At 40.3% G+C, this 276,576-nt stretch overlaps 5 protein-coding genes across 13 annotated transcripts in view; 2 read left to right on the plus strand and 3 right to left on the minus strand.

The window, feature by feature from the left end:
- The window catches only part of LOC117477954 (collagen alpha-1(XIV) chain-like), a 206,395-nt gene extending 157,224 nt beyond the window's left edge, over positions 1-49,171 (plus strand). For 4 of the 6 annotated variants that reach the window (XM_034124781.1, XM_034124785.1, XM_034124783.1 and 1 more), the window contains 11 exons: positions 36,085-36,180; positions 36,480-36,533; positions 37,413-37,466; positions 37,645-37,698; positions 38,435-38,506; positions 39,573-39,608; positions 41,425-41,491; positions 42,644-42,832; positions 43,653-43,730; positions 43,820-43,975; positions 47,460-49,171. In XM_034124781.1, coding sequence (XP_033980672.1) covers positions 36,085-36,180; positions 36,480-36,533; positions 37,413-37,466; positions 37,645-37,698; positions 38,435-38,506; positions 39,573-39,608; positions 41,425-41,491; positions 42,644-42,832; positions 43,653-43,730; positions 43,820-43,975; positions 47,460-47,734 — 1,131 coding nt within the window. In that variant the 3' untranslated portion in view covers positions 47,735-49,171. Of the gene's footprint in view, positions 1-36,084; positions 36,181-36,479; positions 36,534-37,412; positions 37,467-37,644; positions 37,699-38,434; positions 38,507-39,572; positions 39,609-41,424; positions 41,492-42,643; positions 42,833-43,652; positions 43,731-43,819; positions 43,976-45,250; positions 45,550-47,459 lie in introns of those variants that run through there. The other 2 variants (XM_034124782.1, XM_034124784.1) reach the window with 2 other exon arrangements.
- Positions 3,723-21,097, minus strand: LOC117477959 (C-type lectin domain family 6 member A-like). Of its 2 annotated transcripts, none has more exons than XM_034124791.1 (6): positions 20,908-21,097; positions 13,628-13,747; positions 12,913-12,984; positions 11,895-12,037; positions 10,407-10,534; positions 3,723-4,082 (listed from the first exon to the last, which is right to left on the minus strand). In XM_034124791.1, the coding sequence occupies exons 1-6, from the start codon at positions 21,050-21,052 to the stop codon at positions 3,959-3,961; spliced, it is 732 nt and encodes a 243-aa protein (XP_033980682.1). In that variant the 5' UTR covers positions 21,053-21,097; the 3' UTR covers positions 3,723-3,958. The 2 variants fall into 2 exon arrangements, with proteins under 2 accessions (XP_033980682.1, XP_033980683.1); XM_034124792.1 differs by lacking the exon at positions 20,908-21,097 and adding an exon at positions 15,380-15,564.
- On the minus strand, positions 22,193-25,361 carry LOC117477960 (C-type lectin domain family 12 member B-like). Its single transcript, XM_034124793.1, has 5 exons — positions 25,237-25,361; positions 24,164-24,283; positions 23,843-24,078; positions 23,223-23,341; positions 22,193-22,491 (listed from the first exon to the last, which is right to left on the minus strand). The coding sequence occupies exons 1-5, from the start codon at positions 25,277-25,279 to the stop codon at positions 22,341-22,343; spliced, it is 669 nt and encodes a 222-aa protein (XP_033980684.1). The 5' UTR covers positions 25,280-25,361; the 3' UTR covers positions 22,193-22,340.
- LOC117477956 (CD209 antigen-like protein E) lies at positions 28,860-32,729 on the minus strand. Of its 2 annotated transcripts, XM_034124789.1 has the most exons (6): positions 32,484-32,729; positions 31,430-31,549; positions 31,319-31,344; positions 31,088-31,276; positions 30,468-30,586; positions 28,860-29,736 (listed from the first exon to the last, which is right to left on the minus strand). In XM_034124789.1, the coding sequence occupies exons 1-6, from the start codon at positions 32,626-32,628 to the stop codon at positions 29,598-29,600; spliced, it is 738 nt and encodes a 245-aa protein (XP_033980680.1). In that variant the 5' UTR covers positions 32,629-32,729; the 3' UTR covers positions 28,860-29,597. The 2 variants fall into 2 exon arrangements, with proteins under 2 accessions (XP_033980680.1, XP_033980678.1); XM_034124787.1 differs by having other exon boundaries at positions 31,088-31,344.
- A 16,220-nt stretch (positions 49,172-65,391) lies between the features above and the next one.
- On the plus strand, positions 65,392-241,807 carry LOC117477987 (zinc fingers and homeoboxes protein 2-like). 2 transcript variants are annotated; one of them, XM_034124832.1, is made up of 6 exons: positions 65,392-65,760; positions 108,592-108,735; positions 174,279-174,370; positions 209,105-212,348; positions 214,661-214,844; positions 239,073-241,807. In XM_034124832.1, exons 4-5 carry the CDS (start codon positions 209,434-209,436, stop codon positions 214,839-214,841), a joined length of 3,096 nt encoding a protein of 1,031 aa, XP_033980723.1. In that variant the 5' UTR covers positions 65,392-65,760; positions 108,592-108,735; positions 174,279-174,370; positions 209,105-209,433; the 3' UTR covers positions 214,842-214,844; positions 239,073-241,807. The 2 variants fall into 2 exon arrangements, with proteins under 2 accessions (XP_033980723.1, XP_033980724.1); XM_034124833.1 differs by lacking the exon at positions 239,073-241,807 and adding an exon at positions 221,765-222,123.
- The last annotated feature ends 34,769 nt before the right edge of the window (positions 241,808-276,576 follow it).

The raw sequence follows: 276,576 nt of genomic DNA on the forward strand, positions 1-276,576 counted from the left end.
TAATATCAATAATGTCAAACATTATCATCATATAGGCCTATGCCTCCTTAGTATTACCGTATATAAAATGAAATACTCTACTTTGAATAATTAGTGTTTGGTATGTTTTCTATCTACTACTTCTCCCATTCACAAATCCAAAATCAAATAAAAAAATCCAAAATTCTATTAATATGTAACAAATATATTCCATTTCAGAGCAGAAGAAACAGCCTTCAAGGGTCCAACTCTGCACATACATCATTCAGCAGTGCACAGTGAAGCTCCAACATTCAACTGTATGAACAAGCAATACTTTGAAGTGTGTGTGTGTGTGTGTGTGTGTGTGTGTGTGTGTGTGTGTGTGTGTGTGTGTGTGTGTGTGTGTGTGTGTGTGTGTGTGTGTGTGTGTGTGTGTGTGTGTGTGTGTGTGGTGTGTGTGTGTGTGTGTGTGTGTGTGTGTGTGTGTGTGTGTGTGCGTGTGTGTGTGTGTGTGTGTGTGTGTGTGTGTGTGTGTGTGTGTGTGTGTGTGTGTGTGTGTGTGTGTGTGTGTGTGTGTGTGTGTGTGTGTGTGTGTGCGTGTGGACGGAGCAGCTACAACGTTAGCTTAGCCTGATCGATCCGATCTCCATTCAGAAAACACGCATTTTAAAAGGTGAAAATCCCACCCTGGTAGCCAGAATGCCCCAGAACCGGAAGCTGGGTTGTAGCTCTCATAGCTCTCATAGCAGCTTGATATGAATACTCCGTTATTGACAAAAATGTAATGATGGATTATCAGTACTCATTTCAAAGTGACACAGACACATTGGATTAACCTATGGATTAACCTTCAGCAGCGTTTTTATCGTTTTAATGCCATTGAACACAACTTTTGACCAGAACAACAGCTAAGGTAAGCATTTCTCCCGTGTTTCCTCCGTGAAGCTACGTGTTGTGATGTCTGTTTTCGCTTCCCCTGTCGCGAGTTCTGATCGCTCAGTGATGATACTTTTATGTCTGGAATCTGTGGAATCTCAGCTTGCTAATCGATTGTCTTGTCTGTGTAGATACGATAAGTAATAAGGGTATTTTACCTTGAGTTCTGTGCTAATTGCATTTTTTCGCTCAGGGCTAATTCAATGCCTTTCTTATTACCCTTTTGTTTCGTTTAGCTAAACATGGTTAATATTGTCTGAAAGCTGAGTTTCTTCCCGTTAAGTGAGTATGACACATTCATAGCTTATTAAATGTTAAGAAGCCCTCAGACGCTGTTTCTTGCAAGATGTTGCGTTTTGCCGCGGGGCCGTGGGGTTTAACTGCTTTTAACTGGTGAAACAAACTGACTCACCTGTTCCTCTTTGTTGTTGATGACCACCAGAACTGCTCCTCTCTGCTGACAGTCATATCTGCTATCATACCATGATTTCCTCTCATTAGATTTAAAGTAGCAACTGCATCCAAATCTCTTCCATCCTTCAGGACACACCGTCCCTTAAAGCAAAACAGTTGAACATTGTGAAACCGTTGAAGTGAAAATGAAACAGTCAAGTTAAACTTTGCTAGTTCTGTACAGATGTTTAGAGTTTTGAAATGTTCTCACCTTCAATTTTGACCTTCAGCTGCTTCACTTCATCCTGTAACTCACTGTTGTTGACTGATAAGTCTTGGGAAAAACAGCAGTAGATATTAAAAAACTATGCTTTATAAACAGTGTGAGTTGGATCATGTGTACTATTGTATCTTGAAAAATATCCTACCTGCAACTTTGTCCAGGAGCTGACTGTAGTTGTTTTGTTCAGATGCTCGTTCCTGGTCCTCAGCTCCTCTTTCTCCAAAGTGACTGAAATACAAGAGAAGCTGAGCCTTTTTTGATTTTGTTATGGCAATTATTACGGACTGGAGCAGGAGTTTGAGGGCTTGAGAGTCAATTTCTCTTCAAAATATAATTGATATGTACTACTTTAAAGCAGATGTGTGTCTCTTGGCGTAAAGAAGTGGAATTAAACAAATAATAATTTCATAATATGAAAGGGGCAGTGTTTAGGATTTGGCGGCATCCAGTGTTGCAGTTGCAGATTACTACAGGTTGTTCCTGATATTGTGTGGTGACACCTTAATGTTTGCATTGCTGCCACCATCACGCAAAGATTTACCATGGTACAAAAGACCAAACACTTACAATGTATGGGTCGATTGCCATAAAATTGACCAAGCACTTTCATGCACCACAGTGAAACCTTTTATTTTTGGAAAACTGCTGATCTTTTCTAGTGTTATTTAGGACTTTTGGTACTTTTCACATGTTTCCCTTCTGAGTGATTCAATACAGTTCATTCTCTCCTATTTGCTTTTATTATACAGTTTGTAAAGCATGGACAGGAATCATTATTGGAAAAGGGAAGGAGATGCACCAAAGGTCTTTGGGAATATTCAAACCCATTACATCACAAAGGAGATCTGTTTTCTCACAGATCCATCTTTAGGATCCACAGCAATGCTTAACTGTTTGTAGTCATCCATTTTCTATTGTGGGGGCAACTGTCTTTTTACAGCAGGCTGGTGTGTAGGTACAACCCTTGAGGATTCTATCTATGTGTATGCAGAAGACTTTGAATCAATCAAAAGTCCATTCAATTCCTCTTAATTCTGTAATCATTTCAGTTCGAAAAACAGGGCTGTATTGTTCCGGTAATGCCAATCTATCAATGTCCCTGACCTTGAATGTTTATTGAAGTCTTAGAATGTAATACAAATAATATAAACATACCTTTGCTTTTATCTCAAACAAAAACATTTGGAAATATCTAATTTGTGTGTGTTCTGGTATTCAGTCAGAAATAATGTGGATCCAGTCAAGCTACCTTTCCATTTTCCACCCTTACAAGAACATTGGCTAAGCAGCAGTGCACACAGACATGTTTGCATAGCTGCTTCATACACACTTCTCTGACACAGGAAATGTGAAGACTATGGTATTGGTATGGTATATGAAAAATATATAATAAGTTTTTAGTTTCAGTGAAAAGATCAAAAAGGGATAGAAGATTTTCTTTCTGACACACAACCACAGAAATAAAGCCATAGCAAAGCTACATTACATACAGCAATTGTAAAACACCATTTCACATGTGATGTTATCATTTTAATCTTCCTGTTCTCTTAAGAATAAAACTAGTACATATTTACATTTGTATATTGTAACTAGTAGGTATGTTTTCCCCTTGTAAAGTGATAATGCATTTACCCTGTATTTGTTCCATGTACTGTGACACCTGCCAGTATACTGATATTGAACAACTCTGTTAAACACCACATTATATTCAAGGACAGCCTTATATTTGTATGTTTACAATTGTTGGCTAAAGTGTGTTTTTGGCACAGTACCTCCACCTTCTGGACTAAAAAAGAACTAACCTTGGTTTGCATGTAGCTTTGGAAAACCAAGACTGATTAAGTAAAAGTGGCTAACAAAGACGCATAATCTATGTATTTAAAAGTGAAAGTGCTGCATCTGGATTCAAACCAGGTCTTGGTTTAAAATAAGGGAAATATACTTATTTATAATGGAAGCCAACAGTACGTTTTTGCTTTATGGACATTAATTGCAGTCCCTTGCAGTACATTTGAACAAACACTCATTACACAGGCTGAAGGGAAATACAATGAAACTTCATAAATGGTTCCTTCTCCTGGAAGCTTAAAATTAGGATCTGGTGACTACTGTTGTATCAAAACCATTTTATTAAACAAAAACGTATTAATTAACTATACAAAGCCAAGTAAAGACTGTGTGATTCCATGTCTTTATTTACTTTTATTATAATCAACCTGAAAGAATAAACCGCACATTAAAGCCAGAGAAACAATTTGTATGAATTCCAAGTAATTCAGCAAACAGAACAGAATGAACACATTTAAACAATGTATAACGCTAGCTGTTACAATTTGACAAAGCTGATCTCAGAGCTGCCCACCCTCATCAAATCATTCAAGAAATCTATTTCTCACAGATGCAGTTATATAAGAGATATGGTTGTTTTGGTCTCCATAGTCCATGTTGATTGCAGTATGCTGAAGTGTTCTGGGTTGAGAAATGGTTTGGCGTTCCTGATTCCCAGAACCTGTAGGACAATATAATAGGTCTAAAACTTGAAAACAACTGTCGATTTTGACTCAAATATTATCTGTAACAAATTAAATCATTTGAGTTAAATAAGGAAAAAGGATTCAAAAACAGAGATGGATGCAGTTATTTTAGTTTTCTTTAAACCCTTGTTTATATAATGCCTTGTTTGTCCCAGGTGCAGCATATGTGAATGACATCAGAGGCCTGTACTACGAAGCCGGTTCAACATAACCTGGATATGTTTGAGTTAGCCGGTTGGCCCAATCCAAAACATACGCGCTCTCGCTAAACTGTACTACGACGCTGGTTATCAAGTGGATCGCTCAAGCCAGCCGTGTCCTATCTAGTTAGGTGCGCGTTCACATGAAAGGGGTGGTATTTGGAGCATTCGACCAATCTCAAACACGGACAAGCGTACTGACAGCGCAGCGTCATACTTCCTGAATGAAAAGTGAACTTTAATATTAGTCAAATATGAAGAAGTTAAACTTTAAACATCCATCACTTAAACACTTTATCCAGGATAAAAGCCACATAGCTGCACCTGCAAGGTGAATACAGCTGGTAACAGAAAAAGTGTTTGAATGCGTACATTAACAGGTTTATGAAATCACTGCCCCGTCCAAGACACGAGTGGATCTGACTTTAATTACATTTGGCTCGAGTGTTTCGTCAACTTAATGTGTTGCTTAAAATAATACTTCTGCATACATTATGTGACACTGTGAGTGTTGCACGGCCAGATACGGCTCAAGAAGCTGACTCAGATAAGGAAATATATGATACATTATGATGTGATATGATATGAATGATAATGGGACACATCGACGTCTGCACTCACAGTGCCGCGGACTGTACTTAATGTTACTCTGATCCGGTTACTTATGTTGTGGCAGATATTTAAGTAAGCTTTCTTAACGCTAATGTTATAATAGTCAGATTGCTCTGAAGATGGAGGTGATATTCTATTAATTTTCACGTTCACACAGTCAGTTGATTTTTGCCGGCCGTCTTTCCTGCAACGGCAGTTTTTCTGTATTTCCTCTATCCTGTAATATGACTTGATCGCTTTAAACTCCGCACACGGAGCTCTGATTGGTCAGCAGGCGGTGCTTTCACTGAGTTGATCTCTTAGCCTGCAACATAAACTGCTCCGGAGGAGGATAGCCCAGGCCCGGCGTCATGGGCGGGCCCCATGGGGCCGGGCCCGCCCATCCAGGATTTGGGCCCGCCCATGAGAAATCAGGGTTGATTAAAAAAAAAATTATTATATACATTTTTTTTTTACATTTTTGTATTATTATGTTTATTGTTGTTATTTGTAGGGCTTTGTCATAACATTTATTTTTGTATTAAACTATGTTGAAACATTAGTATAATATAATTTTTTTATTTTGCTATGAAATTCTGAATGAATGCGCGAGACTGGTTTTTCGCGGGGTTGAGTCGTGTGTGTGTGTGTGAGACGCGTCACAGCAGCCTGTCAGTTTACTCTGGCGGTTAGTTTGGCTATTATCCTTTTTTATATGTATCGGCGACAATGGATATTAGGAAGTGGTTCACGAACAATAAGAGCTCAAAAAATGATTGTGGCAACTCAGCACCAGATTCTGGCAACTTGACGTGTCCCCCGCCATCTATTCTACCTTCTCCTCCACCAGGACCCGAGTCAACGTTGTCAGACGCAGCCTCTTCGGAGCAGGGCAGCAGCAGTTCATCCTTAAGCAGCCCAGGCCCAGCTCCCATTCTAAACGCTCGTGATCTTGGAGATTTTCGTTTTCTAGTTCCAGAGGACCTTGGCGTGGATACACCAAAACAGGTAGTCCTGGATAGTTTTCCATCTCGGCTGTTCTCCGGGAAAAAACGTAGTTTTGCCAGCTCATGGTACCAAAACCGACCCTGGCTTGAATACTCCGTGAAAGGCGATGCTGCGTACTGTTTCCCATGCAGAAAGTTTAAGGCTCATCATCATGACGCATCGTTCACCGTAAAAGGCTTCAAAGACTGGAAGCATGCCTTACAAAAGGGCACGGGTCTTAGCAAACACAGCTCTTCCAAGGAACATTTAGTGTGTGAGAAATTGTGGAGAGAAAAACAAATGCGCATCGAGACTGGTCAGGAAATCACAACTCTTGTCAACAAAGATCAGCTGGCTCGTAACAGATATTACGTGGGCTCCATTATTGACATTGTGACTTTTCTCTCTACCAGCAATCTTCCTTTCCGAGGTGACCACGACTCTTTAGAGTGTATGTCCAAGTCTGGCAGTGGGTTATTTTTGTCATTGTTTGAGTATACCATCGAAAAGGACCCAGAACTCGCGAAAATTGCCCCCACCATTCCCAAAAATGCTACCTACATAAGCCATGATATACAAAACGGCATAATTGACCTGATGAGCAAAGTCGTAACGGAGCATATTGTTGAGGAAATAGGCGACTCCTTTTACACTGTCAAAATGGATGGAACCCGAGACCCAACAGGCTGTGAAAACATTTCAATTGTACTGCGTTTTGTTGATGAGAACTATGTCATAAAAGAAAGGCTCTTGACAATCGCCACAGCAGTTGCAGGTGATGCAAAAACCCTCACACAGACACTCATTGATGAAATACGCAAAGTTGGCCTGAGCACAGACAAAATTCTCAGCCAGGTATACGATGGGGCAAGTCTTATGTCGGGGAGACACGGTGGGGTTCAAAGACTCCTTCAAGATGAACTGGGCAGAGAAATCCCATATGTGCACTGCTTCAACCACCAGCTGCACTTGGTCGTTGTTCACGCCATGTCCGGTGAGAGAGCCATCGAGGATTTATTCAACATCTGTAATGTCCTCTACAAGTTCACACGAAAGCCCACCGTTGCTGCACATTACCAGGGAAACACGCTGAAGCGTTTACTGGAACAGCGCTGGACAGGGCACCTGGCCACTGTTCAGATTATTCTGAAATCTTTTCAGGATATAGTTGAACTACTCCGACATGTTGAACACTCTGCATCATTTCCAGCTGACTTGAGGATGGAGGCAGCAGGCTTGCTGAGCAGAATTTTAAAGCCAAGCTTTAAATTCCACACCCAGATAGTATGCAAGATATTGTCCCTGCTTGAGCCAGCTAACAGGATGATGCAGTCGGAGGAAATGGACCTTCAAACGGCAGTACAGCTTGTCAACACTGCCAAAGAGTGTGTTGAGGCCCTGCGCACCGAAAAGGTGTTCACGGAGATGTGGAGTGAGTGCGCACAGGAGAGAGAGGATGATACTATCCATCCCGGTCCCACCAAGAGAAGGCGAACTCTTAACACAACTTTGGAGGATTATGTTGTTGAAGAGACAGTGGGAGTGGGAACACAAGAAAACCACCAGATGACAGAGCAACGGCGGCTGTTTTACAGCTGCATTGATGCAGTTACGGGAGAAATTGCGCGCCGCTTTGGAGAGCGAAACAGCGCATTCATGGAGGCTATTGCTTCACTCAACCCGGAAAGCAGCTTCTTCCTGGAGCCCGAAAAAGTGGAACCTTTGCTTAAACTGACTGGAACCACGCTCGTTGATGCTGAGTTCATTGTGGCCAAAAAGCTGATTCTGAAACACGTGGACAGCTTCACACCACCAGAGGATGGGAAATGGACATTGAAAAACGTACTTGGTCATCTCCACACGACGCTTGAGGCAATGCCAAGTGTTCTCACCGCATTTAAGGTTTCACTTACCTTTGGAGCTTCGACAGCTTTATGTGAGAACTCTTTTTCCACACTGAAAAACGTTTTCAGTGAGCACCGAAGAAGCATGTCTCACACTCGGAAAGCAAATTTAATCCAACTTGGTTTCGAGAAGGACCTGACAAAAAAATGCAAGAATGAGTGGAAAGACATGTTGCTGAGGAGGTTCCATTCATCTGGGAAACGTCGGCTACAGCTTTATTAGGCCCACCCCGAGTACATTGTGTAAGTAGCAAACAATCACATCACGATGTAGGCTAAGCTGTTGTTTTCAAGCTTTAATGTGAACAAAATATTGGGTATTTTTCAGTGTGTTCTTTTCACTGTATGTTTGCCAATATATTTGTTATTTGTTTAATTCCACTTCTTTACGCCAAGAGACACACCTCTGCTTTAAAGTAGTACGTGCAAACTGATGCTTAACATGTAATTTCCTCCTGATGCTCATCCTCTGAAATTAAAATACATTTGCATATTATATTTGTATATTTTCTGTCAGTATTCTGTTTTTTGCTGCATAACTAAAGCCGTCTGATATTCTATTAAATCTTTAAATGTTAACAGCCTTGACTCAATAAATTGTTTGTTCTTAGGTAGTACATTATGCAACATTCTCACAGCTTTTTTCTGTAATGTAATTAAAGGTTTTTGTATTACTCATAGGTGTATATATGAGTATATGAGTCAGCTGCATGCTGGTTCTGCTTGTTTGATGTGTAGCGTCGCTGTCCATCCATGGTGCTGAAGTAGCGCTATTGTTGTGCCTCTATCCTGAGCACGCAATGAAACATTTTGAGCATTGGAAATGTTATTGAGCGCGCAATTTAACATTTTTGAGCACAGAAAAATATATTTTGCAAGCATATCAATTATATTTTGAAGAGAAATTGACTCTCAAGCCCTCAAACTCCTGCTCCAGTCCCTCTCTCCCTCGCTCAACCTCTCCACCCCGTGCTCGCTCAAATTGGCACAGCGTTACAAATGGTTGGTTATGTGGCACATTTGTGGGAGAGAGAGCGTGTGCAGTAGTGTTAATTTCGTCAGCTATTTTTTAATTTAGTTTTAGTCTTAGTCCTGTGTTAAATTTCCTTGTTAGTTTTAGTCATATTTAGTCACCTTCATCCTGTTTTTATTTAGTCAAGATTTAGTCGACTAAAAATCTGAGCATTTTAGTCTTATTTTAGTCAAAGAAAACTGTTGAGTCTTTTTTTAGTCATCAGATTATATAGAACATTTCAGTCAAACTAGTCAAGCCAAAACCAATAATTTGTCATTTTAGTCAAACTTATTTCACAATAAGATTATATCTTGTCCTTATTTGATGAAAAACACAGGCTGAATGATTAAGAAAGCAGCTTTGCAGTCAGAGAGTATCTGGTCAGGTTTGTGGTGTTTTTACCAGCTGTGTTATGGCCACATTGCTTCCCTTCTGATAAAACAATGCATTCGGTTTTTTTCTCCGCCTCAATGTAGCGAAAATGGGCCCAAATATCACATTGTTTCTTTCTCCCAAGCAGTGGTGGCTTTAGACTTTTTCGTTGTCAGTCATTTTGACGGACAGGATCGTAACATTTCCGTCATAATCCATTATTTCCCGTCGAGTGCACAATTTATCACTCACTCGCGCTGACGGGGGGGTATTCGGTTAACGCGAGTGCGACCACTGCTCCCAAGCCCTATTGTTGCCATTTTATTTTCTGTTAAATAAGGTTAGTTAGACCATGAGTTAGACCCGAGTCTTCCTGACAGTTCATATTCTGCCTCTGCCCGGTGTAATTCAAATGTGCCGCCGCGCGCGGCACAGACACACAGCTGCTGCCCAGCCGCAGCACCGGAAATGGAACTGCTGGGAGAAAAACTGACTATCAGAGATGTAACGTTATCTTTGATAACGATATTGCATGATGATATCGTTACAGTTATTGTTTACTGCCGTCGGTGCCGTCTCGTCATCGTCTCGTTTTCGTCATGGAAAAAAAGGTCGTTGACGAACATATTTCGTCATAGTTTTAGTCAACGAAATGAACACTAGTGTGCAGCAGCAGCGGAAACATTTCCTATGCTCAAAATGTTTCATTGCGTGCACAAAAATAACGCCTAAATCTGTCTGCAACTATATATGCACATATGTTACGTTAAAATGGGGTGGGGCCTGGGGGTCGGCCCGCCCTGGTAAATCAAATGCCCGCCCACAGATGTATGTCTGCCGCCGGGTCTGGGATAGCCGCTCAGCATAAGTTACCATGGAGATCTAGCCCGCTAAAAAGAGAACCAGCGTCGTAGGACCGGAAAGCCCGAGTTTTCCCTGAAGTTAGCCGGCTAAGCGAAAATCCGGCTTCGTAGTACAGGCCTCTGCTGACAGGAAGTTAACATGGACCCTGGCTGTTACCTAGGAATGCAATCCTGTGGAAACGGGCTAAAACAGTGTTTCAGACAGAAGGTCAATACCGGCAGGCTAAATGCTCTGTGAAGATTAAAGCCGTTTTTTATATAAGAAGACCAAATAATTAGCATAATAATTGACATTTGAAACCAATTTAGTTCTGGGACAAAGGATTGTTGATTTAATTATGATTTAAAGAGAAAAACCCTATCTCACATTTCTGTCAGCAGTGATCCGTCGACCCATTCCCATTCGTACACCCATCCTGTTGGTGTAGATGTTCCCTTTGTGGCCTGTAGACCAATCCAGGCCTCTCCTTGTGAATTGAATTCATTGACAAACTTCTAGATGTGGAACGGAGACAATAATCAGCCATGACAAACAGAAAGGGATCCACTTGTACACCACACACTGAATAGTTGACACAACTACTAGATAGTATGCGCCTAATGGAGGAAGGTGAAGAAACTATTATTAGGGTCTGAGACCAGAGGTCGGCGAAGACCCTATTGTAATCGCTCGCGCAGCAGGGAAAACGATTGGCAGAAGCACAGAAAAGGTTCGGAAATCATGACGGCAGATAGACCGCGCGAGCCCATGATTGATATCGGTAGGATCAATTTGTGAAGCGAGCGACAACCATGCTAAACCCACACAAAACAGGGAAAACGACAGCCTAAATCATGACAGTTCCCACGCGAACCTAGTGACATCACTAGCCTCGCACATTATTGATATTGGCTCTGTCAATTATGGGGTGTCCTCATATGCCGTTGCCATGGCAACGCATCCCTCGCTAAAAATCACGATGTTGTCATAACTCCTATGAAAATGGTCAAAACAGCGCCAGACTTCAGATGACAGTTAATGGTCCGGCCCTCAACACCTCAATATGACAATAGTGAGTTTTCCTTAAAACGCTGTTGCCATGGCAAAGCATCCCTCGCCGTTATGCACGATATTGCTATAACTCCAGTGTAAATGGTGAAAAAGTGTTCAAACTTCACATGTGTGCTAACGGTACAGCCCTCAAGACATCTAGGCATATTATGGGGTGTCATTAAATGCTGTTGCCATGGCGACAGATCACTCGCCATCAAACACAATGTTTATGATACTGCTGTAACTCCTATGTACGCTGTCCGATCGGCCTGAAACTTCCCAGTTTGCCAACGGCCGAGTCTTCGAGACACCTACGCGACACGTCGACGTGCGGACAACAGCCTGCGGAGCGTCGAAGACCCGCTCAACGCTGCTTGCAGCTTTAATTATTATTATTATCTGTTCAGCGAAAAAGAATGCAGTAGGAAATACACGTGAAGTGATCACAAGAATGTTAGCATTTTAACTTATAATAATGCATTTTATGAAATTACACAATTATTTTCATTTAATTTAATTATTTATATTATGCATTTCTAAAATAAGAAGAGATTAACCTTGTGTTAGTCATCTGAGGCTTCCGTATCAGCAATAAGAATAAATACAAACAATTATAAAATATATATATATATATGATAATAATGTACAAAACAGAGTGGACCTAAAAGCTTATACATTGAGTCAAAGCTAGGAACAGGTGCTAATGAGAATCAATTGTTAATGAACAGGCTAACAAGATGTGATCTGAAGACAGGAAGTTGGTCAGTAGATAACCGATCTCAGGACGTTACATCTACATAACTCACTCTGAAACAGACCCACCTGTTCCTCTTTGTTGTTGATGACCACCAGATCTGCTCCTCTCTGCTCACAGTCAGATCTGCTATCATACCATGTTTTCCGCTTATCGGATTTAAAGTAGCAACTGCATCCAAATCTCTTCCATCCTCCAGGACACAGCTTCCCTTCAAACACATGTTTCAAAGATAGATTTCATATCATTTCATTTAAAAGACAGATCTTTGTTCCCATCCTCTTTCTCCAAAGTGACTGAAATATAGGAGAAGATTTCCAGAGAGATGTGGGTGTTTCCACACCACAAGGATAGGGATAGAAACAAGAATATAGATGAATTTTAAAATAACATTAAAATTAAAAATATATCAGAACGATAAAAGACAGATTAGACACAAAACGAAGACTGTATATGTTTCACCATAAGCAGTATTGCCTTCTCACTCTATGGCTGTTTGAGGACCATCATACTTGTGGTTTTCAATTGTGAAAAAGACAGTAGCAGAAATGGATCACAAAAAGCTAAGCGGCGATGCTAGTCCGTCAAACAATAGCGGTTAGAGTGGTAGTATTTCCTCAAGATATCCTTGTCAAAGAAGAAATGCGTGTTGTGTATTATCGTACGGATAAGGCAATAATTCCAGTCATCATCAGGATGCACAATGGAAATTATTGTATTAAAGCTTAATAAAGTGGTATCCTTTCAAGTGTTTTAAATCCTTATGTATGAGAAGAACATTTGGTCTGTGTTCACGGGGGTATAAGATGTAGGGTTTTATGACACTACAGGAAAGAGAGGGACATGTGGGTGTTGCCACAGCACAAAGAACAGCAATAAACCTATGAAAGAGTAATAAGACACAAAGAATATCTGATTACAAGTTTACAAAATAAGAAACAAATCCACAAATCATCAGCTTCAATCTAAAGACAGAACTAACTTAAATCCTGGATCCTGCACATTATTCAATATCACCCTTAACTTTTATCATGTGTATTATTGTGTTAAATTGTGTGTGTTATTGTATCTTGGAAAAGATGTTACCTGAAACCAGCTGGCTGTAGTTGTTGTTCAGTTTGTTGTACCTGGTCTGCAGCTCGTTCTTTCCTAAAGTGACTGGAATATGAGCTTTTTTTTATTTCTAGAGAGAAGGTACTGTATGGGTGTTGCTGCAGCACAAATATAGAAACAGGAATATAAAAATAACAAAGATAAAACAAAAATTGAAATTATACAAGAGCAATAAAACACAAAGAATATCGGATTAAAACTCAACAAAATAAGAAACAGATCGACAACAGCTTCAATTTTAAGAGAGACCAAAGTGAAATCCTGGAACCTGCACATTATTAAACATCCTTCTAACTATTTCAAACAGGAATTACATTATCTGCTAACAAGTTGAAAACTGATTCACTCACTTGCTCACAACTTAATACATAGTTGTGAGCAAGTACCAAAAACAGTTAAACAACATTTAGATATTGTCAACCTTAACTGTGAACATTTACATTTATGCAAATTGTTCACATAAATACGTTTGACCCAACTCCCCCCCGTAATTCCAGCATGGACGTTTACCCTGTATGACATGGCAGTGAAAAGCCAGAGAAAGGAGGAACTGGCACAAGCTGCCTGTATCACTTTGACTGGAGTCCAATGGACAGATCATGTCCTGTGGAGCTGAATTAATACAGAGGGGAATCACATCAGCTCTCTATGACTATAAAAAAAAAAAAAAAAAAAAAGGCTTTCTTACAGTGAATGGATAAGGCAATGATTGCAGTTATCATCAGGATGCACAGCACTCCTAAACAGAGAGCAGCAGCTCTGTAAGTCCTCCTCTGGGCGTCTGCAGGGGGCCTCTCAGAGCGGGGTCCTGAAGCACAGAGCACACAGAGAACGGATCGATTCAAGTGAAAGAACACATTGTTTCTATCATTTCCCACAGTCACACTTAACGTTTCACTGCTTTGATCTGTGGTTTAGTGGCATCTGTCATACATATTTTAAACATATCTTTTAAACACTGTTATGTTACCTCATTAAGATATTGGTATAAAACAAATATGAACTCTTGTGAGTAACTGACCTAAAACCAAAAGCTGTGTAATAGTGACTTTGTATTACTTCCTCTCCAGTCTCTATCTCCCTTGGCTCAGTTTTGCAAGTTATATTTTTAACACCATGCTGCACCTCTCTTCTTCCTGTCACATGGTGTCTCTTTACACTCCGTGTTAAAGATGTCTTTAGTGGGAATTATTCTTGATTGTTTTTTAAAGAAATATGCTTGTTACTCACACACATTCACTTATTCACATTCATAGATTACAATTTGGAAATATGAACCACTGTAAGTTCACTATTCTAAAACAGTTATTAGGTCATGTTCATTTCTTCAGCTTCTTCTTCAAAGTTGGTTTGATGACATAGCGTTAGGGCTGCTCGATTATGGCAACAATCATAATCTCGATTATTTGGGTCAATAATTGATATCACGATTATTAAAAACGATTATCCATTTACTTTGAAAACATCCATTTATTGACAAAAAATTGAACAGTATGTTTTTAACAGTTGATTACCCTGAACTTTAAGTATAATTCAACTGAAAAACCAATAAAACAATTTTATTTTTAAATAATAATAATAAAAAATAAATAATCGTTTTATTTCGATTACGTTGTTTTTGTAATCGTTGCAAGCCAAAATCGTAATTGCGATTAAAATACGATTAATTGAGCAGCCCTACATATCTTTGAATTAATAACAAATAACAAACAGATACACTCAGTTTTCCAAAACATAGGACGTATATAACAGACACAACACTTCAAATGGAATAATGGCTAAAACAATGATATATTGGATTCAGGTTATGTAGAAACATGTGGCCGTTTTAACCAGTATAGGAAGTGTAACACACTGCAGGACAAACAGCAAAACATAAGAGTGTTCATAAGGTCTAAACTGTAGAGACAAACAAAGGCCCTGAAGCGCTGCAGTTCCTTTGGACTGGAAAGCTGAATCTAACAAACTCAGCGCAGGTACTTTATTTTAGCAGAGCACAATCTAACTCACCATAGGAAACAGCTGCAGAAACACAAGCTGTACATTCTAAACTGAAATGAACATAGATACTGAAGAGCTGCACTGCCTTGTGACTGGAAAGCTGAGTCTAACAAACAGAACTGAGAACAAGCTTCGTGTTCACACATTACATTACATGTCACTTGTTAGACGCTTTTATCCAAAGCGACTTACATACATTCAGTACTGTGGAAAATCCCCACAGGAGCAATTTGGGGTGAAGTGTCTTGCCCAGGGACACAACGCCATGCTGACTGCAGTGGGGTTTGAACTTGCTATCCCCTGATTCAAAGTTCAGCGCACTAAGTTCAGCGCACTATTCCACTGAGCCACAGCCTCACATCACCCCAACATGATTTAAAGGAAGTTTACACACATACAATGATGAGTTATAATATTGATTTGTCAAGCTATCACTTACCACCTTCTTGTGACTGATTCTCAGTGTGATAATCTCTGACAGTGTCTGCATTCTCGTAGATATCCACCTCCCTTTCCTCCTGCAACTTTCTGTTGAATTTCACCTTCTGTGATGAATGTGGTACATCATAAATACGTGGCATCTTGAGAAATGTTGCCCCGTTAACGTTAAACACTGTACTGTGGTTTCTGCTAGTGTTTCTGAGACCAGTTTCTGTGTGGCATCAGTAGAGATTATAACGGAAGTACCAGCACACACACACACCTTTTTATGTATTTGGCTCATTTAGATAACAACCTTTTAACTCCAGTTTGGGGATTTTTTTAAACTTCAGCCAGGAGACTGCAAACTTCAAATACAAAGTAAAATGGAAAATGCATATATACAAATAATTTGTATTATTCTATTAAATGTTTTCTTTGTTTAAATAAAGGAGATATTTTCAAGACTCAAGGTTTCCTGTCAGCCATGAAACCCTTAACCACATCAATTCATAGCTTGGTCGAAGGCACCACAAACATACACACACACACACACAACCCCTGTAACACCAGTTTGGTGGTTTTCCTTACTTCAGGTATGAGACTGCAAGCTATTAATACATAGTTGCGAAGAAAAGAATATATGTAAGAAAAGTAACTATATTCATCTTTGTTCAAATAAATGTGAGAGTTTTCAGATACAAGATTTTCTGTCAGACATTAAATCTAACCCTCATCAATTCACAGCTTGGTGGGGAAGCGTGGTCGTGTGTGTTTGTGGTTGACACAAAAACACACAAAAACACACACACACACACACACACACACACACACAGGACATTTAGTTCAAAACAGGAAATGTTTTTTTCTCACTTATTGTTGATACTGTTGCCTACTATCTTGCTTTGGAACCAGGTAACAGAACAAAGGTATTAGGTTAAACCATAACTATCAGACTAATCCGATTACTTATACATTAAGTAAAAGAATGGGCATTATTAAAAATATATCATTTTAAAATTAGGAACAATATATTACAATGTAGAGTATATATTTGTACACATATTTTGTTTGTAAAGCAGAAAAGGTGAACAACTACACAGTATGGTGCACCTTGTGCCTTTTTAATTGTAAACATGCAGCATATAAACCACACTTAACAAAGTCATGTTACATTTAGGAGGCTGTGGCTCCTGTCGCTTTGGATAAAAGCGTCTAACAAGTGAAATGTAATGTAATGTCATGTACATGCCCCTAATTATGTTGCACCCAAAGACGCAAGCTGAAGAATGGATCTAATTTTCCTTATGGCAATTTATTCTCTGTACTAAAAGGGACAGTGTGTTTGAGAGGCATATAGCATTGCGATTGCAGATTGCAAAACTTAACACCACTCTGCTCACCCCTCCTTTACAAGACTGCGTCAACGAGACTATGGGAACAATACTGCTGTTTATATCTATATCCTTTTTCTGACAGTTGCCTTGCTCAAAGGTCATCCTTCCCAAAAGACTGCTTTAGCAGCAACACAATTCAGGCAGCAGCTGGCATTACCACAAGCATGTCGGAGGACTATGGGGGCCTTAAGGTCACAGGAAAAAGCCCTCTGTCCTTTGTGTCCTTTCAGAGGAGCTGTAGAAACATGGCGGTGCAACAAAGGCAGCTCCATAAGGAGGAGCCAATGACCATGTAGATATGAAAAGCTTATTGTCAAAGGACAGATCAACTCAATCTGTTCTTCAATATATTTGAGATCACTGGCCTTTGACTTGTTTATCTTTTATGGGTCATTTTACTTTAATTCTTATGTTTCTATATATTTTTTTATATTTGATCTTACTTCTTATATTATATAATACATTATATTTTATTTTATTTATATGTATTTTATTCATTCTATAATGAAACAACTGTCATGAAAACCAATTCCCCCTGCGGTTATTAAAGTATTTCTGTTTGTGATTCTAAAACTCAACTTCAACACAACTATTCTTAGACATGGACATCATAAAGAACATAACGAACAGGAAGTGAACACTAACAGGAAGTTAAAGAAAACCTTGGTCAGTGCTGCTGCATTTTAAGTTTACGTTGCTGTCTCCGCAGTTCCAGCTGTTGGTACGCCATGGAACTGAGTATGTTTTCTTAGCGCGAGCAACACGATCATTTGTAAATCAAAAACATAATTTTGTATCCACAAAGTCAATTGTTTATTTAGTATGTTTGTTAAGCAAGATAATGTGCAGCAAGCCCGTCATGAATGAACACCGACATGGTGATCAAGATCTGCTTAAAAAATCTAAGATATAAGCAAACATAAAGATATGTAATGTAAGTATTAACTGCTCACGTGTGAAGGTGGTATCATTTACATATCACAGTGATACAATTGTAAAATGTATGCCAGACAAACTACAAATATGTCTTATACACGGTTCAGAGCAGATTATCTAAGGAATATTACTGAGATCATTTACAAATATTTTACGGTATTAATTTCCCCGTGCCTCCATCTTTAACAACATGATAGTCTGTGTCCTCCCAATTATAGGTGTCCACAATTCTCTCCTCTCTCTGTCCACTGTCCTTTATGGCTACCTTGCTGTATATTTTATTTATAACCAAATTAGGGTCTTCATAAATGTTGGTTCTGCTATCTCAACTTTATTTACACAGTCTAATGGCCTTTTTCCACATGTAGCCAGTTCATGTGTCTTGCACGATTGGAAAGCTATCTAATTGCACAGTAAGTGTTATGTTCCCGAGGAGTATTCTAAACAGATTGAAATTAGATTGCTGCTTTAAGACGCACTGGAGCGTGTTGTTGAAAAAGGATTTCTGATTTCTCCTCCAGTGTAAGAATATACACATTTTAATCCAATATAAGCTAAATATAAAATATATATATATTAGGCCTGAATACAGAAAGATATTGAGGCAAGAAAGCAGTCATTCAATATTTGAACATGTCATGACTACTCAACATTGATAGACAATTGTTCTACTTGATCTCTTCCAGTCTTCCTTCATGCCATCTTCATATTTTAATAACTCACTTGTTGCAGTGGGTGTGTGCATGATGCATTTAAAAGGAGGAAATGGTGCAGGTCCCATCAGTGGTTGAAGCTCTGCTATGGTGTCTGCAGCTTTTCTTATTCAATTCTATTTTTGGACCCCCCTACACATTGGCCCTTTAACTCAACTTAACACAAAAAGCAAGGAAATGTGTGTTTGGTAGATTATTTATTTGTTGTAACAATGCTTTTTGGCAATTCATCTTATACAGTTGGAAAGCCTGTTTTCTTACCTTTGAAATGTTGCAACGTTTGTGAGAAACAAGCATTTGTGGGATGAGCAGCAGAGCTGAGTATGTGGGTTGCGCCTATCAATGCCAAACAGCAGCCACTCTCCGGTCTCGTACGGTTGCCAGGAGCCTGCCATGACTGCCCTTCACCTTCAGGCCCACTTGCACTGGAACCTCAACATGTGGAGGAACATTATCTTCAGAGCACTGGAACCTCAACATGTGGAGGAACATTATCTTCAGAGCACTGGAACCTCAACATGTGGAGGAACATTATCTTCAGAGCACTGGAACCTCAACATGTGGAGGAACATTATCTTCAGAGCACTGGAACCTCAACATGTGGAGGAACATTATCTTCAGAGCACTGGAACCTCAACATGTGGAGGAACATTATCTTCAGAGCACTGGAACCTCAACATGTGGAGGAACATTATCTTCAGAGCACTGGAACCTCAACATGTGGAGGAACATTATCTTCAGAGCACTGGAACCTCAACATGTGGAGGAACATTATCTTCAGAGCACTGGAACCTCAACATGTGGAGGAACATTATCTTCAGAGCACTGGAACCTCAACATGTGGAGGAACATTATCTTCAGAGCACTGGAACCTCAACATGTGGAGGAACATTATGTTCAGAGCACTGGAACCTCAACATGTGGAGGAACATTATGTTCAGAGCACTGGAACCTCAACATGTGGAGGAACATTATGTTCAGAGCACTGGAACCTCAACATGTGGAGGAACATTATGTTCAGAGCACTGGAACCTCAACATGTGGAGGAACATTCTGCCTACAGCACATGGATGGTAGGGTCACAGTGTGGAGAAGACGCAGGGAACGCTTTGCTGATTGCTGCACCGATAGAGTAGGAGTGGAGAGGATGGGATGGCCTACCTGCAGTCCTGACCTCAACCCCATTGAACACTTGTGGGATCAACTTGGCCCTGCTGTCCGTGCCAGAGGGACCAACACAACCACGTTGGCTGACCTGGGACATATGCTGGTTGAAGAATGGGAGGCCATCCCACAGCAGAGTGTGAGCAGGCTGGTGACAGCATGAGGAGGAGAGGCTGTTGTGGCTGTGTTTGGTTCTTCCACACGCTACTGAGGCTGCTTGTTAAATGAATACATTTGTATCAATAAATTGTTTCCAATATGTCTGGTTTTATCAGACTTCAATCATCCAATCCACCAAACAACACCAAACAAGAGTCAACAGAAAAAAGCTGTTTGGCATTGGCAGAGGAGATTTGTCACATTTTTCATGGGCGCGGCCCACATACTTAGCTCTGCTGCTCATCCCACAAATGCAAGTTCCTCACAAATGTGGTACCGTTGGAAAGGTAAGAAAACAGGCTTCCCAACAGTATAATATGGATTGCCAAAAAACATTGCTACAACAAAGAAATAATCTACCAAACACAAATTCCCTTACTGTAAAAAGAAAAATTATTTTTATTAAATTTGTATCTTATAAAAGAAATGTAACTTGTGTATTACTTGACACTGCTCCTTGAACAAAAATAATTTCCCAATTTTGGGATAAATAAAGTATCTTATCTATATATCTAAACAAGTCATCAAACATTTTCAACAACGTTTGAGGAAGAAAAGTTATTCTCCAACTTTTATTTTGATACTGAGTCAACCCGTGCAGCACACTCCAAACAACAACACTGCTTAAAGTATCACTGAAGCCTAAAAAGCTAATTAACATTTTTGTTTAAATCAAAGTGATCTTACCTATATTTATTTTCTCCTGTTTTAATTTGCATCTTTGTTATTGAGGTAATCCAAAAGTAACATAAACATATCAATTGAAGTTGCTTTCTTATTTTGATGTCTGGATTATACTAGATCTTTTAACAAAACAGTCAAAATGACCCTCCCAACCCTGACAATAACATACAGTATTTTCACTACTGTAGTTCAGGCCTGAAATGATTATTGTGACACGCTGATATTTGCTTTACTGCTTCCATCAAACCAAATCTAGTAATGGTACAATGTTGGATCCTTTTTCATTTTGGAATCTCTCTGACCTTTTTTAGCATTATTCTTTTTGTACAGTTTCCCCTTCTGAGTGATTCAGGACAGTTCATTTTCTCATGGTTGCCTTTATTATATAGGTTTTAATGTGAGGACAGCTACAATTATTGGAAAAAGAGAAGTCTTTGAAGTACATAGTCTTTAAGACATGTACAAATTGTGTACAGTATTTTATACCTACGTACCTCCATCCTGTTTGAGAACTCGATCTTCGGTGCCCGCACTATCGTAGATGTCGACAAGTCTCTCCTCTCTCTGTCCCCTGTCCTCTCTCGCTCCCTTGGTGTATCTCACATTCAAGTTTATGTCATCATAAATGTTGGAAGACATTTGGCAAGAAAAAAAGAAAAGGTCCAATACTTTTGCTCTGTGTTCAACAAGAAGTATGGAGTAGCATGAATATATGGTCAAAACTAATTGTGTAACTACGATATTTTCAAACTTCCTTTGAGCTTATGAAACCCGTCCTCAGTCAACATGCAAGTATGAAAGCTGATAACCTTGATTTTCTGATAAGGATGTGGTTTGTAAAGCATGCTGGAGAATTCAAAAGGGTTTGCAGGACGCTGATCATTCACTGATCACTTTTAAATATCAATGCTGCTGCTCTAGTTTGATCAAATAGACTGCAAAGTCTAGAATAAAGAACAAGGTTTTAACCCAAAAGCAAGCACTGAATATGCAAAATGTTTATAGAAACATGCAAAAAAAACAACATGAAAAGACTGATGGTTTTAAAATGCCCTGGTTTTTTAACATAGCATCCTGAAGCACAAATGTGGTACCGTTGGAAAGGTAAGAAAACAGGCTTCCCAACAGTAGAAATAATCTACCAAACACAAATGTCCTTACTTTTTCTTTTAATTTAATTTTTATTAAATTTGTATCTTTTAAAAATGTAACTTGTGTATTACTTGACACTGCTCCTTGAACAAAATCATTTCCCAATTTTGGAATAAATAAAGTATCTTATCTATATATCTAAACAAGTCATCAAACATTTTCAACAACGTTTGAGGAAGAAAAGTTATTCTCCAACTTTTATTTTGATACTGAGTCAACCCGTGCAGCACACTCCAAACAACAACACTGCTTAAAGTATCACTGAAGCCTAAAAAGCTAATTAACATTTTTGTTTAAATCAAAGTGATCTTACCTATATTTATTTTCTCCTGTTTTAATTTGCATCTTTGTTATTGAGGTAATCCAAAAGTAACATAAACATATCAATTGAAGTTGCTTTCTTATTTTGATGTCTGGATTATACTAGATCTTTTAACAAAACAGTCAAAATGACCCTCCCAACCCTGACAATAACATACAGTATTTTCACTACTGTAGTTCAGGCCTGAAATGATTATTGTGACACGCTGATATTTGCTTTACTGCTTCCATCAAACCAAATCTAGTAATGGTACAATGTTGGATCCTTTTTCATTTTGGAATCTCTCTGACCTTTTTAGCATTATTCTTTTTGTACAGTTTCCCCTTCTGAGTGATTCAGGACAGTTCATTTTCTCATGGTTGCCTTTATTATATAGGTTTTAATGTGAGGACAGCTAGAATGATTGGAAAAAGAGAAGTCAAAATGGCATGCATCAAAGGGTTTACATCACAATCAAATAGCATCTAACACAAAGGAGATCTGTTTCTCACAGATCCATCTTTTAGATCCATTGTTGGTTTGTGTCCATGTTCCGTCCAGATCTACATATGCTGTGGACAGAGCCCCGTGCAGAGGTTTTATGTCCAGGCCACTCTTCCAGGCACTGTAGAAAAAGCACGGAACACAAAAGATTATATTTGATAAAGAAGCAGTTCTTGTTTATTTATCAGTTTATTGCTTTTTATTAATTCTACCGTGTTGTGTAATGTCTATTTATACTGTTCATGCTCACTGCTTGTAGCACTTCAGGATTTGAAATCAAATATGAAGTACTTTATAAATGGAACCCATTATTATTATATTATTATTATTGTGAGTGCAATGTCTTGTAAATGTAATTTAAGAATGACACTTAAGGGACATGTTGACTTCATTAGGGTCTTGCACTTGGTACACCTCAGAATAGAAGATTTGATTTCAACTTCATTATCCATGGTGGCAAAAGCTGAGGTCAGTCGCTCAACCTCTTTCAATGTTGTATGTACAAAACATAACTGGCAAATCCTGCTTTTAGGTATGAGCCATGTGGTGGCACAACATCATTTCAATTGTACAGAGTGTGTACATATAGTGCACAGAAACAAAGTAATGCTGGCTTCAGCCCAACAGAGTCATACATCGTGTTGTTGTGATGTCATCTTTAAACCATGGGTTGAATTGAAGCAGTGCTAATACAAATTGACAATATTCAATTATATACAAATTCCAAGTTGAAGGATTAATTATCATTAACAGGGATTTCTTTCTAGTATTTAAATGTTATATTAAGATACATTTTTTATATTATTAATATATTAGTAAAAATAATACAAGTATAATCTAAATGTTTCTTACCTGAATGTGGGATGTAAGCCGTCCACCCATTTCCATTCATCAACCCAACGCTTTTTGTTTGTCACTGCCCGCAGACCGATCCAGGAAGTTTCAGCTTTACTCAGTTCACTAGTAAAATCCTGAAAATGTTGCAAAAACAATCATCATTTAAAATGTACTGACAATTATAGTGAACAGCTTAACCAGGACTTTTAAAACAATTGCAACAACTAAAATAGTCATATTAGGAAAATCTTTACAACATATCTAATGAATGTATATGCACTCAAGTTTGTTAAAGTGAAAAAGTAAGTTTGCAAATGATATCCAGGTATCAAAAGAAAACGTGTTTTGTTTTTCTAATCTATTTTTACCAGACAACAGCATGATTTTGTATAATTATATATTTACTGTTATCAGATCTTCAAATGCAATCTAAATAATACAATCAAACAATGTTTTTGGAGTAAAACATATTTTAAATGTTTTGACTAAAATACATTGAAGTGAAAGTATGACGTGTCACAAATACTGTATAAAGCTCAGAGTCATCAAAGTCAAAGTGATTAGCTGCATGTATCAAACATCTTGCACTCTTACACTGCACATGCAAAGACTTACATTACCTCACAAACACTCACCTGTTCTTCTATGCTGCCTATTATCAGCAGATCTGCTCCTCTCTCCAGACAGTCTCTCCTGCTCTCTGTCCAGTTCTTCACCTCAGTAGATTTGAAGTAACAACGGCATCCTAATCTCCTCCATTCTGTCTGGTTATTTGTATCCGAGCAGTAACTGTTCTTCAGCTTGTCAACACTGGTCTGCAGCTCCTCATTTCTGGTCTGCAGCTCCTCAATTTTGGTCTGCATTGAAATATCTGGTAATAACCAAAACAAAACGATTTTAACATCAAACCAATATCTTGAATGCCCTGATCATTAGAGTAAAGAGGAGGAACTCACGGAGTGTGGACCGGACAATGAGTCCAACCAGCTGCAGGAGACACAGCAGACCTAAAGTCAGTGCAGCAGCTCTGACGCGGGTTCTTTGGACGGATGGAGGATGATTTTCTCTGCGTGCTCCTGGAGGTGCAAAGTACACATAGAGCACATTTTGATAACAAATGTTTGGAGTAGCTATTGGGCTTCTCCTCCTTCATGTCAGCGTATTCTCCACCAACAAGACAGAAGTTGGAAGTGAGAAAATAATGCCAGCCAAGTGCAGGCAAAAACTCCCCAAAAAGACAAATAGGTGACCTCAATGTCAGACAGCAGCTTCTCAGGCATAAAAACTGAGCATTAATACTTGATAATGATGCCAAATGTGAGCTATGTGTTCATTGTTAATCACATTGATAAAATGAGAAACAAAGCGTCACTTTTTTGTGTGTTCAACATAAAGGTTAAGCATATATATTCATGGTTGATTGCACCTGTTGCAAGATGCTTTGGACTAAAGCGTCAACTAAACTAAATGTAATGTTATATACAATTAATCAAACCTCAACGTGGGACAAATTCACAAACAGCAAGGTTTTTTGGGTTATGGCCTAAGAGGTCTCCACACACTAAACATATTTGTATCAATTGTTTCCTGCTTTGTGGGTACACTTTCTAATGTTAAGATATTTCACTTTCATCATGGTATTTTAGATATGCTTGATTTGTCAATTTGCTGTTGTGAATAAACTACAGGACGAGAAATCAGTAGTATACATTTGGAGTTCAGTGTGCGACCACATGTGATCCAACCCTTATGTTACAGTGAGTGCATTTTAATATTTCAAAGGTAATCTTTGTCACACATTCATTAATAATTCAAAGGATAATCGTAAAAAGAAAAGAACATATAAATACATGTCTAACTATTAATTGCTTAAGTGTAAAGGTGGTCAAATGTATAACAGTGTAAAACGTGTCACATGTCAGATTTAAGGCAAACTACAAATTAATCTTATACAGGCTTTGAAGTACATAGTCTTTAAGACATTTTTACCAAGATCATGTACAAATTGTGTACAGTATTGTATACCTACGTTCTTCCATCCTGTTTGAGAACTCGATATTCGGTGCCCGCATTATCGTAGATGTCGACAAGTCTCTCCTCTCTCTGTCCCCCGTCCTCTCTCGCTCCCTTGGTGTATCTCACATTCAAGTTTATGTAGCATGAATATATGGTCAAAATAAATTGTGTAACTACGATATTTTCAAACTTCCTTTGAGCTTATGAAACCCGTCCTCAGTCAACATGCAAGTATGAAAGCTGATAACCTTGATTTTCTGATAAGGATGTGGTTTGTAAAGCATGCTGGAGAATTCAAAAGGGTTTGCAGGACGCTGATCATTCACTGATCACGTTTAAATATCAATGCTGCTGCTCTAGTTTGATCAAATAGACTGCAAAGTCTAGAATAAAGAACAAGGTTTTAACCCAAAAGCAAGCACTGAATATGCAAAATGTTTATAGAAACATGCAAAAAAAACAACATGAAAAGACGGATGGTTTTAAAATGCCCTGGTTTTTTAACATAGCATCCTGAAGCAACATTATGCTTTGACTCAAATATTGACTACTAACATGACATATTCTGATAACATCTCTACCGTCACTTCCTCTCAGCCATCATATCAAATAATCAGATGTTACACCCTTGAAATGTGGTTTTAAAAAATGACCATCAGCAGAAAAAGATATCAAAGCAGAACATGATGACGCTTTATAAAACAAAACCGAAGTGTTTGGATTTAACCTTTAACTTTACTTTCTGAGGAATGGTCAAAGTATGTTTTTGACTAGAAAATGACAGATCAGCCACAAAACGGATACTCATCACTTGTTCCAGTGTTTATGATGTTAGAGTAACATCATTCAATTTGGATAATATTGACATTTAGTATTTAGCCCTTACTAACTTAGTCTTTGTTATTAATACCGCTTTCACAGTTTACATTTGGCAAGTCGAAAGCTATGAAATTGCGAAATTGTCAAGTGTAATGTTTCCAGGAAGTATTTTAAACAGTTTTCAATCGGATATCTGGTTTGATATTCACTGTAGCCCGTTTGAAAAATATGCCAATGTAACAATCTTTACAACATTCCTTTGACTCCTCCCATCTACCAATCTAGTCTACACAGTTTTATTTAATGTAACCAAAATAAATGTTGTTATTTATGGTCAAATATAAAAGGCCTCAACACAGACAGACATTCAGGCAGACTCATGTTTCTTGTGGAACTGGGAATAATATACATCTTTCTGTGGAGGTTAGCCAATCAGCAACAAGCCTCTGGGAAAGTGTTCAATACATATGTGCCAACATTAAAGTCTGTATCTCTTTATGTTCAGAGCACTGGAACCTCAACATGTGGAGGAACATTATGTTCAGAGCACTGGAACCTCAACATGTGGAGGAACATTATGTTCAGAGCACTGGAACCTCAACATGTGAAGGAACCTTATGTTCAGAGCACTGGAACCTCAACATGTGGAGGAACCTTATGTTCAGAGCACTGGAACCTCAACATGTGGAGGAACATTATGTTCAGAGCACTGGAACCTCAACATGTGGAGGAACATTATGTTCAGAGCACTGGAACCTCAACATGTGAAGGAACCTTATGTTCAGAGCACTGGAACCTCAACATGTGGAGGAACCTTATGTTCAGAGCACTGGAACCTCAACATGTGGAGGAACATTATGTTCAGAGCACTGGAACCTCAACATGTGGAGGAACATTATGTTCAGAGCACTGGAACCTCAACATGTGGAAGAACATTATGTTCAGAGCACTGGAACCTCAACATGTGGAGGAACATTATGTTCAGAGCACTGGAACCTCAACATGTGGAGGAACATGTTCAGAGCACTGGAACCTCAACATGTGGAAGAACATTATGTTCAGAGCACTGGAACCTCAACATGTGGAAGAACATTATGTTCAGAGCACTGGAACCTCAACATGTGAAGGAACCTTATGTTCAGAGCACTGGAACCTCAACATGTGGAGGAACCTTATGTTCAGAGCACTGGAACCTCAACATGTGGAGGAACATTATGTTCAGAGCACTGGAACCTCAACATGTGGAGGAACATTATGTTCAGAGCACTGGAACCTCAACATGTGGAGGAACATTATGTTCAGAGCACTGGAACCTCAACATGTGGAGGAACATTATCTTCAGAGCACTGGAACCTCAACATGTGGAAGAACATTATGTTCAGAGCACTGGAACCTCAACATGTGGAGGAACATTATGTTCAGAGCACTGGAACCTCAACATGTGGAGGAACATGTTCAGAGCACTGGAACCTCAACATGTGGAAGAACATTATGTTCAGAGCACTGGAACCTCAACATGTGGAAGAACATTATGTTCAGAGCACTGGAACCTCAACATGTGGAGGAACATTATGTTCAGAGCACTGGAACCTCAACATGCCGAGGAACATTATGTTCAGAGCACTGGAACCTCAACATGCCGAGGAACATTATGTTCAGAGCACTGGAACCTCAACATGTGGAGGAACATTATGTTCAGAGCACTGGAACCTCAACATGTGGAGGAACATTATCTTCAGAGCACTGGAACCTCAACATGTGGAAGAACATTATGTTCAGAGCACTGGAACCTCAACATGTGGAGGAACATTATGTTCAGAGCACTGGAACCTCAACATGTGGAGGAACATGTTCAGAGCACTGGAACCTCAACATGTGGAAGAACATTATGTTCAGAGCACTGGAACCTCAACATGTGGAAGAACATTATGTTCAGAGCACTGGAACCTCAACATGTGGAGGAACATTATGTTCAGAGCACTGGAACCTCAACATGCCGAGGAACATTATGTTCAGAGCACTGGAACCTCAACATGCCGAGGAACATTATGTTCAGAGCACTGGAACCTCAACATGTGGAGGAACATTATGTTCAGAGCACTGGAACCTCAACATGCCGAGGAACATTATGTTCAGCGATGAGTCCAGATTCTGCGTAAGGCACTTGGATGGTAGGGTCACAGTGTGGAGAAGACGCAGGGAACGCTTTGCTTATTGCTGCACCGATAGAGGAGGAGTGGAGAGGATGGGATGGCCTACCTGCAGTCCTGACCTCAACCCCATTGAACACTTGTGGGATCAACTTGGCCCTGCTGTCCGTGCCAGAGGGACCAACACAACAATGCTGGTTGAAGAATGGGATGCCATCCCACAGCAGAGTGTGAGCAGGCTGGTGACAGCATGAGGAGGAGAGGCTGTTGTGGCTGTGTTTGGTTCTTCCACACGCTACTGAGGCTGCTTGTTAAATGAATACATTTGTATCAATAAATTGTTTCCAATATGTCTGGTTTTATCAGACTTCAATCATCCAATCCACCAAACAACACCAAACAAGAGTCAACAGAAAAAAGCTGTTTGGCATTGGCAGAGGAGATTTGTCACATTTGTCATGGGCGCAGCCCACATACTTAGCTCTGCTGCTCATCCCACAAATGCAAGTTCCTCACAAATGTGGTACCGTTGGAAAGGTAAGAAAACAGGCTTCCCAACAGTATAATATTTATTGCCAAAAAACATTGCTACAACAAAGAAATAATCTACCAAACACAAATGTCCTTACTTTTTCTTTTAATTTAATTTTTATTATTGTATCTTTTAAAAATGTAACTTGTGTATTACTTGACACTGCTCCTTGAACAAAATCATTTCCCAATTTTGGAATAAATAAAGTATCTTATCTATATATCTAAACAAGTCATCAAACATTTTCAACAACGTTTGAGGAAGAAAAGTTATTCTCCAACTTTTATTTTGATACTGAGTCAACCCGTGCAGCACACTCCAAACAACAACACTGCTTAAAGTATCACTGAAGCCTAAAAAGCTAATTAACATTTTTGTTTAAATCAAAGTCATCTTACCTATATTTATTTTCTCCTGTTTTAATTTGCATCTTTGTTATTGAGGTAATCCAAAAGTAACATAAACATATCAATTGAAGTTGCTTTCTTATTTTGATGTCTGGATTATACTAGATCTTTTAACAAAACAGTCAAAATGACCCTCCCAACCCTGACAATAACATACAGTATTTTCACTACTGTAGTTCAGGCCTGAAATGATTATTGTGACACGCTGATATTTGCTTTACTGCTTCCATCAAACCAAATCTAGTAATGGTACAATGTTGGATCCTTTTTCATTTTGGAATCTCTCTGACCTTTTTTAGCATTATTCTTTTTGTACAGTTTCCCCTTCTGAGTGATTCAGGACAGTTCATTTTCTCATGGTTGCCTTTATTATATAGGTTTTAATGTGAGGACAGCTAGAATGATTGGAAAAAGAGAAGTCAAAATGGCATGCATCAAAGGGTTTACATCACAATCAAATAGCATCTCACACAAAGGAGATCTGTTTCTCACAGATCCATCTTTTAGATCCATTGTTGGTTTGTGTCCATGTTCCGTCCAGATCTACATATGCTGTGGACAGAGCCCCGTGCAGAGGTTTTATGTCCAGGCCACTCTTCCAGGCACTGTAGAAAAAGCACGGAACACAAAAGATTATATTTGATAAAGAAGCAGTTCTTGTTTATTTATCAGTTCATTGCTTTTTATTAATTCTACCGTGTTGTGTAATGTCTATTTATACTGTTCATGCTCACTGCTTGTAGCACTTCAGGATTTGAAATCAAATATGAAGTACTTTATAAATGGAACCCATTATTATTATATTATTATTATTGTGAGTGCAATGTCTTGTAAATGTAATTTAAGAATGACACTTAAGGGACATGTTGACTTCATTAGGGTCTTGCACTTGGTACACCTCAGAATAGAAGATTTGATTTCAACTTCATTATCCATGGTGGCAAAAGCTGAGGTCAGTCGCTCAACCTCTTTCAATGTTGTATGTACAAAACATAACTGGCAAATCCTGCTTTTAGGTATGAGCCATGTGGTGGCACAACATCATTTCAATTGTACAGAGTGTGTACATATAGTGCACAGAAACAAAGTAATGCTGGCTTCAGCCCAACAGAGTCATACATCGTGTTGTTGTGATGTCATCTTTAAACCATGGGTTGAATTGAAGCAGTGCTAATACAAATTGACAATATTCAATTATATACAAATTCCAAGTTGAAGGATTAATTATCATTAACAGGGATTTCTTTCTAGTATTTAAATGTTATATTAAGATACATTTTTTATATTATTAATATATTAGTAAAAATAATACAAGTATAATCTAAATGTTTCTTACCTGAATGTGGGATGTAAGCCGTCCACCCATTTCCATTCATCAACCCAACGCTTTTTGTTTGTCACTGCCCGCAGACCGATCCAGGAAGTTTCAGCTTTACTCAGTTCACTAGTAAAATCCTGAAAATGTTGCAAAAACAATCATCATTTAAAATGTACTGACAATTATAGTGAACAGCTTAACCAGGACTTTTAAAACAATTGCAACAACTAAAATAGTCATATTAGGAAAATCTTTACAACATATCTAATGAATGTATATGCACTCAAGTTTGTTAAAGTGAAAAAGTAAGTTTGCAAATGATATCCAGGTATCAAAAGAAAACGTGTTTTGTTTTTCTAATCTATTTTTACCAGACAACAGCATGATTTTGTATAATTATATATTTACTGTTATCAGATCTTCAAATGCAATCTAAATAATACAATCAAACAATGTTTTTGGAGTAAAACATATTTTAAATGTTTTGACTAAAATACATTGAAGTGAAAGTATGACGTGTCACAAATACTGTATAAAGCTCAGAGTCATCAAAGTCAAAGTGATTAGCTGCATGTATCAAACATCTTGCACTCTTACACTGCACATGCAAAGACTTACATTACCTCACAAACACTCACCTGTTCTTCTTTGCTGCCTATTATCACCAGTTCTGCTCCTCTCTCCAGACAGTCTCTCCTGCTCTCTGTCCAGTTCTTCACCTCAGTAGATTTGAAGTAACAACGGCATCCTAATCTCCTCCATCCTGTCTGGTTATTTGTATCCGAGCAGTAACTGTTCTTCAGCTTGTCAACACTGGTCTGCAGCTCCTCAACACTGGTCTGCAGCTCCTCATTTCTGGTCTGCAGCTCCTCAATTTTGGTCTGCATTGAAATATCTGGTAATAACCAAAACAAAACGATTTTAACATCAAACCAATATCTTGAATGCCCTGATCATTAGAGTAAAGAGGAGGAACTCACGGAGTGTGGACAGGACAATGACTCCAACCAGCAGCAGGAGACACAGCAGACCTAAAGTCAGTGCAGCAGCTCTGACGCGGGTTCTTTGGACGGATGGAGGATGATTTTCACTGCGTGCTCCTGGAGGTGCAAAGTACACATAGAGCACATTTTGATAACAAATGTTTGGAGTAGCTATTGGGCTTCTCCTCCTTCATGTCAGCGTATTCTCCACCAACAAGATAGAAGTTGGAAGTGAGAAAATAATGCCAGCCAAGTGCAGGCAAAACTCCCCAAAAAGACAAATAGGTGACCTCAATGTCAGACAGCAGCTTCTCAGGCATAAAAACTGAGCATTAATACTTGATAATGATGCCAAATGTGAGCTATGTGTTCATTGTTAATCACATTGATAAAATGAGAAACAAAGCGTCACTTTTTTGTGTGTTCAACATAAAGGTTAAGCATATATATTCATGGTTGATTGCACCTGTTGCAAGATGCTTTGGACTAAAACGTCAACTAAACTAAATGTAATGTTATATACAATTAATCAAACCTCAACGTGGGACAAATTCACAAACAGCAAGGTTTTTTGGGTTATGGCCTAAGAGGTCTCCACACACTAAACATATTTGTATCAATTGTTTCCTGCTTTGTGGGTACACTTTCTAATGTTAAGATATTTCACTTTCATCATGGTATTTTAGATATGCTTGATTTGTCAATTTGCTGTTGTGAATAAACTACAGGACGAGAAATCAGTAGTATACATTTGGAGCTCAGTGTGCGACCACATGTGATCCAACCCTTATGTTACAGTGAGTGCATTTTAATATTTCAAAGGTAATCTTTGTCACACATTCATTAATAATTAAAAGGATAATCGTAAAAAGAAAAGAACATATAAATACATGTCTAACTATTAATTGCTTAAGTGTAAAGGTGGTCAAATGTATAACAGTGTAAAACGTGTCAGATGTAAGGCAAACTACAAATTAATCTTATACAGGCTTTGAAGTACATAGTCTTTAAGACATGTACAAATTGTGTACAGTATTTTATACCTACGTACCTCCATCCTGTTTGAGAACTCGATCTTCGGTGCCCGCACTATCGTAGATGTCGACAAGTCTCTCCTCTCTCTGTCCCCTGTCCTCTCTCGCTCCCTTGGTGTATCTCACATTCAAGTTTATGTCATCATAAATGTTGGAAGACATTTGGCAAGAAAAAACGAAAAAGTCCAATGCTTTTGCTCTGTGTTCAACAAGAAGTATGGAGTAGCATGAATATATGGTCAAAACAAATTGTGTAACTACGATATTTTCAAACTTCCTTTGAGCTTATGAAACCCGTCCTCAGTCAACATGCAAGTATGAAAGCTGATAACCTTGATTTTCTGATAAGGATGTGGTTTGTAAAGCATGCTGGAGAATTCAAAAGGGTTTGCAGGACGCTGATCATTCACTGATCACGTTTAAATATCAATGCTGCTGCTCTAGTTTGATCAAATAGACTGCAAAGTCTAGAATAAAGAACACTGAATATGCAAAATGTTTATAGAAACATGCAAAAAAAACAACATGAAAAGACGGATGGTTTTAAAATGCCCTGGTTTTTTAACATAGCATCCTGAAGCAACATTATGCTTTGACTCAAATATTGACTACTAACATGACATCTTCTGATAACATCTCTACCGTCACTTCCTCTCAGCCATCATATCAAATAATCAGATGTCATATGGGATTAGTTTTGTGTCATAAAGGTAAAGCAACACTTTCTCAGAATCAAGCAAAACTAAGAGTTTAAGAGAAAAAGAAACTGAGTCAAGCAAAATCTATTTAATTTCAAAAATAAAACTATAAGTTGCAAACAAATCATTTGTGTAATCATGTAAACTATAAGTATTTTTTCTTTGTTTTAACATATATTTTTGTTTGCAGTTCTCTTTGCTTCTTTCTCAATGATCAGACTTTTGCTCTCGCTGCAGCTCTCTCTTTTGGCTCCTTCATTTTTTGTTTTTTGATTTTGACACAAACGTCCCAGGTGGGCGGGACTTTCAGGGGTGCGTCCCCATTGGCTACTCAGTTTTTGAGTGACAGCCCACTACACCACAGATCATACAGTGCAACTCATGCAGCAAACTCCAGAGTCCACTCAGCCACGTTAGTGTTGGTGTCTCCTGGGGAGTTTCATGAAAATATCTGACTTATCTTATGGATTGCTGTGCATTATACTTGTGTTGTGTAGTTTATACTTTATTCCAACTTTAAATATTTTAATACCTGAACACCTGAACACACTGCTGCTGTAAAAATAATTTCCCAATTTGGGATTGATAAAGTGTCTGTCTATTTATTTATTTTATATATTAAAAAAACACATCTATGTATTTTCAAGCTAAAGGTGATACACATTATAAACTGTATACTGTTATTTTTTCAAAGACATGTTACATTTCAAAAGCATATATTGCTATGTTTAGGACAAACAATTATAGACTGCTTTAATTGAACAAATTCTACAATATAAAAGTGGCAGATTTGCTTTATTAAAGAGACCAGACCTAGGTTGCATACCAACACAATTAGGAACATGCTCACATCTTACTATGTTGGTCTGAAGAGCTGAAGCATTTATACACAATGGATAAAAACTGTGTTGTCTCATTCTATATCATGTGAGAAAATGATATACATTTAGCATTAAAAACTCGACATACTATTCCTAGCCTGAGGAAGATATGAATAATCAACAGATTTGAATGGAATCTCTAACATTGTCATGTATAATAAAGACAAAAGAGTAATTATACAAATTACATTTATTGAAATTTGAACCAGAAGATGAAGTCTCAAAGAATGTTTTAAATAAAGGACATAAAACAAAAAGGTGGATAATAATCAAATCTATTAAATGTATATGTAAAGACATTTGGTCAAATGAAATGACACTGAGCAAGTGATAACAGAAGCTGGTGCAGGTCTTTCTTCATGCCCCCTCAGTGGATCTGATGTTGTCCCCTCAGAGGAAGTGGGAACACGGGATAAGACCTCTGGACGCCACGCTGTCTCAATGATCCACACTGTTAATATGAGAGGAAAATAAATGTTTTAGGAAATGAAAAATATGAAGTTAACAAATAAAACTCAGCTCAGGGGCATCATGGACGGTAGGTTTTCCTACTAAGTTAACTCAGCCTCCATTGATTTTCATATCAAATGAGCGTGTTAATAAAATAAGCTATCATGGCTTATACTTGCATATCTAAACAGAATCATGAAAGCCTGTTGGTAGAGTCAGGCACACGAGTCCGTTTGAGTGTGTGTGCCGGTGTCTGAACACTCACTCACTGCTAGCTATGTAGCTAACTGTAGGCTACTTAGCTTGCATTGTTATGGATCTAAAGGTAGCAAAAGCTAACTCTCATAGCACAGCTTTTCCTTATTTCTCACTTAACACAATAAAGAAACAGACCGTATAGTACAGCACAAACAACACAAATGATCAATACTTACATATATTTTCACTTGTAGTATTATAATAATTTAAATGCTGGTTCTTCTGGGGGTGTTCTGTCCATGCTCAGCTACCACAGCTGCACTGTCCAATCGCCGGAGGACTGAGTAGCCAATGGGGACGCACCCCTGAAAGTCCCGCCCACCTGGGACGTTTGTGTCTGAATTGAAAACAAAAAATGAGGGAGCGCAAACGAGAAGAGCTGCAGCGAGATCAAAAGTCTGATCATTGAGAAAGAAGCAAAGAGAACTGCAAACAAAAAGAGGTGTTAAAACAAATAAAAAATACTTATAGTTTACATGGTTACACAAATGATTTGTTTGCAACTTATGTTTTTATTTTTTAAATTAAATGTATTTTGCTTGACTCAGTTTCTTTTTCTCTTAAACTCTTAGTTTTGCTTGATTCTGAGAAAGTGTTGCTTTACCTTTATGAAACAAAACTAATCCCATAATGTTACACCCTTGAAATGGGGTTTTAAAATATGACCATCAGCAGAAAAAGATATCAAAGCAGAACATGATGACTCTTTATAAAACAAAACCGAAGTGTTTGGATTTAACCTTTAACTTTACTTTCTGAGGAATGGTCAAAGTATGTTTTTGACTAGAAAATGACAGATCAGCCACAAAACGGATACTCATCACTTGTTCCAGTGTTTATGATGTTAGAGTAACATCATTCAATTTGGATAATATTGACATTTAGTATTTAGCCCTTACTAACTTAGTCTTTGTTATTAATACCGCTTTCACAGTTTACATTTGGCAAGTCGAAAGCTATGAAATTGCGAAATTGTCAAGTGTAATGTTTCCAGGAAGTATTTTAAACAGTTTTCAATCGGATATCTGGTTTGAGATTCACTGTAGCCCGTTTGAAAAATATGCCAATGTAACAATCTTTACAACATTCCTTTGACTCCTCCCATCTACCAATCTAGTCTACACAGTTTTATTTAATGTAACCAAAATAAATGTTGTTATTTATGGTCAAATATAAAAGGCCTCAACACAGGCAGACTCATGTTTCTTGTGGAACTGGGAATAATATACATCTTTCTGTGGAGGTTAGCCAATCAGCAACAAGCCTCTGGGAAAGTGTTCAATACATACGTGCCAACATTAAAGTCTGTATCTCTTTCTCTCTCTGTCTAGGGACCAGGTGGTCCAGTCGGGGACACAGGTTTACCAGGACCTCAGGGGTCCCAAGGACCACAGGGACCGAGTGGACGCTCCATCATGGGGGGCCCAGTAAGACACACACACACCCAGCTCCCTGCCTCACTATAGAACTGAGGTCATCAGCTGTATATACCTGATACTACCCCCACTCTTTTGCCTATATTTAACTATTTAACAATGTTTTCTCATGTTTTCTGTACTTTTGGAGAACATTTGTTTTACAGAATAATATAGCTGCCCTGACAGTTTGTTTTTTAATTCAGATGTGATTCAGTATTTGTAAAAATGTCTTCATGATTGCAAATATGTTGTTTAGTAATTCCATGATATATCAACCATATACATACTGTACCATTTTTTTTGTGCAGGGTGCTCCAGGAGAGGGAGGACAGAAAGGTGAAGCTGGACCACAAGGAATACAGGTAAAATAGAAATTGCAAACACAACATAAAAGTTGTCCATTGAAGCATGTTTGGTATCATTTTGGTCAAGGTGAGAAAACTTATACTGTGGGATTATTGTGTCATTTCCAGACATCCATTTGATAAAGAATACTATTGTGTTAGGTCTGCATGATCAACATGTGAATCATACATCTGAATAAAGTACCTAGAAAATTCCTACCATTTTCTCAAAGACGTTTGACTGTTTTAGTTCTAGATTGAAATGAATTATCATTGTGTTGACGTAACATTAAACCGTGTGCTGTTGTCTGTTGCTTGCACAGATCCACCCACAAGTCATTTCTGCTCTACAGTATATTACCACCAACATGACCACCAACATGACATTTTGGAAGGAAATTGTTGTCAGATTTTGAATAATGGTGCCATTTGCAAAAGTCGATTTCTGTTGTTCAAATCTATTTCTTTTCCCTGAGTGACTCGGCAGAAGGAATTATGCTTACAGAGTTTGTGCAACAACAGTTTCAAACGGAACAGATCAATATTTTCCTTTGTTTCGGTCCCAGCCCGAAGTGAACTCCGGACATTAAAGTGACATGGTTCATCGTATTCTTAGTGGCATTCATGTAAAGATGAATTTGATCAGAAGCATTATTACTACTCTTATTTTTCTATTTATTTAGATATGACAGCTCTAATGTTATATATTATAAAATGTACTTAAAAATAAGATTCTTTTTTTTCTTATAGTCCTGGTAATTATTCATCAAACATTTTGACACAGTTTCCACTCAGTCACATGAGTCAGGTTATTGTAATATTCCTGTAATTGGTTGAATGTGTGTATATTGAGCCTGTGTGAGTGTGACCTTCAGTGACCTCTGCTCTCTGTTTCAGGGAGTTTCTGGCAGACCTGGAGCTCCAGGCCGAGAAGGACCTGCAGGAGTCAGAGTGAGTCAATAACTACTGCAGCAGTGTCCATAGACTGATATGCCAGGTCACAGTCAGTCTGTTAGATTAGATTGAGTCAAGGCTGGGAAATATCAGGAGCAGCACCTTCTCACATACTGAATACACCTGAACGCCCACATGTTTTATTCTAACCTGCTTGTGTTTTGCTCCCCCTCAGGGCCTGCTAGGCAAAGAAGGCTCCCAGGGCAGACCGGGCCCCTCAGGAACTATTGTAAGTGATTATTAAATGTTGTCTTTGTCAGCTTATTCAGACAAAGGTGCCTCCAAGTTCACCTTCTGGAAACCTGACGGTGGATTTGAATTGGAACTGCAGACTTGATGCTGTTTTCTCGTCTTTTTTTAACATCACACCGATCCATTGGAACCAAAATCCTGTAAACCACCATGAACTTCTTATGTTTGGCATTTTATTCAACACTCTTATAAAAACATGCAACGATATAAACTATTTTGAATCACAAATTAATATTGATCCTACTTTGGTCACTTATTAAGCAGTTCACATCCACTAAGTGCGCAAAAAGCTAGTGAATGTTAGCAGTTAAATGCATATATGGATGCATGCATAAAATAAATACAAATATTAAAATTGACCTGGATGTGATTAGCAGGCTAATATGTTAAACAAAATGAAAAACACCATATGTATGTTGCATTTTTTTGTAATCAATGCAGCTGATTTCTTCAGTAAACTTCATAAACATATATAATAATACAAATAAAAACAGTTAAACAATATGTCAGCCTGAACTGAGTGTTAATTATGATGTTACTACTTGTAGTGAGGTAAGATATATAAAATGTCTATCTTCACACCCAGGGGCATGTGAATAAAAGCAGTATATTTAAGTTGTTTTATCTTCACTTGTGTGTTCTTCTTTTGACCGGCCTATAAAGTGTCCTCTGATCCTGAATCTTCCTCATCATATCTGTCTGTGTCTCTTCAGGGGACGCCAGGAGCCCCGGGGTCCCAGGGTAACCCCGGCTCTCCAGGGAAACAGGGAGAACTGGGCCCCCCGGTGAGTGTGTCTGTCTGCTGACCCCAGTGAGGGTTCACACCTGAAGCAGGAACACATGGTTTCATGTTCTCCCTTATCCTTCTGACAAAAGCAGTTGTTGTAAATATCCAGGAGGCAGGAAGTGGTGTCAGTCAGGCTTCACAGAGTCTGTCAAACACACAGAGGGGTTAGAGTAAGGGTCTGTCAGCAGGATTAACCTCTTCCTGTCCAGCCACATGTCACACACACTCAAATGTGGGCCAGAGAGCCGTGTTCATGAAACCTGAGGAGATCACCTCAAGTCAGAGCCTTCCTTCCTAAAACTGTTCTTTGACAGTTTTACTAATCCTACTAAAGAAAGCCCTGCTTCCTGTTCTCAGCAGTTACTCCCATTACCACTCTGAACTTTCACAGGATGAATGCCTACAACTAAATATGTCTCCAATTTGGTACATCAATTACAGTTTGATCCAATAGTCTCATATATCATTAAGAACATTGAGATTTAAGGTGTCTAAACTTAGAATATGTGTATATGTGTTTACAGAAAGGTGGGAGGACTACAGAGAGCCTCACTAATGACCACACCATCTTATATTAAATGTCTTAATGTCAAGTTCAGCTTTTGGACACGGATCTGTTTGAATTAGATTGTCTGTTGAATGCAAACCATTTCTCATACCCTCCACTAAAGGTCCAACTGTAATGTGCTGTGATGGACAAAAACGTATACTTGCACAGACGTACCATTAGTCAGTGCTTAAAATGTGTGTGTTTGAAGCTTATTTAACTTATCATCTGTTTTTTGTTGGTTTGTTTTCACATGGAATTCTTATAAAACCCTCAAATGTTAAACAGACAACTTAATTAAGTACATTTTCCTGATAGGAACAAATGAATACATTGTCAACTAAATGAGTGGGGCTCTAAATGAATCCAAGTACAGTAAAGCAGAGAGGACACAGGAGGAACATACATATGCAGACGTATACCTGAGCAATGAACAGTTATAACTCTGAACAGGTTGTGTTGCGTTTAAGGTTAATGTCTTTTTGTTCCTTTTTTCATTGATTCTTTTCTGTTGCAGGGTGTTCTGGGAGGCAAGGGGGAGAAAGGTGAACGGGTAAGTGTAACGCATGTTTTAGAATGAAGAAACTCATGTGTACACACCAGCATAAACGAACAGGAGCAGGTCCAAGCTAAAAACTGTAAAGAAACATCGTTTTTTCACTACTCAGTAATGCATCCTCTACTTATGACTTGTTTTCAGATCAAATGTGAGATGTGCAGGTAGCAAGAATGCAAATACATGCCATAGAAAAACAAAGATGGAGGCAGACAAACATAGATACTCAAACTGCCTCAATCTTCTGTCACATTCTAGAAAGAGGAAACTAAATGCACCTGTGTGTGTGTGTGTGTGTGTGTGTGTGTGTGTGTGTGTGTGTGTGTGTGTGTGTGTGTGTGTGTGTGTGTGTGTGTGTGTGTGTGTGTGTGTGTGTGTGTGTGTGTGTGTGTGTGTGTGTGTACTCTTTAGTGATGTGAAGGCTGCGCAGAGTGTGTGTTGTGCTGTAACATGCCTGTGCTCTGTCAGTCACAGACCACAGCTCTCTGCCTGCGGTCTGTGGGACACTTCACTCAGGGTTAATAACTTCCCCATACTCTGAGCTGCTTCTTAAATAAAACCCACAGCGTATGGTTTTATAGTGCCTGTGTTCAAGAGGTGTTCAAACAGCTGACAGAAATATTACCCTCATGAAGCTCAAGCTTTACGTGTTGTGTATTGCACTGCATTTCAATATTCCTTATTTAATCAGATGTACCTGTTATTTATATACTTTTAGATTGCCTAAGGTGTTTTATGCCAAGTTTTCAGGGACCAAAGACATTTCACCAGATAAAACATAAGAGTACTTACGCAGGGTTGTTATCAGTGTTGCGTGTTTCTTCCTGTGAGGGCGATAACAAGATGTTCTGTGTCTGTGAGCAGCTACATGTGGGTATTTCCAAACCAAAGAGCTGCTGCGTTTTTCAGAACTGTTCAAATGTCTTTAACCCTTAAATGAGCAAGCACATAGGAATAATGAATGCCTTTTGTCTAATGCACCTTGGCACATTTCAAGATTTTTCTTCAAAATATGGCTTTCATTTTCCATTTTGCACTCTGCATCTCCTGTGGTACATTGCCCATTCAGGGTATACATTTACATATTTTTAAAGCCATATATTATCTATTTTACACCCATATTAAACTGTATAACACCCAAATGAACCACATATAACACCAACATTACACAAATATTAGACCATAATTAAAGCCTTAGTACACCCATGTTACACAGATATAAAACCAATATCACACTCATATTACACCATTATAACACAGATTTAAAATGCATATTACAATGACATTATACGTATGCTATTGACACAGCCTGCCACATGACTGTATCCTACAGAACACAGAAAACCATTTAAGGGTTCAAACGCAGGATGATGGTTTGTTGTTTTATCCTTTTCTTCAAGGGCATGTTCACCTGCAGATCGCTCGCACAGCATGTAGTCTGTTGCACATTCACCCATTGATTCATCTTTCATCAAATTAAAAATTAGATACAAATCAGAAAAAAAATGACTTAGCTTTTCTGTGTGTTTTGTTACCCTGTGGTTACAACATCAGCAACTAGGAGGAATATGAATGTAAGACGTTGATTCGGATGCTCCAACAGAACACAGAGGAATATGATTCAGAAAACATTCATACACAAACAAACGCATGGTGTCATGAATCAATAGTGCACTTCAGGCGCTTATATTTCAAATGTGTCTGTTAGAAAATATTCAGGACACCTCCGACTTTAGTAGTTAGATGACTCATTCATCAAAATGAGCAGAAGCTAATTACACATAATAACAGTGTTTCTGTGCTGTGTCTGCAGGGAGACCTCCAGTCCACAGCTTCAGTTCAGACCATCGCCAGGACGGTCTGTGAGCAGCTCATTGAGAGTGAGTACACACACACACACACACACACACACACACACACACACACACACACACACACACACACACACACACACACACACACACACACACACACACTTACTGTGCGAGGACTCAGGGGGAGGGTTATGGTTAGAATCAGGTTGTGGTCATGGTCAGTGGTTAATCGGTAATAAGGAACTTTGCCAGTGTGGAAGTACACATCTGAGTGTTTGTCACCACTAGAGAGATTAAGGGAACTCATGGGTTCAGTCCTCATTAGCTCATTTATGTCTAGCCTAATGGTAACATACAGAACATTTAGCATGGATGTTTTTGAAAGAAAGAAAGAAACTTTTTAGTAGGGTAGTTTTAAAAAAATGGCCCAGTGACAGATCAGTGAATCAAATCAGGTTTGAGAATAAAAGCTAACAAATGACTAAAATGTTCCACGCAAGACCATGAAATCTAAATATATCATGATGTGGGGGAAAAGAAGAAGGCTCTCCTTAATTTATTTAGTTTCCCCTTTCTTTTTTCTCACATCCAGCCTGGTATTGCTTTGACCCTTCGAACATCCTCTCTCCTGAGATATAATAAACATAGTGTTAGCTCCTACAGAGCGGTGACCTCATTCCGTGAAGAAATATGTTTTTTGGCTTTGAAAAAGTTTAACGAAGATTGGGTACAAAATATAGAATACAAAGAGCAATCATTTAGCACGTGTTCTAGCTCGAGGTGTCAACAGTTTTACTGATGTGTCTTGGTGGTCCATGGAGAAAACACTTTTTGGGCTGCAGGGTTTTTTTGTGACAATGACCATGAAATGTAGAAAGCAAGGCTGAGTGGCGGATCCTATCCAGTTCTATAATAAGTCCATGACATTTAGCCACGCGTCACAGCCAGTTCCATGTATGACCTCCAGACATATCAAATCAAATCAAATCAAGTTTTATTTATAAAGCACATTTAAAAGCGATTTTTGGTCGAGCCAAAGTGCTGTACATGTAATAAAAACACATTACTACAATCACAATAAAAGACAATAAATTACAACAGATATATATTAAAAAAAACACGGGAAAAGTCAGGACAGGCAAGTCATATGTCTTGCAGGATTGTGACCTCCTTAATATTTCCTCCATCTTTTGAAATGCTTCCCTATCCTGTGTCCAGGCCACATGGCTCGCTACAACTCCATCCTGAACCAGGCGCCCAGTCCACCAGTGTCCATCCGCACGGCGCCAGGACCCCCCGGAGAGCCTGGCCGACAGGGGACCCCAGGGACTCAGGGAGAGCAGGGGCCCTCAGGAAGACCCGGCTTCCCAGGGCAGAACGGACAGAACGGGCAGCCAGGAGAGAGAGGTGAGGGGTCCTCAGAGGGACGAGTCACAGCCGGGTCAACACGGTTTCACATGCTCATACTGACGGATAAACTCGTATTCAGCAAGTCAAATCTTAAGTTTTGCTGCTTGAAAAGTTATATAAGTGCCTGTAGAGGTCCCTACCAAGAAACAAGGCACTGTGACCTTCAACTTCCTGGACTCTGAGCTGTTTCACTCCTTCCTCTGCAATATATCCTGCACTTCTATGGAAGCAGCACAATCATGGCGGAAATTAGGCTAACATTGTCTTTTTTGCAGTATAACATAGTTACAATGCCATATATTATTTAATACAAAAATAATATTTTTATAATCATTTTGAGGAGTGCAGAATTGAGGTTTTCCTACAACATCTGGTAAATCTGTTTATTTATGGCACACATTCATGAGTTATGAGTTATTATGATGAATACATCACTTTTTAAAGCTTTATGTTTATTTTAAGTACCATCGGAAATCTGACATTTCTGTTGTTACAGTTCGTGGCCATGATAAAAAAAAAGCCATTTATTAAAGAAAATGCCTTTTCAATATGATGCGGGGGGCAAAGGGTTGCATCCAAACTTCGTGGCTAATTTAAAGAGCATTTATGTAGCTCCTACATTAAGGTTACTTATACATATTATTAAACCGACGTTTTCAATAATCATTTATTTGAAAATGAGTGAACATGGATTTATTTATGTTAATTCATTTTTCTTTTTAAATGTAGACTTTATTTCCCATGAGTCAACACTATTTATAAGAGAGATAGCTTGTGACTTGGATTGTAATGTGTGTGTCTGTTTGTGTGTGTGTAGGTCAACTAGGAGAAAAGGCGGAGAAAGGGTCTCCAGGCGTTGGAGTCCAAGGCCCCAGAGGACCCCCAGGCCCCCCCGGTACATAACACCACACACACTGTTCACCATATGATATCTCTGCTCTCCCACACCACTTCTCACACTCTCCTTCTCCCCCCCCCCCCCAGGAACCGCGGGGCAGGGCAGAACTGGCAGCCAGGGCACCTCAGGCAGACCTGGAAATTCTGGAACTTCTGGGCGGCCCGGGGTCCCGGGGCCCGTCGGCTCCGCTGGGCCCCCGGGGTACTGCGACCAGAACTCCTGCATGGGCTATAACGTTGGAGGTACTGAGGAATGAATCAGACTACAAGGATAATTACAACTAACTTCCAACTAGTTTCCTAAATTATTTATAATTAAAAGTATTTTCTCTCTTTTTATTAGAAATAAGCCCCTGGTATTGTTATCATATCAGTTATTGTATCTAATCTGCTTTGTTAAATAACAGATGATAATTGACACATTTAGTCCCCCGTTCTCCTGTACATAATGTACCATGGTAATTGTAGAAAACATGTTGCTTGAAAGCCATCAGCTGTCTAAACGTGGATATTGTAAACAGTTTGACTGAGTATGAAAAGCTTCTGAATGCTGAGAGGACGTCTTTTGGATTGAAGGTCGTTGTGTTAAACGTTTAATTCAGTCGGTGTCTTTTCATGATGAAAAGCTGCCGTGAGTTAAACAGCTGCATGAAGTCACACAACCCCCCCCCCCAGGATACAGAAGGCTGCCTGTGTTCAGGGTGCATGTCTGAAATGCATGAGAACATTTTTCTTTCTGAAATGTGTATGATGAGCATCAAATATCATCATTTGTATTTATTTATTGTTTTAATAAGGGTCACTTCACCCAAATCCCAGAAAATAAAGATTGTTTCATTTCATGTCACTCGGTGTCAAACCAAACAAAGAAAGTCCAAATTGTTCTTGCAAGCGGAAACATATTTGTATTGTGAATTGGGTGAAGTAGCCCTTTAAGTTTGACACTGCATGGTCTTCTGCACAAACAGTAAGTGCTCGGGGAACAAATCAGTGCCTGAACGCTGCACCATGACACATGACGGAGACCGCCCTGTTAAATCACTCTGGGGGGGGTTTAGTCAGTTTACTATAAAGATGTGTCATGGGGGCTTTTCTATTTCATATAACACCATTTAATACAACAGAAATCAGCTAAAGAGCAACAAATGACTGCTAAATACACATAGATGTTGCTGCTAGCATATTTTTGTTTCTGTTACATTTGAACTTGCTCTCCAAATGAATGCATTTTAAGGTCAGGAAATGCTATTCTAACAGCTTCACAGTTCCTTTGAGCTCTCTACACATACACAAAACAGCAATACTGTCTTTGGAAATAAATTGATATCATTAACTCTGACCATTGTTAAGAAAACCCTACATGAGTCATCTTTTAAACGCATGATTGTGTTGAGCGTTAAAGTTGAGCCTACGTCATGTGAGTAATGTCTGCATGTTGAACCACTCATCTGTCTTTGTTTCTCCTTCTCTAATGTTTGTCAATGCTTGTTTACAACTTTTCCTCTTCATAACTTTCAGCATAGTCTTTTACTCAAAGCTGAGATGATTCACAAACTGTGACAACGACCACAGCAGGGATCCTTAGCTGAAACTGCTCTGCTTTCTACATACACACCATTTCATATACATGTAGAGTATTGTCTTTAAATAAAATGGTTACCAAGTGGTTTGTATAACACAACTTTAATGCGTAAAATTCATTCAAAACTAAATGGAAAATATGTTTAGTTTAAAAATAGTTTAGTTAATTAAACACATTTAACACATGTAGGCCTTTCTCAGTCTTAGGCTGGTGCCCCACGGGAACGAAAACGGGTTGTATCCGCATATTTCTCTTGCGTATAGCCCTTTTTGCCACACGAGGCCGTAACGAAACGATAGAAACGGACCCTGCAAACAACAACGGGTCCAAAGGTGGATAGATCTGGGAACGGAGCGCTCTGGGGGGTCATACGGCTCTGTGTGATCGCCTCTATACGATCATTTTGTGATAATGATGACGCAATAGCCCTGCCTCCCCCCACCTCTCCTGCTCACCCCCGCAAAAGTAAACTGCACACTGAATTCAGATTATTTATCTTTATCTCGATATGGACATAAACGCGAGTGAGATCTAATCTGACAGGACGGAGACACGCAGCTCCTCCCGCTGTGATGCAGCGGGAGCAAAACACACACTTCAAGTCAGATCATCACCCTTAGCTATTTTAATTACCTCTCAAACTACCTAAATTAGTTATAAATATGTTTATTTTTTACTGTCGGGTCACTCATTACTGGATCAGCTGCTGCATGAGACAGACACTGACGCTGTCAGAAGAGAGGAAAAAGAGAGGACAGGCTCCGTGTATTTTATTATTATATAGAGTCGTTATTCATTTGTTTTAAAGCTCAATAAATAACAAAGAAGACCTTTGACCGGCACTTTTATAATTTTGTCCGGAAGATTTAAACTTTTACACATGTTGACCGGCGAAAAACTCTGCCCGGTTCCCTCTGCCCCCACCACGGTGAATAAACAGAAGGGCAACCATGACGACCATGCTTCTTCGCTGCTTTTTGTGGAGGAAGTTACAGCGCCACGTACAGGCTCGGCATATGTACTGCAGCTTTTTCCAGCGGTTGGATCTAAACGGAGCTGTCTCATGTGAACAGACACTATCCGGTGTATATTGCGTGTGGACGGAAGCTTTTTGGCGATTGCGTTAATCCTATGCGTTTTGCCGTATGCGTTCCCGTGGGGCACCAGCCTGAGATTCTCAGCTTTAGGCCCATTGGTCGTTACTTAATACGAAACACAAACATGTAGTCTTATATGTTCAGTTCATTCCCTGTGCATTTCTTGGGGACTATTTTCAGAGGTGGATGTATCCACGTTTGGTGCTCTATCAGTGTGTGTAGCAGTAGGACGTTGGTGTGGGATTAAGAAACTAATAAACACACAATAGTTGTAAATTAATACATTTAGTGTTGGTTTGAGGATTTGAATGTAATTTGTTGAATATAAAAGAAATACAGACTATCACCAAATATAATTCAGAATGAGTTCCAGCTGATATTCTCTGATCTCGCTCTGACATGATCGTCCTCTCCTGACTTTCCTTCTAGATTACGATCACCCGGTGCCTCTGCTTTAGACCACAGTTGTACTGATTTATAATAAAAACATATTAATCCCATAACAGGTCCTAAAACCTCATCTGCACCACAATTTACGAAAATACATTTTGCACGATGTTTTAACCTTATCTAAATACCTTTCATTTGAAAAGCACCACTTGAAAACTTAAATTGTGACAAATTGAATGTAAATTAATAAATAACAGATCTAATAACTGCCTGGACTAAGAGACATTTGGACAAACATTAAGCTAAATTATTTCTACTTCTAATTTATCCCTCCCTTTAACCACTGCTTTCAGTCCCAAACAGTAACCCTGACTTAGTAACCCATGGTAACCCTTCGTAACCCTGACTCAGTAACCTATGGGAACCCTGATTCAGTAATGGTAACCCTTGGTAACCCTTGTCCCTCTGTCTCTCTTGCTCCTTCCTTCTCTTCCCGCCCCTCTCCCTGTCTCATTAACCCAATCAAACGCCAACAATCCGAAACATTGCTTCCTTTGGTGGCGGGTGGCGGCCATCTTTGTGTTGGGCTCTCACTGACTTTCTGCCCGTCTGATTGGTGTTCTGGCTGGGTCGCTTCCTGGTTGGTTGGAAAACGCAGAGGGTGAGGATGTCACTGACCAGGGCCCTGTCCCCGCAGTCCAACTGCCGCCCAACGTCTTCCAGAACTACGGCGAGGCGGAGGAGGACGACCCGTACCGGTACTACGAGCCCAGCTACCCGGCCCCTAGGCCTGTTGCCCCCGACGACCCCTCGCTCGCCCTGGAGGACATGGATCTGAGTTCCCCCGGAGTCCACCGCAGCAGGGGGAAGAGAGACGGGCCCAAGAGGAAACAAAAAAGAGCAGCGAAGACGCCGCCTGGACTAAGTAAATGAGAGGAGCTGATTGGAGGACGGAGGGCCGCTCCTTGTTTGTGATTGGGCGGTGTGGAGAAGTTAAGGACTAATCAACAAGTGCCTGATGTAGAGGATTTCTTACGAACATTATAAAGGGGGCAGGGTGGGGGTCAGTTTGGGACTATATTCACTAATCTATGCTATTGAATTATCTCTAAAACAGGTTTACGTTGTTTGAATTGATTTGTCTTATTTTTGTGTCACAGTTTCAGCCTAACTGGGATATATACTTTAACGGTTTCTCTGATCAAAGTCAAGTTTCTCAAACATTTTGTCCTTTAATTTTTGGGTTATTTGTTATGTACCTGGTTGGTTAAGTGCCTCCTAATAGTCCTGCGAGCATTGATGGCTGCTGTTCACAGAATGGATGGTTTACAGTGCGTTGAGTTAAAAGAGAAGAGGCTTTATTTGTGCGAACATTTACAAATATGTCATTTGTTACCTTGAAAAAATACAGATTTCTCTACGTTTGAACTGTTTTTGGAAACATGTGGGACATACTCAACAAAAAATCTAACATAGGACTAGACATTTTTATACATTTTATTATGGGAAAAAAATCCTATTATAAGTCCCATACCGACATGCTAACAGCTAATGTTAGCTCCATCTGTTGCTTCACATTAAAGATCTCTGGCAACTCAACCACCTACACAAGATTTACAGCAAATCAGCAGGAAGTGATCCAGAGTCTGAACCTGAGTCTTCACTCTTATTATGTTTCTGTTTCCTCCATGTGTTTGTTTCAAGGTTCCTAATAGTAGAACCCAGGTGATTTTAATCTTTACAAAAACAACAACAAAGAAGCAGTTATTTATGTTCATGTTTTTGTTCTCCATTTATCATGTGATGTATCATATTTTTAGTCTGATAGAGCCTTAGACACATTTTACATTTTAAGATCATTATTTTGTTTTGTTTTAGTCATATTCAGTTACAGTGTTACGCTCAGACTGATGTTGCTCTGTATTTGAGAAGGTTGATGAGAAGTTGTAAAAATGAGACAAAAACAGAGATATTATATTTCTGAGTAAATGTTTTTCAGTTTAGCTGTCAGGTTTGTGACAGAAGCTGTTTGTCATGGTGTTGTCCATGGAAAGAAAAATTAAACAAAGGAGTGATATGTTTTTGTATTTCTAAGACTTACAATCTGTTTTATTTTCTTTCTTTCTTTTTTGTTTGGATTTTGGATTTACCTTTCCAGGAGAAAATGAAAAGTGAAAAATAATCTAGTAACCATGTTCTAAGTGTCTGCTGTTTGTTCGACTTCAGAACAGGTGGATGAATAGATACGTCTAATTGCCAGGATCATTGCACTTTCCACCAGAGGCATAACTTCAACATCACCACGTTATAAATAAGACTGAAAATTCATTTGTAGTAAAAAAAAAAATGTAAAAGATAGAAAAAGGACATTACAGTATTTTAACAAAACGTTCTTAGGCTGGAGCCACACGGGAACGGTAACGGTCGTATCCGCTACAGTTCTCTATCATATAGACGGTTCGTCCACACGAGGCCGACAGGGAAACGCAGATAACGATAACGGGTCCCAAGGTGGGTAGATCTGGGGACGCAACGCTCTGGGGGGGGCAAACGGCTCCGTGTTTACGCCCTATACCATAATTTTCTGATAACGTTGAAGCAATAGCCCCGCCTCTACCACCTCTCCTGCTCAGAGATCAGCTGCTGGGCTGTCAGAAGAGGGGGAGGAAAAGAGAGGCTCCGTTTTGTATTCTTATGTTAATATAGAGTCGTTATCAATTTGTTTTAAAGCTCAATAAATAACAAATAAGACCTTTGACCGGCACTTTTCTAATTTTGTCCGGAAGATTTAAACTTTAACGGACATGTTGACCGGCGGAAACAAATTCTAATGGAAACTCTGCCGCACGGTCCCCTTGTCCCTTGGAAGAGGCGGAGAGGTGAGTGTTTTTCATCTGCTGGTGGACTACCGGAGAGGTTTACAGCAGGAGCAAAATAACCAGAGCCCTGCCTCTCCCCACCTCTGCTGCTAAATCCACCGCGGAGAATAAACAGAAGGGCAACCATGGCAACCATGCTAGGGAGGTCTTCTTCGCTGCTTTTGGTGCATTTTGTGGCGGAAGTACAGCGCCACTTACAGGCCCGGCATAGGCCTATGTACTACAGCGTCTCCAGCGGGTCGAGCGGTCTCGTGTGGACCCATTACTGGTGCCTATTGCGTGTGGACGGAATACTTTTTTGATATCGAATTCGGTTTGTTTGCGTTACCGTTCCCGTGTGGCTCCAGCCTTATAGAAAAGTGTGTGGATTCATGGGGAAATTAAAACTCACCTGAAGAAAACAGGAATGCTTCGCGTCTCTGTAACACATGTGGTGTTGCTCTACAGCCTCTTGTGGCAGGAGCGAGTATTACAGCAGCAAACACTGACAAATGATCCTGATAAACAATTCTCCTGCCAAAGCTTTTTGGTTCCCGCCTTTTAACATACAGAGAAGAAGTAGCTTAGAGAGAACATCAGATTCTGAGTCATTAAACACAAAGACCGGGAACAATCTTAGAAAATGGATCCCTAGAATGTATTGTTCCTCACTTGTCATAGATCTGCCTCTATTTGTTACATTACTATTAAGCTCATTTAAATCCAACCACATTCCATTTTGTTCAGCACAAAGCTCTTTGGGTCTCTGTTCACGTCAGTTAAATGAAGTCCAGCTTGGAAAAGTAGTGCTTTGTTTATCCACCTGTGGACATCTTGTTTTCTCTTTCAGAGCAAACTTTACCCAAAATGTTATTACACTTCAAATATCTGGGAAACCTGAGTTCAGAGTTTCTGAGCCTTCAGGTCAGCGAGGAGAAAATCAGGCCGAACCTCGAACCAGGTTATGTTTGAAAAGTAAAATAATGGGAGTAATACATTTTTTACTTGCTATTGATTTTCTCAGAACAATAAAACTGAAGTACAACCACTGCTGTTGTAGTTGTCGTCTCTGTGGACTTGGGGGGGGGGGGGGGGGGGGGGCTGATCAGCAAATCTGCTGTGTTCTGATCTGAGAGTGGCAGGAAGCTGATGGAGACAACTGGACAACTGCTACATTAGCCAATGATAGTGCAATATGGCTGCTTTCAACTATTTAAAAATGAAAATGATTTGCAGGGCTGAGAAAATTAGGCCAAACCTCGAACCAGGTTATGTTTGAAAAAGTGAAAATCCAAACACAGACAGACAGACTCCTTAGATAAATAAGAGATATTGCAAACGTTTTTTTTCTAAGTCAAAGTTCATATCTTTGCCATGACTTTGATGAGTCATCATTTTGTTGAGACGTCCCCTGTATAGGCTCTAAAAACAAAACGAGAAAAACTCTTGAAAATAAATGATGGACTGCTGATGATAATTTCAAATAACAAGTTTTTGAATACTCGTTTGTTTAAATGTAGACTTCTGTTGATCTGAAGTGTAGATGAGTGTGTGATTCTTTATTCATGTTGACACGGGGATGTTGTGCACCATGGAATCATTTACCTTGTGCGTCACCATGGAAACCTGCGTACCTGTACCTGTTGCTATGCCTCTTTGTGTGGACAGTGTGTACTGTGGCTGGGAACAGACATTCAGTCACTGATGAGATGCTTTTATTCAGAGCCACTCTAAAACATGTTACCCAGCAGCATCATTTCTCAGATCCAACGCAAATCAGATTCTCTTAGCCTCAGTTTATTATAATTTGAATACACATTTGAATGTTCTACTATGTAATATGTTCTTCAGTCAAACATCTCATAAGTAACCTTTGCTTTCTCTACTTTACCCTCCCACATATGTACGTTCACAAAGAGGTGTTTTTTATCACTATTTTTCAAATGCTTTTCTTTTCAAAAACTCAACATGATCTGCCCTCTCTCCCTCTCCCAACAGGCTGTAAAATGCATTTAAATGATACTTTCAAATTAAATGGGAACAAATTAATCAGACATATTGCTTAGACTCCATTCTGTGAAGGGGTAACACGTTTGCTACCCCAGCAAAGAGCCTCTCAGAGTTTGTGTCAGTGCTTCTCTTTCTGTTTATTACAATACCTTTATATTCCTATAGGACCAGCACATTATTTTTGACCTGCATACAACTGTTATTTGAAAGGAAAACTTCACCGTCAAAATTACACTTTTATTTACTTTTTAAAACACACACCCTGTTACCTTGAACTTCTTGAAGAAAACTTCCATTCTCCATCTTCATCTTAAAGAAGTAAATGGGTGCTCTGTTTAACAATAGCAAAACTGTATTCACAAATCTCAAACTCGTGCAGGATAGTCTAAGTCTCATTCATCCAGTCGAATGCTCATTGGTTCATAAACTCATGCATTTACACAGTTCATATTATTATTTGTATGGAGTAAGGCCTTAGGGAAAGAGTGTTTTAAACTTAAACAAAGAGTTATGGTCCTTCTAACTTTGAACTTATCATTCTGTCTATACTGTATATTTTTTTGCTTTTCAAAAATCTAAACCTGTGCTCTGTGTGTAGTTCAGGTGGCGTGGGGTTCTGCAGAGTTTCTGTGATTCTGTGACTTCCTAGAAGACTCAACCTAACACTATATCATCAGAACTCTCACTGATAAATGTTTATTCAGAGTCAGCAGACATTAGAATATAACTACGGCTTGAATCCATCACAGAAAGCAGCTGTTAGTCTGGAGGACTCTCATGATGCTCTGTCATCATCATGAGAGCTGGGAGCGGCTAAATACAGTAATCACACGCTGAGCTCTGATTGGGTTGATTATAATGAGCTCTACAGTTAAATTACAGTGTGAGCAGGAGATGTCTCTTTGTTTGGATTTGATGAGTTGTATTTAAATGCAGTTGATAACTGAGAATAGCAGAAAAAACAAGCAGTACATTTATTATTTATTCTTAAAAAAAATGTGTTACCTCTGATCTCAGATCTTCCACATTCATCTATTCTAGAGGAACATTATGCAAAAGGTTGTATGGGATTTTATCTTAATGCCTACAGACTCTCTCGTCTCCTTGGGTTTACCTTTGACAATTCACTGAGAGCAGAGCAGTTTGATTGACAGCTGAAGAGTATTATGTGTTGATGTCACCATGCAGCTCTCTGATTCTACTCTGACTCAATGCTGCCCTCATGTGGTGAACGTGATGTATGACATCATACAAACAAATTATCAATTTGATTTATTAGTCTTTTCTTTCTTTATTCTTTATATAATCTTAACTAAAACACATACTGTGTGTCATGGTGTGGACTCAGGAAGCCTCTCTGTCTGTCGAGACAGCTTACGTTGGGTCTGTTCATCAGATCTGAATAAACCTCATATTTGATAGATACTCATTGTTGGGCGATGTCGACCACATTAACATATGAAGGGCAATGTCCACAGTGAATCCTTTAAAATCACGATGCTGGGCCCAGTGGGCTATAGCATCGCTCATCAACCCAGACGTAGTTGCTCATTTATCCAAGAGTTATCAAGATACCTAATATTTAACCCAGTTTGCAGCGGCTTTAACAGCTGCTTCTGCCCTGCAGTGGTTTAACTTCTCTTTTTGCTGCAGTGATGTAGAAGTGTAGTCCAGGGTGTGTCAGTACACTGTGACATCACTGTGTTACAGCTACACTGATTGCCTTACAGGTCTATGACATGGGAGGGCAGATATTGGCTGCGTTCTAAATCACACACATTTTCTTTGGAGATTATCCTGCTGAACAAAACATTTCAGCATCATAAGTGTGTTTGGCACAGAGCTTATTTTCTGCAATATACCACAACCCAACTGAAGCATCCCATTGCTTTTTGTGGAGGGAGCCCTTGTGATGCTAACTTCCGCGCCGGCCTACCAACATACGTCATCCCTGCACCACTCTATATATAACAGTCAGCTCTCTGCTGCTCCGTGCACTGTCTGTTCCTCTGTGAAGAGGATTGTGGGTCAGAACAAGCAGAACAGTTTGCTTTCATACTGCAAAATGTATCCGAATTCAGTATATCCTGGTATTTTTGGCATACTGCATTTGAAAAACGGTGTAATAGTGCATTCTAAATATGTTTCTGTCATACTGAATAGTATCGAAGAAAAAGTTTTGGAATGCACCATTTAATGTTCAGACTGGTACTAAGTACTCTTTAAATGCAGTTTTAAATGTGGCTGCGTACAGATCTTCCATAGGCTTTGCTACATGTCGTCCCTTTTCCTATCTATGTTCTGTCACATTACATTACATGTTACTTGTTAGACAGTATAGTGTCCCTCCAAATAAAGACTTCATTTCCCATCAGCTCCTTGGCTTACTCCTGCTCCCTGAAGAAAAGCTGTGTTTGATTTGTTTTTTTTCAACTTAATTATTTAAAGATACAGAAAGATGGACCGGCCAAAATGTTTTAATGCAAAAAAAGGACCTCGTCTTAAAAGATTTTTTTTTAAATAGATGTATGTGATGATAAAGAAGCAGTTATTTATGTATTGTTGAAGTTATTAAGTGTAAACGCCTACTAATCCCCAACAGAAGTGAAACTATGGTAAAAAACATGTTTGAATCTTGTGTGTCTTTGAAAGTCGCTGTACGTCTCTGCACAAAGACGTTTATGTACATTTAGTGCAGGAATTAACTAAAGGAATGTGACTTCTGAATCAGATGCCATGTGTGATATTTATATCCAGAGGGGGATCATCTTTAATCCGACACATGTGGTTCACATTTGAGTCCAAATCTGCCAAATCAAATTAGATTAGATCAGAGTCCGCGTGAAATAAAATGTGACTGAAGCTGGGGCATCAGACTGACAAATAAAACACAGGAAACATCGTGTCATGTGAACCCAAGACTTGAAACAGACATCTGATGGCTCAGAAGAAAGACTTGGATGGTTATATTATATATTTAATATAAGCTGATGGTTTAACACAGAGAATGGGGGGTTGGATTCAGAGCCACAAATATTCTATATCAATTGAAAGCTGGATCTTTGTATCCTATCACATCTTCATCAGCATGTGTCGCTGAATTGTGGATGTACGGCATTGTTATTTATTTTCTTGGCACTTTGGTTACTTCTTGTCCATGTTGGCTAAAGACACAAAAATTCCCGAAATCTCAAAAATGTTTCATCTGCTCATAAAGATGATGTGATATAATCGAAAGCTTCAGAACAGCTACTTAATGGACCTGGATTCATTTTCAGTATTCCAATAATTGAGAAACATTTAACGTGTATATCCTTTCCTCTGTCTGAAAATCTATTGACAATTATTATTACAATTATTATATGTGACAATTATCAGCAATACACTCTCTGTCAAGAATACTTAAGAGGTCATATCCTGCTCATGTTCAGGTGTATATTAGTATGTAGTGTCTCTACTTTAAAGAGTCCTCTCCTGCTGATGTTCAGGTGTATATCAGTATGTAGTGTCTCTACTTTAAAGAGTCCTCTCCTGCTGATGTTCAGGTGTATATCAGTATGTAGTGTCTCTACTTTAAAGAGTCCTCTCCTGCTGATGTTCAGGTGTATATCAGTATGTAGTGTCTCTACTTTAAAGAGTCCTATCCTGCTCATGTTCAGGTGTATATTAGTATGTAGTGTCTCTACTTTAAAGAGTCCTCTCCTGCTGATGTTCAGGTGTATATCAGTATGTAGTGTCTTTACTTTAAAGAGTCCTCTCCTGCTGATGTTCAGGTGTATATTAGTATGTAGTGTCTCTACTTTAAAGAGTCCTCTCCTGCTGATGTTCAGGTGTATATCAGTATGTAGTGTCTCTACTTTAAAGAGTCCTCTCCTGCTGATGTTCAGGTGTATATCAGTATGTAGTGTCTTTACTTTAAAGAGTCCTCTCCTGCTGATGTTCAGGTGTATATCAGTATGTAGTGTCTCTACTTTAAAGAGTCCTCTCCTGCTGATGTTCAGGTGTATATCAGTATGTAGTGTCTTTACTTTAAAGAGTCCTCTCCTGCTGATGTTCAGGTGTATATCAGTATGTAGTGTCTCTACTTTAAAGAGTCCTCTCCTGCTGATGTTCAGGTGTATATCAGTATGTAGTGTCTTTACTTTAAAGAGTCCTCTCCTGCTGATGTTCAGGTGTATATTAGTATGTAGTGTCTCTACTTTAAAGAGTCCTCTCCTGCTGATGTTCAGGTGTATATCAGTATGTAGTGTCTCTACTTTAAAGAGTCCTCTCCTGCTGATGTTCAGGTGTATATCAGTATGTAGTGTCTCTACTTTAAAGAGTCCTCTCCTGCTGATGTTCAGATGTATATCAGTATGTAGTGTCTCTACTTTAAAGAGTCCTCTCCTGCTGATGTTCAGGTGTATATCAGTATGTAGTGTCTCTACTTTAAAGAGTCCTCTCCTGCTGATGTTCAGGTGTATATCAGTATGTAGTGTCTCTACTTTAAAGAGTCCTCTCCTGCTGATGTTCAGGTGTATATCAGTATGTAGTATCTCTACTTTAAAGAGTCCTCTCCTGCTGATGTTCAGATGTATATCAGTATGTAGTGTCTCTACTTTAAAGAGTCCTCTCCTGCTGATGTTCAGGTGTATATCAGTATGTAGTGTCTCTACTTTAAAGAGTCCTCTCCTGCTCATGTTCAGGTGTATATCAGTATGTAGTGTCTCTACTTTAAAGAGTCCTCTCCTGCTGATGTTCAGGTGTATATCAGTATGTAGTGTCTCTACTTTAAAGAGTCCTCTCCTGCTGATGTTCAGGTGTATATCAGTATGTAGTGTCTCTACTTTAAAGAGTCCTCTCTTGCTGATGTTCAGGTGTATATCAGTATGTAGTGTCTCTACTTTAAAGAGTCCTCTCCTGCTGATGTTCAGGTGTATATCAGTATGTAGTGTCTCTACTTTAAAGAGTCCTCTCCTGCTGATGTTCAGGTGTATATCAGTACGTAGTGTCTCTACTTTAAAGAGTCCTCTCCTGCTGATGTTCAGGTGTATATCAGTATGTAGTGTCTCTACTTTAAAGAGTCCTCTCCTGCTGATGTTCAGGTGTATATCAGTATGTAGTGTCTCTACTTTAAAGAGTCCTCTCCTGCTGATGTTCAGGTGTATATCAGTATTTAGTGTCTCTACTTTAAAGAGTCCTCTCCTGCTGATGTTCAGGTGTATATCAGTATGTAGTGTCTCTACTTTAAAGAGTCCTCTCCTGCTGATGTTCAGGTGTTTATCAGTATGTAGTGTCTCTACTTTAAAGAGTCCTCTCCTGCTGATGTTCAGGTGTATATCAGTATGTAGTGTCTCTACTTTAAAGAGTCCTCTCCTGCTGATGTTCAGGTTCATATCAGTATGTAGTGTCTCTACTTTAAAGAGTCCTCTCCTGCTGATGTTCAGGTGTATATCAGTATGTAGTGTCTCTACTTTAAAGAGTCCTCTCCTGCTGATGTTCAGGTGTTTGTCAGTATGTAGTGTCTCTACTTTAAAGAGTCCTCTCCTGCTGATGTTCAGGTGTATATCAGTATGTAGTGTCTCTACTTTAAAGAGTCCTCTCCTGCTGATGTTCAGGTTCATATCAGTATGTAGTGTCTCTACTTTAAAGAGTCCTCTCCTGCTGATGTTCAGGTTCATATCAGTATGTAGTGTCTCTACTTTAAAGAGTCCTCTCCTGCTGATGTTCAGGTGTTTATCAGTATGTAGTGTCTCTACTTTAAAGAGTCCTCTCCTGCTGATGTAGTGTCTCTACATGTCTCCATGCTTTAATGTTCAAAAAGCTCTTTCTTTTTCTCATACTGCCTGTGCTGCAGCACCTCTTTTCACCCTCTGTCTGAAACCAGAGCCTAGTCTGCTCTGATTGGTTAGCTGGCCGGCTCTGTTGTGATTGATGTCCCGCCCCTTAACTTGTCACGATCAACGTGGCTAGCCAATAGAAGCCAAGTGTAGGAAGGAAACAAAGGAGTCCAATGGAGGCGTTTCGTAAACTCCTTCCAGGAACACAGGGATGTTAGCCTTTGCAGACCATTTACATGCACCAAACCTTTATAACACACTACAGGAAAGGGAGAACCCCAAACACTGCTTTTGCACAGCACTTGTTTTGGGAGGAACAGTGAATGTACAAATGTATTTTCTCTATTTAAGCAAATAATAAGAATGCTTTCTAAAATACTTAGTGTGTTATCACCACATATCAGACAAAGGAATATGATTGAAACCTGAGTGTCTGCTGTGTACAGCGGCAGCACAGAGTGGTAGGATTCAGATTCACCCATCACAGAGAGTTAGGACACAAGAAGATGGCTGAGGAGGATTTGGTGTCAAGGCAAATCGAAAAAGTGCCGGCTATTTGGCAATATTTCAGATATAAACTCATCATCGCTACTAGGGAACATGATAACAGATAGAAGAAGCCAATCGGTAAAAAGAAGGTAGAAATGTACAGGATGCAGCAGAGGATGGAAAAGTCAGCAGAGCCATCCAACGTTTAAGATTAAAGTTATCACTCAATAACTTTTCTTTGAGGATGTCCAGTCTGATTGGTAACACCAATGTTGTCACAAGTCAGTTGACTGGTAGAAAAGTTCCTCTCTGTGGCATCTTTACAATGTGTACTCGCATGGTCTCTAATTATTTTGCTGAACATGTTGTGTACGTGACGTTTTACAGCTTTCCCTCTGAAAACAACGGTATGGAAGTGAACCAGAACAGTAAAGTCTAAGGTGGAGAGACAAACAATGAGCTGGAAGTCATTTTAAAGCTCCAAAAAGCTGAGAAAGCAACAGATTAAAGTCTCTGGTTGTTCATCATCATGTGTTTCGATATAGCATTAATATTTAGAAATTGATTATAGCCGCTTTGGCATCCTTGGATCTGAGCAAGGACGTTGGTAAGCAACATCAGCAATGCTGGGACGAAATGACCTTCAAAGACAGGAGGAAGTTATGAGATTTAAACAGATTTGTTACATTTCACCTCTGTGTACCAGTACTGTAGCTTTACAAACACTCATCTGTGTGTAAATAAGCCCAAAGCTGTGAGTTAGGGTTATTATGCAGAGCAGGGGAGGCAGCTTCTCTGAATCTGAATAAACACAGAAACAGAGAGGAGGCATCCGAGCAGAAAACCCTCTCCCCCTCTTTCAATTCAATCGAGCTTTATTCTCCCTCTCGCAAGAAGGGCTGTGTGTAAACAAGTTGGGTCGATCAACCTTGCAAAATCTGATAAACTTCACACAAACACACACCCTACATTAAAGCTCAAGTCGCTGATGTCTGTGTCCTCCATTTCATCATGAATAATCTATCAAGGAGCAGCAGCGTGAGGCAGGTGATTAGTGATGAGCGACAACATAGAAAAGGAGTCTGGCAGGACTAAAACCTGCTCCATCGTTTAGACCCGGCCCCAGGTCACAGGTCACAGGTCACAGGTCGAGTTTAGGTTACAAAGTGAAACTCTCCTGCCATGGTTGGGTTCAGTGCAACAGTTTAAATACCTGACAGCACCATATGATGATAAGAAAACTAGGGCGGCCAATGGATTAAGTGATTAATCATGTGATTATAGTTAACTTGCGATTAATCACAACTTCGCAAATCCACCTCTGGATATCGCTGTTGAAACCTTGTTGCTTGTGGAGTTGCGTGGTCTACCCTAAGGGAGGAGGGCAAATGGTGTTTAAGACTCAACGTACTTTATTCTACTGGCTACCACAACGTTACTTTTCCATCGCTTCCTGCTTTCACATACTACTGAGCACGCAGAGGGTCGCAGAATATGTGCGTGTTAAAGCTTCGTGGGTCCCGTGAAAGGCGCTTTATAAATTCCATTTATTATTATTATTATTATTATTAAAACAGATTTGTGGCATTGAAAGGAAGTTGGGTTTATTTTGACAGCCCTAAAAAAAGAGTTGTCTTTTATGAATAGGAACAAACAATGTGTGTTTTCTGGTACATGAGTCCTTTCCCCTGCCTGCGGGGGACTTTGTGTCTGGAGCTGCAGTGAAGGTTGTTCCCTGTTTCGTAAAACAAAGACTCTCAGCTGTTTTGGCTCTGATCCCTTGAACCCCTTTCAGGCCGAGCCGCAAAGTCAGCAAAGTCGATGAGAGCAGCAGCAAGGGCCCGGAGCCAGGGCTCACAACCTCCATGTATATGTATAACAGCAGACACACACTGGTACAATCAATGCAGCCGCCAGTCTGTGATAGGGCTGTTCATGGTGATGATGAAGTAAAACCACACACACACACCAATGTTTTCTTTTGTGATATACAAAGACACAGAAAAAGTATTCAGGTCAGCCTAATCTCCAAATATTTAATGAGAAATATGCTCTGACAGATTGCTTCATGTCTGCTGAATACAGATGATCACAACAAATACATGAATTGTGTTGCTAGGGGCCTTGTTGCAGCCACATGTGTCTCTGGTCCTGACCACTGGTGCACCACAGGGTTGTGTGTTCAGTCCCCTCATGTTCTCCATATTTATTTACGGTGATCGGATGGTTTTACTGTTCCACACCCATCCATTTTTAGTGACTCTGGATGACATATGAAAACATATCAAATCTTATATGAGGACATTTGTAATAACTATGTATTTATGGTGCAGATGGCCCCTGAGGAGCTACGAAAAGTACCAAATCATATCAGCCAGTTGGACTGCATACTAAAGCTCATGTGAACAGTTTAAAATCACTTTCACTGCCAGAAGGGTAGACCACAGTGTTACATTTATAACAACAAGATAACATAGAGACCCAACTCAATCAACCTGTGAGTGTGCTCTTTGGCTTAGCTATTTAGCAAGTGAATTTTAGCGAAGCATAAGTTGAACTGAGAGGAGATGAAGACATCACACAGCTGGTGCCAGGAAAATAACGTCAGCAAAACTAAAGATCGTGAACACCAACAGTTAGGAGGGGGCGGTGACCTCCCCATCCACATTGTTGATGCTGAGGTTGAAAGGGTCAGCACACTCCTCAGCGTGCACATCAGATGATCTGTCATGGACACTTCACTGGGATACACTGACCAGAAAAACTCACCATGAATGCTATTTCCTAAGGAGATGGGAAATGTGGGATGAATGCCAGCTTTTTCATAAACTTCTGGGTGCCCTATCGAGAGCTTGCTGACGGGCTGTATTACAGTCTGGTACGGCAACTGTTCTGAACAATCACTACAGGCTTATAGAGGCGGAACACAGCATCATAAAGGAACACAGCCTCCCAGCATGCAGTCTGTTGTTCTTGTTACCGTCTGTCATCTGATAGAGGAGCATGGTTGTATACACCACCACAGGTAAGAACAGGTCTTAACGACAGGCCATCAGGCATCTCAACTCATAGACCCACAGCACATATCTGCTGTCTGCACTTATCACTGCCAAGTTCATCTTACTGCTGCCATTATATCTGTTTATCTCATCCATTCTTTCATATCTCAGCCTTTTTATCAGTACATTTTTACTCTATTGTTGGAGATTCCGTGACTTATTTGGAAAAACAATGCTCTTTTTCCCATATACGATTGAATTATTTATTTGTTTCTCACTCGAAACATGCTGCATGTAATTTGTGCAATTTTAGCAGGGTAAGTACTAACTTAAAAGTTAGTAAGTTATGCTTTTTGGTGGTTTCTCTTTCCTGTAGTGTATTACATAGTTGTTTGTGTAAATGGTCTGCAAAGGCTAAAATCCCAACATTCCCTCCAGAGAGTTTCTCTCTTACATCACTCTGTAACACTTTGCTTCTATAGGCTAGCGCACGGTCAACACATTGACTGTGATAGGCTAAGGGACGGCACATCTAAGCGGTTGACCAATCACAACAGAGCCAGCCAGCTAACCAATACAAACAATTGAGTATTAGCATTACAATGAATTTAAAGTCCCAAAAGTAATAGTATTCACTATAGGCAGTTTAATTTCTCTTGATCTGTTTAATTGCTCTAGCTTGTCGGACCTTGTCAGTTCTTGTCTGTCTTTTAATTAAATGATCAATCCTGCTTTACTATGCATCCATATCTTAGAACATCTCATCCCCTAATCTTGTAGTTTCACAAGTCAATATGTATTGTTTAGGGCTGTCTTCTTTATTGATGTACAACTCCCTGTTTGGTCATGCCAGAAGATTTTTCTTCCTATGTTTTAATTTGTAGTAATCTGCCCTGTTTGAGTGTGTATCTTTGTTACAAATCCTCTGTTTTAACCATATTGTTTTTATGGTACAATAAACGTAATAATAACTAGATACATGTTAGTCAAACCTCCCTGTTGTACTGTAACAGATGCAGCTTCTCAGACCCAGAAACCGTCAGAAAGCCCCAGGCTCTCGGCACTGACACCCCGGCACAGTGTGCTGAACTGTGACAGTAAATAATGACTTTTGTTTCTTCCTTTTCAGGCCGTTTCATTTGATCAATTGCGGGAAGGAGGCCAGCGGCTGTAAGCGCTCCCGTCACGAGACAAAATAGACAAACCACAGTGTGTTGTGCTGTTTTCACTTTTCCATTTGCAATTGGAAAGTTTACATCAGTTACTTTGGACTTTTCGAACGTTGTCGGAATGAAAACCTGATAAAAACCTCCTCAGTATTTGTCATCTCTCGCAAATGATGTTAGTTTAGTTAGGCCTAAGTGTTTTTGTCTTTGTCAAGTGATTTTCCCCTTTATTTTTGAATAGTAACCTTTCCTCTCGTTTCAGATACTCTGACCTCCCTTCCTTGTGTGTCTCCCACTCCTGTGATTGTCGACCCCGCCCCTGATTGTTTCCACCTGTTCCCCATTACCTGGTGTATTTATTGTCCTCGTCTCCCTTTGTCCTGTGCCAGTTTGTTTCGTTCCTTGTGACAAACAACCAGCATTATCAATCCAGGATTACCCCCAAGCAGAGCTTCGAGCCACGTCTTATTTAAGTATTTTTGTTGTTCATGCTCCTTGTGTTTTTCCTCTTTAAGAGTGATTTTGTTTTTTGTACCACTATAGTTGAGCTTTGTTTGAATAAAACCTTTTATTGTTAAATCCTGTGTGAGTTGTGCATTTGAGTTCATACCCGTTTAATCAGTCGTAACAGTATTTCCTAATTGCCTTTTTATTTTGTCCCTTTTCACAGATACAAAATGTGTTTTTTTATTAAACCACAATTACATGCAAATTCAAAAGCATTCCTGTTTTTGAATTGCAACATTCAAACAGTCAGCTCATTAATGAGTGAATCAGAAAAAGAAAAAAATGAAGCCTTTTTCTGTGGTTTGATTCTGCTATTCCTATTGTGTGAGAGGTCATCATTTGATTCATGTTTTAGACACAGACATAGTGCTGAATGGACCCAGAGGCTCAGGGGGTCAGGGGGCCTCTGCTTGGAAGGATGGTTAATATGTCCTTTTGGAAAGTCAATCAAGACAAAAATAAAACACCTACAAAGAGATACAAAACACCCAACGACAGAAAATAAACAAAACCACTACAAAGATATGCAAAACCACCATAAACAACTACAAAGAGATACAAACTACTACAAAAGATACAAAATACTAAAGGGATACAAGCAACTACAAATAAATACAAACTACTACAGAGAGATACAATATGAATGCAAGGATGTAGCAGATATACAAACTACTTAAAGGCTTTCAAAATGGTACAAAATGACCAATAATATAAACAAAATGAATACAAATTAATGCAAAAATGACCACAAAGAGATACACACCAACTTCAAAGAGATATACATTTACTACAGAGATAGAAACCGAGCATAAAGAGATGTGAATATGCCCTCTGAAACTTAAACTGACTACAAAAAATGGCAAAAAAGACAACAGAGAGACACAAAAGTACCACACATCACTACAAGTGCCCTGGTGTCAGGCTGTTCAGTGTGGAGTGTGAGGGTGGGTGGGGGCTTTGCATGTTTGTATCAAGGGGCCTATTTTCCTAATGTCATTGTGTTAGTTGTAAACAACTTAATTGTTATTAATGAATATATTTATTTCACTTTTCGTCAGGACAGGAGACACACTTTTATTTTCTCATTCTTGGTTTTTCAGGGGCCTCAAAATGCTTTTTTTCTGCAAAAATGTGTGACACAGGCAGCTCTTGATTACTATTTTAAAGACTATTTTAAGCCTTGAGTGGTTCAGTTTTTAACTTTTGTTGCTAAGCAATGTTGGCCAAAACTCTGCTTATTGGCTAGAGCCGGTGCTTTTGCCTGGCAACATTACCTGATTGTGTATTCTGGAGACACTGGCAAGAGCTTCCAGTTGCAGACAACTCTTCTGCAAAGCTGGCTCTGGCTGTGGCGTCGGTTCTGTTTCGAAGGCCCTGTATTTTTCTCATAAGCTTTTCTTTAAATGCACCAAATCCCAGCATAAAGCTTGTTTTGTGCTGTTATGAAATAAGCTGTTTCCAGAGTGAATAAACTCCAGACTGGCTGACACTAACACAGGCCTCTGGTTGGAATAGGTGGACACCTACTATATAAGGAGGGACAATTAGGAAGCTGGCTGATATTTTAACAAGTTTTAGAGAGTAAATGCTCACCTAGACCATGTAAAGATGTGATTCTTTAACAGAATGTACTGTAAAAAACAAACAAACATAAGAAGCTGCCCAATCCTAGGTTTGAATTATTCATCCATAAATACACACATGAGTTTATTTAATTTAAAATTAATATAATAAATGAAACTGGTTCATATTTTGACCACATTTAGTTTGCCACCTTAAATGTGCAATCTAGTATGCTTTTAAAAAGTGCACTTATATATAATTTGTAATGCAATTATAATAAAAGTACACTTTTACACTAAAATATACATTGTCATATCTATTTTGCACAAAATGTACAAGTATACAACTTACAAAATGTGTTTAAGTGAATTGGTGAAGGTAGGCTAAATGGGTAATCAATCACACATTTGCAATCAAGATGATTAGGAGCTTAAAGTCGAGAATCACTCGATCACCATGAGGCAGGGTGTAGCTCTGCGATGCTCCTGTAGGTGTCGCTCTCAGTCATCTTTTCACTACAGTGTGGAGATCTTCCTACATGTATTGCATCTGATCAGCTACAACAAGCACATTTATAAAAAATACATGAGCCTGATGAAATGCAGATAGCAATCTGGCGAGCGGGGAAACTTCCAACTTCCACTCCTCTTTACAGTCAATTTATATTTCTTTAGATGGCTGATCAGGGGGAGCTGTTCACAGGATGTGATACTGCTGCCTGCTGAGAACGGGCTGCTGTTTGAGAGGTCAGCTCCAGAATCAAACAGGTGTTATAAAGAAATTAAAAAGATGTTTCTATTTTTTTTTTACATACATCTATGTATCATCATCACTTTATTGGATTGTATTTATATTTTCAGGGAGATGGGTTTGTGTGAACATTTGATTTTAGCTATAAAAGGAAAAATATTCTAGATATGAAAAAAACAAAACAATTGAGAGGATAGCCTACTATACATCAGAGGAAACTTGAAGTACCATGAGGAATGCTGCATTGGAAGAATGGTGATACCTGCAGATAAAAGTGACTTTGCATGCCATAAAAGTCAAAATAAACTAAATATAGAGCACTACAGGTGTGTTATAAGTCCCTGCATGAATATATGTAAGTTACAGTAACGTGTAGTCCCAGCCGCCCATGCTGTAAGTGATGAAACGGCAGACCGGTGCAGATGAGGCTGCAGGGGGGACAGGGCTGCGACATGCCTGCGCCTCTCCACCGTAGCCCGAGCAGCCGTGCCAGCGTCGGGTGCGCCATAATCAAACTTTTCTATACATTTTCACGTCACCTGGACGCGAAACATAAATTTGGCATCCTATGCAAATATATGCTGACGTAAAAGATCATGTGGTTTTTGTCGTCGATCCCCCCTATGAGCAACGAGGAGGTTTTTTTTTCTCCTCTCTACTGTTGTCTTTAGGTTAGCTATGCTACAATCTTTACAGTATCCAGTGCTAGCTATATGCGCCCCGCACCGCACCACTCTGGATATCTGGGAATAATCAACTTCCAGGCTGTCGCACCCTGCACCCAGAGACTACACACAGGTAGGACACAAGGGAAACTTCTTATTTATTTAACTCCTGGAGAGAAATGTTGACCAAAGTGACCGCAAAAGTGAAGTTATTAAAGCGGCTTGGTTGCAGCCAGACTAGCCGCCTGGCTGGGCTGTCTGCCTCTGCCCAGGCTGCTGCTGCTAGCGACCGTCCCCTCCATCACAGGCTCTCAGAGTGGGAATCACCTTGCTATCAGCCAGCAAACATCCACGGCAGCCAAACAAGAATTAAAACACTTATACCTTGCTGTCAGGTAACTTTAGTTGTTGCGCGGAGGCTCTCGGGTTATATTGAAAGATAGTTGTCAGACAAGTGAATGTCATCCGGTTCGTGTTGTTTTTTTTGGTAGCCAACTTTTGCCGTCCCCACTCCACCCCGGTGAAAGTGCATATAATACATGTATTAGCCAGCGGAGCTAGCCTTTAACCAGTTAGCCCCTGTCAATGACGGGCACCCCGGTGAAGCTAAGCGCTTTAGCTTTAGCCTTTCCCCGCACACAGCAGCACAAAACGTGGCTGCCCGTCCCTGGATGTTATGCTCTCATGTCGAGAAATGCATTTGTTTTGGCTGGCTCTCTTCTCTTCCCTTCTTCCCGTCCTTAGTTAGCGTTACTCCGCTAAGCAAAGTAAAGAATATTATCCCAATAATGTCTTTCGTAAGACGGTGGAACCGGGGACAGTTTGGTTTGTAGCGTCGGTTCAAGTGTTGTTGTTGCCCGCTGTACGGAGGTTCAAACGGGGCTAGCTAGCAGACAGCCAGTCTGGCTGGTTGGGTCATCTGAGGTGAAGCCGCCGTCAGCGGGCTGTATAGAAACACACTCGCTGCTAACGACAGGCTGGTTTTTAACAGTTTTTTAGATAAAAGGACCTGTAGAGGATATGGTGGATAGGTTTCTTTAACTGGTTTATGTATTTTGACAAACAGTCTTTGACGTTTTAGAGCCGCTTTAATGGCTCTGTGTATAGAAGCGGAGCGTTGGTGTACATACTGTACTCCGCTGCTGCTTAAGACGAGCTGCCGAGTAGTTTGATATTAAACTGCTCTACGTCAAAACTAAGCGTTTGTTTACGAAGTAAACGAATTTAACTGGTTTCTAAGTATACAAATAATTATGTTTAGTTTCTGAAATCATCTTATTTAACTCGTTTTTAATGTTTTAGGAGCGAACTGTCGTTTATTTTCGAAGGAGCACTGTATGCCTGGTGAACAGACGTTGACTTTACCCCAGTTAATGTTTTCTACTGCATGTACAGTATTCTGAATCCAAACAGTTTTAAATAAGGCACGGACTGTCTGTGTGTATGATACTGGTTAATACAGAAACTGACGATCGGTCACCCTAATGTCAGACTGGTTTTAACTTGTTTGGACTGTCAGTATGTACAGTAAACTGTTTTATATGCTTTTCGGAACAGCCTGTGTTTAGGATAATCGTCCCTAGAAAACTGGCTATCATTTGCCATATTGGCAGACTGGTTTAAACTGGTTTGCATGTTGGCTGATTTCAATACCTTATTAAATGCATTTTTCTGGTTACTTATTTTACAGAATCAGGCTGCTGTAATATGGAAAAAGGGATTTTTACATGGTGTGTGTTACACATATTATATAAAGACTGTTTCTTCACTGGTGTATTGTCTGTGTATGGACTATCATTGTAGTATAGAAGTTATTTTCCTCATGTTCATACTTCTTTCTTATGCAAGTTCATTGAGTTCCTTCTCCGACCTCATTTTGTACCCAAATCTTGTTACATAAAATCATGAATAATTAGGAGTGCATCTCATGCCGGTTAAAGTCATATGCAGCGATGTGGCGGCATTTAAAAAAACTGGTGACCTGTGTGACCCCCTAATCAGGAGCATACTATCACAAACATCTACTTTTGTTAATTTCTTACTACTTTTCTTCCTGCCCTCATATGAAGTTTTGATTCTAGTTGGACATAAAGAGGGAGGATTCTGAGGGAACAGGTGTGTAAACTGAATTTGGGCAGGTTTAACCCTGACGAGTGTGTCTTGGCTCTTGGAAAACACTGGAGGCTCATATTTGGCAGCAGCTCCTCCTCTTTCTCCTTCCTCTATACTGCCCGGTGACAGCGTTACCATCTCCTCCCAGATGCTGCACTGTATGGCTCTTTTTTGGAGAAGTGTGCCAGATTTGTTTTAAATATTATCTCCCTCTTGTTTGTTCTGGTTCATAATCACATTTCCTTTCCCATTGACCGACTTTTTCTTTGTCTCAAATTTTGCAGCTATTGTATCGCCACCGTGTCAGGCTTTTTAATCCTATGATATGGATGCAGGGATCAGTCAGTCATGTTGCCAGTCTCCGAATCAGAGCGCGCTCGCTAGCTCTCTGGCTGCTGTTTATTTGTCACACACACACAGAAAAATACACACACAGCTCTCGTACGCCTTCCCTCCCTCGCATGGAGACTTTTACACATACTCTCACATCACACACACACTTTCGCTTTTCCTCTTCCTGCTCTGACACGCTGCTATTTCTTTGACAGACACATTTTGCCGGTTCCTAGGAAGTGTAGCTGTGATTTGCCGTTGCCACCTGACCTGTCACCCCAATCCACACACACAAACACACACACAAACACACTCTGCAGCAGTAGCAAGCTTTTATTTCACACTTTAGACTGTTCACATCATTGGTTTTTATCGCTTGAGATTGCAGCTCAATGCATGTTTACAAAAAAAAAGTATTATTTGTGGCGATTGTAATGGACCCCATTCTGGATTTGTGTTGCCCTCAATGGCATTCAGTCATGACAGCTATACGGAGCCGGAACAAACACACACACATACACACCGTGCAACATCACACAGTCTTTGCCGCTCTATCAAACTGCTTATTTATTTCACACATGCACACACACAAATGCAGAAAGCATGCATGACAGCTGCATCTTGCACATTCACACACATTTATTTTTCCTCTTCCTCTTTATTGCTTCTATTTCACTAACTCACACTAATACACATATTCAATGCTTTATTAAATAGTGGGAGGCAGTGTGGGTGTGTGTTTAGGAAAGAGAGTACGAGCGCGCCAGGTTGTATGTGAGTGAGTGGAGTGGCGATAATTTTGTGTGTGTGTGTGTGGTGAGTCACCAGAAAGCATTGGCTGGCCAGAAAATGTGTGTGTGTGTTGTAGTGTCCGCCTCTCTGCTGGAGCTCTTCGTGGGGAAACTCGATACACACATGCACACACACTTGCTGCTGTTGGACCGAGCCCACCTTCCATGTTGGCTTTGGGGGCGAACATGGTAACCAGGGATCCCCATTCGATCAGATTTAACTCTGTGACTCCCACACACAGAAGAAGAGCACTTATTTTGGTGTTCAGCTAAAAACCTGATTTGCATCTAAAAAATATCATGTAGACCTTTTATTTTTGCATGGAAGGAAATGTGAACAAATCTGAATTATATTCTCTCCTGCAGACATTCTGGATCAGTATAGAAGCCTTCATTACACACCATGAAAATCTATTTATTATGTGCAAAATAATCCGCGCAAATATGTGTTCATGCTGTGGATTAGGCCATGTATGGTAATTCTCCTCCCTGTACCCTACTCTCTAAAACATTAATATCTTTTTGTCAACTCCTGGTTATTATAATAAAATTGTTACGTCTCGTGGAATCTTTTATATCGGCCAAACAGGGGATGACGCTGCAGTTCCTTTATTTATCAGAAATAATAAATATAATAGCCAATATACACTTCTTGGAGATATGTTTTGCCAATATATCCACCAATATGTTATCAAAATGTCAGAACAGGTGTGAGGTAATCTGGAATACTTTGTCAAATAGATTTTTTAAAGAGGCCCTTTAATGCTTGTTGTGCTTTTCCCTTTTCTGTAGTGGGTTATAATACATTCGATTTATGTAGCGCTTTTCTAGATACCCAAAGTGAAACAATAAAACAAACAAACAAAGATGAGATGTAGTGAGTTGGAAACGTTACAAAGAAAAAACAGGACAGAAGGCATTGTGAACTGGCAAAGTAATGGTGTGGGGGAATGGGTTTAACAGGGAAAGGCCAGTCTAAAGAGGTGGGTTTTGAGTGCTCGTTTGAATGTTGGTTGGGTGGTTGACTGTCTGATGTGGCTGGGGAGGGCGTTCCAGAGGGAGGGTGGAGCACCCCAGGTCCGGAGCTTAGTGGTGTTCTTTAGGGTGTTTGTATCTCCGGACCTGAGGCAACGGTTGGGGATGTGAGGGTGGAGGACGTCAGAGAGATAGGGAGGGGCCAGGTTGTTGAGGGCTTTGTAGGTGGTGATGAGTAGTTTGAAGCAGTGTTTCCGCCAGACCAGGGCTGAGAGGGCGTCCACCCCGAGAGCGGGGGGGGGGGGGATTTTGAATTGAGCCGTCCCTTATAGATACTATCTCTTTACGTTAGTGAGCCGGATCATTTGACTCGGCTCTCTTAAAGCGCCGGCTGTTTCGGCTCCCAAACGGCTCTTCATGTTACCACAGTTTAACACGGAGCCTCAGTTTCGCCGCTGCGAGGCTCCGGCGCTCGCAGTTCACGCGCGTGCTCCAAATCGCGCACGTTCCGTGTTGTGGCAGGCACTGCCGATGTCGGGGAAATGATCTTCAATACTCCGAAAATAATCCCACCAGACTCCTTTGCCCCTCCAACAGAGGTCCTTTTTCCTTTTCGTCATTTCAAGCGATAAAAACTCTGGATCTTCTCTCGAATTATTACTTTCTTTGGACGCCCACGGCTCGAGTTCAGGGCGTTCCGAGCTGAATAAGGGCGTCAAATGACGGCAAGACGCCCCCCCTGGCGGAAACACTGGTTTGAAGTCTATTTTGTATTTGACTGGTGGAGGTTTTAGAGGACCGGAGTGAGGTGGTCTTGGCGGCGGCGGGTGGAGGTGAGCAGGCGGGAGGCGGAGTTCTGGACATATTGGAGTTTATTGGTGATTTTGTTTGGTGAACTGTAGAGGATGCTGTTGCAGTAGTCGAGTCTGGAAGTGATGAGGGCGTGGATGAGGGTTTCAGCGGCAGTAAAAGAGAGGGAGGGTCGGAGGCAGGCAATGTTGTTTAGGTGGAGAAAGGCAGTTTTGGTGATGTGGTTGGCATGTGGCAGGAATGAAAGGGTGGGATCAAAGAGGATGCCAAGGTTGCGGATCAAGGTGACATTTGAGCCGTCATTGGCAAGTGAGAATGACTGGGTAGAGCGGGTGAGGGACTTTGGACCAATGATGATTATTTCTGATTGATTGCAGTTGAGTTGGAGGGAGTTTTCTTGCATCCATGTTTTGAGATATGTATAAGGCAGGCGGTGAAGGAGGAGTTGGTGGTGGGTGAGATGGTTTTGGAGGAAAGGTAGAGTTGAGTGTCATCAGCTATCAACTATATCTAAGGCTCTCTAAGGCGTTGTGCACACGGGAACGTTTGCGTTTATGCACAGTATGCGTTTTCAAAAAAGTCTTCCGTTCACATGCATTCGTTTCATTTAACGTGTCTGTTCAAACGAGACCGCTGGAAACCTGCTGGAAACGCTGGACACGCTGTAGTACATATGCCGGGACTGTAAGTGGCGCTGTAACTTCCGCCACAAAATACACCAAAAGCAGCGAAGAAGACCCCGGAGCATGGTTGCCATGGCTACCCTTCTGTTTAAGCCCCGCGGTGGATTTAGCAACATGTAGTTCATGTAATTCTCCATGTCCACTTGTTGCTGATGGTTGTGGTAGAGGAGCTGTAGATTTTGCACTAACATCAGTAGCATGGTCAGTAGCAGTAGCACTAGCAGTAACACTAGCAGTAGCTACTGACAGGAGGAAGTGTGTGTGGCGATTGCTGGTATTCAGCGGGATATAGTAATTTCCTCAGCATGTAAATATATGGATAAATGCAACGGGGAAGTTAACTGAAAGAAACCGAATCTGTGGATATATATATATATATTCGTATAGAGGCGATTACACGGACTCGTTTGACCCCCCAGAGAGTTTCGTTTGCAAATCTATCCACCTTGGGACCCGTTATCGTTTGTGGGGTCCGTTTCTATCGGCCTCATGTAAATAATAGGGCTATACGCAAGAGAAACTATGCAGATACAAGCCGTTTTGTCCTCGTGTAAACGGCACCTAAGTTCAAGAAGGATGGGGATGGTGAGTGGGCCGGAGTCTGCTGAAAGGAGGATGTCATTAGTGATTAGTGATATAGGTTGTTGTGTGTGTAAATGGTCTGCAAACGCTAAAATCTTAAAGTTCCCTCCAGAGGTAGTTTCTCTCCCACACACTACGTAACTCTCGCACTTATATTGGTTAGTGCTCCAACACATTGTACGTGATTGGCCTGTTAGACCCCATCCCCCCGCCACCGGGGGGAAAAACGCGTCATCTGCAGGAAACAGCGTCTGAGGGCTTCTTAATATTTAATAAACTATGAATGTTTTATATCCATGTAACGGGAAGAAACTCCGCTAACTGATCATTTTTATTTATTTTTTGCAAAAAAAAACACAAAGCTAACGCCGAGCCTCTGAATTAGCCATGAGCGAAAAAATCTTAAGGCCGTTAGCACATAACTCTAGCTATACCGATCGATATACTTATTGGATCTGCACAAACTGCTTAGATAACATCCTGAGAGTCCACAGATTATAGAAATATAAGGATCATCACTGAGCGATCAGAACTCGTGACAGGGGAAGCAAATACAGACAACACACAACGTAGCTTTAGGTAGCACCATGTTTAATGGGAGTTTTTGGAGGGAGAAGGGCTCTTTTCATTTAACATTTTGAATGGGACTTTGTGGAGATTTTTGGATGGGGGGTGCATTTTTGTTCATTTTTGTAATATTTAACTCAACATTCCTGTTTTCGTTCTTCAATGAAACAAATAATTGTTCAATAAAATAATTAAAACTTGTTCTGTTCTACTTAAAAAAAATAATCTGTTGAAATGTCATGTTTTTTGTTTAATTTTGCATCGAATATTTCCAAAATTCCCCAGCTTAACTTCCCATGGAAACTTTCCGGAAATGTATTGGAAATGTTCCGCCCCTTTGCAACCCTACTGCTGATTACTACCGAATATCCGGAGACAGCCCTAGTGTCATCCATCACTTTTTATCTCTGCCAGTTAAGACACAACCACTAAAGGCTTTTAAAAGACCGTTCCTTCCTGTTCTGCATACAAATAGAGTTTATTTTATTTGTATAAGTCTCAATGGCTCACTCTTTGTCCTTTTGACTGACGGATTTCAAATAAGTAAAAATCTCCCCAAAAAAAACCTTCAACAGAAGAAAATAGCAGAAACCTTGGGTAGATCAACCGAAAAAGTAGTCGTTTGCCCAGGACGGTCCAACGCGCAATATATGTTGTGCATATAGACAATTAGAATAACCAAAATATATACACTTCCTATGTTAACCTATTATAAAACAATTGGATCTGGGAGGACGTCAGCATCTTACAGGTATTGAAACACGACCCCTCCATCTACAAACCTGGTTTAGGGCAGGATACACAAACACAAGAATCCAAACTTAACCACATAAATCACACAGATAAAAGGATAGCATAAAACTGAGAAAGAGAGTGCCTGAGGCTTTTAATGTTCTGTAACAGATCGAAGAAACATATGGATTTTAAGAGATGTTATCTTTGTAGGTTCAACATAAACAGCTGCGTCTCTCTTATTCATGCTTTCTGGTCTTTTTCTGTAAGCTTTTTTATTCAGATGGCTAGAACCAGGAGAATATTATTAATCACTCAGTGTAATATACATATGAATCCCTACAAACATTATTAAATAAACCTCCTGTTTTGGGCTGTTGCACTGTAAAAACTGTTGCTTTGGTAAAATAAAAATAAATTGTGTCAACTGATTCCAAGCAATTTTAAGAGTTTAGTCAACTTTTGAATTTTTTGAGTTGGTGAAACGTACTTTTTTAGTTTTCCTCTATTCAAGAACGTGTTACTTTGCTAAAACTTAAAAAAAATTGTCAAGCGATTCCAAGCTATTATAGGAGTTGGGTAAACTCACTAATGTGATTTTTTCTGCATGTGAAAAGATGAGTTGAGCCTACAATTAAAAGCCAAGATATTAAGTGTAACCAATGCAAATAACAATCTGCTAAGAACCACATAAGACAAGAATAAATTAAAACTGCGGTCACAGTCGTGCGCGCAGTGATGAGCGGGCCCTCGCGTCTATGCGCCTGTCGGGGAGGGTCGCCGGTCGTCTCGGCGTCAAGTCGACGCACGCGAGTCCTCCGAAATGAGCCGTTTGTCATTTCTATCATTTTCGCGTCCTCGACTCCTCGGTCCTCCGGCAGCGACCCGGAAACGGATGTCGACGCGCCGTCTCGAAGGAAAACTAATTTCGCTAAAGGCTCATCGAGGAGCGATTATCGAGGAGGAGCCGTAAACCGAGGATACACTGATTTAGAGGAGAGAGGAGAGAGGAGAGAGGAGAGAGGAGAGAGGAGAGAGGAGAGAGGAGAGAAGAGTCTCTCTGGAGGAGCTAAAACCGAGGGTACACTGATGTATTCTCCGTAGTCGATTTCAGCCAACAGTGATGTTTAAAAGAGGCGTGACGCATGGCTGGACTTATGTCAACGAAGCACAGCTCTGCAAATTCTTCCCGTTGTGATTATAAGTTATTTAAGATGATCAAATGTGCATCAGACTTTCTGCCCTTTACCGTTTGTTTACTCACTAATCACATCTCCCCTGGATGTTAGGCTATTTATTTTTTTAATACAACTGCTTTCATTGTGACGCGATGTTTACAGTGAGAACAGCTGCTGAGGTCAGTGCAGAAAGCAGAACAGTGTGTATAATATATATCGCTCAATAATATATGTAACAGGCCTACATTACACACTTTATTTGTATGCTTTAAGAGATATCTACAAATAAACAGTAGATATTTTTCATGAAACCATATAGTGCTTCACATAATAAAATATACAAGGGCTGTAGCCTGATATTTAGTATATGCTTTAGGAGCTGTTTGTGTTTGTTGTACAATGTGTAGGTGTGTTTTGTAGAGTGTATGTGTGTGTTGTACATTGTGTAGGTGTGTGTGTGTAGGTGTGTGTGTGAGAGTTGATGCGCCGGGCAGACAGGCGGGTCTCAGTAGCTTAAGGTAGTATCTGACATATAAATGGTCAAAAATGGTACATTCTCCGTTAGCCTACAAGCTCCACGTTCAAGCGATCGACTATTCCTTCGCAATTTAACATCACATTGGATATGGGCTGAACTTGTCCTGGATTGGAATTTTTCCGATCATTTCCCAAGGAGGAGTTTGCAAAAATGTGCTTAAAATGCATGAAAAACGCACATTTTTCAAAATGGCTGACTTTCTTGGGGGCGGGGCTAATGAAAGCCAATTAGAAATATGTCCTCAATTCCATGAGGAATGTCTCTGCCAAAATTCGTGAAGTTCAGAGAAACTATATGTGACTACCACACAATAGGGGTGCTACTGAGCTGTTTTAACAAAAAAATATGTTTTTTATTTTGTACCTTCTCTAAAAGGTCGTGGGCTGTGATGTGTGTCCCAAGTTTTGCGTCCGAAGCTAATTTTAGCACATTGCAATTAAAAGAAAATGTATAGGCCACGCCCACGTTCGTCATTCGTTGCGATACTTAAATTCTCAGTTCATACTCACCCCCAGAGTATGTCTAAAAAAAAGGAAATTATTTCGTCTATCCGTTCTTGAGTTATACATTTGTGGTGTTTTTGGCGCCCCCTGTAGTCCAAAATTAAAATGCTTTGATTTGCCTATTCCCCGAGACAGACTGAACCTATCCACCAAAATCTGTGATATTTGGATACATTGTTGATGAGTTATGAGCATTTCTTTCTAAGCCCCGCCTTTTTGCGAGTACGTTTTGATTGATGGTGGCCATATTTGTCGACTGAACATGCTCATTTCTTACGGTAATGTGTGTGACCCTCCACCGATGCTGTATACTAAGTTTGGTGTCGAAAAACAAAAAATTGAAATTTAAGTTAATATTTCACTGTTTTGAACATTATGCTAATTAAAATAATAAAAGTAGGCGGAGCTTACATGTGTTTTCCTCAACAACAAAAATCAAATCCGTCTTGAAATCATAACGAGCCAGTTTACATTAGCTGTTAACAGACGGTAACAGAGGTGCTATTCACATGCATTACAAGGGGTTTAAGCCATCAAAAAAAGGCTGGTTTGCAATAAAATGAACCACATAGTCATGATATTGATATAGTTCATAAAATGTCCAACTACTTATTTTTAACCCCACCTCATGCTCAGAGATTTACATAAAGTGGCACATGGGTCCTAGAATAAATAAGAACAGACGATTATTTCAACTTTTATCTTGATAAGTGAGAGCGCAGGCCAGTCTACATGAATGCAGGGCATGGCATTTTTCTTTGAGTGGTGACACTAGTGCTGCATAGTTTACATCTCTATCCCATCTGTGACTCAAAAAATAGAAATGGGTACGTTTACCTGATGCTCATTATATTAGAATATAAACATAACACGTCTTGAATTAACCTCTGAAACAACAACTTTAGTCTGACACACTCAAGGGCTTACCTAATGTGAACCTGAAGTCGATAGCAGGAGGCAAAATCAAGAGATTAAGAGGAGGTGTGACTGTTTTCTGGTGAGGCAAATAAAAGAACAAAATAGTTACATGATGACAATGTGCTCATGCTAGTGCTAATGGGGATCCTAATAAAGACATAAAGACATAAATGTAACAATAATTTCAGTAGAATTCATTAAATCATCTTTAATTCAATTAATGGAATCAAACATAATTAAAACACAAGTATCATTTAAAACGGTATTGTATTTATATACATTTATAAGGATGGCATTTATTAAGGATGGTATTGGTAGATACAAGTACAATTCCATGATTCTCTACACAGTAGGGCTCCGGATATTTGGGGGGGGGGGGGGGGGGGTAGTAATCCGCAACGAACCGCTTCAACACGTGTATTTCGGTGTATTATTATTCACGGCATTCATTTTGTTATTCTACAGTATTGTTGTTTCATAGTTATTTGTTAATGTAACCCAATTTGTGTTCTTTGAAATTGAAAAGGATATCGCATTGTGTTTGTTACTTTCGTTGTAATTTGGCTTGGCTTCCTATTTATGGACATGCTTTTATTTTGAAGGAGAGTTAGCGCAGTTGACAGGAAGTTGTTGTTGCTTTGGAAACAACGTGACAGAGATTAACGGAGAAAAGTAATATCTACATATAAAGACGGAGAAAGTAAACAATAACGTTTATGGTTAAGTGTTAGCACCCCCCGAAGAGGCACAAGCTCTTACGTTGATATTGGAGATTTCAATAAATTCAATTTGAAAAGCAACCGGGAAAAAAACGAAAAAACAAACAAAACGAATATCCGAATAACGAAATTGAAACCCAAATAGTACTCCAACGAACGAATATTCGGATATTCGGGTACAGCCCTACTACACAGCGGATCCTAATTACTTCAATATACACTCCTTTATCTCATTTGCATACCATCTAATATCTACTTTATGTTGTAGTAAAACATCTCCTTAATACAACTATTTATTGATATTTCTCGCTAAAGACTGCATTTTACTGTACTACATTGAACACATCCTGCTGATGTTATATGCATTTTCCCCAATACACACTTTTACTGAATTGCGCATGAATACACCTTAACTGACGTCACCTCCGTCACTGGCTACTGAGAGCTAACGTTAACTCTCCTGCAGATTCAAACATGGATTTGCATCTATAGCGTTGGATAAGCATGAAAAATATAGTTTGCACTTAATATTGTATAATAACAACTCAATGCTATAACTGCAGACCATGAGTTTAAATTGGGTACACATCTAGATAGTAGAAAGATAATAAATTGCTCACAGTAAAACAAACGGTGAAATACATACAGAGGAATTAATATCAAAAAGACGCATTAGTAACTTACTCTTACATAACCGCTGGGTTATAAAGTAGTAGGGAATAGATTTAGCGGAGGTATTTTACCGCACAACATGCTCGGCACCAGAGCATCTGAGCCCTATTATGTGGTTGTCCCTTTCCTGTAGTGCGTTATATAGGTTTTTGGGCATGTAAATGGTCTGCAAAGGCTAAAATCCCTGTGTTCCCTCCAGAGGGAGTTTCTCTCAACCTTGTGTCCTAGGGATGGGTATCGTTAAGGTTTTAACGGTACTACTACTTTTATCGATACCGCTTATCGGTCCGGTCTTTTAATGGTACTCTTATCGATTCTTTTGGAGAAAAAAATAAGGTAAACTAACTAAACAAATTGTGAACAAAACTAACATTGCTTTTTATTTAAATTAAATAAATAATATTTCACATCAAAAGAAACAACAATGTTGTAACAAATCGTATTAAATAATCTGATGACAGAACTGTAAACAGAATAGCTGAAAATGTAACAAAATAAATAACTCAGTTACCTCTAATCATTAACCCATGTTTGTATCATTGAGTTAACTCCGTGTGTTGCTGCTAGCATACATAACACCTGACGTGGAAAAGTTACTCGTGGATGGGGCTACAGAGCTACTAGAAAGACAGTCGAACCCGGTGCATTCCTCCATCTGGATGTGGTGCACTTTAGCTAAATGTTTCGACAAATTGCTCGTGTTCCCGCCCTTACATGCTAAACTCTTGCACTCTTGGAAACGAGCATTGTCCACATCGAGACGGCTAAAGTTTAACCACACCTTGGAGCGCGTTCTCTCAGCCATCTCCTCCGTGTGTGTGTTGCTGCATGTAGCAGCTGCGTGTGTGTAAACTGCCCCGCCCCCTCGCACACAGGCGGGGGAGAGAGATCTCTCGTCTGGATTGGAAAGATCGAAAATACAAAAAATACGCATTGTGCAGTCTTTTTGCATATTAGAAACGGAGTTGGCGACACTAAAACTGCAATATAATGTTTGTGTAGCAATAATACATATGACATATATTTTTTACATGTCTCCAGTACCGATAAAAAGACCGATAACGTCGGAGCTTAACGGTACCACGGTCTTTAATAATTCAGCCCCGGGGCCCGTTTAATACCGGGGCTCGGTACCCATCCCTATAGTCTCCTGACTGGCACAAAACAGTCCAAAAATATCAGCGCTCACTTGTTGTAAAACCTGCTCGGAATGAACCAGAAAACTCTACGTCCTAATGATACGATCCTGATAATTAAATCTGTGCAGGAACACATTCAAACCTAAACAGAGACAGAAGAACCAAACTACAAGAGAAATGCAAATGAGTTATTTTTGCAGATGAGATAAAACACGCTCAGTCGTGCCTGCATGCTTGTCAGCGCAGATCTCTAATTAATATTAATGTAACATGCAAATAAAAGTGAGACTTCACTCCTGTCTGCTGCAGAGGAGAGGTATGAAGTGATGGTCTTTATCCAGCGCTGCGGGGGGGCCGTGTGACGGATAAACAAAGCAACAGTAAACATGTCGTCCTGCACAGTGCCCGTCTGGACCAATCACTGACTGACTGTCATTTCGGAGCTGTGACTGTTGGGTTTCCTCCGGCCAATCAGCTTAACGTCGATTGAATCAGTCCCGCCTCCAGCTTTAGCCCGACAGAGGGAGGTCACATGGTGTTAGGATAAAGAATTAGAAAATAACATATGTATGGCAGACACATGTAAAATTTAATTGCACATAAAGCCAGGTCTGTCTGGTTCAAATTGGATCTGTTTCTATGAAGAAATTGAAAAATAAAATGAAAATAAATTATATGAAGATTCATTTTGGACGCTAATAAACGTTTTGGCATATAATGAAATGATGGCATCTAGGCTGAACATCAAAATATACCTCTTTCTTTTACCTTTAACCTGTTAAGCCCTGAGCCTGTTTTTCAGGTCTCAGGCTCGAAAATGACATTCCCAGAACAAATGACCATATCTTCCCTTCTAAAAGGGTTAAATTAATAATCTTTTTCTCAAAGTAATGATAAACCTGTGAGTTGGATGTAGAAAAGTCAGAATCAATATAGATGTTTTTTATTTTAAAGAAAATTCAGATTTTACGTACATTTTACTATAAATTATAGTGTCCGTCCAAATATTATTTTTTACTTATAGTGAAAACTACCCTTGGATGATGGTAAGGTAGACTAAAAGCTTTAGGAATCCAAAGTACAACATATAATAAGTACCCTGTATCAAGATTGATGCAAAACAAGTGACATTTTACCTTTTTAGAGAGATTTAGCAAAAAGAAACCACTTCTGGGGTCATTTGGGTGGATCTTCCATATCTCTGGCTTCCCTTGCTCGATTTTGATGGTTGACACCTCTTTCTGACCGTCCGAGCCAATAGAATCGAAGGGGGAGTCCCCCACACACACTCATTGTGAAAAAAAAAGGTGCGGGCTTCGCGCATGCAGGTTTGCATCAGAGTGAAGCGATCTCTCGCTCTGACATCTGGAAACGGAAAAGCAGTTTTATTGCTTATGGATTATCAGAGATCATTTCAAAGAGGACACAGACACATTGGATTAACCTATGGATTAACTGCAGCATCGTTTTTTATCGTTTTAATGCCATTGAAGACCAGTTTTGACCAGACAAAGACCAAGGTAAGCCATGTTAGCGTTTGTAGCTACCTAGCGCCACATGTACGTTTTCGTTAATAGAGTCGCGAGTTTTTATCATGGAGTGTTGAGGTGGGCACCCATCGATTCTGTGTCTCCTTACGATCATAATCGATATGTTGGATGTGCATCTATAAGTAATAAGGGAGTTATGAGTGAGTTTTGGTGCAGTGATAGGTTAGCATTTTTTCGCTCGTGGCTAATTCAGAGGCTGAGTGTTAGCATTGTGTTTTTTTTGTTGAAAAAACAAATAAAAAAGATCAGTTAGCTGAGTTTCTTCCCGTTACATGGATATAAAACATTCATAGTTTATTAAATATTAACATTCCTTAGACGTTGTTTCCTGCAAATGACGCGTTTATCCGCCCGGTACCGGGGGGGCGGTGCGTAAGAGGTTAAAATTGATATTTTTCATAAATATCAAAACAATTTGTCGTGTGGTATTTTTTATTTTATTTGAAGATTCAGATCAAATACATTTTAATTACAGAACACGGTGAAATTTCCACTCGGCATTTAACACACCCTGGTGTTGGGAGAAGTGCGCAGCTACAGCTGGTTGCTTTTCAAGGACACATAATAATCAGTTAATATTATTTGTATTAATCAATGAATAGTTTGTTCGATAACATGTCTGAAAAAAGTGAAATGTCATGTGTATGTAGGGTGACCAGATGTCCCGCTTTGCGCGGGACTGCACAGCATTTTCACGACTTTTGGTGCGTCCCGCAAATTGAGACGATGTCCCTGATTGGCTAAAACGCTTTTCTAAAATCAGATGTATCCAATGGCTGTTGAGAAAGCAGGGAAGGCTATCATCACGGAGCTGTGTTTGCTGTCAATCAAACTGTAAGACACGGCGGGTGCTGGTCAAGTGTTAACCAATGAGAGTAACTCACTCACACACACACCGCCGCGGCCCCGCCAAACAACAACAATAAAAGTCAATAACGCAGGCGACGCAGCAGGTTATGGAAAATGGAGGAAACTGAAACTACAGCTAAGAAAAGAAGAAGATGCACATACAACAAAGACTGGGAAGACATTTACCCGTGGGCAGCGGCGGACTGGGACTACAAATCAGCCCGGGACTCTCGACCGGCCCACCTCGGTACCGCAAATAATCACCGCTAGTACATTTTCAACGGGGGGGGGGGGTGTTGAGAGGGTGTCCCACATTGTCCCACATTGTCCCACACAAACATACTCCTTGTCCCACATTTGGTTTGTTGGGACCTGGTCACCCTATGTGTATGTATTAATTCATGACAAAGTAATGGCAATTACTCTCATCTCAAAGTCTTGTTTTGGTTGACCAATACTACAAAATGTGATTTCCTTTTAAATAATATATAGTGCTGCAACTAGTTATTTTCATTTTTGATAAAACATATTATTTCTCGAATAATAATTTGGTCTATTACATGTAAGAAAAAGAAGATATCTTTAAACCCCAATATATTCACTTTAATACAGTATAAAACCGAGAAAAACAGGAAATCTCCCATTCCCATATCTGGTATGATTATAATAAATATAATATTGATATTGACAGTACATCTCCAAAAATAAGTGGGTGGGGGGGGGGGGGATCGTGAGGCTGTGAAGCACAATATTGACACTAACCTCCTGTTATTTGTGGCTAATATGAAATATATTCCTGCAATAACATTATAATAATAATAATGACATAACTCAGCAAACCATACGTAATATAAGTAATATACAACTGGAAAAGCTCTCTCTTGGGCTGAAAACTGCACTTTTTATGATATTTCTGATGATTAACAAATACTAAAATAAGTGTCTATTATTATTATTTGTATGATCCATAACTGAACCAGGCTTATAGTTAGCTCTATCTTGTATGAAAAATAATACATTTTTGTATTTTTGTTTGCAAAAATGTTATGAACAATAAATCACATATATTTTTCTGGTTTCTGGTTAATTTTCCGTTGACTAATTATCGATGAATAATAAATGTGTTTACAGCATTTGCAGGAACTAAATAAAAACATAGAAAGGCAAAATTCTAGGTAATAATTATGCATACACGTGGAGAAATAAATGAACATCTTACTTGCCCTCCTTAAATATAATCCGTCCCCACATTTTGACACAATTATCTGAATGTCTTTGAAAGAAGGGGGTTGAATGTGTTTCTGTTTCATGCCATCAATCATCCGGTAAAAGTCGGTGTCACTTTCTTTTATTTCTTTTAATATCTCATATTTAAATCTCAGCACTTTAAAAACTGATGCTGTTTTTATTACCACTACACACGGCTTATATTATTTAGTGATTTTTATTCATGAAGAGAAAGAAATGCTTATTTCCTGAATAAAGTGTTTTTCTCAATTGTCAACACATGACTGACCAGCAGCAATGATAGACCCCCCCCAAATGGTGATGTATTGAATAACCCCCCTACCCCTCCCTCATGTCTGGATGGTTAATTTGAACCTTGTTTCAAACCTTCATTTATCTAGAAAAAGCTTATTGAGCATCGGGGGGGGGCTTGAATTTTGAATTGAGCTGTCCCTTATACAGATGTAGCACCTCATTTCGGACGTCCCTACCGCAGTTGGGCCATGATCGGCACGGAGTCGATCCTCGCAGAAAGGAAAACCCCCCCGCATGACTTGATACGCCCCCTTGATACATTATAATGAAACCAGCTGCAATGGATCATGGATCCACCAGGAGGAGCAGTGATTAAAAAGCTGCCACACTGGAACTCATGTGAAATAAACAGCTGATAGATGTATGTCTGATTACTATAGCGGATCTTTGTTAAGATCCATATGTCACGGATAGGATCATATTCTGTGCTAAATAAGAGACGTAATCATTTACAAAACATCACCATGTTTTTATTTAACAAAATAATGTTGTTTAATCCACGTTGGTGTACTACATCTTCAAAAACAATCGGTTTGTTTTTTCATCAGGAAATCCAGCCCGGCTCAAACAAACGATTTTTAATCATCATCCTCACCATACGCATAGCTGTAGGTGGGCCTGGGACCAAGGCCCACCCACCAAAAGGCTGAAAAATGGTCTGGAAAATCTGTCACAGCAGCCAGTGAATTTAGCATTTGTAAATTGTCTGACTTTCAATACTTTTTTATTTTCATTGTATCTTACTTCTTTACAAATTCAGATATAGAGTGTTACAGTGACGCGTCCTAAAACCCGGAAGTAAGCTGCGCATGGGTTCCCTCCATGGATGTATAATAAGAACGGTTCCCTCGACAAAAAAGCAATGAGATTTCTCCATAGGATTTTGGAAAATAGCTCGAAATAAGATCTGTGAAAAACGAACCTGTTAGATAAATGCACGTTTTGTTCAGCCGGATAATATCCACATGTCTACCCTACTTTTATAATTTTCGAATCATACATCTAATCGATAGATTTATGATCTCTCACTATGACCCAGAAATAAAACGGCGACTGGACGACCTGCCGGGGAACGGGAAACTTACAAGCCCCGATATCCAGAATGAGATACTGCAAATTGCTGCTTCTTTACTCATCACAAATACATTTGTGTTTATTCTCGTCATGTTCAACAGGCTGTTTGAAATGAGCGACTATGCAACAAAAGGCCTGCAATGTTCCACTATAACAGTCACAGATTGCATCGATCTAATCGAGGGTCTTAAGGAAAACTACACTGACTTCATTAAACTTGTGACACTGACAGATGATTTGATGAAAAAACACAACATCCTTAACTGGGACGTCACTGGGTCGCGAAAGAGGAGGTTGCCAGGAAAGTTTGGGGTTCGCAAAGTGAATCTACCCTGGGCAAAGCCTCCCCTGTAAAGGACAACTCCGACCTAAAAAACATTTTGAATCATGTGCTTGACAGGCAGATTATGGAACTGGACACTCGTTTTAAGGCGGACACATACGTGTTTGAGAGCCGCTGCTGCATTGTTGCCTCGGTCTTGCACCTTTGGTGACAATGAATTAATTCAGCCTGCCAGCACACACTTTTCCATCTGTGTGGAAGATGCAGAACACGAAGTGTTTGTACAGCAGCTAAAGAGAAAGGTGACAGCGGGCATAACCTTCCCATCACTCGTGGAGGTGCTCGACTCATGTCCCACTGACATTTTCCCTCAAATGAATCGTCTCCTTCGGGGTCTCGTCTATGGCGTTATTTTTGTGCCTCTATCCTGAGCACGCAATGAAACATTTTGAGCATAGAAAATGTTATTGAGTGCCCAATTTAACATTTTTGAGCACAGAAAAATATATTTTGCAAGCACAATTGACTCTAAGCCCTCTCACATCGCAGCATCCTGCTCCGTGCGGAAGCAGACCGCTGCACGTGCTCTCTCCCTCTCTCTCCCTCGCTCAACCTGTGCACGCTCAGGTTTGCCTGTGTGCTCGCTCACGTTGGCACAGGGTTACAAATGAGCCACAAAACCAACCAATCGGAGAACTCAAGGAGGTCCATTCTGACTGGCTTATTTCAGTTAACATGCGTTTTAGGACATATTAAGTATGTGTGGTCTTGAACGGGCTGGGCCCACCTGATTTCTTTTGGGCTCACCCCACCCTTTGATATCTGCCTACGCCACTGATCCTCACAATCATTTAATGTATCATATGTTCGCCGAATTGACATGGAAGCACCAACAAATATGAATGCAAAACAATATTTGCACCGGGGCCAATCACAACCTTGTTACGCCACTGGTCTGAGGGCTTCTTAACATTTAACAAACTATAAATGTGTCATACCCACTTAACGGGAAGAAACTCAGCTATCAGACAATATTAACCATTTTTAGCTAAACGAAACACAAGGGTATTAACAAAGGCTCTGAATTAGCCCTGAACCATATATCGATTAGCAAGCTGAGAATCCACAGATTCCAGAAATATAAGTATCATCATTGAGCGATCAGAACTCGCTACAGGGGAAGCAAACACAGACATCACACAATGTAGCTTTACGGAGCAAACACGGGAGAAATGTCTTACCTTTTGCTGTTTCTGACCAAAAGTTGTGTTCAATGGCATTAAAACGAGAATATTACTGATAATCCATAATTCAATTTTTATGTAAAAAAACTGAGTTTTCATATTAGCTGCTAATGATAGCTACCAGCGTGTATGACAGCTTCCTGTTTTGGGTATTCTGGCTACGCATCACTCTCACTCCTTATTTGGTAACGTGTGTGTGTATGTGGAACTTCCCCTCGATTCTATTGGCTCTAACGGTTAAAAAGAGATGTCAATCATCAAAATCGACCAAGCGGGGCCAGAGATAGATCAAATCCACCCAAATGACCCCAGAAGTGTTTTTTTTTGCTAAATCTCTCTAAAAATGTCAAATGTCACTTGTTTTGCATCAATCTTGATATAGGGTACTTATTATATGTTATAGTTTGGATTCCTAAAGCTTTTAGTCTACTATCCCATCATTCAAGGGTGGTTTTCACTATAAGTAATGTTTCTTTTTTGGACGGACACTATAATTTACAGTTTTTTACTATGTTCAATCTGAATTTACTTTAAAATAAAAATAAATCTATATTGATTCTGACTCTTCTACATCCAACTCACAGGTTTATCATTGCTTTGAGAAAAAAGATTATGAATTTACCCCTTTTAGAAGTGAAGTTATGGTCATTTGTTCTGGGAATGTCATTTTCGAGCTGGAATGTCAAGAGAGGATCTCAAGTTTATGAAGTTTGCTCAGAAAGTATTTTTTCAGCAAGAGCCGAAGAAGAAGTGTAAAAAGAAAAGTTTTAAAGATGAGAAGAAGCCTCATCCCAAATCCCAAGAAAAGCCCTCTCCTTCAACGGCTGCTCAGAAAGGCCCTCCCTGCAAGCAAAATAAATGTAACAGTACGTTTCTTTAACTCAAAGTATTAAGTTATAACAATGAATGATCATTAATAAAATAACTTGTATAACTTAACATCGTGAGTTGAAACAAAGTACATTTTGACATTAAGTCAACTCATATATACATAAGGCAGCCCTTGAACTTATGTTTTTAAGTTAAAACACCCTATTTATTTTTACAGTGTATACATGGCGTCCAATTAGAAAGAGTATCGGAAATAAAATTCCTTGGAGTAATCATAGACAATAAATTAAGTTGGAAACCACATATAAGCTATATCAAAGCCAAAATATCCAAATCAATAGCATTTCTGAATAAAGCCAAAGACCTAATGAATCAAGCTTCCTTGTTTATGCTGTACTGCCCCTTCATACTTCCATACATGATGTACTGTGTGGAAGTTTGGGGGAACACATACCCTAACCCTAACTAAAAACACTAAAACTACAAGACCTGGTTGACTATGAAACTATTCAAATTATGTTCAAAGCCGCAAATCAACAATTAATATCCAGGGACTTTTCACACGGAGAGAAAGCATGCACATGTTGAGAGGAAACTGCATTTTCAAAAAACCACCCATACGAACAAATTCCAAACTTCATTGCATCACATCAAAAGGTGTTAGTCTGTGGAATAACTGTAATGATGCACTGAAATATTTTACAAGTCTATCTAAACTGAAAGTATTATTTAGGAGCCAAATCCTGAATGGTTATGAGCAAGACTTGTAAAATCATATTTGTTATTTCTTGTAATTGTAAAATGTATTACATCTAAGGTGAGGTGACGTGCCTTTGTGACGTGCAACAACATTAACATGAACCTTTCTGTTGGTCGCTTGTTAGCAGACCCTTCATGCGATGGCAGAGCGAACAGGTACAGGCAGGGCCCATAGTGATAGCCCTATAGTTTAAATCTACTACCCACAAATAAACATATAGACATGGGTTACTATTTAAAAAAAATGGTAAATGTATTTAGGAACCTGTCCATGTGATTTTAAGTGGGGGTGGACCTCAAATCCTCTAAGGGGGTTCGGGGGCATGCTCCCCCGGTAAGATTATTGTTTTAATTTTGGAGTTAAATGCATCAATCTGGTGCACTTTCAGGGGAAAATAAAGAGACTAGATCTATGGGAACACCTATATGAAACAGAACTGTATACATTTCAATAATCATAAAATCATGGCCATAACCAATAACATACCATTTCCAATATGAAAAAACACTGACACCCTCAAATGGAAATATGTGTTTACATAAATGGTAACAAAACCGTTTGAGACCCACTGAGAACTTAGTTAACTATCTAAACACTCAGAGAGTCCTTTACCTCACTTGAGCTGAGGTTATCCCGAGCTTGAATGACACACAGAGACCAATCAACGGCTTTGATTTATGATCTGTATGACAGTGACCATGTCGGCAGGCCACATCATGTAGACACCCAAAAAATCCTCAGGCCAGCAGGCCACTTAACAGGCCAGGCCATCAGGAAACCCCCCGGTCCTCCCGATGGCTAGTCCGGGACTGGGTACAGGAGGCGTAGAGCGAGGGATCATTGTCCACAAGTTAATCGATCGCAGATGGCGTCGTGGTCGCGGACGAATAAAAAAACCAAAAAAACAACCTAAATGGGTCGTGAAATATACTTGGGCGAAATAATTTTTTTCCCTAGATATTTGACCCACGGTTTTTGTAACAAACCTAAATGAGGTTTAATAAAGCATGTACTGATTATCAAATATGTACCTGTTTATCAACTCAAACTGTTATACCCGAAGGTTGGGAAGAATCACGTATTCAAACATAACTAGAATAACAACCCTGGAGGATACAGAGAGTAATCAGTGTTTGAGGATTATGCACAAGGTTAGTTTTGCTAAACAACCTGCTGCATTTCCCCTCCATTTATTTTGGATGAAAACATGTTTTTGGGACTTTGAATTCAAAGCGATTAATACATGAACAGCAGTCTTTGTCTGAACATGGCCAGTGTGTTTCAAATCAGCGGGGCGGAGTATTTTCCACTTTCAGGTTTTCCCCCGCGGAGTCGTAGTGTACGCAGGTCAGAGTACTGCAGGTATTTGTCACAGTGACCTCTTTCCCCATCTGCAGGATACAGAAATGTGAACAGACAGACTCTGGCTGTGTGTGGACCGTCGCCCTCCCGCTGTCTGCTACCTAACATCCACATTAATGTTTCACACTGAGTTCGTGCAGGTTCTTGGTTTTATGAGTCTGGATAAACACTCAGTTTCAATTTCAGAGCAGTATGGTAAATTCCCTTTTCAAAATAAGAGCAAGCAGGAGTGTTTTTGTCATTTAAAACAAAGGATCTCTCTTTGGTTAAATTATAGAAAAAGTAAGAAAGAAAAGTGGGTTTTTCTAAAAGCCATTTTAAATGCCCCCCTTTTTAGAAGATATACACATTTTGTACAATTTATTTTGCCTTTTGAAGCTGGAAAATGTAACTCATGAAATTACTTTTTAAAACAAGTTTTGTTTTTTACAATTTCTTTCTTCTAATTTCTGTAACACTTAATCATTTCAGAGCAGTCGGTCATATTGGCTTTTCAAAATAAGAGCACGAGGCAGTGTTTTTATCTTTTGAAACAGAGGATCTCTTTTTGGTTACATGATGTTAATCTAATAGAAAGTCATTTGCTCTAAAAGTAATCTTTACTGACTTGTGTGCCCCCTTTCAAAAAAGTTATAAACAGTTCTAACTGTTATTTGGTGCCTTTATGAAACTGGACAAATGTAGCTCATAAAATAACTTTAAAAAAAAAAGGTATTCTTTAACAAATTTTTTATTTTTCTCTTGTTATTTTTTTTAGTTGTTCCGCTTCATTAGACAGAGGAATAGAGCATAAATGAAGTAAACGAGAAAATGCGTCCAACAATAACCAGAGGACATTTTCAGCTTTTTGTTTCTGTCTCGTCTGTGGCGTGTGAATAAGGCGTGTTAGTTTTCGTTCTTAGCTTTTAAAGCGGTTGAAAATTCCACATTTTGGTGCAGTGTAGGCGTTAACCACGGGGACTATTTTTAGGAGTTTGTGGCAAAGGGCTTGCGCCATCCTGCCATTTCACCACCTGACTCACCATCACCAGACAGGAAGTGAAGTCTTTCTCCACCAGTCACAGCAGCAGGTTTCCAAACTCAGCAGCCACTCCTTTCCTTCATTAAGACAAGTACATCTTTCTTTCAACATACTTAACTATGAATTGTTTGTTGTCTTACCAAATAACAGTCACTGGAGGTTTCTAAACCGAACCAGTTTGGCAATATCTGGTGAATTTGGACAGAGATTTGCACCTAAAACCACATTTCCTGAACCTGCCTCCAATCAGACTTTGATGCTGAGTTGCACCATTTTATGTGTTGACTATTTGCAGATACAAAAAGTAATTTAAGACTGATTAAGCTCTGCTGAATTTTTAAAGCTAATGTGGATATTAAAGGTGGGGTAGGTAAGTTTGAGAAACCGGCTCGAGATACACTTTTTGTTATATTCCATGGAATGCTCTTAACATCCCGATAGCAATGAATATCTTAAGTGCTTTGACAAAAAATCCATAAAAAAATGTCATCTGTGGAAGCAGTAGTACTGTAAAAAGAACGACAGCCAGGATGGCCTACCTGCCTGTCAGCCTTCCATCTGTGCACAAACTTATCTCGTGCCCTCATTGGTCATGTGCTCGTTTGTGTGTGTTGGAGGAGGGGCTCTGTAAGGAAGTGGCAGATTTTTTCCGGCTGTGTATTTTCAAATTCTAGCGCACTCGAGCTGGTTTCTCCAAAATGACCTACCCCACCTTTAAGTTTTGATCTCATAATGGCACTTCCATAAAAGTCAAAGAATAACGTCATTACTGCCTGTTCTGCAGCACCTCTTTTCACCCTCTGTCTGAAACCAGAGCCCAGTCTGCTCTGATTGGTTAGCTGGCTGGCTCTGTTGTGACTGGTCAATCGCTTAGAGATGTCCCGCTCTTTAGCCTATCAGTTACAATGTGTTGGAGCGCTAGCGAATAGTAGCGTGTGTGTTACAATGCAATGTCAATATGTTCAGGAAGTAAACAAAGGAGTCCAATAGAGGCGTTTCAGACAGGACGGGGGGGCTGTGTGGGAGAGAAACACAGAGATTTAAGCCTTTAGAGACCATTTACATGCACAAAAACCTATATAACACACTACTGGAAAGGAAAATCCCCCAAGAGCCACTGTATAAAACCGTTTTCCACCCAATTTTGATATTTAAAAAAATCTGAAGATGAGTCAATTAGGAGAATAATTACAGCTGAAACAATCCATCATTAATCTGGAAATATTTAGATAATCAATTGTTAAATTAATTTCTCAAGCCAAACATTTTGTTAAGTTCTGATGCCTCTGGTACAGTATGTTAGTATGTTAAAGATAATATTAATCTTTCAAAATTGTACAGAAACTCGGCAAAAGCAATAAGAACGAGAACAGGATAACAAGAATACAGGATGAACTGTATTAAAAACGTATATAAATAACAACAATAAGTTAAACAAATCAGTAATAAGGAGTATTATAAATATATATAAAGTCTATGTGAAAGTGCGAGTTTAAGTAGGTAACATTTTGTTTACGAAGGGTGACCCATTTCATATAATGCACTGTATGAAACTAAAACTAGCAAATTGAAGACGTCAAACTTAGCTTTGGGAAAGTAGCATTTCACAGCATCTTTCTGACATTTTAAGGACAAAACAACAAATCAATGATGAGGATAAATGTTGGTTGCTGCCCTTTAGAGAATTGAGCCCCACATATGCAGTACATTCTATAGTGTAAATACAGTTTTAAATAACCTATCCTCGAGCTGCTGCAGGTCTGACGGAGGCTTCTTGTCTGTGAGCAGCTTACCAAACTTGACTTTCACCAGTTCATCCCCCGTCCCCCCACCACCTCGTCCTCCCGTCCCCTCAAACCTGAAATGACCTTCCCTCTCAGAGTGAGAGCGGCACAGTCTCCTCTGAGTGTCGGAGGGTGAAAACTCATCTGCTCAAGAAGTACCTCACGTCCTCGTCTCCTTCCTCCTCAATCATCTTCCCTTCTCCAATTTCTTCCTCCTCTCCAACATCCTGCGGTACACAAATGAGAAATCTCTGGTGTTTTCTAGCTTCCCTTCACCTCTCTCCTCCTCATTCATCACTATGCAAAGGGCACTGAGACCTTCACCTTTGACCTTTCTGAACATTCTTTAGAAACTTTAGAAATCTTAATCTCAAAAAGATCCCCAGCATTGAGTAAAATGTACCAATAATGCACCTGCTATTCATTTTGAGTGTTGTATATTTATAAGGAAATGCAGCAAATCTTTACGTTTGAGAAGCTGGAATTGTAAAATGTTTAAAAATTACTTAAACAAGTATCATAAATGCTGTCAATACATTTTATGTCAACCCTCTTATTGTTTTAGGTGTTCCTACATATAACATTGGATAGTTTAATCTAAATCAAAACATCTTATTTAGATTTTTCATTGGTTATAATCTGGATGTTCAAAGTAACTAGCAACTAAAGCTGTAAAATAAATGTAGTGAAGTAAAAAGTACATATTTTCACTTTGGAATGAAGTGGAGTAGAAGTGTAAAGCACAGAAACAAACTCACACCTTTATTCTCCGAAATGTAATTTTGTTTGGTTTATTCAAAAGCTTTATGAATAAACAATTGGATCAAATATCTCAAATTGATAAGCCAGAACTTTGATTATGAGTTCCTCAACATGGCAGCTGCTGTTCTGTTTGTGTTGCTGTGGTTAATTGGCAGCTGTTGATGAAAACTCTGCGTCCTGATTGGTGTAACCAGCTCTCCAGGAACTCTCTCTGCTCTCTCTGCTCTCTCTCTGAACACGATACTGGTGCAGCCTGGGTTTGCTGCCTTTGGATTGAAAGTCCAAGTGAAGTGAAGTCAGGTGTGTAGGTGTTGTTTGGATTCGTTCACATGGTTGTTTCTTACTTGTACAATGTGAACAGGTTTTGTTTGGATTATGAATCAATAATGCGTTGGATAAATTGGATCAGCTTGCCATGGTACTATGAAATGCAGTGTTGGCTCATCTGGGTCTCTGCGAACCGTAACCCTAACCCTACATTACCCACAACACACTTCTCTGTGTATCTTTTCAGAAGCATCTCAGGTCTGTATCAAGAAGGGCTGCACAATCTGGAAAAAATAACTAATTGCGATTATTTCAACTGGTAATGCAATATTGAAAAAGATAACATTAGAGGGAAATATTTTCACATTATTCACAATTTCATTTAAAGATATATTAAAGCAATCATGGCCTGATTTTTTTCTTCTAGAATACCTTTTGGACGGCGGCACTTCACTGAAGCATTGCAATACTTTAGATATTCTTACATACTTTGCCTTTACCATATATATCTTCAATTTGGATGATTCACTATATTGCGATATCAATAACAATTTGATACATTTTGCAGCCCTATTATCAAGTTTAAGGCATTTGACTTTGACTTCACACCTGTTGTCCAGCAGCTTTTATATACCCAAAGTGTTTCTGTGGTCCTTGAAAGTTAATTTGACATTGAAACTTGTGATCAAAATCTGAGTCATTGAAAGTCATTGAAAGGTCTTGAAAGACGTCCTTGAAGAGTGTTGTCATGATTGATTTACTTGTTTTCCCGTGTTGGTATTGAAGCGTGTTCTTATAGGAAGTGACTCTGTGCCGTCCTCTCGGGCATCTCATTTCTGCCAAGCTACCTTTCCCTGAGGTTTTCAAAACATGCGTGTTTGTGCCACTGCAGCCCCCCCCTTCCCCCTCCGTCCTCACCTCCTCTGCCAACTCCTTCCACTCCTCCTTAGTTTCCCACAGTTCCCTGTTTCACATCCTAAACCCGGCCACCGACCCAGGAATGGAGCAAGGGGAACGGCAGGAATGTGGCTCCCAGTCCGAGCCAAGAACACAAAACAAGGAAGGCAGAACTTGAACGCCCCGCCTCCTGGGAGCCAGAACTGTGTTTTTATTGGCTCGCCGCTGTAGGCTGACCGCAGACTTTCTGTCCAGATTGGCTGCTTTTCCATCTTCATTCCCTGCTGCTCTCCGGCCAATCAAAGCGCTCTCGTGCTGTTAAAGTATTTTTGTGTGTGTTTGTGTGTGTGTCATCATTCTAATCCTTACTGACGGTACTGTCTTGCTTGATTTCACCAAAAACATATTGGGATAATTATTCAGTAGCTAAGGGCATTTCTCTGTTAGCTCTAGTTAGCTTCTGTTCGGCCATGTTAAAGCTTAAGGTTTTTTTATATATGGTTTCCGAACTGTATTCATATATATTAATATATATTAATCAATTTCGGTGAATAACATTGAATGGTGCAGATACAGTAGAAATACAATAAAAAATATACAGTTTACATTTAACATTTTTACAACACAAAAACAATCATTAACAACAGAGTAAGGGTCTATTAAGGTAACATCCATGAGTCAAATAATGAGAAAGTATCTGGGCTTTTCTTTCCTTCATGTAATAAATAGATTTTTCTAAAATGTTAAATTTGTTCCTCCATCCAGTGAAATGGGGCTTAACCTTTACAAATGTGCATTTAGGTCTGAAGTGGGTGCTTAACCAGATCAAATTATTAACCAGAAATACCAAATGTTCTTCTTTTAAAAATACTCCAGCTTTGATTAACGTTAAAGTATATGAGGCAGAACATGTGGTGTTTCTGTTGCAGAGTTCTGTGCAGTGCGGCAGTGAAATCAGGCCGCATGTGTGCAGCTATAGGCCGAGCTACAGCTATTATTAGACTCCACTCCATCCTACAGGGGAGAATGATAAAGATAAGTCAGGTCAGTCGGCTCCGTCATCGGGGACGCTGGCTGCTTTTTAATGTCACTTTGCAGCAGCATGAGAAATAACCGTGATGAGAGGAGGTCAAAGGTCAGAGAGAAAGTGTCCTGGCAGCAAAGTATAGGGTGGTGCAGGGATGACTCACTTTTTTTAGGCAGACCCTCTGTCCCTTGACAAGTATAGGAGTATAGCAAAAAGTAAGCTCTGTGGCAGTTTCTTCTGGAAACGTATTCCACTTTCCTCCATCTTTAATCCTTGTGTTGCTGTGATGAAGCATTTTTGTTGGGTGACCCTGAAGTTAGCATTGGGAAAGCTCCCTCCACAAAAAGGAATGAGATTATTCCATTGGATTTTGGAATATTGCAAAACATGTGATCTTTGGCAAACAGATGTTAAGGATACTTGCAGACACTGAAAAAACTGAACCGTTGACTTTATTTAGATGTATTATGTCAACAAATGTCACATAACTTTATTAGGTTAGTTGAAAGCAATACTATTAAGTTAAAATATAAGGTTAACATATTATTTGCTTTCAACTAACCTAATACAGTTATGTGAAATGCAGCGCAGTTTGCTCGCAGGATAATCACATATTGACACCATTTTTATGATTTTTGATTGTAATGCATTTACAAGAAGAAAAAAAAACTACAATAATTGCATGAAATCACGTCACCACTGCTGAGCTAAAGGCGGCCAATGTTCGAAGTGATGACAAATACCCCTTTCACACCAACGCAACTCCGGTTCAAGCTCCGTGCTAGAGCTTTTCAGGTTCGGAACCGGTACTTCGGTTTAGCTCCGGCTCTTTTCACACCGCTCAGAGCCCGACTGGTGCTGCCGCTGCTGCGTCATGACGTCACAGTTTACGTCGCTGATTTTCTCCCCAACGGAGCTCACCTCACAACAACAACGGGCCGGGGACTGCGTTGCTTTTAATCATACGAAGCCAGATTAAATTAAATAACGACTTCTCCAACCTTATACTTTTCTCCAGAGTGCCGTGGTTCATTGTTTATTAATGTGTTTCAGCGGCATTTACCGACCGCTGCAGTGCTGGCTGCTCTTCCACGAGTGTATTCTCCCGTTAGCTCCGGGTTAGCTCACATGGCTCTAAAGTATTCACTGTCTGACTGTCACACAAGCAGCTGATACATATCCCCAGTTCCCCTTAAGTGAATGTGTGTCAGTCTGAATTGACGCTGTTTGGTGTCAGTCTGAATTGACGCTGTTTGGCATCACAACGCTGTTATAAAAGTTTCTCTGGTATAACATGGGTGATGTTAGCATAGCAACCGAAGTTAAGTTACTACTTGCTAAGCCGATTTCTACAGGTACTTTTTACCGACGTATTTTTCATTATGATTCTACTTGTGATAGTCGGACATGACAACCTGTGCAGCCCATGTATTGATTCCATCCGATAGCTGCTATAATAACAAACAAAACGTCTGCCTGCTCTCCACAATGATCAATAACAGCGAACGGATGGTCAAAGTAAGGTACAAATAAACAGAATCACACGAAGCCTGGTTAGTGTTGCCTGACTTTATAAAGTGTGTTTTTTTTTTACAAGTGTGTGGTTGCGTTCTAGTCACTTTGCTCAGCACTACTGCTTGTTACAACTTGTATTTGCCGTACTCGCCTTAACTGTTAGCTCAGGTTAATCTCGCCCCCCTCTGACGTAAGCGTGACGTATGCGGTTCTTGCTTCTAGACGGACAACTTTTTGGTGCTCGAAACGAACCGGATTCCGGAGCTTAGAGGCTGCTCCGCTGCGGTGTGAACAGGAAAACCCGGTGCTTTTCAAGCACCAGCACCGAACCGGCCCCGAAACACCGTTGGTGTGAAAGGCCTAATAGAGTTGTCTCATTTAGTCGCTTGTTAACAACCAGCGTTTTCTTTTAATACATTTTGTGCGATTAAACAAAATGTAAACATCTCTTAAGCTTATATTAACCACATTCCTTATAAGGCATCTAACCCAAAACAAATTAAATAAACTGACAGTGAGACGAGCAATCCACAAAAAAGTGCTGAAATGCTAAATAATATTTGGGTATTAGGACTCATTCCTGCACCACTCTTTTGTAGTCACTCAATGTCTATTATATCTCACAGGTTCCGCCCTCTACTGGACTCTATGGGTACTGCCCTTGACCTTACTATGCGAGCGTTCAACTACTGAGATATTTATAAACATAGCCGGCCCCCGGGGGCGGGCCTACCTGAGTGCGCGCGCAGGCACACAGTATATAAGGCAGCCTCGCGACTGAGAGAGCGAAAGAAAGAGAAGAAGATCGAGCAAAGAATGGCAAACTCACCAGTCCTTGAGCACCGACCCTGTCCTATGTGCAACGGCCTAATCGCAGGTGCCGATCCCCATCGCCTCCGTCAGGGTTTTTACGGCCCGGCTTCCCCGGCGCAGCCAGCCTTCGTTTAGCCCCCTTTGCCAGACATCTGGCAGTGTGTGGAGGCGACGTGGCGACAGCCACTGAGAACGAGGGCTCCAGTGGCAGGTATGTCAGGTATCCTGAGGGTGCAGGGCCGTACTGTGGGTCAGTAGATGTCTGACTGGACATAATGCACTTATGGTTTCCCATGCTCCTTAGGGACCCGAGAAACATAGTGCGCAGTGAGCCTCATACAGGGCTGGAGGACTCCTCAGAGAGCCTTCCTCACTGCGGCCCCGGCTCCTCCACGGTCACAACCGAGGGAGGAGAGGTTGCGGTGCAGTGGCTGCTAACCAGAAAGCCGGTCAGGGGCAGTGTGATGGGTTGTTAGACGACAGGGCGTGTATCCATCAGGGCTCCACCCACTGTACCCATAGAGTCCAGTAGAGGGCGGAGCCTTTGAGATATAATGGTGGGTTACGTATTGTAACCCTAGTTATATAAGCACAGGCGGAGCCCTCTACTAGGGGGCCCTGTCTGTCCTATGCTGCTCGCTGAAGAGGGTGTAGGATGACGGTCGGGAGGCAAGGCCGCATATACTGTGGGCCTGCGTGCGCACTCAGGTAGGCCCGCCCCCGGGGGCTGGCTACGTTTATAAATATCTCAGTAGGTGAACGCTCGCATAGTAAGGTCAAGGGCAGTACCCATAGAGTCCAGTAGAGGGCTCCACCTGTGCTTATATAACTAGGGTTACAATATGTAACCCATCGTTTCATCATATCTACTTACGTCAGAGACGTTTTAGAATAAATACTCAGATAGTCATCTTCCTATATCGGTGTCACGTTGGTTTTGGCACGGCCACGCCCCTTTAGAAGACGAGCTACAGGTGTGAGTCCTATAACTCCAATAGGGGAAGTGAACATGAACAAGTAAATATTGGACCCATTTAAAAAAACAAAAAAAAACATATGTCTTCTTAACATTCACACACTAAAATGACATTCTTTCCGACGGCAAAATCGGAAGACATTTTACTTTTAATGAAACCAATCTGTCATTTTCGTCCATCTCAGAAAATCACTTGCGGGAGATCTGGCATCATAGAGAGGAAAACTGTCAACATTTTAACAAGTGATCTATTTTTCGTAAGGCTACACATTAATTGAAAAAGAAAGAATTCAACGACAAATACAAAAGACAGGGAGACTTTTTCTGGAGGCGTTTTTATGTTTCAACACATTTAATCAAAATGCAACAAATTGGATTTCTCGAGAACATAATGGAATCTTATAGGCTATTTTTTTAAATTTCTTAGTCAGAAAAGACTTTATTTGTATTAATGAAACTTGAATTAAAAGTTGAAAAATGACAAAATAACCCAGTGTCTTCTGAAAACTCATTCCACATTCCCCTCCTCTTCAATGCCACCAGAATAATCCATCAGATTTCCTGGTGGGTGATCATATAAAGATCCGATGGAGCCTGATGGAGGCTGTCAGTCCTGCTGCTGACGGCCTTCTGTGTTGTAGCTTATTATTTCTCAAGATGAATGTGTTGATGATTACATGGTGTGAAAACATTACACATTCTGTATTTAAACAGCCACACTCTCTGCCTCCGTTCAGTGCCAGGAGGAGGAGGAGGCCTTACAGTCGATTCATTAATGCTATTTATTTCACTAATGTCATCTGGGGGAAGCAGTGTTGGAATGGTGAGAGGTCGGCGGATCTGGAAGCAGACCGCAGGGCCGGGGGTTGGGCTGTTCCTTCCTCTGGTGAGGGGAGAGGTGTTTGGTTGGAGCCCGGCTCTTCCACTAATCTGCATCTTATTTGAATTTCCTGCTTGCATAATTCTTTGGTTAATGGGGAACTGCTCGGCTCTGCCACAGCTGTTTCGCCTTTCCTGCCTGGCTCACACAGCGAGAGGAGGGAGAGAAAAAATGTTGGAAAGGGAAAAAATCTGCAAGTCATGTGATGCAAAAATACAGTACAAACAACGTGTGATCCCTGGAGGACGGAGGAGGAGGAATGTGCAATATATGTATATACCCAATGTGCAATATATATACACTGAAAAACTAAAACGTTGACTTTAATAAAATGTATTATATCAACGGATTTCACATAACTTTATTAGGTTAGTTAAAAGCAATAACATAAGTTTGAATAAAAAAAACATTAGGTTCAATTTAACATTAAGGCTTTCAATGAACCCAATACAGTTGTGTATTTGTGAAATGTAAATGTGATATCTGTTGACATATAAGTCAACTTTACAGCTATCCCAGTGTATAAACCCAATGTGCAATATATATATCTATATATATCTATATATATTTATAATTATATTTTTACACTTCTAATACTATCACCTGGGTTGCTATCACACTACTTTACATGCTACGCATTTAAAAAAAAAAATGCTGTTACTGGTACTGGATTTTGTTAATTGTAAGCTGTGTAACTTTAAGCTGCTACTTAAAAATTATTTATCTATTTACCTAATATATCATATTTCAATGACTTGCATATAGACTCTTATTGCACTATTTCACTTTTTTAAACTATTTTTCTTCTTGTATTTACTATTGACTTGCACTATATTTTTCTGTTTATCTGTGTTTTGTGTTGCACTATTAGAGAAGCCTGTGACACAAGATTTTCATCGACATAACTACACTCTTTGTTCGTTTGACAAATAAAGAACCTTGAACCTTCTGTTTTTATTTTTCATATTTTATGCATTCCTCTTAATTAATATTTTTGGCTCTTTATTTTTGCCATGTTAATTTGGAGGAATAATCCCGATTCTGAGTCAAACACCCACCCACTGCCTGCTTAACCCCCCTCCCTATTCGCATGCACGCCACACCCCCCTCTCCAGAGCCACACTGAGCATGTGCAGTGACAAAGAGGAGCGTCCCCCCCTCTTCCTCCCCCCAGCTCTGCCATGCTGGTCCTGTGATTGGTTGGTAACAGAACACATTGCACCAGACGGACTTCAACCAGCCGCATTAGAGTGTTTACGCATTCACAGCCCTATTAGAGGCTGTTTGTTCGCTCATTAGCAAACCGAGGTGGAGTTTGAACCCCGCCTCAGCCGCTTTAATCAATGAAAGAACAGTAAATATGTGGGAATTTGACGGGCGGTGTGGGGCATTGAAACCGTGAGAAATGTTGACCACTGAGGGTCTCCCTCACACACAGAGCTGTGGGACACTCTGTCCCGGTTATTAAATCTGGTTATTAAATCCGGTTATTAAAGACTTCTTAAATTACCAACGTGTCAAGTACTTCACTCATTTAGGACTTGTGTAATCAACATTTCGATGGGCACTATTTTACAATGCTTTATAGACAAAATTGTAAAAATGATTGAGAAGGAAAATAAATTATGAGATTTTATTCTTAAAAAATGAAAATCAAATAAATGATGAATGTGATTTCCAATTCTTTAAAACTCAACAAAAACCTTTCAGCATTGCAATACAAATTAAATCTGAAAAGATACACTAATACAAATTAGAATGGAAATCAAAAACTCCAAAGTAAAATAAAAATGAAAGAGCAATAACAGTCCAAAGAGGAGACGTGGTTTAAAAAAATGATATTCTCGTGTAAATAATAAGTTGTTTATGCTTAACTGAAAAGTGACACCATTGAAGTTAATTTGGGGGGGGCGGGCATTGAAACCCAGACCTATCATGTCGACCCCTGAGAGTTTCCCTCATACTGTAGTACACATTGTCCCGGGTATAGAATCCTGTTATTAAAGACTTCTTAAATGAACAAAGTGTAAGGCCTGAATAAGTATTATAATGTGAGCTTTGGATGAAGTCAGATCAGGGTTGGTGATGCAGTCTGCATCTTCTGCTGTCTGAAACTCAGGAGTGGAGCCCTCTGTAAAGAATGAGTTCCTTCTGTTATTTATCTTATTTGGTTCTATGGCAGTTTTAACATGATTTAAGGTGGCGTTGAAACAGTCAATAGGTTTTTATTGTATTTTAAACCATTTATTAACAACCCTTCCTTTTTTTAATTTAATTTTTAATTTGTCAATTAAAGGTAGGGTTGAGAAACCGGCTCGAGATCGCTAGAATTTGAAAATACACAACCGGAGAAAATCTGCCACTTCCTTATAGAGCCCCTCCTCCAACACACACGAACGTGCACATGACCAATGAGGGCACGAGATAAGTTTGTGCACAGATGGAAGGCTGACAGGCAGGTAGGCCATCCAGTTATTTTAGCCGGGCCGGCTAAAATGATTGGTCGTGCTTTTTACAGTACTACAGCTTCCACAGATGATATTTTTTAATGGATTTTTTGTCAAAGCACTTCAGATATTCATTGCTATCGGGATGTTAAGAGCATTCCATGGAATATAACAAAAAGTGTATCTCGAGCCGGTTTCTCAAACTTACCTACCCCACCTTTAAGAGCAACAATTTGATAATCCAACATTTTGTCACGTATTGGTTTTATGTTATTTAAAATGTAATATCTTTGGGTTTTGAATGCTGACTCTGTAATTGCTGTTTTTAGTTATATGATTGACTAAATAATTAAAACTTTAATACAAAAAAAAAAATGAATAGAAAAGATGAATTAATAAAAAAAAGAACCCAGAATCTAAGAAATATCTTCCCATTTTCCAGAATTTGTTTCCATTAATTTCATAAAAATGAGTTTGCAGTGAACTGAACTTCCTCTGCTTTTGTTATCAAGGAATACAACATTCTGCAATAAATCGTGATGTAGAATTCAAGAGGTAAATGGTCTGCAAAGGCTCTTTAAAGTTGATCTTAATAGAGTGCCACAGTGACACGTCCTAAAACCCGGAAGTAAGTTAGCATTTTAACTACTACTTTTATCATTTTCAAATCATAAATCTTATCGATAGATTTATGATTAGAAAATTATAAAAGTAGGGTAGACATGTGGATATTATCCGGCTGAACGAAACGTGATCCGTCTCTTCAATATGTGTCGACCACAGACCTTATTTCCAGCTAAAACCCTATGGAGAAATTGCATTGGTTTTTGTCGAAGGAACCGGAAGGAGTTTACTTCCGGGTTTTAGGACGCGTCACTGTGGCACTCTGTGGTTGTGGAAGAAAACTTGAATCATCTTGTTTTGGAGCAAAATTGCTCATGTTAACAAATATAGGGAAAACAGTTGTATTCCAGAGTGTGTGTATCTATAGCAACACCATACATTATTGGTGCTTTACAGAACTTTATTGCTGAGCCTTTTAAAGTGAAAGTGTTTAAAAAAATGCATTTGAAGTTGCTTTCATGGACATTATAAAAATAAAATACTGAATATGAATTCACACCAATACATTTGTGTGTCTACCGTAAGAGTAAATGTGTGTGTGTGTGTGTGTGTGAGATTATTAAAGAGCAAAGTTATACACACTTTTTCATAGCAGTAATACAATTCAATCTTATTGGTTGCTTTTACCCTCCCTTTCTTTCTTTTGATCCGTGTGTGTGTATGACACGTTTCAGTCACAGCTGTTGTATCTGTTTTTATTACTTCCTCAGCAGGTGGGGGGGTGGGACTTTTTATTCGTCTGGCCTCTCTTTGTCCCGCCTGTTATTAGCTCGGTGGAGCAGCGGTCATCCTGACATATTGAGTCCTCGGCAACACCAGATCTGTGGCATCCTGCATCAATAACTGAGGAATATTCCTCCGTCCAGACCACTAATGAAATCTGTGGCAGCTTTATATTCAGCGGGGAGGGTCTAAAGTCAGGAAGTGCAGATTCAAATCTGTGGATGCTCTAAATGTCACATTGTGTTTGAGAATGCCATTAGATTTCAGCAAGAGCTTGTTTGAAATGCTTCCAAAAGTCATAGACGTGTCCCACTATGTTACATATTACATTGGATTAATCCTGTGTAAAATGTTCTTACTTTTCGAGTAAAAACTAAAACTACATTTTTGGATTTTGCATCCTTGGCTTTACACGTTTTAATTGACCCACATTTAGGATTTTTGTAATCGTAATTGTGATAGACACTTTTTGGACAATTAGCATTCATAGTTGGCAAATTCCTTGAATACTGAGCAGCAGATTGTGACTCCTCAGCTCCAATCCAAACAGGAAGAACTGAAACATTTATTTAGAACAAAGCGGGCATGTCGACGTATCACTTCCAACGCACCCTGGATAAAACCACGTCTTTATCTGCATCGGAGGCATTGACTCAGGGGGAAATGGTCGTCTACCAATCAAAAGGGTCAGTGGTACGATCCCACCCCCCTGCTATCAATATGTCCAAATGGCCTCGGGCAAGATACTTTACCCCAAACTGCTCCATGTCTACGGTATTTAAGACATGGTGTATTTAAGACATGGTGTATTTAAGTCGTTAAAGTCAGCTAAATGACATGCTATGTAATAATCAGTGTCTGTTTGTGGAGCATCGTTCTCTCTCAGATTTCCCTCTGACATTCAGAGCTTGTTGGCTCTCTGTTGTTGTGTGGAAATCCCCACAGTTCCAGTAAAGCGTCAACATTATAACAACAAGCTGATTTTCTCTCTTCCTTAAGATTAGATTACAGGCTCACTGGGCTTTGTGTAAATTGAAAATAGAATAATTAGATTTAGTGATAAACATGTTTTGATGACAATGTGTGATAAGAAGGAAGGAAATGAAGTGCTAATCCTCTACAGCTGTTGGCCATGTCAAGTGGTTTCATATGACATATCTAAATGTGATCTATTCCATTTAAAAAGCCACATCCCAAAAGACTGGTTTATTTCAGATACAATACAGTGTTGAAAAACCCCAGTGGTTGTTTGGCAGGCTGTTGGCTGGCTGCCTATGAACACGATCTTTGTCCATTAGCTCTTTTCGGCTAATGGCGGCTAACGTCGGCTGATTGCCAAAGTTGAGTTTTTCTTTAGCATTTACTTTTTCTTGTTTCTTTTTGGTAAAGAATGGGCTGAACAACTGTCAAACTAAGCTTTTACCACAATAAACAGGCTTGGGGAGTAATGGATTACATTTTACGGTATTATGTAATCATGATACCCGTACATAAAATAAATATGTAATCGGATTACTGGTACATTTCTTAAAATTGGGGATTGCTAGCAGGATTGCAATGTTACATTATTTTTTAATATAATAAAGAATGATATTTTATGAAGCACATGCTGACACGTCTCAAAACGTTCTCTCCAGTGAGCATATGCAGTAGCCTATTTTCCAGTTCATCATCATCATCATCATTTTGGTTTCATTTTGACTACTTTCACTCGTTTTTAAATATCTTCCTTTTAAAAATGCACTTTGACGTTTGACACCTGATTTTTGACATGGTTCTGTTGTCTTAGATAATGCACAGAAATATTGTATTTGTATTTATTGGTATTGCATTTGATATGGAGGCAAATAAAAAATAGCAGAAAGTTTACATTTTTTTCTAAGATTAGGTTATTGATTACATTTCTTTTACAGGTAGCTAGTAATTGTAACGTTATATATTTTTAAAATAACCCTCCCAACCCTGACAATAAATGACCCCTTTTCACATAAAATCAGAAACAAAATGGTCGCACAAAGACTAAGATCTACATTGTATGACCTTTTGTCTACATCAGCCCTGCAGCAGCATGTCTGCTGACTGTCACTGTAAACAAGAGTCCCCTCCTAAATGACCTGATTGATGAAATTAAGCTTTGGACAAAAACAGACACGCGGACACACACTGCCTCTAAAGAAGAAAACCAACAAAGCTAATTCATTAGGGGACGACCAGCTCATTTGTATGCTTTGTAGGCACTACTTAAGATATGCTAAATATCCAGATGAGCGCCACAGTATAATATATTTTTGTCGTTGGCACAGTGGTGAGGACAGGAAATGGATGGGGACACGTCCTCTATCGCCGTGGAATTAATCTGAGAGTGCACGACGTACTGGGATTGGTCTCGGTGACTTTGGCACTTTAAAACAGCATGTGTCAGAACAGCTGGACCTCATGTATGCACGTGTGATGCAAAGGAGTGCAAGACCTGCAACACACATTGCAGCACATGCAGACATGAGAGGACATGTTGGTGTCTCATGAAGACTTACTTACAGTAGGGTCTCTTTGGGACGGAGCACTAACAAATATATTTTCATGCTTGTTTGTTTTTTATGGTTAAAAAAAACAGAATTTTCAATCATGCTTCTTTGGTTATCCTAAATGACAAAAAAGCAGTTACAAAGGAAAGGGTTCACAATGAGGTGTGATGATTATTCAGCGTTACGGGGACCGTGTTAATATAAAACAAACTGCTTTTATTGTAATTGGGCAACACAAATTAAATTCCATTCATTTCCACTGAGTCAGGGGGAAGAGACACATTTCCTTTTAAATTCATTTTCTTTTCAGAATTTGTTCATCAATCACATGTCCAAAAAGAAAACCAAATCACTTACAATCCAAGCAAAAATAACAAAAAATTGCAAAAACGACAACAAAAGCGAATGTTGTGTACATTTATATACATTAATTAGAGTTTGATCACTTTGACGGGCCTATGCTTTTTAAGATAATAATAATATCAAATGTATATAGCGCCTTTCATAAACCCAAGGACGCTTACTTCCATAACATAGTGACATCACTATGTCACACTCAGGCTTCTATTTGCCAGCGCTCCAACACATTGTACGGGACATCTCTAAGCAGCTAACCAATCAGAGCAGACTGGGCTCTGGTTTCAGACAGAAAGAGCTTTTTGAACATAAGAGCATGAAGACATGTCACAGTAGAGTTGCTAAATATAAATATCAAAAAATGTAAATGAGCATTACGGACCATTTCAGTTAAAGATGGAACACTTGTTCCCAAAAACAGTACTGATACACTTCCTGGCACAAAGCAAAATGAAATACAACAAATAGAGATTGATATCCAAAAGAAACGTATAATCTGCGTAAACACTAAATATAACTAATAGTGATACGCTGTTTTTTGTAAACGAGATCTACGATTTACATTAAAATCATCATTCTCCAACAAAAACACTATGACCTTTTATCTTTAAGACCCATCAAAGTGGAAATAAAGTTGAATATCAACTTCTAAATACAAATAAATAAAATAAATCAGACAGAGCTACGGATTTACAATTGTATCTGTTTCATTGAATGCATCGTCACACTACAGCAGAGTAATGTACAGTACAATCAAATTCTAACACTGCTGGCTTCTGATCTGCAGAGAGTACTACACACACACACACCACACACACACACACACACGCACGCACGCACACACACACACACACACACACACACACACACACCACACACACACACACACACACACACACACACACACACACACACACACACACACACACACACACACACACACACACACACACACCACACACACACTGGAGAGTATCAGGTTGTGATGGCTGGGGGATGAGGTCAGTCCTGAGGGGGATCCAGACTCCCTGGAAAAGACCTGCTGTTGTTCCTCTCTCTGTCTCCCTGTCTCTCCCTCTGATGATCTCATCCACTCAAGTCACACACACACACACACACACACACACACACACACACACACACACACAACACACACACACACACACACACACACACACACACACACACACACACACACACACACACACACACACACACACACACACACCGGGGAAAGCTCTGCCGGTGGTTCCCTGTTAAAGGAGCTTCATGATTTGTAGACGTTGATCACCAAACATGATTGAGCTTTAGCTTAAAATAAACGTTGAAGTACGACAGTTTGAACTCCAAGGATCTTCTTTAAAATGACTTTACATGAGCTCTGCAGACTCAAACCAAAGGAAGGACTAAATCCTAGAGGAATTTATTTTCAGAGGCCCTTGATAGAGACTTTAGACAGATTTTCTTTTTCTTAATAATTGCATTTTAGGAAATAATAAGATTACAGGGCATATCTCACAAGATGAAATACAGATTTAAATTCACAAATAGGAAAAAGAGAAAAGAAGAGAAAAAAAGGGAAATAAAGGAAATTAAAAATGTTATTTAATCATCATCATCATCTTCATCATCATCATCATCATCATCATCATCATCATCAGCTCATAAGTACATGTATTGCTAAATCTAACTGGAGGGTCATTAGCAATGATTTGTGTTCTATACATTTCCCATCTATCGTCAACAATGTAAACTTAATTTCCAAGTTTTCTTGATAATCTGATATTTTGAGTTTTTTCCGTAATCATCTTTTAATTTATTTTTAATATTGATACTTTTATTATAAGCAAAATAATTGTTGAAAACAAAATACAAAATGACAAAAGGATATAAAATGCAAACTTTCAGTTGAGATAAGTGTGCATTCAAAATGTATTAAATAGATTCAACTGCAAAAAAAAAGGAAATACATGTGCAGAAATAAAAAACTAAAAAGGGATTAAAATATCATACAGACACATTTCAATATTTTCAATTTAAAGCTTGATATCCTGACAATAAATATAATTGAATTCATGTTTATAATACCTTTTATATTTAAGTATAACATGGCCTGTTTCTATCAAATATACAGGGATTTCCCTTGTTTTTTGGTTACCAATGGTGATGGAAACATGCACTTATGTATTCTTTAGTAAGCTGCCAATAAGCTTAATAACTGGGCATTACTGTACACCAAGGCTTTAAATCATTGACTGAATAAAAAACCGACATTGTGACTTCTAAAAACCAGGAAACGCAGGTGTGACAAATACTAGTGAGGGTGAAATGTCTGCTGTTGAAACGTCTGTTAATGAATATTAGAGTAGTTTTTAAGAGCTGTTAAGAAAACTGGTATCAATCAAGTTCTCATTCAGGAGACAAATTAATTTTTGAGGAGACTGTGAATCATTATTGGCTTCACTTTAACACAATTGCAGGTGGAACCAATTTTCCCAGAACATTAATAATCTAGGGGCAATTAAGGCTCTTTTATTATTTTTATTAAAAAGAATAATATCAAGTGAGTCAATTAGCTTCAACGCTACTCTTTTCTCAAAACATTTGTGGAGAGAGGGCGGACTTTGGAAATGCCCTCACAAATAGAATCAAATTCTGTGGGAAACACTGCACTCTATGCATCTATGCATCTTAAAGGAGACAAAGCCTTAAGAAACAGGAGAGTAATTAATGGAAGTCAATTCAAAGTAATATATGATTTAAAAAAAGACACACACCTAACCAAAGACGGCCTGTTGTTCAATGGCTGCGTATAATTGACAGACAGACATTCTGACACACACACACACACACACACACACACACACACACACACACACACACACACACACACACACACACACACACACACACACACACACACACACACGTAATATATCAATGAGCGGCTCTCAGGACTGTCTCTGCTCCTCCAGCTGCTCCTCATGTTGTTCTGCTTACAGTCAACAAGTGTGAACAAAGGAGACTTTCTCCACGTCACACACTGACTGCCTTCCTCACTGTCTTAGTCTCTCTCTCTCTCTCTCTCTCTCTCTCTCTCTCTCTCTCTCTCTCTCTCTCTCTCTCTCTCTCTCTCTCTCTCTGTCGCCTCATCCCCTTTCTCAGTTTTGGCACATGTTGCCACGGTAACTACAGCCTCCTTTTTTTGGTGAAGTTGTAGTGGTGCAGTTTTTAAGGCCCATATTGGTCTCCTCAACGCATACTCTATCAGGCAATCAAACACACACATCACCACCCTCTGTTCACACACACACACACACACACACACACACACACACACACACACACACACACACACACACACACACACACACACACACATCACCACCCTCTGTTCACACACACACACACACACACACACACACACACACACACACACACACACACACACACACATCATTAACATCTATTTGTACTGGTGACACACACATACGAACACACTCACGCAGACATACAGTACACACACACTAACACACACACATTCACCGCACAATCACACACACACACACTCCTTCATTGACATCCCTCTCTGCTTACAGAGTCCACAGGCGATTACCCAGAGTGCCGCTGGCCTGAGGATCGCCAGGAGAGAGGCAGAGAACGCGCAGTGATTGGAGGAGGAGGTGTAGCCTCAGAAGGAGCCCCCCCCCAGTGAAACCCATTCCCTCGCCTGAGGAGGCGCAGTGAGTAGCCGATTTCTTTCTTTGGGAGCCGGGGTTAATTTCACCCTGTTTGTCTGGGAGGGGTCATTCCAATGTTTCCCCTTTCACACCAACGTGGTTCCAGGGCCGGTTCGGAGCTAGAGCCTGAAAAGCACCGGTTTTTCCTGTTCACACCGCAGCGGAGCCGCCTCTAAGCTCCGAAAACCGGTGCTTTTCAAGCACCAACAAATTGTCGGTCTAGAAGCAAGAACCGCATACGTCACGCTTACGTCGGAGGCGGGGGCAGGGGCGGGATCAACCTGAGCAATAACAGTTTATGGCGAGTACGGCAAATGAAAGTTGTAACAAGCAGTTGCGCTGAGCAAAGTGACTAGAAGGCAACCACACACTTATTAAAAAAAACACACTTTATAAAGTCAGGCAACACTAACCAGGCTTCGTGTGATTCTGTTTATTTGTACCTTACTTTGACCATCCGTTCGCTGTTATTGATCATTGTGGAGAGCAGGCAGACGTTTTGTTTGTTATTATAGCAGCTATCGGATGGAATCAATACATGGGCTGCACAGGTTGTCATGACTCATGTCCGACTATCACAAGTAGAATCATAATGAAAAATACGCCGGTAAAATGTGCCGGCTTATGCCACAATAGGATAGCAACAAGTAGTCAAGATAGTCAGTTTAGCTTCGGTTGCTATGCTAACATCACCCATTTTATACCAGAGAAACTTTCATAACAGCGTTGTGATGCCAAACCGCGGGCAGCACTGCAGCGGTTGGTAAATGCCGCTGAAACACATTAATAAACAATGAACCACGGCACTCTGGTGAAAAGTACAAGGGTTGAGAAGTAGTTATTTAATTTTATCTGACTTCGTATGATTAAAAGCAACACGATCATCGATCCGACGCCGTTGAAAATCAGCGACGTAAACGGTGACGTCATGACGCAGCAGCGGTAGCACCAGTCGGGGCTCTGGGCGGTGTGAACCAAACGGGGCCTGAAAAGAAAAACCGGTTCCGAACCAGAAAAGCTCTAGCACGGAGCTAGAACGGGAACCGCGTTGGTGTGAAAGGGGCATAACTGAAACCTTTATTTTAAGTTTCAATAACAATATATATTAACAATAATATAAAGGCCTCATTAAACTTACATTCACATTTTTGCAAACTATAAACCCTTTTACAAATAGGGTAAACCTGTCAACAATATATTTTTAAATAGTAATTGAAAAAACATTCTTGGCAATTTTGTAGATAACTTTCAAACCTTCAAAATGAACTGATACGATACCCATTGGTTTTGATATGTTTTTAAAGCTGTTTTGAAGCCTTGTTCTATAAAAAAAAAAAAAAAAGTATTTATCTTGAAACGGGTCAAATTTGACAAGAACACAAATGAGGCTTAATATGTTTCAACCTCTCGTGGAAAGTATTTTATTTAGAAATATTTTGCTGTTTGACTGCAAAGAAAACTTCTCAGTTGTTTACAAGTTTAACCTTTTATTTAAAAAAGCAACATTGCAGGTTTTATCTTGGCTGGTGTACTTGTATGATCTCAGAGGGAAGGCGTTACGTTAGCCGGTAGTTTGCTCGTGTTAGCTTCACAGAATAATGACACTAAATGCTGCCAAGTGTTGGACTGGTGCTGGTGTGCGTAGCTCTATCTGTGGGGAGAAAAACACTTTAAGTCTGGACCAAACACTCATGAATCATCCTGCCTCCACCATCGGAAAAGGACGTGTGTAAAAGCTCCTACATTAAGAGCTGAGCGGTGAAGTTTCTCACAGGAAAGTTGTTTAAATGCCATTTTGGGATTCAACATTTGCAGCCAGATCTTATAGTGTTGGTTAAAAGAGCCTTTATTTTGTAGTAACAGCAGGAGATGTAACTCCTCTGTTAGTACATGACGTTGACGGTGAGGGTGTGTGGTTGCAGCAGTTGAAGCTCTTCTTTTTTGTTGCAACACTCCTGTATTATATGTGTCCAGTGAAACGGTGAGACTTTTAACTGATGAATTATGCTATCCTTAAACAGAGCCAGAGTGTTGTCTTCCAATTAAAGATTGATAGTTATCTCTGAAATGAAGACCATCTGAAGGTTTTTGTAAATCGTTATCCAAACTTCTCAGAGGCCGTCTGTTTGCAGATCCTCAACTCAAGACTCAGAACAGACCTGAGTGAGGTAAGACTGAAGCCAAATATCCAAATGTAACCAACATAATGTCTAAGAGACAAAAGTGAACATTAAGAGTTTTTGGTCATAAGTAGGACTTTTAATAAGACTTTATTGCAATGTGTGCAATATCAAAATCAAAGTTTGCCCAATATTTGGTAAAGGCAAATATGTGAAAATATCTTAAAGGTGGGTAGGTAAGAATGGAGAAACCAGCTCGAGTGCGCTAGAATTTGAAAGTACGCAACCGAAAAAAATGTGCCCCTTCCTTCAGACTTCCTTACAGAGCCCCTCCTCCAACACACACGAACGCGCACATGACCAATGAGGGCACGAGATAAGTTTGTGCACAGATGGAAGGCTGACAGGCAGGTAGGCCATCCAGTTATTTTAGCCGGGTCGACTCAGATGATTGGTCGTGCTTTTTACAGCGCCACGGCTTCCACAGATGACATCTTTTATGTATTTATTGTCAAAACATTTAATATATTCATTGCTATCGGGATGTTAAGAGCATTCCATGGAATATAACAAAAAGTGTTTCTGAAGTGAATCAGGATGTCCGCGGGGTCTTAAAAAGTATTAAAAGTTGATAAATCAATTTAGCGAAAATTAAGGCTATTAAAAAGTATTAAACGGCATTTCCCAAGGTATTAAGAAGTTCCACAGCAACGACAACATGTAACACCCTTTAATTATTGTAACGACATGTCGGGAAACCCCCTCAAGGCGACCCCATGCATAGCGCGCCGTAAAATGCTGCTTCTTATTTTAAGTTTCGTTGCCGTGCTCCATCTGGGGGGGGGGGGGCATAGTTCAAAGTTTTGTCAATTGTTTTGTTTATTGGTCAAATACTGGTTTCTAATGGTTTCTGAGGAGTTTTACTGGAATGAAAGAGCACAAAGTGTCTCTACAGAAGCAACAAAGCAGCATACTGCATTAAACCTGACCTTGACAGAGAGGTTGAAGTTCATGTGGAGAGGAGGCTTCAGTAGTCTGTCTGTTTTATCCCTTGGGAACAATGCCTAAATCAATGGTTTCTTTTTCTAATAAACCTTGCATTGGGTTGGTCACACAATTCATTCTCTTGCGCTTTGTTCTATCTGAATTATGAGAAGGAGTTATCACAAACTGTTTAGTTGTGCTATCTTACAATCAATACTGTATATAGTAAATGTGAGGTAAAGTGTGTTGCCAATGTAACCGGTTAGAACTCGAAGTGGCGATGAGGTCTTAAAATGTATGGAAAGGGGTCTTAAAAAAGGTCTTAAAAGGTATTAAATTTGACTTCAAGATTCCTGCATATACCCTGTGAATTACCTACCCTACCTTTAATCAAGTTTTGCAGTGCTGCAAAGAAGTGACCGCCTACAAAGTGTATTCTAAAAAATAAATAATCCCTGTTTCGTACAGACACTTAAAAATAATCACACTATGATGGTTTTAATATATATTTTTAATTGTAATGTGAACAATGTTGAACATAATGCTAATTCCCTCTAAAATCGTGATCATATTGCAATTGCAATATCAGTCAAAGTAATTGCACAAGTTAATATTTCCAAGTTGAACAGCCCTAGTCATAAGAAAATGTTTTCAGTAAAGGCAAGGCAAGGCAAGTTTATTTATATAGCACCTTTCAGTAATCGACAATTCAAAGTGCTTTACAAAATAAAATAAAAGACATTTAAGAATAAATACAGTAAAAACACATTATATAATGGCATTTTACAACAGGTATTTAAAAGGCAAAGATAATAAGATAAACACAACAGTTATACAATACATGAATAAAAAGCAAACTGCAGTGTGAATATGAGCAGTTCAATTAAAAGCAGTTCAATTAAAAGCAGCGGCAAAAATATATAGTAAGAGTTTCTGCGGACGTGCATGATTTGGGCAGTTTGTTCCAGAGTGTCGGGGCATAATAGCTAAACGCCGCTTCTCCATGTTTTGTTCTTACTCTCGGAACCGAGAGCAGACCCGTTCCAGAAGACCTGAGACACCTTGATGGTTCATAATTATGCAGGAGATCGTTGATATACTTTGGTCCTAAACCATTTAGTGATTTAAAAACTAGCAATAGAACTTTAAAATTAATTCTTTGGCCGACTGGAAGCCAGTGTAAATATTTCAGAACTGGACTGATGTGATCCACTCTTTTAATGTTAGTGAGGACTCGAGCAGCAGCGTTCTGAATCAGCTGCAGCTTTCTGATGGATTTTTTTGTCAGCCCTGTGAATACACTATTGCAGTAGTCGAGTCTACTGAAGATGAAAGCATGGACAAGCTTTTCTAAGTCCTGTTGTGACATTAGTTTTTTAATCCTAGATATGTTCTTCAGGTGATGGTATGCAGATTTAATAACTGTTGTAATGTGACTGTTAAAATTCAGGTCTGAGTCCATCACTACACCTAGATTTCTAGCTTTATTAGTTGTTTTGTAGTCTGCCAACTGAAGCTCTGCGATTACTTTTAATCGGTCTTTCTTTGCTCCAAAAACAAAGATCTCAGTTTTTTATTTGTTCAATTGGAGAAAGTTCTGAGTCATCCAGTCATTGATGTGCTCAATGCACTTGCTCAGTGTTCGGAGAATAGTCTCCTGGTGTAATTTTAAAATAAATCTGGGTGTCGTCTGCATAGATGTGATAGCTTGGATCGTTGTTTTTAATAATTTGAGCCAGTGGTAGCATATAGATATTAAAAAGCAAAGGTCCTAAGATGGAGCCTTGAGGAACCCCACATGACATATTTGTCAAGGTTGATGTGTAGTTGCCTATCGAGACAACTTTTTTTCTGTCCTTTAAGTAGGAACTAAACCAATTTAGAGCTGTTGCTGAAACTCCCACCCAGTTTTCTAGACGGTCTAGCAATATGTTGTGGTCAACAGTATCAAACGCAGCGCTGAGATCTAATAATACTAACACTGATATTCTGCCACTGTCTGTGTTTAAATGGATGTCATTTAAGACCTTAACAAGAGCAGTCTCAGTGCTGTGGTTTGGTCGAAAGCCTGACTGGAACACATCAAAACCGTCATTTAAAAACATGAAATGACTCAACTGTTGAAAAACCACTTTTTCAATCAATTTGCTTAAAGGTAGGGTAGGTAAGTTTGAGAAACCGGCTCGAGATACACTTTTTGTTATATTCCATGGAATGCTCTTAACATCCCGATAGCAATGAATATCTTAAGTGCTTTGACAAAAAATCCATAAAAAGATTTCATCTGTGGAAGCCGTAATACTGTAAAAAGCACGACCAATCATTTTAGCCGGCCCGGCTAAAATAACTGGATGGCCTGTCTGTCTGTCAGCCTTCCATCTGTGCACAAACTTATCTCGTGCCCTCATTGGTCATGTGCGCGTTCGTGTGTGTTGGAGGAGGGGCTCTATAAGGAAGTGGCAGATTTTCTCCGGTTGTGTATTTTCAAATTCTAGCGATCTCGAGCCGGTTTCTCAAACTTACCTACCCTACCTTTAAAAAAGGAAGATTTGATATTGGCCTGTAATTATTCAATACGGTTGCATCTAGGTTATGCTTTTTTAGGAGCGGTTTATTTACTGCAGTTTTCAGGGCCTGTGGAAATACACCCGAGTGGAGAGACTTGTTTACTATGTGTAGTATATCTGAGGCCAAGCAATGAAAAACAGTTTTGAAAAATCCTGTCGGAATAACTTCGAGGCAGCAGGAGGAGGATTTCAGATGTTGAATAATGTCTTCAAGGTCATTAGCATTTATCAGACGGAATTGTGTCATGATGTCTGAATTGACTTGAGGTGAACACAGGGACAAAACATTTGCTGTACCTGATACCGAGGAACTGACTGCTTGTCTAATTTGCATGATTTTGTCAGTGAAGAAGGAGGCAAATTCATTGCAGGCCTTGGTGGATAGAAATTCTGAGGCTACTGACACTGGGGGGTTTGTTAGTCTGTCGACGGTAGCAAACAAGGCACGTGAGTTGTTTTTATTTTTGGTAATGATGTCAGAGAAGAACGATTGTCGTGCCTTTTGTATTTCCTGATTATAGACACAGAGTTTCTCTTTATATATTTCCAAGTGAACTTGGAGATTTGTTTTTCTCCACCTGCGTTCAGCTTTTCTGCACTCAGTTTTTGCTGTTCTCACGGTCATGGCTTTTCTTCATGGAGATATTTTCTTGCTAGATACTTCCTTTTTTTTAATGGGAGCAATGGTATCCAAGACATTTGTTATTTTTGAATTAAAATGATCAACTAGCTCATTTACTGAGAAGTTAGCATGGGCAATTGAGGGAGAAAAAATCTGAGCAAACATTTCCTGTGCATTTTCAGTTAAGTGACGTCTAGTGGTTACCTCTTTCTTAACAATTGTATGGACGGGAATAGAGCTCTCAAAGAAAACACAGGAATGGTCGGAGAGCGCAACATCAGTCACCACAAGCTTAGAGATGTTCAGACCCTTTGATACAATTAAGTCCAGCGTGTGCCCCTTATTGTGCGTCGGACCCTTGACATGCTGAGTCAGTCCAAAGTTATCGATAACACAAAACAGTTCTTTAGCCCCTCTGTGCTGGGGATTGTCAACATGGATATTAAAATCGCCAACAATGACTAGACGGTCAAATTCAATACACACAATAGACAGCAACTCGGTAAAATCATCTAAAAAACTTGCACAGTATTTGGGTGGTCTGTAGATGTTTAGGAAAAGAGCTCGAGAGGAGCATTTCAGCTGAAGGGCCACATATTCAAAAGAAGCAAAGTTTCCAAACATAGTCTGCTTGCATTGAAATAAGTCATTAAACAAAATAGCTACTCCACCCCCTTTCTTATGCAGTCTTGCCTGACTCATAAAACTAAAGTTAGGAGGGGTTGATTCTATAAGAACAGCTGTGCTGTTGTTTTGGTCTAACCAAGTTTCAGTTAAAAACATAAAATCCAGATTGTGCTTGGTGATAAAATCATTGATTTAAAATGATTTACCTGCTAAAGACCTGACATTTAATAGAGCCAGTTTAAGTGTGTTCGATATACTATCACTCTGATTGCTTGTGATAGACCGTGGAGTGCGTGGAATTACTGTTCAATTCGATACATTTAAACAGATGCTTTTGGATTTTCAGTTTTTAACCTGAGTCACCAACCTTCTGTGTATGTTGGTTATAACAGAAATGGGTCGCTGCACTGGCATAGAAGCCTCTGGTCGTTGGGTGGCGCCAGAGAGCGAGATGGTAGGTGTCAGCGGCATCAGTGAAGAAAAATTGCTGGTAGAAAAGTTTCTAGCAGTGGAGACGGTGGCCTGAGATGACACTGCTGGAAAGAGTGTGGGAATGGAGTGGGAATAGTCAGGGATACGTCTGAACAGCGTGCTGCAAGTTAGCCGCTAGCATGCGGCTACCCAACCTGCTGGGGTGGATTCCATCATCCATGCGGGTCGGTCCCAAAATAGATTAAAATTGTCAATAAAACCTAAATTGTGAGCTCTGCAGGCGGATTAGAGCCAAGTGTGGAGGCTGAGGATCCTACTAAAACGCCCACAGTACCAACCCTAACCCTAACCCTAGCCCTAAGCCAAACCAATTCATCACTTGAAGATCACTTCATCTCCTTGTATTTGTATATCCTGTCTCCCAACAGTCAGAAGCAGTGGTATTCTAATTAGGGCGAAACACTGTCTCTTTTTCTTTTTTTTTGTAGTTAAGAGTAAAGACTGTAAAACACAATGGTGTAAATCCCAGAGATTTGTTCAGAGCCTGGATCGGCAGCGATGAGTCGGAGACGCTTTCTGATCAGACGCTTCGGAGGAGCAAATCCAGGAGGAAAAACACAACCAGATCACCAGACATGATTCAGGAAACAAAAGCAAACCATGAAAAAGTATAAATCTGAATCAGAAAGTACAATGTTTGGATAAAAGAACTAAGCGTCTCAGTGGGAGCAGAACATCGGGACTCCACAAGTTGTTTACCAAACTACAGAAAGAGAGACCCAGCCCCACATGTTTGGGCTCTTTTGTACCTTCAGTGTCCTTCAGTGAAGTAGGACAAACTCAATTTTCAAGGTCCATGTGAGCTCTTGAGTTCCTTCAGTTGGGAGGCTTCAGTATACGGAATGCTTATTTTCACTCAACACAATACTGCATCACGTGTTCTAGAACTTTTGCTGCGCTGATTAAAAACAGGTGTTTTTCCAGTGAAAGCACATTTAATCCTAGGTAAAATTGAAAAATAAACATATAAATCCTGCTCAAGAATAAGACAAGTGACATTGGAAAAAGTAGAAAATAACTGAGTCATGGACGAAGGTTGGAGAAAAAACAGCATTTTTGTGTAATGAATGAAAGTGGCTCCAGGAAAAGTCAGGGGACCACTTTGAAGGATGTGACATTTCATCTCCGAAATTGAGGGTGAAAACAGAAGCATCGGCAGATTGGGCTTTTATCAAGTGAAAAATGTAGAAGAAGTAAGAATAGGAGAAATCATGTTTGAGAGGGAATTCTCAAATCATCCGACAGCATCGAGATGAAAATGAGAAGCAGGGAGAGTTGATACTTGAGGAAGAGAAAATAGCACAATGGATCAAATCAAAGTTTATTTTTATAGCCTTCTTCCACCATCCAGACTCCGGCCATCACTTTCCGACTCTGTTGCAGAGAAGCTCATTCACTGTTTCATTAGCTCCCGCCATGGACTATTGCAACGGACTCCTCTCCGGGGTTCCCAGCAAAACCCTGGACAGGCTCCAGTACATCCAGAACTCAGCTGCCAGGGTTCTCACACGCACCAATAAAGTTATTATTATTATTATTATTATTATTATTATTATTATAATTATTATCATAGAACATCTTTGTCTCAGTGGGCTTTACAGATTAACAAACATAGATGACAGTGTAAAAGATAATTAAAATTACAAACAAATTATAAAAGACATGATAGAATGTGAAATACAAATAAAATAGATACAAATGAAACTAGATAAAATACAACTAAAATACAATAAATAAAATACCATGAAATGTACACGGAAAAAAATGAACGTTGACTTTAATTAAATGTATTATGTCAACAAATGTCATATAAGTGTATTAGGTTAGTTGAAAGCAATAAGTTGAGCCTAATATCTTTTTAATTTAAACTTAATATTATTGCTTTCCACTAACCACATCTGTTGACATAAAACATTTAATTAAAGTCAACATTTCAGTTTATACAGTGTAGGGCTCAGCAGGAAAACACAAGGTAATCTTAAACCAGCTTTAACTAGGCCTTATTAAAAAGAAATGTCTTCAACACTCTTAGAAGTTTGGATGAGAACTTACTTTTTTAGATTTCCTCTACTCAAGAACGTGTTACTTTGCTAAAACTTAAAAACAATGTGTCAACAGTTTCCAAGCAATTTTAGGAGTTGGGTAAACTCACTAATGTGATTTTTTCTGCATGTGAAAAGATGAGTTGAGCCTACAATTAAAAGCCAGGATATTAAGTGTAACCAATGCAAATAACAATCTGCTAAGAACCACATAAGACAAGAATAAATAAAGTAAATTATAAAACACAATTGAGTTGCTGGAACCTATATACCACAAATTCTTCCTGATTTCAATCCAACCCTTTAAATATTTGATAGCATTGCAACATTGCAGATTAAACAGATTTAAAAAAGGGAACGTTATGGACATGTTAATACATTTTATTGAAATTGGATTATTTCAAAACAGTTTTCATAAAACAATAACAAGTTTGTTTAAAAGCACAACACATGAACAGACATGGAGACACATGGTTATTACTTGATGATTATTCCAACTGCATCTGGCTCGTGGGCAACGTATCACTTCATGCTGTGCATCACGAGCCTGTTGCACTTCGACCTCTGCTGTTCCATGTATATACAAATGAAACACTAAATTGAGTACAAATCAGGACACACCATGTGTTTTCCTCAACAACAAAAATCAAATCCGTCTTGAAATCATAACGAGCCAGTTTACATTAGCTGTTAACAGACGGTAACAGAGGTGCTATTCACATGCATTACAAGGGGTTTAAGCCATCAAAAAAAAGGCTGGTTTGCAAGAAAATGAACCACATAGTCATGATATTGATATAGTTCATAAAATGTCCAACTACTTATTTTTAACCCCACCTCATGCTCAGAGATTTACATAAAGTGGCACATGGGTCCTAGAATAAATAAGAACAGACGATTATTTCAACTTTTATCTTGATAAGTGAGAGCGCAGGCCAGTCTACATGAATGCAGGGCAAGGCACGTTTCTGTCCAAAGGTCGAGTCGATAATGTTTTAAAATATCACTTTGAATGGTGACACTAGTGCTGCATAGTTTACATCTCTATTCCATCTGTGATTCAAAAAATAGAAATGGGTACGTTTACCTGATGCTCATTATATTAGAATATAAACATAACACGTCTTGAATTAACCTCTGAAACAACAACTTTAGTCTGACACACTCAAGGGCTTACCTAATGTGAACCTGAAGTCGATAGCAGGAGGCAAAATGTCTTCAAGAGGAGGTGTGACTGTTTTCTGGGGAGACAAATAAAAGAACAAAATAGTTACATGATGAAAATGTAACAATTATTTCAGTAGAATTCATTAAAACATATTTAATTCAATTAATGGAATCAAACGTAATTAAAACATAAGTATCATTTAAAACGGTATTGTATTTATATACATTTATAAGGATGGCATTTATTAAGGATGGTATTGGTAGATACCAGTACAATTCCATGATTCTCTGCACAGCGGATCCTAATTACTTCAATATACACTCCTTTATCTTGTTTGCATACTGTCTAATATCTACTTTATGTATTTCTCGCTAAATACTGCATTTTACTGGACTACATTGAACACATCTTGCTGACGTTATAAATGCATCCTCGCCCAATACACACTTTTACTGAATTGCGCCTGAATACACCTTAACTGACGTCACCTCCGTCACTGGCTACTGAGAGCTAACGTTAACTCTCCTGCAGATTCAAACATGCTGTATGAGTATGCTGTATGAGAAACCAATGTGAGTTTGGAAAATTGCACAATATAAATCTATTTTAGTATACCTCAACAATGGAATTATGATCAGTAGATAGATGTTGCAACTATACAGAGCTTTGGCAATACTATATGCAGGGTGCGTACGGGTGCTGGAAATCCTTGAAAATGCTTGAAATTGTACGAGGTGTTTTCAAGGTTTGAAAAGTGCTTGAATTTTGGGAATGGTGCTTGAATTTGGGATAAAGTGCTTGAAATTGTAAATGCTTTACTTCGCTTTTTAGATTAAAAGAAAATAAAGAAGTCGGAGCGCGCTTAATTGCTTCGCTTTTACATAAAACAGCTCCGCTCCGGCCTTCCCGCGCAATGCGCGTGACCGGCAAGTGTTTTTGTTACGTGTGTGACCTGGGCATTCTGATGAGAGTGATAGATGACAGTATGCCAGGAGGTTGCCGTTTCAACGAGCGTTGGCTAGCAGAAGACAAATACAAGCCATGGCTAAGACGAGGGTCAAGCGAAGCCCAAGAGTAGCCTCCTGCAAAGTGTGCAACAATAACGATGCGAGAGTCTGCGCTGACGAGCCACACGCCACACGAAAGGTACGCCATCGTAGAGAATTTTAGATTAGGCTATCGTTGCATGTAAAATACATGACGCTTTTCTCTGTGCGCGGCAAAACAAGCTCGCCAAAATGGCTTCACTAGTCTGGCAGTATTTTAAGTGTCCGAAAATGACAATAAAATAGCGGTATGCAACGTGTGTGAAGCAGAAATCCTGCAGCTCCACCCGCTGTGACGGACCGGTGAGCGGAGCAGAACACACATTAAGAGTTAGACCTAACACACTTAGCTATTTTATCTACCTCTGGAACAAGCTAAACTAGTTATACATATATTTATTCTTCACTGTCGGGTCGCTCATTACTGGATCAGTGAGCTGCAGGAGATACTGACGGGCTGTCAGGAGAGAGAGAGAGGGGGAGAGAGGAAAAGAGAGCGATATCGGTATCGGCCGATACTGATTCCGGCGATCGGCTCCAAAATTGGCGATCGGAGCATCCCTAATAATTGTATATGATATGTTTTATAATGATTGATCATGAAAGTGTTCTCAAAGCTGGTAAAGGTGCAGCTAGTTTGAATGACTTTGTATACTACAGAGTAGCTTGTGAATTTACTCCAGGTGGAACTAAAGTCTGATTTAACACTTGATTATATTTCACATCATTCATCCACATCTGTAAAGTAACTAAAGGTATTAAATACATGTAGTGGAGTCAAAGTACACCATTTACCTCTGAATTGTGTTTACTGCCAACCTAAAAGTACCTCAAAAATAGTAATCAATAATATATTGAAAAGTTATTTGGCTGATTGTTTTATATTGGCTCAGCCAGGTTATATGGGATGCCCAGTCTACGTACAGATGGGTCACTCATTTTGAAATATTAAACTTAGTTTTCTTTTCTAACATTTTTAATTTTTCATCGTCATGTAGAATGCTATTATGAAACACACATTTGGTTGTTTATAGCATAAAGAACATCTGATTTAATGTGAGGTAGGGAAATAATCATTTGAGTATAAGTATGTGTATATAAATATGTAATTTACAACAGCTGTAAGATGCTTGAAAAGCATGAAAATGCACCTTGAAAATGCTTGAAAAGTGCTTGAATTTGACTTTGGAAAAGGTGTAAGAACCCTGTATATGTAACTATGGTCATGCTAATAAAGCTATTGAATTGAATTGAATTGAATACAAGAAAAGTAAATAACACTTGCTAGTTAAAAAGCAGTAATTAATAACTCAGGTGGTATTGCTTACTTGTTTTACGATGATTTGAAGTAGTTCAGAAGCAGGCACATGTACAGCTGCCGCAGAATCACTGTAAAGAGGAACCGGAAGTCTCACACCGCGGTATTCTGGTTTGAGGGCGTGTCATGACCGTGGCGTTGACAAAAGCAAGTTTATGAAGTTTTCCAAAACGTATTTATAAGAAAGTTCAGAAAATGTGACTATTAATTTATAAATTAATGAGTTCTTAAAACATGTTCTCATTGTTACTTAAGTGTTACTTATTTAAACGCACATTGATAAAAAATCAATTTAGGGCACATAAATTACATTATAAAATAGAGTTTTATTGACTTCACCATCGGAACCGTTTTTACAGTGTACCAGAGTGTCTGTGCTGGAATCAGGTAGAATGTGTGGGAAAAGCGTGCATCCGTCCTCAGCTGGAAGCAACATGTTGGTTCAGCAGGTTCGTGCTGTAACAGTTTAAACATGGCAGCGTCCGCAGCCTCTGGTGCCCCCGCGGCACTCCACTGAACCCACTTTGTAGTCCCAGCTGCCACGGAGGCTGTTAATGTTGGACCTTTGTGTAATGTGGTACCAGCACACATTCTGGGGAACCGTTCAACAGAGCACTGCAGGTTGTGTGGTACAAGTTTTGGTGACCACATCTGGAACTTTCATGGAGGTCCAGAGCAGAATATTTGTCATATGGATTAATGTTTCAAAACACAGCTGATCGACAGATTTGTTCAGTAGGTTATTTTGCTTTGTGGTGATTCCAAAAGCGTTCAAGATAAACGTTTTTATGGTAAGAGTTGAGAAGTCAATGTCTGCTTTTATGGCTAGTAACCAAAACGTCTGTCCTTCCACAATACGACAAAAAGTCTTGACTTTTAAATGGTCTGCAAAAGCTAAAATCCCACAGTTCACGCCAGAGGGAGTTCCTCCCCCACTTGTAAGTGATAGGCTAAGGGGCGGGACATCTCGAAATGGTTGACAAAACCCTAACCGGCAGGATAACCAATCAGTGCAAACTGGGCTCTGGTTTCATACAGAGGGTGAAAAGAGGTGCTGCAGTGGCGGTTCTAGCTGATATGGTGCCCTGGGCGGTGCACCCCCCCCCGGCATGAATATACAAAATTATTAAATAAATGTATTGCTCAAATTTCACCAACACACAAATAGAACAATATGTACAATCAAAAATAACTACAGAAATTAAATAACAGTATCACAAAATAAACATGAATATAACATACATTAATAATACTCCTCCCCCAACACTGTCAACTACAGGTCAAGACTATACCAAGTTGCCATATCAGTAAATAAATAATACTTGACTTTTTCATACAACCCAGGCCAGGAAATAAATATATCTGCAAAACTATTTATATTGTATGAATGATTTCGGTGGCATTTCGAGGCGTGAGATTAATTTGACTAACTTTATAAACATCGAAAGTGTTTATTTGATAGAGATACTGTACCAGCCGCCCCCCTCTCTCTCCCCCATAGTGAGGCGACCTGAGATCACCCTCGCCCTTCTTTGAGTGTGAGACCTTCCATCAGCTGCCTGCTTTCATAAGGGTGTCCGCGCGCCCAAGGCCCCTTCTACCAACACCAACAACAATACACTATATGATATTACGTGCATATTGGTGATAAAAAAAAATGTTTACACCCCAATTTTGTTTTTCATTGCGCTTGTGCCGCCCCCTTCAAAATGCCACCCTGGGCCTCCGCCCATGTCGCCCATATCAATATCCGCCACTGACAGGCAGTATGAGAAAAATAAAGAGCTTTTTGAACATTAAAGCATGGAGACATGTCCCAGTGGAGGCACAACATACTAATATGAACCTGATATGGGGATTATGGACCCCTTTAAAAACATTATATATACAGCTAACAGATGGCAATTAAAGCCCCAATATCACTTTCGAATACTTCCAAAATGACTAGCCAAAATGTTTGAAATTACATCATTTCTGCCTAGCATCATCTGCCCTCCTTGAACAACTCGTCTTGAACAACTTTTTACATTTTTTACACCTATTCACTATTTTATCGGACACATGTTGTTGCTGTACGCCATTGGATAGAAATGTATGTGAATATGTTCTGTAATAATCTGCAATTGACGTATAAGTATTGAATTTAAGATCAGATAAAGACAAGATAATCCTTTGTTTATGCCCATAAGGGAACTGTAATGACACATGATAAATGTGATAGAACATGTCATATCATAATAATCATATAAACCTTTCTACACTCAATATTACAACGCAAGCAATAAAGAAGCACGTGGTGTGTAAAAGAAGCTGTTTGGGTAACATTAGAACCTATCATTAAATACTCAATTAAATACTAACTGCTGCTGGAAATACTGATCTGTTCATTCATACCAACATAGTTATACATGATGGCTCATGACTTGTTGATTTAGTATGAATGTCGTAGTGCTTCTTAAATCCAAACACTGTTGGATATATGCTTCTCTGAAACGGTCAGAAACTTTGACCGTTTCTCCTCGCATGTGAGATCTTTCCACCGCTGCACCGGCACAGAATCACAGTCACCAGTCTGAGGGCTCGCCAGCTCAGAAAACCTGACCAACCGGAGCCAAATTTACCAGCGCTTGGCTGCCGTCCAGCCCGATTCTTCCGTGTTTTCCTGGGCTGCAGCCAGCCTGCGGGCCAGTGCCAGCCCCACTGGGTGCTGGGGGAGCTTTGTTTTCACGGCCCTTCTGCTTTATTCAATGGGCTCCGCGAGGCTGGGGGGTGGGGCACCGTGCTAACACTGCCAGGGTGATACTGTAGGTGCAGTACGCTCACGGGTCATCTGGCTAAAAATATTTGCATCGAAAGGTGCACCTTGAAACGAAAGCCTCCACCGAACGGCAGATTATTTTAGCTGAGTTCTCCCTCAGTCGCTTTCATGCTAAGTGAGTTTCATGACACCTGGGCCTATGAAACCTGATTAAAAAAACAACTGTATCATTTAAAGAATGAATAGGCATTAAGAGAAGATAATGATTCTTAAGAAATATTGCTGGTCTGTGTCTTTGGCACTGAGAAACCTCCCTGTACGTTTGGCTGCTTGCAATGTAGAAAATTAAATTACAAAAATAAGATTAAGCTACAGCTTTTAATTTGAAATAAATCCAGATTAAATTGCATACAATAATCAATGCATTAGAGATGGAAATTCAATTATTTAAATGAAAGTTAAATGATGGCTTTATTTCATTTTTTACAGTCCTTGACTGTGCAATTAAGCATTAATTTATACACTTATTTATATTGTAATGCATGCATTTTACAATGTGCACATTTTTACTATAACTTCTTACATTTATACCAACATATTATAATTGCTTTTTTGTCTTTTTTTGGAAATGTTTACTTACACTTCATATGTTGCTCAACATATTTGTATTTGATTTAATTTAATTTTAACATGGAGTAAGTGATCTAAAAATCGATTTCCCAGGTAAATTAAGTATTCTGAGTCTAATATAGGGTTATTCTGAATTTTCCTCATATGATTTTTGCCCCTTGCCTTCCTTAATTTCTGACACCTTGGCCTACCACCTACAGTATTATCTTTAGATTATTAATAGGATCTTACTTATGTGATTTATCCAAATATTTAACATGTCAGCTGCGGCAGAACTAAATATTTGAATACTGCTGGTATGTCTGGTTATTAATGGTGGAACAAAGACTGCACGATTGGTGTGATGCCCTAACGTTGTGTCACTCTCTGATCATACTGTTGTTGATAACATCGCCATCTGTTACCTCCAAATGTTCCTGCTGCTGCGGCGGCTACGCTAGTCTTAAATATGAGCGTTGATGGTGGGGGAGGAGGGGGAGGAGGATGTGAACCAGCGGTGGGAGTGTGAGGAGCATGTGATGGGATCTCCACAACCACTGGTACAGTATCGACTACGTGGGAGAGAATGACTCACCCTTAAATATCACACACACACACACCTCCTCCACAGGTGTGTGTGTGGGCAGTGTGTGTGTAGCGGGGCAGATTGCTGCTGCTGAACTCCACCACCAAAACACTCCATTCCCTCGCCTTCTCTCTTGTTTTTCTGTCTTTTTGTTTGTCTGGTGATTTACTTATCTTGCCTGATAGTTGTTCGGATTCCTCTGAGGTCTCTGGTGTTCTTTTATTTTAACTTTATGTTGCCTTTTCTCCCCCTCTCTGCTGTGAAATGTGTAGTTGTGGGTGTTCTGAGTCGAGAAATTTGTCATCCAAAATCTGTGAACAGCCAACAGTCCCCCCCCCAGATTTGAAGCAGCAAGTGTGAGTGAATCGCAACACATTAAAAGTGTATATCAGTTTATACCGCAGAGTGTTGTTTGACTCCTTTATAGTTGGTATTCTAACACGTTTACAGTAATTATTCACCCTTTTTGTATTTAAGATGTAACACTCCCCAGTGTTAGATGTGAACTCCCTCACACTGTTTCAGGTGTCGCTTCGACATTAACACTGTCAGGTGTAAATATGTTTATATAGAAATATCTAATATATCACATAAAACAGTAAGCTCCGAAACATAAGTGCTAAGGATCACCCTCCAAGCAAACAAGAAAAGAAAAGAAAAAAGCTGACTGCATTTCATTTGCAGCGTATTACAATGTTCTCCTTTGTGTGAGAATAATGAATGAAAGTGTAATTTATTGACCAACCTCACTGGTTAAATGTATAAATCAGATCATTTGTAAAGCCAGAGGTTGGTTTGTGTATTCTGACACCCAGAGGCTCACTTCCTTCATCTTGCATAACTAGCTTTTGAGTTATTAAAATAATATGCAGACACTTTTTCAATATGCCTTGGCTGATGAATTCCACAATTTCTGTTAAAATACTTTCAGTTACATAAATATATTTGGCATTTATACATTGATTCAGAATTGTAGATTTTACCCACCTACAGTATGCTTTTCTGTTATACCTATTACTTTTTCCAAGTTTAGAGGCAGCGTTTATTCACATTAAGATGATAGGGATCTGAGGGATATCAACTCTTTATTACTTCTTTCCTTCAAACATAATTTACAGGTGGCTAGCTTTCTGGTAGCATCATTTTCAGGTTCATATCAGTATTTAGAGTAGCCTATTACGTACAATTTGTTGGAGCACTAGCCATAGAAGTGCGAGTGTAACATAGTGATGTCACTATTTTACTGAAGTAAACAAAGGAGTCCAATGGAGGCGTTTCAGGAGGGGGGGGGGAGTGTGTGTGAGAGAGAAACAATTCCATACTTTTAATTTTCTTCCATTCTAAATTCTTTAAGTTAAACATCTTTTAACCAGCTCCTTGTAATTTGATTAATATTTGCCAATATTACAAGTAATAAGTAAGTATTTATTCCTTTGGTGTTTTTCCGACTGATAGCCAGACTTGAATCAACATGAGGTCTCTGGAGGTTTGTAGTGGCTCGTTGTGGGTGTCTCTGTCTCCAAGTCGCTCAGGAACCCCGTCCCTGACAGATAAGGAGTGCAGGATTTAAGGCAGACCTTTTTCCCAGACACTGTTTTTGGATTTTAACACGGACCCCCCTCTGCTCGGTGGAAGCAGCTCAGCAACACTGGAGTTCATCCAGCTCCACATAATTGAGGCCATGATGAAGTCAAGTATTTTTCAGAGTAATGACTGTTAGACGGTTTTATTCTGGAAGGTAGTTCCGCCTCACAGCCCCCCCCCCCCCCCCCCCCCCCCCCATCAGCCACCCACTCTTACCCGCCAACACATTGGTTCAATTTTGTTAAGTGCCACTCAAGAGATATTCCACAAAAATAAATAAAATTATAAAATTGATTTAAATTGAACTAGAAAGTTGCAGATTTGTACATGTTTTTATGAGCTAAAGTAATAGCAGAGAATGCGATTTAAAAGTTAACTTATCCAATTATAGTTAAAGAAAATGGGCTCTCTGGGTTCAAGATGGAGACGTGAGCTAGTAGCGACAGAATGAAGCTCCGAGATGACCGATATTTAGCACTTCTGTTAATGATCAATAACCTTTTAGATGCATTTGTCAAAAACAACACTAAACTGTGCCTGAAATCTGGTTTGCAGTTGGTAAAAATTGCCTGAATATTTTAAAATGACGAAGCAGAAGTTTGACGGGACTTTTCAGGGACTTCTGATTGGTTTCAAAGGTGGGGGAGACACAAAAAAGTATAACAAAGAAGTAATTGCTATTTCCTGGATTTCAATTGAGGACATTTGAGAATTTAAGTGAATTGTTTTTTACGCATAATGATCAGACTAGACAGCATATAATTGGTGCCTTAAAGGGGCCATATAATGCTCATTTTTAGGTTCATATCAGTATGTAGAGCAGAGGTGGGCAATTATTTTTTACAAGGGGCCACTTCAGAAACTCGAGCTGTGTTGGGGGGCCGAATCAAAAATAAGTTAAACTTAATTCTGCTCAATATACCAATACTGAAAAGGTGTTTTACAGTATGTTAAAGATAAGAAATCAATCAGCTTTATACAAAAAGAAATGAGTGCTTTTGATTTTTGTTTTTCAGTTCATTTGACTTGTTCAGTGAGAAAAATCCAGTCTGTCTTGGGCTTGAACAAGTGCACGGAAATCTGGTTCAATGTCTGAGGTGGATATGCGAAGGACAGCTGAGAGGTGATCATCAGTGATAGAGGATCTGTATCTGGATTTGTTGAACTTCATCACTGAGAATGTCTGTTCACATATGTAGGTAGATCCAAAGAGGACCATCATCTTCTGAGCACGTCTCCTGATGTGTGGAAAGTTCTCCTCTTTCAGGGAAGAGTAAAACTCAGGCAGTGAGACTGACCTAAAGTGCTCTGACAGAAGTGTGTCAGACTGCAGGTCAATGAGTTCAAGCTGAACATCACTGGGTGCATCATTCACATGGCATGTAAATGGGGAAAAGATCATGTTCATTTTATTCTCAACTGTTTTGAAGTCTTTAAATCGCCTTGAAAACTCACCATGCAGTGCTTCTAACATGGATGAGTACCTCTGGAGGTGATCAGCTGATGGTGTGGCTTCCTTCAGTGTTGGCAAGTGCGTGAGAATGTTGTCCTCCATTTGGCTTGAGAGAAGCGTAGGAAGATGAGTAGCTGGGCAGTGTCACGTACATCGCAGCTCTCATCCAAAGCCAAGGAAAAAAAAGTCAAAGTTGACCGCTCTGTTCTGCAGCTGAAGCTCCAGATTTCCCGCGATGTCCTCAATCCTCCTCGTAACAGTGCGTCGGGAGAGCGGCACTTTCTCATTTCACTTTCGCAGAGTCCAACAAACACTCCTTAATGAACTCTCCGTCCGAAAACGGTTTACTTTTCTTTGCAATTTTGTGGGATAAGACATAACTCGTCTTGACAGCTGCATCTCTGGATGTGGAATGTTTTGTGGAAATGTGTTGTTGGCTTTGCAGCTTAGCATCCGACCCCTTTTGCCCGGTCTTCCTCAGACAGGTTATTGTATTTATCTGCGTGTTTGGTAGCATAGTGGCGACTCAAATTGTACTCCTTGAACACAGCGACCTGCGCACCACAAACTAAACACACAGCTTTACCTTTCACTTCTGTAAATAAATACTTAGCGGTCCATGTCTTGTTGAAAATGCGGCATTCAGTATCGATCTTTCTTTTTTTGCCCTTCGCGGACATTTCGAGGACTAGCCGGCCAGCATCACTCGTAGCTGTTCACGGCATGCGCGTTTACGTAAATAAATAAAAAAAACAGCAGCGCCCTTTTCAAAATAAAAGCAACACAGTTAGAAAAGTATTTACGCCATGCAAGCAATACAGCTGTGTTGCTTTTATTTTGAAAAGGTTGCTGTTTTTTTTTATTATGTTATAATTTATGATCAACCTCACATGGGCCGGCCAAGGCCGGCCAACGGGCCGGATGTGGCCCGCGGGCCGTAAAATGCCCACCCCTGATGTAGAGTCTCTACTGGGACATGTTTCCATGCTTTAATTTTCAAAAAGCTCTTTATTTTTCTCATACTGCCTGTGCTGCAGCACCTCTTTTCACCCTCTGTCTGAAACCAGAGCCCAGTCTGCTCTGATTGGTTAGCTGGCCAGCTCTGTTGTGTTTGGTCAACTGCTTATATATGTGGCACCCCTTAGCCAATCACGTACACTGTATTGGAGAGCTAGCCAAAATAAGTTTGAGTCTTACATAGTGATGCCACATCATGATGGGAGTGTGTGGGAGAGAAACTCCCTCTGGAGGGAACACAGGGATTTTAGCCTTTGCAGACCATTCACATGCACAAAAGCCCATATAACACACTACAGGAAAGGAAACAACACCCCCAAAAAAATAATTTGCAGGAAGAGAAAGAAAGGGAAAGACATGAAACAAAGGTCCTTATTCGACTCAAACATAGCAATCCTTTGAGTATTGGTCTGCGCCTTGAACCCCCAAATTATTATTTTAACTAAAATAATGTGCATGGAAGTGAAAGATGTATAAGTTAAATTCTTCCCGCAAAAAAACCCAACAACCACCACCAATGACAAAAGGCAACCTGTATGTATGCTACGTTATATATAATAGAAGAAAGACGTGAAACAGTGAGATTCAACTTTGCTCTATGCTGTTATAACTGACTTCTTTTCGTGGTCACAGAAACACCTTGTCAAGGGTGGGGAAAAATAGGACCCAAATGCAGTAAGAGGACTAAAAGGTTAGGTAACAAAAAGCGAGCTTTATTTCCCAAAGCTGATGACAACAGAAAACAAGGAACAACTTAACATTACCAAAACCGGGGGAGTACGTGGAAGGAAACCAGGGAGCACGAGGAAGTAGTGATGTTACGTATTGCGCCGAGGCTTCGGAGCGTGTGTCGAGTAATCCCTGAAGCTTTTTGTGAAGCTTGTATCGAGGCTTGTATCGTTTTGGGCCAGTGACGTCACCGATGACAAACGAAGCCTCGCTGCCTGTCGATACCACGTGACTGCTTCAGAAAGTGCTTTAGATCAGTTGAACCACAACGCTCATATTACCCATGGATGTATAATAAGAACGATATTACCCCTCCTGTACCCGGGCCCGGTGACACGATGGCATTAAGAGAGCTCAGACCCTCACTTATATAGAGGTCGGAACATGTCATAAGTATAAATAAATACAAGCATAAATAAATGTAGGAATAAAAACATAAATAAATGAATAAATACAGGAATAAATAGGGTGCAGTGTTTTCAGGTAGATTAAGTGTGTGTGGCTCAGCTGGAAAGCAGTTGACTCACAACCGCAAGGTCCCTGGTTCAACGACTAAGTCTTTTTTTTGGTTTATAAAAGCTACAGCTAAATGTGATAATGTAGTTAATAAATGTATTCTTTGATATGGTTTAGCCTTTCTCAGGCTACAACATGGTTAAGTTTACGAATATTATTAAGGAATTCAAATCCCTCTGCAATGTTTACCAGCCTCCTTAGGCTTTTCAATCACAATCATTAAACTGGAATAAATACAATATTGTTAACATGAAAATATGATTTAATGTTCGTTGTTTAGAGTTATTCTAAGGCTTTACTCATTGGGAACTCGGTATGAGATAGAGCACACTGTTGAGATGTCCAATCTGCCTGTTTTACACACTTTGACCAACAGGGGGTTTGTGTTCAAATGAAGCCCATGATGAAGCCTCATGAGATGAACCCTTTTGCGAACCAATTGGCTGGAAAGCTTCAAAGCTTCATAAGGCTTCATTTCGCCATCACTACGAGGAAGGATCAGGACAAAAAACCTCAGGAACAAGCATGGAGCGTGACAGGTAGCATGGACGAGAGCATGGACATCAAGAGACGGGCAGGCAACATAGACGAGGAGAGACGACGAACAGACATGGAGCACAGGGGAAGACAAGACTAAATACACAGAATTGTAATCACAGGACAAGACACAGCTGGGCAGGGGAGGCAGAAACACAAGGGCAACAGGTGAACACAATCAGACAATCAGACACACCAGGGAAACTAACGACAGGAAGGCAAACACAGGAAGAAGGAACAGACAAGACACAAGGAGGGAAACATTTCAAAATGAAAACATGAATCCAAAACCATGACACACCTTGATGTCAGTGATGTTAGCATGGGCCACATCACAGCATTGTTCAATTTTGTTATTTAAATGTATGCGAAAATGTCAACTTTGGAAAATACACTTTGCTGTGATACTGGCTTATGAATATAAATATTTTTGAATGCCGCTCAGGTGTTCTGTAGTAGTGAGAGTCTGTTTTCACAGTGCCGAGATCATATTTCTGCCGTTCAGAGGTGGTACGCTGCGATACTTCCCTGATATCAAACAGTCCTCCCAGTGAAGGCCAATTGGAGATAGACTGCTGGGAAATTTCTTAAATTACTATTCAAAATTTACAAGGTGGAGCGCTGCCACTGTTAGACAGTTTAGGGAGAGCCGCGGTGCCTAAACCGTTTTAGTTTGTCTCCTGCTGTGATGCAATCTGTTACGAGCATCAGTCAAATCACCCTCTCTGCGAGAGGATGAGAAAACACAGCCGTCAGCCAAGTCGGTAAACTCGGTAAACATTATGAAGGATTCCCCAAACTGCATTTACGCTGAGATGGAGCTGCAGCGTTTGTGCTCTCTCAGAGGGACTGGCAACATTTAGAGAATACCTACAGGTGCTGTTAGCACACGCAGGGGTCTGACATGTCTAATGTAAAGCTTTTTAAATGATTTTATTTTTTTATCAAGTTATTAGAATTGTATTGTTCTTCTTTTTGATTATTCAACACAGAGATAACCGTATCAGAATCAGAATGCATTCATGTGTCCTGCAACGGGGATATTTCATTATTACAACAGCAGAAGTATAGTGCAGATGAAGTAAAGAGTATACACTTAAATAATAAAAAATAGCTAACTGAATAATAAAAAACAAATTCAGTAAAAAAGACAAATAGCAGATAAGAACACCATGGTATTAAAAGTATCAGTATATTTCTTTTTTTAAAGTGACCATATCAAATTAAAGAGGCATCTGGTACTGTTTAGAGATTGTAAATACATGAAAACAAATTAAGTGAGGATTGCACAAGGGTGTATTGCACATGCTTGTACAGTATATAGCACAAAGTTTAATATTTACACACAGTTTAATATTTGGATAGCAGCTTAATCTGCTTCCTGTCTGCTTTACTGTAGACAGAAGACCTTTATGTCTTCAAATATTTTATTTCCTGAGGTTCTAGTTATGCTTTCCCAACTTTCATAACAACTGAAGAAGATTAGATACTTGAAGATCCTCTATCAAGGTTGCGGTAAAAATGTTAAGTTGGAATAATATTTATATTTACCAAACCGTATATCTGAAAGTTTGGTTGCACCAGGAACAATGAAGCATGAACACATGCAGATACAATAAGGTCCCAGGTTTTGTTTCTATACTTTCTCAGCCCTTTTATTTAGGATTCTAACATTGCCGATGCACAGAAGACCCCTGGTTCCACTATCATTTTTTTTTTTTTTCACATTACCAAAGGAATAATGCATAATGCTACACCATTGTTATTTAAGATAGCATGCCGCTGTGAGGTGTTACAAACAAGTGTCAAGTGTGTGTAGTCTGCCATGCCGGCTGTCCCTTGTACACAGGCTTTGCTAGGACCCCCGCTGCTGACTTAGGCCGGTGCCCCACGGGAACGAAAACGGGTTGTATCCGCATATTTCTCTTGCGTATAGCCCTTTCTGCCACACGAGGCCGCAACAAAACGATAGAAACGGACCCTGCAAACAACAACGGGTCCAAAGGTGGATAGATCTGGGAACGGAGCGCTCTGGGGGGTCATACGGCTCCGTGTGATCGCCTCTATACGGTCATTTTCTGATAATGATGACGCAATAGCCCTGCCTCCCCCCACCTCTCCTGCTCACCCCCGCAAAAGTACACTGCACACTGAATTCAGATTATTTATCTTTATCTCGATATGGACATAAACGCGAGTGAAGTCTAATCTGACAGGACGGAGACACGCAGCTCCTCCCGCTGCAAAACACACACTTCAAGTCAGATCATCACCCTTAGCTATTTTAATTAGCCTACCTCTCAAACTATCTAGTTATAAATATGTTTATTTTTACTGTCGGCCGGGTCACTCATTACTGGATCAGCTGCTGCATGAGACAGACACTGACGCTGTCAGAAGAGAGGGAAAAGAGAGGACAGGCTCCGTGTATTTTATTATTATATAGGGTCGTTATTCATTTGTTTTAAAGCTCAATAAATAACAAAGAAGACCTTTGACCGGCACTTTTCTAATTTTGTCCGGAAGATTTAAACTTTAACGGACATGTTGACCGGCGAAAGAAAATCTAACTGAAACTCTGCCGCACGGTCCCCTCGTCCCTTGGAAGAGGCGGAGAGGTGGGTGTTTGTCATCTGCTGGCAAACCGGAGAGAATTACAGCAGCAGGAGCAAACGCTTGCCTCGGGGAGGGAGAAAAAGAGCCAGAGCGTCCACAGCGGAGAATAAACAGAAGGGCACACATTGCAACCATGCGCTGGAAGTCTTCTTCGCTGCTTTTGTGGCAGACTACAGCGCCACTTACAGGCCTGGCATATGTACTACAGCGTCTCCAGTGCTTTCGAGTGGTCTCGTGTGAACGGACACGTTTCTGGTGCCTATTGCGTGTGGACGGAAGACTTTTTTGATAACGATTGCGGTCCGTTTGCAGGTGGAGCGTTGCCCATGTAGGCGGAGTATCACCGCCCACTATTCCAGGCTGACGTCAGCTCGGATGGAAATCTGTATCCGCTCGTTGTAGCCCCGTTTTTAAAAGATTTGGGTACGGAGGAAAAGAGAGAGGGTTTTATTTTCTGGCGCTTCGTGAGTCTCCCGACGCACCGGGGACACATATTTATGTATAAAAGACATCACAAAGTGCATTTTGCATTATAGGTCCCCTTTAAAATAAAAACATCTATATTAATTCTGACTTTTCTACATCCAACTCACAGGTGTATCATTGCTTTGAGAAAAAAGATTATTAATTTACCCCTTTTAGAAGTGAAGATATAGTCATTTGTTCTGGGAATTTCCTTTTCGAGCCTGAGACCTGAAAAACAGGCTTGGGGCTTAATAGGTTAAGAGAACAGTAAGATGGAACAGTCCTGACCCAAACATGCTGTGTAAAAGGGGCTTTAAAAACAAATCCAACGACTCCGGTCAAGACATTTTATCGGCACATAAAGCAATCAGTCCATTTGCCAGTATCCCACAGTATTATGATATAAATGTATAGTAGGGGTAACCAGCATTTAGAAACTGCAGGATGCTTACTTACTTGGCAATTAGCAAAATAAGCATAATTTGCTTTATTACCATTCATTACCATTATAGCGTATGTGGACAATAGTTTTGACTTTCTTTCTGGGTTCACTTCAAGACTAAATGCTCTTCTGATTGGCCAGTATAGCGACCGCCATTCGATCCCAGCCCCTCAAATATTACATACTCTGCTCTGATTGGGCAGTTGGTTTTATCCAATGCCACTGTTGCACCAGCACACATCAACATTTATTTTTTCAGAGCAAGATATTTCCTTGCGTCATTTTTATTTTCAGCTCCCAGTAGCCTGTTCAAGTTTGACGTAGAGATTTAAGAACCGTGACTAAGTTCTTTCACATGGTTGTGTGGACATAGAAAACAACTTTGTGATTCTGAGATTGGTTATTGTCTTTCCGCGCCTCGGGATACTGAAATGAAGTTGCTGGTTGGCTTATGGAATATTTGCAGAACCACAAATTTGTCAGCCAATCCAGCGTGGTAGCTCTCTGTCAGGGTTGAGTAAGCAGGCAGGACCCAAATGCAGATTTCCAAGAATAGTCCTTTATTCCAAGGTACAAAGTAGAAACACAGAACACTACCCTGTGACACACAGTCAACTACAAACAATGAACCAACCATGACAGACAGAAAAACCAGAACTAAAATACACACAAGACCAATCACACAAACAAGACACAGGTGAGGAGGGAGGAGAAAACACAGGGGCACCAGGTGAACACAATCGGGCAATCAGGCAGGACAGGGGTGAACACTTTTCGGAGGCCGGGCAGGAAGGTGCCGACGGGACAACTCCGGAGGACGAGCTGGAAGGCGCCGACGGGACAGCTCCGGAGGCCGGGCAGGTCCCAGTATCGGCCGGACAGGAACCGGAGCCGACAGGACAGGCGTAGACGGGATCCTGAACATGACATGGGCTGGTGTCAATGGGACCCCGGATGGAGCAAGGGCTGGTGTCGACTGGACCCCCAACGGAACAGGACACAGAGTTGGCAGGACCCCCGGCGGGACAGGTGTCGGCGGGACCCCCAACAGGACAGGATCTGGTGTTGGCAGGAAATCCGGCGGAGCAGGTGTCGGCGGGGCCCCCCAACAGGACAGGACATGGGGTTGGCAGGACACACAGCGGAACAGGTGTCGACAGGAAACCCGGCGGAGCAGCAGTCGGCGGGACCCCCAACAGGACAGAATCTGGGGTTGGCAGGACCCACAGCGGAACAGGTGTTGGCAGGATCTCCAACGATACTGGACGTGGAGTTGGCAGGACCCTCGGCAGGAGAGTTGTCGGCGGGACCCCCAACGGGACAGGACATGGAGTTGGCAAGACCCCCGGCAGGAGAGTAGTCGGCGGGACCTCCAACAGCACAGGACATAGGGTTGGCAGGACCCCCGGCAGGAGAGTAGTCGGCGGGACCTCCAACATCACAGGACATAGGGTTGGCAAGACCCCCGGCAGAAGAGTAGTCGGCGAGATCCCCAACGGAACAGGACATGGAGTTGGCAAGACCCCCGGCAGAAGAGTTGTCTGCGGGACCCCCAACGGGACAGGACATAGGATTGGCAAGACCCCCCGGCAGAAGAGTAGTCGGCGGGACCCCCAATGGGACAGGACACGGAGTTGGCAAGACCCCCGGCAGGAGAGTAGTCGGCGGGACCTCCAACAGCACAGGACATAGGGTAGGCGTCGGCCGTAGAGCCAACAGGACACGGGGGGCTGGCGTCGGCCGGAGAGCCAACAGGAGACGGGGTGCTGGAGTCGGCCGGACCACCGATGGGACACGAGGGGCTGGAGTGGGCCGAACCACTGACAAAACACGGGGTGCTGGAGTCGGCCGGAACACCGACAGGACACGAGGTGCTGGAGTCGGCCGGACCACCGACAGGACACGAGGTGCTGGAGTCGGCCGGACCACCGACAGGAGACGGGGTGCTGGAGTCGGCCGGACCACCGACAGGACACGAGGTGCTGGAGTCGGCCGGACCACCGACAGGACACGGGGTGCTGGAGTCGGCCGGACCACCGACAGGAGACGGGGTGCTGGAGTCGGCCGGACCACCGACAGGAGACGGGGTGCTGGAGTCGGCCGGACCACCGACAGGAGACGGGGTGCTGGAGTCGGCCGGACCACCGACAGGACACGAGGGGCTGGAGTGGAATCCACAGGTGGACTGGAGGAGGCAGGAAATGCAGCAGCAGACGTCAAAGTCGAGACCCGAGCAGCGAGGCCCGGGAAGCATAGAGCCAAGGACCGCTGGCTTTCCTCAAAGTCTCGCCACGCCTGCTCATGTTCCTGAGAAATGGCGTGCTGGAACGGAACAGAGGGCGGAACCATGGCTTCCGGGGCCAGAACTGGGGCTGGAACCATGGCTGCATGGGCCGGTTCTGGAGCCGGAACCATGGCTGTTGGGGCCAGAACTGGGGCTGGAACCATGGCTGTGTGGGCCGGTTCTGGAGACGGAACCATGGCTGCTGGGGCCTGTACTGGAGCCCAAAGCATGGCTTCTGGGGGTCGGGCTGCTAGCCTGGACTTGCGACTCCTTCTCCTAGGAGCCTTTTGGAGGCTCCGTGGACCTCCAAAAGCCAGACGAGTGCCCGCGAACGGCTCCTGGACAGGAGCAGGAAATAGGGAAGAAGCAGGGGTTGACTTCAGACGGAACACACCGAGATGTATGGTGTTAGGTTGGGAGTTGGGAGGCAGGGGGCTAGCATGCCTGGGGCTAGCAGGCCGGGAATCACACGTCGAGAGGAAATCCAAAATCCAGTCAGGTAAGAACTTAACTAGAGATGGATCCCCTGTTGCCACCTGGTGAGCCTCTGCCAGAGCAGCCTCTCTCTGCTGAACACTGGACGCTCCCCTCCACCTACTATAGCAGCAAGCCAAAGAAAAGGTAAAATGTTGTAATTCCACCTCAAATGGATCTGCTGGGCCCATTTCTGGTTGGTTCATTCTGTCAGGGTTGAGTAAGCAGGCAGGACCCAAATGCAGATTTCCAAGAATATTCCTTTATTTCAAGGTACAAAGTAGAAACACAGAACACTACCCTGTGACACACAGTCAACTACAAACAATGAACCAACCATGACAGACAGAAAAACCAGAACTAAAATACACACAAGACCAATCACACAAACAAGACACAGGTGAGGAGGGAGGAGAAAACACAGGGGCACCAGGTGAACACAATCGGGCAATCAGGCAGGACAGGGGTGAACACTTTTCAAAACAAAACAGGAAACCAAAGACAGAAAAAGACAAGACAAAACCCAACACAGACAGATCGTAACACTCTCAAGATGGACGTGTCAGTTAGTCAGACCACCATTTGGGTCCAAACTGAAATATCTAATTTACTATTGGATGTATGGCGCTCAAAGGGGTCTCAATGCATATGGATGCAGTCCATAGAATATTCATCCATTTTAATAAAATATTTAACAGAAATTCATGCTTCCCAGAGGATGACTCCTCGCAATGATGAAATCACTAGTTCCATGTTAAATCTATCAATACTTTGGTTTTGGACCAAATACCAGAACACTGATAAGATTCAGCCTCAGCTTTACTTTGTACTTGCTGCTAATAAGCAAATGTTAGCATGGTAATAAACTTAACCAAGATGGTAGACATGGTAAACATTATATCACTAAACTTCATCATGTTGGCAAAAAAGTCCATCTGCAGTCCTCTGGGACAATGGTTTCAATAAGGTCATTCTCACAAAATGCAGATAACGCTTACACTCCTGAATCCAAACTTGTTGTAGGTTTAGTGCAATTATTAGTACAACATGAAGGAAGATTCTGTCAGCTTTGGAAGTGGTGATAGAACATGACGAACAAGAGAACTCATAGCACGCCTGCACAGCTAATTCTCTGCTCTGTTGACAGTTGGTTTGTGTCAAATTCTGGCCTATGTTCACTCCCAATTACTGTCCAAAGATGAATTGGTAAATTACGTGAATGAGTGCAGAGAAGGGTTGAGGTTGTCTAGGATGGATGGAGAGATTGGATAAAAAGGAAGGGAGGAGCAGAGAGACTTTCTGATGTAAACTGAACGCTTCAACAATCCATTTGTTCTGCAGGATTTTCCAAACAATTCCCCCGATGACGGAGGTGGTGCAACAGAGAGACAGAGACAAAAACAGCAGTGCAGCCATAAAATCTGTCTTGTATCCGAGTAGCTTTTCTTGATTTCTCTTGTAAGCATTTTCTGTTATTTTCAATCAGTACAACACAGTTTTCCAAACAGTTTTAGGGTGTATTATTTCCGTTTGTATGACTATGTAAGGATCGGAGCTTGTTTGGGAACACACTGAACTCAACCCTTTTTTTTGCTTGCCTGGTTTTTCTCTCAGTGCAGAAAACACTATTAATGTACGGAGCACTTGGACCATGGATCCATCTGTATAATATTATCCTTGTTGATTCCCTCTTTGTCATCTTAATGTCTGAGAGTCTTTCTTGCATTAGAACTGCATGCATATTCCACAGAAATCCTCCTCAAGGGTCGAAACAACAGAAACAGTCGGACCTTGTTCAAGTTTCTGTGTGTATGCCTGAAGGAGAATTCCACCCTGAACGCTGTTACACAACTGTTGGCAGCCTGCTTCACATGTGTGGGTCCTTTCAGCAGTTTGACGTATGTTTATTCATGTTGTGGATAGTCGACCAAAAGTATCCAATGTGTAGGGATGGGTTTAAAACCAAATGTGTGGTTTAAAAACTCTCTAATACCTGGCATATAATGTCTGATATATTTCTAACATAGTGCACATAGTTCCATTTTTCCCATTTTTTTTTTATCCCCTCCGGCTCCTGGCCCGATTTAGCGTCATAAAACGTTATAGATATGAAGTTTAGATCAAAGAGAGGGCCGAGTTTGATGAAGAGTGTGGTCAGGGTGAGAGAACTTAGGGTTCAGTTTTTGATTTTGGTGAGGTCCAAAACTGATTTTGGATGATGATACGTTCTGGCTCATGGTCGATTTTAGAAATTCTTCCCAAAGGTTTTGGATGGGGTTGTTGTCGGGAAACGGTGTGAAGGCCAGCCAATTTCCTTCTAATGGGAAAACCGTTTTTCTATGTTGATAGTTTTGTACATGGTGACATTGTCTTGTTGAAACGGAATAGGACCAAACAAAAACTGTGGGCACAAAGTTGGATTAAAGTAGGTGTCCACACCAAACCTTAAAAACATTGTTTGGATCATGTTAACCATTTTACCAATTGTAATGTTTGCTCCGTAAAGATAATATATATAGCCGTTGAGTATTGTTGAACTTTTCAGGATAGTCTAGTTCCATTATTGAGTTTAAAAGTTGGTTTTCAAGATCAAATGGGTAGAAATGCTTCCCTCAAAGAAAGAGTTCAGGTACTTGTCAGTGATGCATTTGAACTCAACAACACCCCCTATATCTGATCAACACTACAAACTGAAGCCTTCTCACAGTGAATCTGTATAAACTAGTTGATTTCTACTGATTATCCGTCTTAACTGTATCAGAAGTGCAGAAAGAGGAACTTCTACCAATCTTACGTCTGCAAAGCATTACACTTGTTAACTTTCTCTAAGAGAGACCAGAGCCTGTTTTCTCTGAAACATCATCTTGATTCACTCCAAGTAATTCTTCCCTGGGGGTGTGTGAACAGTTACAGCAGAGCAGTGAAGCATTTACAGAAACTTTGATATCTTCAGAGCACTTTCTCCCGGGTTCAGCTGGTTCGGCTAAATCTTTAAGAAGCAGCAGAGCAGGCAGGTTGAACAGACAAATAGTCAGCCTTTGTTTTGTTCATCAGGCAGGGTGTTTGATTCTGAAGAGTGCTTCAGAAAGACACTCATCATACTTTGAAATGGCTCTAGATTGCAGAGGACAATTTTTCAGGGAGTCAGGTAGCTGTTTTCGAAAGTCAATCAATCAGCTATTAGCTGAACAACACAACACAGACATTATTTTTATCGCAAAAGTGACTCAAAATGTTCAATATTCCGTTATAAGTGCACTATTAGGGTACTCATATTGCACTGCATTGTGCCATATTCGCATTAGGACACACTTATGAACTCAAAATAGCACATGTAAGTATGCAAAATGAGACAGAAAAGTAAAAATCTGACATTTTTCTGTAGGTTTTCCAGTCAGATTTGGAAGGATCTTCCATTGTACAAGACGCGGGTTTCATTGACTTGTATCTGATATCTACTACAGAGCAATTGTATCAGCCTTTATTGCTTCTCTTAGTTTAATACTCGATTCTGATTGGTCAGTTTGGACATTTCAGAGGTTGTTAATAATCGATAACACACCGCTGCTAAGCAAAAAATGAATGTTGCTAAGCAGGATAAAGGTAAAAAACGAAACAGGTTAAAAGACAGAGCATTTGATGTCAAAGGAATCACCAGAAGAAAACAGACAGGAAGTAAACACTAACAGGGACACGGTATGGGCTCTGGCGTGTTTAAGGACTTGTTAGTGGAAGAGGAACTGTGAACAGACTTGGACAGTCACAGAAAACCTTGAGCAGTGCTGCCGTCATTTTAAAGGTCCAACAGATCATTGTAGCTTCCCATAATCCCCTCTGTTTCAGCCCTGTTTCAAAAGTGCTGATTCTGTGTCTGTTACTTTAGATGAAAATAAGGAGCCACTCCCCACGCCCCTCTGAGAGAGATTTGGTTGCTCAGTGTTTCACACATAATTTGATTCTATTCGTGGGGGCACCGCACCGCACCCCCCCACCCCCCGGCAAGAAAAGCCAAAGGCCCCTTAACCTATTCGGGTGGCCCACGCATCCACCCCCCCCTCAAATAAGAAAATACATGCAAGTTCATGGCTACTGTAGACAACGTTCTTGTTGCTCTGTGTTGCGTTGTTAATGAGTGACACACCGGAGTTGAGGATCTGTGGGGTTTATTCTCCCAAAAATATAATTTACAATTTAGGCATTTAGCAGATGCCTTATTCCAAAGCGACTTACAATGACCAATTACAGGGACATTCTCCCTGGAGTAACTGAGGGCTAAGTGCCTTACTCAAGGGCACACTAGTAGTGGTGTTCCATGCGGAATTTGAACTAGCAACCTTCCGATCATCAGCCCACCTCACTATCCATTAGACCACCAAAATAAAAATGAATAGATACAAAAATAAATTAAAAAAGTATTATTATTATTTTATTTTTTTATGAGATCCATTTGTGGCGGACGATATTTAATTGTGGCGGCCCGCCACAAATAAATCAATGTATGGGAAACACTGGTGCTCTAGGAGGAGATTCAGGTGATAAGGTGGGGGGGGGTTACCTTGGTTGGTGATTGGCTAATGGTTAGACAAGCCAAAAAAACGTTATGACATCACAAAGTTGCCAAAATCTGATCAGCTCATTTTCAGACAGGTTTTTAAATAAATGGATCAGGACAAAAAGTGAGGGAATCTTTTTTCCTGAAACTTTCTGAATCTCTTAACGCAGAGGGGACATGTTTATGCATGCAAGACATGAAAAAGTGGATTTTGCAGAATAGGTGACCTTTAATGCAGTTGCCGTGGAACAGAGTATTTTTGTTCTTAGTGGAAGCAATACGATCATTTTTAAGTCAATAAAATCATTTAAAATCAATATTGTGTCGCAAATCATTGGTTTATTTAGTATGTGGCCATGTAATATGCGGGATAATGTGCTGCGAGGCATTCATTAATATAATTCCTTAATGAATACAACATATCGATAAGAACCACAGCATGGAAAGTAAAGACGTGTTCACCCTTACAACGCTGCAGCATTGGCTCGTTTTCTGTTCATCTCTGTCCAAGGCCAATGCCTCGGAGTGAGTGAGTGTGTGTGTGTGTGTGTGTGTGTGTGTGTGTGTGTGTGTGTGTGTGTGTGTGTGTGTGTGTGTGTGTGTGTGTGTGTGTGTGTGTGTGTATGTGCGTGCGTGTGTGCGTGCGTGTGTGTGTGTGTGTGTATATATATATATGTGTGTGTGTGTGTGTGTGTGTGGTGTGGTGGGTGTGTGTGTGTGTGTGTGTGTGTGTGTGTGTGCGTGTGTGGTGCGTGTGTGTGTGTGTGTGTGTGTGTGTGGGTGTGTGTGTGTGTGTGTGTGTGTGCGTGTGTGTGCATGTGTGCGTGTGTGTGTGTGTGTGTGGGTGTGTGTGTGTGTGTGTGGGTGTGTGTGTGTGTGTGGGTGTGTGTGTGTGTGTGTGGGTGTGTGTGTGTGTGTGTGGGTGTGTGTGTGTGTGTGGGTGTGTGTGTGTGGGACTTAAAGGAATCTTGTTTTACGCCATCGCAGGAATTAACAGGATGTTAGATGACAAGAAGTTACACCGACACACAGCGGTCTCTGTCTGCTTCTTCTTGGTTTGTGTTTGTTTATGGCAACAGGAGATTAAGACCCATCTGTTGTTCATGTGTGTGTTTGTGTGTGTGTATGATAGTAGGTTTTGTTCGGTTGGATGTGGAGAGGGGTGCAGAAAGAAGAAGAATAGAATTGGAGAGTGTGTTTTCCAGCTTCACATGAGTGTAAACCACAGACTGCTGTAAACAAGGAAGTATGAAGCAGCAAAAAAAAGATACAGCAAGAGACGTATAAACATGCTGTGTGTGTATGGGTGGGTGTGTATGTGTGTGTGTGTGTGTTAGTGTAACAGAACATGTGTATTTTATGGTTGTGTGTGTGTAGGATATGTTGAAGATTAAGCATGTGTGTGTTGTGTTAATTAATAGTTTGTTAAATGTTAAGAAGCCCTGAGACACAGTTTCGTGAATATTGTTGTGTTTTGCCCCCGACGGCGGGGGCAAAACACAACATCTTGCAAGAAACAGCGTCTGAGGGCTTCTTAACATTTAACAAACTATGAATGTGTCATACCCACTTAACGGGAATAAACTCAGCTATCAGACACTATGAACCATTTTTAGCTAAACGAAAGACAAGGGTAATACCAAGCCTCTGAATTAGCACTAAGCGAAAAAATACTAAGGCACTTAGCACAGAACTCACGGTAGAAATATTGTATACTTCATTGGTTCTGCACAAACAACATATCAAATGAAAGCTGAGATTCCACAGGTTACAATGGTATAAGTATCATCACTCCACGACCAAAACTCAGGGCAGCGAAGGCGAAACCAGACAACACACAACTTAGCTTTACGGGGCCAAAACGGCAAATACGTCTTACCTTTGCTGTTTTCTGATCAAAAGTTGTGTTCAATGGCATTAAATCGATAAAAACGCTGCTGAAGGTTAATCCAATGCGTCTGTGTCACTTTGAAATGATTACTGATAATCCATCATAACATTTTTGTCAAAAACTGAGATTTCATATAGAGTGTATAGCTACAACTCAGTTTCCGGTTTTGGGCATTCTGGCTGCGCATACCCCATTCAACAATGGTAATGTTTAGATGGATTTTAGGAACTTCCCTCTCGATTCTATTGGCTCTAACGGTTAAAAAGAGGTCATCATCAAAATCGACCGATGGGTTCCGGAGATAAGGCAAATACACCCAAATGACCCGAGAAGTGTTTTTTTCTTTCTAAATATCTCTAGAAAGGTCAAATGTCACTTGTTTTGCATCAATCTTGATACAGGGTACTTATTATATGTTATAGTTTGGATTCCTAAAGCTTTTAGTCTACTATCCCATCATTCAAGGGTGGTTTTCACAAGTAATAGATTTATTTTGGATGTAAATTATAATTTACATTTTTTTACTATGTTCAATCTGAATTTACTTTAAAATAAAAAAATTCTATATTGATTCTGACTTTTCTACATCCATCTCACAGGTTTATCATTACTTTGAGAAAAAAGATTATTAATTTACCCCTTTTAGAAGGGAAGATATGGTCATTTGTTCTGGGAATGTCATTTTCGAGCCTGAGACCTGAAAAACAGGCTCAGGGCTCAACAGGTTAAATATACTGACTAAGGTTTTGACTCAGTGTATACTTACTGATTCAAATGCAACACACCGAATGATATACTGTTACAATGCAAATTAATATGTGAATAATTATATTCTGCACAATGTCATGACTCATCACACTTTTACTGAATCAGACTTAAACTCACTCTATTGACGCTGAATTATAGTAGTCTGTTTCTCTATTGTACTGCACTCACTGTATTGAAACTGGATGGTTTAATAACACATATACAAAAAAAAAAACTGACTCATACGTACGTGGCACATTCATAGCACAACCACAAATTGGCAGGCCCTCACACTCACACACACACACACAGACTAAAAGCTGACACACATTACTAACATTCACACACACTCTGGGCAAAGATCTCCTGTAGAAGTGGGCTTCTCTGCAGGAGTCCCTGGCTCTGTGGGACATGTCCACATGTGTAACACCAGCTGGTCAACACACACACACACACACACACACACACACACACACACACACACACACACACACACACACACTCTACTCTCTCTCATCTCCCCTGCTGCTCTAATACACCTCCTGCTAAGATCCCTTCCTTTTTGCATGTGTAATAGTACTCTCACACACACACACACACACACACACACACACACACACACACACACACACACACACACACACTTTGTCTTTCTCTTTCACACTTGTTTACACATTCGCTCATGCACCAACAGTACACACTTTGCAGTAGTACAGTACTCACTCCCGCTCCCACACACATCCCCAGTGCCAGTATATCTGTTTATTGGAGTGCGTGGCTGATTTCTGCTGGCGGTGCTGCATGACATTGCATCATACTGCAGCGACACTCAAATACATACACACATGCTGAATGTATACACATACAACATCTATAGACGCACAACTACACACACACTTTTAATCCACTATTGCATCATATCACGAGTCTGTATTTGCATACACACATACATACTTACACATGGATTGCATCAGCCTGGCAGTTAACGTTCCTTTATTGTTTTCAAAAGTATCATCACAGACACGCCAGTGGAATATCGTTCTGTTACAGTCAAATCTTGAACTGGTTATTACAAAATCTAACAGAAAAGTTTACTATGGAGATTGGTTTTGTCAGACTTTAAAATCATGTGATAAACTTAAACAGGGTCAGTTAAACCCAAAGTAGGTCAAGCAGACTAATACAAATCAAGAGTGAACACATTCAAAATAATGTTTTATAGGTTAAAGAAAATCAGCAAAAGATTAAAAGAAAATAGTCAGCCAAATGTTTTTTAACATAAACTCTATTTTAAAATCAAGTCAAACTTAAAAAGCAATGTATTAGATCTTAAACCCAAACAGTAGCCACAATAAGGTTAAGAGCTAATATTACAATCAGTACAAATTCCAACAAAAAAGAAAAACATTTAGTAAAGTAGCAATACTACTGTGTAAAAATACTCTATTATAAGTAAACGTCTTGCAATCAATTAAATGATCAAGTCAAAATACACTTTATGTACCAAAAGTAGAAGTACCCATTATGTAGAATGGTTCATTTCAGAATTAAATATACATATATAAGGATTTATATATCATGTATATGCATTGATGATGTCATTTGAATTATATATGTTGTATTTATGACACACATTTGTACGTCATCAAGTACCTAGTAACTAAAGTTGTTAAATAAATGTAGTGGAGTAAAAGTATAAAGTAGCATAATGTGGAAATACTCAGTACATGAATTGTCTACTTAAGTATTGTACTTGTAAATGTACTTAGTTACATTTCACCACAAATCTCAAGTCTTAATCTAAAATGAAATGTGTCCTCTTGTAAATGACTTTATTTGACCTAAACATCAGTCAGTAAACCTGAACATCTGTCAGTCAACAAAAACAAAACACTTGTGAGCCACATCTCTAGAATCAATCAAACAGAGGAATATGGAGCCTGTTCAAAGCCATGAAGATCAGTCAGCCAGGTGAACATCTGATCCTTGTCATGCTGAAATTATATAAATGAAACCCCATAACATCCAACTAGATTAAACTACATTATTTTCGACCAATCATCCAGACAGTCAGATCTGGATCAGCTCCTCGCTCTCATTGCGTATCACCAGCAGGCCGCTTGACCAAAACCTGCACTGAAAGAAGGCTTTGTCCACATGGCAAGCTGTGTGTGTGTGTGTGTGTGTGAGAGAGAAAAGTGTGTGAAAGAAAGAGGGACAAAGGGAACCAAATAGAGTGAAAAAGAGACAGTGAGACAAAGAAACAGAGAGAGAGAGAGTTTGGTGTTTCTCAGTGTGGAGCTTAAACAAGCGGTACAGGATGTGCAGCCAAACTATTTTCTCTGCTTGGCTGGAGCTCCTTAATGTGTGTGTGTGTGTGTGTGTGTGTGTGTGTGTGTGTGTGTGTGTGTGTGTGTGTGTGTGTGTTTGGATATAGAGGGGTTGTGTTAAAGGGATCCCTGATGGGATGTCTGTTGTTCTCTTTTCTATCAAAAAGTAGAAGGGACTTAAACACACTTACAGTTAATGATAAACAACAGGCACACATACACTAATTCATACACACCCGATATACAGATGGATGCAATAAAAAGAAGATGACCTATTTTACATAATTACTATTGCACAGTTCCCAATAATAACCTGAGTGGGCACATACCTGTTACCCTGTTGTACTCAGCTCCCTGTCTGTATGTCAGGTTGGGTCAGTTTGTTGACCTCATTTCACCACGTTGTCCTGCTGCTTTCATGTCTAATAATCCTCTCGGAAATATAAGCAGGTACCATCCGCCATGAACATCACACAGGACGCGTCCCCTCCAAGCTTGCCATTTTCTCAGGGGAAACTCTCCACGCAGAATAATGTGTAGCAGCGACACCAAGGATGTAAAGCATTTATCCAGAATTACATTCATATCATAAGTTACTCAGTTCCACTCATTTCCAACTTTCCAGGGGGAAGTCTTTGCTATTACTGGTTGGAGGTGTGTAATCTCAGATGTATTAATAGAGCTGAGTTGGTGCAGCAAGTTAGTCTGAATGCCAGTTTTTTACCAAAGGCCAATAGCAAGACAGCAACTAAAAAGACTAGTGCTACGCTACAATACGATGTACTTTATTGTCCACATACGGAAATTAATTCTGGACTCAAAGACACTTTCACATAATAACACATGACTCGTACACAGACACACCTACTGACAATGGAGACCTATTGCAAAACCCTCAATTAAAATATGTTCAACATATTTCGATCTGAGCAATTCTTCTTTGGTTTATATTGTACTTAAAGATAACTTTAGTTGCAATTTTGCAAATTGTTACTATTGTGTAAGTTACCATTCCTTCCAAGCATCTAGTTTGGGAATGTACTTGCCTAACAGTAGTTCTGATTGTTACCTTAGCTTCAAATGATATAGGTTCCCCTTAAAGTTTGTTACATTTTGTATTACATTTTATTGACTTTTTTGTAGGTTTCTGTATTCAATAGAGCCTTTTCTCAGCGACAAGACTTTATTATATAAGTCTTGTCGGGCTTCGCGTGGGGCCGAACCACGCCCCTTAACTGTGATATAATGGCCATATATCACGGCCTGAAGTGAGCTATTGCTTTTATAAAACGGTTACCAAGTGTGGCAATATTAATGAAAAATACACACTCTAATTTAAATAGTTGTTATTATTAAATAATGATGTTCAAAATAAAATAGTCCCTCCGTTGCCTTCTGCACAAAACATAGTGCGAGGTGGTTGCAACAACACTAACAGCTAGCGAACATATTAGACAGAGAGCGTTGATCCATTATTTGGCTATTTATTTACATTCATGTGTATGTTGCCGTTTATTGTGCACCCACTGAAAAACTGTCCAGCATCAGTAGCATGGCTTACGTGGTTACTTGTATAGGCTGAGGTTGTTCTAGGCTGTTGCTTGGCGTGGCGAGAATATTGCTCCACTTTCTCCGGTCCCCGAGATTCGGCTTCCAGTAGCTCTGGAGAGAGCTTTCGCACCTGTGGCCACTAACGGTCATCATTTCTCTGCTTTGTTTCAAGACCCGCATCAGAAAGCTTTTGAATGGTGATACTTTTCCAGTTGGTCTACTACCTGCTCTTCACGTAGCTCTACATGTCGTCGTTTAGGTGCTTTTTGTTCTGGAGATAGGCACTCCTCAATCCACTCCTCCATAGTAAGACCCCCCCGGAGGTCGAAGTTAATCTTAAATGTTTCCATCTTATGCTTTGTAAGTTTGTTTCGTAACGGAAGAAATGTAAATATATTTATAAAACGGACAAGTCAAATCAAGCAATCTGATTGGTCGATAGCGTTTTTGCGGACCTTTTTGATTACAGATTTGAAAACATCGTTGCTTGCTTTAAAAGTAGCACAATTCATTATGTCAAACCTTGGAAAGTATCTAAATATCCCTGCCCTAATGCCAAAGGAACTACACACTGAATATGTTTTTGCCGTTTGATGTCTATTTCTGGACCGCTGCGTAAAAAGGAGGGTTTCTGCCCCGTTACTTCTCCGCTGCTTTCTTGTTCCAGCCCAACTGTATACTGTTTTTCTCAGACGCGGAGGGATACTGACTTGTTGTGAAAAGTAACTTACAATTCTACCCGTGGTATACGCTCAGTATACCACGGCTAAGAACCAATCAGATTGCTTGATTTGACTTGTCCGTTTTATAATTAGCAGTATATTGGCAGTAAGGACTTCCCAGGTTTCTTGATGTACGCAGGGCTTTCCTGCCTTTGAAAACAACAATATGTTGGTTAATATGAGTGTTTCTCCTTCTCTCTTGTCAGTACAGCCTTTGAAATGCCTTCTGGCGTTCATGGTACTGTCTTTATTGTATTATTAATATCTTGTTCAACTATGGAGATTTTAACTATTTGCTTTTGAGGTTGAACTCCAACACATGAAAGAGAGTCTTTCGACGACAGCATTTTGTTATTCCGACAGTTGGAGTTCTTTAAGTCAAGGATATTCACCAGTCCAAGGTTATATAAGGAGGAATTTGACTTTTCAATAATTTATTGCAGCATTCATGACAAATCCCAAAAACATTCATCATTTTTAGGTATTTCAAAAAGAGCACTGCTTAACTCTGTGGGTGTTTTTAATTTCATAATGTTTTAAGGATGTCATTATAACTTTCCACTCTATTCTAGCAGATTGTGTTTCATCCACTCATGTCCAGCTGCCGAACCCAATCACACTCTGCTCTAGTTCATGAGGGATCTTTTTCTAGATATAAAATCAAGGTTTTTTCAAAATCTTGTCGTGGTCTAATAAAACTAATTATTTTGGTATTCCAACCTGAAGTCTATCCGCCGTCCAGCTGACTAAACCGCTGAAGAAGTACATGTCCTGTTATAGACCTCCAATCAATGTTTCCTGTCGACCTCAGTGAGCAAGAAGAAACACGGACGTGAGGAAAACAGGCCAACGACTGAAGTCAGGGCACAGAGACACTTTTCATTTGTCATCTTTATCTTGTCTTATCATTCCAATACACAAAGGTTTTAATGATGCCTTAACCTGGATCTCTTCCTAATCTTAAAGAAGACCTATTACTGTAAACTTGTTGGGGTTTTCCCTCTCCTGTAGTGTGTTCTATAGGTTTTAGTGCAGGTAAATGGTCTGCAAAGGCTAACATTCCTGTGTTCCCGCCAGAGTGAGGCAGTATGAGAAAAATAAAGTCCTTTTTGAACATTAAAGCACGGAGGCACGTCCCGGTAGAGGCACTACATACTAATATGAACTTGAAAAGGAGCATGATAGGGCCCTTTTAAAGATGATCCAAATCGAGGTGTGTTTCCCAGTAGGAAGTTCTATGTCGCGAGAGAAGAGTTGTATACAGCTTTTAATACGGTGGCCCTAAGATCTCCACTGCAACATAAGAAGTCTTGTGCAAATAGTCTCATTTTGCAGCACTTTTATGACAAAACCATAAAAACCAATGCTGCAAACGCTGTTGGAGAATGAGCTAAAAATATATCAGTTTTTGTCCATTTCCAACACCACCTATGGATAGCTGACTTTGCTTTTTTGTGAGTAAAATGGCAACAACAAGTGTGTCAAAGCGTGCTTAACCAAAATCTCTGACCAGGTTTTCACAGTGCATTGTGGGTAGGATTTGGCAACAAAAGAAGAACGATGTGTGGATTTATCTCTAGTTTCTAAATGTAGATCCATTTGGTTTGAAACGACCCATCATGACACCAACAACGCTTTATACAAATCTATTCATTTATATTTAGTATATCCTTAATATTACGTTACTTTTTTGGGAACAAATATTTGATACAGTCCAGAAAAGAGCTATAATTCACTGCGGGAAGACACACCTTTAAAAAAAAAAAACTACCTTTTTTCAGGGTTTGCTGTCAACCTTTTATTTCATTACCGTTATTTATTGAGCTGTTGTTCTTATATTTTGGATCAGATTGAATTTGTTAAACTTCTTTGTGTGGTATTTGGGGAGGGGGGCGAGTATTTATCTCCGCAGACAACAGAAAGATGAACTTGACATCTACCTGTCGAAGCAACCGCTCGCTCCACTAAAAAAGCTGGAAAATGAAAGGGAAAAGGAAAGTGAGTGTGTCAGACTTCAGGTTGGCATGTGAGCGATGAAGAAGCCGCCGTTTGTCACCAGAAATTATTGATGTACAAACAAATAGACGCTGCGGGAGGATGCAGGAGTTAGGGGGGGGGGGGTCTTTTTAAATAAGAATCAAAGAGGAAGGAAGGGGGGAGAGAAGAGATTATGAGACAAAAGCAGGAGAGAAAAGTGACGGAGGGAAGAGATGAAAAGGAAAGGTGGACGACAAGTACGTTTGAGGAGAGGAATGAAGCCGTTTGAGGAAAGGAAGTATAAAAGGACAAGAGAAAGACTCCCGTACTCACCATGTCTTCTTCCTCCTACCTCTCCTTTCCTTTTTCTCTCCCTTTCTCAATCTCTTTTTAATCATTCATTCCTTTTCCTTTTACTTAGGATGTTTCCCAACTGCTCTTTCACTCCTCCCTTCTTTCCACCTCTTTTCATTTCTTCCCGTTTCCTCACTTTCTTTTCTCTCCACTCTCCTCTTTCTTTTTGATTTCTTCTTCCCCTCCCTTCTTTCTCAGTTAGATGTTTCTCCTCCTTCCTCTCATCCATCCTTTCTTTCTGTTTCATTTTCACGTTCTGACTCTCCCTTTTTCTCCGTGCAGTCTTGTCCTCCTTCCTCTTTTTCCGCCTCTTCCTCCTTCATCCTCCCTGTAACTCCCTTCCTCTTTCTCTTCCTCCCTTCCTCTTTCTCTTCCTCCCTTCCTCTTTCTTCTCCACTTAAATGATCGCCAAGCATTTCCTATCCCTCTCCCTTTTCCCTCTTTTATCCCCTCTTCATCATCCATTACTTCCATGTTACCTTCCACAACTTTTCATTTCCTTTCTCTTTTTCTTCATCACATCTTCCTTCTCTCCCCTCCTCCCTCTTCCATTATCTCCCCCCTCTCATCCTCCTCTCAGGCAGCCTGTTGAAAGAACGATTGAATAAAAACGAGACAGACGATCTGCCCCGAAACACAAAATACTCCTTTTTCTTTCTCTCTTTATGTCTTTTGTGTTTTCTTTCTTTCTTTACTTTCATTTATCTCTGAATCATTTCTTTTTTTCTTTCTCTTTCAATTTGTATTTATTTGTTCTTTCTTTCTGCACGTCTGGAATGAGGACAATCTGAACCAGCAATGTGAGCATGTCATTAAAGCATATAATAGTCATTTACATTTCAATATTCATTATTATATATAAAATATCACCCAACACATAATCAAACAGTTCTTGTTGGCACTTAAGAGCATATATATATTTGATTATAATATAACATCCCCTCTAGCTGTATTCCTCATTACAAAATGAAAACATTTAAAATAGAAAAATAAATAAAAATAGAAAAAGCCTAAGAAATTATTTCCCAAATCTTTTTGAATTACGTGTGACCCTGAACATAAATATATATGTCATATAATGAGAAACATGATCTGACATCTGATTGTTGGACGTTCAGTTTTATAGAAAACGCTGTCAGTAATTACATGTCTCTAATCACCCAGTGTGGATTGGACATATGTGTAAATCAATATTTAATAATCATCAGGGTCTAAACCCACGCAGAACTGCTTCTGTCTCACCAAGACAAAGACGCAGACAGACAGACATTGGTACGGTTTCTTGGTAGCCACTCCAATCATTTTCTGAAAAATAGAATTAGAAAGACACACACACACACACACACACACACACACACACACACACACACACACACACACACACACACACACACACACACACACACACACACACACACACACACCCACAGTTTGAAGGAGTGTTTAGCAGATCTTTTTTTGGGTTTCTTTTTTTTCCCTTTCTGATATTTGGGCAGGACGAGCGGGGTAGCGCTCCCTCCCTCCAGCGACCATGGGACTCGGCGCGTTGCCATGGAAACAGCCCAAACTGCACCGGAGGAGAGATTGAGAGGGAGACAGAGAGAGAGAGAGATAGGTAGACATAGAGAAAAAGAGGGAGAGAGATTTTTTGCTCCAAGAAGAAGGCCTTCTGATGGCGACTGTTGTTCTTCTCCACTCAGTGTGAACACTTTAGTGTGTGTGTGTGTGTGTGTGTGTGTGTGTGTGTGTGTGTGTGTGTGTGTGTGTGTGTGTGTGTGTGTGTGTGTGTGTGTGTGTGTGTGTGTGTGTGTGTGTGTGTGTGTGTGTGTGGCTAGACAGAGCAGCAAGAGAACAAAGTGTAGCTGTGTGTGACTGTCTGCATTTGTGATATGGTGTGTGTGTGTGTGTGTGTGTGTGTGTGTGTGTGTGTGTGTGTGTGTGTGTGTGTGTGTGTGTGTGTGTGTGTGTGTGTGTGTGTGTGTGTGTGTGTGTGTGTGTGTGTGTGTGTGTGTGTGTGTTCCTCCCTGGGCCAGTATCAGTGGTAAGCTGTGATTCAGGCTGTGAAAACACTGATTTGGCAGCCAGAGCGTCTTCCTCCATCCGTCTCTTATTAACTGACGCTTTATTACAAAAGAGAGTGTGTGTGTGTGTGTGTGTGTGTGTGTGTGTGTGTGTGTGTGTGTGTGTGTGTGTGTGTGTGTGTGTGTGTGTGTGTGTGTGTGTGTGTGTGTCTGTGTCTGTGTGTGTGTGTGTGTGTTTGAGGGTTGGTGTCCTTAAATCCGGAGGTTCAGCGAAGGAGGTGTGTCTCTAAAAAGCTCCCGGTTAACTCAGGGTAGAGTCCTGTTTGCTGATTGATTTATCATGAGTGTGTAAAATGTCAAATAGAAAAGGGTAATCTAGTTAGATGTTCACTTTTATTCCACTGAAACAGTTCATAAAAATCTCTTTATCCCAAAGTACAGAGTAGAAGCCTGGATGGAAGGGGGCAGAGTGTGTTTAAAAGAAACAGGCTGGGTTTTCACATGTCACCAAGCAATGCAGGAGGAGCCACCTTGTCCTAAACTATCACTCTACTTACTAGCTTGGTATTCACCAAAATGCATTGCAAATTTCAACAGAGTAGAAGAAAAAAAAGGATAAGAAAATGAATGATTGTTTCCATCAACTAGGGCAGTGGTCACCAACCTTTTTAAGCCCAAGATCTGACCTCGTCCTTGGTGAAAGGCGAGATCTACCTATTGCAGAATTGAGTGAAAAAGACAGCCTTCCAAGTTGAGGCCTTTTATGTAGGCTAATTGCCTCTGAATTACATCAAATGATTTGGTGCAACTTCCAATTTGATTAAAACAAGAACACAACATAACTAACATGTCAGAAAGGATAAATATATATATTTACATCATACCTATCATTTTAAGTTTCATTCAGCCCTTCATTACAATCCTAAATATAAATGTATGTAGCTTATTTTCCATTTGTTTGAGTGAATGAGTAAATTATTTTGTTGACAGCAACAACAACAACAAAGAAAAAAATAACATCTTGCAGTGAGCAGATAACATAAAGTGCCATTTTAACTGTGAGGCTTATCCACTGAAGCTTCATGCAAGTGCAACATTTAACATTAACATTACAACGAGTTATTTTAACACAATTCTTACAAATTCAAAATTCTAACAACATTCTTTATTTGTGCATAGACCATTGATGCGTTCACACCGGACGCGATGCGATTTTTGGGGGCGGCGCGATTACATGTAAAGTCAATGCAGAGACGCAGACAGACGCGGTTGATGTGAATGACGCGTTTGCGCGGTAGCCAATCAGCGGTGAGGATCTCAGCCTGCCGTCACTGACGTTGAATCAGAAAGCCAAAACATCAGCCATTAGCTGTTAGCACACAGAGCTCACAGCTCCTCATATCTGTTCAGAAACTGGACACAAGTTAAACATGAACAAAACACATACTGTCTGTGTCATGGCGAACAAATTCGCTGTTGAATCTGTGTCTGTATCACGTTGTTGTGAGTGTGGACGGAGCAGCTACAACGTTAGCTTTGCCTGATCGATCCGATCTCCATTCAGAAAACACGCATTTCAAAAGGATTTTGCCTGCCGTCTGTCTGCAGACTTGTCAAAGCATTAATTCATGGTTTTTACTAACCGGTATCAGTATGTAGTTACTTCGGCATCACTTTGAAACGTGTATTACAATTAAATCACTGTAAAATATGTTCATTTTGTTGTAGTTGGTATCTAGTTGGTGCAGTGAGTTCCAAAATATGCAGCATCACTTTAAGTCAGTCAATTATTTTCGGGAGCGACAGGGAATGTCTCAATTCCCTGTCAATCAAGTGGCACCTGCTAACGGGGGTGGTGGATGATAGGCTTACATCTAAACACTTACAAATAAATATTTTAATTTTTTTTTACTTTTCTTTCTTTTGTTACCTTTTTCTTTTTTTTTAACGGTGCGATCGACTGGTTGGTGACCACTGAACTAGGGTAATGTGATAAGGAGTTGTTTATAGGTTGTTTAATCAGGTGACCAATAGGTTGCTCTCTGTCTCCTGTCGTTAACACCACAGAAGAAGAGGTTTCAACAAGAAAAGATTAGAAAGAGCGCCAGAAAGAGCGCCAGAAAGAGCGCCAGACAGTAAGAAAACAATATAAAAAGCTTGATGGAAATCTGACATTTCATTAAGTTCTTTGTATGTATGCTACAAAGCTTACAGATCAGATCAGTGTAGACTGGAGCCATGAGAAGAATATTTTTAGTTAGCTAAATTAGCCAAGCTAGCTAAGTTAGCTAAGTCTGTTTCCATTACACTTCCATACGCAAACTTTTCCACCTTAGCCAAGTATAACAATATATATAATCCAATTAGCTGTGTTTCAACTTTACGTGTTTTATGTGCAAATAGAAATTGTGAAAAAAAAGATAGGACGGAAAAGCACCAAGTTACTCTTCACATCAGTAAAGTGGTTGAAAACGCCGTAAATTAAGACTCATGAACCTGTGACATCATTTTTGAATTATGAAATTATAGGAAAAAAGGCAAGAAACACACTATAGTTACTCATATACAGCGTGTTTCAGATAGTTTGATTGTCATTCTGTTACATTTCCATCACCCACTATGATGGAGCAGTGGGGGGGTTCCCGGCCTGCAGAGCACCTCCAGCTGCAGATGACAGTGCCGTCTCAGTTGAATTAAACTAATCTGGATTCTGATTTAATATCAGTATCTGACATAAAGATCTTAAAGTGTGAGCAGCTGGAGAAGCAGGAGGTGTAAATAACAGCATGAGTAATTAGGGTCTGAGACCAGAGGTCGGCCAAGACCCTGCCAAACACACACATAACAGGGAAAACGACCTGCAAAGCACAGAACAAGGGTCCGAAATCATGACAGTAGGTTGCTCGCTACATTATTGATATCGATGGATTATTTATCGCCCTCCGTACTTTAACAAACTCCTCCTAGGGATTTTATGTGATCGACTACAAATTCTCAGGACATGGGCGATGAAAAGTTATCAAAATCGTATTTTTTTCACCGCACGCCGTAGTCGTGATGTGGCGCCGAGTTTCACGTCCGCTCGATGCTAGGCGATCCCTCGCCATGGAACACGATGATGTAGTCTTAATGTGATCTCAATGTTTCATTTAGCGTCATGTTTTTCTGTTGTAGATTGCATTTTTTTTATATATAAATAAAGTCATTTAAGAAAAATGCATTTAGTTTTTGTATGTGTTTTGTCTCGTCACAAACGGCTGCCCTCAATCGTTTTCTATAATAAACTAAAAAAGGTCAAAATAAACCAATTTGAAAAAGAACTAGACAATGCATTTCCTGCTGAAAATGCGTGTGATTCCACAGATTCCAATGGTATAAGTATCATCACTGTGCGACCAAAACTCACGGCAGCGAAAGCCAGGAAAGACAACACACAACTTCACTTTACGGGGCCAAAGCGGCAAATACGTCTTACCTTTGCTGTTTTCTGATCAAAAGTTGTGTTCAAGGGCAGTAAAACGCATATAAACGCTGCTGAAGGTTAATCCAATGTCTCTGTGTCCCTTTGAAATGATTACTGATAATCCATCATAACAAATTGGCTTTCATTATAGATTTCACTGGAATGTCAAATTCCTCAAACTTGTTCATATACTAAAACCAAAGCTAAAACAATCCAACTTGTTGCAAAATATTCAAGCAGCTTATTTGGTTTTGCTGCAAAATTATGTTTTTGATTGCGAAATCTGTTTATAATTTGATCAGTAAAAGTTTGGATTATGTGACTGATAAAAAAGGTCTGGGTTTGAAATGTTGAGTTGCCACTAATTCAATAAAAATACAGTATAAATAAAGCTGCATTTATTATTTGTTTTGGGAAAGAGAGACTGAATCAATATAACAGTGTGCTGCAAAACTAAGAGCTAAAAAGCTCTGATTTAACCATCTATATTTACAAAATACTGAATCATGTAAGGACTTCACTGCCCACTCTTTTATACATGTATTATTCCAGACTCATACACTTCTTTACAATGTCTTGAGTACAAGTCAAATTGGATTTATACCAAAACACCACACTTCAGATCATATTGACACCCTACAGTACATACCTCAATTAACAAACACATGACACGTCCCAAAACAGTGACCAGATATTTGCATGCTTCATAGATTTCAAAAAAGCTTTCCATTCTATTTGGCACAATGGTCTTTTTTACAAAGTTATTGAATCAGATGTAGGGGGTAAAACATGACATAATGTAATCAATGTACACAAGCAATAAGTGCGCTATAACAAATGCAACAAAAGAACAACATTTTTCTCTCAGAAGCATGGAGTGAGACATGGCTGCTGTATGAGTCCAATTCTATTTAACATCTATTTCAATGAATTAGCCACTATCCTAGAGACTTCTGAAGAACCTGGCCTCACCCTAGATGACTCAGAAATCAAACTCCTGCACTACGCAGATGACCTGGTTTTGCTGTCTCCTACAGAACTATGATTACAGCAGACCTGTTGCAACAGGCCGGACCTGGGCCCTGGCAGTAAACATGAACAAGACAAAGAAAATGATCTTCCAAATAGATCCAGTTCAGAGAAACATAAATAACTTCACATTAGGAACTCTTAAAATAGAAAACGGTACAGAATAAAACAATCTAGGCTTGAAATAAGTTCCACTGGGAGTTTTAACCCACCAATAAATGAACTGAGAGAGAAAGCACAAAGGCCATTCTACGCAATGAAAAGTCAAATTTACATTGAAATCTGGTTTAAATGACTGGAATCCGTCCATAGGACCAATTATTCTCTATGGTAGTGAAGGGTTGGGTCCTCTCCCAGTTGAAAGTTAACCAAATTATAAAACACCAGAAACAAAACTATATCACCAATTGAAACACACAAACAAAAGCACAAAGCAAAATGCAGTGCTATCTGGCCCTAGAGAAACTCTACCATGAACAAGTACAGACTCAGTGAGAACAGATTTAAAAACAAACATCCTGAATTTGACCAATCCCAAACACCCCAAAAGGAAATCAAAAGCTTCTTCTTGAAGGGAACCATTGCTAAGCTAACTTCCAATGAAATAAAACTACAACATAATTTCACCACTACATAATTTCACCACTCACCTGCACAGACCCGGCGCCGTGGGAGGGCCAGTCCCGCCCATTTTACATTCCTGCCCTCCCCCAATAAACACGTTTTTTATTATTTATAAAAAATAAATAAAAATGTTTTTACTTTTTTAATTATAAATAAACTGTGAACTTTAATGCTACGATGTATGTGATGTCAGATAGTAATATAGTAATAAATGAAAAACAGGTATGAAATACTATATGACAGTAAAACAAGAATACAGTTTAAAAGGGGAGTGATTTGTAAAATATCCATAAAGAAAAAGTAAATCTGTTTACAGTTCTGTTTCATATGGGTGTTGAGAGATGTATCCATAGATCTCTTAAAGGTGGGGTAGGTAAGTTTGAGAAACCGGCTCGAGATACACTTTTTGTTATATTCCATGGAATGCTCTTAACATCCCGATAGCAATGAATATCTTAAGTGCTTTGACAAAAAATCCATAAAAAAAATGTCATCTGTGGAAGCCGTAATACTGTAAAAAGTACGACCAATCATTTTAGCCAGCCCGGCTAAAATAACTGGATGGCCTACCTGCCTGTCAGCCTTCCATCTGTGCACAAACTTATCTTGTGCCCTCATTGGTCATGTGCGCGTTCGTGTGTGTTGGAGGAGGGGCTCTGTAAGGAAGTGGCAGATTTTTTCCGGCTGTGTATTTTCAAATTCTAGCACACTCAAGCTGGTTTCTCCAAAATTACCTACCCCACCTTTAATGTTGCTCTCAAAGTGCACCAGATTGATGCTTTTAACTTCAATATTTAAAAACAAATCTTCCCGGGGGAGCATGCCCCCGGACCCCCCTAGAGGATGTTTGGTCCACCCCCCACTTATAAAAATAGCACTTTACCCTTGCTTACACCTATATGCCGTGAGCTGATTATCGAGCCTTCATTGTAACAGTCGCGGGTGTACTGTGTATGTGCGTGTGGGGATTGTTGCAGTAGAAAATTCCACTGTAGCGCCCGGTACATTAATGGGAAACCCTACATGTTTGAGCACCCTCTATGAAACGTCAAGCTACCCCACAGCACCCCCAAAACAAAATCTCTGGCGCCGCCCCCCGCCCTTGTCAAAAACGGAGATTTCATATTAGCTGCTATGAGAGCTACAACCCAGTTTCCTGTTTTGGGGAAACTGCGTGCGCATCACTCTCACTCCTCAATGGTAATGTTTAGATGGATTTGAGGAACTTCCCTTCGATTCTATTGGCTCTAACGGTTCAAAAGAGGTGTCAATCATCAAAATCGACCAAGGGGGGCCAGAGATATGGCAAATCCACCCAAATGACCCCAGAGGTGGTTTTTGCTAAATCTCTCTAAAAAGGTCAAATGTCACTTGTTTTGCATCAATCTTGATACAGGGTACTTATTATATGTTATAGTTTGGATTCCTAAAGCTTTTAGTCTACTATCCCATCCTTCAAGGGTGGTTTTCACTATAAGTAATGATTTTTTTTTGGACGGACACAATAATTTACATTTTTTTACTATGTTCAATCTGAATTTACTTTAAAATAAAAAAATTCTATATTAATTCTGACTTTTCTACATCCATCGCACAGGTTTATCATTGCTTTGAGAAAAAAGATTATTAATTTACCCCTTTTAAGCTGGCTACACACCAACCCGATTTTGGGAGTCAGAGGCCGTCAGAGGCAGTCGGGCATTCGCGGCGCCCTACTCAGGTTGGTGTGTCCCGCACCGTCGTCTCTTTACGGCACTTTTTCACACCTCCCGATGCCTCCCGCGGCCGATTCAACATGTTGAATCGGCCGCGGGAGGTCAGAGAAAGTCGGCCCAAGCAATCACTCTGATTGGCTGTTCACACTACCGCTGCCTGCTGGTAAAGACAGTTATTGCCACTCGTCGACTAAAGTATTTGCGGTGTGTTCGTAGGTGAGCGGCGTAGCGGGCGGCGTAGCGGGCGGCGTAGCGGGCGGCGTAGCGGGCGACTGTCTTTTGTTACCGTCGTTATTCCTACAATTTTCATCGATTAGCACAATCTTATGGGAAAATTAGAGGAAGGCTCGAATTCAGGTTGATAATGCAAGAATGGTGTCAAACATACTGTCTTTTATGAGTTGGATTGGCTTTACCAATCGTAATCTTACAGTAGGTCTGTGACATTTTTTTTCATATTAATCATTTCTATGTGCAGTACACACAAATGATAAATCATAGAGGTTTAAAATAAGGCAACTGCTTATCTTAAAGAAAAAGATGAAGGATAGGACTCTCTTTATGTTTTCTCTTTATAGAAAGTATCTTCAACTCTTGTGGGTGCCACCAGCCAAATGTCCATTAAATTCAGACAAACAGGACTTTTTCTTCTGACATGTTCCCTTATACACACACACACACACACACACACACACACACACACACACACACACACACACACACACACACACACACACACACACACACACACACACACAGTTTTGGAAGTATAACCATTGGACCATCAAATCGGTGAAAAATCCTGTTCAACTTTAGTTTTTCTTCTTCTTTTATAAAGACATTTTATTTTCTTGGTTTCATTTATTTCTATCTTTGATTGTGTCTTTTTAAAGATGGTAGATGGATCCGGAGTCTTAACAGAAAGAGTTGAATGATGATAAAAAATGACTGAATTGACATTTAATAATATTTCTGAGCCAAATCAAGTCCCTTTCATTGACATAAATGCTTTGCTTGTGGCCAAATTACAAATGAAATGGACAGCGGCCTTTTTTCAGGGGGGAAATTCATTAAATGAATCTTCAATCACCTGTGGTATTCACTGGAAAACTCAGATCTTTGAAAGAGTCTTCATCATCACAAAGACATGCTCTCCGCTTAAAATATTTATTTTCAAAAAGAGACATGAACTTACTGTGTCGGCTGCTGCGGTGCATCATTCAAAAATGATGTTCCTAGAAAACATGACCACAGCAGGTTTACGTTGGTTAGCTGTTTAAATGCACAGCGGCCAGCAGACAATTGGACGGAGAGTAAACCGTAGGAAAGTTTGACAAGCTTGTACATATGCGTCATTGGCTGGTTCATTAGGTCATGCACATGTGTTTGTGTTTCAAGGAATCTGTGGCTTTTACCTCCCACTACCAGTACATCTCATACACAAGACCTTCGAAGTTCATCTGGTTTCTATGAACATTTTCCAACCTCTGAATATCTTCACCTGCCAGCTTTGAGATCTGTGTTTTTTCTTCGTCTCTCTTTCTTGGAAAGTGTTTTTTTCCACACAAGCCAGAACACTAATCCTTAAATATGTCTTGCCTCTCGCATTTAAATGATGCTAACACAGGGATGCACTACATAAATACCAAGTGAATCAGTGGATTTCATTTGATCTGTTGAACCATGAGCGAGCAGAAAGATTGGTTTTATTGATTATCGATGTCAAGTTAATTATTATTGTACACCTCAATAAGTTAAGCTAATCGTCATACGACTACTTCTGATAGCTGGTCTTTTTTCGGATCCTGTTCCAAGTTGGCAAAATGTCTATAGGTTTATTCTGAAGCAAACCATTTATTATTTTTTGTATATAGTAAAGAGCAATGTTAGAAAACATTTAGGTATATTCTTATTTGTAGCTGACTGACAAAGGATATCGGTGGCGGTTGTTTAACAGTACATTACTAACTTTGATTTCTTAATGGTTCAAATTAAACTTTGTTTTTTTTAGTTTAACAACACTGCTGACACTTTTCTGGAGAAATGATAATCCGGCTGATTTTCAATTTAAAGAAAAACTTTGATTTGTTTAAATGACATGGCCATTTCTACTGATCATAATTCCATTGTTGAGGTCTACTAGAATCGATTTAGATTGTTCAAGGTTCCAAAATCACATTGTTTTTTTCATACAGCATCTCTGTATAGTATGTGTATTCACTCTCTGTCCTAAACGGCTTGTTGTGGTCTGATTGGTCAGCTCGCCCACTCTGTTCTGATGAGTCCACCACCGTTACAGCTGAACATCAGTGTTTATGTGTTACAATGGCGTTTGTTAGCAACCAGAAAATGACACCAGTAATGACAAACAGATGAGATGCCTGGGTGCCGTGTTGGCGTGACGTTGCGGGGCTCGCTGCTCCGCCCTTTGAGGATCGAGGAGCGGACAGTGTGAGCTGGATTACTGGTGTCGTTTCCTGGTTGCTGCGTGGGGTCTGTGAGACAGCAAGACACCGCGGAACTCAGCCTGAACACACACACACACTCACAGCCAGGCTGTGAGTGTGTGTGTGTGTGCGGGGATCCTCGTAGCCGCGGCTGAGAAAAGATAAGGCTGAGTGAGTGTGTGTGTGTGAGGAGCTCCGCGGATTGGTCGTCACTATGACCAGGAAGAAAAAAATGGAAAAAGATAAATCTCCAACGAGGCGTTCTGGGGCAGCATAGACAGGTCTTTTCTGTGTTAGAGTTTTACTCGCTACAGGGTGTACTTTGAGGGTTTGTGACTTTGCAGACCGTTCACATGCACAAAAAGCTACATAACACACAAGGGGACGGGTAATAACCGGAAAAGCATGACATGGGACCTTTACATTTGAATGAGATCTCCATAGAGCTACAGAGTTGAGTAATCACTCTCTGTGGGCTCAGAAGACCGACCCGTCTACATTACGCCATCATTTGATCCACTGTTTATCTAAAAATGCTAATTTGTAGCTTAAATCCAATTACTAAACATGTGTTTAAAAGTGAAAACATCTGTTAAGAGTGTCCTGCTTACATGCCATTTGTGACTAAACAAGATTATATTCAGGGAAAGAAAGTTAAAACGTGTGTTTTCGATTAAGAGAGCTTTTTTTTAACATTGTGCCTCTTTCGAGGAATTCAAAGGAAGTTTCTGTTGCTTTATAAACTAGTCAAACACGTTTCTGTGGTTATAAAGACACTCTCTTTGGTTGTTGTGGGTCGTTTGAGTCGAAATAAAGGGAAAGATTTAAAGTTTTGTCTCATGGTTATTGGCAGTTTTCCTGAAAGATGTATTCTGCTCATTTCTCCATCTCATGGCTCAGGATAGAGCCTCACATGTAAGTTGGCTGTTTGATTGACCTCGACATGCTTTTAGATTATGCTTCAATATACACAGTCAACATCAAATCAAATACATTTTATTAACTTATACTCCAAATAAAATATCCCTTCAATAATAAAATAATGCGTTTCATGGCCAGCAGCTTTTATTTGTTTGCCATGTCCTTAGGCATCGATAAGACATTTCTGAACAAATTATGATTAGCTGTACCGAACTATTGAGTTTGTGGAAAATGTTGGAAAGGTGTGGCTGTTTTCTGGCAAAACTTTTGCCTTTTCTCCCAGTCCGCTTCTGGACCTACACGCTTCTTTTAGGCACCATTTGAGTGTTATAAACCTGATGTCAATGCTATTTAAAGTTAGCATCATTCTCCCCTCATTGCTGTTTGTATAGTACAGATCTTTTGTCATTTGTAGTTTTCTGGATGTAGTGTTTCCTTTTGACACAGAGAGTGATGTCAGAACAGTTGTAGTAGGCTGTAGTTTTTAAGAGAAAGATTTTGAGAAGACACAAAACAGATTTCCGGCTTTAACCATAATCCAATTTTATTTTACATGGTTTTGGCTGATTCGGCTTATACAACATTATTTATTGTGCCTTCCAGAAACATTACTAATCACTTTTGAACAATACCTTTGTTCTATAATCTGACAATGTTCTGGTTAAGCTCTTGTCGTGGTAAAGCACAAAGACAACTTGTTGAAGTTCAGGAAAAGATCCTTTATGGGTTAAAGTTACTACATTGTTAAGTTTAGCGGGAAAATAGATCAAACGTCTGGTACGATCGTGGTCATGGTTTAAACAGTTCTGAGGGTTCGATGTTACTCAATGTTATTAAAGGGCAATCAATATTTATTTGATTATTTCTCATGGACTCTCATTGGACCAAAACCCTATAAATTGCTGAAAAATTGTCTGCTTTCCTAATTTGGTAATCTGGTTTGTCCTTACAACTACAATTGAAAAAAAACGCACATATGGACCACAAATGCCGTTCAATGTCTCTAAGAAGACAAGTAGAAATTACTTTATTATCATCATACAGCATGCCTTCCTTCCAACATGCCATCACAGAAAATGTGAACAACGCTCTAACAATAACACACATAACCAATATTAATATACATTTAGACACAAAATATATCCTTTTTTTAATTGATTCTGAGGGACTTACACCAAAACCAGAGATCCTGAGTCACCGACTGAATCCGTTTGTTATCAAAGTCACATCCTCTACGTTCATCCTGTTATCACCAGGAATAAAAAAACAACAGAAGCCCCGTCAGTCTGTTTTTGTGGGTGGAGTTTCCCTTTCTTATCATAAAAAACACACATTTATTGATAGACAACATTAACATCCATCTTGTTCAGAGTGTGTGAGTTAGTCTTTACAGCCTATAACTCACCCGCCATCTTGTTTAGAGTGTGTATGTGTGAGTGTGTGTGGATTTTGGCCCTTGTCAAGGTGTGTGTGTGTGTGTGTGTGTACATTTCAGCATGAGTACGCGCTGTAAAGCTGCTCCTCCTGCCGCAGCCAATGTCAACAGCCGAGTGCATAACTTCCCATGAGCCTTTCCCCTAGAAGGTAACTGCGCTAGCTCAGCTCTATACAACTCGGTGTGTGTGTGTGTGTGTGTGTGTGTGTGTGTGTGTGTGTGTGTGTGTGTGTGTGTGTGTGTGTGTGTGTGTGTGTGTGTGTGTGTGTGTGTGTGTGTGTGTGTGTGTGTCTGTGTGTGTGTGTGTGTGTGTAGCAGCTCTATGTGTGTTTTTCTACACTTATTTGTCAGTGTGTCTACATGCTGTGTGTTGTTACACCCAGTGTGTGTGTGTGTGTGTGTGTGTGTGTGTGTGTGTGTGTGTGTGTGTGTGTGTGTGTGTGTGTGTGTGTGTGTGTGTGTGTGTGTCTTTACATGCATGCTGTTGTCTTTCGGAGTTGTACTCATGGGGGCATTTTTTTCACATTTTTGTGAAGTGTGTGTGTTTTGGTTTTAATGCACGTGCCAAATCAGCTTGAAGTCACACACTCACATACGTGCGCACACCCGCTGCCATGAAATTGTGCTCACCAGTATGTGCACCGCGTGTGAAAGGCAACACATACCAGCACAGGTAGTGTGTATCTGTTGGTTTAGAGTGTGTGTGTGTGTGTGTGTGTGTGTGTGTGTGTGTGTGTGTGTGTGTGTGTGTGTGTGTGTGCAGCAGAGCAGAGTGGCGGGTCTAATGCGATTACGTCCCTTGTCTCCGTGCAGAACTGATAAGGTATTAGAGGGCGGGCCGTGATGAGATTTAAATTAATTCAGCCTCCATTCAAATTCACCATGAGATGAGCAGCTCCATTATGTGGCCTTCCAGCCCAACACTTCTCCTCTTTTCCTCCCCCGTCTCTCCTCCCTTCTCCTTCTTTTCCTCCCTCTCCTTTCTTCCCTCCCTATACTTAAATTCCTCCTTTAATTCTTCCTCCATTCTCCTCCTTCTGCCTGAGTGATCTTCCCTCCCTTCTTTTCTCCCCATGCCTCCATTTTTGTACTCCTCTTTTTTGTGTCTCATGACAACCTTTTGCTTTATTCCCCTCCTTCCTCTCTCTTTCCTTTTACTTCCTTCCTTTCCTCCCTTGTTACCTTTCTCTGTCCTCTTCCTCCCTGCTATCCCCTGGTGCTTCCCTCCTTTCTTCTTTCCCTCTTTTGTCTTCCCTTCTCTCTTTTCTAATGACTCCCTTCTGTCCAATTTGAGACAGTCCTCATTGTCCTTCCTCCTCTACTCTCTCTATCCTTCTTTCCTTGCACTCTAATTTCTTCTTCCCTCTGTCTTTCCCACCTTTTCCTAATGTCTACCTTCTAACTCCTTGTTTCCTTTGCTCCTCCCTGAATCCTCCTTCCTCTCTCCCTTACTACATTCATTCCTCCTTCCTTCTCTACCTTGATTCCTCTCCCTGTTACCTCACTCATACTGTATCTTCCTCCCTCCTTTTCCCTATCTCTCCTTTCCTCCATCCATCACGTATATCTTAATCCTCTCTTATCTTACCCTACATCCTAGCTTCCTTTTTCCATTGATCTCATACTCTGAATAGTTCTTGCCTTCATCCTCCCTTTCTTTCTTCCCTCTCTTCATTCTTCAATGTATCCTTGCAGTCCTCCCCTTCTCTCCCTGCTTTCTTCCCTTCCTCACTTCATTCTTCTCTATCTATTCCCTGTTCCTTCATCCCTTCATCCCTTCATCCCTTCATCCCTTCATCCCTTTATCCCTTTCCACCATCTGAAAAGTATATGTTCCTCCCCTCCCTATTCTCTTCATGCTTTCTGTAATTCTGTATTAGCTCAGTTTCTCTTCCTCCCTTCTCTGCTATTCGCTCCTCTTAATCCTCATTTCTGGAATTCCTTTGAACCTGCCTAGATCCTCTCTTGCTTTCCTATCCTATGTCCTTCATTGCCTCCTGCTTTCTGTCACTAGTTGTCCCTCCCTCCTTCATTTCTCCCTTAAAGTCTGTTTCAGTCTCCTTCTTTCCCTCCATTTGTCCTGTCTTTATTTTCCTTCCTTGATTCCCTCCTTTTCACTTCCTCCTCTCATCCCCTCTTTACTTATTTACTTATATCTGTTTTACCTCCGACCATGTTTCCTTTTCTCTCCTCCATCTGATAATTCTCCGCCCTTTTTCCTTCCTTTAGTCTCTTTCCTCCATTCATCCTTTAGTCCTCTCTTATTACTACTAACCTTGCATCCTCTCTTATGCAAATCACCTTCTTCCTTCCTTCATTGGTGTATCATTTGTATCCTTTTCCTTCCTCTTTTAATTATGTTCTTTCTATCCTTCCTAAACCGTCTTTTCCTTCCTTCCCTCCTTCTACTAGTTTAGCTCGTCTTTTTCTTAACATTCAAGTGTGTGTGTGTGTGTGTGTGTGTGTGTGTGTGTGTGTGTGTGTGTGTGTGTGTGTGTGTGTGTGTGTGTGTGTGTGTGTGTGTGTGTGAATAAAGTCCATCACTTAGTCTCAGAACAGGATAAACTCTGTGGGTTATTTGAGATTTTTGTATTTATTTACAGCTTCAGTTAAAATATTCTAAATTATTTCACAAGGGATGTGTCTCATACTGTTCCACCTTTGTTTTTGTCTATATCAGCTGAGGGGTCAAAGGTCGCCTGGCCTGCAGGGGGGGCTCACTCAGCAGGGACACACTTTATAGCAGCCATTAAACTTTCGACCTTCCATGCAGCATTTATTGTTGGCTCAAAATTAGTTTTCCCTCCAAAAATGTAAGCTCTATTTATTTTGGATTGGCTGCGACAATTAGTAAATGACTCGATTTGCATATTCACAATCACTTTATTTTGATTAAAACAAAAACTGCGTGAGAAACGCTCATACACCTCCAGCATCAGCACAGACACCTGGAAATCAAACATTTCCAGAGCAGGTTCACAGCCACGCTGTGGAGAACTCCAGGTACTGCTGCGCTCCGGACACAAGACAACAAAGTGTTCCTTCAGAGAACACTGACCTCGTTCACCTGAACCCCTCCAACCCATCGCCACGAGTCAGGACAAACAAAACCTAACTTTACTCAGCCAATGTGTATAAATGTGTATAAATAATGCATAGGATTTGGAAAGGAGGATGTCATGAGAAACATGGTGTTCTTTGTTTCAATATTTCACTCTGGTGCTACGAAAGGGGAAGTTTAAAGAGGCGGATTATGCTTTTGGGGGTTTTCATTTTATATAGGTTATTGTGCATATTAATGGTCAATGACATCACTATGTAAAGGCCCTGACACACCAAACTGACACCAAAGAACAGGTCCCGACGGACCCGATTGTTGTGTCGCCTCACGTCTCCTGGCCAAAAAGTCGCACTGGAACACACCGCAAAGACTTCAGCCGACAGTCAAGTAGCACGTACGCACTGCGCATGCGTGAGTGGCAATAACTCTCCTTACCAGCAGGCGGCGGTAGTGTGTATTCTTAATTCAAAAGAGGCAACCGGAAGACAGACTGCGTGATATATACAAACAACAAATAGCGTGAGTTCCATTTTCACTCTCGTCCATCACAGACTGTTTCACATAACGACTTATAATCGAAAACATGTTTAGTGCGGTACTGGAAAATGAAAAATAATAGCCGTCTGTGTGTGCCTTCTTCACTTCCGTTTCGCTTGTCATGCACTGATTCGCTAAGCTGAACAGCCAATCAGAGTGATTTATTTTGCCGAAAGCCTCCCGATTCGGGAGCGGAAGGTGTCGGCACGGCCGAAAAGACACTACGGTGCTGGACACACCAATCTGAGTAGGGCGACAGGACGCTCATCGACGGCCAGACATCTATCGACGGCCGAAATCGGCCCGGTGTGTCCGGGCCTTAACACGTTTCTATTGGCTAGCGCTAGTCCATGTAAACATTTATATAAAAAAAAAGACTTTAAAAAGACTTAAAGTGGTCAAAACTTAAGAAATTGTGTTTTTCAAGGATGGTACAGTGGTGGTATGAATTTGGCTTTCTGTCAAACACCTTGATAGCTCTCTTGTACAGCTGTTCTATTGGTTTCAGGTTTGTGGCACAAGCAAACGACCAGTTTGTCAAACAGTATTCAATGTGGGATAGAATCATACAGTGGAGGTATGACTTTCCAGCACTGACAGTTAAGAAAGGTCTAATTTGTTTAAAATGTTGCAAGTTGAATTTAACGGTATTGGATACTTTCTTAATATGTTTCTTAAAAGTCAAGTTCCAGTCCAATATGAGTCCAAGATACTTGAAGTGGGAGAAGTTCTATTTCTGCTCCGTTTAAAAACATGTTGGATCCTTCGATTTTGACTGGTCGTTTACTGAACATCATGCATACTGTTTTTTTTTTACGTATAACTGTAAGCAAATGTTGTTCAGCCAGTGTTGAACCTTGTCCAAAGCTTTTGAGAGACAAGATGAGATCATTTCAGTGTTCTTCCCGTGTACAAGGATGACCGCATCATCGGCATACATTTGCACATTCAACTCAAGACATACATTAGGCAAGTAATTTATGTACAGTAAAAACAGTAATGGTCCAAGAATGGAACCTTGTGGAACCCCAACAGGGTTGACAAGGTAGGGGGATTTGGCACCGTTGACCAAAACACACTGTTTTCTGTTAGATAAGTAAGACTTAAACCAATGTATAGAAACTGCCGAAAAATTGAAATGAGTCTTGGTTTCTAAGGAGCACTTGGTGGTCAACAGTGTCAAAAGCCTTCCTGAGATCAAGGAAGACAGCACCTACATATGAGCTCGTGTCCAACATAGATTTAACCTTTTCCACAAAGACACAGTTAGCTGTCTCAGTGGAGTGGTGAGCACGAAAACCAAACTGCATTGGGTGGAGTGGAGCGAAACCTTTATCTAAATGTTTGGTGATTAGTTTTGACACCCATTTCTCAGCTACCTTAGAGACACAGGGGAGGATGCTGATTGGTCTGTAGTTGGACATCATTGCCTTATCCCCAGATTTAAAGATCGGTGTCACCGTGGTCACCTTCCAGGATGATGGAACTTCCCTCGTGCTGATAGAATGATTCACTAGCATAGTAATTGGTTTTATTAGACCGTCGATATGTGTTTTTATAAAGTTGGTGTCTAAATCATCTGCATCCCTAGCCTTAGAACCTCTTAACCCTAAGATTATATTTTTTACCTCAACCTCTGTGATTTCCTCCAGGTCAAAAACTGGATGTGTATCCACAGTTGGGCTATGGGAGACCTCAGATGGCGGGAAGAGCTTTGTAATGTCCAGAGCACTATTTATAAAATACTCATTGAGAGAGTTGGCCAATACAGCAGGGTCTTTTATCAGGGCATCATTGATTTTTAATTCTAGAGCATTATTTTCCTGTTTGGTTTGTTTACCTAATAGTTTATTTAAGATTTGCCAAACTTTTTTACCGTTACCTTTCGCACCTTCAATTATATTGATGAAGAAGTTCGCTTTGGCCTGTCTTATTGTTTGAGTTACCTTGTTACGAGCATGAGTGAATTTCTGTCTATCAGTGGATAGTCCGGATTTCAAGCTCTGCTTTAATAGTTGGTCTCTAGATTTCATTAAATTCCTGCACTGCAGATTCAGCCAGGGAAGATGATGTTCCTTCCTGTCCCTAAGGCACCCTCTCCTTGAGAAGGAAGACATTGTATCATTAATTTTAGATATAAACAGATCACTGTTTTCACCAATATCTTCAGAGGACAGAGTGTCCCCCCAATTAATTATTTTCACTGCATCCATAAAATGTTGTTGCAGGTTTTTGGGGATGAAGCGTGAACCCAAGGCAGGGGTTTTAGGTGTGGCCATGAACCTTTTTCTGTGAGTTTCCTGGTAAAAAGAACAAGATTATGGTCAGAAAGACCAGTCAGGAAGTTGTAGGTTTGAACTATTCTGTCAGCTTTGTTAGTAAATAATAAATCTATCATAGTCTTAGAGGTTTTGGTTATTCTAGTCGGTTGATCCATTAGTTGTATTAAGTTGTGTTTATCCGTGATCCGTTTCAAGTTATTTCTATTTCGTTTGTCATTCCAGTTTATGTTAAAGTCTCCTAAAATGATTAGCTCTTTGTTGGAGTCACAGGAATTCAGCATGAGTTTTACCTGAACATAGAAATCCACCTTAGCGGTGAGTTGTCGATATAGGCAAATCATGGTGAGGGACAGTTCCTCAGATAGTGTGATTTCCACACCAACACAATCAAACTCAATATTAGCTGGAAGAGCAATCTCCCTACAAGTAATGGTACATAAAGCAACACACCCCCTCCTTTTCTCTTCAGTCTGTCCTTCCTAAACACATTATATCCTGACATAGATACAAGAGTGGATGGTGACGACTGTTTTAGCCAAGATTCAGATATTCCCAAACAGTCAATATTGGACTGAAGGAGGAGATGTTCTAGCGATTCATGTTTATTGCAAATGCTGCGGAAATGTAAATGTCCACTGAATAGTCCCTTCGGCTTACACCGAGGATCCCACACTATTTTCGCTTGATTCACTGTTTGAAACATTTTTGTGTAACAGTGTTTTTTAAATACCGGATTTCTAGGCTTTACCTCGGTGCAGTTGTTGACAGTGGAGCAGACAGAGCTAGCTGTTGGTTTGTGGTTATCTGTTGCTAGGCTGCTAGCCATCGGCGCGGACCCACAGTCCTCCGGCAGAGCTAGCTGTTCAGCTAGCTTGCCTCGTCTGAAGCCAGCCGGCGATGCGTGGATCTCCGCTGCTATGCCTTTAGCCTTCGGTGCGGGCCCCCAGTCCTCCGATGGTGTGGAGATGCATCCTGCTGCTAGGCCAGTAGCCGTCAGCGCGAGACCACAGAGACCCGTCGGCAGAGCTAGCTGTTCAGCTAGCTTGCCTCGTCTGAAGCCAGCCGGTGATGCGTGAATCTCCGCTGCTAGGCCGCTAGCCCCCGGCGCGGACCCACAGTTCTCCGATGGTGTGGGAGCTATCCGGCCTCTTCTGAAGTTATATGGTTGTATGTGGATCTCTGCTACTCGGCTACCAGCCTTCGGCGCGGACCCGCAGTCCTCCGACGGTGTGGGTAGAGGTCCTGCTGCTAGGTCGGCAGCCGTCAGCGCCAGACCGCAGAGACCCGCTGGTGGTGCTAGCTGTTCAGCTAGCCAGCCTCTTCGGAAATCGGCCGGCGGCGTGTGGAGCTCAGCCGCCAGCTGTCAGGTCGATGGAAACGACGCCGGGACCCGGACACGGGTGGATATCTCCCGAGAGCAAGAGACACAGCGGAGCCAATAGCCCAATATTCTCCTTTTTTCGTTTGTGTCCCTTTTTTGTGTTGGAGAGAGTCTGCCAGGAGTGCCAGATGAATGTACTGTAGATTACATGCCGACCATGGCCGAAGTGCTTGATATTCAGCCATGTTGCTAGTGCAAATAATGATGTACCCCCCACGTGGAGTGCCACCCCCCCTGGAATACTGGTATAATACTCCACTTCGAGCAATACAATTACTAACAAAGCACTTGTATACTAATAAAGGACTGGCTTATCTAAAGCCAGTTGAGTAGCACAAATGTTTTGGCTCTATGAAACCTGATGCACTTATATGATTCTGTTTTCTTCAAGTTTTTATCTTCTTGGTCGAATGCACTTATTGTAAGTCGCTTTGGATAAAAGCGTCAGCTAAATGCAATGTAATGTCATAATAGAATTCTAACTTTTTTTTTATCCTTGATTTTTTAAATCATGATAGCGAGTTATACAACTTGTTCATGTCACTCGTGTGAGGCCGTTCACGATGAGCAATTAGCAAACTCTTTGTAAGAGTTTGCTATGTCAAAAAATCCTACATCGTCCAATCTTTATGTACTATTTTAAAATCAGTTTTACATCTGAGTATTATGAAGATTCATAATTAATTGATAAAATAGACATTCAAATCTGTTCAAACCATGTATTTCTGCACAGTTACTGATAAGGATTATCATGTTATTATTATTATAATGTACTATTTGTAGAATTATATTTGCTTTGTGGCTGCATTTTTATGATGCATGGGTCAACCAGAAAAAACAACTGATTCAATCCGATGAATTACTGTGTTACAAATTGAAATGGAGTATTTAGCTTGAGACCTGCGGATGAATTGGTATTAGTCATAAGTATAACTCATGTTGTGTTACGGGACAGTAAAAGTCAATGATTGCAGAGCAGAATGTGATCCTGCTGCCTTAAAATCCCAAATGCACCTGTGGTTATTTTTATATGTGACACACCTATCAACTTATTTTTATTGTGGAAGTTAACTTATTTGTATGGTTTTAGTTTGACAAAACATTTTAACACATCACCTTGAGCTTTAGGACATTTTATTTTGCACTATTTTCTGCCATTTTAGAGAGCAAATTACTATGTTAATAAAGACAATAATTGAAGCTGCAGTTAACAGTCCAAACCCCCTAAATCTTAAATTAACAATTATATTTAACAAGTAAAAGAATGTAATGCTCACATCTGAGAAGCTATAAAATTACATTTTTGGCATTTCCCTTGAAGATTGGCTTCAGTGATTAATCAGTCGGTAAAAAAGTTGTGGAATATTTAGTTTGCTCTAATTGGCGTTTAAAAGTAAATAAATGTTTTCAAGTAGAACATTTTTGAACCAAATCTCTTGGCATTCCCCAGGATTCGGTGGACATCTTGGATAAAGGTCAAGGAAGCCATATTCCATTCTGACGCCAGGCCTGAGATGTGGTTGAAAGCTCCAGAAGAAACAAGTAAGTGTTGTGTTAACACTAACTGTGGCATCTGAAATGTTTTTTACTGTAGAAGAAATAACTACCGGTACATAAAAAGGGTTAGGGTGAGGGTGCTGCTGACACTTAGAACGTATGATTTTTATTCAGATTTTTTAAACGTACACAGGTCTGAGTTTAGTCTCTGTACTTTCAATGTTAATGTTTTACCAACACGTGACTGAGCACAAAGTATCAAAAACAAAACAAAAAAACACATTTTTAAATGACATCAAGTGTGTTTTCCTTATTTAGTTGGCTTGTTTTTGATCAGATTATTAGTTGATTTGATAAGAGAAGTTCTCCAACGGCTGCTTGTGTTCAGACAGTTGAACAGTTTTGTATTTCATTTTAATTTCAAACCTTTATTTAACCAGATGGTCCCATTGAGATCATAGATCTCTTTTTCAAGGGAGACCTGCAGCATATAGGTTCCACATGAAACATAAAACAATAAAGGACATCATACATTATATTTACAGGATACATTTACATAGTTATAGACATTTACAAGTACCCATAGTATCAACGAGCATTTCATTTAGCCTAGCTTTAAAAACATGCAGAGGAATGAGATTGCTCAGTTTCAATTCTTGCTGAAGATTGTTCCAAGCAAGTGGAGCTGCGCACATAAAAGCTGTCTTACCTAAGACAGTCCTTGCTCTTGGCACATCTAACAATACTACATCATGCGATCTCAGACAATAGCTGCTTGCAACTCTCTGTGTTATCAGAGAGCGGGAGTTTACCCAACAAAGCTTTATAAATAAATGTGTACCAATGAGTGAGCCTCCGTACAGTAAGTGATGGCAAACCTGCCTTGGCATACAGGGTACAGTGATGTGTAAGTGCTTTACAATTTGTGACAAATCTCAGTGCGCTGTGATAGGCGGCATCTAACTTGTTCAGGCAATGGGCAGGTGCATTCATATACAACAAATCACCATAGTCCAGCACAGGTCAAAAGGTCACAGTGACTAGCCTTTTCCTGGCCTCAAGTGAGAAACAGGACTTGTTTCTGAAAAAGAAACCTAGCCTAACCCTCAGCTTTTTAAGCAGGTTATTGACATTAAAAGTAAGACAATCATCAAGCCAGATACCTAGGTATTTATAACAGGCAACCACTTCTAGTACTTGTCCTTGCATAGTAACAATATCTAAAACAGGCTCTGGTGTCTTTTTAGCTTTTGAAAAAAGCATTACCTTGGTTTTATCAACATTTAAAAGAAGCCTAAGTTCAGAGAGCTGAGTCTGAATAATGTTAAAAACAGCCTGTAATTTAACAACCGCCTCCTTAATGGAGGGACCATGTATAAAATTGTGAATATTCCTTAAGGCAATCAGAACGGAATCCTGGAAATCCTTTTGGCACTACTTTAAAGAAACATTTCAACCATACCCTATTTTAATTATAATGTTATATTATGTATTTATGTTCATATAAGATGAGATCAATTGAAATAATCGCTGTAAGGAAATTCAGGTGTGATGAAACAGGATCGACAGGCATAATAATAATAATTCACACAGGGATAATAAGAAGTGACACCTTAAATATAAATAACAACAATGGGATTAGGTAAAAACTAGAGTGGCTGAGTTTAAATTAATTCAGAAAATACCAAGCATTAAAGCAGGAACTTTGGGTAATTGGGGATGAAGGATAATCTTACTCAGACTCTCAGACTGTTCTGTAAGTGCTGAATAACGTCATGACACTGAAAAAAAAGACAACATTAGTAAAATATTTCATTTGGAGTTTCACAGTTGCTGAATATGTCTGCAGTGTTTCATCCTGTCATCAGATGGTGATGCAGGTGTTTGGTATGAGCAGCGTGTTATATGAACAATTAACATTAGTTTTGTGTGTGTGCGTTTGTTTTGCTGCACTTGTGAGGACCAAGTTTTGAGTAACAACTCGTTTTGTGAGGACATTTTCGATGTGTGTGTGTTTTGTCACCGACCTCAAGTTTTTCAATTTGTCTTCTCCTCCTCACTGCTCCCTCCTGTCTCCTGTATCCCCCCGCCCCCATTCTCCCCCTACTCTCCCTCTATGTTTCCTAATTGCTCTCTTCTCTCTTTTTCGTGCGCTCCCAGCTCCCAAAAATCCAAATAAGATTTGTTGAGATACAGCTCCATGCCTCGCTCACCGGTGATTATTCATTCTCCTTTTCATTTTCTTTATTTAACTTTGATTTCCCCCGGTTAGTTCTTTGAGATTGAGTGGGGAGCATGAAGAGGGTCTTCCACACCGGAGCACTGAGGTTCTAGCCCCCTATATAGGCATGGTCCTGGCTCAAGGGCCCTTTAGCGGGGCAGTGAAGACCAACTTTGACCTTTGACCTCATTGTGCAATATTAGGGAGTTTATTCCTGTGTGTACATGTTTCTGAGAGAAGGCTCGTTTAGCTACAAGGAGAATAATGACCAAAATGTTATAAGGGACAGACATTTAAAAAAATACAAGTATGAATGATGAAAACAAGGCAGAGCGACGGGAAAACAAGAGAAGCATTTTCAGAAATCACTGCAATCAAATCATCGGCAGTATTCGATTGATTCATACAGAAATTAAAAATATTCAGAGTATTTCAGCATGCAGTAATCCTAATATTTCCATGGAAACAGAGTTTAGGCAGACAGCAGAACCCGACAGTAAACAAGATAAGGTGTGCGTGCCTCAGCATCCCAGCTAATCTCAGGCACGCATCTCGCTCAGGTTTCTCATAAGTGAGATAAGAGCTTGTCCAAGTTATTGCCAATGTGAAAATATGTTCACACGCAGCCAATCAAATAAAAAAAAAAACCTGAATATCTTGGGTAATATTTGGATGTTGATCTAAGTTAATATGGGCACAGACAAGTCACGGTCTGCAACCTGTTGAGACAACTGTAATGAAAGATTTTTTGAAAATGTCTGGAAACTTACAATATTTTTTCAAAATATAACTTTGTGATTTAATCCAGCACTAAAAGAAGAACAAACATCACAGTACATTGATGAGGCTTTAGACTCTTTTTGTGGTTTTCCCTCTCCTGTAGTGTGTTCTATAGGTTTTTGTGCATGTACAGATGTAGCACCTAATTTCGGACGTCCCTACCGCAGTGGGGCCGTGATCGGCACGGCGTCGGCCCTCGCAGAAAGGAAAACCCCCCGCATGACTTGATACGCCCCCTTGATAAATTATAATGAAACCAGCTGCAATGGATCATGGATCCACCAGGGGGCGCAGTGATTAACCTGTTACGCACCGCCCCCCCCCCGGTACCGGGCGGATAAACGCGTCATTTGCAGGAAACAACGTCTACGGAATCTTAATATTTAATAAACTATGTGGGGGCCTCCCCTTTCGATTATATTGGCTCTAACGGTCAGAAAGAGGTGTCAACCATCAAAATCGACCAAGGGGGGCCAGAGATATGAAAAAAAAAAACATTTTCACCCAAATCACCTCAGAGGTAGAGTGGTTTTGGCTAAACCTCTCTAAAAAGGTCAAATGTCACTTGTTTTGCATCAATCTTGATACAGGGTACTTATTATATGTTGTACTTTGGATTCCTAAAGCTTTTAGTCTACTAACCCATCATCCAAGGGTAGTTTTCACTAAGTAAAAAATAATTTTTGGACGGACACTATAATTTACAGTTTTTTACTATGTAAAATCTGAATTTTCTTTAAAATAAAAAACATCTATATTGATTCTGACTTTTCTACATCCAACTCACAGGTTTATCATTACTTTGAGAAAAAAGATTATTAATTTAACCCTTTTAGAAGGGAAGATATGGTCATTTGTTCTGGGAATGGCATTTTCGAGCCTGAGACCTGAAAAACAGGCTCAGAGCTTAACAGGTTAAAAAGCTGCCACACTGGAACTCAGGTGAAATAAACAGCTGATAGATATATATGATATAGAGAGGCGAAGTCCCTCCCCTTCCGGTCCAGCTCCATGGGACCTTATTTTGGAAAAGTTATGCATTGAAGTCAATGTCAAGTCAGAGAAAGATTATCTTTCGATCCCGTTTGAATTGAGCCACGAATTACACATATGATGTTTGTCAATTTAAAAGATAATTTTGCAAGTCAAAAAAATAAAAATGTGTCGTAAAACTGTGAAGTAACACTTTTTTTGTGTGAAACCGCTCAATGAACTACATCTCCCGTCTCGCACCACACACCAAGACGGCCGTCACGTTGGCACATTTCACTTCTTTCTTTCAGAATGAGGCGAAAAGTATTAAAAGAGGTGAAAATCACTACAAGTCTGGGCATGTTGAGAGCTGTACATACACACAAGGGGAGTTAGTCGGTTCCTAAGAGCCAGCATGCGGGACCGGGATTCTGGGATTTGTAGTCTTTCTAGTTGCGTATTTTTCATAGTCTTATATTTCAACAGTTTTACGACAAACTGTGACTTTTTTGACATGGAAATTATTTGTTAAGATTGACAAACATCATATGTGTAATTCATGGCACAATTCAAATGGGATCGAAAGATAAGTTTTCTCTCTCCATTGACTCTCCAATACATACTTTTTCCGAAATAAGGTCCCATGGAGGTCCCCGGAAGGGGAGGGACTTCGCCTCTCTATAGCGGATCTTTGTTAAGATCCATATGTCACGGATAGGATCATATTCTGTGCTAAATAAGAGACATGTAATCATTTACAAAATATCACCATGTTTTTATTTAACAAAATAATGTTGTTTAATCCACGTTGGCGTACTACAAAAACAATCGGTTTGTTTTTTCATCAGGAAATCCAGCCCGGCTCAAACAAACGATTTTTAATCATCATCCTCACGATCATTTAATGTATCATATGTTCGCCAAATTGACATGAAAGCACTAACAAATATGAATTTGCTGTAGTCAACTTCATTAAAACTTTATTAACATGCCTAAACTCAGTAATTCAATAAAAATAGGTTTATTTTTAATGGAGCCTCGTCATGTCACCACGGGCAAACAAGAATATTTACAGTGTTAATAGTTTACTGTATTATTACTGTTTAATATTACTGCTATAACAATCACACATTGAGTTCATCGTTGTGCAATGATAAAATTAGACCGTTGTTTTTTTAAATAGTCTGAATGAAACTCGGCAGCTCTCAGGTGATCAGCTGATCAGCGGGGGCTGTGTGTGACTCTCTTTGTTTACACACCTAATGGGCCATCAGCCACCGCTCTCCCACCCCCCCTGTGATCTCTCTTTTCCAGCAGTAAAGTTTAACTGTAGGTTTGTCTTTGCATATTTATGCTGTCGCAGTTCCTGTTGTTTCTATCGCGCATTGCCGGTATGAAAGGGTCTGTGCCGGAAATATCAAACATTTAATAAAAGTGAAAAACAATGAACAAGACTTAGCGTATTAATAATAATTAATTATATTTATTCCATTTTGGATGTACGATTTTTGACTTTGTTTAGAGCAGTGATCTTCTCATGGCTGTAAAGGAAAAGGGGGTGTCTAGTTCCCCCTCGACACATGGACTGATCCTTTTTTTGTGCATGTCCGATTGGCTTAGAGCTTTCGCGACTGCAAACATTTTTAAACAAACATTGACCATGTACCGTTCACCACCCTCCACCCCGGACAGCTCCCTTAAGGTGATCAACGCAGGGCTGTGACTCTCTTTTGCGGCTTTCACACCAGCGCTTTTCCCTTTCTAGCTCCTAGCTAGAGCTTTTCTGGTTCAGCTCCGGTTTCCCTTTTCAGCTCCCGCTCTGTTCACACCGCCCAGAGCTGCCGCTGCTGCGTCATGACGTCACCGTTTACATCGCTGATTTTCTCCCCAACGGAGCTCACAACAACAACAACGGGGGGGGGGACTGCGTCGGGTCGATTATCGTGTTGCTTTTAATCATACGAAGCCAGATTAAATTAAATAACGACTTCTCCAACCTTATACTTTTCTCCAGAGTGCCGTGGTTCATTGTTTATTAATGTGTTTCAGCGGCATTTACCGACCGCTGCAGTGCTGGCTGCTCTTCCACGGGAGTTTATTCTCCCGTTAGCTCCGGGTTAGCTCACACGGCTCTAAAGTATTCACTGTCTGACTGTCACACAAGCAGATGATACATATCCCCAGTTCCCCTTAAGTGAATGTGTGTCAGTCTGAATTGACGCTGTTTGGCATCACAACGCTGTTATGAAAGTTTCTCTGGTATAACATGGGTGATGTTAGCATAGCAACCGAAGCTAAACTGACTACTTGCTAAGCCGTTTTCTACAGGCACATTTTACCGGCGTATTTTTCATTATGATTCTACTTGTGATAGTCGGACATGACAACCTGTGCAGCCCATGTATTGATTCCATCCGATAGCTGCTATAATAACAAACAAAACGTCTGCCTGCTCTCCACAATGATCAATAACAGCGAACGGATGGTCAAAGTAAGGTACAAATAAACAGAATCACACGAAGCCTGGTTAGTGTTGCCTGACTTTATAAAGTGTGTTTTTTTTTTATAAGTGTGTGGTTGCCTTCTAGTCACTTTGCTCAGCGCTACTGCTTGTAGGCAGGCATGACGAGACTCTTCAGTCGACCCATGTTCAGGGGAGGTGGGTTTTCCTGCACGCCTCGACGTAAGAGAGACCTAAGCGACGCCGCGTCATAGCTCCGAAGCTCTTGCCTCTAGACCGACAATTTTTTGGAGCTGGAAGTGAACCGCATTCCGGAGCTATGACGCGGCGCCGCTGCGGTGTGAACAGGAAAAACTGGCGCTTTTCCAGCTCGTGCCGGTGTGAAAGGGGCATTTGTTTCAAATCTAGTAATGGCCCATTGGAATGTGACAAAACTCTCCCATCCCCCTTCTGTTCTCCAGCAGTGGTCTGAAAGGGTCTGTGGACATATCAAACATTTAATTAAAGTTTTAAAAACAGTGACGGGGTCCAAAATCAGAGGTGTAAGAAGTATTACGATTATTTACCTAGGTAACAATACGTGTTAGAAGTAAATGTCCTGCATTCAAAATTGTCAATTGCCCAAGTGAAAAGTATTATCATCTGAAAGTAAAAAGAATCATTATGTTATTAGTATTAAATACATATAAGTATTTTTACAACTTATATTTAGAAATACTCCGCTAATTATTGATGCATAAATGTGTTCATCCATTCAATGTGGCATCTGCTATAATGGGGTTAATGTATGATATTACTTAATAATAAAACACAATATAATACATGATAATGTATAAGTTGATTTACTTCGATCTACTGAACTGTGTAAAAAGTGTAAGATTAGATATACTTTATTTGATCTAAAATATTAATGTGTTTTCGTTATAGTAGCCTGTGAAAACCATAACAAATATGTGTTTAAACGCTCATCAGCAAACACAACTGCAGAGCTGCAAACATTACTGAAGTACTGAAAGTCCAGGATACAAACTGAAGACCAAAGTTCACCCAGTTGTCTTTGTGTATTTGTGAATGAAGCGCCATCTCATGGTTAAATCCTGAAATTGAACAAATGGGGAAATCTGGCAACGTCCTCTCAGGAAATAGTGGGAGGGCTTTAAAATCCCAGCCACTGGTAAACGCTGGGTTTTTGGTTGGAATCCGCTGAGTGGAGTCCTTTCTGCTACATCTGTAAATGGTCTGCAAAGGGTAAAATCCTAGGAGTTTCTCTCCCACACACTCCCCCCCCCACCCCTGCCTGAAACACATCCACTCCTTCGATTACTTCCAGTACATAGTGACATCACTATGTAACACTTGCGCTTCTATTGTCTAGCGCTCCAACACAGTGTACGTGATGTGAGGCTAAGGGGCGGAACATCTCTAAGTGGTTGACCAATCACAACAGAGCCAGCCAGCTAACCAATCAGAGCAGACTGGGCTCTGGTTTCAGACAGAGGGTGAAAAGAGGTGCTGCAGTATGAGAAAAATAATGAGCTTTTTGAACATTAAAGCCTGGAGACATGTCACAGTAGAGACACTAAATACTGATATGAACCTGAAAATGAACATAATGGCGCCCCTTTAAACACATGTTAATATCAATGTATTTTTATTTTTGATATAAAAGTGATATATAATGAAACATTGAGAACATTTTTTTAATGTGCCATAACTGCACTTATAAAATATGTTAGATGTAGTTGTTAACTCTGATAGGCCTAGGTATCAATTGAGAGGCGACCTATTTTAATCTTAATGCCCCACAAACCACAAGATAAATAAAACTTTCGATCAGGTTTTAAATCAGACCCCAACATGAACAAAACTCCTGTCATCCAGGTGATTCATCTCAAATTCCTCTCTTTCCATTTTGGACATCGTATATAAGCATTGTGGCCATGACTCCGCTTCAGGTCCAGACCCTCAGTGCTTTATAAGCGACTATAAAAGAAAGAGTGGAAATAGAGAAAGAATACATCTGGTGGGGAGCAAAGCCCTGTGACTGATAAAAGTTTATTAGGAGTCCTTTTGTGGAGTCCTGAGCATTTCTCCCCCCCCCCCCCCCCCCCCTCAGCAGGGCTCCATCCACACCCGGCTTCAGAAATGTTTCTTGGCAGGCCGTAAAGGCCCTCTGAGGCAGCATTACAGCCCATGTGACAGTAAAACCCTCCAGAGAAACCAATGCTAATGGAATTCTCCCCGGCAAGGTGGCCCATCCTGCCTATTCAGATGAAGAGGAGGAAGCCTTTTTCTTTTTCCTCCCTCACAGCGCAATAATGCATTACGTCCCCAGCAGCGCTTTTATGCGCGAAAGTACCATCGCTGGACGGTTATTTACATTACATTAGCATTTTAGGCAGTCTTATCCGGAGCGACACACAATGAGAGCCCTGGTTGATGAAGCTGGAATTCCTGAAGCAGCGACTGCAGAATAAGCAGCAGGAAGGAAGCAGTCAGAGGAGTTTCTGTAATCTCTGAGTCAGCGTGGCAGAGGAGGGATCGGGTGTGTGAGATGAGGAAAATTAAGTTGAATAAATATATCTATGGATAAACTATGTGATGTTTTGGGGAAAAGGGACATTTTTGTGTTCTTATTTTTTAGCCTTCCTAACAAAGTTTTCTAAGTTTTCTAATGAGATTACCAATCAAACAAATGGGCCCTTTTCTGCAAATGTTCAGGTTCATATCAGTATGTAGAGTCTCTACTGTGACATGTCTCCATGCTTTAATGTTCAAAAAGCTCTTTATTTTTCTCATACTGCCTGTGCTGCAGCACCTCTTTTCACCCTCTGTCTGAAACCAGAGCTCAGTCTGCTCTGATTGGTTAGCTTGCCGGCTCTGGTGTGATTGGTCAACCACTTATGCCCCTTTCACACCAACGCAGCTCCCGTTCTAGCTCCGTGCTTGCGCTCTTCTGGTTCGGCCCCCGTTTTGTTCACACCGCCCAGAGCCCGAGTGGTGCTGCGTCATTGCGTCATCGTTTGCATCATGACGTAACCGTTTACGTGCCGGCTTCATAAAGCCAAACTGCGCGGAAATCCCTCATATCGACAACAACAAAAATGATCCCGGTAGTCTTTCTTGAGTTTTTTTAGCCTGTTGCTTATTTGCTCCAGAGTCTGGTGGTATCCAGCGGGGCCAACTCCTGCTGCAGCTGCTGGAAAATAGCTTTAGACCGCGTTGTGCCGTCCAACTTCCTCTGTACCTCTCAGTACAGTCCAGGGGAGAGGGACTCCCTCTGGAGGAACATAGGGATTTTAGCCTCACAAAAACCTATAGAAAAAACGACAGGAAAGGCTAACCATAAACAGCATAATGGGGCCTTCACTATGGCCAATCGCATATGGACAAAGCTTCAGCCCTGATCTGAAGTTTGTTTCTCCAATCGTTGATACAATTCATAGTTCATCTTGCTATTGTTACCTTAGATTGCAAGGCGATTGAGGCAAATGAAAATGAGGCAGGATTGACAGGTTACGTTTTTTGGCTCAATTTGTCTGCCCATCAACTGGACTATGGAAAACTTTTATGTAGTGGATCCAGTTCACATGTTGAATACACAATTTTTGTTTATTTTTAGTTACCTTTGCAAGATAGGGCATTTGTGCTGCATTCATGTAGTGTCAGAATAATCGGAAATAATGCAGCAAGTGGTAAAGGTCACAATTGAGTCATGATTATTGGTTCCAAACAATATTGTGATCATTTTAACTCACATCTAAAGCAGCGCAGGTATAAGTGAAGTTGTAATATAAAAAAGTCTTTACTGTAAACTGTTTAAATTCCTTAAAGAATAATCTTCCATCAGCATAAACAGCAGGCTGTCTTTGGCTGAGATTATCCTATAAAAGACAGGCCAAAAATAAAATGATTTTTAGAAAGTCCTTTCAATAAATCCCCATAAAGGAAGGAATTAACTTGTCATTAAAGTGTGCTATTTGGTGGAAGCTTTTATCCAAAGTACAGGGCATTGGGTGCATACATTCTCAGTATTGGTAACTCTGACAGAATGGCCTTATTGACTTGTCCAACCTGCGGGAACAACCCTATAATTACAATAACTGCATATGTGCTGTTCCTTACGTTTATGCACTATTTCACAGTGGATGTTGTTAGACACTAACTGTCCTCCAGTGATGCTTTAAGTGTTAGCTTGGTGTCTACCCATTAAACAAAGTGAATACTAAATTGTTACCCTACAGTCTACTACAAAATATCATGTTAAATGCAACATTAAGCCTGTGGTCATATCGAAGTATTAAGGTTTAAAATACCACACTGGAAATGCAGTACCTACAGTACAGTATTCCTGCATCAAAACATTACTAAAGTAAATGTATATAAATAAGTACTTAAAGTTTGTAAAGTAATAGTATTTTCTGCAGTAGGATATTCCCTGTCAGTCTTTAACTATTATATATGATACTTTTGGATTAATGTCATTGCTGCATTGATGTGCATATTACATTAATAATAATACATTTCATTTATATAGCATACTTTAAAAACATCGTCATCGGTGGTTCTTGACGCATTTCTTAAAAACTGAGAGTGATGCAGAAAAATTGTTTTTTCATTGTACTTCTTTAGATCATTTAATCTAAAGCAATGCATCTATAGGATCATCATGAGCTTTTAGCTTTGTAGTTGTCCTGTAAGAACCCCATAACCATTTTCCAGCTGATCTACATGTAAGAGGCTTGTAAGGACTATATTTCGCTCAAGCTGTATTAAAAAAATAGACTTAAAGAAAGACTTGATATTTCAGTTTCAGTTCAAAATCAACATGCTGGAGATACATGGCTTTATGGAGAACTGTAATCTGAAAAGTAAAACTTTCTTTCTTTAAAACAGTCATTAATTAGGGTTTATTTTACCGAGTACAAGTAACTCGAATACTTGATTGAACTTTAATTCAAAATGAATGTACATCAGATTAGATTAGATATATTCTTTATTAATTGCCAATTGTGATTTGTTTGTCATAGAGGCATGTTAACTGGCATTACACATGAGTTAACAAGATACAAATAGAAAAAAGGAACAAAAGGAAAATAAACAATATACAATAAGTATATGCAGGGTGCGTACGGGTGCTGGAAATCCTTGAAATTGTACGAGGTGTTTTCAAGGTTTGAAAAGTGCTTGAATTTTGGGAATGGTGCTTGAATTTGGGATAAAGTGCTTGAAATTGTAAATGCTTTACTTCGCTTTTTAGATTAAAAGAAAATAAAGAAGTCGGAGCGCGCTTAATTGCTTCGCTTTTACATAAAACAGCTCCGCTCCGGCCTTCCCGCGCAATGCGCGTGACCGGCAAGTGTTTTTGTTACGTGTGTGACCTGGGCATTCTGATGAGAGTGATAGATGACAGTATGCCAGGAGGTTGCCGTTTCAACGAGCGTTGGCTAGCAGAAGACAAATACAAGCCATGGCTAAGACGAGGGTCAAGCGAAGCCCAAGAGTAGCCTCCTGCAAAGTGTGCAACAATAACGATGCGAGAGTCTGTGCTGACGAGCCACACACCACACGAAAGGTATGCCAGAGTAGAGCATTTTAGATTAGGCTATCGTTGCATGTTAAATACATGACACTTTTCTCTGTGCGCGGCAAAACAAGCTCGCCAAAATGGCTTCACTAGTCTGGCAGTATTTTAAGTGTCCGAAAATGACAATAAAATAGCGGTATGCAACGTGTGTGTGAAGCAGAAATCCTGCAGCTCCACCCGCTGTGACGGACCGGTGAGCGGAGCAGAACACACATTAAGAGTTAGACCTAACACACTTAGCTATTTTATCTACCTCTGGAACAAGCTAAACTAGTTATAAATATATTTATTCTTCACTGTCGGGTCGCTCATTACTGGATCAGTGAGCTGCAGGAGATACTGACGGGCTGTCAGGAGAGAGAGAGAGGGGGAGAGAGGAAAAGAGAGCGATATCGGTATCGGCCGATACTGTTCCGGCGATCGGCTCCAAAATTGGCGATCGGAGCATCCCTAATAATTGTATATGATATGTTTTATAATGATTGATCATGAAAGTGTTCTCAAAGCTGGTAAAGGTGCAGCTAGTTTGAATGACTTTGTATACTACAGAGTAGCTTGTGAATTTACTCCAGGTGGAACTAAAGTCTGATTTAACACTTGATTATATTTCACATCATTCATCCACATCTGTGAAGTAACTAAAGGTATTAAATACATGTAGTGGAGTCAAAGTACACCATTTACCTCTGACTTGTGTTTACTGCCAACCTAAAAGTACCTCAAAAATAGTAATCAATAATATATTGAAAAGTTATTTGGCTGATTGTTTTATATTGGCTCAGCCAGGTTATATGGGATGCCCAGTACAGATGGGTCACTCATTTTGAAATATTAAACTTAGTTTTCTTTTCTAACATTTTTAATTTTTCATCGTCATGTAGAATGCTATTATGAAACACACATTTGGTTGTTTATAGCATAAAGAACATCTGATTTAATGTGAGGTAGGGAATTAATCATTTGAGTATAAGTATGTGTATATAAATATGTAATTTACAACAGCTGTAAGATGCTTGAAAAGCTTGAAAATGCACCTTGAAAATGCTTGAAAAGTGCTTGAATTTGACTTTGGAAAAGGTGTAAGAACCCTGTATATGTATCAACAATAGAAAAGGCATACTACTAAGACAATTTATATAAACATAGGACAATATCAACATTATAAAAGTGTGAAAAGTGGTAACACTTTATATTAAGGTACACAAATTAACCATCAACTAGTTGTTAATTAACATGCATATTAGCAGTATATTGGCTCTTTATTAGTCATTATAAAACACTTATTAATGCCTTATTCTACATGACCATATTCTACAAGTAATAAGCCATTAGTTGAGAGTTTTTCCTCAATAACCCTCTAATTAGTGCTTATTTATTGCAAGTAAGGAAGTTGTTGTACATGAGTTTTGGTCTTAATATGCTCTGCTCAATATGGGCCTAATAAGGCAGTAGATGCAAGAATAGCAATTCTCCCATAATAACACTTAACAAATATGATCTATTCTTATGTAACAAGACATGAAACTATAAGTGTTAATTGTGTTTAAATAACTCAAAATTAGGTATTTCTATCTAAGAACATGTTCCCTATTTTAAAGTGAAGTCTTGTTCATAACCAATAAGCTAGTAGTTTGACTCTAATTAGGTATTTCTATCTAAGAATATGTTCCCTATTTTAAAGTGAAGTCTTGTTCATAACCAATAAGCTAGTAGTTTGACTCCAATAGGTTCCCTATTCTAAAGTTGCCTCCTCTTCACACTTTGTAAATACATTATAGCACACAACTACTGAAATTAACCTCAACAGTACATGAACAAAGTAGGCACACGTTCAAATATCTGTTTTATTAATGAACCACTAAAGAGAGGTTCAGACACATACATGACATGTCAAGTTTCTCAAAGGCTGAGAACACATATGCAGCCTGTACTTTTTTAATAAAAACAGATTTTTAACAGAGTTGATGTATTTGTGATCATACTGTGTGACCTGCTTGTATGCACTTACACAATAGGTGTACTGTTCTCTCTATTTGTTGTACTGTCTCAGTGTGAACATAGATTAAACAGCCAGCCAAACTCTTTTGAGAGCCAGGGAATGAGCAGCCATGCTCCTTTATTGACTTATTTGCAGTCCACTGACATTCAAACGGAGTGAAACTATACAAAAAGAAGTTACAAGTTTAATGATCTCATACATGCAAGTGTAACATACACAGATTAACACATGGGACCGCTAAGTGTAAACAAGGTAAATATAGCTAATGCTAGCTGTGCAATAAGCATGTATACAGGCTAGTATGGCTAACGCTACCGTGTATGCTAACGCTAGCGCGAATGCTAACGCAAATGCTAGCATTGTGTTTAAACATCTCCAAATGTCATCACATAAACACAATACATGTTACTAATCCTTACATTGTAAGTGTAAGGATTACACTTACAGTCATTGCTTTATGACGGACTTGACCCTTTTACTCTTCAGGTTGCATAGGGAAAATTAGTAGCAGGTTCTTATTATACATCCATGGTCTACTGCCATGCTATTCAGTTCACTTTCTCCTACTTCCTGTACCCGGTTTCCTGTCTAACCTTCAGTACAAATTTCACAAAAATATAAATGTGCAAATATGAAACATACAGGTCAATATCACCTTGCTATTGGTAGCTGAACTGTCAATACCCCAAAACATATTCTTAGATATAAATATCTAATTTTGAGTTATTTAGACACAATTAACACTTATAGTTTCATGAATATAAGAACATAAGAATAGATCATATTTGTTAAGTGTTATTATGGGAGAATTACTATTCTTGTGGTACTACTGCCTTATTAGGCCCATATTGAGCAGAGCATATTAAGACCAAAACTCATGTACAACAACTTCCTTACTTGCAATAAATAAGCACTAATTAGAGGGTTATTGAGGAAAAACTCTCAACTAATGGCTTATTACTTGTAGAATATGGTCATGTAGAATAAGGCATTAATAAGTGTTTTATAATGACTAATAAAGAGCCAATATACTGCTAATATGCATGTTAATTAACAACTAGTTGATGGTTAATTTGTGTACCTTAATATAAAGTGTTACCTTAAAAGTAGTTGCAATTGTTTTTAAAATGTAAATAAAACAACTGTCTCCAACTTTAGACTCCCTCCCTCCAATACAGACACTGGTGGACCAAAAATGTATCTTTGAAAAAAATGCTAAAAAAAGGTTTTTATCTACTTCAACACCTGAATTGAACAGTGGCTCAGGAGGTAATGGGGTCTAAGAATATACGGTTGGTAGTTCAATCCCCCTGAAGTCAACATGTTGAAGTGTCCTTGGGCAAGATACTTTACCCCAAATAGCTTCTGTAGGCAGTGGTGTAAAGTAACTAAGTACATTTACTCAAGTACTGTACTTAAGTACAATTCTGAGTTACTTGTACTTTACTTGGTTTTCCATTTTAAATGACTTTACACTGTACTTGTCTCCAATATTTTACGTTTTACTCTACTACATTTATTTCATAGCTTTAGTTACTAGCTACTTTTCAAATAAACACCACCAAATGCAGCATGAACATATGAATACATCAATAATCAAAATACAATAACTTATATGATTCTGAAATGGGCCAATCTGCATCATGAATACTTGTATTAGTTATACTTAAAGTATAGTTTGATGCTGATTCTTAAATGAAACATCAAACTAAACGACACGTAATGTATTGTAAATCTATTGTGGATGTATATTATTTGTTGTTTTTATTTTGCTCTCACACACTCCACCAGAACATCTGCTGCTGATGTGCAGGGTTAGCCATGTGGCGGCGCTGACTGTTAGCACGGCCCTGCACTGACCTATATAGAGCAGATATAAGTGTGTGTCTCTCAGGCTTATAGCAGCTCATGGCTGGGTGAAGACGAGCTGTGTTAGCTGAGGACACTCTCACATACACACACACATTCACATATGGAGACTTTCATGCACGCGTGAGCTCGGAAATACTTCCACGTGACGTGAGGACACGCGAGAGGCTAAATAACACACGCTGAACCACGTGCACACACACACACACACATATAGATATTTATACACACATGAAGAAGAAAGGAGGACACCTGTTAAAGGGACACACACACACACACAGTGATGTACACAGAGCGACTCCCTCATGTTTTATTGACCTGCCTCCCTCCCTCTCTACACCTCCTCTGTCTCGCCTCCTTCATCCCTCTCTCTACACCTCTGATAACCTCTCTTTTCATCTCCTCTGCTCTCTCTCCTTTTATCTCTCCTTTGTGTCTCCTCTCCTCTGTCTCTCCTCCTTGTCCTCCTCTGACCTCAGAGCAGATCCACCTGATGGGCTCTGAGGAGGTGAGGCTCCCACAATAATGATCCCTCGCCTCCTTCCTATGTCTCCTTCCTCAGTTTTCCTTATGTCATCCCACTCCTTGTTTCCTTCCTTCCTTCCTAGTGTTATCCTATATCGCCTCCTCATTTGTCCTCATATCCCTACTCTCTGTGTTGTAACTGACCTTCCTCATCTCCTTATTTCTCTTTATCTCCTAACTTTCCTTAAGTTCCTCCTTGTTAGGTTCCCCTTCTCTTCTCCTCTTCTCCTCTTCATCGTGTTCCTTTCCTCTTTATTTCCCCCTATCCTTCCTCTTCTCCTTTTAATAACTCTTTCATTTGCACCTTTATATTTGATCTCTCTATACCCTTCCTCCCCTCCTACCTCCTTATCCCTCCTTTCCTTTTTCCTATATTTTAACTCTCCACCATCTCTTTCTTTATGATCATCCCCTCCTCCTCCCTTATCTCTCCTTCCTCTCCTCCTCTGTCTCCTCTCCTCTTTTCCTCCTCTAAATGTCTCTTTCCACTTCTCCCTCTTTCTATTTATCTCTACTTCCTTTCCTCTTTCCTCTTCTTTCTGCATGTCCCTCCTTCTCCCCTTTCCTCCTCCTCCTCTTGTTCTCATTAGCTCAATCCATCTCTAGCTTCTTTCCTTGTTTCCTGTCTCCCCTCTTTCTCTTCTTCCTTTCCTCTTTCCTCTTTCCTCTTTCCTCTCTCCTTATTTTGTTGATTGTTTTTCTCTTCTCTTTGTCTTCCCCTCCCTCGTCTCCTCCCTTCTTCTCCCTTCTCTCCTTTTTCTTTCCTCATCCTCCTCTATTTTCTCCTCCTTTCCTCTCCTCCTTTCCTCTCCTCCTTTCCTCTCCTCCTTTCCTCTCCTCCTTCCCTCCTCATGTGTTCTCTCTTTCTGTGTAACTTCCTCTTCTCCTGCATCCCTCCCTCATCCCTTTTCTATCTCTTCTTTGTCCCATTGTTGCTCCCCTCCTCTCCTCTTTTATTTCTGTCCATCATCAAACATGTGTCTTCCTAATCTCTCTCTTGTTTTCTCCTCCTCTCTGGTTCTCTATACTTGTTTTCCTCCCTTCATTTCCCTCCCACCTTTACCTCTTCTTTATTCCTTTTCCTCATCTCTCCTCCTCTCTAGCCTTTCTCTTGAATTCTCCACCTCTCTTCTCTTTCTTTTCCTTCATATTATATTCTCCTCCTCTTCCTTCCCCTCTCCTCTCCTCCATGCTCCCCTCACCCTCTTCTCTTCCCCTAGTGCCACCTTTCTCCTCCTTCTCCTCTCCTTCCACCCCTTTCTTCTCTCTTGTCTCTAACCTCTTTTCCTTCCTCCCTCCTCTCCTAAATCCTCTCGCTCTCCCACCACTCATTTCTGCTTAAATCTTTATTTTCCTCCTTCTTATGCTTCCTCTCTCCTTACACCATTACTTACCACCTCCCTTCCTCCCTTCCTCCCTTCTCTCCTGAATCCTCGCCTCTCTTCTTCTTCCACCACTCCTCTCTTCTTACATCTCCTGTTTTCCTTTAATCTTCCTCTCTCCTTACACACTGACTCACCTCCTCATCACCTTCTGCTTCTCCCTCGTGTCTCCTCCTTCCTTCCCTCCCCTCCTTTCCTCTCCTCTCTACTCCCTCCTGACCTCTCCTCTCCACGCCTTCCCCTCTCCTCCTCCTCCTCCTCCTCCTCCTCTCACTGCACTCACCACCTGTTCCCTTCCCTCTCTCCCCACCCTGACCTCCCCTCTCCACCTCTTCCTCCTCCTCTGAGTTGTCACCTCTTGTAGTGTTTTTTCTCTCCCCCCCTCCTGACCTCTCCTCTCACTCTTTTCTCTCACTCCCTTCCCTCCTGACCTCCCTCCTCACCTCCCCCCCCCCCCCCCCCCCTCCTAATTAGCACCTGAGCATACAGGCCTGGTTAATATTCGGCGCTGCGGCGGCAGAAGGGCACCTCGCCTGTTGCCATGGTGACGCCATAGAGAATGAAGCGGCGCTGTCTCCGTCTCTCTCTGTCTTCTTCCAAATGTTTTGCCCCCCCCCCCCTTCTCCCCCATCCTCCCCTCCCACTTTCACTTTTTAATGAGTCACTGAATCCATTACATTTTTCGGATGGCAGGATGGCAGGGGAGGGCGAAGTCACGAGACGGAGAACTAATATTTCTCTAATGGCGGAACAAAAGTTTTTAATTCCCAAAGTCAATATTTGTTCGTTTGAATGTTATTTTTGTAATATTTTTTATTAAGTGATATAGCAACTACAGGACAAATACAGTGTCACAAATGCAAAGGGTATTAACACGTAACGACACAAAAACTAATTACAAAATACAAACCAGAACAAACTGTGTAATACAACATGTTTCAGACGATGATGATAATAATATATATATTTTTTAATAAAAATGTTTTCATTATTTTTCCATCTGTTGCTCTGACAGATGTTTGTGATTGGTCGCTCATGTCCAAGGACGCTGTTATTTATTTATCTGCTTGTCTAGGAGTTCACTGAGTTGTGTGTTGGGTTTTTTGGGGTGTTTGGAAGGAGACCTCGTCCTTAATAAAGTTTTTTGAAGCTGCTAACTGCATTTCATTCATATTTCATGGTCGCGGGGTGCACAGGGTTTGCACACGGAGAATAGATAGAATGTTATTTGGTGTGCTGCATTCCAAAACCATTGCCGTGTGTGTGTGTGTGTGTGTGTGTGTGTGTGTGTGTGTGTGTGTGTGTGTGTGTGTGTGTGTGTGTGTGTGTGTGTGTGTGTGTGTGTGTGTGTGTGTGTGTGTGTGTGTGTGTGTGTGTCTTGTATTTGTCCGTCATGACAGCTGGAGGTCATTGGGATTGTGTACTACACAATGATGTTTTTGTGTGTGTGAGTCAGCATATTTCTCTGTATCTTCATCATACAGGAGTGTGTATTCTGTGTAAAACATAATTCCGTTTTAGACGTTACTCTTAGCTCCTGACCCCCCTGTGGAGAGTGTGTGTGTGAAGTGTGTTATTATTTTATTATCAGTATCTACTCATACGATGCAGTGTCACATACTTAGTGTCAGATATCAGACTTTAGTTTCCTTCTCCAGACTGTCTACTTTTATTTACTTAAATGTCAACAGAATTACACAGCTAACATTCAAATGAAATTAAAATGACTTCCAGGCATTATCGCTTTATAATAATCTCCCAGCAGCAGCCCATTTGTAATGTCAGACATAAACAATTAGTCTTGTTACTGTGGAGTTGGACAAATGTTTGGTTTTGTAAAATAGTTGCCTTTTGTTTCGTACTGAGAATGGGAAAAATCAAGACATCAACACTAGGAAATTAAAGCAGCCCTATTCTGCTCATTTTCAGGTTCCCTCTCAAGGGAATTTTGAGATTTTAGCCTTTGCAGACCATTTACATGCACAAAAACTTAAAGGGCCCCTTTAATTACTGACATTTGTTGTTATGAGTTTTAAGTGTTTTCTGTTAGGGCATATTGCCTTTGGTTCGACAGGGGAGCATTCAGAGGTGAGAGGAAATGAAGACTGGACTCGAACCCGAGACGTTAGAATTGCATTGACAGCCTCCTAAACCCCATATTTTTGTTCACACCCCTATTAAAAAAGTATACTTTATTTGAGGTCACGACTAAGTTTTGCAAAGTTTCTGGTGTAGTATTTTAGTTTTGGCTGTTGGGTTCTTCTTACTTCAGTGTGAAGATCCACTTTGTGAGACACGAAAAATACTTAATATACATACTGTTAATCACCTCAGTAAATATAACAACATTATTTTATAAGCTTTGGAATGAGCTTTGCAAAGTTATTTGAAAAGTCTGCAGTCCTTCATTAAAGGTGGGGTAGGAATCTTGGAGAAACCGGCTCGAGATCGCTAGAATTTGAAAATACACAGCCGGAAAAAATCTGCCACTTCCTTACAGAGCCCCTCCTCCAACACACACGAACGCGCACATGACCAATGAGGGCACGAGATAAGTTTGTGCACAGATGGAAGGCTGACAGGCAGGTAGGCCATCCAGTTATTTTAGCCGGGCCGGCTAAAATGATTGGTCGTGCTTTTTACAGTACTACGGCTTCCACAGATGACATTTTTTTATGGATTTGTTGTCAAAGCACTTAAGATATTCATTGCTATCGGGATGTTAAGAGCATTCCATGGAATATAACAAAAAGTGTATCTCGAGCCGGTTTCTCAAACTTACCTACCCCAACTTTAATGCATAATAATCTAAATGAAAACCAGTGCGTGTTGTTGACTTACCTCGCAGCACAAGTACATTTCATGCAGAAACGAGATAAATGGAAAAACATATTTAAAAAACTAGATAACAACAGTTATTTTGTGAATGTCAATATAAATGAATATTTCCGGATAATGGATTTTTTCTCCAACATTCCAAAACGTAAATATATTTAGTTTACAGAAAAATAAAAGTATAAAAGAGGAGAACATCTTCACATGGGAGAAGACAGAACCACATATTTTATGGAAAAATTACTTTTTAATAAATCAAAATAATTCCAATTATATATATATATTATATATATATTTTTATATCAAAATAATATTTTTTTTTCTGCTTATCACTTACTTACAGCTTGATTATAAAATATTAGTTTGATATTGAAAACAGCTTGTAATCACAAAGTTTGAGCAATAACTATTCAATAAAAGTTATCTCAATCATCCTTCCATCCATGACCTGTTTCTCAGAGTATTTAGCATCTCCCTCTACACGTAGCAGAGTCAGTGATGTAGCGTCTGATGGATGGATTGTGTCTGGATGATGAGAGATAAGCGATGTAGGGATGAATAGATAGATTTATGTCATCATATTCAGCTCTGCAGGCTCGACCTTGAGGGACTGAGCGATACTGGAGTTTGTTGAACTCGATGCACGGCTTTGCGAGAGGCTGAGAGTGCTCTCCACTGCAGCCAATCACCAGGGCCCAAACTCTCTCAAGGTTCTCTGCCAATGAAAAGCCAGCTTTGTTCAACATCAGATTGTCTCAGCAGATCCCTGACCCTGGCCGTGACACGCCTTATTTGGCCTTTCACGGTCGACACCCGGCCATTTGTCGGACACAAGCTATCGGGCCAAGAAACCACTCTGATCAGCTGTTCAGCTAGGAAATGAGAAGCGAAACGGAAGTGAGGGACGTAAACAAACGATTTAAGAAGGCACAGGACAGCAGCTAAACCCCAGCAGGTGACATCAAACATAGCCCTTAAATGTCCTCTCTTACCTCCCACACATAGCAGGGACATCTCTGATATCGGCGGGAGCGTCCCCGGCTGTCCTCTGCTGAGAGCTCCGTGATTTGTTTGGTCAAGTCCGGTTTTTCATCTCATCGTAAATTTAGCAAGAAGTGGCCATTATTACATTGCTGACTCAATAAACTACACACCCGCCAGAACACTGCGATCATCAGATGCAGGTCTATTAACTGTGATTTTATAGTATGTCTGCACTTTATGTGCTCATTTCATCATTCATGTATTTTTATATTCTAAAACATGTTTTCGATGGACGAGAGTGAAAATGGAACGCACACGCTATTTGTTTGTTTATATCAGTCTGTTCTTCTTCTCTGTCTTCCGGTTGTTGCCTATTTTGAATGACGAATACACACTACCGCCGCCTGCTGGTAAGGAGAGTTATTGCCACTCACGCATGCGCAGTTCGTACGTGCTCGGCTGAAGTCTTTGCGGTGATTTCCAGTGCGACACACGGCCAAGACACAGGAGAACTCGTCGATGGAACTGTCGGTGTCGGGTGTCGGCGAGTTCTCTGGTGACTGCCTGGTGTGTCAGGGCCTTTAGATTGTATCAGTAATCACCCAGACCTACGTAGAGCCCTGTTAGAACAGATTGTCTTTCAGAAGGAAAGGATTATTCAAACTGACTATTTCTGTCTGTGGTTTCTGTCCCATGTCAGTGATTCCTACAGACTGCAGTTACTGGTAAAATAGCGTGTCTCCTGAGGTGAAGCCAGTCATGACGTCCTGACTGTATGGTTCTCAGAACTCTTATATAACACAGTGAGATGTTTATCTGTATAAGCTGAAGAGAAAGCAGCTGGAAACAGACTGGCACTCTGAGAAAGCTGGGTCATACTACCAGCTGTGTTAATGATGCATTAGCACCACGAGGTGCCCACACAAAGGCATCCTTTGATCAATCATTTAGCTTCCCCACACACACTTATACTGGAGTACACACACATGGAGCTGGCAGTTCCTGCTGCATGATGACTGAGGGGGGTCACGGGACTCTGGGATGCTTTTGCTTTTCAAACAACATTTATTAACTGTTAGTCGTTTAATTACATGCTAATGTGCTGTCACTTTTCCCAGAAGACATGCAGTAAGAGTAGTATGTAGGGTCCATCATGCCAGATGTACGAGTTATTGTTGTACGATATTTAAGCTTTTTGTACGATGTAAGATCAATAATGACTACGTACAATTATGATTGTATTTATACGACAAATGTACCTAATGTACAATGTACGATCATTACTGCCAAATGGGCCAAATTTGAAAACTTTGAGAGACTTACAATTGGATGTTTTTTGTCAGATTTTTCTAGTTTTATTTAATTTCTGGATCACAAAGTATAGATCCTACATCTATGCTTACAAAACTTTTCTGAAATGAACTCTTTCAAACCCATCATGCTGGGTCTATGCTCTTATATTGATTAATGTGACTCAGTAGCAGGACTGTCGTCCATCGCTTCAATCTTATTTGAAGAGAGTTTGCATCAGACCAGCTTTGTTGCTGAATCCATTTGAAATTATAGTAGAGATTAAAAAATTCAGTGTTAAAAGGTTATCAAAATGATGGCCTTCCAGACACATACGTCTTTCACACATCATAGCTTAAAGGTATTTTCATGTGAAAGCAGTCGCTGTCACAATCTGATGAAGGACCCAAATGCAGCACTCGAGAAACCAAAGAGTATTGGTAATATACTTTATTGGTATTACCAGAGCAGAGGGATAGCAGCAGAACAGTAACAGCCGGATGACGTGCAGGCAAGCGAACCAGAGGACAGCAGGCAGAGGGTGAGTCAAGGCCGCCCTGGGTCAGACTGGTCTGACCCAGGAGCTCCACTTCCCAGGTGAGGGCGGCGACGAACTGAGGAGTCGAAAGGATGGTGTCCGAGCCTCTGGGAATGTTCCCTCCCTCCCCAACTGACGAGACAGAGCGTCAGCCTTAATGTTCCGAGAACCAGGGCGGTAGGAGAGGGAGAAATTGAACCGAGTGAAAAAGAGGGCCCATCTAGTCTGTCGGGAATTCAGTCTGCGGGCCGACCGGATGTATTCCAAATTCTTGTGGTCGGTCCACACCAGGAAAGGTTGACTGGTCCCCTTGATCCAGTGACGCCACTCCTCCAGGGCCAACTTCACTGCTAGCAGCTCCCGGTTTCCTACATCATAGTTTCTTTCCGCTGGTGTCAAACGCCTCGAAAAGAAAGCACAGGGATGGAGTTTTTGGCTGTTGGTTGCTCGCTGAGACAGGATGGCCCCCACCCCCATATCAGAAGCATCCACCTCCACAACAAATTGTCTTTCAGTATAGGGTACTCGGAGGATGGGGGCAGAACCTGGCCTTAAGGTTCTGGAACGCCTCCTCAGCCGAGGAGGACCACTGGAACATAACCTTAGAGAAGGTCAGGGCTGTGAGTGGAAAGGCCAAGGTGCTGTATCCACGAATGAACCTCCGGTAGAAGTTGGCGAATCCGAGGAACTGTTGTAGCCGCTTCTGGGAGTCTAGAACCGGCCAGGAAGTGACTGCATCAACCTTGGAGGGATCCATCTCAATGCTCCCCTGTCCCACGATGTATCCCAGAAAAGAGACAGAGGAGGTGTGAAACTCACACAGTCTTAACAAACAGCGAGTTCACCAGCAATCTCTGGAGAACCGCCTGGACGTGGTGCACGTGTTCTTTCTAAGTCTTGGAAAAGATCAGGATGTCATCCAAGTAAATAAATACGTACCGGTCCAACATGTCACGGAGCACGTCATTTACCAACGCCTGGAATACTGCAGGGGCGTTGGTAAGTCCAAAAGGCATCACCAGATACTCTAGTGCTAGTGCCCCGAGGCGGTGTTGAAGGCGGTCTTCCACTCATCCCCCTCGCGAATACGTACCAAGTGGTACGCGTTACGCAAGTTCAGCTTAGTGAATATGTTTCATGATGGTTCCCGGACAGGAGCATGTGAATGGGTACAGTCTGATGAGTCACTGTCCCCAGCAGGTGACCATCTAAGGTGCTGGCTGGAACTGGGCGAGATAAGGGAACCCGGTCTATCCCCAACTCCAGCATAAGCTCTTCGTCCATAATACTCGCGTCCGAACCAGAGTCAATAAAGACTGCAATGGCCTGAGAGCTATCCGGTAATAGCAACCGGGCGTGGCTCAACGGTCTCTGAGTGGGAACAAATCCAGGGGTTTGGCTCACCAGTATGTTCCCCATTTCTGCTGAGCCTTGCCTTTTACCGGGCAGTGAGAAACAAAATGGCCGGCCCGGCCGCAGTAGAGACATAGGTTACCTCGTCTGCGATGTTCACGCTCCTCCAAGGTGAGGCTGGTGCGACCCACCTGCATGGGCTCGTCACCCCCTGGTTGCGGCTCTGGAGTGAGGCGAGGAGTCCCAGTCGAACCCGGATGTCGGGGCACCCAGGCATGTTGAACTCCCTCCGACCGTTGCTCCCGTCTCTGTGTCTGGATGTGCCGGTCCATGCGGGAAGTCAGCTCAATCAGCCCATCCGGTGAGTTGGGCAGATCAAAAGACACCAGCTCGTCTTTAACGTAAGCCGCCAAGCCACGCAGATAGGCGTCACACTGGGCTGCAGAATTCCAGTTGCTGGTGCGAAACTCAATAGCATAATCCACCACAGATCCATTACCCTGGCTCAGGCTCAGTAGTCCTCCTGCAGCGTCTGGACCCACATACACGGGTCCAAACACCTTGCGCAGCTCCGTGGAAAAGACAGGGAAAGAAGAGCAGGCGGGTGTCTGCTGCTCCCATTCAGCTGTGCCCCACAGTCGGGCTTTCCCAGTCAGATGATTGATCGTGAACGCCACACGAGCTGCCTCGGAAGCGAAAGTGTGTGGCTGCAGCGCGAACAGGATAGAACAGTTAGTAAGAAACGGGCTGCAGCCCTCCGGAGTTCCCACCCGAGGCTCTGGGGTAAATCCGATCGGAGAGGATGCAGAAGCGGGTGCCGGTGGCCTGGGAAGAGGCACTGGAGCAGCCACTACTGCTGCTGCTGTAGCTGCGCAGCTAAGTAGGTTAGCGTCTGGTCATGTTTAGAGTTTGCATGATGAGCCTCGGTAACCAGGGAGACTATCGAGGCTTCCTGCCTCTGGAGAGCGTCCTCAACTCTCTCGAAACGGTCTCTAGGTGAAGAGGAGTGCGCTGGGTCCATGTTCTGGCCAGATCGTTCTGTCACAATCTGATAAAGGACCCAAATGCAGCACTCGAGAAACCAAAGAGTATTGGTAATATACTTTATTGGTATTACCAGAGCAGAGGGATATCAGCAGAACTAGGGATGTCCCGATCACCTTTTTTTGCTCCCGATCCGATTCCGATCATTTGATTTTGACAATCTGCCGATACCGATTTTTCCCGATCCGATCTTCATGCAATGCATTAAGAGAAAAAAAAGGTAACAGATAACGGCTGGTCATCCAACGCGATGAATTCAGCTGTCTTGGCTGTTATTTTTTTGGCCTTTTCACTGTTCTGGGGCAGTTTCTCTTTCCTTTTAAAAGTCTCTGAAAGTGTCGGTTGTTTCAGTGCCGTTACCTGAGTGGCCGCTGTGTACTCGTCGTGTTGTTGTTGGTGTTTGTTTCTCAGGTGGCGTATTAGATTGGTCGTGTTGAACGTAGCTCTGTTCTTTCCACCACGCGGAACCTCCGCCTTGCAAACATTGCATCTGGCTGTTACACTGCTTTCGCTTTCAATTTTATAATACTTCCAAACTCCTGACATTTTCTCTGTCCCGACTCCCGAGTCACCAGCTGAACGTAGCCTCTTGTTAGCTTACTGCTACTATTAGACACTGCGCCCACTCTGTTGCCAGATTTGAGAGAAATAAGCAACCAGGTCTATGAAAACAAGCCCAAAAGAAGCAACACATACATGATGTTGTGTAATTTTAAACCAAAACTAAGGCCTCAGGATGACTTTAAGACGTGAACATGGTCATTTTTGTTTTGTCACATTAAATAAAATAAGAAAAATATTTTATAAAAAAAAAAAAAAAAAATCCCGATCCCCGATTTTTTTCTCCCGATTCCGATCTTTTGAAAATCACGTGATCGGCTCCGATCCCCGATCACGTGATCGGATCGGGACATATCTAAGCAGAACAGTAACAGCCGGATGACGTGCAGGCAAGCGAACCAGAGGACAGCAGGCAGAAGGTGAGTCAGGGCCGGGCAGAGGGTCAGGGAGCAGGTGAGGCAGGCAACGTAGGTACAGGCAGGGTCAGACAGCAGGCAGAGCAGGCAGGTCAGGGACAGGCACGGTCGGAACCTGGTAAGCAATCTGGTAACAAAAGCGTGAAAGACTAGCATGAAGTCAAAGTACGATCTGGCAACGGGTGTGTGTCTGAGGGTTTAAATACTGGCAGTGTGACTAATGGGTGCAGTAGAGAAAGAGAGTGAGCAAAAACGTGTGTGATTAACAGGTGAGACAGGTGAAGGGAAAACTACTGGTGAATGATGGAGCAGACTGTGACAGTCGCAGGCTCTTACTGTGGAACAGGAGGTGTTCACAACCAAAGCCGTCACTTTTATTCAGAAGTCCAATATTTGTTTGAACATGGACAAATCAAAGCATCTCAGACATATTACTTTGGGTTCTACAATTTTCCTTAAACACCAATTATGATGACACTTTTTGATACTTTGTATAGAACAGCTGCCTTACTAAACAATTGTTCAACTGCCCACTTTTCACCAAACTGAGAAGAACCTGATTCTCATAAGAAGGACGATAAAATAGAGGAATGTGCAAAAATCAGTATCTTCTATTAAATCACTTTATAATAACTATCTATATCAGAAGGCTTGATTATTATTTGTCCTTTAATTTCATCTTTATTTGCAAAGATTAATCACTGATCTGTGCTGCGCTTTGATCTTGACGTTGAGAATAAAGATCAGTGTACTCATTCATTATGTTATGGTAATTTCCCTTTTTTACTTATGATTGCCTGCTTATTCAAACATTATTGTACTGTTGGGTTTTATGTGTTTGATGTAAAGCACTGTAATGCATGTTATTTGCAGTGCTGTAAACGTTAGTATTATTATATTCATTGTATTATTATTATTAGCCGATTATGTGCGGGAAAATATAATGACTTTACTCGAGTGTACAACAGTCCGATGATGGACGTTGTGTTATGCTAAATAGGTTGCAATCAAATGAGTTTGAACAATTGATGAACACATTTTCTGGCCTTTGTTTTGGTTGTTTTTAACCATTCAATGGTGAAAATAGATTTGATTACATGCTTGGTTAAAAAGACTCTTTAGAGAACTGATGATACATTGAATTGAAAACCATGTTTCAGCAGCTGTAGTTAAAAAAAGAACTGACAGAGAATAAGGAGAGTGTTAGCAGGTTGGTTTGTGAGGAGAAATGGAAGTGATTAAAAACATGTCATTATGTTCAGTGAGGCCTTTTTCTACTCTGATCTGTCTGTTCTGTATCTGTACACAACACCAATATTCAACTGAGGCATCGAACATGCAATTTCATAAAACTTAGGGTATAATTAAAAAATGTGACCCAGTCTAAAGCACGGTGTTAGAATGACATCAGTTAAAGTTCAATTTCTTTGAGTCCTTACATATAGTTTGTGTTACAGATTTTACATTTCAGGGCTCAAAAGGCCACTGGTATTGTATCGGTACATTTCTGGAAGTGTTATTTAGAGCATCAGATCTTTGAGCGTTTGGTTTCAGGATGAGTTATGATTCACCCTAATTCAGAATCCCTGGTGACTGAAGACGAGCAGCGGTGGAATTTGTTTCTAGTTTCTGTAAATGTTTTTCTGCCCTCCCTCCAGTTTGCCCTTGTTCCAGTAAAACGTCTATAACCCCTCCTATTAGCACACTTGGCGCCTTCCGATCTGTCTTTTGTCTCGCTAATTTGTCATTTCATTTCCCAAGATATCTCCTCATTACCTTCTTTCTTTCATCTCCGAGTTGTTTTATGGCATTCTTGACACCCTTTTCTCTCCGCTATGCCCTTGTTCGCCTTGACATGCAAACTGGATTGGATCCAGTGCAGTCAGAGAGATAGATGGATACAGTTTGTGGTTAGACTGATGCTTGGCTTTGACCTTGATGGAGGAGAAAATCTGATCTGTTTTCTCTCATCAGTGTCTGTAAATCCTGCAGTGAACTCTGCCTCACCCGGGCTCATCCACTCCAGTTACTCTGGTGTCACTTACAGAAGGAAGTTAGAGTGTCCCATCCTGATCTGAATTTGGTTTGGGCAGAATTTAGCAGGAAGGGAATCCTTTGGGGAAAAAGTCCTGAATGTCTATCTAAAATTACTGATGGCCTTGAAAAATCAGGACATTATGGAAGAAGAAGAAAGGGACTAATGTTTGTTTGTCTTCAGAAAAACTCCCAAATGTGCACTTCTTGCAAATCACTGTTGTCCCGGCTGCAGTTGTATTGTTTTCCACATAATTACAAAAGTGCTATCGTGCTCTGAACAATCCCCTTTACACAATATTGTACAAGTAATTACAATGCTGAGCCCGACCGAATGGGACGCAGCCGAGCAGCACATGACTCCCCTCTCCAGAAGTTGGACCGGGGTCCTGGGGGCCGATCCAGTGATGCAGCAAAACATGACACTGCCGGGTCCTTTCTTCCCTTTTCTTCCTTTCTTTGTGGAGCTGGCAGCGCTCCTCCGCAGCGGCATGAAGCTCCGTCCCCCTTATTTTCTCTATCCTTAGCTCCTCTCAGCCAGCCCCGCAAACCTTATCTGTTCATTTACACCAATTTCTAGTTTCATAAGATAAGACAGTATGAACCTTTATTGATCTCAGTGGGGAGATGCAGGTGTCATAGCAGCAGCAACAGAAAAAGGAAGAATCACTGATAGTACACATGGGAATATATACGGGGGTAATAAGAATACAAAATACGAATAAACATGTATTAACAAGATGAATAGAAAACACAAAAATAATATGAGTTAAGCTGTGATCTAGTCAATGTACATATATACAGATATGTGAGCAAGGTTAAATATATATACATGTAACCCTTGTATGGTATTCGAATCGCAATCGCAATATTTGTCAGAAATATTAGTGTGTGTGTGTGTGTGTGTGTGTGTGTGTGTGTGTGTGTGTGTGTGTGTGTGTGTGTGTGTGTGTGTGTGTGTGTGTGTGTGTGTGTGTGTGTGTGTGTGTGTGTGTGTGTGTGTGTGTGTGTCTGAGACTTTTGTGTTTCTGCCCCTGCCATTCCCGCACAAGGTTGCTACATTGTTGATAAACTAAAGCATGGACACCTGTCTGCTCTCACATTCCCGCATTATGTTTTGCGGGAACCAATCTTCATTTTTTTCACATTCTATCCCAGCTGCACATTTGGGGCAAGACACAATAAATAAAGCTTCTACAGTTTGGGTCCTTATCACAACTGATCAAGATGGCCAAAAGATGCTCTGCTCAGAGGGCCTTCAAATGATTCTGGAAGAGAGTGAACCATTTGATGATGATGTAGAGGAAGAGGAAGAGGTTTCAGAATGTGAGGATCACATTTCTGAGAATTCTGAGTCTGACAGTGACTTTGAAGAAGAGGATGAGATTGAGCATCAGCATATTATTAATATTCAATGCCAGTTATTTTTGATATGGGTTACAGGGTTAACCCTTGATGTGTACTTCCATATCTCTCTTTTGGTCTACTTTCTGTCTCTCCACCTACTCTCCTGGCCTCTCCTGTTTCTGGTGATCTGCAGTACTTTCTTCTTTGGCTCCTGCACACTCGTCTCCCTCCACCTCTTCCTATACTGCTCTTTACCTCCTCCTACACTCCTTTTCCTCTGGTTTTATATCTCTTTTCCCAAGCCATCTCTGGCAGCAGCTGCATCTCTGGAAAAAGTATTTATAAGCAATAAAACATGTGAAAACGTGGAAGATATGAATGGATATTGCAATATTTATTAGGTATTGGTTGAGGCTGCAAGCTATTTAACTTTGTCTAAATAGGAGTCAATGGAGACTGTTAAGAGCAACTTAACATCTATTTAGCTTGAATATGCCCCCTTGACTTTTTCAGAATCTGTTGATTTTATCCTCTGCAACTTAACAAAAGCTTCAAACAAGAGTTGCGTATTCAGCTGTGGCTCTATGAAGTCTGGATAACCACCAGAGACGATGTGTGAAACCATCATTTCCACCACTGTGGAAGAATGAAATACAATTCCACCACAGAGAAGTGAATGTCTTGGAGTGGGCGCAGAATGGACATGATCATAAATCAGCAAACAGGTCCTGAAACAGTTGCTTTTTAGTGTAGCAAAGTCAATACATTTTCTGGAGGTCTAGAGAAAACAACATTACTGGCTTTAGTAAATACAAATCTGCAGGAGCAATGTAGATATCACCTTTGAGCTATGACCACAGTCATTTGAAAGTATAATAGTTGTTCATATTGTACTTTGAATTGCCTTGGGTTGAAAGGTGCTATATAAATAAACTTGTCTTGCCTTGCCTAGTGACTCTACGTATGATTTGAAGGGCCCCTATTGTGGTTGTTTGGCTTTCCCCTTCCCTGTTGTGTGTTCTATAGGTTTTAGTGCATGTTAATGGTCTGCAAAGGCTAAAATCCCTGTGCTTCTCTCCCACACACTCTCCCAGTCTGAAACGCTTCCATTGGACTCCTTTGTTTACTTCCGCAAATACTTTTTTGAACATTAAAGCATGGAAACATGTCACAGTAGAGGCACACCAATATGAACCTGAAATTATCATATTATGTCCTCTTTAAATGCACAGCTTTGCCTGATTACAATATATTCTTGAGTTAAAAAAGTTGTATCATTCAGATAGGGAAGAATAAACAGTTAACAATCCTAAGAATGTGGCCAAACTTTGATGCCAACTTTCCATTCTGGCCAGAGTCAGATGCTCGATGCTGAGTGCTACAGGTCTTCTTGTTTCCAAGTTACGACCCGATCCAGGACTTTAATCCAGGCCGTAAAATCATTTTGAGATTATTCAGGTTGTGTGCTAAGTGGATAGAGTGCTGGACTTCGAATCAGGGGATAGCAAGTTTGAGTCCCACTGCAGTCAGCATGTCGGTGTGTCCCTGGGCAAGACACTTCACCCCAAATTGCTCCTGTGGGGATTGCCCACAGTACTGAATGTATGTAAGTTGCTTTGGATAAAAGCATCTAACAAATGACATGTAATGTAATGGAATGTGTGCTCCCTCCCCCCCCCCCCCCCCCCCCCCAGTTTTGGAGAGACGGAGAGAGTGTGAGCAGTGAAATGCTTGAAAAATGATGGCAGTGTTGGTGCTCTCTTTATATTTGGGTTTAACACTCCGTGTGTCTTGGGGTCCCTTTGAGATGCGGTTTAGGAACGTTTTCCATCTTTTTTGCAAATCCAAAAGTGTGAAGACTCTGATTTGAGTTGGTTGTCAAAAGGCTTAATAGCTAAAATTGGCTAGGACACCAATTTTATTTTCTGTCAATCAATTAAACGATATATCATGTCCAGCTCTTGTCTGCGGAATTATTGAAATGCTTACTGGAATCTCATTATTTGAAGAATGCAGTAAACAGCAATGTAAATGCATAAGATTTATAATAACATAGGGTTAGTTCTGCCTCATATCACAATGCAAAAATTCAAATAGGTCTCTCGTTTCTCTGAAACTATAAAATATTTGTGCTGTGCGGGCGGTGAGAAGCTGATAGAGGCTGTGAGAGCATGAAATATTTCCAACATTAAGAGACACAGGGGACAAATAACAGCTTGCCCAATACTAATTAAATGTTGAAATGCTTTCTATTTCACTAAAAAATGTTTTTTCTCCCCGAAAACGATCGGGCAAAGCTTCAACTTTGCATTGATAAACTGCACCAGAACCCAATTTTATCTTTTTGTGATATGTCCTTTAAGATGTTCTATCAAATGTAAATGCTTTCTTCCTCCTCTCCTCTTCATCTGCGCTTGATTCTGTCGTCTGTTTTCTTTTCATCTTTCCTCTCTGTGTCTCCTTTTTGTCTGGCCCTCTCTCCTCCTCCCTCTTTACGTTTGTCTACTTCCTCTTCTCATTTGTCTATTTCTTCTCTCTTTTCACTGTCTTCTCTCTCTTTCTGTCTGCCAGGCCGTGGCCTACTTAACGTGTCTTCTGCTTTGTGCCTGTTTTCTTTCATCAACTTGGAACTTTTTTAGACTCTCCCCTTTTCCTCACCCCTTTATCTCTGCACTTCCACTGTTTCCCATTCACTCTTTCTCTCTCTTTTACCTGCATTTGTTCCTTTCATTTGTTCCTCTTTTCCCATTCCTTCCAACCTGTTATCCCTCCACCCTCTTCCTCCTCTGCCTCTCCATCCATTTGTACCTCGCTCTTCATTGTGTGGATGATAGCTGTCAGGAGATCTCATCACTGAGTCTCTCTTATTACATGATTACAGGGTAATTATCCTGTGAAGTTGTCTTTGCCCGAATCTTTGTTAGACGCTTAATGTCTTTTTAATGGGGTTTGGAGACTTTTTAGTCTTTTGTAGTTGCTGCGGACTCTTCAATGTATTGCATTTACATGTGATTGGCCTGGAACACTGTGTCCTGATTAAGTGGCACTTTTCGCTCCAAATTGTCAGTCAGACTGGCTTCATTTATAACTTCTGGCCTCGGCTTTGTCCTAGACGCCGTCATCTGCCAGTGTCTGATGAAGCTGGGCCTGATGAAGTTTCTCTAATGATCAGGACGAGCGTGGAAATAAAAACTTGGCGTGGGTTTTAAAGTAACGGGGAAAGGCGGGCAGGTAAAGTGTCATGTTGCTCATCAATACTGTAACCCTCCCAACTTCGATGTAGAGTTGTTCAACAAGTAGCACAGTCCCAGAGCGTAGATTATTATGGAACATCTATTTATCAATGTCTATCCCATATGCGCTCACATAGTTTCTCTCACAAATATCGGATATGTGAGGGATAATGTTCAATTTGATCAAAATCACATGCTCAATGGTCACCCTGTGTGCTTTTATTAATGACCGCCTCGTTGCACATTATTCCGCTTAATATACTAAATAAACCGACGACTTGACTCAACATATTGATTAAACATTATTTTATTTACTTAAAGTCATCGTTTTATCCGCTAAGAAAATAAAGTACATTTTCCATGAACCAGTCTTTACACTGCCATAGCCCCTACCATGTTCCTGTTGGGGTTTACTTCCTGTCTGTCTTCTACTCCTGATCCCGTTAGTGTTTACTTCCTGTCTGTCTTCTTCTGCTGATTTTCCTGACGTACAGTGCTCTGTCTTTTAACCTCTTTCCTTACATTTTTTTTCTTTTTTTTACTGGGGACATCATGAATCCAAAATCCAAAATCTGCTCTCCACAGATATAAAAATGAATATTCAAAAAGTATTTCACTGTGTTTTCTGATGGAAGAAAACTAACCAAACTTCTTTCTGCTGATTGATATGACTGACCATCAGCAAATCATCACCGTATGAGATGCTTGAATGAGAAAATCTTCTGTATTTAACTTGATTAATAACAATCTGGATGATGATCTATTACAGCTGAATTTACTTTCGATTGAGTGATTCATTCAGTCTAGATGAAGCAGAAAAACAGGGTATAAACTCTTGATGAATAATGTCCAAACTGTTTTGAAGCTGCTGCTATTTCAGTGAAAAGTATTTCATGCTGTAGAAAAATACTTAAGATTTAATGTAAGTTTTCAGGGTTTTTAAGTGTATTACTTTACACCTAACTTGTCTTTGAAGAAACTTTTATTTCAAATCTCATAATAGTACAAAACTGCGCATATTTCTGGTACAGTTGACCCCAGTGAGAATTAAAATCTCTGTTGATGTTGATGTGTGTTATGCTTTATACTGGGTTGAACTGACATCTCTCAAAAAAATAGAACCAAAAGCCTGTTAACAAAAGTGCAAATTATCTATTTTTTACCCTTCTGTCATTGCCCATCATGCATTTTTCCCGTTCTATGTCTTATTCTGGTTGAATGCAGCACATTACTTCAAACACAAACAATATCAACATGACTATCTTTTCCCAAGTGGCTTCAGCTCAGTTCACTGAACACAAACAATATTAACATGTCATTTTCTCTCTCTGTGTTTGTCTCTGCGCAGCTTGAAAGCCGCTGCTGTCTGTGATGCCCTCCCATGACGCCCAGGTCGCTAGCTGACACTGCCAGTGAGCGGGAGACGCCACTGCACAACCGGTCCTGGGCCGGCACAGTCAGCCGGTTCTCGCCCTCCCACTTGCACACTGGAGATTAAACTCCACCCACCTACCAGTATCCACAGCCATCAGCTCCAATCCACCCAAGTAAGTTCCTTTCATAAACCAACTCACTGACGTCCTCGGCCAGCACCAGCAGCAGCCAAAAACCGCAGTATCTTCAACGCAATCAGCAACACCAGCACAACCATTATTAACACCACCAGCAGCAACCATCATGTCCAGTCGTAGAAAGTCCTCCACCCCCTGCATGGTCCGGGTCGTGCATGAAGAGCAAGATGACCCTGATGAGGTAATGGATGTGGAAATATTGACGGACAACTATGCGACAGAAAAAGAACAATCAGAATCATCTGAAACTGCAGAAGACCTCCAGCAGGAGAACTCAGAGAAACCAGACCAGCAGACGTTTCCAGAAACAGTGGAAACCCAGAATACTGAGCCATTAGAACAAACGGAGCAGTTGAGTGAAAAAGACCAACCCCCTGTCATTGACGATGAAGAAACCATAGAGGAGAAGGACAGGGAAGAGGTGGACTCTGACCCGCTGTCTCAGAAAAAAGAGTCCAGAGGCTATGAATGCAAATACTGCCCGTTTTCTACACAGAACCTGAATGACTTTAAAGATCACGTAGACTCCAGCCACCCTAACGTCATTCTCAATCCGTTGTACCTCTGTGCTGTCTGCAACTTCAACACCAAGAAGTTTGACTTGCTCACAGAGCACAACGAGAGCCAGCACCCGGGCGAGACGAATTTTAAGTTCAAGCGGATAAAAATGAACAATCAAACTATCTTAGAACAGACAATCGAAGGCAAGGACAATTCAGTTGTATGCGAAATGTCAAATGAACAGGACGACAGCAACAGCAGCTTGCAGTTTCCACCATGCATATCAACCGCAGTGAAAACCCCCGACAACATCCAGTCACTGTATCAAGGGGGGGAACTGAAGAGCCAGACTCAGAAGAATCAAATCACAGTAGTCAACATCAACGGAACAGTGATCATCCCCGAACCCAATATCCTTCAAGGGCTCTCGCATGTCACCCCAATGCTCCAGCGTCCGCCTAACTTTAACTCTGTACCAAAAATAGCTGTTCCCTTGAACACCACCAAATATAACCCTTCTTTAGATGACAACTTAACGTTAATCACGTCCTTTAACAAGTTCCCTTACCCAACGCATGCTGAGCTGTCGTGGCTGACGGCTGCCTCCAAGCACCCGGAGGATCAGATCAAGGTCTGGTTCACTACCCAGCGGCTGAAGCAAGGCATCACCTGGTCCCCAGAGGAGGTGGAAGAAGCCAGGAAAAAGATGTTCAATGGCTCCATCCCTCCTGCACATCACACGTTTACTGCCGCTCACCCGTCTGTCAAATCCACCCAGCAGACCTTTGTCCACACCACAGTCGGACACACAAGTTATGTCCGGACCACTACGTCCAATGGGTTGAGTGTAGTCACCACCACAACTTCTCCCGGTGAAGTTGCAATTGGTTCCAGCCTTGCTATTAAACGATCTTTGCCAACACATCTAATGACAGTGTCTGGCCCGGAGGCTAAACGACCCATAATGGCAGTTGCCCCCCATTCTGGCAATGCTAAAGACAGGGGCCTCATGGCTCCTCCCCCTCCTCCTCCCCCAAAAGACCGCCTCCCAATGGCTCCGCCTCCTGTTCCAATGGAGACGAGGAGACCTGTAGCAGTTCCTCTGGTCACCTCTGAGATGAGGTGGCCATCCTCAACTGTGCCTTTAATGCCACCGCCCTCATCATCATCTTCTTTGTTGTCCAAAGGGAAGATTCTCTCTACGTTAGGAAACACCAAAACAAAGCCAGTGGTGTCCCTGCCCTCCCTAGTCTTTCCAGAATCTTTAACAAGGCCCTTGATAGTTCCTCCGCCTATCTTTGCGCCTTCATTTAAAAACCCTTTACTTTTTCCTATAACTTCGCCTATCACTTCCAAAGAAAAGCACCTTTATACTCATGCGTTGGCAGCTTCTGATCAAAAGCTGCCAAACTCCCCACCACTCAATGGCCAACAGATAAGAAGGCCAACCATTATCCAGTCAATTCGGGCTCCTACTAAAGCCCTGTCCCAGATTCCAGGGTTTCCCTTCGATAGCAAGAAACTAAAAGAGCAACAAGGATTTGATTGGAAATCCAGCTACCCCAGAGGAGATAAAGTACTCTATCCTCTGGCAGAGGCCAACGGGACATCTCGTACAGACGGAAAATGGTCCCACAATCACAACTCCCTGGCTCAGCACAATGGTGTCCTACATTTGGATGGTGGTGAGCTGGCTGGAGTCCTGAAACCAGACTTTCATCAAAAGTCCTCAGTCCTGACCCAATTCCCCTTGTTGGAAAGGATGAAAGGAAAGACAGCGGAACAGCTGAAGATACTGGAGGAGAACTTCTTGAGGAATGGCTTTCCCACTCTTAATGATGTGGATAATCTGGCGGGCAGCACCAACTTGTCTCACGAGGAAATCGAGAGTTGGTTTGTGGAACGCCGTGCACTACGCGACAACCTGGAACAAGCCCTTCTTAACTCCATGGGCACTAAGAGGATGGGCACCGGTGGCATTGCTGCCATCACTAAGAAACGACTACATCAGCAACAACACCAAACCCTACAGCTAAACGGGATTCACAAGCCAAGCACTGGTGTGGGCCATCTTAAAAGCCCTTTGACTCCCTCGCATTCCCTGCCCATCATTGCACCCTCCATCCCCAACCCTAATTCCTGCTCAGTGCCTCCAGACAGCAGATCCCAGGCCCTCCTCAAGGACGATTTTGCTCAAACGCGGTGGCCTTCCCCTGAGGAGATCAGCCAAATGGAGAGTCGGACAGGACGCGCCGAAATTGCCCGCTGGTTCCACGACAGCCGGCTGCAGAGCGGCCACATGGAGCTGACAGAACTTTTTGTGAATGGAGGGCAGGGGCAGCCTGTATACTCTCCCAAAAACTCTCCCCCCAACATCCTCCAGCGCTGTCAAGAAGGAGCCCTGACAAACAACCACAGCAGTAAGATGTTGGAGGTTGAGTTGGGCTGGCTGATGGATCAGCGCGCCCATAGCCTCAGCAGTCAACAGCAGGATGAGCTCCACGACCGGCTTGCTGGCAGGTACTGGTTTCATAATTTTAAACACTTTTTATAGTCATGTATTTTGTTTACTTCTCTGGGCCTTTCTGATTTGAGTAGTAACAGTTCTCTCAAATTGTTAGTCACACTTATTCCAAACATTTGTCTGAAGTACTTAAATATAAGTTGGAGATTCTCGAACACAGGGGAATGACAGGCAAACAGAAGGGGTGAAAAGACAGTTAGGGTCGATAACCGCTGTAAACATTGGATTTTATGACGGACCTCTGCCCATCGATGGGATGGCAAAATGGCCGGTACACCATCGACTGTGGTAAGAAATAGTTTCAACTGCCCATCCACTGATGGTCTGCATTCCAGTATAGAAATTGAGTTCTGGGAAGGGTTATGTTAAGAATATCTATTGTGAGTCATCTAACCTTGATTTTGGCTGGCCCAAAAAATCAAAAACACATGAATTATGAAAAACTGTTTCATGGTCTAACTCCACAACGACAATATTCAGAGTCTTTTCACATGTTCAGCTCTTTACTTACATGTATTAATGCGTTTAGAAACAAACATTTGATTTTACTTTACTAGGACTTTAAGGGTTACAAGGTCAAACAAGGTTGCAGGCAATGTAAAATGGGTTTCTTGTCTTTTTGCAAACAAATGATGAGAGAGAGTCCATATCATTTAAATAAATGCAGACAATGAGGGATATCCATCTCCTAAACTTGTCCATTAAACTGGACATATTGGTGGGGTTAGATTAATGGAACCCTAACACTCGTGCAAATTAATATGATGCAGTGCTTCTAACCAAGCATGTCACATGAAAACAGTCAAGTCAATTTAATTTATATAATATAGCATACAACCTCCTCTGTTTCTACTCACTGACATCTTCTGGGGTGCGTCCAAAACACATTTCCTGCTTCCTCTCAGTGAGTTTTGTGTTGTTTTTGCCACATTAACATTGTTTCAGGACATTAACCAGCGAATCAACAGGACTCTATTTAGTCTGCCTTCTCTTCCAGGAGCTTGGGAGATCTTTGGCTAAATAACAGAGCCATTAGGTTGGAAACCAATATCTCCACAATCATTTAGGCAAGAGTTAATTTTTCCCATGAGTCAACTCTGGAATGGAAAGCACCACAGAATGAACCTGCACTGACGGCACACTGACAACCTTCTGGTTCTTGTTGGTTTTATAAACTCCGTACACAACAAAACGCACTCTGTAAAGAACAATGAACAGACAACTAAAAATTAATGAGACAGGAAGGCAAGGTTCTTCTACAGTCATTATTGCTGCTTTTTAAAAGTAAATCCAATGAAACAATTCTGAAATCTACTTTAGATAACAAAGGTTAACAGTAAATTGTGATCTTTTAATTAATGAAGTATTATTTTGTAATTAATTTTCCAAAAATGTAAACCCAGACATGAAGTTTGTCCTAGCTTAAACACAATTGAGGCACGAAGAGAATGTAGTCCTTCAGAATGTAATTATTTGAGTATTACGAACCACTTTTGTTTATTCTGATTGTGAGCTTTAGTATCTCAAATAACAGAAAAGGATGACTGTTCCCTTTGTTAATAAAAAAACAAAAATCAATCAAAACAGATTTCAAATATTATTTGATAGATATTTTTTCCTTAATCTGCTAGAATTAAATATATGACAGATCGGTTGCGTCTTAACTTTACAGTGCCATCTAATTTGTTTAAGAAAGCATAGTGGTCCGAAAGACAATTTCTAATTTAGGATAGGGGGACACTGGTCTGTATGTATTTTGAAAAAAGTTTTATATCAACTTATCCTTATCGTGTCTTCCAACCCAGTATGTCTTGTCATTTCCAACACGTATAGCACACAGAACAGAAAATAAATATGCATATTATTATATTATACATATTATATATGTGAAACAAATTAAAGAATAATCCGTTTTTATATGATAGAAAAATGTATCTTAATCTTTAATAAGATACAATACTGCGTGTGGCGCAGCGGGCTAGTGCGTTGGTGTTCGGATCAGCGGAGCACAGGTTCAAACCCCACTGCAGTCAGCATGTCGTTGTGTCCCTGGGCAAGACACTTCACCCCAAATTGCTCCTGTGGGGATTGTCCACAGTATTGAGTATGTAAGTCGCTTTGGATAAAAGCGTCTAACAAGTGACATGTCATGTAATGTAATGTAATACTAAGCACCTTTCTGTTTCTGGATCTTAATGGTTTAGTAGTGTTTTCATCAATCACCAGTAATGATTTAACATTCGAACATGTTTGGTAAATACGAGCGTCTCTCAGTTTCTGTATCTTGACCTGTGACTGACTCCAACAGACTGAGGCAGCAGAACCTGGTGGAGTTTAAGAACGGGGGACGGAATGGAGGAGTCGGGGGAGGAGTGCGGGAGATGTTCGGCAGTTGGCTGGAGGACGGACACTCGAGGAGGGGGCGGGATCTGCTCCTGGACAGAGAGAGGAAGATGACAGATGACACATCTGGGAGGCTGACTGGATAAACGGTAAGAGAGCTGCCAGGTTTGTTTCATGTCAGCTGTTATTATTTTAGAGATGTGGTTCTGGTTGAATTGTTGTTTTTCTTTTCACATTATGTGATCCCTTTTTGTATTTTATGTTAAAACTGTTTCTTGAGAAGTCCTTCAAGCCCTGAGTGTTCTGATCAAAGAAAATTCTCTGAAAAGCTAAAGGTCAGAAATAGAATATGTATGTAATGTTAAAGTTAAAGGTGACCTGTGGAGTTGTTTTGTATACTCACAAACACACACTGCGTTTATCCTTGAGCTCTAGCAAACATGTTGAATGCATGTTTGCTTCCTAATGAAATGTCTGCAAAGCTGAAGTTTTTGAACCTTCCTGTTCGGCCCGTTTTCAAAGGTTTTTAGATATCAAAATAAGTGCTCCTCTCTTCTAATTGCCACAATAATAAAATGTATGGTTCAATACTACATACTAAATTATGATCACTCCTTGCATTGCATTGTGGGTGTATAAATGTATAGCATCTGTGGTCTTCCTGGGTCAGTTTTGGGAGTGTGTGGGAGAGAAACTCCCTCTGGAGAGAACACAGGGATGTTAGCCTCTGCAGACCATTTACATGCACTAAAACCTATATAACACACTACAGGGAAGGGAGAACCCCAAAATGCAATAGAATGTTTTTGAATTATTTTTTGCAAACCCGACATTATACATCGATTTCATTCTAATTTTTTCTAAAACCCTCTCTGTCACTTGATCTGCCCACATTCTGTCTGAGATTCAGTATATCTTATATAAAAGTATAACATTCAGCAAGCTGTTCTGTAGTACCAGATCTGTGTCTGCAGGTTTTCATAATGAGTGAAGTGGTTTAACAGAGCGGGGCCCCGATGGTACCTGATGGTCCCCTGTGCCTCCCCCCCCCCCTCTCCCAGTCTGTTAGTGTTGAAGCCAGCACCTCCATCCCAGGCAACAAACACAACTCCTCCAGCCAGTCACCGTGTGTGTGTAGCTGTGTGAGTTTTGGCATTAGCTGCTCAGCAACAAACACCAACTTCAGGAACATTTAGGGAGGAAAAAAAGCATTATTGGAGGCCTAAAATAGCAGCAGACCCCCTGGTGTGGTAAAGTTTGATAGATAAAAGCCTCCGCCTGGGGCCAAGTGTGACGACAGAGAGTGCTGCTGCTCCTCTCTCCTGTCGACTCTGACAGAAGATTGAAAGTTTTAATGTTCACGGCTTTTTGCTTATTAAAATAGAATCGGTTCAAATGATTCTTCGAGACAAACAGCCGTAAACAAGGTGGAGACTGAACTTCTGACAGCTTGGAAGATTGTCACCATATTTGGATACCTTCAAAATCAGCACTTGACAGCTCAAATCAATAATCAATATGCAGCACGCATACATTTGGATATTATAAATACAAATGTTTTTTTTGGGGACCTGACAATTAGACCCTTTCATTTGTATTAAATTATTAAATTATTTATTCCTTTATTAGACAATTATGTTTGCAATCATTAAAACATAAAATATGTTCATTCATATAACAACAATGAAAAACAAATGTTTCTCCAATGAAAGTTAAGGAAACTGTTAAACTTAAACGTTTTAGAATACACCACAACATTTTAAGAGGCCCCATTATCCTTTTTTTTTTTTTTTTCCTCGTGTTATTGGTTTTTGGGTACCACTTTACAATAAGACTACCCTTATAAAGGATTCATAAAGGGTTTACAATTAGGTTATTAATTAGGTTGTAAACACTTTATTAATCATTAAGAACCATTTATAAACCAGTTCTAACTAAGCCTTATATTGGCTACCTAGCTTACTTTGTCTTCTTCATCAGCCAACATCCTTGGTATCTGTTGTTCACTGAGTTGAGCCTTAAGGCTCCCTTTTACCAATTTGTATTGTAAAGTGTTAAACAAATCACCATTTATTAATGAGTTACTACCATTTATAATTTGTTTAAGTTATATTAAGTCTTAAAGTTATGCATAAATTAGGGCGTGGTCACATTGAGTGACAGGTCTGTCCAGTGACTGCTGCTGTTAGCTTTCTGCTCTGCTAGCAGCTCCGTGATGCTACAGGGGCTCTGCCTGCTCAGCTCATCCGGGGAACATAACTTGAACTCTGCCGTGTTTGTTGTGCTGGTGCCTTGTGGACTATTCTTCATGCTTATATCGTACTATTGTGACTCGCTCCGCGTTTGAAACAGACGGTGCATGAATGCAGTTTTACGGTAAGTGAAATTTGATTACTTTATTTATGTGTTGCTTATGATTTTAGTCAGCTAATGTTAATGAATGTTAAGGCTTGGGTTAGCATGTAGTAAGCAAGTGGTAGCTACATCTGTGCTAACGATGCTAATCGTAGCCTCCAATTTAAAACGTTATAGAGAAGTGTTAAGCATTAAGTGGGATAATACTGTTGAACAAACGGCTTCTGTTTGAGGTTGGTAAAATAAAGTCATCCTTTTAAGTTAGAGAGATATTTTATTAGGTAGGTAACTTTATGCATTGATAAGGTTAATCTTAATTTGCTATGATCGATTATGTAGACAAGCTTACGTCAAAGTAGTGTTGAAGAGCGGCGTAGTGTATGTGAAATTAACCTCACAATAAGATGTGTGTATATTACAAATATTAATGTCCTATTTCAAGATCAGGGCTCGACAGTAACGGTTGCCAGGTTGCCATTGGCAACCATTCAGAAAAAATGTCAACCACTTCTTGGCCTTTGGTTGCCATCAGTGGCAACCACTTTTTAACATGAAGTAATAAGGACAGCAAACAGCTAAATGTGCACCCCAAAATAGATAAATGTTAATTATTTGTTGTATTAAGAGTGATATTTAATTATTGTTGTGACCAGTCGGAACCTGATACTTAAGTTGCACGTGCATTGGTGTGGTTACGGAGCCAGAAAGCGATGCACGTTTACTCGCGTGCGCAGTGCGCTGTGTGTTTGTTTTACAAAAAATGGCGAAGCAAATTAAGTTGTTTGACTGTGGGGTAAAACGTTCGGCCAACCCGTCAACATCTCAAACGAATGTTCAAAGTGATTCAACTGATAAAGCGCAAGGTGAACCCGAACAAAAGCAAAGAGGAAATGGGTAAAGTCTTGGGAGGCGAAATATATATGTACATTCTGCTCCGTTGTCCATTCACTTCCGGTGCAAGTTCCTTCAAAATAAGAGTCCCGATCTTATTACTACCAAAATAAAAGTGCAAAACGAAACTTTACCATAGGAAAATATTGGCATACAAATATAATCACTTCTATAAAATGGTAACACATTTAAATATAGTTAGACATATTAAAGGTAATTTACAGCATTAATAATTCATATCTAATTCTTAACTGTGAATGGTTTTCATTTATTTAAAATTAGAAATGTATTAGTCTGGCCAATCCAAGACTTCAATGCTGAAGGGCCAATGGATCTATGGTGGGGATCAGCACAAAGGTCAAGAAAACCCACATTTGAAAGGGAGACAACGGATGACGAAACTAGTGACTTGCTCAATTCATTTGTGGATCTGTGAAGAACATGACAACAGCTGCACTGCTGGTATTTTGTATACCAGCAATTGAGGGTGGACAAGTTTACTACCACTTAAGTTTCAAATAATTGTGTTAATTACTTATTGTAAAGCATTTGAACATTCTTTTGTGTCACATGTTCATTATTAAGTTGATGTATAACTGTATAGTATCTTAATTATTTAAAATATAAGGTGACTAAAAATGGCAACCGTATTTTCAGTTTTGGCAACCAAAAGCTGATGCCTGGTTGCCAGCCTGGCAACCACTTTTAAAAGTTAGCGTTGAGCCCTGAAGATGATTACTTAGATATTACAATATGGTTGGTTGAGTTGGAGTTCATTATTGAGGTTACACGTTAACGTCACAGTCATATCTGAAGAACGAACCCAAACCTTGTTCTTTTTATTAATTGTATTACCAAATTGGTATCAAATAAATAGTAAGCATTGGTAACACCAATGATGATAAAGTAAACTATTTTATTTGAGTATTTGTGTCTGGGAGAAGGTATTGTACCCAGTTCCTATGTTCGGCAGTTACAGACTGGGCTTTCTTGTAGAAGAGACAAAAAAAAAAAAAAAATAATATGGACCATTACTGTATAATCAGGGGTGCACATAACTGGTACGCAGGCAGGGGCGGTACTGAAGTGGGCCGGTCGGACGATGTGGGCCGGTCGGATAAGTCACTAGCACCCCCCTCCCCCCCCCCCCCCCGTTAGTAATTTACCGAGGTGGGCCGGCGGTTCCGAAGTGGGCCGATCGAGAGTCCCGGGCTGATTTGTAGTCCCAGTCCGCCCCGGCAACAATCTGAAATGCGTACCGTCACTTGTGTCACAAAGCGCATTTGCGTACCGACGTACTTCAGTTTTCAGTTTTCAGAGCGTAACATAGCTTTCGGTTTGGGCAAACTGCGTGCGCATCACTCTCACTCCTCAATGGTAACGTGTAGGTGGATTTAGGAACTTCCCTGTTGATTATATTGACTCTAACGGTTCAAAAGTGGTGTCAATCACCAAAATCCACCAATGGGTTCCAGAGATATGGCAAATACACCCAAATGACTCCAGAGGTGGGTTTTTTTTCGAAACCTCTCTAAAAAGGTCAAATTTCACTTGTTTTGCATCAATCTTGATACAGGGTACTAATTATATGTTATAGTTTGGATTCCTAAAGCGTTTAGTCTACTATCCCATAATTCAAGGGTGGTTTTCACTATAAGTAATGGGGTTTTTTTGGACGGAAACTATAATTTACATTGTTTTACTATGTTCAATCTGAATTTAATTTAAAATAAAATAAATTCTATATTGATTCTGACTCTTCTACATCCAACTCACAGGTTTATCATTGCTTTGAGAAAAAAGATTATGGTAACACTTTATATTAAGGTACACAAATTAACCATCAACTAGTTGTTAATTAACATGCATATTAGCAGTATATTGGCTCTTTATTAGTCATTATAAAACACTTATTAATGCCTTATTCTACATGGCCATATTCTACAAGTAATAAGCCATTAGTTGAGAGTTTTTCCTCAATAACCCTCTAATTAGTGCTTATTTATTGCAAGTAAGGAAGTTGTTGTACATGAGTTTTGGTCTTAATATGCTCTGCTCAATATGGGCCTAATAAGGCAGTAGTACCACAAGAATAGTAATTCTCTCATAATAACACTTAACAAATATGATCTATTCTTATGTAACAAGACATGAAACTATACGTTTTAATTGTGTCTAAATAACTCAAAATTAGATATTTATATCTAAGAATATGTTTTGGGGTATTGACAGTTCAGCTGCCAATAGCAAGGTGATATTGACGTGTATGTTTCATATTTGCACATTTATATTTTTGTGAAATTTGTACTGAAGGTTAGACAGGAAACCGGGTAGCCTACAGGAAGTAGGAGAAAGTGAACTGAATAGTATGGCAGTAGACTGCTACTAATTTTCCCTATGCAACCTGAAGAGTAAAAGGGTCAAGTCCGTCAGAAAGCAATGACTGTAAGTGTAAGCCTGTAAGGATTAGTATAATGTATTGTGTTTATGTGATGACATTAGGAGATGTTTAAACACAATGAGAAAATGTGTTAGCATACATGCTAGCGTTAGCCATACTAGCTTGTAGGCCCTATACATGCTTATTGCACAGCTAGCATTAGCTATATTTACCTTGTTTACACTTAGCGGTCCCATGTGTTAATCTGTGTATGTTACACTTGAATGTATGAGATCATTAAGTGCCTTGTAACTTATTTTTTTATAGTTTCACTCCGTTTGAATGTCAGTGGACTGCAAATAAGTCAATAAAGGAGCATGGCTGCTCATTCCCTGGCTCTCAAAAGAGTTTGGCTGGCTGTTTAATCTATGTTCACGCTGAGACAGTACAACACATAGAGAGAACAGTACACCTATTGTGTAAGTACATACAAGCAGGTCACACAGTATGATCACAAATACATAAAATCTGTTAAAAATCTGTTTTTATTAAAAAGGTACAGGCTGCATATGTGTTCTTAGCCTTCGAGAAACTTGACATGTTTTGGTATGTGTCTGAACCTCTCTTTAGTGGTTCATTAATAGTCAGTGTTCAGGTCAATTAGAGTCAAACTACTAGCGTATTGGTTATGAACAAGACTAAACTTTAAAATAGGGAAAATATTCTTAGATAGAAATACCTAATTAGAGTCAAACTACTAGCTTATTGGTTATGAACAAGACTTCACTTTAAAATAGGGAACATATTATTAGATAGAAATACCTAATTTTGAGTTATTTAGACACAATTAACACTTATAGTTTCATGTCTTGTTACATAAGAATAGATCATATTTGTTAAGTGTTATTATGGGAGAATTACTATTCTTGTGGTACTACTGCCTTATTAGGCCCATATTGAGGAGAGCATATTAAGACCAAAACTCATGTACAACAACTTCCTTACTTGCAATAAATAAGCACTAATTAGAGGGTTATTGAGGAAAAACTCTCAACTAATGGCTTATTACTTGTAGAATATGGTCATGTAGAATAAGGCATTAATAAGTGTTTTATAATGACTAATAAAGAGCCAATATACTGCTAATATGCATGTTAATTAACAACTAGTTGATGGTTAATTTGTGTACCTTAATATAAAGTGTTACCAAGATTATTAATGTCCCCCTTTTAGAAGTGAAGATATAGTCATTTGTTCTGGGAATGTCATTTTCGAGCCTGAGACCTGAAAAACAGGCTTGGGGCTTAACAGATTAAATGATGTTATACAATGCACCTGATAAACAAGTATGGCATTTTGAAACATGATGTGCAACAATTTTTACTGTAATTTGTGTGCATTTTGTTGTTAACTAAGATGATGTTATGATTTATTTTTTGTTAGTATGCACGTGGACGCTTTGGACATACCTGGAGAAGGAAGAAATGGGTCTTCGGAATGATGGGAGTTAAAGACAAAAGGCGGAGACTAGTGTTGAAACTAGTGGAGAAACGATCAAGATGCCACCTTGCCCCTCTGATTAGACGGCATGTTAAGTCAGGAAGTAGCTTTATTAGTGATGAGTGGAGGGCATACAGGAGAGTGCTGAGTAACATGGGGTACAACCACTACATAATAAACCACAGCAGGAGGTTTGTGAACCCCCAGACTGGCAGTCATACCCAACATAATGAAAGCTAGGTCGACCGTCAAAGGACATGTCCGTAGACTGAGAGGAAACCGTACAGAGAGTTTGTTGGAGGAACACCTCAAGGTTCTTGAATGGTCATCTTGTCTTGGCTCTGCTCACCCTGATGGACTGTTTGGACGCTTGTTCAAGGATATACACAAAGCCTTTCCAGTCTGAGTACCATTATGTCTTACCAAGTCTTTCATTTATGTCTGAGAAAAGCTTTTATGTTTAAATATGTGTATCAGTCATACTAAACAGTCATTACTTTGAGTCCTGATTTTCTTCATGTGTGAATAAAATGTTTTGCTTGGCTCTTTTGCATCTTACTTTGCATTTCAGGTGAAAAATGTGTATTAGGTCAGCGTGAATGTTATAACTCATTCATAAATGGACATGTGTATTAAACTTAAAAACAACGCACCCTTTCAGTAGTTATACATGTTCGTGACTCATCAATAGATGGTGATGTGTTTCACACTTTACAATAAGGCTCCCTTTTACCAATTATAAATGTTAGTGACTCATCAATAGATGGTGATGTGTTTCACACTTTACAATAAGGCTCCCTTTTACCAATTATAAATGGTTGTAACTCATTAATAAATGGGAATGTGTTTTACACTTTACAATAAGGCTCCCTTTTACCAATTATAAATGGTTGTGACTCATTAATAAATGGGAATGTGTTTTACACTTTACAAGGCTCCCTTTTGGCAGTTATAAATGTTAGTAACTCATTCATAAATGGTCATAAGAGATGCCAAGAAACATCCAGATGGAAGGGGGGGGGCAATCAACTCAGTGAACAACAGATACCAAAAATGCTGGCTGATGAAGAAGATGAAGTAAGCTAAGTAGCCAATATAAGGCTTAGCAGTACAGATACATGTGGGCTCACTATTTGGCAAGCAACCGGTCACAGTCGCCTTGTTTATCTCATGTCTTATAAAAGCTTATTAATGATTTATAAAGTGTTCACAACCTAATTAATACATGAATTACAAACTATTCGTAAACCCTTTATAAGGGTAGTCTTATCTTAAAGTGGTACCGGTTTTTGTGCATGCAAATGGTCTACAAAGGCTAAAATCCCAAAGTTCCCTCCAGAGGGAGTTTCTCTCCTACACACTCCACCACCTTTAAAAGTCCATAGCTTATCAGCAGCATCTAATATCATGAAATCATTAGTGTCGTGATTGATGTTGTACTCTGTACTGTTGTGAAGTTATGTTATCATACCTGAAAGCAATGGTCCAGTTACCATTCATGAATTATTTAGATTAGATATGAATTAATATATGGAGAATTGCAATATTAGATGTATCTAAAAGACGAGAAAACTCTCTATTTTGTGTTGTTTATTCATCATGCATAACACCAGACACATGTGTCACATAGTGTGTGTGTGTAAACGTTGTCAAATGCTCTAAAAGCTGAATCTAGCAAGGCTTGAGGAAAACACATGTGCGAATGCTTTATGGGCTCAGATCCCACAAGATCCGGGTATTTTTGTACTTTAGAGTCAGGCCATTTTGGCTTCATCCACTACTGAGCAGCTTTCATAGGAATGAACGGGGCCTCACCTCCAGCGCTGTATCCAGTTCTCTTTTTAGATCCATGGTGAATGCATGTGTCTTTCTGCACAAAAACATCTTGTGAAAAATGTACTTAACCCAACCAGCGTGGACCCACTCACCCAGACTTACTTTGAGACTTCATAATACAATTTAATAAAATACATACAACAAAAGAACAGTTAAAATCAGTGTTTATCTGATGGTGTTGAAGGTTCTCCTCAGTCTACTGCAGCTGCTCTCATAAACTCCTCCCCCTCTCTGCTCCACCCACACATCAGACTGAAAACACAAGGTCAGTCTTCTGTATACGCATCTCCACAGCATAAGAGAGAGAAAATTAGACTTTTTAATGTTAAAACCTGAATCAAACTGTCACCTGTAGCCAGTTAGCGACATTAGCATGAGGACTGAGGCTTCATACAGTTCATTCAGCAGAGAGAGAGCGTGAGTGGTTTTATGGATCTGCCTGAGTTTGTGCTGGATGATAAATGAACATGAGCAGCTATCTAAACTCTGGCAGTTTGTGACTGAGGCCAAACACTCGTCCTCTCTGCCAGACGCTCAGTTCAGATGCCAGTTATCGGCGGCGGCTGAGCTCTGCTCTCCAAATCAGTTTGGCTCACAGAGACTGAGCGTGGCAGTTGAAGGCTGGAATCCACCGAGCTGCTGAGGGAGGAAACGCTCCTCCAACCACACTGAGCGCTCTGAAATATCAGTATGTGGCAAAAACTGAAAATGGTTATACTGTTTCTCTAACCAGAATAAGGCTTTTAACAAACATACTTGTATTAAATAATTATCATGGTGCAACGGATTCTTTTTATACATAGATTCACATTTCTTCAAACAAATTCCATGTTTTTCTTCTATATTTAAATTATAATTTATAATGTTTCCCATATTTTACAGTCTTATTTATTGCCTTTCTCCAAGACCAAACTGCCGTTTTGCTTAAATTAAACAATTAGTATTAATATTAATAAATATAGAAGGTAAAAGCAGTATAGTTTACGAATCCGTCTGCGTCTCCCTATTATATAAATATTATTATCTTATATATTGCTCTAATACCTGGAAGTTAACACTGTAATAACTGAAAATAAGTTATTTAACCTGATGTCATTTTGCATTAACCATAATGTGATGCACCCGGCATAAGAACAAATATGACAGGGAAAAAAGAGACAAACAAATTGAAAATAATGACCAAGGGTTATAAGCTGCAAAATACAAATGTCTATGAATTAGAAAATAAAGAAAGAGGAGAGCATATTCATTAAATGGAGCAAAAAAATCCTAAAAACATTTTTGTATTCTCTTCATTATTCAGTCATGGTTGCTTATATTCACATGCTCAACATGTGTATTATATTTTGGCCAGTCAAATTGCATATTTAATATATCACTATGTCTATAACTGTATAACCCGTAGAAAGAAAAGAAAAATACATATTTATATATACTTCTCATCTTCGGTAGCCTGCCTTCGTTTTGAATTTATTCCTACGTGCTTATCTGAGTAAAATTTCAATATTTGTCACCTGGGAACCCGTGAAAATGGTTTCCAGTAACCTTTCTTTTTAGATCTTAATTCAAATACTCATTCCTTTCTGTGTGATGCCTCAGTGTGCTCGAGCTCCTGGTCCATACACTGGAGATGTGTTTGTTTTCAGCCCCTCCGGTGCCAGACGGGCGGGGTTTGTCACACTGGATGCCGGTATCTGAAGTCACTGAAGTGACAATCAGCCTCACTTGATTTTGGTGCTGCTGCCCTGATGTTGTGAAGCCCCTCCCCTCTGGTACCGCAGGGAGAATAAATCAAACATCTCTTATTCGTCTGATTTCAGCTCTGCTTCAGAGGTGAGAGGAAATGTGAGAATAGGACTTGGTTTTGTATAGATATGATGAAATGAAAGGCAGTTTTTCATATGTATGGTTGCGTCTGTATGCATGCGCTGGACCTGATCACCACGGTAACCTCGCCTCAACCTCAGATAACGACTCTTTTCACAAAACTCCATTCAGCTTCGCATTTCGGTTCAATATTAAAAAATGCTTTTTTTTTTCTTTTGGATGTTTGAGGCGCACATCTCTGCAACACAAAAAAAAAACATGTGTTTATTACATTCTTTATTATTTTGAGCTGACCAACACATCTGCCCTCTCCACTTGCCTGCTTACACACGCACGCACACACACACACACACACACACACACACACACACACACACACACACACACACACACACACACACACACACACACACACACACATACACACACACACACACACACACACACACACACACACACACACACACACACACACACACACACACACAAATAGGGATGGGTACCGAGCCCCGGTATTAAACGGGCCCCGGGGCTGAATTATTAAAGACCGTGGTACCGTTAAGCTCCGACGTTATCGGTCTTTTTATCGGTACTGGAGACATGTAAAAAATATATGTCATATGTATTATTGCTACACAAACATTATATTGCAGTTTTAGTGTCGCCAACTCCGTTTCTAATATGCGATAAGACTGCAAAATGCGTCTATGATTATTTTTTGTATTTTCGATCTTTCCAATCCAGACGAGAGATCTCTCTCCCCCGCCTGCTTGCGAGGGGGCGGGGCAGTTTACACACACGCAGCTGCTACATGCAGCAACACACACACACACGGATGTGAGAGAACACGCTCCGAGGTGTGGTTAAACTTTACCCGTCTCGTCTCGATGTGGACAATGCTCGTTACCAAAACTGCAATAAGAGTTTAGCATGTAAGGGCGGTAACACGAGCAATTTGTCTAAACATTTAGCAAAAGTGCACCACATTCAGACGGAGAAATGCACCGTTTTCGACTGTCTTTCTAGTAGCTCTGTAGCCTCATCCACGAGTAACTTTTCCACGTCAGGTGTTATGTATGCTAGCAGCAACACACGGAGTTAACTCAATTATATAAACATGGGTTAATGATTAGAGGTAACTGAGTTATTTATTTTGTTAAAGTTTCAGCTATTCTGTTTACAGTTCTGTCATCACATTATTTAATACGATTTGTTAAAACATTGTTGTTTCTTTTGATGTGAAATATTATGTATTTAATTTAAATAAAAAGCAATGTTAGTTTTGTTCACAATTTGTTTAGTTAGTTTACCTTATTTTTTTCTCCAAAAGAACCGATAAGAGTACCGTTAAAAGACCGGACCGATAAGCGGTATCGATAAAAGTAGTAGTACCGTTAAAATCTTAACGATACCCATCCCTACACACAAACACACACACACCCACACACACTGTAGTACTGCAGAGAACAAGAAAGTCCTACATCATCAGTATCAAAGGTCACATTACAGATTAAATACAACACATGTGGAGTAAATCCGGTTACTTTTAGGGGCTAAAGGTGTTTCTGGAAGGCTAACTGAGAAATGTTATCCAATTAAAAAATGTATTATAGCTAAATAGTGCATTTATTTTACGCACATGTGCCAGAAATGTGTGATATTTAACATCTAGTGGGAGAGTGAGGAAAAGGAGAAGTTCAACACAGAATAACTATCGAGAAGAAATAATGCAAACTAGGCAAACAATATCTTTTTTTTATTTATTTCATTTATGTATTGCCTGTTCCTCACAACCCTCCAAATATTTTTGCACATTTGTATACAAGCTACCTCACATCCACTTCCATAACAACACTGCACATATTTTATTTTATTTTATTATTCCAAGTACTTTGCAATAGTATACTGCACCTAGTGTTTTGTTATATCAAGATTTCATGTAAATCATTTTCTATATCTTAAAGTTTCAATTGTTTTAATTTTATTGTTGGGTTACTTGTTATCTTCTTTAAAGAGCAACTTGCAGGTTTTTTGTTTTACTAGATTTATGCTTAACCTTGCCTGAAAATTACAATTAAAAAAGTCAATGCAGGATTTGATATGTTTTACGAGACATAACGGCAGGAATTCAGAGGGGAAAGGAGCCGTTTTGCTCCTGTTTTTTTTTAACGTCCTACGTCAAACGCGTCATATTATGTCACATGGGGGAGCAACTTTCTCGGACTCCTTGTCTGCCCAATCCGCGGTAGTAGTTGGTAGTTGGTTTGAGCGGAAGTGATTTAGTGAGCTGGTATCTTTTCGGTCATTTTACATTGCATTTCAAAATTTTTAATCATGGTGAGCTTGTGTTTGTGCAGGTTGCACAAACTCCAGCCTGTCAGGACATCGAGTCCACAGTTTCCCTAACAGGAAAAGGACCGGAGCTAGCTTTCGTTCCTGGGTGCGTTGTGCGAGGTGCATCCACCTCCCTGCAGCACATACTCTCCACAGCTGAGGCCTATCAAACAAAACGTTTATCAGGAAACCGTATTACATCTATCTCCCCCCCTTCGCTGCTCTCTCTCTCTCCCCCCTTCGTTCCTCTCTCTCTCCCCCCCCTTCGCTCCTCTCTCTCTCCCCTCCGGTACAGCACCGTAAGACGTAGTGTGGAGTTGCATTAGGTAACGCGAGATACGGCTGATACTTGCGCATTAGTTTCTGTTATGGATCAGTATCAACAGTCCTGCCAGTAACGTTACTATATTATCAATACTACTTTAGTTATAGCCTGATATATGCACTGTAAAAAATGGCTGTGAAATCCAGTTACTTACAGTGTTTGTGCACAGTAAATGACTGTATACTATTTTAGAGTATAATACCGTGTTTCCAACCAAATATTACAGTACCTCTGGAGTTACTTTAAAAATATCAGTAGTAACGTCCCAACTGTAGAAAATCACAGTATCCATCAATGTACTGTAGATAATCACAGTGACCAACAATGTACTGTAGATAATCACAGTAAACAACAATGTACTGTAGATAATCACAGTAACCAACAATGTACTGTAGATAATCACAGTAACCAACAATGTACTGTAGATAATCACACAGTAACCAACAATGTACTGTAGATAATCACAGTAAACAACAATGTACTGTAGATAATCACAGTAACCAACAATGTACTGTAGATAATCACAGTAACCAACAATGTACTGTAGATAATCACAGTAACCAACAATGTCCTGTAGATATTCACAATAACCAACAATGTACTGTAGATAATCACACAGTAAACAACAATGTACTGTAGATAATCACAGTAACCAACAATGTACTGTAGATAATCACAGTAAACAACAATGTACTGTAGATAATCACAGTAAACAACAATGTACTGTAGAAGATCACAGTAACCAACAATGTACAGTAGATAATCACAGTAACCAACAATGTACAGTAGATAATCACAGTAACCAACAATGTACAGTAGAAGATCACCGTAACCAAAAAAGAAAGAACCAACCAAAAAACTAGAAAAACAATTTTCTGTAAAGGCTCGTCGAGGATCGATTATCGCGGAGGCTGTCTGGAGGAGCAGTAACTGTGGCGTGTGGTGCAGTGGGTTGTGCAGACTTTCTGCCCTTTACCGTTTGTTTACTCAATAAACGCATCTCCTCTGGATATTAGGCTCTGTATGTTTTTAATACAACTGCTTTAATTGTGAGCCGACATTTACAGTGAGAACAGCTGCTGAGGCCAGTGCAGAAAGCAGAACAGTGTGTATAATATATATCACTCAATAATATAAGTAACAGGCTGACATTACACACTTTATTTGTATGCTTTAGTAGATATCTACAAATAAGCAGTTGATATTTTTCATGGAACCAAATAGCGCTTCACATCATAACATATACATGGGCTGTAGCCTGATATATAGTACATGCTTTAAGAGCTGTATGTGTGTGTTATGGAGTGTATATGTGTCTGTTGTAACTGTATGTGCCGCCAGCACTAACACTCAACATCATTGTGTGTGTGTGTGTGTGTGTGTGTGTGTGTGTGTGTGTGTGTGTGTGTGTGTGTGTGTGTGTGTGTGTGTGTGTGTGTGTGTGTGTGTGTACCATTTTCCAACATGTAGATGTCAGACGCACGCGCGCGCGCGTGCGTCTGACATCTACATGTTGGAAAATGGTACATTCTAGCCTGTGAGCTCCCCGTTCGAGCGACTGACTATTCCTTCGCAATGTAGCATCGCATTGGATATGGGCTGAACTTGTCCCGGCCATTTCCCTAGGAGGCCTTTGCAAAAATGTGCGGAAAAGGCATGAAAACTGGACATTTTTAAAAATGGCCGACTTTCTGAGGGCCGGGCCAAATGGAAGGCAATTTGAAAGATGTCCGCAATCATAAGAGCAATGTGTATACAACGTCTCGTGCATATTGGAACAACCATATGCGAGTAGTTTGGAGTAATTTGCGACATGTAAATCGTAAAAAATTGTATATTCTCTGTTAGCTTACGACCGCCCCGATTGAGCTAGCAACTTTTTTATTCCCAATTTAGCATGGCTGTGGATATGGGCTGAATTTGTCCTGGAGTGGAATTTTACCGATCATTTCCCTGCGAGCAGTGTGCAAAAATGTGCTCAAAATGCATGAAAAACGGCCATCTTTCAAAATTGCCATTTTTCTGGTGGACGGGGCTAATGAAAAGCAATTTGAAATATGTGTGCCATCATAATAGCAATGTGTATACAGCGTTTCGTGAATATCGGGAAAACTATATGCGAGAGGTTTGGAGTCAGTCAAAAATGTGCTTAAAATGCATGAATAACGCCGACTTTATGGGGGGGAGGGGCTAATGGAAGCCATTTTGAAGTATGTCCGCAATTCCATGAGTAATGTCTGTGTCAAGATTCGGGTAGCTCAGAGAAACTATATGTGACTACCGCACAATAGGGGGCGCTATTGAGCCGTATTTGCAAAAACGTACGATTTTTTTGTACAGTCTGGAAAAGGTTGTGGGCTGTCACGTGTGTTCCAAGTGTAAAGGCTGTAACTCATTTCAACAAAAAGTTATATGACGTAAGTGTTTTTAACCCTTCGATTTCGAAAAAAAACTGAATAGGACACGCCCACATTCATCATTGGTTACGACACTTTAAATCTCAGTTTATACTCATCCTGCCAGTATATCTATTACAAAACATATATATTTCGTCCATCCGTTCCGTTAAAGGCAGAGAGTGAAATTCAGTGAATACAAGTAGTTTACAGAGATGCTGTATGAGAAACCAATGTGAGTTTGGAAAAATGCAGTATAAATCTATTTTAGTATACCTCAACAATGGAATTATGATCAGTGGAAATGGCCATGACAGCTCTCCTTTAAGGTAAGATGGCGCCTGCCCATTAAGGGCTTTGTAAGCGAGAAGAAGAATTTTAAATTCTATCCTGTGTTCTATAGGGAGCCAGTGTAAGGCAGCCAGAACAGGAGTAATGTGGTCCCTTTTCCGAACTCTGGTTAGTACACATGCTGCAGCATTGCGTAAGTAAACAAAGGAGTCCGATGTAGGTGTGTATGGGAGGGAACACAGGGATTTTAGCCTTTGCAGACCATTTACATGCACCCAAACCTCTATAACATACTACAGGAAAGGGAAAACCCCCCCAAAAGCAGAATAGGGCCTCTTTACATAGGTTCATGCTTAAAAGTTGATTTACCCTTAATAAAATGATATGCTGATTTATAAAATGAACAATGTAAGTCTATGGAAAAACCTTTTTAGGCCCCATTGCTCTACGTGATCGACCTGGAAGCTATATACTATGGTTTGGCTAAGAGCTGTTTTTGGTGGTTTGTTTTTACCAACTAGCTAAAATGTTTTAAGGCTGGGGTAGAGATGGATTGTGAAAGCCTACATTTTGGGTTGGAAGGAGAAACAATCTTATTTATTTTATCATTAAAAAAAAAGGTTTTTAGTTATGTGCCAATATCACAAAGGACAGTAGGTTATCAGCAACATTTGGAATATGAACAAGTCCATGTAAGAGCGAATAAGAGTGGAATATATATTTGTATTAGCCATGTAAACAGCTTATTAGAAATAGACTTGTACAACAATACAACAATAGAAAACTGAATATTTTGTTCATGTAGTCTGCCCAGCTTTAGGCATTGTTTGTTTCTAGGTCTACACATTATGTGGGGTCAGAGGTCACAGCAGCAAGATGATGCTAATAAAGAGTGAAGGCATCTCCCAGATTACATTAAGGAGCTGTAACGATTGATGGAGCCAGAACACATTCCTGCTGCGCAAAGTGATGCATTGTGTGTGTGTGTGTGTGTGTGTGTGTGTGTGTGTGTGTGTGTGTGTGTGTGTGTGTGTGTGTGTGTGTCTGTGTGTGTGTGTGTGTGTGTGTGTGTGTGTGTGTCTGTGTGTGTGTGTGTGTGTGTGTGTGTGTGCGTGCACGCTATCCATTGTCCTGTCTCACTAATCACGGCAGCTCGGGGCTTCATTTAATCAGTAGAGCGCGCCGCAGCGTCCCATAATAACCTATCAACAGTTGTAGCTTATAGATGAGAGCTTAATTGCCAAAATGCTGCCGTGCACCCCCACCCCACCCATCATCATCATTATATTGTAAAGCACAGTGGCAGCAGACATTAAAAGTTACCTGTGTGCCAATACAAAGATCATAAAATAGAAATAATCGATTTTCAAATGGTAGAAAGATGTATATGAAATAGGGATGTTAAGATTCACCGATTCGCATTGGTGCACCAGCATAAACGTTCAAGATGCGAGTGCACCGGTTGAAAGAGTGCACATTGGCTACAGTTTGGGTTGAACTCGCGATGCATCGATTGTAGCATCTTTGCATCGGCAAAAAAACAATTCATTCATATAATATCCTCTCATCCTCTCAGCACACAGCAGAGACGATCTTTGCTTCGCCACTACGGAGGCCGAGAGTCTCAGTTATCAACACACATGGAAGTCGAGGAAAAAGAGAAACACAGCGCACCGAAAAATACCTACAAATCAAACGTTTGGCAACACTTCGGATTTTAAAAGAAAGACGGACAACTTGAAAAATCGCTCGCAAATTGTAAACGATGCCGTGCCGCTTTAAAGTACACAAGTAGTACGAGGAACTTAGCGACGCACATAAAGAGGCGACATGGGGTCTGCGGCTGAAAAGAGAAACCTGAAAGTTAGACATATGAGTCACTCAGTGAGGTGTTCTGTCAGTGAGAGTGGTGTTTAGTTTACAACAGACTGTGACTGCCAATAATAGTTTAAATGTCTTCCTTACGTAAGCAGTTCTGAAATACCTGTTTGTGAAAGGTTATTTGTATTTGTTATTGTTCATATAGAAACCACTGCTTTCTGCTCACTGGTGAGTTAGCCTATGAATGAGTGTTAAGCACATCAGGCTGGCAGCTGTATGTGCATTGCACTATGGTAGTTGTTATTTGCACATTGTTAATCATGGGCAATGCATCCTTAAATTGTTTAACTGTGAGGTGTTATACAATTGCACTGTACTCTGGAGACAGAGAACACTACTACACTTGTGAAAAGGCCTGTTTGTGAAAGGTCCAAGTGTCCAAGTGTTTTTTTAAGGTAAAAAAGAAACGGCATAATGGGATGCACTAGTAGAGAGAACCAAATATGTAAAGCACTTTTTTGTTAATTTATGATTTGCTGCATATAAGGAATAAAACAAAATCCTCTGTCGTACCATATTGAATTGTATCATTATTTTTGCATTGTGTTGAATCGCATCGTATCGCCCCGTATCGCATAATGTTGAATCAAATCGTATCGAACTGTATCGCAACAGGGGTGAATCGTATCGTATTGAATCGTATCGTATCGTATCGTATCGTATCGTATCGTATCGTATCGTATCATATCGCATCGTCTGGTGCAGCGGTTTTCAAAGTGTGAGGCGCGCCTCCCCTGGGGGGCGCCAGAGAGCTTCAGGGGAGGTGCAGCGTGAGAAAAAAAACAACGAGAAAAAGACGATTAAAGTGACACTTGCACACTTTTGGCTGTCTGTGGAGACCGAGTTCCCCCACCTCGCCAAAAAGGCTGTAAAAGTGCTCATTCCCTTCACCTCCACCTACCTGTGTGAGTGCGGGTTTTCCGCATTGACTTTGATCAAAAGCAAGTGCCGGTCAAGGCTGCAGCCAGAGGATGATCTGCGTTTATTCCTGTGCGCATCAAAGACGCAGACTCATTGCTCCCACTAAAGTAGGGGTGAGAGTAATAAGGAGGCAAAGTTGACGTTCAGTGTGTTGCCGGGAGCATATAAGGATGTATCCACGATGTTGAAAATGTAAAAAATGTTTAAAAAATATGTGCTGAGAACACGGCGTGCGAAAATATACGGGTCGTGCTGGTCGTGCTGCAGCTAGATTTGCCTGTCCTCTGTAAGAAGGTGTCGGCGACTGGCATGCAAGGAAGAACGGCTGTCCACAGGCTGTTCCAACTGTAACAACTTTATTAACTTCCAGGGTAGTGAATTGAACATGCAATTGTAATTGGGTGTGTGGTATATTTTCATGCACGCACACGCATGTTCCACAACACACAAACTGAACAACACTCAATTTTCCGATCGTTACCACTGTCCTTGCGATCTTGTTATAACGATAACAACAAAGTGCACGTTACTGATGCAATATGGTTGAGACCATTCGGGCTTATTCTAGAGGGGTGCAAGGAATAGTCCAAGTAGTGGGGGAGTTTTATACAATATGTTTAAAACATAAAGATAAAAAGGTTTTAAAAAGTTATTGTTTAATGTTTTAAGGAGGTGGCGCTACTCAGCCAATCAAATCGGTGCAGTCAGTGAGTCAGCACGATAGATTCAAACACACACACAGAGACAAGAGGAGAGAAACAGTCTTCATTTTCTCTCACTGGACCTCTTTGAAATGCAATTGAATACCCCTGCATTATAGCAACAACAACAATAATAATAATAATAATAATAGCAATAATAATTGGGAGGGGGGGCGTGGCTGTTCTTATGTTCTCTGAGGGGAGGCTCACCTTCCCACACTTTGAAAACCCCTGGTCTGGTGCTTCAAATGTATCGTTAATGTATCTATCGTTGGCAACGTATCGAGATGCGCATCGCATCGGCCTCAGTGATGGAGATGCACATCCCTAATATGAAAGCATTGAGAGTGTTGCAGGACCCTCAACATTTAAATATTATACTTTTTGATCAGAAAAGGTGATAAGGATCATTTTATCTGCAGTATTATATGTGATGATCAGTGTTTATAATTGTGTACTTCATGGGAAAATGTGTTTAAATTGTAAATTGTTTTACACTACAGTAAATATGTAAGGTCCTGCATAAGGCTGTCTTCCATGCAAACACGTAAAAAGATGGAACTGCAACAAAACCCAACACTTCTACTATTGACCAATGGACAAACTTCAGTCTTCATGTCATTGGAACTTGTAAATCAAAAATGAAAAACATCCCCAGGAGAAAAAACTGTCTTTTTTAACCTTGAATGTCCAATAACACCATATTTTTCCGCAGAACCTTTCCAGAAAGTCTGTGAAAATTGTTCCCAAATAGTTGATTGTATTTGTTCTGGTAACATGACCTTTGGTTATTGGCTGAGTCCTAAACACCTAACCCAGAAATGACTGTTCCTAGGACACCTTTCCATTATCCACTTCCTGGTCATTGAGTTTAACAATATTACCATGATGAGAAAATAATAACAATCCTCTCTGTGTATGTAGGCCTATTACAGAGAGTCAACTACTTAATTTGTAAACTATATGCATTTAAATATCAACAAAAATCTATTTATTTTTCAGTATCCATTTACAAGAATGTTAATGTGTGTTTTATATTATATTATCTCCCAGCGTCCTCCTGCCTGCCCTTCACCTCCTGACAGAGAGTGAAGTGCTCACTGCCATTACTCTGAGCCGCATCGCATTATAATATGTATTGCTCCCGTAGGCATGTCTACTGTATTTAAGTGTATATTTTTTTGTTTTACCTTGACGGTATAACTAAGTTGCAGAATGAGTTGCTAGTGGTTTTTTAGAGTTGTTGTGTGTGTGTGGCTGTGACAGTTACTGTCTTCACCAAAGAGTGTGTGTCATGAACCAAATTTGGCTGCCACAGCATCGTGTTCGTTGAAAATCTTCCAAATCTGGTCACAGGCCGATAGATCGGTGCGTCTGCAGTTCTTAGACCTGTCCTTACAAAACTCATCTTACACATGTGTTTTTTTGGCCTTTACATTAGGTTTGGTAAATTGAACTTGAGACATATAAAGGTGATGCGAGAAACAATCATTTATTTTTTAAATCCCTAAAGAATTTTGAAAAGTTTAGATCTTTTCTTCAAACATATTATTTCATTTAGTAGTTGAAAACGTCCATCTTCCTGTACAATCTGCTCTCTGTGTACAGTATGTGAAGGTAATGAAACGCACCTTCTGGCGGCCATATTGCACCATCAGCTGTTGTGTAACAGCGTCTGAATGAACAGCTGTTAACAACTCACTCTGCTGAACAGAAACGTTTTTTCTCTTTCAACTGAAGCTGATGAAGTGATCACTGTTGAGTTGTAAAACATTAAAAGTGAGTTAAAATGTTTTAGGAAGCTTAAAGAAAAACAAACAGCTTTCTTGTCTGTAGAAGGGGTTACATTTTGAATGTGACTGCAGATTAAGTTAAAGTTCATCCTTCAGTCATGACGATTTTTGCATACATTAACTTACGTAAGTGGTTTCCCTCTTTTGGTAGAAAGTGCTGATTTGAAGTGATCAAGAGAGTGAAGTAGAAGACACAAAAATCAAAATGTCAACGAGGAAATATACTAACTTACTATACTAACTTACTAACTATATGTGTCGGTAAAGACCAGATACACCAAACAGACGTCAAAGAACTAGCGGCAACAAAGTTAGAGGGTTCACCCCTCAAAACTCTCCATGTTGCGTGCATCTTGGCTAAACAGTTACACTTGAACGCACCGCAAAGGCTACAGCCACTGGTTGGCTGTCACTTACTTTCTTAGCCTGTGTGTGTGAAAAATAACCCTCCATACCATCAGACAGAAGTGATCTGTCGTCTGCATTCAAAAAGTGGGCTGGTAGATCTAAGACTATAGATAGTGAACATGTTGAGGAAGATATTTAGCCCAGGACAGGCGATTTGTGAATGTCAGTTTCCCAATGGCACCTTGTATGGCAGCCTCTGCCTCTGTATGAATATATGTGAATGAGTGAATGTAGACTTGATCCAACCCAAATTGATCCACAACAAAACTATAACGAAGACCAAAGTGGAGAGCAACATTGTCGGAATCCTTTTCACACTGATTTGATAAAACTTTTCAACTCCATCATCTTAACAACAATAACATTTTAGATAAAATCCAGTCTGGCCATCGAAAACACCACAGCACTGAAATAGCTTTATTAAAGGTAGTTATAACCTATTCAAACAATGTAGCTGTCCTCTTTTTGTTAGATTTGAGTGCAGCATTTGACACAATCGATCACAGTATTTTAATGAACCATCTTGAGAAATTGGTTGGTGTCTCGGGACAGTCCTTGGATGGTCTCACTCTTACCTGTCTGAAATAAACCTTTGTGTAAGTTTGGGAGACCCTTGTGTCACCAACCTCTGATATTGAATATGGAGTTCCTCAAGGAAGCATTATGGGCCCTATTCTCTTCTCATTATACATGCTCCCTCTGGGCAACATGATAAACCATGATAATGTTGAATATCACTGTTACACCGATGATACACAATTGTACATTTCCATTTCCCCTTAAAACCCCGGTTCTGCAAAAAACCTGTTTACCTGTCTGAATGATGTAAACAATTTAATGAATGACAACTTTTTTTAAAGAAATTAGCAAAAAACTGAAATTCTATTAGTAGGTCCTAATCAGAATGACAGAGAGTAGAGTCTGTGTTTTCCAGCATGTCCAAATATATCAAAACACAGGTTACAAATCTAGGGTTAATTTTAGTCTGTGATCTTAATGTTTTAAGCCATTTTAACATGGTTGCAAAACTTCGTTTTTCAACTTAAGGACAATTTTTAACTCCAAATGCTGCTGAAATGGTTTGACATGCTTTTATTACTAGTCGCTTGGACTACTGCAGTTCTCTTTTTACTGCTCTCCCTAAAAATGTTAAAGAAATTGCAATTAATTCAGCCAGGATTTGAACAAACACAATGATTTAAAAGTGCTTAAAATGATTTACAAGGCTTTACATTACCTGGCCCCTACATATCAGTGGCTGCCTTTCATTTCTTGACCCTCAGATTCTCCAATGTCTTTCTTTTAGAAGTACCTAGAGTATTTTACATTGGATCCGAATAGAAAACTCCGTTGGAGTTTTTAAAAGTAAATTGAATACCTATCTTATTTATTTGACTTTTAACTTGGGGTCATTTTAGTGGTGTCACTATTTATGTTTGAATGTTTTAGTGTTCTGTATGGTTTGTTTAAAGCTTGTTTTTAATTATAATCCTCACTTTAATTATGTTACTCACTCTTTATTTTGTATCTTGTGTTTGTAAAGCACTTTGGGCTGCAACTTGCGTGAAAGGTACTATATAAATAAAGTTTATTATTATTTATATTATTATTGACAGCCAATCAAAATGCATCCCAAGTGTATATGTCGATAAATAGTAAAAGGCCATTTTCGATCAGCAGTAAAGTGAAACTTCAGAATCAGCAGCATCCCCTGGTGCTATGTTTAGTTTCTGGGTTACTTTCAAAGCTTTTCTACTTCCTATTATTCCTACCCTTACCATCATTTCTTCCTCTCCGCAGAGTTCAGAAGTAGCAGGTCATCAATCTCCATTTTGGAGCCCCGACACAGCTGGAGCGTGCTGCGTGTGCTCAGCCCTGCTGTTTACACAAGGTTTCTCTTCAGCTGCGTGTATGCTAACATCGTTATATTTATATTTATTGTTATAGTTATTGTTGTTGGTTTTGACGGCCCTTAAAGCGCCGTGAAGCCGAGGGGAGCTGCAGCCGTGCGGCGGTGAAACACCACGAACAAAGTGGCGATTAAAGACGCGTTAAGTACCCAGTAGGTCTCCGAAACCTGACTGTTAAAGAAGAATTGCAATTCAATTAAAATAGAAACACTTCAAAATATAATATACTGATATATGTAGGGGAAATTAGGAACATGGTTTTCTCTGCAGTTGATGTAGCTAAGGCTCACTTTTTGAAATAACAAAAGGAATCCATCTGTGTGTGTGTTACCAGCCTGTTTCTGTAATCACACTGCCTTGTTTAATCACTCCCACACAAAACACAACTTTAAAACACTTTCCCTCGTACATGGATTAGAGCATCGATGATTATGTTATTTCACATCATGTCCCAGTTCCCAGCAGCACCAGGCCACCAGATCTCCGGCTCCTGGCACAACAATTGCTTTTTAATCCCCTCACTTTAGTTTTCTTTGTACATTTCCTCATTTCTTTATGGTGGGAAAGGTCTGAGTTTTCGTTAAACTGACATTTCCCCCTCCCTTCTGCTTTCTTGTGTCCACTTCAGGTGCGAGTAGGATTTGCCGCCATCGCCGCCGCTGCTGCTGGAATCATAAGAAAACGAGGTGGACTGAGAATGAAGCAAAGAAAATAAGTTGTTTTTTAAAATCATAAGATCTTTTCCTTTTTCTTTTTACAATTTGTATCTCTTGATTGTCGCATCTCAGATCACGCACAACATCCTCCTCAGAGTTACCCTTCACAGACCTGATGTTCATGCTACAAAAGCCTGAGTAAGAAGGGGGCTTTGCTTTGGCACCTTTTATCTTAGCGAGGTGTACACATGCTCCCAAATTGAAATCATAAGAGTGCAAGGAGACATTCCGGGTTACGATCTGTGAAGATAATTGAAACAGCCAACCTCTCCTACGAAATTCAAATTCCTTTCTATTCATTTCTCACAGGATTTTGAGTTTTTCAGTAATATTACAGGAGCTAATCTTCTTCTAGTATATGCAGAAACAAGGTTTACAAACCCTAAATCCTCTTTAAGATCTGGATTAGTTGTGTCTTTACTAATCAATAAGGCTTATTTGTACAAGTCCCATCAGCCAATCACAGTAGCAGTTTATGAAGAAGGCTGCAAACTGAAGGTAAAATGAAACAAGTCAAATAGTTTGTACTGCCCCTTTAATTGTAATTGTCCCTTTGAGTTTATGATCCTGAATATTTCCACTTGGTGCCAGTTTCATGACAAAACGAGTACTAATGCTGACTCATCCTTACAATGAATTATCATTACACTCATGACATAATCAGACTTTCTATGAAAAGTGAAGAAGATCCAAGTTGCAACAGAATCAGAGATTTGGGTTGTTTTTTATTCCACCAAATGTTCATCCTTGTAAAACATGAAAAAAAAAAAAAGAAGATAATCAGTGGAGACAATCAGGAAATGATGCATGGTAATTATGTTTTCATTCACTTTCGAGAAAACAACTCTTTGCAGAGCGTTCAGGACTATCACATGATCTTCATCTGCAGATTTCTCTTCAAAAGTACAATAACAACATTTCAAGAGGAGCCTTTAATGTCTGAAAACTTTAGGACAGGTTTAAAAAGAGAATGTGGTCTTTGCTGACCTGAGTGATGCTGGTGACCAGTTACCTTTTTAAACCTTCTCTTTAGAAAAAAAGCCTTCGTTAGAAAAAAATCAAACACGTTCCCTTAAAAAAGAAGATTAGTTATTGATTAAGAAGATTGTCTGCTTAACATCCCATCCTTCCCTTTAAAAATCCAACATTCCCTTTAAGTGTGGAGTTTAAATAACATTCAAAGACATGTATATGTTAAAAGTCTAGTTTGGCTTTATTAACATCTCAATGATGGGAGTTTCTGAACATTGTGAACATTGCCTTTAAGAGGAAACCAGTTTAATGATCAGCACTTTCATGTAAGTTCCTGAAAGAAACCCAGAACTTCTCCTTTAAGTCGCTCTGAGGGAGGAGTGGGGGCATTAGCAGGTTGTAAACTCTTGGACCGGACAGATGTTTGGGCCGAGGTGATGTTGTACGTGACCTGTGTTGCCGTGGAGACGCGAGGAGGAGGGTGAACCGGAGCACTGAATGTGTGCCTGCAGCAGCCGTCTGTACACCGACTGACAGACAGGGCGGATTAAAAAAACAGACAAACAAAAACGCCGAGTGCCAAAGCTGGGATCTGCTGCATTCTCACTACACTTTTGAAAAAAAGGGTTCTTCTTCTTGTATATAGGATATATATGTTTGTTTGTTTTCGTTTTGTTCCTGTATTGCTACAGATTTGTAAAGTTTTGCGGGAAGATTTTGTTACATTTTGTAAAATGGGAGCAAATGGTCCCCCCGAAACCCTCCTCTTTTTTTGTTGCTTTTTTAAAGCCCTCTCTCTCAGATTCTCTACTTTTATTTGTTGATGGAAAAAACGGTGCCATTAGTGGTGTGTGTGTGTGCAACGTTTCTTTCTTTCTTTCTCCGTATCTCTCTTTTTGTACTGAACCACCGTGGAACCACTACAGAAAAAAAGAAAAAAAGACGGACCAGTTGGCAATACTTCAGTCACTTCTCCTTCATCTCACCGGCACTGGACTTCTGCCTGCCACTTCCCCGCTGAGAGGAGGTGGGAGGAGGAGGAGGAGGAGGAGGGAGGAGGAGGAAGAGGGGGGACTTCGCTTCACATCAAATCAGATTTAAAAAACAAAACACACAAAAAAGCACCTTTGGACCTTTTCTCTTCTTCTTTTTTTTACTGTGCATAAGTGAAGTCAAGTGCTATTATTATATTATTATTATATTATTATTAATATTGTAGCCACTCTGTCTGGAACCCTTTTTTGCTGAAAAAAAAGAAACTACACAAGAAAGGAAAAAAAATAAACGTAAGCCAATCTGCACTTCTTGTTCCGAGGAACATGCTTGGATGACCAAGTGACTGTCGTGGGTCTTTGTTTAAACCGATAAGGAACAAAACAACTTGAAAACAAAACAAAAAAAACTATCAAGAAACTTTCAAAATGGAGGCAAAGCGCAGAAGGATCACGATCACACAACACACAATCTAGACAGTGAAAAAAACACAATCCAGAATCATGCTGCCTGAATCATACTTTAATCTCTTTTCCTCCGTTTGTCCTTCACTTCGTCTTCTACCTGTCATTCTTTCTTTTTCTATCTCTTTCGTTTCCTTCATCGTTGATTGTTCTCAATTTCTATCTCTCTTTGTCATCCTGCACACCATCTACACACCTGTAATAAACAAAAAAAAAAAAAAAAAAAGAGAAATAGCCTTTTATTCAATACATAACTACATGTTGGCTTGGTAGGCTTAGTTCAAACTAGTTCCATTCCGACAGAAAAGAATAATAGTCAAAACAAAATATGAGCTTCTTTATGTATTGCTTCTGCCGCTGTAGTGTCCTGGTCAGATTTAAGATGATAAGACTACATATATCTGATATACTGTATTTACAAATGCAAACCAGGGCTGGCCTCAACAAAAGCTCAATATAATAGGGGGGGGGGGGGGGGGGGGATCTCAACTCCGTCCACTTGGGGGGGATTTCTGTACTGCTGCTTTGAATTAAAATGCTTGTTTCTTCGCTTAAAGTCTTCATAGTTGTTTTAACTGTTAGCACTGAAGCGCTCAGCTGCACGTCCTTCTGTAAAAACCCTAAAAAGAAAGCAGCGCTGCAAAGAGAGGCTCTTGGTGGACGCACAGCATTAGAAAGATTCCAAGAGACTTTTATTTTTGCAAGTGTATAGTTTTAATGCATATTTTTCTGATGATTGATTGAATGTATTTGCTTTGAGGAGTTCACTAAACACTGTGGGTTTACTGTTTGAAAAGGAAAGAGCCGAGCACACTAGTAACTTATAGAAAACTGTTTTGGTCTTCCTGAAACTTTAATGACAGAAGTCAAAAAGCATTAAATGTTTGAACTAACTGTCCTTTTAGCAACCAAGCTAACTCTCTTTAGAAGTGTACATTTTCCTGGTTAGTTAGCATGTTAGAACCAAACTTACTCTCTTGAATGTGTACATGTTCCTGGTTAGCTAGCGTGTTAAAACCAAGCTAACCCGCTTGAACACTACGTACGTTCCTGTTAGCTTGCATGTTAGCAGCCAAGCTAACTCTCTTGAGAACTGTGTACATTCCTGGTTAGCTAGCGTTTTAACAACCAAGATAACTATTTTTGGCAGTTAGCGAAGCTCCATGCTACAGATGTTTTTTAGGATCAGGCAGACAAACTTAAGCCTGTTTCCTGACGACGGCTTGAGGCATCAAATGTCTAGTCATAGTTCTGGATGAACCTTTTCAGGAATAAAATTCCCAGAATGATTCTGTTTTAACTCTCCTGGCTTAGGTGTTGCTGCTTTAAGTTCCATTTTGGAGACAAAACAGTCTGACTAGTGTGCTCTAATCCTTCTTCTTTTTATTTAAAAATTGCTCATGTTGAAGTTCATGTGTTTGATCCGCCTGGTTTCCGAAAAAAAGACTTTAGAAACCTGATATTTGTCCATAACTTGATAATAAAAGTGAGACCCAACCTTTTCGGTATAGCCTAAACCCTTATTTGATTTAATGTGGATTGGAACCTTTTTTTACATCCTAAAACTCCACTTTGATTGATCTAAAGGCTTTCTTGCTGTTTATTCTCTTTTTAACTCAAACAATGTTATAGCTAAAATCAAGTTAATGAAGACTTCCGAAGATTTGAATTCCTGAACAACGTCCTTGAGTTTTTCTCAACTGTAACGTGTGGTAGTCCTGATCCATCCTTAATTGTCAATTCAGGAGACTTAATCCGGCCTCGCTTTGTAGCTGTCAATGAAGAAGCCTGAAGATGTTTAAAGCTTGAGTTAATCAAACATTACGGTAACTCTCAGTATTGTAGATAACTGTGATTTAACCAAAAAGTGTTTGGGCTAAAACCCAACATTTTTGAAAATGCAAATCCACATGCTGTAGCAGTGTCAATCATGGAAAGGCATTCTAAACAATAATAAGTATTTTAGTATCTTGTGGAGGATCATGAGGATAGTTTTTGATTTCTTTCTTTTTGGGAAACCAGCTGCACTAAATGTCTTTTTAAGGGGAGTTAAGGCCAGCCCTGCATCATAACTGAGGTTCTGCTTCTTCTACTACCGCTACTATCAAACAACCAGCCTTGGGCACAAAAACAGACCTGAACACTGTTTCAAATCCTCCCTTCAGAACTCAAGGTGCATTTGATTTCTATCTTCATATACCAGCATTTTCAAAAGTCAGAACCTAAGGTAGAGCACCAGCTTGATTCGTTTATGTAACAAAAAAACGTCTGTAAATCAACTTGTGGCCCAAAATTAGACTTCTTTTCCTCAGTTTGGGCGACAAGTCTTGAGCTTCTTTGTTGTTTTGTAACTTGTAATAACAAAAATAGCCATCATTATTTGTTTTTATGTGAATTTGAAAAGTATTCAAGCTCTGTTTCTGTTGCCCAGGTCAGCAAAACAACCTGTTGATGTCTGCTGTATTTCAATAAAACACAGCCTTTTTCAAAGGGTACACCTCTTTACCTTGTTCTTTCTGTATGTGTGTGTCTAATTTACCCATTACATTATTTGTGTATTACAATTTACCACAAATGTACCAGCATTAAACAAACATTACACCATTTAACACCAATAATTGATATTGTTTTATGTTTTTTGACAAACTTCCTCTTATGATAACCTCAGACTGCATTAACACTTCCGATCTCTGATCAGATGAGTTTGGAGTCTGTCTTCAGAGAATTTTCTCTCAGCGTTATTGGAACACATGTTTGGAACAAACTCCTATCTAACTTTCCAAATGTAATTGCCACTTTATGCCTAACTGGTATCTGAGCCATTCCATCAACTAGTCAACATAATCAACAATTCTGACAATCAGAAAATTGTTTCAATATCTCTGGTGGGCGCTGAGCAGCTGCAGCAGAGCAGGTGCATAACAAGAAGTGTATTCATTTAGTAAAGTTAGATAAGGACTAAACCTAGCAGGAAAGCTAATGCTGTTTGCAGTCTGTGGCTGTTCCCTGAAGTTTCCCTTGATTTTGTTTGTTTTTAAGGTATAACAAAACAAAAAACTGATCAAAATCTGCAAAAACTTCACATAGGGATGAGGGTGTGATGGATGGGTCAAACATACAGGATTTTAGACAGGACAGTGTTTTTTGTTTCCTGTAACCAAGTAGTTCTGTTGTTAAAACACGTAAACAACTGAGAACTTTATCAGAAAGAAAACAAGTTCTCCTCTAAATTTAATTGTGAATGCATAGTTGTATGAGCAAACTTGGGGAGTATTGGATTACATGTAACGGGATTACGTAATCAGGACACAAAAACAGAAGCTAACTGTCTTGGTTTACAGAAAATATGAGTTAAATAAAACACTGACTTATTTTCATGTGGTGTCACACACATGCAGGGTCTCAAGGCTTGTTACAAACCATATGTTTCTTTTGAATTAACGTTTTCTGGCTCATAGCGATTGTGAAAAGTTTCCCCAGCCTAAATATTCTCTGTATGAATTTAAATGTAAATTATTGATCATATGCAGGATCATTTATACATGTGCATATATACTGAATTTATTTGAATGTACTTCACTTTATGCACAATTATATGGACTGTATCAAAACATAGATTATGTGATTGTAGTTATTACATGTACAGCACTTTGGCCCGACCAAAAATCGCTTTTAAATGTGCTCTATAAATAAACCTTGATTTGATTTGATTTGATTTGATAGATGAGATGGAGAGATAAAGGTATTCTGTTAAATGAATGCAAAACTAGGGCGCTTTATTGTGAAACTAAAAGGTTATGCACTTCTCCCTTTTGGTTTCAGATGTTCTCTCTAAGAGCTCAGAACAAGTGATTTACAGAGCAGATATGTGGCTGCAGTAGACAAAAGCTTTCATTTCAGTTGGATTTCAGCAGACAGGCACAAGAACTATATTGATCTTCTCAGCTAATTCATCAACAAAATTAAGAAACATGGTTCAGTCCATGCCTGGTGTGATAGTTTTTTTGAGGGATTTCACAACAAGAAGAACAAGAAGTTCTGCCAGACTATTGTCAGAAGAACAACGCAACAAACTGAGATGGGAACACATGGGGGAAAGAGGAGTCCAAATGTGTAACTGCTATGAACCAATCACAGATTTAACTCGGGGCAACTTGTGTAAACCAAACCGAAAAGCAAACGGATTTGGAGATGTAAGATTTCTCCTGATAAACACCACTTCAGTCACAGAAACGTGAGGCCTTGAAACTGTTGACGCCTGATGCAACAGTGGAAGATGAGGGAGGCGTTTCCAGCCTGTTAAGCACTTCCAGCCCGCTCATTCCAGGCACGCCGTAATATCTGGTCGGTACTCTCAAAGGATATCACGGCGCTGGTGTTAATTTAAGATAAGCTCTGCCTTTGGAATCACAATGAGAATGAAGGGGGCTGTAAGATTTTTATTTATTTAAATGAATCAGAATAAAGGTGAGGAATCACATTTCGGGCTGATAGTAGCGCAGGGTGGATAGAAGGCTGTCGTTCCCTCAGAGCGCTCGGTGTGTGTGTGTGTGTGTGTGTGTGTGTGTGTGTGTGTGTGTGTGTGTGTGTGTGTGTGTGTGTGTGTGTGTGTGTGTGTGTTGTGCGCGCGCGCGCGTGTGTGTGTGTGTGTGTGTGTGTGTGTGTGTGTGTGTGTGTATATTCATGTTGAGAGTTTGGGCTTTCCGCTCGTGTCTGTTTCGAATATTTTTGTGTGTATGTTTAAGCCTCGTGGGAAATCAGGTAAATACGGGTTCTCTACTTGAAACACAGATTCTTTCTGCTTCCCAGCGGTAAATACAGCTTGAAATTCAAGCCTTGATAAAAGCTGTATTGCCTCATGTAAAGAGAGTTGTTTTTATTACATATCATATCTTTTATACATGAGAAAATAAGCTCTTTTTTTGTTTTGCACTCAGCTTAACAAGTATGCTTACTATTGTTTGTTTGCATTTGCTTTTGACATATTGATGATGAAGGTCATTTAAAAGAGTAATTGAAAACGACACAAAATGATGTAGATATGTTCTATTTCGAGCACAGAAATGTTTTTTTGGAAGTGTCCATCATTTCCAAATAATTTCCCCATATTTTTCCAATATGTTTTCTGGAAATAACTTTGATATTTGGTGCTAACTAAAGACAGTGATCAATTCATACTCTCCAGCAAACCATGCAGGAGAAATATCTACCGGTTAGCACGCATGTCATCAAATATGGAGAATACATTTTCCAATTTAGGTAATTCATCCAGAATCAGAATCAGAATACCTTTATTTGTCCCACAGAGGGGACATTTACATTGTTACAGCAAGTAAACAATAAAAGATATCCTAATATTAATTAAGAAACATGCATTCAAATATTAAAGATAAAAGTAAAAATGACACAATTTAGAATTGACCAAATACACATCCAGGAGCAGTAACAGTGTTGAGGTAGCAGCCAGGTGAAAGTAAAGGTGGAAGTTTATATTGGGCAGCTATTTAAGGTATATTAACCACATCCTCCACAAAGGACTCCCCAGAGCTGGCCTCCAGTCTGTTCAGTCTCTTCCTGTCAGCAGCCGAGATGCTGCTGCCCCAGCAGGCCACACCATAGAAAATGGCTGATGCCACAACAGAGTTATAAAATGTCTGAAGGAGTGCCCCCTGCACCCCGAAAGACCTCAGTCTCCTCAGCAGATAGAGGCTGCTCTGTCCCTTCTTGTACAGAGCAGCAGAATGATCAGTCCAGTCCAGTTTATTGTTCAGATGAACGCCCAGGTATTTGTAGGATTTTACAATCTCAATGTCCGCTCCCTGGATGTTCACTGGTGTCGGGGTGGGGGGGGAGTGTTGGCGCCGTCTGAAATCCACCACCATCATTAGAGATGAGGACAACAATGGCGGAGTCGTCAGAGAACTTCTGCAGGTGAGAGGTCGCAGTATTGTGGGTGAAGTCTGCAGTGTACAGGGTGAAGAGAAACTATATATAAACTGCATTTATTAACTGCTTTTGCAGTCTTTGAATGCCTCAAAGCGCTTAGATGACAGGTCAGCATTCACACACATTCATACAGCGGTAGATACGGCTTTAAAAATGAACCTGCTCATGAAAACTGACCTCCACACACACTCACACACTGTTGGCCATGCCGTAGGGAGATATTGGGGTTAAGTATGTTGCCCGAGGACACATAATGTGACCTCAGGGGCTGGAGAGTTCATCCAGAACCTTCCAGTGAGACCAACACCATCTACTGAACTCTACTGTGTCTTTACACCTGCAACCCACAGCTGCTGGACTCCAGGATCCTCCCCCTCCTGCCTGGGGAATGTGGGGCCGTGAGACAGAGCGAGGCCTCTCCCTCCTCCTCCCCCCCCCTGCTGTTGTACTCTGCAGCTCCCAGGTGTGAGCGAGTGTAACCGTGTGAATGTGAATCAGAATGTTGTTGAGAAACACGGCACACGCTCGGATAAGCTTCCCGGCATGAATAAAAAAACTAAAGAGGGAGAAAAAGAAAACCTTAGGTGAGAGTCCCAGGAGAAATATCTGACTAGATTTCCTTGTCAAACCCCGGGGAATCCAAACCTGCTTCTTTTTGCCGCTGTATCTTCTTAAAATGTTCAACACATCCCCAGCTGTGTTAGCATGTACAGTAAGTCCTGAATCCTGCTGCTCCACTTTAAATGAGTTGGCACATCAGCGGTCGAAGCACCAAAGAGAAGCCGAGTGAAGGCGGCGTCTGTAAACACTGTTACATAACATGTCTGTGTCTTAATTGGCCGGTGGAACAACAGACTCCATTTCTCTCCGTGTCTCCATGTCAGACGCAGTCAGGACGCCGGCCGGAGACAGACAGACATTCTCAGAAAGGCTTATGTAACTCGTCGTTGTGTAATTGCCTCTCCGCCTCCGTTCGGCCTGTAATTGGATGTTGGTTTCCTTCAGAGTCACCTCTGCTTGTCCACAGCAGCGTGTCACAACCCCCCCCCCCCCCAATAATCCCAATGCAGACACCTCTAACAAAGCCGAAACAAAGGATATTCTTTACTGCTCTATCTGGAAGCATTTGGCAGTAAAATGATACTGCTGTACTGCAAACATAAATATTATTTTTATGAGATAGAGGCAGTGTTGGTTTGTGTGCACAATTATTAGGCAAGTGAGTATTTTGACCATATCATAATTTGTATGCATATTTTCCAAATCCAAGCTGTATAAACTTGAATGCATAATGGATTTCGGCATATTAGGTGATGTGTATTTGTGTAATGGTGGAGGGTATGACCTGAGGAGATCAACACCCTATATCAAGGTGTGCATGATCATTAGGCAGCTCCTTTTCCTCAGGCGAAATGGGCCAAAAAACTGATTTAACTAACTCTGAAAGTCAAATATTTTATTCAAGTATTTCAGAGAGATGCAGCACACACAGACATAATAGTTAACAGGGGTTGCAAGAAATGTGTTGAGAAAAAAAGACGCAAATTAAGCGCCAAAGATTTGAGAAGAATCAAATGTGAAGCGACCAGGAACCCATTATTCAGCAGTGCTGTCATATTCCAGAACCGCAACCTACCTGGAGGGCCCAGAAGTACCAGGGGCCTCATTTATAAAGCCTTGCGTAGGATTGGCGTGGGAAGGTTGCTTACGTAGGACAAAGCAAATAAATACGCACCGACACTTTCCGATTTATAAAAGACTGCGTACCGGCGTAGGACTTGCGTACGGCACATCCTACGCCGGTTTCCCTTTATAAATCACAATCAACTCGAAATGCGGCGCAGCTTTTGCGGGCTTCACGTAACGGCCAAATGTACCTATAAATAGTAAAAGAAACGCCCATTCATTCATTTTGACTGACTGCATGAAGAAGATCGCAATCTGACACACCGTGTCAGATTTTGGTTATTTTGGGGAGGTCGAGATAAATCATATTGTTTGGTGGATGCAGTTTGAACCAGAGTAGCAGCATGGAGGTTGGATCGTCACCAAAATAAATAAATAAGTGGTCCGAAAAAGGTATCACGGCAAGACGTGAACATGTGATGATTTACCATGCTGGGAGACGTGAAGGTGTCACGATTTCGTCTCTTCAAACGTGACAGTTACACGGTATTGTTAACATGGCCCAAATACCCGGAAATGCCAAGCAAATGCTGTACCACGACGGTCGGTTGTTATTGTCAATATTAATATAATAATGATTTATTTTTTAATAGTCACACTCGATTTCGCCGATGTTCTTGTTGCCCCAGCTAGTCAACACCTCTTTTAGCAGAAACAAAGGCTACATTAATGTATTAAATCGATGTTAATCCATGTGTGCGGTTGTGGAATTAACGGACGTGACGTTGTGCGATTGCGTTGCCAGGCAACAACTTGGCTTCATGTTAATTTACAAACTCTTCAACTAGAACCGTGGTTATATTTAAAAACATTTTAGAAGGCCTCACGAAATACTTTAATGTAAATTTAAATTTAAATGTGAAGGACTGTGTGTATAACAAAATACATCCATCATAAACAATACCGGAAACAGACGTAGGCAAGATCCTCAGCTCGGTGATTGGATGGTTTAGCCGCAATGCACGTTGGGAAATGGTGTTTATGCGATGTGAAATCCGAAAACATTTTTTTTAAATAAAATAATACTTTATTCCGAGTGTGCTTGCTTTTCTCTTTGAAAGTCATCACATAACGGCATTGTAATACACGGTTCGGCTGCATTAAATATGACATATATGCCGTAGTTGTCTATTTATAGAGCCCTGATTAGAAGACTTCTGGACAAACAGGAACTGCCGCCAAAACTGAAAACGTGACGTGGATCATAAATATATCAGCAGTTAAACAACATCTTACATTTCTTTTCACACAATACGTCTCCTTGCAGTATCAACACTAATTCGGCTGACTTTTATATTTGATCCAATTGGTAGAAAGGCTGTATTTACACCATAACGGTGCACAGCTGATAGAAAGGGACACCTAGTGGTTAAAGCAATGCATGACAACACTGTAGATCACCAACACTATGGTTTATTTTGTATTCACAGGCAAGTCAACGTTGTCTCAGTAAAAGTCCCAAGATAGCTCCTGGTGCAATAAAATGTTCCCTTTCAGTGTTGTACTATTATGTCTGATGTTTCTCTATTAATATTGCTGCTGCATTAATGTGTATGTTGCATGTTACTGCTGTAGATGTGTTTCCGAGCCGCTCCGATTACAACGAGAGTTACAACGAGAACGTGACGTCATATTTACACAAGACGGATCCTTTCTAGCCATAACCATGGAACCCGAGCGCAGCTTACTTCCGGGTTTTAGGACGCGTCACTGCACCACTTTATACACATGCATAAACCTCACAGCGGGCGGAACTTGTCATAAAGTCCGCGAAAATAAAGCCCACCCACTTAGAGGGAAGATATGATTGGTCAATTGTACTGTCATTTGACATTACTCTCTCAATGAGTTACTATAGCGGGCCCTCTGTGAATGTACAGAGGGACCAACAAGCTCTCCCGTCTTCACAGTAACTCGCAGAGACGGCATTTAACCCTTCACATTCCAACAGAAACTGAACAGGCAGATTCGAAGGATTTATTTCTTTGGAAATGTTATTTTAAATACAATTAAATCAAGTTCTTTTGGTAAAACTAATGAAAAATGTAACAAAAAAAATATATAAAAAAAAATATTTAAGAAATAAATGTTTTCTTTGTAATGTTTTCAAATATTATTTTTTAGAATATCTTGGGCCCTCACAGAGGGCCTAGAGGGCCCTGACGGCTCGCCACTGGGACTGATGAGAGTGACTCTTGATGGACCAGATGGATGGATCAGTACCGGGCACAGAGCTCCACCTCGACTCAGACACCAGCAAGGTGGAGGTGGGGGTCTGGTATGGGCTGGTATTATTAAAGATGATCTAGTTGGACCTTTTCAGGTTTAAAGATGGACTCAAAAATCAACAACAGAACCTACTGCCAGTTTTAAGAAGACACTTTCTTCCATCAGTGGAACAAGAAAAAGTCTGCATCTTTCATGAAGACCATGATTTTATGAAGGACAATGCTCCATTGAATGCATCGAAGTACTCTACGCGTGGCTAAAGGCCTTAAAGATGAAATAATGACATGGTCCCCTTCTCATCTGACCTAAACCCTTTTGAGAACTTGTGGGGCCTTCTTAACAGGGAGATTTACGGTGAAGGGAGACAGTACACCTCAGGTGAAAAGTGATATGGGAACATTTTCGTTTTTCTTTTAGTAGTTATAATTCTGCACACTAATAGTTGCCTAATAATTCTACACACATAGATATTCTCCTAAGAATGCCAAAACCTCACTTTCACTTTCTTATATATTCAGGTTTGAGGTTTATTAACATTTGGGATTGACCGGGAGCACTGTAGTTGTTTAATAATTAAATGAATCCTCATATTATCGTATTAAAATACTCCACCATATTACTTAAGTTAAAGTACAAAAGTATCAGCATCAAAATGTACTTAAAGTACAAAAGGTAGAGTTCTCATTTTGCACAATGGCTCATTACAAAATAATATAAAGTACAGAAGTATTATCTGATAAATGATCTTAACGTATCAAAAGTTAAAGTACTAGTTATGCAGAATGGATCTTTTCACAGTATTATATTAATATGGTTCGTATCTTATCCTGTTTTTATAGGAGTATGGTAGTTGGTCAATGTGGAGCAAATGTAGAAGTACTGTGTGGTTAGTACTACTGTACTGCGTTATACCAGGGGTCTGCAACCTTTACTATCAAAAAGAGCCATTTTGCTTTCCTTCCAGTTTGGAAGAGTTTTTATTTTTCACTCCTGAACTTTAACCTTGATTTGGATTGCAAACATCCACATATGAAACACTGCAGCTTGATTTGTGGTCTAAATGCTTTCAAAGATATTTCAAATTCTGTTTGTACCACTGAAAAAAACGTGCACAGTAAAATGAACTGAGGAACGACATGTGCATGCTAAGTGGTAATGACTCATTTATAAAAAGATGAATGTTCATGTTTAGCCATCCTCCACACACAGCTCACACTGCGCAGAATAATAATCGGACATTTATCGATCCCTGTAGAGAAATTCTTCTTCTTGGGCATGGTCCACACAGAGGTCAGAGGTCAGGCTCAGCAGCCCTGGAGCTGGTTAGTCTCTTGTCTTTTTTTTCCCAGTATTGCAGCATCATAATTCAGCAGCAGATCCTGGGAGCTGCAGCCCAGAAGAAGTGACCTTTCAGCCGTCCAGAGGCTCAGATGCACTGGTGTGTTCAAACAAGTGGTGAGATGTTATGAAGTACATTTACTCACGTATTGTGCTGAAAGAGGACATATTCTGCTCATATTCAGCTTCATATTTCTATTTATATATTTAGTGTCTCTACTGTGACATGTCTGCATGCATTAATGTTCAAAAAGCTCTTTATTTTTTTCATACTGTGTTGTGCATCGGCAACTTTGTTAAATGTTTTATGTTAGTTTCGTTTTTTATGTTCCACTTCCTGTTTTATTTTGTATTCACCTTGTCTCGTTCCAGGTCCCTTTACTTACTGCCTTGGTTGTTTTCCCGCCATCGTCAGTGTCTGCCCTGGAGTGTTTCCACCTGTGCCCACTTACCTCTTGTATATTGTCCTGTCTCCCCTTATCTTTTGCCAGATTGTCTTGTGTCTTATGCCGAGCTTTCCAGCGTTTACAGATCGCATCAAGTTACCGTAATAGTCATTGTCCGCATTTAGAGTTATAGTAAGGTGAGATCAGGTAGTTGTATTTTTCTAGTTTTTTGTTAGGTAAGCATTAGTGTAGATTATTTATTGTATGTATTTTTCTGGATCTGCTGATCCTGTGATTTTGGGTTTCATCACTTATTTGTATCTGAAACTACATATCAAGTAAAGACTCTTTTTGTACTTGAATCCTGTGTCTGCCTCCGTGCTTTTGGGTCCACACATTGTACCGCGGTGACATACTGCCTTTTCATCCTCTGAAATAACTGAAAAGTTGACTTTAATTAAATGTATTAAGTCAAGATATTTCACATACCTGTATTCCGTAAGTTGAAAGCAATAATATAAAGTTTCAATACAAATGTTTATGTTCAACTTAAAGGGCCCATGTCATGCTTTTCCGGTTATTACCCGTCCCCTTGTGTGTTATGAAGGTTTGTATGCATGTAAACGGTCTGCAGAGTCAAAGACCCTCAAAGTACACCCTGTAGCGAGTAAAACTCTAACTCAGAAAAGACCTGTCTATGCTGCCCCAAAACGCCTCGTTGGAGATTTCTCATTTTCCATTGTTTGCTTCCTGGGTTCTGTGACGTGTGAACACCCAAATCAACAACAAATGACCGGATTGGCCCATATGGACCAATCCGCGGAGCACCTCACACACCAGGATCCCTTGGCTAACTAACAGGGAGTCCCCATTAGGGGCGTTCACACCAAGTTCTTTTCCCACAATAGTTCATGAGAACTCAGTTCATGAGAACTCTTTTAGTTCTGATGAACTAAAGCAGATCGCGTTCACACCGCAATGAGTTCCTGGGGGTGGATTAGGCAAATGAAGCCGCTGACGTCACTTCTTCTTCTTCTGCTTTGGGTTTACTGGCAGGCCGCAAACCACTTCACGGCGTATACTGCCACCCGGAGTCCCCGGCCGGAAGTCCCAGCAGCTTCTACTGAAGCCTTCCGAGTAAATCGCCGGAACGCCGACACCTCCTCATCTCCACCGCTTCCATGTTTTCTTTTGTGTTGCCATAAGTTAGTCTCTCTGCGTTTGTGCGCTGGGCTAATGCTAATGCTAATAATGCGAATGCGAGGATAATAAAATGGCGGCTTCACAAAACTTTTTGGGAGTTTTACGGAGCGTGGTTTGCATTCCGCCCAGCCAATCACACATAGGAACCTTTTTCTCCCACGAAAGTCCCTGCTCTCCAGGGACTGAAAATGGGGTAAAAATGGTTCTGATGAACTAATTTAGTTCAGGGGGCTTTTTGTTGTGAACGCAAATATATCTGAGTTCTGATGAACTATTGTGGGAAAAGTACTCCGGTGTGAACGCGCCAATTGACTTGCATAGAGCTCCCTGAACGCTGGTAATAGACGAGTTGGGATTGCGGAGATATGCTCTCCGCCGACCCATTCTCACAGCGTTATAAAACTTTTTCTTACTCAATATCAAGCCACACTTATTGTTTTTACTTCGGCTGTGAGTGTTTGTGTGTGCTCAGGATGAGTTTCGCTGTGTCTCGCTGTATCGCGGACCCGGAAACTAGGGCTGAACAATTAATCGATTTTAAATCGAAATCGCGATTTGAAATGATGCAATTATGAAATGATGCAATTATGAAATCGCAAAGCCTGCAATTATTTTTAGTTTAAAAAAAAAAGAGTTTTTAATTTTTTTTTCTTCTTGTGTGTCAGTCATCCACACCAATCAGAAGTGCTGTGCTCCACATGTACCAGTCATTGTTAACCTGTTAAGCCCTGAGCCTGTTTTTCAGGTCTCAGGCTCGAAAATGACATTCCCAGAACAAATGACCATATCTTCCCTTCTAAAAGGGTTAAATTAATAATCTTTTTTCTCAAAGTAATGATAAACCTGTGAGTTGGATGTAGAAAAGTCAGAATCAATATAGATGTTTTTTATTTTAAAGAAAATTCAGATTTTACATAGTAAAAAACTGTAAATTATAGTGTCCGTCCAAAGATTATTTTTTACTTATAGTGAAAACCACCCTTGGATGATGGGTTAGTAGACTAAAAGCTTTAGGAATCCAAAGTACAACATATAATAAGTACCCTGTATCAAGATTGATGCAAAACAAGTGACATTTGACATTTTTAGAGAGATTAGCAAAAATAAACCACTTCTGGGGTCATTTGGGTGGATTTTCCATATCTCTGGCCCCCCTTTGCTCGATTTTGATGGTTGACACCTCTTTCTGACCGTTAGAGCCAATAGAATCGAAGGGGGAGTCCCCCACACACACACGTTGTGAAGAGAAAAAGTGGGGGCTTCGCGCATGTAATTTTCAATCAGATCTCTAGCTTTGACATCTGGAAACGGAAAAGCAGTTTTAATGCTTATGGATTATCAGAAATCATTTCAAAGGGACACAGACATATTAGATTAACCTATGGATTAACTTCAGTAGCGTTTTTATCGTTTTAATGCCATTGAAGACCACTTTGGAGAGACTACAGAGCCAAGGTAAAAATGTTAGCATTTTTAGCTACCTAGCGTCACCTGTTTTCATGTCCGTTTTTGCTTATAACGTCGCAAATACGTATAATTCAGTGGTAATGTCGGTGTCAATAGATTTTGTGTCACCTCACGATGTGAATCGATGTGTTGGATGTGGTGAAAAGATCAATAATAAGGTTTTGTGAGTGATTTTCGGTGCAGTAAGGTGTTAGCATTTTTCGCTCGTTGCTAATTCAGAGGCTCAGTGTTAGCATTGTGGGTTTTCTTTTGAAAAAAAAAAAAAAAAGATCAGTTAGATGAGTTTCTTCCCGTTACATGGATATAAAACATTCATAGTTTTATTAAATGAACATGCCCTCAGACACTGTTTCCTGCAAGATGTTGCGGCAGTGCCCCGGTACCGGGGTCTCTCGGGCTTAACAGGTTAACCAATCAGAAGTGGCCCATGATAGAAGGTGATAGACAGATTGATCCAATCAACTGCCAAGTATTTTTTAAATACTTTTCCAAATGGCTTCCAATGGAGCTTTCCTAGATGGTTTGGTGAAACAAACCATCTGGGTCAGGTTAGTAATGCTCCATCACATGTTTTACATCTATTACAGGGTGAATCTTAAACTGAAGCTTGACTTTATAGCAACCCAACGGAAGTTTCATGTAAGTTTAGTTCTTTCACTCGTAGCTGGAGCTGCGAGCGTGCTAGAGACGGGAGCACGTTGATACGACCTTCCTAGCCGGAGATATGGCCGCATTTTACAATAAACTTCCGTTGGGTCGCTTAAAAACAAATATCGCAAATCTAATCGCAATCGCAATATCTGTCAGAAAAATCACAATTAGATTATTTCCCCAAATCGTGCAACCCTACCGGAAACCTGTCCGCTCCTCGCAGCAGTTCGCAGCAGCGGCGAGCAGCAACGAGCCTCGCAACGTCCCGACCAATCAGAGCACACTGGGCTCACAGGGAGGGGGGGGCAGGAGCTCCAACAAGCCGTTTAGGACAGAGAGTGAATACCTGGTGAATACACATACTATACAGAGATGCTGTATGAGAAACCAATGTGATTTTGGAAAATTGCACAATTTAAATAAATTCTAGTATACCTCAACAATGGAATTATGATCAGTGGAAATGGCCATGACATGTCTCCTTTAACCCTTTGGAATCGACCGTCACGCCGGCGTGATCAGATCACATGACCTGTTCAAGCCGGTGCCGCATAAAAACAGTAGAAATGGCCATGACATGGGACCTTTAATATTATTGCTTTCAATAACCCTAATACTGCTATGTGGAATTTGTTGACATAAAACATTTAAAGGTAGGGTAGGTAAGTTTGAGAAACCGACTCGAGATCGCTAGAATTTGAAAATACACAACCGGAGAAAATCTGCCACTTCCTTATAGAGCCCCTCCTCCAACACACACGAACGCGCACATGACCAATGAGGGCACGAGATAAGTTTGTGCACAGATGGAAGGCTGACAGGCAGGTAGGCCATCCAGTTATTTTAGCCGGGCCGGCTAAAATGATTGGTCGTACTTTTTACAGTATTACGGCTTCCACAGATGACATTTTTTTATGGATTTTTTGTCAAAGCACTTAAGATATTCATTGCTATCGGGATGTTTAGAGCATTCCATGGAATATAACAAAAAGTGTATCTCGAGCCGGTTTCTCAAACTTACCTACCCTACCTTTAATTATAACATTAAATAACTTTTTTCAGCGTCTGAAACCAAAGGAAGCAAACAAAGGAGAATTAATCAAGAAGCAAGTATCATGAATTGTATGAAATAATTCCTCTTTTTTTCTCATCATGGGATAATAATTATTGATGAATAAATGTGTTTATGCTGCGAGTTTGTAAGGCAAGGCAAGGCATCCATCCATCCATACATCTTCTCCCGCTTATCCGTGGTCGGGTCACGGGGGTAGCAGTTCCAGCAGTTCCAGCAGAGAGCCCCAAACTTTCTTTTCCCTGGCCACATCAACCAGCTCTGACCGGGGGATCCCAAGGCGCTCCCAGGCCAGCGAAGAGATATAATCCCACCACCTGGTCCTAGGTCTACCCCTTGGTCTCTTCCCAGCTGGACGTGCCTGGAACGAGGCGCCCAGGTGGCATCCTTACTAGGTGCCCGAACCACCTCAACTGGCTCCTTTCGACGCGAAGGAGGAGTGGTTCAACTCTGAGTCCCTCCCGGATGACTGAACTTCTCACCTTATCCCTAAGGGAGATGCCAGCCACCCTGCGGAGAAAACCCATCTCGGCCGCTTGTATCCGCGATCTCGTTCTTTCGGTCATGACCCATCCTTCATGACCATAGGTGAGGGTAGGAACGAAAATGGCCCGGTAGACAGAGAGCTTTGCCTTCTAGCTCAGCTCTCTTTTTGTCACAACGGTGCGGTAAAGCGACTGCAGTACCGCTCCCGCTGCTCTGATTCTCCGTCCCATCTCACGCTCCATTGTTCCCTCACTCGAGAACAAGATCCCGAGATACTTGAACTCCTTCACTTGGGGTAAGGACTCATTCCCTACTTGGAGTGGACAGTCCATCGGTTTCCTGCTGAGAACCATGGCCTCAGATTTGGAGGTGCTGATCCTCATCCCAGCCGCTTCAAATCAAATCAAAACAAATCAAGTTTTATTTATAAAGCACATTTAAAAGCGATTTTTGGTCGAGCCAAAGTGCTGTACATGTAATAAAAACACATTACTACAATCACAATAAAAGACAATATATTACAACAGATATATATAAAAAAATGTAAATAAAAAACAAGGAAAAGTCAGGAGTCGTACTCCGCTCTAACTAGAAGGCCAGAGAGAAGAAGTGTGTTTTTAGTGTAGATTTAAAAACCCCTAGGGTCTGGGCCGACCTCACATGGAGGGGCAGAGTGTTCCAGAGCCTAGGGCCAGCTGCTGCGAAGGCTCGGTGCCCTCGGGTTTTTAGCCTGGTCTTGGGCACTACCAGCAGCAGCTGGTCAGCAGACCTTAAAGCTCTGGCTGGGGTGTAGCGCTGGAGGAGTTCAGCTATATAGGCCGGAGCCAGCCCATTTAGTGCTTTAAAAACAAATAAAAGGATTTTAAAATCAATTCTGAACCGAACTGGAAGCCAGTGTAGTGAGGCCAGAATTGGGGTGATGTGGTCATGCTTTTTGTGGCCAGTCAGCAAACGTGCAGCTGCGTTTTGGACTAGCTGCAGGCGTTTAATTGAGGCCTGGTCCATACCCACATACAGAGCGTTGCAATAGTCCAGTCTTGAGGTAACAAAGGCGTTAATAACCCTTTCTAAGTCATTAAAAGATAAATACGACTTGGTTTTGGCCAATAGTCTTATTTTAAAAAAGCAGGATTTGACTACAGTGCTGACCTGCTTGTCGAATTTAAAAGTGCTAGTGAAGGTCACTCCAAGGTTCATGACCGAGGGGAGGATTTTTTTTTTGAGAGAGCCCAGAATATCAACCGGAGAGGCTGGAGGTTGGGGTCCAAAAAAGATGACCTCAGTCTTGCTCTCGTTGAGGTTGAGAAAGTTTTTGCTCAGCCAGGATTTTATCTCTGTTAAGCAGTCCATCAACTGCTGTAGTGAGTGTTTGACATTTGCTTTGAGAGGCAGATATATCTGTACATCGTCGGCGTAGCAGTGGAAGGGAATATTATGTTTTGTGAGAATTGAACCTAGGGGCAGTATGTACAGTAGAAAAAGGATGGGGCCCAGAATCGAGCCTTGGGGAACCCCACAGGTAAGAGGGGCTTCACACTCGGTTGCGAACCGATCCAGTGAGTGCTGAAGGTCACAGACCGATGAAGCCATTAGAACCACATCATTTGCAAAAAGCAGTGGTGCAATCCTTAGTCCACCGAACTGCAGACCCCCTCCCCCACGACTATGCCTCGAAATCCTATCCATGTATATTACAAACAGGATTGGTGACAAAGCGCGGCCCTGGCGGAGGCCAACCCTCACCGGAAATGGGTCCTACTTACTGCCGAGGACCCGGACACAGCTCTCGCTTTGGGAGTACAGCGATTGGATGGCCCGGAGTAGAGACCCCCTCACCCCATACTCCTGCAGCACCTCTCACAGTAACTCCCTGGGAACTCGGTCATACCCCTTCTCCAAGTCGACAAAACCCATGTAGACCGGATAAGCGTACTCCCAGGCCCCCTCCAGGATCCTTGCGAGAGTAAAAAGCTGATCCGTCGTTCCACGACCAGGACGGAATCCGCATTGTTCCTCCTCAATCTGAGGTTCGACAATCGGCCTGACCCTCCTTTCGAGTACCTTAGAGTAAACTTTCCCGGGGAGGCTGAGTAGTGTGATGCCTCTGTAATTGGCACACACCCTCTGATCCCCCTTTTTGAAAAGGGGAACCACCAACCCGGTCTGCCACTCCTTCGGTACTGTTTCCGACTTCCACGCAACGTTGATGAGACGTGTCAACCATGACAGTCCCTCAACACCCAGAGCCTTCAGCATTTCTGGGCGGATCTCATCCACCCCCGGGGCTTTGCCAGGCAAGGCAAGGCAAGTTTATTTATATAGCACCTTTCAACACAAGGCAATTCAAAGTGCTTTACAAAAAATGAAAGACATTCAGAAAATAGCATTTAAAATCAGTCATTAACCTGTTACGCACCATCCCCCCGGTACCGGGCGGATAAACGCGTCATTTGCAGGAAACAACGTCTAAGGAATCTCAATATTTAATAAACTATGAATGTTTTATATCCATGTAACGGGAAGAAACTCAGCTAACTGATCTTTTTAATTTTTTTTCTCCAAAAAAAACCCACAATGCTAACACTCAGCCTCTGAATTAGCCACGAGCGAAATAATGTAACCTATCTCTGCACTTAACTCACTCCTAACTCCCTTATTACTTATCCTAGATGCACAGCCAACCACTCGTTTTGCATCAGCTGGAGACACAGAATCTGGGGGTGCCCACCTCAACACTCAGTGATAAACATTTGCGACGCTATAAACGAAAGCGTACATCATAACATGTGGAGCTAGGTAGCTAGAAACGCTAACATGGCTTACCTTGGTCAAAACTGGTCTTCAATGGCATTAAAACGATAAAAAAACGATGCTGCAGTTAATCCATAGGTTAATCCAATGTGTCTGTGTCGTCTTTGAAATGATTTCTGATAATCCATAAGCAATACAACTGCTTTTTCGTTTCCAAATGTCAGAGCTAGAGATAGGTCCACTCTGACGCAAAATTACATGCGCGCAGCCCCCACCTTTTCTCTTCACAACATGTGTGTGTGGGGGCCTCCCCGTTCGATTCTATTGGCTCTAACGGTCAGAAAGAGGTGTCAACCATCAAAATCGACCAAGGGGGGCCAGAGATATGGAAAAAAAAACATTTTCACCCAAATCACCTCAGAGGTGGGGTGGTTTTGGCTAAACCTCTCTAAAAAGGTCAAATGTCACTTGTTTTGCATCAATCTTGATACAGGGTACTTATTATATGTTGTACTTTGGATTCCTAAAGCTTTTAGTCTACTAACCCATCATCCAAGGGTAGTTTTCACTATCTGTAAAAAAGAATTTTTGGACGGACACTATAATTTACAGTTTTTTACTATGTAAAATCTGAATTTTCTTTAAAATAAAAAACATCTATATTGATTCTGACACTTCTACATCCAACTCACAGATGTAACCTTGCTTTGATAAAAGAAATTATTCATATAACCCTTTTAGAAGTTAAGTTGTAGTCATTTGTTTTGGGCATGTCATTTTCGAGCCTGAAACATGAAAAACAGGCTTGGTGCTTAACAGGTTAAAAAGCAAAGATAATCAAATAAACATTAAAATAAAAAAAACATGAATTTAAGTTACAGTTCAGTTTAAGATGTGAATAGTTCAATTAAAAGCAGCGACAAAAAGAAAAGTCTTTTGGGGGGTTTGTTAGTCTGTCGACAGTAGCTGTTTTTGGTAATGATGTCAGAGAAGAAAGACTGTCGTGCGTTTTTCAATTCCAAATTATAAAGGCCAAGTCTCTCTTTATAGATTTCAAAATGAACATGGAGATTTGTTTTTCGCCACCTACGTTCAGCTTTTCGACACTCTCTTTTTTCTGTTTTCACGGTCATGGCCTTTCTCCATGGAGATATTTTCTTGCCAATCACTTCCTTTACCTTAGTTGGAGCAATGGCATCTATAACATTTTTAATTTTTGAATTAAAATGATCTACTAGCTCATTGACTGAGATGTTAGCAGGGGCAAGTGTGGAAGAAAAGAGTAAACATTTCCCTAGTATTTTCAGTTAAATATCGCTTTGTGGTTACCTCTTTTTGAAAAAGATTGTGAACAGAAATAGAGCTCTCAAAGAAAACACAGGAATGATCAGAGAGTGCTACATCAGTCACCACAACCTTAGAGATATTCAGACCCTTTGATATAATTAAGTCCAGAGTGTGCCCCTTATTGTGCGTGGGCTCCGTCACATGCCGAGTCAGTCCATAGTTATCAAGAACACAAAACAGTTCTTTAGCCCCTCTGTCCTGGGGGTTGTCAACATGGATGTTAAAATCACCAACAATGACTAGACGGTCAAAGTCAATACACACTATAGACAGCAGTTCAGTAAAGTCATCAAAAAAGCTTGCACAGTATTTGGGTCTATAGATATTTAGGAACAAAGCTCGAGAGGAGCATTTCAGCTGAAGGGCCACATATTCAAAAGAAGCAAAGTTCCCATAAGATGTCTTCCTGCATTGAATGGAATCATTGAACAAAATAGCAACTCCACCTCCTTCTTATGCATTCTTTCCTGACTCATAAAACTAACGTTGGGAGGGGTTGATTCGATAAGAACAGCTGCACTGTTATTTTGTTCAATCCAAGTTTCCGTTAAAAACATAAAATCGAGATTGTGCTTAGTGATAAAATCATTGATTAAAAATGTTTTTCCTGCCAAAGACCTGACATTTAATAAAGCTAGTTTAAGTTTGTTAAATACACTATCAGTAAGATTTTGTGTGGCAAGCTGTGGCTGACATGGAATCACTGCTAAATTTGATAAACTCACACAAACGTTTGAGCACTTCCTGTTTCTAAGCTGATTCACCGCTCTTAATCTATTACCTATCAACACAGATATCGGCAAAGCTACAGGCAGGCAGGGCCCCGGCATGTCCTGGAAAGAGTTGAGATTGCCAATACCCTTGAGCCTGGACCCAGCACATATCAGTTAGAGTTTGTTGCGTTTTGTACACACACATCCTTATCAGGCTTTGGAGACCGCAGATGCTTTCTTGAAGGGGGGGAGGTGGTTGACGTAGGCACGGTGATGAAGACGGGGGAGATGGTGCACGTCTCTGCTTCGGTGATTTTGATGGGCGTCGTAAATTGTATTTAATCCTATAATATGTCATCATATGTCTTGATTATATTCCTTATTAATAATATGAATCTCAGAGTAACTTAATTTATCAAATACATGTAGGAAAGTATAAACGACAATATTTTCCTTTGAATTGTAATTGATAATAATAATATTATTATTAAAGCGCTTTACATTACATATTACACATATCCGACATGTGACAGTGAATACTGTGGACAATAGGAATAGAAGCACAAAGTACCCGGAAATTAAAATACCCAAAGGAGAAAAGGTACCTCAAAATTGTACTTGAATGAGTATGAGTTACTTTTCACCAATGACCTGTTTCAAATATCCAATTTTGTTTTAATTCCAAGAAGCATCTCTATATAAAGGCACCAATATGACTGTGTTTCAATGGTACAGAAGCCAAAGTGTTATTCCCCCACACCAGTGCTTGAATACAAATATTTGAAATACAAAATGAACTTGTTAATGTGGATTTGCGCAGCTTGAAGTCAAGCCTCTGTTGTTTGAAGGCATCATGGGAATTGTTCTCTTTAAGTTTACATTTTCCAGATTTATTCAGCTGTTTGAAGACGAACTGCATGCTTGAAGAAATCCTTTTTGCTGCTCATGAGTCGGTAAAAAATACGCTTTTCTCTCCTAAAAAGGCCCTCTCCTTTTGAGTGTCTGCCTGCTGTTTAACTTGCAAGTATCACAGTATCTACATACAAAAAAAACACATATCACCAGATAACTGAATCTAATATAAAAATATACAAAAAATACAAGTTTTTCAAATATTTTGGGTCATAAAGGAAATTGAGAATAAAACGTCTTGTGCTCATAAACCTTGGATTTTTTAGGGATCTGTTAGGTAGAAGAACAATATCAGATTTCTCATATTCAGCTCACATGCTAGTTAGTGATGACTCATGTAATTAAAGATGCTGCTTTCTGTTGTGGTTATCTGCGGTGCAAGAGTGTTATGAGAAGTTTAATCACACGTTGATCATGTTTAATGGCCGGCTGTTCGTCAACAGAGAGGGCTTTAGTCCATCGAGGAGATATCGGGAAAACCTACGATGAGCCATCCTGCTGCACTTTATTATTTCTGAACCTTGGAGCGCAGCAGGTTTGGAGATGCAGCACAATCCAAACAGCTCCACACTGGGAAGCTCCCATTAAAACCACAGCTTGTAACTGGTCAGCACTGAGCAGATCCACCGGAGCAGCTATTAGGCTTCAGGACCCCTGCAGTGAAACCCTCCATTACATCTAACCCAGCATACACATTTACCCAGGAGGATCATACTAAGAAGCTCAGAAGTTTATTTTCTTTCAACCAGATTTCACTGAAACGTGATATTTTAGAAAATAAATGTTTAGATTCTAACGGATTTTTTTTAACTTTTTTATCTTTTTGCAGATAGTTAAAATGATTATATGGATTGAACTACATTTAAAATAAAATAATTCAATAAAATAATTCATTTAAACAAAACAAGTTAAAGTAAGATTGTGAGATAAAAATATATAAAAATAAAGATATTTTACAAACATAACAGTTTAAAGTAAAATGCCAATTAAAAGATCAAATAAATCAGAATAAAATATTTCTATAGGACCGCCGTATAGCTCACTTGGAAGAGCTGCAAACACTGGTTGCCCGAAAAAAGTGAAAGTAAAAATGTGCACATTGTACCACAATATATAACGTGTAGTACAGTACAGTATTAACATATAGTAGTCAAAGTATTAGTATTACTAAGAAATTATTGCTGTACCGCACAGTTTAGAAGTGTTTGGCTGCTGATGGTGAAGTTAGTCCTGTGCCCGCCCCTCCCTACACGCAGATCACGCAGACTGCGTGGGGCCTCATCTTGCGGAGGGGGCCTCATCTTGCGGAGGGGGCCTCATCTGATGTGGCAATGCGGCGCATTTCAGCCTATGCGCACATGCGGCGCAATTAAGCGTGCCACAGTTTCGCCGCTGCAAGGCTCCGGCGAGTTCACGCGCGTGCTCCACTAGCATCCCCCCCCCAGTCGACGCTCGCGACAGGGGCCTCATCACATAACTTTGCCCGGGGCCACAAGTTGGCCAGGGGCAGCCAGTCCTGTGCCAGTCTATTGACTGAGGCAGAGTTTAAAGAGCCCCCACATTTTCATAGTGGTCATTCATTTCATTAAATCCTTAGGATCTAAAGGTTGTAAAATGCGCTCAAAGCAGAATCCAGATAATTGTCCTTTTGCTCTCGAGAGCAGGGGTGGATCTACCAGGGTGGCATGGGGTGGCAACTGCCACCCTAAAAAATAGCCTTGCCACCCCAGCTGCCACCCCAATTGGCAGCTTTGTTTTGAAATAAAAGTTGTGGCTCAGCGGACATTTATGAGAGAAAATCCCTAATGTCCGAGTGCAAGTGAATGCAGCACAAGACGCGAGCCTTATAACCCCTGCCCCGGCCCTGGCGAGCGTTGGAATGTGATTGGCGGCGATTTCATTTGAACGGGACACCGCAAAACGAGAAGCATTCGGACCCAAGTACTGAAGGAATGAGGTATTTGCGGTCTACAATGACAGAGAAGAGACTGTCAAGTTTGGCTGTACTCAGCATTGAATCAAAACGCACTAAAGCTGTTGATCTTAATAAGTTTGTGAGGCGTTTTGCTGAACAAGATGGTAATCGCCGCATTCAGCTGTAATAGGCATGCCAACTTGATGCTCTGCTCACGGATAACTCAATGAGTATAAAAAACTGTTAAGATGATGACCTTACGTGTGTAAATATATTTTTTTCTTTGTGGGGGTCTGCCCCCAAAAAACAGTTTTAATCCTGAGAAAGTCAAATAAGACAGTAGTGTAAAACTACACTGCCCACCACTTTGATTTAACTAGGCCAGTAGGTAAGGGCTTTCCACTGGATAATAACTGCAGCGATGTATATGTTTGAGCTGAATACACGTTTTGTAACCCTAACTGATGCAGTTAGTCACTTCTTTAATGTTTGTTCTTTCTGATGTAAAGTCAAGGTTGTAACTTTTTGGAATTAAGTTGTGGGGCGCTGAACTGTTCTTTTGATTCTTTTGAATTTTGATATATGATAGTAATTACTTATCTTTCAAATTTGAAGGAGGGTGAGCAAGCATCTTGAGGAACATTCATCATTAACTCCTCGAAAACATATAGTTTATTTAATATTAACACTGAATATGTGAATCATAACAGTGATTGACAGCTAATAGGAATGATATGATTGTTAATATTATCATATTAATTCAGACAAACATCGACGAGACAGTTAATTAATGTAATACGTATTGCAGCAGTCTGCATAGATTTGGTACCCCTGCTGGTCGAAGAGTGAAACAAACTCATTCAGTTATTGTTCAGTTCAAATTCATTCAATTATGTCTGCCACCTTATATATCTCTATTAAAGGCTTTACTGATGTGCCACAATAATGTCACCTAATGTTATTGAGTTAAAATATAAATATTGTGGCTTTCCAAGTTAACATCACATATGACTGCGATTAAATCAGCATATACTTCTGCCAGGGGATGCCACCCCTCAAATTCTCCTGCCACCCTCTTGCCACCCCATGAATATTTGTCTAGATCCGCCCCTGCTCGAGAGGCAGGCCATTTGCAACTAAGCAACTCTGAAGGAAGGAACGGGGTCCCTCCTCCAACACTGTATCCCGTTCTCTTTATACACCCATGGTCTGATGACCACAGGCAGAAATGACTTCCTGTGTTTCCTGTGGCGCTCTGTGATGCACCCTGCTGGAATGGGTCTTTCACTGAAGGTACTATTGTACCTGAGCAGGTGAAAAAACTGAAACGTTGACTTTGATTAAATGTATTATGTCAACACATTTCACATACCTTTGTTAGGTAAGTTGAAAGCAATAATATTAAGTTGAACCTATTTAAAGGTAATTGTATTGCTTTCAACTAACCTAATACAGTTAAGTGAAATTTGTTGACATAATACATTTAATTAAAGTAAACGTTTCAATGTGTTCTAAGACGTTCTGTGCCTTGGAAAGGACAAGGCAGTCAAGGAGTCCAGACCACCCCCCCACACCCCCAACAACATCACAGGCCCTGCGGTTGGTTTGTTGAGTCTGCTCCACTGTCATTTAATAGAAAGCTGGAGTACTGGAGTCATTGCTCAGAAGAGGAGCCTTTGTCTCTGGAGCTACAGGGTCCACCTTCTCAAATATGAGTCTTTTTCAGACTCTCAGCTCCACGCATCCAGCTGTAAGCTTCTCAGTACGACCAGTGTGATGTGCTGCTGTGGAGAGAGGTATTAGATAATGATACATGATACTGACAGGCTCTCCTGGAAGACGCTCATGCTGTTGGCTGTTCACAAGGAATGTGGCAGGAGAAGTTGTGTGAAGACGAGAAAGATTTAACACCACCCTATTTTCTCAGCTGCCCACATCTGGCCAATCACAGTGTGACGTGGGTGTGAAGGTTGGAACGTCGGTTTCACAAAGTGGAAGTGAAACAAAAAATGTCAGAGAGGTGTGAGGAGATGATGCTGATCCCACTTCACTTCAGCTGGAGCGCAACAATGTCTTTAAAAGGAGAGCTCAGACTTCTCCAGTCAGTCTAGACTTACAGTAGGTAGCAGTCAGCATGACAACAGTTTGGAGAAAGACAGAGGTATCAATCAATCAAATCCCACATTTGTGTCAGGGGGCTTTACAGTGTGGCCAGCATACGACACCCCCTCTTTCCTTAGACCCTCGCTGCTACACGGAAAATCTCCCAAGGAAACCAGGGGAAAATGTAATAAAAGACTTGAAAGGAGCAACAGAGGAGGGATCTCTCTCCCAGGACGGACGTGCAATAGATGTTGTGTGTATAGATAAAACAAATAAAAAAATGCTACAAAGACAATCCAAATGACCAAAATGATAACGTGAACATGTAAAAAATTGATGGAACCAGGTGCAGCCAAAATAAACTAATTGGGCGCCAGGCAGGACCCCGACTCATGATCCTGACCTTTAGTACTGGCAACCTGCAAGGCGAGAGACACAAAACAACTCTGGAGATGATACCCCGGTCGCTGAGTTAGTAATATGCATTTATGGGGCATATGTGAAGAGTGATAGAGAGGACATGAGTGCATACAGTACAGATAAAGAGACCGAAAAAAGGAGAAGAGAGGAGAAAGTGTAAAGTTCCCCAACAGTCTGAGCCTATAGCAGCTTATCTGGTTCAAGGCAAGCCTGAGCCAGCCCTGACTAAGCTTTATCAAAAAGGTCTTAAATGATTCCAGCAGGAAGCTAAGCATGGACTGCTGCACAGCCTCATTCAGACAACCTTGACCTTTAGATGCACGAGTGGACCCTACACTCTTCCATAAGTGGGTCAAAAAGGACCCCATATTAGAATAATATGTGTTTTTATGCCATTTTTGTCATTTTGGTTAAATCACTTGTATAATATTTAGGATTATATTTTGGTTCACACTAGAAATATTTTATATTTAATTTTTCACTATTTAACATTTTAGAATGATTTTTTACATTTTGAAAAAAAAACGTTTTGAACATATTGATGCAAAGATCCAACCCTCTCTTACCTGCCCTGCAGCTGAACGACCTATCCTATCTTTATTTCCTCCCAACTTGGCTACTGTAACTCACTTCTCTACGGCATCCGCTCCCCGTCCCTCGATAGACTCCAAATTGTAAAAAATGTAGCCGCCCGACTCCTCACACACACCAGATCATGGCACCACATCACCCCAGTCCTCAAAGACCTTCATTGGCTTCCCGTCTCCCAACGCATCAACTACAAAATACTGGCCCTCACCTATAGCCCTCCACCATCTGACCCCCCCCCCCCCCCCCCCCCCCCCTATATCACTGGTCTTCTCACCCCCTACCAACCCCTGCGGTCCCTCAGATCCACCTCAGCCGGTCTCTTGTTCCCCCCAAGTCCAAACTAGGCAGCATTGGGGACAGAGTCTTTTCAGTGGCAGCTCCCAGGATCTGGAATTCCCTCCCCCAAGATCTCCGCTATTCTGAGACCCTCACAGTATCTCCTCTGTCTACTCATAGCCCCCCCCCCCCATCAATCCATGCCGGTTGATCAAGTTTGATAGTCCTATACCCCCAATCCTAACCTTCCCTTATATTGTAAAGCAATTTTGAGTCCTTGAAAAGCCCTATAAAAATATAATGTATTATTATTATTATTATTATTATTATTATTATTATTATTGTTATTATTATTATACTGACAGGTATAGGTCGACCGTCTTGCTGTGTAAAATAATCTTCCTGAGAGGTGTCACTTGTGATGTAGTCTGTGTGGTCTACAGTGAATGTATTCCTGACAGCCACAGGTGATAAGAATCAATCATTTTTGACCCACTTATGGAAGCTTGGGGTAGTAATACAAAAACTACAATTTCTTAAAATGTATACAATTTAAATTTTGAATGGCATGATATCCAAAACATGTTTTTGGAGGAATAGCTGGAATAGGAAATGATAAAAAAATGTAATTACAAAGATACTTCAAGAAAACCACCTCAAAAAAGACCCACTTATGCATCTACTGTAAGGGTTAAAAAATGTATAACTGTACGTGATATTGAGAATGTTTTCACTACCTTGTGGTGCCTTCAGACCTTTTAAAAAGAAAAACCTACACAGGCTTTGGTGTTATTGTGTGATTGTAACAAACTCTTTACAATCATTTACCCAAGTCTGCTTCCTTAAAGGTGGGGTATGTAATTTTGGAGAAACCAGCTCGAGTGCGCTAGAATTTGAAAGTACACAACCGGAGAAAATCTGCCACTTCCTTACAGAGCCCCTCCTCCAACACACACGAACGCGCACATGACCAATGAGGGCACGAGATAAGTTTGTGCACAGATGGAAGGCTGACAGGCAGGTAGGCCATCCAGTTATTTTAGCCGGGCCGGCTAAAATGATTGGTCGTGCTTTTTACAGTACTACGGCTTCCACAGATGACATTTTTTTATGGATTTTTTGTCAAAGCACTTAAGATATTCATTGCTATCGGGATGTTAAGAGCATTCCATGGAATATAACAAAAAGTGTATCTCGAGCCGGTTTCTCAAACTTACCTACCCCACCTTTAATTATAACATTAAATAACTTTTTTCAGCGTCTGAAACCAAAGGAAGCAAACAAAGGAGAATTAATCAAGAAGCAAGTATCATGAATTGTATGAAATAATTCCTCTTTTTTTCTCATCATGGGATAATAATTATTGATGAATAAATGTGTTTATGCTGCGAGTTTGTAAGGCAAGGCAAGGCATCTCTGAAATAAATTACATACCCCACCTTTAATTTGTTTGTTCATTTTTTAAAGCTTTTCTATCTTTCTTTACAAATCCAGTTCACAGAAATGTGTTTTTGATGCAAGCAATTGCTGCATATGTTTTCATTTGACACGGTTTAATTAAACATAGGAGTTTCCATAGAGTAGCCTTGAATTTAACTTCAAAACGGAGCAGTCTACTGAAGCACAATGCGACAGATGATTACAATCAATGAATGGAAAGCATGTAGTGCAGTTTTTTTGTGTTATACTTCTCTGCAAAAGACGCTATGAGAGTGGTAAGAGTGGAACCAGAAAAGTAAAGTTGCAACTAGCCAGAAAACATTTTGGTAAAACTTACTCAGCAAAGCCAAGGGGAGATTATTACATTACATGTCACTTGTTAGACACTTTTATCCAAAGCAACTTACATGCACTGAATACTGTGGACAATGCCCACAGGAGCAATTTAGATGGAAGTGCCTTACCCAAGGACACAGCGGCATGCTGACTGCAGTGGGGATTGAACTTGCTCTCCCCTGATCCAAAGACCAGCGCACTAAAGCGCTGAGCCACAGTCCTTAAGATACATTTGATGACCTTTGCAACTTCATCACTACCTGAGACACACACGTTGTCCCAGTATTTTCACCCTGTCATTGAACCAGCTGGTATAACAGGTTCCTAAACTATAGTTGCCTTCACACGAGAAGCTACGGTATTAGCATCATGGAGCTGGAGTTCCTTTGTAACACAAACCAAAATCACTTTTACCTTGTCTTTTCACTCCTAATTAAAAATAAAAATCTAATATTTACGTTCTCTATTTATCTGTACTACTTTCTGTCCTCATTCTACTACAACAACTTGATAAATGTGTTCCTTATGTTAATACGAGAAAACGTTGAGTATGCCCCTTTACAGGTAGTACTACATCCAAAACAGGTGTAAAGGTGGATGATGTGGATATGACAAAATGATCAACTCCTCCCATTATTCGCTGAATGCTTTAAATAAATGATATTAAACAGGGAAAGAGATCTTCCATCTTCGAGAACCTGACAGAGGTGGAGCACATCAACAACCTAACCCCCCCCCCCTCAAGAGTTTGTGCTGTTTGTACAGATTTAACTCAACCTGTGAGATGTCACTCAGGAGCGCTGATGAGAAGCTGTTTGTCAAAGGAGCCTTTTCACACAAAAACCCCAAAAGAGTGTGAGCACCCATATGGGACCAAAGTGTTGCTGCATCTGCGGCGCTGCGGAAACACACTCATCTGCATCCTCTGCATCCTCCACACACACACACACACACACACACACACACACACACACACACACACACACACACACACACACACACACACACACACACACACACACACACATAGCCGTCTGTTAAATGGAGCAATTCACAGGAAAATCTCTCAAACACACGGTGCATGAATATGGAGCTAAAAGAAAACGATAAACACACCCTTCTACACTGGAAGCACCGAGGCGAACACACACACTGCACACACACTGCACACACACTGCACACACACTGCATTCACACTATACACACACTACTGTACACACACTGCACACACACTGCACACACACATTCACAGCTTTTTGGGGGCAAGGCAGCTTTCATTCCTGACTGCAGCTCTATATTGCACAGAAATGTGATTTCACACTGAACTTTTCAACCCGTTTTTTCAGCAGAAGAAGAAAGACGAGAGGAGAAAACACACATCAGTATTTTTGGCAGCTGGTGAGTGAGGCGATGCTCCGACGTGGAATCCCTCCCCTCCTCCCCCAGCTGCAGCCTGAGATGGTTTTAGACTCCGTGCAGGATATCCAGGTGCCAAAATGTTAGATTTTACAATAGAAAGTAAATATATCTTTTAACTAAAAGCTTGTTTTCCCACTGCTGCTCTGGAAGTTGTTTTTATAAATGTAACAGCAGAGCAATTGTTCCAAAGCGCTGCTGGATATCCTCAGAGGTGATGCTAAGGTTTTCAACGTGAATCCCACACACAATGTTAACATGATCACAATGATAAGCTTTAATTGAGCAATAACAACTCCTTATTCTTCCAACATGCCCTAAAAGCTTCACATTTCTAATGAAAGCTCCATTTAAGAAATATTAACCCCAAATTCACTGTAATATATTTGAATGAATTTCCAACATTTCAACCTCTGCTACAAATGAAAAGCTCAGTAATGTTAATAATGAAGTAAATTCAGGTTAATGTTAGAGCATACAGCGCCCAGCGTGGGAAGAGGTATTTACATTCTTTATTTGAGTAAAAGTACCAATACATTAATAATAAAATACTCCATCACAAGTAAAAGTCTAGAAAAAACACAGAAGTATTATCAGCAAAATGTACTTAAAGTATACAAATTAAATGTAGAGATGCATTATGTTTTGAAAAGTAGCCAAAGATCTTAAAATAATTAAGTGGAGTAAAAAAAACATATTTACTTAGAAGATGTATTGGTGAAAAAGTGCATTTAATGAGCACTCAAGTAAAGTACAGTAAAGTACAAGTTCAAAATTGTACTTAAATACAGTACTTAAAGGTGGGGTAGGTAAGTTTGAGAAACCGGCTCGAGATACACTTTTTGTTATATTCCATGGAATGCTCTTAACATCCCGATAGCAATGAATATCTGAAGTGCTTTGACAAAAAATACATAAAAAAATGTCATCTGTGGAAGCCGTGGTACTGTAAAAAGCATGACCAATCATTTTAGCCGGCCCGGCCCGGTAAAACATATAATTAGTAAATGGGTGAAAATTGCTTGTGTCCATAATGGGCAGGAATTCAGACCCGGGAGGGCCAGGGAGGGCCAGGCTCTCCCATTTGACATTCCTGCCCTCCCCCAATAAACACCTCTTTTTATTATTTATAAAAATTAAAAAAATACATTTTTTAATTTTTTTAATTATAAATAAACTGTGAACTTTAATGCTACGATGTATGTGATGTCAGATAGTAATATAGTAATACATGAAAAACAGGTATGAAATACTATATGACAGTAAAACAAGAATACAGTTTGAAAGGGGAGTGATTTGTAAAATATCCATAAAGAAAAAGTAAATCTGTTTACAGTTCTGTTTCATATGGGTGTTGAGAGATGTATCCATAGATCTCTTCATTTTGCTCTCAAAGTGCACCAGATTGATGCTTTTAACTTCAATATAAGCATGCCCCCGGACCCCCCTAGAGGATGTTTGGTCCACCCACCACTTATAGAAGGGAGGCGTGTTGTGCAGTGGGTTGAGCGTTGGTGTTCAGATCAGGGGGTCCAAACCCCACTGCAGTCAGCATGTCGTTGTGTCCCTGGGCAAGACACCCCAAATTGCTCCTGTGGGGATTGCCCACAGTGTTGAGTATGTAAGTCGCTTTGGATAAAAGCGTCTAACAAGTGACATGTAATGTAATAGAAAATAGCACTTTACCCCTGCTTACACCTATATGTGAGCTGATTATCGAGCCTTCATTGTAACAGGTAACAGGGTGTACTGTATGTGCGTGTGGGGATTGTTGCAGTAGAAAATTCCACTGTAGCGACCGGTACATTAATGGGAAACCCTAAATGTTAGAGCACCCTCTATGAAACGTCAAGCTACCCCACAGCACCCCCAAAAGAAAATCTCGGGCCGCGGCACACGGTTTTATGTGCCCTCCCATGAAAATCATATGCCCTCTCTGTAGATTTGTTCTGGCGCCGGGTCTGAGCAGCATTAATATATACCCACATGACAGCTCATTGTTACTTTGTAATTCTACTCCACTACAATTCAGAAGTTAACCTGGTATTTTTACTCCACTACATGTATTTAAGTTACTTTGCAGATTCTGATTAAAGGTGGGGTAGGTAAGTTTGAGAAACCGACTCGAGATCGCTAGAATTTGAAAATACACAACCGGAGAAAATCTGCCACTTCCTTATAGAGCCCCTCCTCCAACACACACGAACGCGCACATGACCAATGAGGGCACGAGATAAGTTTGTGCACAGATGGAAGGCTGACAGGCAGGTAGGCCATCCAGTTATTTTAGTCGGGCCGGCTAAAATGATTGGTCGTACTTTTTACAGTACTACGGCTTCCACAGATGACATTTTTTTATGGATTTTTTGTCAAAGCACTTAAGATATTCATTGCTATCGGGATGTTAAGAGCATTCCATGGAATATAACAAAAAGTGTATCTCGAGCCGGTTTCTCAAACTTACCTACCCCACCTTTAATGATGTGAAATATAAACAACCCTTAAATCAGACTTTAGTTACACCTGAGTAAAATTCAGGGAAGGTGATTGTCAAGTGCCAACAATCAGGTGACATATTTGATAGTTAATAATAATAATAATACATGGGACTTGTATAGCGCTTTTCATGAAACTCAAAGACGCTTAACGTCCTAGTTGGTGCTTGAGAAGACTAAACATTTATCTGCAGATCCCTATAAAGTATATTCATTACTCGTTATTCTCTAATAGTTCATTAAAGACTGTATATAATGGCTATTTTGCACATCCCTTTCAAGATTTCAAGATTTTCAAAGGTTTATTGACACATCATATACACAACTATGGTGTAGTTATGCAATGATGACAAACTTGGGTTGCAGGTTCCTCAACAGTGCATTACAAGACATCTATCAATATGTGTGTATACCTCCAACATTAAACTGTCATATTCTGCACATTTCTTATACTATCTACATACATCTTATACGAGTATAATTCATATGTATAATATCAGTTAAAATAAGTGCTTCAACATAGCTAACATTGCAGGAAAGCAATATATTAGACGTTAAGTACTTTGTCAGGCTTAATATTTATCTGTAGATACCCCCAAAGCTTTTTTCTTATTTAAAAGAAGACCTTAACCTAAAGTATTCTTTAATGTTTTAATAAAGGTAAATTCGTTTTTCTGTTTTGCACATCCTCCAATTAATATCTTTTTACATCCGGCACTAAACTGTTTTATTGTAGAGTATCTTCTTGATTTTTTATATTCTATATTTCTATCATTGACCTTCTAGAAAGAAAAATTTAAGATGTAGTTTACTGTAATTGCTGATATATTTATGATCCACGTCACGTATTCAGTTTCGGTGGCAGTTCTTCCAGTTTGTCTAGAAGTCTTCTAATCAGGGCTCTATAAATAAATAACTACGGCAGATGTGTAATATGTAATGCAGCCGAACCGTATATTACAATGCCGTTATGTGATGACTTCCAAAGAGAAAAGCAAGCACACTCGGATTAAAGTATTATTTTCTTTTTTTTTTTAAATGTTTTTCGGATTTCATATCGCATTAACACCATATACCAACGTGCATTGCGGCACAATCCAATCACCGAGCTTAAACCATAGCTGAGGATCTTGGGTAATCAGTTCAGTGGGTGTGTATCTGTTTCCGGTTATTTTATTTTGAAATTCAGTTCCTGACGGACGCCAAAAAAGCCAGAGATTATAGAATTAAACAAATAAATAAAAACAAGGATAATTGTGTGTTATTGTTGAGTAAATAACAGTGTGTTATTTAGAAAATAATAACAAATTAGAAGGAAAAAAAGATTTAAAAAATACAGATTTCAGTATTCTGAGGCTCTGAGCCATTTATTTTCCTCACGAATGGCAAAAAAAAGTCCGACATTATACGATTTAAAATAAAAACAATAATCGTGGCTTGATATTGAGTAAGAACATGTTTTTATGAACCCCACCGCTTCCGGTCTTCCAAGACCCGACCGGACAAAAAGACGTGTTGCAGGCACGAAACACACTACCAATAGAAATATATTGCTTTTAAAATCGTTCTGTGTGACACGAAAAAAAGGGGGAAATCGTGTTGGTGAACACGAATCAATAGATTAAATGTCGTGACTATAACACGGAATGCCGTGAGACTGGTTTGTTTATTTCCATTGTAAGAGACCTATGAACGAGGGTCAAGAGCCACTGATGAAGAACTTTAGATCCCATCATGTGACCCGGTGAGAGCAAAGGGCCATCTGATAACACAGACAGCAAGTGTGTATGCAAACAACAGATTCTTAA

The sequence above is a fragment of the Trematomus bernacchii genome, unplaced genomic scaffold (genome assembly GCF_902827165.1).
Source record: "Trematomus bernacchii unplaced genomic scaffold, fTreBer1.1, whole genome shotgun sequence".
NCBI classification, from domain to species: Eukaryota; Metazoa; Chordata; class Actinopteri; order Perciformes; family Nototheniidae; genus Trematomus; species Trematomus bernacchii.

Bases quoted from the DNA above. Each gene is read 5' to 3' on its own strand.
- LOC117477960 (XM_034124793.1), bottom strand. From the start codon at position 25,279: ATGCGGGCACCGAATATCGAGTTCTCAAACAGGATGGAAGAAC. The intron at 23,342-23,842 runs GTGAGTGTTTGT...CAACATTTTCAG, and splicing joins TAGGCAGCATAGAAGAACAG to GATTTTACTAGTGAACTGAG. The intron at 22,492-23,222 runs GTAAGAAACATT...CTTTTTCTACAG, and splicing joins GGCTTACATCCCACATTCAG to TGCCTGGAAGAGTGGCCTGG.
- LOC117477956 (XM_034124787.1), bottom strand. From the start codon at position 32,628: ATGTCTTCCAACATTTATGATGACATAAACTTGAATGTGAGATACACC. The intron at 31,550-32,483 runs GTACGTAGGTAT...TTGCACCTCCAG, and splicing joins AGTTCTCAAACAGGATGGAG to GAGCACGCAGTGAAAATCAT. The intron at 30,587-31,087 runs GTGAGTGTTTGT...CAACATTTTCAG, and splicing joins TAGGCAGCAAAGAAGAACAG to GATTTTACTAGTGAACTGAG.
- LOC117477987 (XM_034124832.1), top strand. From the start codon at position 209,434: ATGTCCAGTCGTAGAAAGTCCTCCACCCCCTGCATGGTCCGGGTCGTG. The intron at 212,349-214,660 runs GTACTGGTTTCA...TGACTCCAACAG, and splicing joins CACGACCGGCTTGCTGGCAG to ACTGAGGCAGCAGAACCTGG.
- LOC117477959 (XM_034124791.1), bottom strand. From the start codon at position 21,052: ATGTCTTCCAACATTTATGATGACATAAACTTGAATGTGAGATACACC. The intron at 10,535-11,894 runs GTGGGTCTGTTT...TTCCACATCTAG, and splicing joins TCAACAACAAAGAGGAACAG to AAGTTTGTCAATGAATTCAA. The intron at 4,083-10,406 runs GTGAGATAGGGT...ATTGTCCTACAG, and splicing joins GGATCACTGCTGACAGAAAT to GTTCTGGGAATCAGGAACGC.